The sequence below is a fragment of the Equus caballus genome, chromosome 1 (genome assembly GCF_041296265.1).
Source record: "Equus caballus isolate H_3958 breed thoroughbred chromosome 1, TB-T2T, whole genome shotgun sequence".
Classification (NCBI taxonomy): Eukaryota; Metazoa; Chordata; class Mammalia; order Perissodactyla; family Equidae; genus Equus; species Equus caballus.
In genome coordinates this window covers 161,758,966-162,047,323 of record NC_091684.1, presented here as the reverse complement: position 1 = coordinate 162,047,323, position 288,358 = coordinate 161,758,966, and the positions used below count along the sequence as shown (strand labels likewise).

General features: G+C 40.6%; 2 protein-coding genes and 1 long non-coding RNA gene across 7 annotated transcripts; 2 read left to right on the top strand and 1 right to left on the bottom strand.

Moving 5' to 3' along the window:
* Positions 1-28,773: 28,773 nt before the first annotated feature.
* On the top strand, positions 28,774-35,584 carry LOC106782127 (uncharacterized). Of its 2 annotated transcripts, none has more exons than XR_001378969.3 (3): positions 28,774-29,077; positions 29,575-29,635; positions 35,024-35,584. It is a non-coding gene; the product is annotated as an uncharacterized lncRNA (long non-coding RNA). The 2 variants fall into 2 exon arrangements; XR_001378968.3 differs by having other exon boundaries at positions 28,800-29,077; positions 35,021-35,584.
* Positions 35,585-88,595: 53,011 nt separating this feature from the next.
* Positions 88,596-105,185, top strand: THBS1 (thrombospondin 1). The gene is made up of 22 exons (NM_001308952.2): positions 88,596-88,690; positions 89,258-89,353; positions 89,633-90,192; positions 91,062-91,137; positions 91,477-91,676; positions 91,790-91,912; positions 92,924-93,017; positions 94,469-94,642; positions 95,177-95,353; positions 95,667-95,840; positions 96,097-96,224; positions 96,336-96,488; positions 96,931-97,149; positions 97,629-97,736; positions 98,306-98,465; positions 98,618-98,736; positions 100,338-100,572; positions 100,765-100,992; positions 101,159-101,430; positions 101,865-101,962; positions 102,066-102,205; positions 103,083-105,185. Exons 2-22 carry the CDS (start codon positions 89,287-89,289, stop codon positions 103,088-103,090), a joined length of 3,513 nt encoding a protein of 1,170 aa, NP_001295881.1. The 5' UTR covers positions 88,596-88,690; positions 89,258-89,286; the 3' UTR covers positions 103,091-105,185.
* Positions 105,186-114,199: 9,014 nt separating this feature from the next.
* FSIP1 (fibrous sheath interacting protein 1) lies at positions 114,200-283,969 on the bottom strand. Of its 4 annotated transcripts, none has more exons than XM_005603157.4 (12): positions 283,764-283,969; positions 275,775-275,907; positions 270,141-270,321; positions 266,688-266,842; positions 265,251-265,344; positions 247,338-247,427; positions 244,952-245,076; positions 243,335-243,445; positions 236,191-236,349; positions 227,299-227,439; positions 124,260-124,770; positions 114,200-114,887 (listed from the first exon to the last, which is right to left on the bottom strand). In XM_005603157.4, the coding sequence occupies exons 2-12, from the start codon at positions 275,898-275,900 to the stop codon at positions 114,841-114,843; spliced, it is 1,740 nt and encodes a 579-aa protein (XP_005603214.2). In that variant the 5' UTR covers positions 275,901-275,907; positions 283,764-283,969; the 3' UTR covers positions 114,200-114,840. The 4 variants fall into 4 exon arrangements, with proteins under 4 accessions (XP_005603214.2, XP_070128280.1, XP_023475966.1 ...); XM_070272179.1 differs by having other exon boundaries at positions 275,805-275,907; XM_023620198.2 differs by having other exon boundaries at positions 266,688-266,869; positions 283,764-283,968.
* Positions 283,970-288,358: the final 4,389 nt, after the last annotated feature.

Sequence of the window (288,358 nt, the reverse complement as noted above, 5' to 3'; positions counted from 1 at the left end):
TTTTTGCCTTGAATCATGAATTCCCTGTAACTAGATGGCTGCCTGGTCTCATAGTTCCTCTGTGACCCAAACTTTGCCTTGCACCCCAGTCACTGAGCCCCTGCCACAAAAAACATAAAAGGCCTTCTGTAAACTCTAATAGCCAGTGAGTTGAGAGACTTGTGTTGGGACCATGTTTTCTTCTATAGAAAGCTCTCATGCTGAAGGGGCTGCCAGGAGATAGTGCATGAGGCATCATGGGTTGAAGCACGAAACAACAGCCAACTCTTCCCGTGTAAAATCCCAATCTCCTGTACATCAGGAAGCATTTTCTAGTTGACCACATTCACAAAGAGCACTGGGCCTTATCACGTTCGGTCAAGGCTCCCAAAAGAGCTGAAGTTCTATGAAGGAGAGGTTCTGATGGACCACCATGTCTTCCTTATCAAAGAGTATTTGAAGGACAGATGAATTCCTAGAAAGCAAGACTAAGAACTGTACCATGATCTCAGAACTTTCAAAAAATGCTAATGTGGCTGTGAATAATCAAAGCTAACTAAATTACAAAATCAATAATAAACATGCCAAAGAAGAAAGTGAAAATAAATAACTCAGCTCCAGATAAGCAATCAGGAGCTGGAAGCCACAGAAGGAGTGGTCCACCAAGCAAAAGGCCTTGCTTTCCCTAGATGAAGACTTTCTTCTGAGGAACCACCAGTTCTGAAGTTCTTCTTATCTATGAGAAGACTAAGACCCTTTCTCAATGGCATTTTAATAAATCTTTGAAGGATTCTGAGGAATATGGGGCCAGAATGAAGCCAAAGGGAGAGAATATAGGTATTGTGCTCATGACAAGACTTGTTCAAGTCTCAAAGAAGGCTTCTCAGACTTTAAGTCCTCTCTGATACCCTCTCCAGGAGCCACACTGTCACTGGTTTAACCTCTTGGGAGTATTGGGAATGGAGTAAGATGTGTTTTGGGTTTATGTATTTTACCCAAAAAAAATCATATTTGGCTCCAATAGCAACGACTAGTATGCTCTTTCCTGTAGAGTTCATACAGATTTTAAGACTACGAGTCACGCTAACAAATAAAACCTGGGCTACTGCAGTTTCTTGGCTTATTTCCATTGGTATGCTAGGACCAGGCAGCATGGAATTCAAACATACAGTTCTGCTTTTTTTGGTTTTACGTGGGGTCCTGCTTTCACCCCCTATTCTTCAGGAACTATGATCCTGCAAAGAAACCATTTCTAAATTCACCTTTAACCTGTGTTATCAAATACTACTGAAATGAGGTTCAGACACCTGGGATTAGTACATTTCTTTAGTTTCCACCTTCTCCACAGGGGGTACTTACAAGGAAACCAAATTGTCTCCCCTAGAGATAGTCCCTTTTCTTGTGTCCAAGTGCCACACTGGTGAATATGCCTGCCATGCACAATACTAAATGTAGGGAACCATGGTAATGAATGAACCCTTCATCCCAAAGGGTTTCCAGGAAATAAACATGAATACAGCCCTGAAAAACAAATGTATAGGAGTCTATTATATTGCAATGACCACAAATAATAAAATGTATTTTTAAGAACTCATCAGTTATCTGTGGTCCTCTTGCATCTTGTGATCTCCAGCCCAGCCAGTCTCTCGAAAGCCCCAATGATTTAGAGCAGTGGTTCTTAAACTTAGCTGCACATCAGAATCATCTAGAGACTTTTTTAAATCTCAGTGCCCTGAACACAGCCTAGACCAAGTAAATCAGAATACGTGGGACCCAGACATCGGTATTTTTTTTAACTTCCTAGATGATTTTAATGTGCAGCCAAGTTTGAGAACCAGATCCAGATGCCAGCGAGATTTCAGAAGGTTGCCCAGTTGCATTGAGAGTAGCCCCAAGGCGTGGCTGGCCTCTCAGAGATAACAATCAGAAATAATCTTCTCCCCTAGTCACAGATTCCCAGGGACTGAGTGACCCAAGGTCTGGACAATCCAGCTGCTCGCCTGGGCCACACATTTTATGTGACTACCCAACTAGGGGATCGAGAGAAGGAGGTAAGTCTGCTGGCTGATGATGGTGACACCTGTGAGACTTAGTATTTATCCTCCACAACAGCTCCAGGAACTGACCAGTAGCCACATTGTGGCATCTTTTTCCCTATTCTCAGTTGCCTTTAACACTCATTATAGCCAACTTCACACGTATAAACAACATTTATTTAGCGGATAGAAGCTAATTATTTGCCCCAGTGGCACTGCCTCTGGGATAGTCCTACCTTGAGACATAAATCCATTTAGAGCCAAGCCAATCAAACAACTTTAAAGGAAATTGTTCCTACGAAGACAAGTCTTATATTTGCCATGCTTTCCAATCACTTGAGTGATTAAAAAGTAAGCAAAACTAACCCAGGGTCCCTTCCCTTAGCGAGCTGAAAATAACTCTTGAAGTGTTTTTCAAGAGTAAAAGACGTAGCACCAACCTGCATAAAGTGCTGCCTGCTGTCTGCGGCTGGTTTGCACAGCCAGTTGTGAATGTGAGCCGGGCCCTCATCTCCTTGTCTTCTGTTTGGAGGCCACAGGCTGTGCCCTAACCCTTGGCTACCCATCCAGCAAAGGCGAGAGCCTTCATCTGGGGACAAAGAGAACAGACAGATGCCCAGTCCTCCAGAACATACAGCTAAGTCAATAAAGCTACCAGCTGATGACCTAAAACCCAAGGGGAAATGCCCAAGTAGATAAATCCTTGTATTTTAAAATAGTATTTAAATATGAGGATAAAGCTGAAGGTAAGTGTCCGTGATTTGAGGGAGGAGGTGAGGGCAGGAAAAATTACATTTTCAGCCACCAAAACTACCAGCTTGTACACATCTTTCTTTTCCTTTTTTACAGTAGAAATGGTGCCCCGCCCCCCTTATGAGGCTGATTTCTCTAAATAATCTGGTGATCTGGAACTTTCCCCTCTCCTTCTCAGGGGACTCCCTCCGTCAGTTATCCCTCTCATAACTTACCGTCTCCCTAACAGTTCCTTCTCAGTAGCATCTAAACACTCTCAAGCCTCTCCTAACTTTAAAAAATAGAAAGAAGAAAGAAAAGAAGCGAGAATTCTAATCCTGCCCTCTCCCCTGTGCCCTTCTGGCTCCCGCCCCATCTCCCCGCCCTCACATATTCATCCACCTGTTCACCTCCCACTCACTGATCAGCTCAATGAAATCTGGCCTCCTTCACCACTGCTCCACTTAAACTGCCGTAGCCAAGATAAACAACGCCGCCCTTTTCATAAAATCCAAAGGAAACTTTCAATCACTATCTCCCTTGACCTCTAATTTGTACTAGACACATTTGACCGCTACCTCCTTGAAACCCTCTCTTCTCCACTCTCCTGCATCCACTTCCTCATTCTTCTCCTGCTTCTCTGGGGGCTCCTTCGTATCTCCTTTGGCTGTTTCTCTTCCCATCTTTGACGTGTTACATTCTTCAGGGATCTGCCCTTGATCCACTTCTCACTCCACACCCTCTTAGTGGCTGAATCCTCATGGCTTAAATTACTGCCTGTATGTTGATAACTTGCAAATCTATATTTACGAGCTTGATATTTCTGCCGAGTTTCACATTGGAATATCCCACTGTGTGCTCAACATCTCTACTTGATTGCAAAGACATCTCAAGCTTAACATGTATAAAATGAAATTCCCTCTTTCCCCTAAACTCACCCCTCTGCTGGTTCTCCCTGTCTCAGTAAATGGCACCACCATACGAGCTGCTTAAGTTGGAAAAATTGGCATCATCCTTGTCTCCTTTCTTTTCTTCAGTCCGTCTATCCAATAAATTACCAAGTCCTATTGATTTTATCTACTAAATAATGTTTTCAACACATGACTCCTTTCTATTTCCACTGCCAAAATTGAGGCTACCATCATCTCTTGCACTGATCACAGCAACAAATCCCAAATATCTTCCCAGCTTCCAGACTTAAGCCCTTTCAACTGACAGTCTGCATTGTCACTAGACTGACATTTCTAGAATGAAATACTGACCTTCCTCCCATATTACACACACTTCAAATCCTTTGTAGATTCACTGATGCCTCAGAATAGAATCCAGACTCCCCACAGTGGTTTTCAGGGCCTGCGAGATCTGATGATCTGGGGTCGCCTCCCTCTACAGCCTCGCCTGTGGCCACTTTCTCCCTTGCACTCAGGACTCGTCCACACTAAATCACTCTCAGATCCCAAGCGGTGCTTTGTTTTTTCTCTCTGCAAGTCTCGACGCAGTGCCCTTCCCCTGTGTTCCCACAGTGCTTTCTACACCTTTCCCCCTAGAACTTTCTCTTTGTTTCTTAACTCATGGACTATAGTCTCCACAAAAGACAATGATTTTCTTTGTCAAGTTTGTCATCGTATTCCCAGCACTTCAATGCGCCTAGAATATAGTAGATTATTAATAATTACTTTGCTTACTCAATTGGCTGAGTAATGAAATAATGAAACCAAAACTCAACATATCAACAGCTAAAAGAAATGACAAGTCAAATTTGCAAAGTTTGTTCCAGGCCGGAGTTATCTTTTTTCTGCAATATATTGCTTGGGGCTTCATTTCATAATTATGAGACATCAAGCCTTTACCAAACTTGCTAAGACGCTAGTGGCCAATATTTCGCCATAGAGGCTTCATAAGGGAAGGGACTGTTTCTTTTCTCACTGTGCCAAGGAAGGCCTGTCATAAACGCCGTTTGGAAACAACATAAAGGCTGCAATGAGAGAGAAGTATTCCAAGAGCTGGAGAGAAATATTTCTCTCTTTCCTAGACATCTCAAACTAGGACTCAGAATGATTTCTGTCTTCAGATCTTAGACTTTAGTCAGAGAGTTAGAAGCAATTGATCATCCTTTGATTGTACCTGCTACAGATTGATGGCTGACAAGGAAAAGCCCAGGACCGTCTCTGTGGACATCAGTACAAAACCCAGTTCACACATTCCCAGACAGGATGGAGATTTGGGGAGTAACTCACAGACACGTAGTCTTGGACTCAGAAGAAAATTATTTATCAAAAGTAAACTTGAGGTTTCCAAGGAATGTGTGTAGTCATGCATGCAAGTGGTGTGGGCATGCATGTGTACAAGCATGTGTGTGCACACATGTATGTGCGTGTGATTAATTAAGGGCTAAAAAGTGAGCTGAGATTCCCTACATATACAACAGCTTATAACCACTCCCTTCTCTATGCTAATACCATCAACACACACACAGCACCTATATATTTGTACAAAAAACTTACTGAGACCATTTATTTACTTAACTCTTTTGTTGTTAGCGCCATGGAGTGGATTCCAACTCCTAGTGCCCCTGCGTACAGCAGAGCAGAACCGTGCCTGGTCTTTTTGTGCCATCCTCTCCCCTTCTGGTGTTGTAACAGACAGTGCTCTCTAGCTGCTCTCAGGGTTTTCATGGCCAATATCTTTGGAAGTGGGCGACCAGATCCTTCTTCCTAGTCTGTCTTAGTCTGGAAGCTCTGCTGAAACCTGTCCACCCTGGGTGACTCTATTGGTATTTGAAATACCAGTGGCACAGCTTTCAGTATCACAGCAACACAGCCACCATAGTATGACAACCGACAGACAAGCGGTGTGGTTCCCTGATCGGGAAACAGACCCTGGGCTGCATTGGTGACAATGCCAAAACTAAACCACTGGACCAGCAGGGCTGGCTTGCTGAACTCTTAGCTTACATTATATCTAATTCTCACAACAGCCCTGCAAGGTTGATACTATTTTCTCCATTTTACAGAAGATTCATCAGAGCCCCTGAGGGCCTAAGGTCCTTCAACAAGCAAAAAAGAGCAGTCAGGACTCGAACCTTGGTCTATCCAATTCCAAACCCAGGCCTCCTTCTACTACCCCTGCCTCCCTCCTTAGTTGTCACTCTCCTAGTACTGGTTACAAGAAATGTCGGTGGGAGTGGTTCTGCTTTACCATAAACTACCCTGATAAAAATGCTTCAGTGATTATTTTTGAGATGTCAGAGCTGAAAATGTACAGATTTCACAGGACGAAGAAACTGCCAAGTTGCGATTGCACAATCAAAGCACTGCAAGGAAACAACGAGGCCAAATGTGTGTTGGAAAAACTACAGATGTCATCCGGGAATGCTCAGGGCTTTGAGTTTTCAAGCTGAGACAGCCTCGCTTCCACCGGAACCACAGCCTTATAAGGCTAAACCCAGGCCATGACTTCCTCAGCTGAATCAACCTGACACACACCGCCTGTTCCCTGAGCTCACTGGGATTCCACTGGCTGAGCGTCAGCCTCGTCATGGAAAGAACACCACCGCAGGGAGGACTGGTTGGTCCCCATCCTGAACTAGGTTACAAACACCCACCTTGTCATAAAGCTGCTGTGAGTCTTGCAGTGGGAAGGCAGGGGAGGTAACACACTAGGCTCCCCAGAGAAATTAGTCACAAGTCTCATTCCTCCATCTCCATTTACAGCCATTTATTTGGGAGCAACAACCTCTAAAAGGGTGAAAAACAAAGTCCCCCCCCAACCCCCAGTATGTGCTCTGAAGTTCTGAGGGAGGCTTCCCCCACCGTTTGCTTTGGGGCACACAGGCTGCCTGCGAACAGCTGCGTCTTCCCACGGACAAATCAGACAGTACATGTTCCAGAAGGAGAGGGCTCTGGGGAATGAAATCAGCCATTTATTTGACTCGCTTCTTTAGACCTAGTCCCATGATACCAAACCTCTAGGAAAATAAAACGAATTTAGCAGAAATCAGCCACACAAAACTGCACAAGGAGGACCTCTTGGTTCTGAGAAGTTCTGTGAACAGCGGTTGAGAAATAAAGGAAAGGTATGAGACCGCAGAGTGGAGCACACAAGAATGCTTCGGAAAATGGAATGTTGACCCTGTCACCAAGTAACTTTCCTTCCAAGTATTGATTATTCTCTACAGGCTTTGGAAAATATTTGTCTGAGATGTTATTTCAACTGCTCTCCTTCTCAGCTAGCAAGTGTAGTAGAGCTATAGTGAAGCATGTGTGCAGAATTTTCCCCCAGAAGTAACTTATTGATACAGGAATGTTAAGGTGCTAGGGAGAGGATGAGGAAATTTTCACAAGGACCCCAAATGGCCTAGTGAGGGGAAAGAGACTGCAAACCCAATTCCTAGAGATTCTCCTAGGTGGAAAATCATCAGAGTGGACTTGGGTGATCCCAACCTATGCCCCGGACAAGGAGCTACAGGTCCCTTTAGGAGAAAACAGAATGGTGGAACGGGACTGGATCAGTGGGCAGGCCTGTACACCAAGACTGACCTCCGAGAGTGAGTAGTGGTTCTGGTTCTTTGAGGCTGTAACTATCAGACCTGGGACTGACCCAGCCCTCCTGAGCACAAACTTGTGTCCTAGGGAAGAGGGATGTAGGGAATCTAAGAGGACACAGACCAACTTTTGAGTGATACATTCTTAGGTCAGGGAATATCAGACAACCACTATGGCTGGGGCAGCTGCTGGAAGAAGGGACTCTACCCCTCCATTATCATATCTGTTTTAACCCATTTAATTTGGATTTTCCTGAGAGGCCTGACACCAGCTCTCCCACTTGGCAGCCTGGCACCACATTGCAAAGCCACCAGCTTTAGGGGATGGTTATGGCATCGTCTGGCTTCCTGGAGTACGGTAGCCATGAGAATGTGCCTTGCAGACCTCCTCCTACAGGGAATGGAATTGACCCAGGGCCCCAGTTGCTACACTTTTAAATCCATTACTGTGTTTGCACCATGACCCCACTTTCCAAAGGCTTCTCCCTGCCAGTGATAGGGTGTGGTCGGGGTACCGCATCCTGGGAGACAGAGGACTCCTTACTTGGCTGACTCAGGCACAGGGACTTCCCAGTGGCTTTGCTGATGCTTCCTTAGGCTGCGTGGTGACTTAGTCTGCTTCCACCTCACCTTCTCTCTCGATTCTCCTCACCAAGTCAGGCCCACTGGCGATCTGACTGCTAACCTAGCCCTCGCTGGCTCCATCCCTAGATCCTTTCACACAAGCATTCCCTCCAAGAAAATCTTTGCAACATTTAATGCTATCTTGGTGTTCGCCTCTCCAGGACCCTGACTAACACGAGGAGGAACGTTTGAATGGTGTCTGCAGGAATAAGGTGGAAGAGGCTAAGATTGTCTCCTGGATATAAATTAGCACCCTGAAAATTTCTTGAGATTATCATAGATATGGAAGCCAGGGAACACTATATAGAGGTTCAAGTTGATTAATTGTGTCTGTGACTTTATTTTGTATGTAACACTTTAAAACAAATAACTATCTATATATAAGTCTAGGCCAGAAGGAAAGCATCAAAGCAAATGTCCATTCCCTATTCCTATGACAGAAGGAAAAGCAGGATCATGTGATGTGTACCAGGGAGCAGGCCGATGTTGCCTTGGCTGTGGTGACCTCCCAAGTGAGCATTCATAGTGTCCCATTGTGACCTACAAATACTGCCTGGTTTCCATGTGTGGAAGAGAGACAGTTGAGGAATTTCCTCCAGATCCCATTGACTGGACCCTACACCACCAAAGGCCTGCTAAGTTCTCTTGATGATGCTGCATCCATCACCAGCCATTGGGCCCTCCACGTTCTGTCTGACCCAACCAAAAGTAGAATGACACTCTCCCCAGAGGAGAGTTTTCTACCCAGTGCCAATCCATGTACAATTGATAGTAGAAATTCCAATCCATCAAGCACTCACTCTGTGCCAGCCACTGGGCAGAGCATTTTATATCCATTCATCTTATTCATGCATTTATTCATTCAACACATTTACTGAGCACCTACTATGTGTCATCAATCCCCAAGGAGAGAATAAGCTAAAAATTCCTAGCTGTCATAAAACTTACGTTCTAGGGAAGGAGAGAGAAACAATAAAAAAAAAGAAGGTAAGCATAGACACATATTTTGAGTAATGATAAATACTATAAAGGGGGCTGCCTCCGTGGCCGAGTGGTTAAGTTCGCGCGCTCCGCTGCTGCGGCCCAGGGTTCGGATCCTGGGCGCGGACATGGTGCCGCTCGTCAGGCCACTTTGAGGCGGTGTCCCACCACCCACAACTAGAAGGACCTGCAACTAGGATGTGCGACTGTGTACAGGGGAGGTTTGGGGAGATAAAGCGGAAAAAAAAAAGAAAAGAAAAAACAAGATTGGCAACAGTTGTTAGCCCAGGTGCCAATCCTTAAAAAAAAAAAAATACTATAAAGAAAACTAAAGCAGAGTAAGGTGCTAGAAAGTTCTGGGCAGAAGAGGAGAGCATATTTTACATAAAGTGGGCAGGGAAAGTCCTGAGGAAGCAGTTGAATAGCAGACACCTAAAAGAAATGGGAGAGTTAGACGGGTAATCATCTGAGCAATGAACAGTCCATTGCATCTCCTGTAATCCACGCCACAGGCCTGTGAAGCAGAAGGCATTACCCCCTATTACAGAAGGAGGACCTTAGAGAGCTTACATACTCAACCATGTCTCGCTCCAAAGCCAGTGTTGTTAACCATTATACCTCTGCCATCAAGGTGATTCCAGGATCTTCCCACTTACGTTCTAAAATCAAAGAGAAAGCCCAGGCCTTGTTCTAGCCTATTCTCGCTGACACCCTCTGTGACCTTTCCAATCTGATTATTGAAGTGCAGAGGAGCTCCCTAAGAGACTCCCAAAGAGCTGGCTGTGCTTGGGCAGTTCCGTCCCAGCGTGCTCCGTTCATAACACACACACACCCCAGGCCTTCCAGGTCTGCGGCAAGGCCTAGGGCATCCTTTGAAGCAATGTGAAGTCTCTCTGCCTCTTCCCATCAAGAGGCTGGCACTGCCTGGGGGCCTTAGTGCCTGAGCAGTGTAGGCTGGGGCTGAGACCTTGAAGTAACTGACCAGGTCCTATTTCTTCACAAGTGTTCACTGCATAAACAGGCAAGAAAATGTTCAGGCCGAGCAAATAGTGGAGTTTTGCCTGAGTTTAAACATGGAAACTTATGAAGTTGTCATCATTGTTTGTGAGAATAACAATCTGATTACAGTTCATAACAGAAAAATGAGCCACCAAGGGCTGCCAGAGTCAAAAGATATGAATGCAAAATTAACTGCTAAGTGCTCTTAGTTTTACAATTAGTTTTACAAATTGTTTTTTGGCTTTTTGTTTTTGAGGAAGATTAGCCTTGAGCTAACATCCACCGCCAATCCTCCTCTTTTTGCTGAGGAAGACTGGCCCTGAGCTAACATCCGTGCCCATCTTCCTCTACTTTATATGTGGGATGCCTGTCACAGCATGGCTTGCCAAGCGGTGCCATGTCCACACCCAAGATCCGAACCGGTGAACCCCAGGCTGCCAAAGCAGAGCGCACAAACTTAACTGCTGTGCCACCAGGCCGGTCCCTACAAATTATTTTTCTTAAACAGCTCTTGACACATAGTAGGCCCTCAAAATGGAAGTTATTATTATTATAATAACCATCAACCATCGTCATTGCTGTCGTCGCTATCATCATCGTAACTCCTTTCCCATCCTGAAGTCCTGGTGGCTAAGGAAAGGAGCAATGACAGGGACCCCAGTAAGTTGCATTTACTCACAACAGTCAACCAGACTGGGCAGAGGTCCCTGTGGGGAGAAACCAGCCTTCAGCAAGAAAAATTGTGACTCACTAAACCCACAGATATTTATGTTGCTCCTGCTGCAAAGAACATTCTTCCTTCCTGGGTAATAGCGGAGCCCCATAAATAGATTCTAAACTTCTACCCATTCACCAAAAATAAACTGGTAGAACTGGTAGTACTTTCACAGTATCATAATAAGACACAACATTAGTTCCATTGGGTCATTTAATTTTTGCCTTCTTCGTATCTCCTGCTTTATTTGAATCCTGACATAGTCTAGAAGCCCATATGATAATATAGGATCCAAGCCTTTGTATCCAGTGTCTTGAGCCCTGAGTCACCAGGATCCTCTTACTCTGTTACCAACAAACTTTGGAGCAGAGACTGTTTCACCAGCCTGATTTCTTGCATGTGATCTAAGTATCCGTATCACTGAGGTTTATAACAATACGGCTGTCTACAGGGTGATGGACATTCTCGCATAACAGTCTTCTAAGTTGAGAGTTAGCGGAACCCATTGAGAGCAGTGATATTCTTTATTAACTCAGTCTGTGTGGAATTCCATATAGACCGTGCTTAATAGAAATCTTACTATGATTATTACGACAGTTTGTAATTACCAGCTCACTATGGTTTGGAAGTAATATTTCTATTTATTTTTCCACTCAACTATTGTTGCAGTTTTTGATAAACGAGTTGGGACTCACATCTGATAAAGTTTTTATACACCTTGGAAGCTTCACTCTCTTATTCCCAGTTCTCTGATGCTGATCGTCAACCAATGATCAAGTTCAAAGCCTGAGAAACATTGAGTATTACCACACACGAATGTGGGCACTTCATTTAACTCAAGAGTGGAAAAGGAGTGCCAACCCCTGGAGCCTACCAGCTCTGAAGAAGCTGCAATACCCTCCCCTATGAATAAACCTATTCTTCCTGCTTTCACACTAGGGGATTGGTTTGACCGAGTCCTCTTAGATGTGCACTGTGTTTGATAAGGGCTTACACAGTGGCCAGACACTGACCAGAAATCCTCCTAAGGTTTAAAGACGAAATATATTTAATAAGCAGGTAAAATAGTGATTTATCACACCAAATATGATAAGCTATTTTCAGAATGTGCTTTGTTGCATTCTATTTTTCCTCCTTTTCTGTGAAAAAATAGGTATGTTGGACATGCAAGAAATAACCTGTGAACCAGAAATAGGAGGAGAAATCCACGTAACACAGCCAGGTAACTAAGACCTCAAGATCCTTTCCTCTTGGCAGTCTCCTGCCATTGTCATTAACCCAAACTGTGCTGTTTCCTTCTTTCTCCTGACTCTAAGGTCTGATGTTTTTGACCTTGTCTTAGAAATATCTGCTCAGTCCATGACCTCAGTTAGAGTTGTAATCTCTCATGGTTGGGAGGGAGAATAAAGCTGATGTATTTCAAGTCCCCACTACCACCCCACCACCCTCCCAGCGCAGGAAGTCCTTCTCCAGTATCTTTGACCAATGGTCATATACCATGTAAAGTCTTCTATGATGGAGCTGCTGAACGCTGCTGATTATTAGGAATGTCTTCCTTAGGTTGAGCCTAATATTCCTCTATGAAAATCTCATGCATTTACCATCATCCTGCCTTCTCTTCTCCTTTCTACACCCCTCACTTCCACTATCTGAACACACGTGTTGCCTCCCCACCAAGGGCTCACTGCTCAATGTGGAGTTTGCAAATGTGTCAGCCTCTTGGGTGGCACTCTCTGGGTACTCTCTAAGTTGTCAATATCTTAAGTGATGCCCATGACTTGCAATGATATTCTGGTTATGGTCTTAAAGTACAGATTACAGAAGGCCTGTTCAGTCTCATGATCAAGACAATACCACTTTATCTATATCTATAACTCAGGAAAGGGGTAAGTTTACTAGCTGAGTTTCCATGCTAACTGATGCTGGGAAATGTAGTGCCTTCTCCTGGCCCTTTTTCATAAGAATTCCTACTAAGCAAGCTCTTCTCATGTATTAACTATTGTTTATAACTGGCTTATGATGATTTGTGATTCCAATTACATGCTTTTTAAAGGGAAGTAACAGCTAAGAGTAAAAGAATGCTGCACAATTTCATTATATATGGTTTTCCTCTCAGTATTCAATTTACCTAGAATCCACCCACTTGACAAACTCCCAATCATTTGTTGAGAAGCAGCTCAAATGTAACTCCCTCTCTGTTGTTTTCCCCAACTATCCTAAGCCAAATTTGCCAGTCTTTCCTCTGTGGTCCTATATATTGCACTTATACTGATTTTCCCAAGTCAATAGGTAGCATAGCCAAGACTCAAACCAAGTCTTTTGACCCCAAATCCTAATATTTTTCTGCTATGCCATACAACCAAAGGAATCATGCTTTAATTCTGAATCCCTAATGGCTGGCCAGTGGTGGGTACTCAGTAAATGGGCATTGAATGAATAAATGATGATCTATAAGAAGCTTCTACTATCCTCTCCACACTCCATTCTTCAAACTAGAATTTATAAAGGGAGCTCGGATTCTCAGATGACTCCAACTCATGGGGTACTATGTACCATATAAGTATGCCCCAATTTAGGGTTACCACAATTATGCATCATGGAATTATGTAGGTCCTCCAATGATACTAATTTGGCCAGGGAGAAGGGAGAGAAGAAAAAGAGAGCAATGTGCAATGTTCAGGGAGAAGCCTGGCCCAAAGAAGCGTGTCCTTTTCAACTCCCTGACATACCTCTTATATAGCCTTGAGCATTTGAGCCCTGCAGAGGCCAGGGGCCAACTCTGAGCTGAAAGCATCACATGCTGTTCGGGAGAAAGATGCCAGGGTGTCCACGGGGATATAAATACAGAGACAGATAGGACAAGCAGGCCCAAGGAGAGATGCCAAGCCCAAGAAAGTCAAAGGACTTTGGGCCGTGAATCTACTCTCTGTCAAAGAAAAAACAAGTAGAAGATAAAAAGAAAAAAGAAACTTCTTGATTTTGCCTTTTCATTACAAAACCTCTCTTCAAGAAGCAGCAAACAAAAATCCTCCCGATTCACTGGGTGCTGAGTAGAACATTGAGACACCAGTCCCTCAAAGGAAGAATGAATAAGCAATTCAGATGGGCTTTCCTGCCCTAGGCTGAGAGTCTGAAATCGTCCATTTTGCCAGCACTGCTCTGTCTGCCAACCTACCTGCAAAGAAAGGCGCCATTCAAAACTTCATATCCCTCCAAGATGGCTGCTGTACAAAACCCACACTACAGGCTGCCCTCAGATGAGGAGAAGGAAGGAGGAAAAAGCAAAGGAAATATTCTGGCAGGTCCGGACTTTAGGAATTCCACAAGCAAAGACATTGGCAAGATCTACTTGACAGGATGTATAGAGAGTTAATAAAGTGAGTGTTTGCAGAAATTCTAAATTGTTAAAAACTATGTATCTCACGGTTTTTAAAAATCAGTGTAATTTGAACGTAGGGATAATCATAGTCTGTTGGAGATGTCGTATTATAGACTCTCGGACTATTTTCACACCTGCGCCTTTAGAGTACCTGCTCCTGTGGACAGTGAATTGGAAGGCTGGTTTGTTCAAAGCAAGACTGTTGCTGCAAGATGGAGGAAGAATGCCAGGCAATGAGGAGGCAGAATGATGCCGCTTGAGGACCTGGGTCAGAGCTGACTTTCACGGAACCTCGTTGCTTTGATTATAAACTGCCTAGGACAGGACTGAGTTTCTTTAGGGCCCACACAACACCAAGCACAATGTAAATACTTAACAAGCTTGCTGTTGAGTTTGTTTCTTTTTGCTGTTTAAGAAAAAAGAGTGCTGTTGCTTAACTTGATCTTTTACACCCAAGAGACGCTACAGATCAGAGATGTGCTAACATCTTGCTTATTCTTTTTCACATGACCAGAAAAAGTGGCATACAGAGAAGGAGAAGTCAAAGGGATCCTCAATGCTGTCAAAAGGAAAATTGTGTCCCCACCTCTAATATCATCACATCCTTAGTGAGGACTTCAGATGTTTGCCCTCCTGATTTCTCAGATTGCCATGGATTAATACAGTGTGGGAAGGAACTGCATTCTTTTAGCAAATAGTTACTGAGCACTCCTACTGTATGCTAGTCATGGTATTTCATGTTGGAGATGCAAAGACAAATAGGAAATGCACCCTACTCTCAAGGGGGTCATTAGGTGAATTTCATCCAGGCTGACCAGCTACTGCCCTCATTCTGGCCCCCAGGACCCCTTGCCTCCTGCTCATCTCTCTCTAATCTTACATGACATCGTCTGTTACTACCATATTAATGCTTCTGGGATGGACAAATCTGTCCCTGACTTCTAACCTCTCTCAGCTTGTATAAACCCTACCACCTGCAGATGGATCTCCTGCCATTGCTGCAAGCATGAACTGATCCAGGCACCTGTCTTTCCCAAATTGCCCACCCATCCAAACTGGATCCCCTGCCTAATTGCTCCCTTCCCTTCAATTCTAGCCCCATTCTTTTAGTCTCCCAGACTTGACTTCCTACTTCTTCTTCATCCCTTTATTTCTATCCTGTCCCTAGGTCCTAGCATCTGTCCTTTAGAATGGCTTTTAGGTCTATTTCAGCTTTCATCACCTAAGTCCATACCTCATTAGTTCACAGATAGTATAACTGGCCCCTCTGCTCCTTCCAACTCATTTTGCATAACCTTGCAAGATACTTATTCCTAAAAGCATTCACCATTATTTTCCTGTTTATAAAACTCAGTGGCTCTCTTTTGCCTGTCTTGTCAAACGTACATGCTTTCCAAACTTCCTATAGCCTGACCTTTCCCTAACCATATGATGTTATTTCCAATCACCTCATATCCCCTTACCTCTATTCTAATCAGGCTAGTTCCCTTCTTTCTTTTTTTTTTTTTTTAATTTCATTTTACTTTTTATCTATTTTTTTTTTAAGGAAGATTAGCCCTGAGCTAACATCTGCCACCAATCCTCCTCTTTTTGCTGAGGAAGACTGGCCCTGAAATAACATCCATGCCCATCTTCCTTTACTTTATATGTGGGACACCTACCACAGCATGGCATGCCAAGCAGTGCCATGTCCGCACCTGGGATCCCAACTGGTGAACCCCAGCCTGCCGAAGTGGAACATGCAAACTTAATTGCTACACTACCGGGCCGGCCCCAGGCTAGTTCCCTTCTTGATGCCTTTATTCAAACTGTCCTCCAAATCACCAAATCTCAGCCATCGCCCAAGGACAGGATTCATTTAATCAAGTATTCGCCAAGCATCTACTGTGTAACACACACTATGCTGGACACTAGGACACAGCAGACACGTGTCTTGTCCTCGTGAGCCTTCCATCTACTGTTCCAATAATCTGTCAGCCTCCTGAGGAAAATTCGATCCTTTTCTCATACTTTATGCCTTTAAAACTCTTGGTAGGGAAAATATTTTTAGGAATTTTTAAAAAACAATGAAAGTATTGTAAATTTAATGTGTATTTTTCTCATCTGATTGGAAATGGATTTCCAAAACTAGGTAATATAAAAGAAATGATAGAATGTAAAATGTCTTTATAGTCTCATCACCTCCCCAGGAAGCCTTATAAAAGAAATCTATTTCGAAGATTCATCCGTTACAGAATTTTCCTTCTTTAAACATCTACGGCCCTTCGTACCCGGAAGCCCAGTGCTGAGTCATGCTCTTTTGTATTGTGTGTGGCAGCTTTTGCCTCTGGACACTTCCTCTCCAAACAGGGACACACAGCTTCGCCTCGTGTTTCTGTCACCGCAGTCACAATAAGCAGTGATTAAGCTTCACAAATAGGCCAGAGTGAATGAAGCAACACTCAGATTCAAATGTTCACATTTAAAAACTAATCAACCTCAAGAATCCAAAAATTCATTAAAGCAAGCTTTAACCTCAAGGTTCCTCAACATTTTCAACTAGAAGAAAATCTGACCCTTTTGAGACTGGCCTCCTTTCCAAGACGTTCCTGCCCTGAGTCATGAGGACAGGCAAAAAGAAAAGAGCAGAAAAGCAAAAGATAACTAAAGATGTGCACTAAATTATACAGAGGCATTTCCTTCCATCTCTAAACATCATTTTTTAGCATTTGGGACTTAAATGAACTTGTCACCAGATATCATATGGGCTCTTGGAGCCAAAACCTCCAGAAGTTTTTGACGTGACTCTTAGTTTCTGACACAACTATTTTTAGTGAAATAACATTGCCTTTGCTTCTATGACATTTCCCAGAACAATGGTAAATCTGAGATCAGACAGAAGGGAATTTTATTTTGATTTAAATGTTTTGCTCAGTGAGAGAGACAATGGACAGCCATATTATGTACATGGAAGTCCTAGAAAAAATCTGGGGTGATTCAAAAGGAGTCAGTCATGCTGTGTCCTTCCTTGGGCTAGCACCTCGCCTGGACTAGAAAATTAGGACCAAAAGGGAGAAACTGGCTTATTTCTTAATTTTTAACTTGTCCTCTAAGAACTGGAAAGCCACCTGATTCACTCTAAATGAAACAGAACATTAGGAAAAGCAGTTCTCACTTTGACTATTGCCTCTGTTTCTGATCCTTTCTCATAGCTACCAAGAACATTCTGGAAGGGCCATTTAAATCTCCAAAGCAAAAGTCAAAACGGAATGAAAACTCTGGCAACTCTGACTAGACAAAATCTTGTTGCTATTCAAAATCTTCTCAGTTTTTCATTATTTGCTGCTAGTCGTTTGCACACTTCTAGTTCCACCACTCCAAAGTGTGTCTGTCAACCTGAATAAGCCATGGTGCAAATTGCTTTCAAACATCTCCTCAGTAGTTCACAATTACAACCATGAGGTTTTCCAACAAATGTTATCTACGACCTGGAGATACATTTCCAATATTATGATAGTCAAATAATGAAATTATTGTACTTTGCCCTTCCCCAACCTTATCTGGAGTGCTATTTTTAAATGCATCCATTGGTTCGCTGTAACAATATCTCTGATACCCTGTTTCAGAACCCTGAGCTGAGCCTATGAGGGATCTCTTAGAAATATTGAATTGGAAAACTGAAACACTGAATCAGCGGGCTCTGGGGAAGGAGCGGAGGGTGAGTTGACTTGGGGCCAAGGGACTGTTAGGGACCGTGGACAAGCTGAAGTCATGGGAAACCTGGCCAGTAGGAAGAGGAAGATGAACTTAAAGCACAGAGAAAAGCAAGAACATCACAAATGAACGACCACAGAGCCTGCAGTCCGTGAGGGCTGGCTGGACTTCACTGCCTATCCTTGGATTCCCAAAAGAATGCTCTACATCCTTATAATAAACCCTCCTTTGCATGGATTGAAGTGAGTGGGTCTCTGTTTCTTTAGACCAAAGAGCTGAAACTCAAAATCATTGGTGATACTGTAGAAGAGGCTTGTACACCCTCTGTAATAATGAAAGAGATGAGTTTCCCAAACCTGTGTGATGATAAAAATCACTTGGTGTGTTAAAAATACAGATTACCAGGCACACTCCCTGCAGATTCTGATTCTAAAATTCTGACTGAGGCCCAGGAATATGTAGATGATTCTCATGATCAGGCAAATTTGGGTCACAGCAGATTAGGTGAATTTTGACATCCTTTCCATCACAAGGTCGACAAACATGAACTAACTACTCCTCCACACAAAGCAGCAGTCTAAAGGCAGATGTGGAATCAAAGACATATTCCTTGTCCTTAAGGAAAAGACTCGTTTCCGAAACATGCTAGACTAGGTCAATCAAGAGAAGAAGGCTTTAGAGACAGAAGAGCAAAGTGAAACTTTGTGTGTGTGCCTTTGTGCGTGTGTGCATTTTGATCTAATTTTAGAGATGAGAATAAATTCTCTCAACAAACTTTGGAACTATGTCTGCATTATATAATTAAATCCATATAACTTGGTAAATCTGTGGGTTCTATCTGCCCAACATTGGACACTATATAGTTACATGTGGCAGGGAGGAGCTTAGTTTATTTGAAGAAGACCAAGAAGAAAACAGTGCAAATATGGTCAGGACAAAGATTTGAAAGTCACGATTCTAAAAGAGTGGTACAGACTTCAATTAATTAATTAACTAATTAATTAATTAGAATTCTACAAAGTTGCTGTGAATATACTAAATCCAAATTCCAGAGACAGTGTGATTCGCATCTGCAAGAAATGCCTTGTGGGGCTTTGGAAGAACAGACACCAGCTTCAGGTGGATTCGGGCCTCTGCTTTGCGCAGCTTCTAGTTCTCATAAGAGCCACAAACAATTCCAGGACTCTTCCTTAGAGCGATATCTCTCTTTTGAAAGTAATCTAACCTCCTACTCAGAAAACAGGCCTTCACCCCAGAGGCCCTGAGAGCGGAGGTGTGGGTAGGAGCTTAAGACTTGGGTCAGATGGTTATAGATGGACTGAAATCTTTATTGGCTGTGTGACCCTGGTGGGCAAGGTCTGTTTTCTCTGAGTGTCTGTTTTCTAATCTATAAAACGAGACTCAACCAGCTTCCTCTTAAAAGTGCTGGGAGAATTAAATCAGATAATAAATGACAGCACTTAACACAGTATCTGACGCATGGTCAAATGTCAATAAATGTAGCTATATGCATCTTTCTGAGATTGTGCCAGAAGAACTTGTGGTGATCAATCAACCCAACCCTCTCAGAAGTGCAGATGGGAGAAACTGAGGCAGCTAGGACAATGATTTGCCAACTACAGATTGGCAGAATTTGGGAAAGAATCCAGTCTTAGGCTTCCAGTTAGTGTTCTACAAAAAACATTCAGTTGTATTTGTTTGGCGACACTGTAACTCCAACAGGAATTGAATCAGAATTACATTCTTTTAAGATATTTCCTAGAAATTGATTAGGAGCTTGTTATAGTTTTTCAGAATACTTTTTTCAAGAATATTCTCAGCTTTAGGTATTAGGGATAGCAAACTGCAGAGAGGTCCTCCTTGAAAACCTTTGCTTTTTGTAAATTAAATCTGCTTTTAAAAAAAGAAAAACCAGACTAAAAATATCATTTAAACACACGGTGAGAGTAGAGAATGACTTGCTGTGGGAGCGGCTGTTACTTGACCTGATGCGGCCAGAGATGAGCTCACTGGAAAAGTGACAACGGGGCTGAGGTCTTCATGGTGTGAAAGAGGCGGCTGTGCAAACATATGGGCAGATGGAACAGCGAGTGCAAAGGCCCTGAGATCAGAAGAGCATGATGTATTTCAAGGATTGGGGAAGATTCCAACGTGGTCAACATACAGGAAAACGGAAGAAAGTGGTTGGGGGGTGTAGTTCAATATCACTAGAATGTGTGAAAAGGGCTTGACACTGTGTCTACACATACAGTGTTTAATAAATGACAGATATCATACATATTGTTTTGAAAGTCAGAGCCAATGTTTGTTAGTCATCAGATACAGCTCCCAGTAGACAGTAGACTTCAATGAATGGTGGTGGCTATTATATAATAAAGTAATCAATGAAAATTCTCAATATAGTGCTGATACATAGTAAGCATTCAAAACCATTTTTTAAAAAATATATCATTATTAATATTATTATATAAAATATTAATATAGTAAATGTTTAATAGATATTTGTGCATTTGTTAAATATATGAGCAAACACGCAACAGAGTAACCAGGAGACTGACCTGTGGAAAACCCAGCTACTATTTTTGCCTTTTCCTAACCGTTACTGAGGGTTTCAACAGTGGCAGAGGGATTTTTTTGAGAATACCTACTCTTTATTGAGGAACTATGAGTAATGGGGCCAGAATGTGGACAGAAAGCTGTGTGACTAAAGCGTGTGCTCTGTGCCACGTGCTTGATGGCTAAATCCAGGATTTCGTTTTTGATGACACAAAGTCATCCCCATTTTATCCTTTTTAAATTGGGGACCATAACTCACAAAGCCCCACACTGAACCCCATTCTTCGAGACAAGTCTCAGATAAGCTCAGAGAGAGACCCCAAAAAAGGGAACTGATGCTGGTTGAACACTCACAACGTGCCACCCCACCATCCCTGTCTTCTCGCTTATTGCCCACAACTTTCAAAGGCAGGTATTAATTATCATCACTTGTCATTCTCAAGGAAGCCAACACCCACAGATGTGGAATAATTCTCCTGGAATCACACAATCAGTAGGTGACAGCAGGAATTTGAGGCTATGCCTCTTAGGTCCTCCATGTCAGTGCCCGGAAAGCCGGTTGTGGGCCAAGCAACAATCAGAGAGGCTCCTAACCCACCAGACTCAAGCTTGTGCACAGGCAGGATTTTCATCCAGGAGCCGGGCTGCAACGGCCGCTCAGCAAGGGAAATTCCGCCCCTCCTGGCGCGCTCAAAAGACAAACGCAGCACGTTTTCAAACTTCACCTTACATGGTACAGAGCATTTCAGTGACTTTAGCCCTACAATATTTCAAGGTTTTCCTCAGAATTTCTTACAGAATGCAGAATTTCTTCCTCTTCAGAAAAACACAGATGCTGAACTTCCAAAATGTCTCCCTAGGGAGAAAATAAATCTCTTGCTCTAGTTTCTTCCAAAAGAGATTCAATTTTTTCTTAAAATCAATCTCTTTCATCAACAGATTGGATTTAACCGACATCCTTTGCCTTCTCCAAGTGTCCTTTTAGTTAGGTTGCCTCCCAAGCAAAAGCCAGGGGACATGGCCTCCCCCAAGCACCATCAGTGGACCCCAAATACCACCCTTTCTCCAAAAGGGTCTATGCAGCCCCATCCGGCAAGCCCCACAGGTGAGCTAGGGACCTCTCACCTGATGGAAAGGACAAACCAGCAGCCAGAAGACACAAGGACTCAAAAGCATTTACTCAAGAGTGCCTCTCAGAAGCTGGAATGTCCATTTGGCTAGATGTAGTGGCCACCAGAAAAGATCCAGAAGGCTCAGACCCATTAAGAGTGGGAAAAGTAAAGGAAGACATGAGAAGCCAGGCAAGGCCTGGGGTCTCAGTCTGGAAGGTCCTATTTTCACTCAGGCTCATGAATAGTTATAAATACCATTTGCCACTCTTCTCCTCCAAGTTGTCTCAAAGGCCCTTGGTGTTATCTGGGGACAAATAACATGACAATTTTATAAATAAAGAAACTGAGGTTGACAAGAAAATGACAGGCTTAGGACTTCTTGGGAATTTTCTCAGGAAATTAAGAAAAGAACTTAGGCTGAACCAAGTCGTTTGCTCTAGAGTCAGGAACTCAGCCTGGAATTTGAGGACTACTACTTAGACCTCAGTTTACTCACCTGTATAATAGGACTAATGAGAATACCTACCTCATAAGGACATTGTTAGGATTAAATGAGATGATTTAGCAGGAGAATGCAGCAGTCAGGGTCCCATCAGGAGACAGAAGCCAGACAATATGGTTAGATAAACAGAGAAGGTTTAATAGAAAGGATTATTAACTATTTATAGAGGATAACCTACTAAAATAGGATAAAAGAGAACTCTAAAGAATACCCTAGGTCTAAATGAAAGAACTTACAGGGGTTCTGAGACCCAATTCCAACGTGGGGGGTGAAACTTCCTCCACACCAACAATTAATTCTTGGACCTGATGGGTGTCCTACAATTCAACTCAATTCTGACACCATCTACCCAGATAGAGCATCAGATTCCACAAGTTGATGGCTCAGTCCTACCACTGCCCCCTCCTCCTCCACTGCAGACACCAATTGCAAGTCCAGGTTGTCACCTGTGCTTCTGACCAACCGGCTATAAATCAGAGGTTCCCACGACCCCCTCCTCAGGTTTGATGAATTTGCTAGAGGGGCTCACAGACTCAGAAAAACATTTCGTTTGCTAGATCACTGGTTTATTATAAAAGGATATAACTCAGGAACAGCCAGATGGAAGAGACGGACAGGGAAAGGGGTGGGAAAGGGCGTGGAGCTTCTAGGCCCTATCCTGTCTCACCTTTCTCCACGCATGTCCACATGTTCACCAACCTGGAAGCTCTTTGAACTCTGTCCTTTTGGGTTGTTATGGAGGCTTCATTACACAGGCATGATTGACTAAATCATTAGCCATTGGTGATCCATTCAACTTCCAGTCCCTCCTCCCCTCCCCGGAAATCAGGGGGTGGGACTGAAATTTCCACCCCTCTATTCAATGTTGTTCCCCCTGGCAACCAGCTCCATCCTTAGGAGTTTTCCAAAAGTCACCTTATTAACATAAACCCAGTTGTGGTGGAAAGGGGCTCATTTTGAATAACAAAATACTCATTTCTTTTTTTTTTTTTTTGAGGAAGATTAGCCCGGAGCTAACTACTGCCAGTCCTCCTCTTTTTGCTGAGGAAGCCTGGCCCTGAGCTAACATCCGTGCCCATCTTCCTCTACTTTGTATGTGGGACGCCTACCACAGCATGGTGTGCCAAGCGGTGCCATGACCGCACCTGGGATCCGAACCGGCGAACCCCAGGCCGCCATGGAGGGGAAGGTGCGCACTTAACCGCTGCGCCACCAGGAAGGCCCCTAAAATACTCATTTCAACTTTATGGCTCTGAAGTGCTTTCAGGAACTGAGGACAAGCGACCGAATATTATGACAAAAGATGCTCTCACTGCTCTTATCAATCAGGAAACTCCAAGAGTTTTGGGAGCTGTGGTCCAGGAACTCGGGGTGAAGACCAAATGCAAATGGGAAAGATATTTTGGTGATCTGAATGACCAAATACATATTTCTTATAAATCACAATATTGCAGAATCGGAAGGAACAATCTTGGAGGAGGAGACCTTCCCCAAGACAGGGATTCAGACCTCACTGGCGAGGGCATGATTGCAGCCCATGGATGGTGGAGACGCTGCTGGCTGCAACTGGTCAACAGGCAGCAGGGCAGCAAATCACAAGAAGAAAACCTCCCTCCTGCCCAAATGCAGCCCGTCAGGGAACCACAAGCTGGTGGGTGAGCCCCAGCAGCTATCCAGGTGCAGCGACTGGCCTCTGCACACCTTAGAAGCAAGCCAAAAGTTGCACACCAGAACCAGGGAAAAAAGCCTCTGGGATCCCTCCAGAGCTCTCTGGCAGCTGGAAATGAAGAAATGTTTCAATATCACAAGCAGGTTCATGAAGAATGTATTTGGAACTGAGTGGTAATAAATCAGTTACTGGCACAGAGGCTTAGCTATCATCATCATCATCATCATCATCACCATCATGACACGATCACTTCTCCCCTGGAGTGGTTTGCTGGAATAAGCAGGAAGTGGAGATGGGGCAGCGAGTGCAATGACTGGTAGCCCAGCTAAACTCTTGGTGAATGGGGCTCATCTTCTAAACTTGGAGACAGGAGCGGGCGGTTTGGAAAATGGCACCAAGAGCTACTGGGAGGTTGGAACTATCTGCTCTACACGCCAGGATCTGTGATGCTCTCTCTCCCCGCTAAGCTAAGCCCACACTCAGTGAAAGCTTGCACAACCACTTGAGTCACCAGTCGCCCTTTCAGAGGATTCACCCAAACCCAGAGCAGGGCAAACAACGCCGCTTTGAATCATAGACCCAAAAGAGCACTGGCAAAAAAGGACCAGCTAAAATGAAATCTACTTTCTCACTCCCCCCTTCCGACCAGAGGGTCCCTTAGAGCCATGGTAAATAATGCAGGAAGATGAAAAAGGAAGCTTTATACCATCATTCCTCAACACAAAGTAATAGGACATTGACTCACCTTGCAACTAGAGGATTTGAACTAGACACAAAGGAAAATGTTCACAATTGTGTGCAAATCATATTAGGCTTGATAACATCTTGGAACAGCTGCAAAGACTTCTTTTCAAAAGAAGATGCATTCTGATGGCTTCAGCATCATCCCAGCTCGTAAGCCCTCAAGGTAATTTTCCACCCCCAGCTCCTACAGGAGGTGACGGGTGTGCGCCATAGCTTAGATAAAACTGAAAGAGGGATTGTGGAGGGAAGGCCCTGAGGGTCTTGTGTTCCATTCTAAGCATGTGCCAAGGACAGGCCTGGGGGAGGCAGCAGCACTGAGGCCCTGAGTGGGAAGCCATTTCAGGCCACGCAGGAGGCAGCAGTAACACATCCTCATTGGATAAACAGTCCAAGGACCAGAATAACTGGGAAATGATGACATTCTGAAATAAAGCAGCAGGTCTTGTGTCCAAGAATCTCCCTTTGAGGAAGAAAACAAGGGGCCTCCTATTTGGCTCTGCGATTGGCAGGGAAGGAAGAGCATATTTCAGCTCAGTATGTATAGCTGCGCTCCAGGCCGGGCTGGGCTGGGCTACAGCAGTTTTCCATCTACATTTTTGAGATGCTTCCAATTTCTTCCAAATAAGCATTTCCCAAATATCCTGCCTGAAAACTGTCCCCCACCACTCAGGATGTGCTTTCGTTTCTCGAGTTGCTGCCACCAGAGAGATGCCAAGACCCGTGGGACCCAGCTAGCCTGGGAGAGCCTGTCTTAAAGCTTTGTTGGAATTTCTCTGAATCACAAGGCTTTAGAGCAAGGTGGACTGGGTCTTCCCGAGCCCTTGCCTAGTGCTTACAAATGCACATATCTAATCCAACCAGCTTAGTTTCCAAATGAGGCACCCAGGGCTCAGTGTGGTGACGGGGCTTGTCCGAGAACACACGGTGAGTTAACAGTAAGAAGTAGATCTGGCAGGTCCCTCTCCCTTACCTCAGGCCCGGGCTTTCTCCCCACCCCACACGGCAGATACCTAACAAAGCATCCAGAGATTAGTGCTAGATAATCTTGTTTTTTGCATGTCTGCTCTGAGTCCAAACAGCCATGAGCAATTACTTCAGTTGAATAGGGCTCGGGAGTGGTGGTGTTAGGGTTATGGGAAGGATTAGGGCAAGGGCTAGGGTGTGGATTAGGATGAGGGTTTTGAGAGTAGTTCAAGAAAATAGATTAACATCTTCCCCCAATATGCCTCAATCTCCATTTTCACCTATCCTCTGCTAGGGTCTTTATTCCTTGCATATTAATCATATGAACAAAATGAACAGATTGGAACATAAATTCTAAAGGAAGAGTTTGTATCTCAGTGACTCTGTAGTCTCACAGTACCAAAGCCAGTGTGTATCTGTTCTCTTTTACTGTGTTACAAGCTACCCCAAAATGAGTAAAATAACAACCATTTGACTACCCGAACCTGCACGGAGTCCAGAGTTTGGGCAAGGCTCAGCAAGTTCAGCTCTTCTGTGCCCCACGTGGTGTTGGCTGGGGCAGCTCAGCTGGGGCAGGAGGAGCTAAGATGGTCTTACTCACGCGACTGGGGCCTTGGTGTTGGCTGTTAGCTGGGGTGCCTATTTCTCTTCCATGTGGCCTCTGTCTCCAGCGGGATAACCTGGACTTCTTTACGTGACAGCTGGGTTCCGAGAAGAAAAGTGGAAGCCGGAAAGCCGCTTTACAGTCTGAGCTTGGAAACCTCAGAACAGCACTTCCTTCACATTCTACTGGTCCAAGCGAGTCCCAAGGCCAGCTGCACTCAGTGGATGGGGAGAGAGGCTCCACGTCTTGATGGAAAGCAGCAAGTCATGTTGCAAAGCGTGTGGACCTAGGGAGTGGGGTCCCTTGGTGGCCAATTTCTACAATTTGCTCCATAATTGTTGTTACAGGGAAGGACAACCTGACACAACGGAGAGAGATGTGGAACCCAAGCTGGGGGTGAGATCGGAGTCTACTCTCTGCCTCTTGCTATTAGTGTGGCCTCGGGCAAGTCACCATCCGAGCTTCCTATAAAAAGGAACTTCCTTTTCCTATAATATAGGGACACAGTGACTTAGTGGGAAAGAACAAATGAGATAAACGAAACAAAAATATGTCGAGGCTGCGGGGTCTGATGCAATTCTAACAATTTTGAACCCATATACTAATGCTGTATTAGTGTATTTGTACCCTTCCGCCTCCTAAAAAGGGTTCGAGGCAAATAGTGCACGGCTGGCGGGGGGCCACTTTCAGAGTCCTGAAAAGAGCTGTCTCAACAGCAGGCTTCAGTTGCAAGCCCAGTTCCGCCGCTTTCTCACAGGGAGAATCACTCACCTTCTCCAACTTGGAGTGTCTTCATCAGTTAAAATTACATTTTTGTGAGGATTATGAGCTTTTTCCTTGATTTTTGTGAAGATTATCATATACCAAGCACGATCAGCATGAAAGATCTTTTCATCACCATTATTATTCAAACATTTAGATTGTAACCAAGAAAATCTGAAACACAAAACTTCAGCAGTCAAAATTTCTAAAAAAATACCAGTTGGGTCTGAGCCTGGGTGGCTTTTTAGACTTATTTTTTAGACTTTATTTTTTAAACAAAACTAAAACTAAAGCTGTTTTTTTTTAAGTTGGGGTCATCTCTTCTTTAAAAAACCAAAGCCCTATTACCTAAGTAAGTTTCGGTGCCTGGAACCGCTGGTTGGGTATAAGAAATCTCACCCCAGGGCCAGCCCTGTGGCGCAGCGGTTAAGTTCGCACGTTCAGCTTCGGTGGCCCGGGGTTCGCAGGTTCGGATCCAGGTGCAGATGTGGCACCACTTGACAAGCCATGCTATGGTAGGTGTCCCACGTATAAAGTAGAGGAAGATGGGCACGGATGTTAGCTCAGGGCCAGGCTTCCTCAGCAAAAAGAGGAGGATTGGCAGCAGATGTTAGCTCAGGGCTAATCTTCCTTAAAAAAAAAAATCTCATCCCAAGGATGAGAGAAGCCAAGTCTCCCCTCACCTAGGGCTGCAGGATAGCCTTTCTGTGGCCTGGGCCTTCCTCTCTGGGCCCATGGGCTGGGCAGGGACCCAGATGCCATACTTCACATCACTTATTCCACCCCGAGAACTGGTCTTTCTGGTCTCCATACTCCAGCCAGTGCACAATACCACTCAAGGTGCCAGAGCATCATATCCGCGTATCTAAGCCCCAGTCTCTGGAGATGCTGTTGGGCAGCTCAGTCAGGAGAGATGCAGTGGGAGAGTCCTGCCACTCCCATCACTTGACCTGGGTGTAGCTGCTCTGCTGTGCTGGGTGCAGTTTGCTGGTGTTTGGTTGGGCTGAAGCAGCCTTCCCGGTTCACACTGTGTTCAAATCCCCATGCCTCCTCCAGCCAAGTTTCCTTTTGCCTCTGCATGGACCCATCCTGGGCTTTTGACCAGCACTGAAGTCAGCTGGACTCGGCCTCTCGCACAAATCAATGTTGATGACCCTGAGGACCAGGGTCCTGGGAAAGGGAGAGAGGTCAAGGAGATGACTAATGAAAAAGGAGGAATCATGACAGGCTTAGCTTCCTCCAGCCAAGAGGAACCTAATCCTGATTGGAACCAAGGGGATGGGCTCCTGAAGAAGACGTGCACTAGATGCCAACGGTTTCTGTCTGTTCCAGTGTGCCCTAGAGCCGTTAGTGGGAATGGAGCCATGGAGAGGGGACAGGATGCTGGCTTCCTGGGACAGGGCTTGGTAGAAAGGACCTAGGAATTATAAGAATTAGATTCTAATTCTGCCTCTGATGCTTATTGACCACATGACTTTGAACAAGTCGATTCCCATCAGTTTCTTTATCTGTAAATGGAGCATCTGACAGATCAGAGGTTCTTACTCTAGTGTATGCGGACCACCAATGTGAGCCCCCTGAAATAGGGTTCCAAACTCCTATTGATTAGCACTCTCAATATCAATAAATACAGTCCCAATGATCTAAGTGAACTCAATTTGAATAATTTGGGAACTTTCGCCATCCCCTTCTGAAAACACATTCTGAGTTTTTCCAAATCTGTGCGGGGCCTTCCCCACTTACAAACTTTCATCCTGTATTGTTCAGCCAACTTGAGCTTCTCTTGCCAGCATCCAAGCTCAAAGAGGAGACTGTAGGATATCATCATAGAAAGAATCATAAGGTCAGCATTAAGTTACTGCAGGAGAATTCCAGTAAAATTACATAGTATGGGAATCTGGCTCATGTCGTCACAAATATATGATTCTTGCTGAGATAAGCTGTGGCCGCGAAATTCCTATTCAGGAAACAGAATGTTCCTTTCAGACAATTTGGCCATTCCTTCCTCAGAGAAAGCCTAAATGAAATAACTACACAGAAGGTAATATAAATAAGATAGTAACATCCTTAGCTAAAGGCAGTACAGGGCCCTTCTAAACACAAGCCGGTTAGCACTCGCTTAAGGCAAGCAATATTTTTCAAGAAGAAATGAGTCATGCTGATGTCACAAAAGAGAATGTAAAGCAGCCAGCCTCTTGGGTCATGTAGTGACTCTCAATAGGTGATGGGGGGTGGGGAAGACAGCTTCGGAAGCCCACCTGGCAAAAAATCCACACTGGGGGCGAGAGATAAACCGGCACATTCCCCAGACTGACCCACTAGGCTTCTTTCATAACTTACTGGCAATGAGCTGAGGAAGCTGTGAGTCTGGGAGTTATTGATTTTCTCTCATCATCAAAATTCCTGCTTTTGGTGAGGGAACCAATGCCAAGTAAGCACAGAACCTGTCTTCTCTCTGGACCAGAGCAGCTCATGCCCCTTCAGGTAAAACAGGTTTGGGATGCCCAAATGTGCATTCATTCATTCATTCATTCATTCCAAGATTGTCCAGGCAGGAGGGTTACAGAGACACGTTAATGTCATCCTTGTCCTCAGGAACTCAGAGTCCAGGGCCCAGCAGAAACGACTGACCACTCGTTAGGCCTAGAATAAACACCAATCATCTACATTAGAAGCTGAAAGGTAGCCTTTGGGTTTTTTGAAATGGAGGTTTAAAAAATAAATAAATAACAGGCTGGCCCTGGTCTGCCTGGCAGTCACCAACCCTTACCATCAGCTGGCAAGGATGAAGAAAAGCAAGCTCGTTTTGCTTTTTTTTTATTGCCAAAATGAAACACAAGTGGGAAAGAAAATTTACCACAAAAGCATTCAAAAGTCTGCAGAATTCAGAAAACAAAGGGTCTGTGATTAACTAGGCCACAGCTCCCTTGAAAGTTGATTGTACTGAAGAACAAAATGTTTCTCTCGTGTTCTCACCCTAGAAAAACAGGCCTGGTGCAGTGGCAGAGTGAGAGCTCAGCGGCAGTGGGCAGAGAACTTCAGGTAATAAATAGCTTATATTTATTAGGGGTTTCCTACGTGCCTGGTGCTGTTCTAAGCAGTTTCTATATATTAATTCATTTAATCCTCACAACCACCCCATCAAGTGGGTACTGTGATGAGCCTCATCAGAAAGGTTAGGTAAAATGCCCAAGATCGCACAGCTAGTGGAAGGCAGGGCCTTGAACTGAACTGAGCCTGCGCAGAGGGCCCTCCTAGTCAAGCTTTCCCTGAAGCTCCAAAGCAGGGTGTCTGTGCTTCTTGGCAGCATCACCTAGTGGTATAGCAGGAGCTTTGGACCAGAAAGCCTGAATCCTGATTCTGCCATTCAGTGGTGTGTGATTTTTGATAAGTTATTTAACTTCTCAAGTCACAGGGTCCTCATTTCTCAAAAGGCACAACAGTCTCTTTCAAGATTGTTGTGAAGATGTGAGGATTAAGTGAGATAAAAATAAAGCCCCTACAGCATTCCACGCTTAGGGGAGAGCAGTTTCGCCTGACTGTGCTGTACATTCCATCCCCATGAGTTTCAATAAAACTTATCCAAGAAGCTGCATGTTGTCAAGAGATGCATCAAAGCAGTGAAGATCCACACACTGGTAGGTCCAATTCATGTGTACTGTGCAATGAAAGCAAGGCAGCATCTTAATTTCCCAGGGCTTCTGCTAAATGCCACTAATAATTTATTTTGAAATGCTAGAAAATGCCGTCATTAGTTTTAACCAAGGAAAATAGCAACCTGCGTCACTACAATTGTCGAGCGATTTGAGGAGCTACGGGTTGCGTAGGATGACTGAGCACTCTTATTAGGAAGAGAAGTCTCATCCTAGGCCACCCAATGGCTGAACGCCATGGAGCATCCCACCATGGAGGAATAAGGGTTCACACTGGACTCATAGCATGCACATGCATGCATACAGTAGAAAAAGTTATTACTTAGCATTTTCATGGAGGTTTAGAACTGGAAATAACTATAGAGAACTATATAGAAGTCCTAAAAATCACCTAATCCAATGATCCACCTAATGCTTGAAATGGTTAGATGAAATGAGAGCTGAGGATCCTTTCATTTTAATATTCTATGGCTCTTTAATAAAGCATATTATTTTCTTACAGACATTGTCAGTGCCCAGTCACCCACCTTGCGATTTGCCTGATATTCAGTCAATGAATTCTAAGACTTTCCAAACAGACTAGGGGTACTTAACTTAGGTTCCACACAATTCAGAGATTTAAGACTCTGAAATATTATGCAAAATCAGTGTGTGCCTTTTACTGGAGAGCAGGCACACAATTTCCATTAGCTCCTCAAGGGGTCTATATATAGACCAAAAAAATACACTTCTAAGAACCATGTTATCAACAGGTACAGTGGCCAAAATATACCAGTGTAGGTGCCCTTTTGGGAATCAGTATATGATGCCTATGTGGAAAATAAAATAAGCTCTGAGACATTCACAAATAACAAGCTTCACTAGCCTCGTGCAGAAAAATTTGGAGTTCACTGCCCAGTTGTTTGCTTTAACACAGACACGCAACAGGCACCAACACCAAAAAGCAGTGCTCTCCTGGTTTTATGCTGAGTTTTGTGTTTCGAACATGAGTAGCAATAGCTCACTCTTGATGATGGCTCTTCCATCCATTCAGAGCACATTATTTTATCCCTAATGATAGAGATATTAAATACCGGAAGTACAATAAAAAGTACAACAGATTTGGCGTCAGCTCCAAGATCAAATTCAAGTTCATAATTTATTACCTCGATGCCTTGGACAAGTCATTTAACCTCTCAGCCCAGGTGGGCTTCAGCTTCCTCACCTGGAAAGTACAGGTATTAATGGCAACCACACAGGGTTGCTCTGAGGGCCAACGAAATAGTGCACAGAACATAACCTAAAACATTGCCAAGGATGTAGTAGACGACAAAGCTAGAAATGAAATGTTCTTATCCCATTGAAAACCACTGAGAGCAGATGAAGATTTACAAAGATTATTCAGCAACAGCTACAGGATCTCTTAAAGTCTGAGGGGCAGAATTTCAACAGATACTATAGTCTAGCGGGTGATACAGACATCTGTTCATTCAATAAGCGTTTAAGAACCACTGTGTGCCAGGGATACAGTGATGAATAGGCAAACAATCTAGTAACCATATAAATAAATGAAGAATAAAATTGTGACGAGCTCTCAAGGGAAAGATTACTGACGCCCCCGAGATTTTGAGGTAGTGAGGAGTCACAGAGTCATGGAGGAAGGAATGCTTGGCCTGAGAGCTGAAGGATAAGTGAGTGGGCTCCAATTAGGACAGGGGGAAGGGAGAATTCCAGGTCAATGATTTTGGTAGTGAAGGGAAAGAGAGATAGAAGGGAGAGATATAAGGCAATAGCTAGAGATGAGCAATCAAATTAGGAATCATTAGTATTGGAAGTTTTGAATGAAATACTAAAGCAATGGATGGAACATTCCACCATGATGCAAAATGATCAAGGGAGGTCTTCTGAAACCAGTTGCATAATCTTTTTTTTAACCTTTCACCATACTGAATAGAAAGAGGTCGGGGGTTATTGGAGATGAGGTGAAGGATTTGAGAGAGAGTTGTTGATGTACTTTGACTCTATCCCCCACCTCGGCGGGGGGCAGCAGGAAGCATGGAGGATTCCTCCCTCCTCTCAAACGTAGGGAAAGGAGCTTCCCAAGGCAACTGGGAAAGCTTCATCCTAGTCCCCCTAGTGTTCAGGAAAGAGAGAGGATGGTGTCTGACCTGCTTTGTGGTCAGCCAGCTGCTCTGCTGGGGCAGCAAATGCGTGGCTGGTGCTGCAGGGGATTCGCCCACACTCCTAGAAGATCCTAAGAGGCACAGCCCAGACCAGTCTAAGCCTCCAGGATTGAACCCCTGGCTCCAGGAGGAAGATGAAGGCACTCACTGAGCCCTTCTGAGTACAAGAGCCTTACTAGCCACTCTAGCTTCCAGGGACCGTCTCCCAAGCTTCTCAGAGAGAACCAGAAAAATACAGCGAAGATAGCATTTCATCAATACCATCTAAAGCCATCTTGTGTAGTCTCTGCTGTCTGAACATTCATGAGGGGAAAATTGCAGCAAAGCAGACGGTCACCACAGGCATTGAAATATGACCATGATGATACAGACAGAGGTATCAGATATTTTAAGGTTTGGGGTGATTTTTTGGGTAAAGTTGTTGTGGTTTTTTGTTTGTTATTAAAATAGCTATCAGGAAAGGGATCTCGTTTTTTAACACAGTTCATTTCTCCATAGCAGCAAAGTCAAAGGGAATTATAATGGCAGGAGATGGAATACACTGCAAGGAAGGTCCAAACGTTACTCTCACTTTTGTAAAAATGTCCTTTTTGGTGTTGCATTCCACCTACGTCCCTGGGAAAAGATGTCTACATCTCAAGAACAGCTAATACATGACCTCTCTAATATTATTATGACATCACATTAATTTAGCATTTACCATGTGCCAAGCATTGTTAAGCTTTGGTGTATGGTTCCTTAAAAATTGTTATTCTTAGGGAAAGAAGGATGACCTTTCTCTCGCCTGCCTTTTTCTCAGCACTCTTTCTGTTTTGTGCCATGCTCGGGACATTTTGGTGCTCACAGGAGTCCTGCCTTCAAAGACAAACTCTCTTGGCTCCTCTTCAGAGCAGGCCATTCTCACATGGGGCTCATCCCTGAGGCTGTAGGACCAAGAGATCCCTGAGTCTGTAGACTAGACCCACCTTTGTAGCCACACCTGTCAGGGTTGTCAGTTAGCTGCTGCACTGTGTTCTGGTGCAAACTTTAGCGTGTATTTTTGTATACACATGTTCCTAAAAGGCCAAATTTGGTGCCAGGTTTTATATGCAGGCACTATAATTTGTATTACATCTCCTGATTCAATGGTAGTTTTCTTTAAACTTGTTGATTTAAAAAAAAAAAAAGAAAGAAAGTGTTAAAAAAAATTATTGCATAGCAGAGCCAGGATTAAGACCCAGATCTATCAAATATTATGGGCCACGCTCTTAAACACCACACCATTCAGCTTCTAGAGTCATATTCTCAAACAATTTACTCATTTGCTTATTATTTGTAAGCAAAAATTTCCTTCCATTTACCCCTCGTTAACCACCCCCCACACCCCCTCCCCCGCACACACACAGATACACAACTACACACCATCAGTCCTCCTCTTTCTGGCTGCTCAGGAAGATAATTTAATGCCTCCTCATGTTGCTCAGAGTCCAGAGCTGCTCTAACGGTGAGGAGGCTGCCTTCTGCCTTCTGCTTCCTGTCTCTTTCACAGACTCTTCTTCCTGTATCCAGTCCCTGAGTGTGTTTGGTCCCTAGAATTCCATCTTTAACCCAATCTTCTTCCCACCTACATGTTTTCCTCCCTTTCCATGGCTTCTGCTCAGGTCTCTTTGCTCACATCTCCAGATCTTTGGCTTCAAGCAAGATCTCTCTCCTGAGCTTCAGGTTCCGCATCTTCAGCTGCTTGATCTCCAGTTTAGTCACTGAATTGTGAGGTCCTCAAAGATGAGAACCATGCCTCATTCACTTCCCTCAAGGCTTGCACTGCAGGAAGCATTTTATACATTTTTTAACATCATGTATGAATAAGTGAGTGAAGGAATAAATGGATTCAGTTAATGTCTGTTTAATGAATAACAAATTAAGGTGAGAAGAGAAAAAGACTTTCAAAAGGAGTAGCCATGTACAATTTGTCTTCTCACCTAGAATGGAACGTGCTGGAGAAGAGCCCAAAGAACGCTGTATCCCATAAGATAAACAGATCCCCTGGAAGTGGCATGCACAAATATGTTTGACAAACACTAGATTTAAAAAACTTAAGCAGGATTTTTTGATCCTGTAATATGCTAACATCTAGTTCAAATGTCCAAAAGAATATACTTTCCAGCATTTGTTAAACATATTTGAGTACATTTCTGTTTTGGTTTGTTTGTTTAATTAACACACATCAGCTGTTCTACAGACTGACATTCTGTGGATAACCAATTGGGAAAAATGATGCTCTAGAAAATCAGATTTTTGACAAGTCTTATAAGAAAATTGCGTTTTATTATTAAAGTATTATTTGTTATATAAGTATAAAATACTTATAAGAAAATCATTTTAAAAACAACTTCAAACCTAACCCACTGGCAGTTTTGAGAAACTTTTGACCTTTTCTAAGAACAGCTCACTATTTCTATGTAGACCACGTGGACACAAGAGACTTTAGGCTTGGCCTGGTGTGGACCACACCCTGGAGCATTGGAGAGGAGACCTCATTATGCTTCAGGGTCACACAGATTGTCCATCAATCAGGCCACCACCATTAACCCATTTGCTATGCTGAATACCACTTTTCTTCCTGTCTCCCTAAGCAGAGTGACATTTTGGTCATGAAGCCCAAACGCACTGGCTCTCAACTGCATCTCTTCTCTGGGGCCTTGGGGTCGGGGCGACTCCTCGTGCTACAGCAGCTGCAGGAAGCGCTGAGTGACATCACCTCCCCCTAAGCCAAGAAGCCTCCACAAGGTCAGGCCTGGAGGAGCTGTCTTTAGGCAGAGAACACACAAACAATCTACCTCTTTCCGCCCAGGGGAATGAGCTCACAGCTCCGGGGAGCACAGCTCTACACGTGTGCCAGGTGGTGACAGGGTTAGTGTGCTAGCACTTCTGACACCCTGCAGGTGCTTCATTCATGGGACACCACCCAGTCTGTACCAGATGGTGGGGTGGGAGATGGACACCCAGCTCCAGACCTTCCCTCGCTTTAAGTTATAAGGCCTTTGGGAGACAGACTCGCCCATTTTCTTGGACTGGGTTGTATGGATGTTTGCCCAATCAGAATGGGATAGATAACTGGAGTAGGGTGGGGATGGAGAAGAGGTTCTCGAGAGATTACTCTACAAATAAAAATTCCTGGCAATTGCCTCTCACTTCTATCACCAACTGTTATTCTCTGGGTCATGGAAATTCCCGTATTGCTGGCCATATGTGGGGATACAGTGGAAGAGTTCAAGGAAAGCTGATTGGCTCACCGATTGGTGAGCAGAGCTATATAGAATGGAAAAGAAGCCCCCACAATGAGTTGGACAACCTGACCCTAACCTGGGCTCCCCTATTCTCTACCCTGCTTTTACCAAAGTCAAGAGGCAAAGAGTTCAAATCCACCCATATTTTAGTTCCACGATAAATGAGCTCTTGTTGATGTACAACTCCTAATACAATTGGCCTGACCGTACCCTGCTTTCTCATCACAGATGGGAAATGGGCATGAATCAAACCAATGTATGTCTTTGAATGCTTCAGAAGAAAAGGTTCCAGTTGGATGCCCATGTTTCAATTCCCTGTAATTTCCTTATTTGAATCTGTTGAGGGCTCAGAATTTCTGTGTCAAGAGGTGTGCGTTTATCTGCCTGACGAGATGAGGTCTCAGGGACCCCCACGTAAGTACCATAGAAAGACGTACCCTAAAAGGAAGAATTCCCTTCAAACCTTGAATACCAGCTAATCTAATGACTGAGGCTGGCTGAGGTGGCTTGCTAAGGAAACGAGACGAGGAAGATGGAAGGGGAGAGAAACAAGGTCAAGTGGAAAGAGGGAGGAAGGAAGAAAGCGAAGGAGGGAGGCAAGGAGAAAATTGAGCATGTCAGGGGCCCACTGGGTTTTATAAATAAGTCATGGAAATAATGAAACCTCGTTGTTCTGAAAGTGAAAGAGAATGAAAAAGTCTCCACTGCGCCCCGCTGATTCGTGCCCTGGTCCAACCAACCTCAAAACTGAGGAGAAGGGGCTGCCATCTGGGCTTCAGCCTGCAGTCCCGAGGGTCTGTGGGTCAGGGCTGCACCCCAAGTGTGGCTGCTCTGAGGGGCCCCTGGAGGACCCACTGTGTGAGTTCAAATCACTCCTGCTGCTAGTCAGGAATGGCCCTCAGGAAGCTGCTTCACTCCGAGGTCATTCTCTTCAGAATTTGATGAGCAATCCTCAGAAGAATGGAGGGGGACCAAAGGTTTGAATCCTGACTCCAAAGGCAATATGTTGGCAAGTTTGTTTTCCTTGGGGCTTAGCATGTCCTTCAGGAAACTGGGGAGGACAGTGACCTTCTAGGGAAGGTGTCCTGCAAGTGAGGGCCCCAGTCCCTTCATGGCACACAGATGCCTGTGCCAGGGCAAAGGAAGATGCCTGGACCTGAACAAAACAGCTGTCTACCTGCTGTCAACAGCCGGCTCATGGCAGAACCAGGAAGGGCCGGGGGAGAATCTGAACACCTCAGCCACAGCCTCAGCGTTCCCCGGGCCAGCACCACCTTCATCTGTCAGTACCCACCACACTCCGCCCTTGACCCGCTCATCCGTGAGGCAGCTGTCCCTAAGCAAGTTCAGTCCACGGCTTGCTTTCATGAAGGCTTCAAGGCTTTCTGTATACTTTTCTCACCCCTAAGCAGAACAAAACAGCTCCCTTCCTGAGAATTCATTCAGCTGCTGACTTGAGAGGTGGCTTAAGCAGCTATTGTTTCGTTGGAGTGAGTAGGCCATGGGCTCTGTCGTCTGGTGGCCAGGATTCAAATTCCAGCTCTGCATTGACTCGCTGGTGACCTTGGGAAAGTAACTTAACCTCTCTGAGACTCAGCCTCCCCATGTTTGAAGTAATGATAACAACAACAGTGTTGTTATGAGGATTAAACTGTATCATCTCTTGGAGAGAAGAATCTGTTTTATCCGACGATGTTTAGCCCACAGTAAGCACTGAGTAAATATTTGTTGAATACATGCAAAATGCTTTGCACAGTGTTTAGCACACAGGAGGTTGCAATAAGTGGATAGTATTATCTTCCTTATCATTATTCTCTGCCTCTCCTCACATGGAGGAGCTTATTTTGGCCATTATATCAGGGTACTGGCAGGAAACAGATGGTACATTCCACTTGAGGAGAGCTTCACGAAGGAGCTGTTTGCAGAGGTGGGAGCAGGATTGGTTAAACACTTCAGAACCAGCAGCAACAGAAAGTGCCACCTCCCCTAGACCTGAGAGGTCAAGCAGGGAAGCTGCTACCAGAACCCTGAAAGAGATCCATAACCCAGAGGGCAGCTCCAGAGTAGCTCAGTCCTTCAGTGGAGGAGTGGAGCACGGACAGAGACGGGAGAATGAAAACCCTGCCCATTCTCTCCTCCCACCCTCTGATCTCCTGCCAATGCCTCCCATCGCCAAACCCAATGCTCCCTGATGAGGTCCACGCGGGTCAGCTTCCACAGACCAGAGGGGAGAGGGTGGGGCTGGATCTGGTGGAAAATCCAGGACAGTTATGAAGTCTCCAAAGGGTGTATGTTCATAGCCATCTTTCCTAATCTACAAAGGTTCTTCAGCAGATTTATATCATAACAAACGAGATGTTCTCAAAGAAACTGAGACCAATAGTAGAGTTTGAAATTTCACCTTGTATTTCTTCCTGTTGGAGGAGTCTAAACATCTGGGGCCCAGCTGTCCTGTGGAGTTGATTCCACAGCTGTATCATGCCTTTCCTGCCCTTCCTCATACTATGCATTTCTACATGTAAAATCTAGCAATGGATACATGCACTTGCTTTGAAAAAAGTGAAAAGTGAATCCAGGCATGGATAACCTACAGGTACATTTTTTTTAATGTTTGCAATACTTGGGTAATTTTTTTAAAGAAAAATTAACTCCGTTAACGTATGTAATATTTTTAATCTACCCACATTTGCATATCAACTTGGGACTGCATATTCTATGTATAACAAGACGTAAAGAAATCCTAAACTTGAAGAACTAAATTCGTTCACTTTTAAAGCGCAGGTATACTGTGGCAGGAGACACACTGTGTGAGCAATCAGAAGCCAGCTCTGCAGAGACCACCAGTCTCCGAAGGCCAGCAGTGTTGACTATCCCAATACTGAACAGCTAGCTAGGTTACGTCCCGCCAGCGGGCATCCAACCCCACTCCCCAAGAGCCGCCAGGAGGCCCAAGGCCTTCACTTCACAGTGCTGAGATCTGAACACACACTAGCCCTCTGCAGGTCGTCTTCATCTGGTTAAGTATATGCAAAGATGCAGACAATAAGACACAACCACATTCAAATGAAGGCATCACCACAGTGAGGCTTGGCGAGTTCACAGACCCTGCCCCAACCCGGCTCCCATTTAGAGATGAATGGTGGCAATGAAGGTAATGAGAGCCAAGGATTATGCAGTGTTTATTTCGTTCCGGAGACTACACTGAGCCCTTCACACAGGCTATCTCAATCCTGCAAATAAGCATGTGTTGTAGATTTGATTTTATAGATGTGGGAAACGAAGCCAAGGGATATTAAGTTACTTGCCCAAGATAACAACGCTGGTGAGTGGAAGAACTGGTATTGGAATTTAAGCAATCTAACTCCAGACTGTATTTTTAACCGTTGGGCAATTCTGCCTCTGATTATATCCCTTAAATATTCACAGAGGGGAAAAAAATGCAAAACATGCACTTTTCAAGTTAAGAGCCACTTTCTTCAGAGAGTGAGATAATGAGTGAACTTTTTCCTTTACTTTCTACTTTTTTGCTGTTTCCTGATTCTACTTAGGAATCATATTAATTTCAAGGGCCGGCCCCATGGCCGAGTGGTTAAGTTCGCGTGCTCTGCTTCAGTGACCCAGGGTTTCATGGGTTAGGATCCTGGGCGTGGACACCTGAGGTGGTATCTCACATGGCACGCCCAGAAGGACCTGCAACTAGAATATACAAGTATGTATTGCGGGGCTTTGCAAAAAGAAGAAGAAGGTGGGCAACAGATGCTAGCTCAAGTGCCACTCTTTAAAATATATATTAATTTCATAATGAAAAATATAAACTTTATGACAAAAGCCATTGTAGAGGTCTGGCTGTATCAGGAAAGGACGATTTCCTGTGGTCCATTCCTCCCTCAGGTTATTACCACAAACCCTGTGCAGAATTGAGGCCAAGAAGTGACCCCCACATGTATAGTCAACTGGTTTTCAACAAAAGTTCCAAGGCAGCTCAATAAGAGAAGAACTGCCTTTCCAACAAATAGAACTGGATCAACTGGATATCCACAGGAGGGAAAAAAATGAAGATTGACCTTTAGCTCCATTTAAAAAAAGGTTTTGGATCAATGCTACTTCATCACAATTAAAAACTTCTATTCTTTGAAAAACGCCATTAAGAAAACATATAGGCAAGCGACTAGGTGGGAGAAAGTACTCAAAGCACTTGTACCCAAAATGTATAAAAGACTCCTACAACTCAATAAGAAGAAGAAAGCCTATTTTCTTTAGTGGGCAAAAAAATTGAACATGCACTTCAAAAAAGAGAAAATATGAAGGGCCAAAAGCACATAAAAAGATGGTCAACATCATTCATTAGTTATTGGGGAATTGTGCACTAAAAGCACAATGAAATGTCACTACATCCACTAGAATGGCTTAAATGAAAAAGATTGAGCATACCAAGTACTGGTGAGGGTAGAGAGTAACTGGAACTCTCATAAACTACTGGTGGAAATAAAAAAATGATACAGTATTTTTTAGAAAACAGTTTGGTAGTTTCTTCAAAGGTTAAACATAAACTCAGCATACAACCCAGCCATTCCGTACCTAGGTATTTACCCAAAATAAATGAAAACACGTGCACACGAAGACTTGCACACGAATGTAAATGGCAGCTTTATGTGTAATAGCTAAAAACTGGAAACAACCCAAATGCCCATCAACAGGTGAATAGAGAAACAAATTGTGGTATATCTATCCAATAAAATACTACTCCACAATAAAATGGAGAAAATACTGATACAGGCAAAAATATGGGGGATTCGCGAAATCATTATGCTGTGTGAAACAAAACAACCCCCTTCAAAAAGAATATATATTGTATGATTCTGTTTATGTATAATTCTAGAAAATGCAAATTAATATGTAGTGACTAAAAGAAGATCAGTATTTGCCTGGGGATGAGTGTGGAGGGAGGGATGGATTACAAGGGAGCATGACGGAGCTTTTGAGAGTGATGGAAATTTACGTTGTCTTGACTGTGATGATGGTTTCATGAGTATATACATTTGTCAAAGTTTATCAGATTGTACACTTTAAATATGCAGTTTTTTGTACATTTGTAAAGTTGCTTAAAAAAAACATCTTTTCTGCTGAGCTCCTGCTCTTAGGAACTAAGCAGCAACGGTAGCCTCAGCACCCAGCACCCTAGTTTGCTCTTCCTCATACAGACGCTCCCAGGCTTCACACAGCAGAAGTTCTGATTCACCATTCCGGGCAGCCCTCTTATCACGCTCTCTGCCCTACCACTTGATCTTTCATTTGTACAGCCCTTTGATTTTTGTCCAAAGCTTTTACTGTAGTATAGTCAGGCGCACGCATCCAATTTCTAAGAATTCAACTATAGACATGAGGCAATAAAGAAAAGCAATTACACAGTATTTACAAGAAAGAGAAACCATGGACACGCAGGGTGGCTCATCAGCCATTCCATTCCATGAGCCTGAGGTGAGTTGAGTGGCTGTGCTCTTCCTCCAGCTGGACCCATTCCCGTGTGTCTCTCATTTTAGGAGAAACTCATCATTTGAAGTAAAATTTGTGTTTAAAACACACATTTTTTACAACACAGCCTCTAAATGTAAACCAACTGCTCATCTTACACTCAACTTCTTCATTCTGGGACAATGAGCTGTTCCAGAACTGGAGAAAATGCTAATTGTGTTGGAATCTCCCTAATCATAAGGGTAATTGCGCTATACTTGATTTTCATCATAGGTGCTCGCTTTAGAACCCTCGCATAAGATGGAACTTTCCTGTATCTCTTTCAGTTTTTAGAACAACCCATGAAGTGGCTGGGGCAAGTAGTACTATCCACATTTGACAGATGAGGAAACACAGACTGAGTGAGATTGTGGCTTGCTAGTTACACAGCTAACAAGGGACGTCTCCTTCCAAGAACCCATGTCTTCAGACAGCAAGTCTAGCACTCCTTGAACCACATAGCCACCTCCACATGTTGCCATTTGGCTCATTAGACAAAAACACTACTTATGGCCTGGATCTGCCCTGAGTCTCAAGGAGAATTCCCACAGCAACTCTAAGTTATTTTCACAAGGCGAGCAGAAGTTCCTGCTAATAATTCCTGGCTCTCTCTTAATATTGTCTTCCCTCCTAATTAAAAAGGAAATATGTTAAGCCAAACATGGTAGCCTTGTGACTCTTACCTCCCAATCAGAGTCAAGATTTATGTTAATTCCCAACCAAGCTGTCAGTTAACCAAGCTTTGAGAAGAAGGGACACAGATGAGGCCAAATTATGGTGATATGATTCGACAAACTCAGAGGAACCACCGTCCGGGGAGAGCCTCCAACGTCCCAGAGGCAAGGGGAAGTTTTTAACACATATCTAAACCTACCACCTGCCAGGCACTCCCCAGACATCAGTATGCATTTTGTCTTCTGTACACATTCTAGCTGCAGCCCTTAATAAGGGTGGGGAATTTCAGCTCGAACATACAGAGCAACCTTTCTTTTAGGGGTCTTAGAAAGAGTATGTCTCCATGGGGAGAGGGAGGGGTTGGAAACAATGACCTGTAAGGATAATTTCCACTCTAAAAGTCTAAAAACAAACTATCCCCAATCCATTAAACAACAAGTGGGTTGCCACTAAAAATCATTTTGCAAAGAGTGGCAAAGGTGACAGGGACTCTGGCTACTCCCCAAAACTCCATTGATGAGGTCTTAGCATCAAACGGATTAGATTTAACAAGTGCCCCTGTCCCAGGCATGGCAACTAGGATAGAAACCATCCCCTGTTTGACCCAAATGAGAAGCTAAGAGGCTGGTTACCGCAGTTAGGGTGCATGCACTGGAGGGCAGCGAATATGCCCTGAGAGTTACACTTTCAACGGGGACATGTTTCCTGTCCTAAGTGAGTTTCCATCCTGTAAGAAAACACAGGGGTTTAGCATGGCCAATGCACATCCATAGCTTCACAAATTTGGTAGCCATCTCCATCACCCTGGGCTGAGGCTGGAGATTCCATGAGCCCTGATGTTTGGGCTACAATGCTTATGCTCCCTCATTCTCTCACTACACTCAGCTGCAACGTAGAGAGAGGCTTTAAGTCAGAGGAAGTCGAAGCACCTGAGCTGTCCTGGGTTGTGGGTCAGAAATGTGATGAGACATGATGATTAAGAGATAAGCACCACAGAGGATGCTAATTTCCCCGTCTGCTTGTACCCGCATCTCGGAGTGAGAAGGGAAGCTCCGTAAGGTGATGATGCAGACAACTTGGTTCTTGTTTACAAAATCTTGTTCAATAAGCACCAGGCCTGAGGCTTGGTCTGTGGATTTTGTTTGATTGCATTGTTGTCTTTTTAAATCAAGGAATCGTTCTGCCTATACCTCCAATTTCCTGCCTTCTGGCCCAGTAGCAAACCAGGACCATAACAAACGGACCGCTAATGCTCTGCAGATGAAGGAATGTCAGGAAAGTAAACAAATTTGCTTTCTCCCATTGCGTTCCTTTCCTTAAGGGAAGAAAGTAAGAGAGGAAGACTTAGAACTAAACACAGAAATTTTCCAACAACACTTATCTCGCCAGCTCCTGCCGAGGTTCACTGGCTTTAAAAACGCTCCTCAGGCCCGAGTTCAGGACAACTTGTATGCAGCTCTGCTCCGTGCACAGCTGCCATTGCATTTTTTCAGCTGTTTTCCAGCTGCCTGAAAAGGGCATGGAGTAAAATGCAAAGCACTCACTGCCTTGGCCAGGTGGGAGGAGCAGAGAGAAAGAGCAGTATTGTTTCTTTCTCAAATGAGTTTTTTTTAAAAAAAAAAAAAAAAAAAAAAGCCTTTCCCTAGGGCATAGACTGCTGGATTTCTCACAGAACGGGGTCGATGTAGAAGCTTTGAGGAGGGTTCTCTGAATAGGGGTGATAGGCAGCAAGTTTGAACAGCTGAAGCCATGCATCGCTAAGGACTCCAGCCACAGGAGAAGCAGTTCAAGGTCAGCTTCATTTTACCAAACGCACCGCCTTCTCCAAGGCCTAAAGCAGTCAGTGTGGAGATGCAGAAGGGGAGGGACAATCACAGCTCAGCGGCTGCTCAAGGTGTTCCTTCTGGTGTCAATCCTAGAGCCAAGACAAGATGCCATGCCTTCTAGGCTGCCAAGGCAGGCTGACTCTTGAGCATCCTGTCCCAGAAACAAATTGGGGGTGCAGGGGGATATTCTGTACAGGACTTCTTGGTACTTGAGAGGCAAACTGTTCATGATCCATCCCCATGATCCATTTTTAGCCATTTGTCATTTGCCAAAGGACGAATTTAAACCCTGCTCCCCGCTCAGGGGTATGTAAAAATGGAGTTCCAGGCTGAGAGTGAGCCTATCCCACCAGTAGCAGCCTCACCTCAGTGCAGCTATATGAGTCTCCATTCATCCTCGCCTGGTAAATCGACTTGTCAATGCACCAGTTAGGGGCTCGTGAGCGGTGAAGAGCTGCTGGGTCTAATACTTTCATTAGGTTTCATTCTACTCTAGTCAGGAGTTCCCTTCTTCCTCATGTCCAGCTCTGGACCAGACCAGTTTGCCACACAGAAGGTAGGCGAGCCAGCAGGTGTCTCTCTGCAGCTCCTCCTCCCAGCCAATCAGCAGCAGTCAGAATTCCTGCCCAGGGGTCCCCGTCAGCAGTGGGCAGGAGCCATGAGTAGCTGCCTCCTCCACAGCAGCCTTGTTCGTTGTCTGACTCTCATCTGTTTGATGTCTCACTAAATGCATTTAAAATGAGGTATAGCCGGCAGCATTGTCAAATAAAGGCTGGCAACTGAACTCAAGAACTGTGTCTGTGTGTGTGTGTGTGTGTGTGTTTCTTCAACTTAACTTAGATCTCTAATGTCTTGAAAAAAAAGAATTTTTTTGTAATACAGTTGCATTTGGATTGTGGAAGGACTATTTGCAAGTTCATGCCATCAATACATTTATTTCTGAGTCTCTGAGCCCCAATACCTGGGAAACTTGGCCTCCCATGGAAAATTTACCATAGCATGGCCTAAGTGCCTGGAGTTTGTCTCATAAGAAAATTCTTTCACTTGATGAAATTATTTAAATCTGACCATGGTCACAGTGGTGAGAAAAAAAAGAACCACTTACAAATTTTCTTTGTGATAGATGAGTTTACTGCCTTTGAAGGAATAGCATCTCTTGCTGGGTTAAAAAAATTTTCAGCAAAATATCTGCTGTTCCAAATTCTTTTAAATGGGTTTGATATTCACCTCTGTGTCTGTTTCCAATGCCTAAATGAAAAGACAACTTTGGTTTATGGGCCAGTGAAAGTGACAGCTCGAATGCTAAGTCAGGAAGAAAGAAATGTTACTATTAGAAAGGTGGGGTGTCCAAATTTTTAATGTTTTTAATTAATGCTTACACGTGTTTGGAAGCAAGAAATGGGTTTGCAGTTTGATTCCAGAGCTCACGCACATAACCATTCCACCCAGCATGTGCTTGTCACACATCAGGTTGTTCTTTAAAAGTTAGTGCTCATCCTTGTTTACTCTTTCTCATCAAAGGAGACTATTATTTCAGAATCTTTATCAACAATAATAAATAATGATTGTGCTCCTGCGTTTGCAGGACCTGTGCTAGACCCTAGGATGCAGAGGTGAAAAGACAGTCCTGAGGGCCTGACGGTCTACAGAACAGCTGTTCAGATAGGTGACTGGCAGCGCAAGGCAGCCTGAGCCATGGACACATGCGGGGTACAGGCAGAGATCCTCCAAAGAGGTCTGAGACCTTCTGGAAGGCTTTCTGGAGGAAGCCTTGTGCCCTTAAAGAAGAGAGAGACACTGAAAATGGACAGCACAGCCAAGGAGACTCGTGGTTGGGGTGGTGGCTTGATGATTTGAACAAGGGCAGTGGTTGGAATGTGCAGTGGATTGGGGATATAAAGCAGACCGTTAAGCAGGGCAAAAGAATTTTCAAAGGACACACCTGGGAGTTGAAGGCAGAAAGGTAAGTGAGGCCCGGACTGCGGAAGTCATGAAAGCAGGCTTGTGTGCACCAAGAATAAATCAGATGCTACCTTATTAAACTTCCGTCAACCTTCTATCAGTGTTAACTCAGGAAATCTTAGTGGACTATTTCATTTCTTTGGTTTTCTGTTTGTTTGGGTGGTTTTTTACTGCCCATAGGCTTTACCTTGAGTTCCCTACCATTTGAGCTTGGTGTGGTCAGCAATAAGGAAGAGGAGAAGGATTAGAGGTTATGTGGCTGCTACTGAAGAATAGGATAGGGTTGCAAAGCCGTAACCACGTGACAAAGCAGCAACACAACTCCCAGAAACAGGTCAACAAAAGAAACAGTCACTGGATCCTTTTCTTGACCACAGGAGGCACAAGTCCAATTCTGACTCTCTTTTAAGTTGGTGTTTTTCCCGACGATCTGCTTTTTTAAATGGTGACTTTATTCTGATCCTGAGAGAAATATCTAGTGTATTAGGCACCTGCAATTTTGGTGTGAACATAGCTTACTTATATTCCCAGGGAATTTTACGATGCACCAAATGCTTTGCTGCGTCCCATTCAATCAGCACTGGAATCTCACAGGGGAGGTGGGGACAGTGGCACTATTATTATTGTCCCCAGTTTACAGGTGAGGTCATCGAGCTTCAGAGAGCCCTCGTGACCTGCCCTCTGGTCAGGGCAGGCTTGAGTGCCCACCCCCCAGATCTATGAGAACTGTGCAAGGTCTTGATCAAAATCCCACCTTTTTCTCTATATAGCCTATTGCTTAATATTTTGCCATTAATTTCTTTAAACCTTGAGAGCTTTGTGGTCTTCCCCAGAACACTTTTTGGACCATACCTACCTCAAAGAAGAAAATTTTATGCCTTATTCTCTGTGATGACTAACTGGTCAGAGCTAATGTTTACTACGCCAAACATTGTTTCTTTTTTTTTTTTTTTTTTAAGATTTTATTTTTTCCTTTTTCTCCCCAAAGCCCCCCAGTACATAGTTGTATATTTCTCGTTGTGGGTTCTTCTAGTTGTGGTATGTGGGACGCTGCCTCAGCGTGGTCTGACGAGCAGTGCCATGTCCGCGCCCAGGATTCGAACCAACGAAACACTGGGACGCCTGCAGCGGAGCGCGCGAACTTAACCACTCGGCCACGGGGCCAGCCCCCAAACATTGTTTCTTAATCCTCCACAACACCCCTGGAATATAGGAACTGGTACCCAGATTTGACCAACGGGAAATGAGGTTTAGAGTGATCAAGTGTTTTGACCAAGCTCAAATTTGCTGGTAACTGACAGAGAGGGAATTCCAAAGCCCTCAATACACTATCAGGAAACTGTCCCAATGGAGCTGGGAGGTTGTAAAACAGTGATCTCACGGCATGATTTCTGGTTCCCCTGCATCAGAATCACAGATGATTCCTGTTAAAACTTCAGATTCCTGATCCAGAACCTCTGGGGGCTGAAACACGGGCCAAGGAATCTCCATCTTTACAGCCTCTCCAGAAGGTTTTGCCAACAGTAAAATCGGGGAGATACTGGCAGGAGGTGCAGTCAGGGAATGGTATAGCTTGATCCAAAGAGCATGGGGCAAATGTATGGAATTTGTGGGAGGAAATGAAAGTCAGGACCAGGTGGTGCAGGACTCCGAATGAGGCAGGAAAGGCACTGGAGCCAGGGAGCCTGGAGGATTTCAAGTGTCAGGAAAAGATACCAGCTTTGCTATAGGAAAAAGATCGCTAACATGGAAGGCTGTGGACCTTCAGTCAACAACCTCAGCTGCCTCATCTCGCCTCTTCTGTAGAGGAAGGAGCCTGGACAACTTAGAAGGCAGGTCTGGGTTCTGTTCCCTGTTCTGCCTCTAACTTACTCTGTGACCCTGGGCCAATCACACAACATCTGGGACCTGATTTCAGCATCAGTAAAATCAAAGACTGGGGCCACAGGAGTGCTAGTGTGTCATCTGACTCCAAATTTGTTTTTCTGAATTTCCATCCTCTCCTTCTTTTAGTTCAAGAGCCTTTATTAATGGTTTCAGAGTTATCATCTCCTTAGTGAGATTCAGTAGGAGTGTTTTGAAAGGCTCAAAAGCCATAGAAATACCATGAGGAGAAATAGCTTAAGCCCAGATCTTGGTGGAAGGAGCTGGGCCAGCAGAATGAGGACCACCTTAGATGTCTGGATGTGTCTACACAGTTGTCACATCTGGGGGTACCCAGCATCTGGCAGCCATCCCTGGGGAGAGTATTTCCAAAGTCCGTATTTCAATGATGCCCTGACTTTGATAAAGGCCTGAGCACCCATTATGATAGGTAGGCTGATGTGTGTCACCTTGTCACTTAGTATCCCTTTGGTTGGCTGTAGAAAGCTGCGAGGCATTGCTTTGGACATGGGGGCAAGCAGAGGGCTGAGGCCTGTGGTCCTGAAAGCCTGGTTTAGAAATGGGAAAGGCCAGATGTGATCAAGGAAGAACCTGGATTAAGTGGAAATGCAATCCTAAGCCAAAACAATGATAAATAATCCTCATTTTCATGGAAAAGTCTGGAACCATACATCCTCCTTGAAACAGGAGGGGAAATTTCCTTTCTAGCCCCTCCTAAATTCCTTTGTCCAACACAAATGAGAGACATCAATCTCTAGTCAGTCCCAACCCACAAAGTTTCCAAGGAGATTTTACTATTTAGTATCAAGAGCACCCAGTACCGACAGGAGAGCTGACTACTAGAATTCGGAAGACTACTTTACTCACTCAGGGTAAAAAAAAAAATGTCAATTCCTCCAATATTAGTTTGCCGGGGCTGCCAAAACAGAGTACCACAAACTGGGCAGCTTAAACAACAGAAACTCATTGTCTCCCGGTTCTGGAGACTAGGAGCCCAAGGTCAAGGTGTCAGCAGGGTTGGTTCCTTCTGAGCGCCTTGAGGGAGCGATCTGTTCCAGGCCCCTCTCCTTGACTTGCAGGTGGCTGCCTTCTCCCTGTGTCTTCACATCATCTTCCCTCTGTATGTGTCTCTGCGTCCAGGTTTCCCCACTTTTTCACCCTTTTTCGTGAGGACTCCTGTCATACTGGATTAGGGTTCATGCTAATGACTCCATTTTAACTTGATTGCCTCTGGAAGCACCCAATCTCCAAATAAGGTCACATTCTGAGGTACTGGGGGTTAGGAGCCCAACGTATGTTTTTTGCAGGGGACACAACTGAACCCATAACACCCTTTTCACAAAAGATAGCTCCATGGTTCCAAAGGGAGGGTGAGAACAGCAGGACTGATGTCTTTTCATGGACATAGCCCACTGTGGGGCTGAGGGAAGGGATTAAATCAGAGAGAGTGGATAGGCTCCAGAGAAAAATCCAGTCGAGGGAGAAGGCCCTGTGTAACCCACTGAGGGAAAGGGAAGATGCGGGGTTCTCAACAGAGCGTGATTTAGCAAATAGCCAGACCAATGGCCTTCATCAGTGGCTGGTCCTAAAGTGCTGCAAGGGCCAGCTGCAGTGAGCAGGCCCGGCACAGGGGCCAAGGGACCAGACCCATCTCCCACCTGGCTGTAGAGTGCAGAAAGGTCCCAGGGGTCTGTGCAAGCCCACGTGCAGCCATCTGAGGTCCCCTCCCCACTCCTGTGAGGCCTCACCACCACCCTCTTGGAGAGGAGAGAAGGTAGGAGTAAAAATCTGAAAGACTGAGAATTTACCCAAAAGAAATGTTTCCCCAAAGACACAAAGACATTTTAAGCTAAAAGACACTTTTCAACCAGAAGAGGCTTGGATGCTTTAATTAGCAAGTTGAAATACTAGGAAAGTGTTTTCTTTTCTACCTAGCTGGGTGAGGGTGCTGGAGTAACATTATATCCATCACAAATAATTAAAAATTACATTTTCTTTGCACATAAAATTAATAAGATGAAATTGTCAACCTCCTTCCTACTATGGAAGGAAAAGGACTGAGACAAAGTGAGGGTATGTTTGGGGAAGCAGTTGAAAATCTGACCCCTGAACGGAAGAGGAGATGAAATCAAGAATGAGATGAACACCCATAATGAGTGCTTGGCGACTGGGAACATCTGTACAGATGTTAGACTATGTTTCGATGTACGTGAGACGATACCTTCATTATTACCAAAACCTACCCTAGTAACGTCTCAACTATGTAGCCGTGACAATACTGGCCAATTTTCCCACCCCCAGCCCTTTCACAAGCACTCTTGTGAAACCTCAAGTCCACTGTGGTTTTCCTTCTCAACCTCTCCTCCTGCCTCCCAACCTGCCTCTGGATTTTAGCCATTCCCCGTCAATCTGTGCATTCACTCTTTTAAAAGCACAATCCTAATGCACTCAAAGCAACCACATATGAAAAGCTTTCTTCAGATTGACAGGTCCTTGCTCTGGAAGGGCGCTTTCTATCAGCACAAGAGCTGGGCAGGCAACAGCTTTTGGGGAAATGATAACATCAGGATTTGGTGTTGGAGCTTCTGCCAAATATCAGCAGAGAGCCCAAGGGGCCTGCAGTGACTATGTATTTGCCTTGGCACTGGTGCCCTCAAGCCACAGAGCACCATTTATGGAAAAGCAAATGGAAGCCAGTGGGTGAGTGAGCCAGGAGAGTAAGGAGGCAGCTGTAGGTCTCTGAGCTCCACTCTGAAGACAGTGCCCAAGGGCACTCACCTCCATGAGAATTCACCTTCAAGGGCACTCACCTCCAGAGGCTCTCACCTCCAAGGCCATTCACCTCCAAGGGCACTCACTTCCATGGGCTCTTACATCCAAGGACTCTCACCTCTAAGGCACTCACCTCAATGGGCATTCACGTCCATGAGCATTCACCCCCAAGGCCCCTCACCTCCAAGGCAGTGCAGTGCAACGAGCACTGACTTTCTACCTTGTTCCTGTCTGATATTTTTCCTCCCATTCTAACTGAGGGCTGAAAACAACCCTTAACTAGTTCGGTGTCCCTTGTTGCTTACAGCTTGTGTGTTCGGGCCATCGCTCTTTACAGATGTGGAACCTGTGGACTGGAAGGTCTATAGTCCCTGCCTCTCACTCCCACCTCCTCCAGGGCACACAACCCTTTCCCTTCAGATAAGGTCCTGCTGCTGGGCTCAGTGTCAGGCTGGCAGGGCTCCTTGTGGCAATGACTGCGAGGCTCTGCAGCTGTGGAATCTTCCACTCTCTGCCAAAGCCTACCTGGCATGTCTGACAACCAGCACTGGGGCCTGAGGGGCAGGGGGACAGCCCTGTGGAGTCAGCATATCTGCCTCTTAGTGTGACTGTCTAATGACCACCAACATCGTCTCCACCAGACGTGAAGACAGGGAAGGAGGGACAGGAGAGGGGAGGAAATGGGAGCAACAGAGAGCCAGAGAACCAGAGGAGAGGAACCCGAGAAGAAAGGGGCCCAATGACAGTTTGCAGACTTCACATTGTGCCCAGGGACAGCCTAGCCTCCCTCACCATGTCTCAGTGTAAATGCTGTTGTATTTGTCTGTCTCCCCTCCAGACCAGAGGAGCAACCCACAGGCAGAAAGGGGGACTTGCTCATCTCTGGGTCTCCGAGGCCTAGCATGTGTCGTCACTGTGTCACCACCATCCTGGGAAGCTGACACATCACATGACCCTTCATATGATAAATGCACTCTCAGGGTCCAACCAGCCAGCTCAGATGTTTCCACTACTGTATGGAAGGCATAACCCCCTCCCAGCCCTCTACCCTGCACCACCCATCATGCACTTCACCTTGACTGGAAGTGAAAGGACAATCCTACCATGAGAGACAAGTTTTCACAGAGGTTTGCATGTGCAGAGGGCTCTCTCTGAGCCAATATCCCAGAACCTCCTATAAAGAGGAGTGTGGAGGTGAAAGCCCCTCTTTGTTTTCCAGGGGGATCTCCTTCCGTATCTTGACCTCCTATTAATTACCAAGGGGGATACTACGACCTAGAAATATAATGATTGGGCAGACTACTTCAGGATTATAGAGAATAAATATAACTTAAGAGGGAGTAGGGTCAGACCATGGCAGGGAGTGGGTCCCTGCAGAAATATGACCCCTGACTCCTCGTGAGAGAATCCTGGGCCCCCAGAAAGGGCCTCTCTCTGCTGTGGGCTGAGCTCGATCCATATGGGGCAGCCTTGCCAGGCCACCATGACCCAGATGGAGATGAAGCCACGTAAGGAGCCCTCTGGCTCTCAGCAGTCCTGGGCCCACTGCTGGTGGGCTCTGTACCTGAGGCCACACGGGCTGAGTGACCCCAGTGTTCTCATTTGCAACAAAAGGACTAGGTTGAACCCAGCATTCCAGGGCCTTCAGACACTGAAGTTCTGAGAGTGTAAAGCTGAAGGAACAGATTTGTCATCAACAGCCAGCTATCTTCAAAGTTTCTGCTGAGTACGCAGTTGTTTTACATTCCAAGTCCTCAAAGACTCAGCCTGAGCAGCAGCAGAGGAAGCTTCCTCTCTCTCTCTTTTGGGGTCTGCCCTTCCTTCAGGGCCCAGCAGAGAGACCCAGCGCCCCCTGAAGCTCTCCCTGCCCTCACAGCTCTTTCCACCTCTGCCTCTCCTTTGTCACTTAGCAGCAAGCACCTCAGCTAATTGTTAACAATCCTTTCACACCTTGCTACTCATACTGTGGTCCCCGGACCAGCAGCTTCAGCATAAACTGGGTTCGTTAGAAATACAGGCTTTGCCTCAGACCTCCTGAATCAGAATCTGCAGTTCAAGAAGACCCCCAGGAGATTGTTATATATATTAAAGTTTGAGAAACACTGATTTATCAGACTTGTTGTCAAACTGGGTGTAAATGGAATCACCTGGGGAGTTCTAACAACTAATGACACCTGGGCCCCACCTCCCAAAATTCTGATTTACTTGGTATGGGGTATGACATGGGCACTGAGGTTTAAAAGCCCCCAGAGGACTCTAATGGGAAGCACAGTTTGGGAACCACTGCTTTAGCATCTCTCCAAGTGGACCTTCCATCATTCATTCAATATCCAGATATTGAACAAAACAATAATAAGCTGTCTTTATAATCAACTCAGTTACAAATAGATTTTAAGTCAATGTTCAGTGCTGCTAATTCTAAGGAGTCCCCAGTTTGCACCTTATATCTTCTGTGGAGGTGGCAGGTCTAGGGAAGGAGGCTTCAGACACAGACCCAGACCAGGAACCAACAAATTTTCGATCACAACCAGAAATCCTCTCAGAGGGCAGAGGAAGGACTTGTCCATTAACATCTGGACAGAAGGAGAATTTCAGTGACAAATCAGGCAGAGGACTGGCCTGAAGGCATTGCTGTCTCTGGTTGGGAATCTAGAACTCCTCGCAGGAAGAGGCGAGCTCTCTTCCTCCCTTTGGATCAAGGCCCAGTAGGTAATGCATTTTGGATAAACACCCTCAACCCAGCAAGCTCCAATCACATGAGCAGCATCCAGCCTGGGCCCCCTCCAAGAATGACAACACCAACCTGCAGAAGGCAGGGAGAGCCAGCTACCATCTACGGAGGAACAAGCCCAAAGGGACTCTGATTACATCACAGAAAAGTCCAAGAAGGAGCCAGGAAGACCTGGCTTTGGTTTCCTGAATGCGAGCCCATTACCGGGCCAGGGGATTCCTCTCGTTTCTCAAGGAAGGGGCTGCCTAACTGGACCTTCCAGATTATTGAACTTTAGTAGGCTTAATCCTTTATATGAAAACTGGCTTACATTGCAATCTGAGTATTTAATTTATTTATAAAGAGAATTTGACGGCCCCTAAATGGGTATCCAAGGAAATGGGGGCATACGTCCACAGTAATCTTTTTTAAAAGTACAAATATTTATCCACCAAGTATACTTGGGTAGAATAAGAAAGGCAATGACTCAAAGTGGCTGTGTGACCTCAGATAAGTCACCTCCCTAATCAGGGCCTCAATTTCCCCGTATGTAAAATAGAAGGATTCGTTTAGGTGGTCTCTAACGTCCTGTGTAAACATTCTAAGTCCTATCTAAAGGCTGAGCCATTAATTTCAAAGTCTTGCAATAACTGCCACAATCCCAAAATCTGATGACATGGTTCCTCGTGGTTGGCGCTTGATCCATATTCCCATCAAATAGGAAGGTGTAGAAAATTCTAGAGATGATGTCAAAGGAGATGATACAGTTGTCTCCTCTTATCCACGGTTTCACTTTCTGCGGTTTCCTTTACCCATGGTCAACCGCGTGCTGAAAATGTTAAATGCAAAATTCCAGAAGTAAACAATTCATAAGTTTTAAACTGTATGCTGTTCTGAGTGCCATCCTGCTCCATCCTGCCAAGACTTGAATCATCCCTTTGTCCAATGTACCCAAGCTGTATATGCTAGCCATCTGTTAGCCAATTAATTAGGAAAAAACATAGTATATACCAGGTTTGGTACTAGCCGTGGTTTCAGGCATCCACTGTGGGTCTTAGAACATATCCCCCATGGATACGGAGGGACTACTGTACAGGCAGGATGGGGTACTATCTGCCCCGACCAGAGGTTTTTGAGGTTCTTGTTTTGTTCCATGTTGTTAACAGCAAAGGTGAATGAACTCTTTGAGCCCACTCCAATCAGGTTGTCACCTCCACCTCTCCACCAAAAATGCCCTTTCCGAGGTCACCAATGGCTTCACATTGTTAGAACCAGTGGCACAGCTTGTCTTCATCTTACTCCACCTCTCAGCAGCATTCTCCACAGTTGACCACTCCCTCATCCTAGAAAGACTTTCTTCCTCTGGCTTCCAAGGCCCGCTGCCACACATGCCTCATTTTTCTCCTACCTCTCTGGCTGTTCCTGCTCCATCTCCTTAGCTAGTTGCTCCCTGTCTCTTCAACCTGATGTTACAGTGCCCCTGGGCGTTCGCTCTCTTCTCTTTTCTTTCTATATCCACTCCCCTGGTGATCTCACCAGTCTCATGACTTTAACATCACTGATGATTCCCAACAGTACATCTGCAGCCCTGACTTCTCTCTGCTGCAGGATGCCAAGTAAGACTAAAGGGTCAGAAACGCTCCAGATGAAAGAACTTGTTTTCCTAGTACAATAGGGGTAGAAACCATCTTGAGGCTAGTTGGTTTTTAAGGCTTTCTTTGCAGCAGAGGATGGATACTTGCTACTTACTAAACTGTTAGCATATATTTCAAAAGTCATGAAAACTTATGAGGAACAAGGCAATACTCTATAGATAGCTGGTCTTGCCTCAGGCACATTCATTCATGAAATCATTCTGTGGGCAGGAAGAATATGCCCCTGAATCTGAGGGAACCATCCTTTTGGGAGGAGGCCAGGAGACCTTGTCCTTGGGGTACCTCTGACTCAGCATTACAAGGAGGAAAGACTAGGCTACCTACCAACCAATATTTCATGTTTGCCAAAGGAGTGAATGAGTGAAACAAAGAAGGCATAGTTCTGTGCTGCTTAATGAACCAAAAAGCCCATTAAAAGGCAGTGATAGATATTCAGCAATTATATTTTGAGCACCAACCATATGCAAGAATCATAGAAGGTTCTGCACGGGATGCAAAGCTAAGGTCACATCCTTCCCCAGGCTGTTTGTCACAGAGGCTCTCAAATCCTTACCAAAGGGCCTAATAAGAGTTCGGGGATCAATGGGCCGGCTTCCACACTCTGAGCAGCCAGAGCTAGCCCTCATCCTGAGCCATCTTCCCAGTCCAGTGAGCTCCTTCACTACAGAGCTTCTCCCACCTCACAGGCCTGTGTCCCTACTTGTCTCAACACATATGATTTTTTCTTTTTAACTTGCTGCCTTTGAAAAAAAGTATGTGAGTGAGCACAGAGCAAAGAGTTTAGTCTGGGAATTGTTTGTCAGAAGCTCCTTTTGAGAAAAAGTTTCTAGCTCTTCCTTGCCTTCCCAGAACTGGAGAAAGATAGGAAGAGGGATATGAAGGAGGGGCCACATGCTGAAGAATGTTTACCTTGGACTTGATGACACCCCAATAAAGCCCCAAAGTTATCACCTTTGGGCAGATTTGTGAAACATGGAACCCTCCCAGGATTTCAGTCAACAGGCCTCCTGATGCGCTCTTGCCTGCCAAGCCACATTGTACACAAAGGTGAAGAACAACCCGTGCATTGAGGGTTCCCTCCAGTCAGTGGATGAGCAGTGTCTGCCCACACGGTCTGCATTATCATCAGCAGCAACTAACAGAGGAGTCTGTTCTCCCTTCTGCAGGCAGGGAACACTGGGGAGCGTCCCCCCGCTGACCTAGTGGCTGAGCCAGGCCTCGGCAGAAGTCCGCGGAGAGACCACGGCCTTCCTCACCTCCTGCTTCCCATCAGAATGAAAGATTGCAAAGCCCCTTTCATAATGGGACTGGCAGAGCTTGCTTTTATTTTTTTATAATCTCTACATTTCATTTTCATAAAATCACAAAACTGAGCAGGAAAAAGTCAGGAGTTATTTTGTTTATCTTCTCTTCTGTTCAACAACCAGGCTGCTACATTTCCAGTTCCCCCCACTCCTCTTTTTGGAAATGGACACTGGAAATTTTTCCCACTGGTGACTGAAGCTGCAGAAACTTCCCCCTGTTTTCAATTACTGTGTTGGGTGTCACACCGTTAAATCCCTTTTTGGCAGAAGGAAAACAATAGCTAATGCATTGCAACTCTAGTGTGGCTCTTAGTCCCTCTGAAAGCAGCTGACATACATTCCAACATGAGGTGGGTTCCCCCAAAAGGTGACTGAGGAGAGAGTGTGAGACCAGAGACAAGGGAGCAAACTAAAGAGGCATGCCACAGCATAAAGATCCCTCCTTACAGGTGGGGAGAAGGAGCGTCTGATGTAGCATAATGAGGGCATTTCAAGACTGGGTTCCGGGTAGCTGAAGAATAGGATAAGCCAGAGGGCCAAAGACTTTGAGCCATACCCAAGTGGCAAGGCTGAACAGGTAGTTGTTCAAATCTTTATTATGTATAAAAACCCACCTGGAGGCTTGGTAAAATGTAGCTTCCTGGGCTTAACCCCAGAGATTCCAATTCGGTAGGCCTGGGGTAGAGACCAGGAAGGAAACTGTGTTTTTCCAGTTTCCCAGCTGGTTCTAACATAGATGGTCACTGGATTACCGTTTGAGAAACACTGATGATGAAGGAGTTTGGTCAGACTGGAAACATTGGCCAAATAATTTGTGTAGAGAAAATGTCAGGACTCAAAGTCCTGAAGAGAACTCTAAGGTCAGAGTCTGGAGGAATGGACATGAACACACTCATAGCTTCAGGGTTAGGTCTGGAGGCCTAAAGGAAGCAGAGGTCCAAAGGCCCAAGGCCTTTATGGGGTAAACAAGCCTCAGAGGAGCATCTGGAAGCCAATGGAATGGCAGGTAGCATACATCAGGTGACCTCTAAAGACACAATAAGAAAATAAGGTGGGTCCCTAAGCAAGTAGCCTGGCCCCTCCAAATCTAGAATTAATGGGCAGTCCTTTAGAAGCCTGGGTTTTTTGGGGAATTGTACCTGCCCTCAGCAGAAGGCTGTAGTAAGCGTAGGTATCACAAGGAAACCATGGTTCAATTGCTTTACATCTAGTTTTTAAGCGTGGATGATGCTAGGTTCTGTGAGAAATTCTAAAGATGACTCAGCTCTGTTGTCACAGCTAGAGAGACAAACCTAACACACAAAGCACTTTAGGAAAAAGGCTGTTTAAGAAAGTCCCAATATTAGATAACATTAAAGTAGCTGACCACAATCTAGAGTGCAAAGGGGGTTTAGTAAGGCCAGGGAGAAGCTCACAGAGCAAGCAGAGGGTCAGGGCTAAGCAATTTAAAGTCATAATCCTTCCAGGTGGCCTCTTTTCCAGCAGGTCTGACCCTGTTCTATGCAGGCCAGGCTATACAAAAATAGACTTCAGCACCCTGGTTTGCCTCAAGGCATCAGTTCTCACCTGCTTGCACCTTTTGGGAGGCACATTCGGCTTCTTGCCCTGTCCCAACTCTTCTCAGCTTCTGATAATCCATCTTCCCTGTTAAGGCCTTGCCATGTCCTTGAACCTGACATTAGAGACCACTCCACTTTTGAGTTTTAGTACCCTCTCTCCCCATTCTCAACACAATAACGGTTGCAAACTCCCTCTAGCCCTCAGGCCTTTTGCCACCCTGGATTGGTAAACATACTTCCTGATCCAACCCAGCCCCAGATCTTTGCATTCTTACACGTTGGCGTAGCTTCCATGGGCAGCAGCTGCATGAGATTTTTCCAGCTCCAGAGAAGAGTTCACACACTCATGAAGGGTGAGAGCAAGTGGGGTGAGCATGGAGGAAGAAAGGAGAGATGGCCGGTAAGGAGCAGTAGTCAGAGAGCAGGGTCCACAGTTTGAGGTGAGTGATAACATCCTCCCTTTCGATCAGAATATTTCTTAATCCCAACTACTCTGTTAGGAAGGGAGAGACCAATTGTTTCTGGAGTCAAATAAAGGCAATCCTTGCCTTGAAGCACTAACCAAGACCCATCTTCTACATCTTGATGGAAGCACATGGGAAGGTGGAATCTGAAGCATAACTGCAACATAAAAGAGAGTCTGATGGAATTGACCATTAATGGAAGAACTTCAGTTCCCTGGCTTGATCTGGGCCACAGCCAGATTGTGGGAATCTCTTTCTTGCTGAGCTTCATCTGTAGCCCCAAAGCCTTTGGGCATTTAGAACCAATGGAGACTCTGAACTCTAGTCTCCACGGGATCCCCAACTGACTCTACGATCAAAGAACAAATCATGTCCTTTTCAAAAACCTATCTTCTAAACATCCCATCGCAGTATCACTAGTAGAAAACAATCTGATCTTCTGGAGAGTTGTTTATATGATTTGTTTATTCTCATTCTCAATCCCTCTCTTTCTCTCACACACACGCACACTACACGCTTTTAAACTGCCTAAGGGCAATGGCTATTCCTTACTCAACATATTGTATGTTCCACAATACTTGGGAATGCTTTTCACAGAATAGGCCTTTAAAAACTGTGCTGATAAGCAGAATTCAGAATATTAAAATAAGCAATACCATTGAGAATCTGACCCACAGGAGAATCCATGAAGGATGCCAAGTACAAATATCTCCAGGGTCCCTTTTATAAGAATGTAGTCCCACAGATGTCCATCTGTCCTTTAACTCATAGGCTCAAATTAATCAAGCAAAGGGGCTACAAGAGACTTGTCAAGCCCTGTAGCTCCCTAACCATACCTTTTCTAAGTTTCCATGACAGTGAGCATCCATGACCAATCAGTAGTCACTGGCTATAGTCCAACCCTTAGAGGTTTAGGGATTTGTATCCTAGAGCTATAGCTTGATTGGAGAAGATGGCAGTAGTTAGGCAATTAAGGATAGGTGAGAATTATTTATTTTATCCACTGTAAAACTGTGGAAAAGCCATTCTCCACTTCCCCCAAGAACCCATCAATGATAAAGATTTATGGTGAGTCTTGGTTTGGGGCTCCCCACTGTCTCCTTCATTTTTCATAACAAGTCAGCCATAGCAGGTTCCCTCCTCATTGGGTATCAGCAAAGACTTTGGGAGAAGGCTCATGGGTCCATGGCTCTGCCTCTTTTTCATGAGGATGAGAGGTCCCTGGAGACATTTTTCACCAGGGCTTGTCCAGGGTTTGGGCCAATCCTACCGCGTCCCAGATTCCTCAGCCTTGACTGAAAACCTTATGGGAACAGAAAGCCCTCTAAGCAGGAGAGAACCAGCATCTTCACTCGAAAATGTTATTGTCTTTCCTGGTAAATTATTCTCTGGTAGTTTGTCTTTTGTGAATAGGGCAACGTGTTACTTCTCCCAGAAAAACGTTGATTCAAAAAGAGAGCTGTAAAGCTGGTCTTCCAATTCACTAATTTTTTGTATTGCATAAACAATTTGAGGAAACCAAATATCACCTTTTCCCAGAGAGAAAGGTGTCTGCCATTCTGGCAAAGCAGGTGTGATATGAGCTCAGAGAAAAGAACGCTGCCCTGTCTTGAGTCAAAGGCCACAAGGTCAAACATAAAGTAAAAGAAATAAAGACTGTGCATTGTTGGGCTGAATGGCCACCCAAATATCCCAAAGAATGAACTTTAACTTTCTCAAAAGAAAGGCAACCGCAAGAAGTTTGGCAGCTCATGGAGAAAGTTCCTTCATGAATGTGTGACCTTTACAGCATTTCATCTTCGTACAGAATTAACACAGGGCCTGAAAGATGTGTGTCTTTTCCTGTTTTGTTTTAATGGCAGACTCAGAACACAGGGTACAGTTTTGCTTCTGTCTTTAGAGCTGTCCTTGCCTTGCCCTCCAAGGCCTGCAGCCAGCTGAGCATTTTTGGCCAGACAGAAACATTCTCCAATCCCAAGAATGCCCAGGAACCAACAGACCAAGGTGGGTTCCTAAGCTTATTTCCTGTGTTCAGATTCTGGAGTGGAATCCCAGTTTGGCCTTGCTACAGAGACTGGAAGGTAGGAAAGGTGAGAAATTCTCTAAAATGTTTCCAAGTTTTCTATTTACTGGATAGACAAACCAATAACTGTTTGGAGGAGCCAGCCCGCTGGCAGCGATTTTCGAAGAATTTCCAAATAACTATGCATGGTCTAAGGGAGGGAGTTACCAGGAATGCAGCAAGAAGGGGGCAAAGTGAAAATGATTTATTAGTGCCCTTGGCAACTTAAGGTTGGAGTGGACAGACTAGAATGTATCTTGCTACTGAAGTAAGGAAATCAGCCAAGGGTGGTGTCAATCAGAGCTACAAAGGATGATAATTTCACTTGAGAAGCCAACTCTAGGATATTGGTGCTGAGAAACTGTCCCAGCAAATAACATAACTGCCAGGTTATGTGCTATGTTTGTTTTCACCAGGACCGTGTGTGTAGTGTGTGTGAGAGAGAGAATGAGAGAGAGAGAGAGAGATGGCAGTAGGTCATTCTATTGGAGAAGAAGGTTAAAGGATTGAGGAAGGCCTCTGTTCTCTCTATTTTATTTTAAAGAGGAAGAATCTCTACCTGCAGTAGATAAAGCAATACATCAGACAAACGGGAAGTCAACATTTTGAGAAGGAAAAGGGGAATCAAAACCAGAGACAGGACAATGATGAATGAAAGAAAGTGGCATAGAAGTGAAGGAGAAAAAAAACTCGCTTTCTTGGAGATACACAATTGACCTGAGTCTCATTCCTGTTAAAGGCTAATGCTCCTCCCTCACTTGAAGACAATGTGGTGATCTCTGCCTGGCAAGATAACATGGACTCCCGCAGGATCTAGCCCCATCTCTCTTCCTGGCCACCAGAGGGTCAAGTTGCAACCTAACCTGGCCAGCTTTTTTTTTTTTTTTTTTTTTTTTGCCTCAGTTTGGGACAATTCTAAAGGGACCTCCAAACTCCAGAGCTCCCCAGAATCAGCTGAGGCCATTGTAATACATCAGAGTTTAACTTCTTCCTCTGCCCAATCGTTCCCCTCACTCTCTCACAACTGTTGAGGGCACTCCCTGTAAACTTCCAATACACAAATCTCTGTCTCGGGGTCTATTTCCTTGGAGCACAATCTGAGACACAATATACATAAAAATCATAAAAAGCATTTATACACTTCGAACCAGTAGTCTCACATCTAAGATAGTCTAAGGAAATAATGAGAGATGAAATCAGAATTTTGAGTTTGCTATTGTGACATTATAACTTTAAAAACTATAAAGAACCTAAATGTTCAATAAGAGGGAGATAACTAAAATAACAGTATAGAATTTTTTGCAGCCATTGTAATTCATATTTTCAAAAAATGTATAGTGACATAGGAAAGTGTTTACAATATAATTTAAGTGAAAATTGCAAGAAACAGAACTACAAAACTATAAATGGTTCACAAATATACTACTTAAAGAACTATCAAGTGTAAGAGAAGTTAGATGATCCAATGGTAAACCTACAAAGAAAATACAAGAAAACTGTCAAATTTTGTTTAATTGAGTAAAATTCTATCTCACAGCCAGACTAATTTTTAGATAAAATAAAAGATAGTGATTTTCCCAGCCCTGGATATTTCAAGATTAGCATAAGTGACCACTTGGCATGCTTGATGTAGAGTGGAATTTAGTATTAATTTAAATTTGTAAGCTACCTTTTGGCCCACTGGAATTCCATCCCACAGTGGGCAAGTGTCTTAGAGAAGTGTGGTTTTGGTCTGCTTTCCCTTGGTTTGCTTTGCTCTGGTTTGTTTTTCTTAGTTAACAACTTAACTCCTGAAGACTTCTGATTTCTTTGGCTTCCTTTGACAATTCAGTGAGAAGGAATTTGCTTGATCGTTCCCACCTCAAAATCCTACAAGCCTCAGACCTTTATCACAAGCCTTAGAGAAAAAGAATTCAAGCGAAATTAACTGACTTAAGATGACACCACCGAAAATCTCTAGACAATAGGAAGGAGGAACGCAGCCCTAAGATTAAGGGAGGGAGAGTGCTTTTTAAAATAAGATTTTATATTTGGATAAACTAATTGCGATGCTAAGTTATGTTTCATGTTTAAATAATCCCCTGGGCATATTCTCTCCCTTTCAGCAGAGGCCAACCACACCAAAGCACTGTGAAGAATCTGACCCCATTCCACCACCAAGCCCCTGACATTTTTCTAGGTCTGAACAAAAATCAAATATTCTCATTTTCCCAATTCCTAACTCTCACCCCCAAGACAGTTAAAACACCTGGAATGGATAATTTGAAGGTTTTAAGGAGTGAAACTTAAGGCCAGCATACCATTCCCAACCACTACTCCTCACTCATGTGACTACAGCCCATGCTGTAGAAGGGGACTACATTTACACTCCAAGGAGATGTGAGCCCTGGCTTTGTCTTCTTTGTGCCCTCCTTCAGTGAGGAGTGTCAGTCCCTGTCTGTCCCTGTCCTGCTCTTTCCACCCAAAGATGTCTTAGCCTGGCCATGGATGAGTCGTCCCTCAAAGCAAATGGGTCTCATGATTTTGTGTTCTCAATGAGCCACGAAGGTGTGCTGACAGCCTTTCCTTCCCTCTTTGCCTCATTTTTCTCTATAATGTGATTAAAATGCCAGAATATACCATGCGGAATTGGTTGGAGAACTAAAAGAGAAAAAGGGACGCTAAAGTGACTACATGGTAAAACAAGAAAACAGATAGTTAAAAATAAGGGTGGTATGGATTTAGTTCCTCTCCATTCTGTCCATAGAACTGGGGAAATCTCTTTGATACAGAACCATTGATGGAAGAAAAGCCCATGGGAACCAGAACATTTATGTTTATTCAACAAATTTTTTTAAAGCACTTGCTCTGTGTCAGGCACTATACTAGATGCTGGCGCTATATGGACCTAGACCCTGCCGTTGTGGAACTGATATTCCAGCAGCTCAGAGATTCATTAGCAGATTGTCCCACAACACCCAGTAGACTGAATGACACTGTCAGAGACAGCAGTGCTGTGGGCTCGTCCATCCTTTAGATGATCCTAGGAGTGCTGAGAAAGGGAAATACCAGCCAGAAACGTCTCAAGAAAAGGATTACCTGGAACAACTCAAAAACATCTGCAGAGCTGCACCTGTTTCCCTCTCCTCCTCTGCCAAGCAGGAAGACCAGATTGAATTGGAGAGAGCATATGTTAAGAACTCCAAAGGATCTGAACATTTTCCCAGAGAAGATATACAGATGGCCAACAGGCATGTGAAAAGATGTTCAACATTGCTAATTATTAGGGAAATGCAAATCAAAACTACAATGAGATATCACCTCATGCCCATCAGAATGGCTATAATTGGGGGGCCAAGTGGTTAAGTTCACATGCTCTGCTTTGGCAGCCCAGGGTTCACTGGTTTGGATCCTGAGCACAGACCTACACACCACCCATCAAGCCATACTGTGGCAGCATCCCACATAGAAGAACTAGAAGGACCTCCAACTAGGATATGCAACCACGTACTGGGGCTTTGGGGAGGAAAAAAAAAAAGAGGAAGATTGGCAACAGATGTTAGCTCATCTTTAAAAGCATACTTTTAAAAAAAAGAATGGCTATAATTAACAAGATAAGAAACAACAAGTTTTGGAGAGGATGTAGAGAAAAGGGAACTCTCATAATCTGCTGGTGGGAGTGCAGACTGGTGCAGCAACTATGGAAAACAGTATAGAGATTCCTCAAAAAATTAAGAATAGAATTACCATATGATCCAGTGGTTCCACTGCTGGGTTATTTATCCAAAGAACATGAAAACACAAATGCATAAACATACATGCACCCTGTAGGGGTCTGGAATTGGCCACTCCAACATATGTCTCTTTGGCATGAGGATTATTTGAGGCTAGTTACTTTGCAGACAGGAAAGCAACTGAAAGGTAGAATTTACTTGCCCTTTGTAAGAGACATTTACATTGTAACGGAACTCTCCATCTGTAAAGGTACCTCCCTCTCTGTACCAGGAAGAAGAAAGGAGATGACCTTGTCTCTAGAAACTCTTAATCAATGGGGAAGGCAAGGACTTAAATCTGCATTTGCTTATTGTGCTTGTCTGGTAACCTCCTGTAACTGACTTCCCTCCCCCTCCCAAGGGTGGCATTTCCTTCAGGATTAAGCATCTTTCCTTAGGCTAGGAACTGATTGCTGTGCTCACCTGTGACCACCCAGCTGGAGACAATAGACTTGCCTCCTGCTACGCCCACCAAGATAGCAGACCCACTATCTGCTGTGTCCATCAAGCGCTGTGCAATCTTGTGACTATTGTGGGAGGGACATTTCAATCATACGTGAAATATCCTGTTTGGGGGTATATAACCACTCTGTGCACCCCACTTCTTTGGTGCCCTTTCTTCCTTCGGGAAGAGAGGCCCCGGGCCATGGTTCCTCATAAAGCTTTGTTTAATTTTCTCTTGCTATTCTGTCTCATGTGAATTTAATTTGTTCTCTGGCCAGACGAACCCACATTTTGGATACAGGAAAAGTCTTCCTCCCCTACAACCCCTATGTTCATTCAGCATTATTCACAATAGCCAAGACCTGGAAACAATCTATGTGCCCACCAAGGGATGAATGGATAAAGAATATGTGGTTTATACACAATGGAATACTACACAGCCATAAAAAAGATGAAATCTTGCCATTTGCAACAACATGAGTGGACCTTGAGGGTATTATGCTAAGTGAAATAAGTCAGAGAGAGAAAGTCAAATACTGTATGATCTCACTCATAAGTAGAAGATGAAAACAACAACAAACACACACATAGATACAGAGATTGGACTGGTGGGTACCAGAGGGGAAGGGAGGAGGGAGGAAGATGAAAGGGGTGACTGGGCACATGTATGTGGAGATGGATGGTAATTAGTCTTTGGGTGGCAAACACGATATACTCCACACAGAAATTGAAATATAATGATGTACACCCAAAATTTATATAATGTTATAAACCAATGTTACCTCAATAAAAAATAAATAAACTATTAAAAAAAAAAAACTCCAAAGGAGTGCTGATATCCCAGCTTGAACAACAGCCCTGGGCAAAACTGGAAAGCAGGCAGAGACAGTCTTGCAACCTCCCATCCCAACTTTGGCCTCATTATCCATCTCCCAGACAATACACGCATTTAAGCTGCCTTAAATCTGCCCCAAATCCTCCAATAAGCCTAGACATGCCATGAGAATAGTGTCTGATCAAAAATGCAAATGAGGTTTAACTCACCAGGGATGCCTCCACAGTGCCCGGCCTGCCTCCACCGAGACAGGCAGAAGTGGTGTAACGGAAAAAGCTTGGGTTTGCAGCCAGAGAGACCTAATTCTCCAGCCTCATTCCAAGACTTACCATTCTGTGACTGCAGGCAAGTTACCTGAACTCTTTTAGGCCTCAATGTTCTTGGCCATAAAATGCAGATAATAATGCCTGCCCAAATATATTCTGGGAAAGATTAACATACAAACAAGCCCTTCGTTCCTTATCCTATCCTATCTCATCAGTGAGAGGAACCTATAAAGCTCAGCAAAAACAAAATAAAACAGGCATTGGCAGAAACCCCATCCTGAGTAGCGAGCCCCTCCTGTGTCTGCTGCTGTTGGTTGCCTTCACTGGGAGGTGGGAGGGGTCCAGGTACAGAGTGCAGAGAGTCAGGGCATCTCCTTAGCAGGAGCCAGGCCTCTGGACAAAACGTGTGGAAGAACCATTAGTATTAGAATACCCTAAGAAAGGTTATGAAAAGCAAAGTGCATTCTTAGGTGTTTCAAAAAGCTCTGGGTTCTAAACTGTCCTGGAAATAATGAAGAGAAGACGAGACTTGGCTTTATTTACAGAGGTGACCTCATGAGGATTCGCACCCTCTTACCTGGCAATGCCTCACGGCTGGCCTACACCCCTCCTTCCCCATAAAGGAAAGTCCTGACCCACATCCAGCCTTGACCTCCACTACTGTCTGCCAGGCAGCTGTGCTGGGTTCCAACTCATCAGGTCTTCCCTGCACCACCTCCGAGCTCCTGCTTTCCCGCCTCTGTGCTCTTCATCCGCTCTGCTCTCCTCCTAGAAAGCCCTCCTTTCATGCTTGCCCTACACCTTCCCCACATACCCACATTCCAGCTCAAATGGCCCTTCTCCAGTCAGGGAGAGGTAATAGAAGCCAGAGGCCAGGATCCAGGGCCCAGGGGCCTGTTGGGGCCAGTCAGGGTAGTGCTCTGGACACTGCAAACCTGGGACTCGCTCCAGAATGTGGCTCTCAACCTCAGCACCCTTAGCATCAGTTCAGGAGCTTTTAAAAACATACAGATGCCCAAAGCCCACCCCAAATCTACTAAATTGGAATGCCTCGGGGGCAGGGGGGCCCTGGGCGTCTGTATTTTTAAAAGTCTCCGCCTGGGATTCTAATGTGCAGCATTAGCTAAAAACCACAGTTCTCAGATAAGGACTTTTCTATAGAAAAGAAGTTAGATACTACGGTATTACTTCAAAGACTTTACAAATAGAGCCGAAGGAAAATGAGAAAAAAAGCAGTAGTTGGACAACCTGAACATTTACAAATCAAAGGGGCCAGGTAATAATAGTTTGGGCTGTTCAAAGACCTGGGTAAGAAACCAGAGAAAGGTTTCATTATCTCTCAGAATTTATTGGCAAGCAGAGGGGTGGAGGGGAGTGGAAACTGAAAATGCCTGGACGTTTGTCCTGAAATTAACCAGCACCTGTAGGTCTGTAATTAACAAAGGAAGGAGAATTATGGGTAAAAATATAATTTGTAAGTATATTTAGGACAGTAGAATTCTCAAGCAATAAGTAAAAAGACTTGCTTAAGGACAAAGAATGCCAAACAACATGATATCTAGTTTTTGTTTTGGAAAGGGTGACCTTACGATAGGGTAAAAGAAATACAGCAGATGTTGCGTTTTTGGACTTGAGTTGCAGCATTTCCTACAGCAACTCTTGAAATTTTAATTGCTCACATGGTTCCAACTGGCAAGGATAGCAAGTCACATGGGTTGAAAACTAACAAAAGATGATGAAGGAAAGGTGAGGTTCTCTGGTAAGTCTCCAGCAAGAAGAGGTGCTTAGCAGAGTACCCTGGGGTCAGTGTTTGCTCACTTTAGATTTAATTTTGCATTCTAATTAGCAACACGGAAGAGAGTACAAAGACCCCTGGAAGAAATCCGAAGAAGATTTGCAACGGGGGATATTGGCAAACCCCAGGGAGAAGAGCAAATTGAGACGGATGGGGCCACAAGGTTTAACCTGTGGACAACACAACAGAAAGCTGAGATCATTTATAAACAGGCAAGCTAGCTCACTGGAGGGACATTAATCGGAGCCCCTTATACTGCTGAAACAAAAGCACCCAGACCACAAAAATATCTAAAGTAACAGGGGTGTGAGTGGACAGCACCCTGGTGAGGAAGTCAGGTTGTGCAGGTGCCAACACCCCTGCTCTACCCCAGCCCATCCCATCCCACCAAGCCTTCAGATCAGTATCAGCCAGAGCCTGGACAAAGACAAAGCATGCTCCATATGTTGATTACCAGCTACAGATGATTTCTTTCTAGAAAAATGCAGTGTTACAAGAAATGTCTACTAGCCAACGAACCCACTTCAATATCTTTTTCCCAATCACTGTCATTCTTTGATACAGCATGTGCAAATAGTCTAAAATCTAAAGTCTCCATACTTCCACAGCAGCCTGATCTAAGAAGAAAAAAAGGGAGGTTGGGTTGTCTGGTCCTGGAGAGAAAGGAATTTCCAATAGCCACTGTGTACTGAGTGCCTACTGTGGGTCTAGCCCTGCATGAGCCATGTAATTCACATTGTTCCAGAGTTGTAGCAGTTGTTACACTTAGGACCTGGAGAAGTTAAGCAACTCACCTGAGACTACACATCTAGTGAGTCCAATCTTCTGATTTGAATCGGTGTCCCTCGGGCTTCACAATTTATGCTATTTCTCTCTGTTGCACAATCACTCACTGATCTCTTTTTTTTTTTTTTGGTGAGGAAGATTCGCCCTCAGCTAACATCCATTGCCAATCTCTCTCTCTTTTTTTTTTTTTATTTTGCTTGTGGAAGATTAGCCCTGAGCTAACATCTGTGCCAATCTTCCTTTATTTTGTATGCAGGATTCCTCCACAACATGGCTGATGAATAGACCAGGTCCCCACCAGGCATTCGAACCCACAAACCTGGGCCTCTGAAGCGGAATGCATGGAACTTTACTCAGCCATGGGGCCAGCCCCACCCACTGATCTCTTTAAGAGAGTTCCTCCCCCTCCTCTTCCTAGCCTTAATTCTGCCTCTATGCCTCTAGAGCCTTGAAAGTGTCATTGGGCAGTGCTAGGACACAGACTCTTTAGCTGTGGCCCAGCCAAAAATAAGCTCCCCTTTATATAGATATAGATATAGATATAGATATAGATATAGATATAGATGGTTTCCACCAATCTCACTACCTCTCTGGCTCACTACTGAGCCAGGGATGGCAAAGATCCTCTTTTTCTGAGAATGTCTCTACTCCTTGGAAATGCTTCATGCAGAATCCTGTGGTTTCCGACTTCTAGTAAGGTAACTTCTGGCCCCATTGGTCAAGAACCAGGCAGCACGGATTGAAACGGGTAGTCGGGCATTTAAGAGGACATGGAGAGAAATGCAGGATGCCTTGAGAAAGGCAGGTAGCAGAGGAGTTAAAAGTGCAGATGCTGGAGCTAGAGTGTCTGGGTGCAAATCCTGCTCCAGCACCTTCTATGTGAGTTTGAGCAACTCTCTCTGCCTCACTTTCCTCATCAGTAAGATGGGTTATAGCGAGCATCCAGGGGGAAGCACTTAGAAATGCTCTATGGATGCTAGGAAAACAAAAATGGAAAAGAAGCAAAGATTCCAGAAGTCTCAAAATGCACTCTCAACATCCCTAGATGAAGTCTTTCCATGTACTTACCTCTCTTTTTTACTTCTCCAGGTACCATTCCTTGTTTCTCCTGTCTTGTGTAGACTAATAAACCTCTGAAGTTGTTCTTGCAACTATTTATCTCAAGTAAGATGAGAGATAATAAACAAGCAAAGCGTGCACTGAAGGTGGGTGGCTGCCAGCAATGGGCCTCTTCGGGGAAAACAGAAGGAAGGTGTTGTGGGTGGAGATGAAGGAGAAACGATCATGAAATTGGATTCCAAAAGGTCCAATCAACATTTCCGGCAATAGCAGATGCTTCTTGCTGACTTTAGAGGAGTCTTTTATGTTTTGGACAAACTGAGAAGCTGTTGAGATGTTGAAAATTAAATGTGAACACACGGTGCCTGAACCCAAGCGAAAAACAGATGAGCAAGTCGAAACGAGCCCGCCAGTCCCTCTTCCCGCCGTATCTCACCATTGATCAAAAACCGTCTGCTGTGACAGCTGTCGCCACTGCTGCCGCCAAAATACAAAGTGGGGTGTGACCCAACACTGCCTCTGTCACAAAGGAGAGAGGACTGGATAAGGGCCCAGCTTACTCAGTGGGGTGGGTTCCACTTGAAAGGGTTTCCCAGCACACATGAGCACACACATTCCAACACGAGAAGCAGAAAAGGCAGGAACTCTTCAAGGACAATATATTCTGTTTTACGACAGCTGCTGGTCCCAAAGGCGGCTTTGAACGCCATCCTTGGATTTCTTGAGATTTTCCAATATGGAGAACGTAGTCCATTCTCAAAACATCTGCATAATGAAAAAAGTGAAAGAGTTGCTTGCGAGGGGGTGGCTGGGTCACTGTAACCCACTCCCAGAGAAGACAGGAGAAAAAAAGCATTCTACTCAAGAAAGCATGCAATGACGAGAGGTGGCCCAGCGTGGTAGAAACAGAACCAGATTTGGCATCAAGCCTCTAGACTACATACGAAAGAATATCCCAAGATTCTGGTTGAAAATGCAGATCCTAGAGCTCCACCCCCCCAGGAACTGGGATTCTGGGGTGGGGCCCAAGAATTTGCTTTTTTTTAACAAGTTCCTCAGGTGATTCCAATCCAGGTGGTCTGTGGGTCACACGTTAAAGGAACAACTGCTCAAGGTCCCACTTCACTGGGAGACTTACCTGGAGCTTCAAAGATGATCAGAGCACCGGCCACCTTTCCCCCCAGGGGAACTCTTTAGGGTCTCAAAAATTAATGGATGCCACAGCCTATAAGACCTAAATGCAGATAGAAATGTTCTGGAGGGGATGGTACGTTAAGCCACTTGTCAGCAAACAAGCCCCATGTCAACCAGAAGAGAAGTTTCTGGTGGGGCTGAGTGGTAAGAAAAGGCAAGTCACATCATCTGAACCACGGCCCCCGCCCCACTAAAATTCCTGTCACTTGAACTAAGAGGCTTCTCCGTAAAAGAGTGTGTCCCTTGGAGAGAAAATTCCTGGAAAACCCAGAGGTTTTTATTGCTTAGTTTTAGAAAGAAGACAGGGTCAGTCCCTCCATTATTATAAAATATGGGTAGATTGAGATCTCAGTACCCTGCAAAACATCATAAATGTTTAATTTTATGTTATTATTGGCTTAATTCTAAAGATGGATTTTTAGGAGGAACAAAATAGGCAGAGGCATTCCTCTGAGTACTCTGACAGAGAGAAAGCAGGTTCTTCAGAGCTGAGGGATATTCCACTGGAAGGCTGGTTGATCCCAGGAGGGGTGTGTCCTTGAAGGCTCCAGTCTGAGACACAAAACTCAGAGTTCAGGGAACAGCCCCTCCCTGGAACAGGAGTTCCATGTCTCACCAGGTGTGTGGGAGTGAGAGAAACTAAGCGGGACTAAGGAGGAGCTGGCGAGCTCTCAGTCTTAATCCACTGACGTGAAACGCAAGCTGCTCACTGTATCCAGGCGAAGGGACCAGAAAGACAATGCAAGGCCCTCACCCGGAAACTGCTGGAATGCAGTCTGTGAGCATCAAGCTCTCCTCTCTGCGGCAACCTGACGCCCCGCCTTCCCGCAAACCCAGACTCTCTTCTATTTTGTTCTGCTAGCATTTGTAGGATGCCTAATGGATACCCTTGGAAGTGCAGTGAAATGATCCCTTCTGCCTGGAGTGTGTGTCCCTGTCACTCCAGAGCAGTGTCCAGTCTCACACTTGAGATAAGAAGACACCCTTAACAGCCCTGTGGGATTTTAAAGAACAATAAATGATCAGAAATTCGAATTACAGGATCTGGCAGCACTAGCTACTTACAAATGGGTTGTATCCCAAAAGTTTCTTTTTAAATTCATTGCTCAGAGGTGCAGACACACTTGTCCAAAGGGACGGTGTTAGAAATCGTCATCAGGTACGGAGTCCAAACCTAAGGAATTCACGATACGGCTCAAATCACGCACATGTAATGAAAACATGGGAAACGTTCCTGCTGCTCCAGTTAACTTAAAAATAACTTAAACAAAAATTTTTAAAAGCGTTATCTTTAATAATGACAGCCTCAGGAAATGTTTAATTAGAATTGGACGAAAAGGAGATCTTTATAGAAAGTATTACGAAATCTGGACTCAGGAGGACTTTAGATTATCTTACATACTTTTAAAAAATGACGTTTTCTCTTTATAAAAGTAGTAAATGCTTGCTATGGAAATTTTGAAAAATGCATTAAAAATTAAAGTAAAAAATGTAGATTATGCATGGCCAACATGAGATAACTACTATTAACATTCTATTTCTGTCCAAGTTTTTTATTCTAAACATATATTTTGTATTTTTTAATTGGAAAACATAAACATTTTTGTAATCTACTTTTTCACTTCACTATAAAATTGGCCGTTTTATCCCAATCTCATCAACACTGTATATTAACTTTCTTCTTAATCCTTGCCATATTGATTAACCAAAAATTGTCATATCTTAATTTAAAATTTAATTTATTAAATTTAATAAATTATTTGATCACTATTTATTTGATCACTATTATGATTGGTCTTTGCTTTCCTTCAATTTAATGGCCACTTTTACATTTTTATATATAAATTACCTTTTGTATCTTTTGCCTACTTTTCTGCTGGACTACTCATAGTTTTCCTTTTGTTGAAAAGATTGTGAATATATAATAATATTTCTTTGGTCATACATATATGACAAACATTTTCATGGTTTGCCATCTTATTTTGATTTGGTTCATGGTGTTATTTGACAGACAGAATTTTTAATATTTATATAGTCAAACCCATCCATGTTTTCCTTTTCAGTTTCTTCCTATGTTTTTAAGTATAAAAACTATTTCCCCACATGATCCAATATCCACATTCATTTTCTTCAGGTTGGTATATGATTTAATGTTTATATTTTGAAAAGGTAATGCATTTACATGATTAAAAGGCCAAATCCATCAAGTCAGACATACACAGAGAGGTCCCATGTCCCCACCACCTCCTCACCCCAGGACCCCACTGCCTGCAGGTAGCCACCTTTATTAGTGTCTTCTTTATCCTTCCAGTGCTTCTTTTTGCAAACTTTAAAGCAATTATTTATTTGACCCTTCTGGAATTTGTACAGGGGATTGCATTTTGAAAAGGATAGTTTTTTCCAATAAATTGTCTAATCAGTTATGGTTGATATCAAAGAAAACTGTTGATTTCTGAACATTAATTTTGAATACATTCATCTTGTTGAATTTCTAATCATTTTTCAGTTGATTGGGCTTTTAGATAGACGATCGTATCTTCTTTATAATTTATACTGATAATTTCATCCTCTGCCTCCAAATAACAATATACTCTTTTTTTAGTTCATATTTTATTAAATTTAAATAAAGCACCATTTTTCTTTGTGATAGATTTATAGTTAGCATTATTTATGCATTTTAATCATAGTAAGAATATTTTCTAGCTCTTAAAGAGAAAGGCCAAACCTCTGGAGTTGCTGCTATCATGCACATTTGTTAGGAGGGGCTAAGTTATGTTGCTTTAATAAACAACCATAAAATCTGAAAACAATTTATTAAATTTAATAACAAGGAAGGCTTCTTTCTCATTTAGGCTACAAGTTATCATGGATCACTGGAGGCTTGGTTCCATGTCATCCAGACTCAAGACCCCGCTCCACTAGAGCTCATACAATAGAACACGGTCAGTTATTGTGGTTGAGGCAAGGGGAAGGAAGGGTGGAAAATTATGCATTGGCTGTCATAGTCCTTTGTCTGGAAGTGACACACATCATTTCCAATCACATTTTATTGGCCAAACCAAGTCTTACAACCATGCCTAGCTTCAAAACGGCATAGAAATTCAATCCTACTGTTTGCCCAAAAGGAAGACAACTTGGAAATATGGGTGGACAGTGCTAAAAAACTACCATATCAATCTGAAGCACATACACCTATATACACAACCACAAATATACATGAATAAATTTCTTCACTGCTGATGATAGTTTTTCAATGTATCTTGGGTTTTTGGAGGGGTCAGAAGTGATCTAAGTTAATTGTACTGACTAGACGATTTTCAAAAGGATTCTCTAATCCAATGATGCTCGCCCTCCAATAAGATTAGAAACAATTCAGATCGAATTTTTAAAATCTATGAATTGTTAAGGCTTTTACTTACTTCTTCCCATACCCTTAGAGAGTATAAAGTAATTAAATTTTATTGTGATTTACTGGTAGTTGATTTTCAGAATTTAAATTCATAATCATGTACAGCATAGCTAGCAATTTAATTACAAATGCAAGTAATCCCTGAGGCCACAGTTCACTTTCAAATCTTACCCATTTCAGAAAATTTGGGTAATCCATGCTCTAGGAAAGGCATTGCTTTATGACACTGGTTAATAAAGAGATGGACACATATTCAATAAATACCAAGTAATTACTAAATATTCGGCCTGGCAAATCATTTCCAATTGTATCAAAAGTCAAAGGTATCATTCAATCTTTCCTCATTTGAGGTTAACTGCATTTCTTATATAGGGCAACCATTTACTCAACCACGAAGAAAATGAAGTTATTCAATCCTCAGCATCCCAAACAGAACAGGATCTTCTACTTCCACGGCCCCCATCAGGCCCATGTGGTTGTCATGTCTGAGACATGAAATCACATAGAAATTCGCTTGTGAATCCCCAAAATGTGTCAGTGAACTAAGAGCCTGGAAATACACAATTATAGTGTTTAATCACTTATTAGCAACACAGAAAAAGCGGGTATTCTTATAGCACGCACTCCTTAAGAGATTTTTCTATTGATGCTAAAATCCCCAGTGGAAATTCTCCTTGGCATTGAGGGTGCTAGTACTAGTAACATTTGCTGAGAACTTAGCACAGCCCAGGGATTCTGCTAAGTCCTGGGCATCATCTTCTCATTTAAATCTCATATCCATCCTGTGAAGTAGAAACGACTACCTTTATTTTACCAGAGGTAAACTGAGTCTAGAGAGAATGAATGTTTTACCCAAAGTCACACAGACGAAGACCAGTTAGGAAGGACTGCAGTGTTCTAAGTGTGGTGTTGGCAGCTTGGACCAGGTCATGAGAGTGGAAATAGAGAGAAGGAGGGGATTGGAGACTCACTTTGCAGGCAACAGCCCTTGCTGATAGACTGAGGGTGACAGGTGGAAAAGAAGCAGGAAACAAGAACGGCTACTAGGACTCTGGCTCCTGTAACTATGATGATGGCATATATTTACATGAGGAAGATTAGGAGAGAAATAAGTTGATACGTGTTCTCATGAAAAACACTTTGTAACCATGATATATATGTATATATAATAAGACATATAATACACATACACACACACACACACACATATGCATATATACATTTTTTACACATGATTCTGGAGGAGAATGTTCTTTCAGTTGCTGTTTTTCATACTGTCCTATTGTGGGAGACTCTCAACCAGGACTTTGAACTTTGTTGGTTGATTTGGAGTTTGGTTAATGTTTTGGTCCGTTAAAGTAAGGCACACATGGCTGAGGGAAAACCAAGCACCAGGCCAGCCTTGAATGCCCCACCCTCCTTGCTTTCTGTGAGCTTCAGCACTGTCTAGAAATGGCTCTTTTTTTAAAAAAAAAAGATTTTATTTTTTTCCTCTTTCTCCCCAAAGCCCCCTGGTACATATTTGTACATTCTTCATTGTGGGTCCTTCTAGTTGTGGTATGTGGGACGCCGCCTCAGCGTGGTTTGATGAGCAGTGCCATTTCCACGCCCGGGATTCGAAAAAACAAAACACTGGACCGCCTGGAGCGGAGCGCGCGAACTTAACCACTCGGCCACGGGGCCAGCCCCTAGAAATGGCTCTTTTTTGTCCATTGTCCCCTAGAGCCCATTCCTCACTTTTAACCCAACTACTCTTTGCCAGCCCAGGATCTTACTCATACTGAACAAATGCCCCATCTTGGATGACAATTCTGAAGGTGTGCTCCTGTCAGAGTTTCTTCCCTGCTGTGGCTGTTTTGACCTGTGTCCAGAAATGTCTGGTTTGTACCTTTCTGATTTTATACCTTTTTGTTTTAGTCCATTTGAATTTTAGGAAATAATGGGTATTTAAAAGAATAAGCATTTAAAGTCAAACAATTAAAGGGTGGAACGGAACCTACAGAGTGTGGGAGTGCCATTTGAGAATCATGACCAACAGGCTCCAGAAAAGCCTTTCCAGCATGCTGTGCAGGGATGTCTGCCCAGGTTCCAGCACATCAAATATTTCATTACTGTCAAGCAAGTTCTTGGCCACTCAAAAATAAACCACCGAATCTGAGGAGATGGTAGATAATTAACTCTATCAGTTATTTGGTTCACCATAGATTTAAAATTATGTCCTGCTTCATTTTGGCTGCATGTGTGAATGCTGAAAAATAGAACTCTCTCTATTATGTGAAGAGAAAAGGAGCAAATCTAATCACACTATCTAGAACCACACTTTAGATAGTGTGTTCCACAGAACAACAGTTCCTTGGGATATTAACAGGTGTTCTGGAAGGGACAAAAGGGTCTGTGGTAGTGTGGGTAACGCTGGATTAAATAAATTTAAGCAAGTTTCTTTACCATAGACTTCTCTATATCTTTAATATAATGCATCTGTCATGGAGCCCATTTCCACATTTGGTCACTAAGATAGAGATTTTTCCCTCTAAGGGATGCTCAGCACCTGTGAACACCTGTAGTAAACTGACCCAAGCCAGTGTGGTCACGCCTGTGGCGAGTGAAGATTAGCTTCTTCCTCATCACTACCACTTATGATGAAACTAAGTCTTAGAGCAAATTCTGCTCCACAGACAGCATTTATTAACAGCTCATACTACTTGTTTGTTAACCTCAGAGAATTCCTAGTTTTCTGCCTTTTTAGGTGCTCTTGCCACTACCTTGAGTGAAGCATTTCCTCAAAGCAAACATGACAACATCCCAGGGGCAGGATTCTGGAAGCCTCACAGTCCACACCAGACAACGAGAAATCCTTCAACTAAGTGGCTGGACACAGGACACTTTCGGGATCAAGTCTCGGGCACTATCCGTAAGTGAAAAGCTGCAAGCTTCTCCCGATTCTCATGCCCTCTTCATTAAAGGTCATGGAATGGCTTTAATACTTTAGGCAATCTACGTATCTATCTTAGTCTGCTAGGGCTGCCATAAAAAAGTACCAGATACTGGGGGGCTTAAATGACAGAAATTTGTTTTCTTACAATTCTGGAGGCTGGAAGTCCAAGATCAAGGTGTCAGCAAGTTTGGTTTTTCTTGAGGCCTCTCTCCTCGACACACAAAGGGACGCCGCTCTGTGTCCTCACACAGTCTTTCTGCTGTACGTGCGCATCCCTGGTACCTCATTGCGTGTCCAAGTTCCCTCTTCTTATAAGGACACCATTCATACTGAATTAGGGCCCATCCTAATGGCTTCATTTTAACTTAAGCTTCTCTTTAAAGGCCCTATCTCCAAATCCAGCCACATTCTGAGGTCCTGAGTCAACACAGGAATTTTGAGGGAATACAACAAAGCCCACAATAATATCCTAAATATTGATTTTTATCAAAATGGCATCTCACATCTAATGTTCACCTTGTTAATTCATATGTCACTCATTTTCACAGTGAAAACCTGTTTCTGATTTTTACTATGCTAATTAATAAAGTCTCGCCCCCTTCTTTGTATCACTAGCTTCACAATCAGTCAAGTGCAAGGGCACCCAATTGACAGAGCCTAGCAGCAAGGCAGGCTGGTGAAGTAAGTTTCTGGCTTTTATACTGGGAGATGGGGACCATATAATTGGGCTCTTTTTTGCAGTCTCTGTCTTCCCCTCCACATTTCAGCATACACAGTGTGATATTATGTGTATGCCAGCTTCAACTCTAGGGGCAGCCAATTACTTCAATAGAGAATCTGCACTCAAGAGTGAGTTATGCAGCAACACACTCCGGAAGCTGCCATGAATGCTCCACTATCCATAAACTGAGCAGTGTCCTTGCTGGAGCATCCTTGGGTCAGATTTGGCCATATCTCACTATTTCAAGTGGTTCTTTGCCTCCCAGAGATCCTGTGAGTTCCCTCGCAGATAATTCTCATAATAAATGCCTTTTCTGATTAAACTAGCCAGAATTAGTTTCTTTGCAGTCATCTTCCTGACACAGTCAACCAATCTTTGGATTTCCAGAAAGCATATATAGTATAGTGTACGTTGCATATAGTATTTTTAGAAAGCATATGTAGTATAGTGGTCTCCTCTCTCACACAAGTAAATTACAGGTTGACCAGTTGACCTGCCTACGTTTAGAAGTTTTAGACCTAAAGAAAGGAGGGGAGGAATTAGAGAATTATATCCTGTCAGAACTAGAAGGAACTGTTAAGAATCCCCTAATGCAGATGAAGAAACAGAGTCCCAGAGAGAAAAGATTGCTCAAGGTCACACCTGGTTTCATCCCTACCGCCGAAAGGATACTTCAAAGTAACTCCTATAACTCATTCTGTAATTCTCAGAGCCTAAGGATGAATTTTATTTATACTTAGTGTCTAAACCTATCAAGGTCAGTCTGGAAGATGAATACAATAGGTGTTTCTAGTTGTTGGGGCTGTAACTTAGGAAAGAACAATTTTCTATTTCTGTTTAGACCCATAACCCAAGGTGGAGGAGAGAGTATCAAGAAAAGGACACACAGCTGGGTCTTCTCTAGAGACACACTAGAGCCAGGGTGTGCTACTTGTGCGAGCTTTCACCTTGGCAGGGATCCCCAGCCTCAGCACTGATTCACTACAGGGTCATCTGGGCATGTCTCGCTCTGTTCCATCTCTGTTTCAGACAATAACTCAGATAGCTTTAGATCAACATCCTTTGAAGAGGCAGCAAAAGGTTCCCTGGTTGGAGGACCTAGAGGGGAACGAGATCCTTGTGCGTGAAGCTGGCCCTCACGCCCCCAGCCAGGCCAGGCTGGCCAGCAGGAGCATTGCTATTTTTTATAAATGTCATCTGGGGTAATTCACTCCTCTGTGTTTGCCATTCAGCCATAACTATGGTTGGAAGGATTCTTTTTTCTTTGAGTGTTTTTTGTGTGTTTTAAACCTAAACTGTTCAAAGAAAATACATGTTGCTCTTGGACCTCAACAAAGCACGTTTTCTGAATTAGATGTATTTTCACAGAGAATTAGTCTGCAAGCTTAAAAGTAGACTAAGAACCCCTCTCTTTGGAATTCAAAGTGTTTTTGTGAGTGGATATTATTTTTGTGGACAAAAGGGTAAGGGAGGAAGTTTAGCATTATTAAGCAGATCAAGAAAAAACAGAAAATAATTTAACTATTTCCCATACTACCTCATACTTTGAGACTTACTCATGTGAATAATAAAGCTTGTCCTGGATGTTCATTCATTCATTCTTTCATCGACTCTTTCATTCACAAAAGTTGACTGTGTACCTATCAGGTTCAAGGCACTGTGCTAAGAGAAATATACAGGAAGGAGCCTGGAGCATTTAAGAACAGGAGATTGATACACCTACAAATTGAAGGGGCTATAATTTGAGCTTCTGAGATTTTAGACTAATTAAAGCTCAGGAAAAGTGGCATCTATGTTGCTGGCAAAACTGCCAACAAAAGAGATATCATGCAGAACAATCCACAGTAAATTTCATCTGCCAAGAAACCTCAATTCATTATGCCCATCCAAGGAGAAAGTTAATTACTGGCTTTGGTTAATTACTTTCCTGGCTCTGCAGTATTTTCTTAACAGAGAAGGCAAGAGAAGGCAAGAAGGAGTTGAAAGAACAAATCCTTCCAAAATACACTGGGGAGAATCAAAAACACAGATGTTCCCCTCTGGGGCCCTTGGGACTGATCAGATCCTCTCGCCCAGACGCTAAAAGAGCTTAGTGGCAGTAAAAATGGTGGCTGTGAATGATAAAACGTTAATTGGTCTTTCTTCTGTATCCAAAGGTCCAAGCCTTTCTGAACAGTCTTTCAAGACTCAGTTCAGACAACACCTCTTCAAAAAAACCTTCTGTGACCTCTCCACCCCCAACTCTGCATGCATAACCAGGCCAGGCTAGGCCCCTTCTCAGCACTCCCAGACATCCATGCTTACCCCTCACAGCCTGTCCCTCATTATCAGCATTGTGTGCCTGTGGGTCCCTCTTCCTCACAGGCCTGGTGGATATATGTCACGTCTTTGGCACATAGTAGGCATTTACTAAATGACACACAACACATAGGTTACAAAACTTTCAGAGCATGCATTTAAGGAAAAACATAAAAAGAAAATACTCATGGTATACATTTAAATAACAAAGACTACATTAAGGACAGTTGATATTTATAAACAGGAAAAAATCTGGCATATAGAAGATAAACAATGACCTATCTCACAGGGTATACGTAACCCACCACATCCTCCAAATTGCTAAAAGAGAGGTAATTAGCCTAAAGGTAACTCTCAACTCCAACCACTAAAGGTGTGAGGTCCATTTATTTTAAATAGTGGGGAGCATTTCAGAACAGGGTGTTGACACACATACACACTAAAGGCACCATGATTTGAGCTGCTAAAATCTTGGACGAATTAAAGCTTTAGATTTTGGAGCTCACTGTTCAAACTTTGCAAGATTGTTGCACGTAGAGAACGTGTGAGGTTACAATCAAATAAAACTTAGACGAGGTAATCTGAAACATTAATTGGTCTATGTAATTATTATTCTGCTATATAATAATTAGCTATTGGTAGTAAGCAATTCATGTAGATTATTATGATATTTAGCACTTCTAAGTTACACCTTCCTTTTTCCCATCTGGCTTAATTTATTCTCCAGTATCTGTAGACATGTCAGTGTCTACAGTGCTCCTGATATCATGCACTTAGCAATGCCTACCACACATACACATAAGCATAGACACCAAGTGACAGAAATCCTGTTCACCTGGCCCTGATCATCTTTCACAAGCCTGCCTCTGTTATTGTCCTGAGCGGTGTTCCCCACGCTCTCTCTGCCTTCAATCTCCTCTTACACCCCTCCTCCAGGGCAGGATTCAGGTTCGGTGTGCCTGAAATGTATAAAGTTCAGGGGGTCTTATTTAAGAAAAATAAGATAAAATTATGAATTCAAAATTAGGTAAAAATGATTGTTTATTTAAAAGGAGAAAAGTCACACAAACTAAAAAATACTTAAACTAAAAAATGCCACAAACATCACAAAATCCAGAAAAAATAACAAAATATTTATATTATACATTTATGTAACGCTTTTCCACAGACTACCTTCTGGCTCCACACATTTCAACCTCGGTTTCTCCTCCGTTGCACATGCATCTAGTGTCAGACACTACAGGACACGTATATCATGATACAACTTCTAACCCCACACCTCCGTGTCAGGATACCAGTTAGGCAACTCAGGGAAGCCATTTCAATGCAAGGATGGCTAGCAACAACTTCTCTATATGTAGAAGTGACTGTGAACCAAAGAAATATATCTATGTCCCCTTAGTCAGATCAAAAAATGCCTGAAGTCATTCTAACTCTCCAACATGAGAAGAAGTGTGACTGAGGCAAGTTAGAATGGAAGAGGCAATGGATTTAACCAGCTGTGGTTAAAACATCTTACTTTTGTAAATGTTACCAAACATACGACCCCATGAACACATCGCTAGGGCCCCTGTAGGGCCTTGGAAGTAGCTCCGGCACATGAGGGAGCCTGAAGCTTAAGTTCCATTGGCCATTGGTAGATCTACCTCTGCCCTCTTCCCATGCCTCCTCCCATGGAACCCAACCCCCAACCTACCAGGTTCAACAAGGCCATGAGTAGTCTAGCTGCTGGGCACCAAGCCTTCGGGAAGGATGGACAGACAAGGGAAACTGGAAGGGCGAAGTCACACAAATGCCCTCTGCCTTCAAGTCTTGTGATAAAGTGGGATGGAATGAGGGGTTAGAGTTCTGAGGAAAGTCGGGATTTTGAACTCAAGTAAGTGGACACCGGGTGGGTGCATAACGATGAGCTGATGCTGTGCCTGCATTACTGCAGTTCACCCTACTACAGTCTTAAGGATAAGGATAAAGAGAAGGAGAAGGGAAAGGAAGGAAGAAGAGCCAGGAGGAGGAAGAGGGGAGGAGGGGGGAGGAGAAAAGGAGGAGGAGATAAGATGAAAGAGGAAAAAGGAAGAAGAAGGAAACGAAGAAAGAAGAAAGCGGTGGGGGGAGAGAGGGAAAAAAAAAGAAACAGTTTCCTCCATGTACACCTCTTCCCTGAGAAGCAGCCGTGTCTCAGTGTTGTAATTAAACGCTAGAGTCGTAATTGAACATAAAGTTTTTCAGACTATGCACTCATCCTCTTAAATTAGGAAGAGTGATAATTCTGTTCGCTCAGTTCTGCCAAATGCAAGTTGTCATGATCTCACTATTAAAAAGGAGAAAAAGGAAAAAACAACCACCCAAGAGATTGATATCACTTAAAATAAACGCCCAGTACCCCAGCCATTTGGTTGCCGTCCACATTTCCCAGTAGTATGCGAGTCTTTCATCCAGACTTAAAGTGGGTGCCAATCTCCATGTCATATTCAATCTTCAAAATTCTTCACACCATAGTTGGGGTTTTCTTTATGTTCGCTTGTCTTACTCTTTTAACTGACACTCGTAGTTTTCTTCCAGGAAAAAAAAAATAACAGAAAACTTGGAACTATCACTTAATCTGGACTGCACATGTGAAGACTGTTCAGAAAATCTGAAAAATTATAATTTATAAATAGGTGGTTTGAAGGAGCATGTTGAACCTCAGAAAAGTCCAATTTTTTCAGAGGAATGTGTTTAATCAGCATCAGAAGCGAGTTCCCCCATGGACGTCCTGGAAGCCCCATTGTTTCATAGACACACAGACTCCTAGACTTCCTCTGTGACAGGGACCTCTGGAGGTTACCAGATTCCAGATTAACTACCTAATCCATACTGTCAGTGAAGACATCCAGAAAACATTTCACAACCTATCTCAGTAACATTCCAATGTGTTATAATCCTCACTTCTAGGAAATCCTTCATTATTTCCAAAGATACTGCTATTGCTCTATCCTCTTTGTGAAAATACCAAGATCAACACCTTTACAACCTCAATGAGAAAAAAAAGGTACAGAATTAAGGTGCATTCTTCTCTTCTGCAAGCTAACTCATCTGTCCTTTTTGTTTCAGTCCTTTAACCATCTGTGTGGCTTCTGTACATAACCGAGGTGCTCCCTGAGCCCTTCACTTGTGGGCAGAACAACTAAACATCTCACTCTACAAAAGAATTGTTTGGTACTAGGCTGAAGGATTATTTCACAATTCCCAGAAACCTGGGAGGCCAGATTGCCTCTAGTTCCGTGAAACTTGCTTCAGAATCAAAGGGACTCTCCATCGCGTCCTAGGCTGGGTAACGTGAAGTGATAGCACAATTCTAAAGCAGTTGATCATCCCAACCTCAAGCCAAAACATGGTATCCCCCACCCATCAGGAGCAGCAGTAAGTGTTTCAGCAGACTCCAAAGAGAATCAGGGGACTGGGAGAGTTGGGACTCTGATCAAGGTGGAGCAGAGGGAATGAGATAATGAGATAACGCAGAATGGCCTTTGGTTGACAAGCTACATCCAGTCTCTTCTGCTCTGTCTTTCCTCCCTCCTTGTCCTTCACCTCCCAACTTAGTCCCCCGCCCCTCCCTAGCTCCTTATCCTGGGCACATACCTTGCTCTTAACTGGCAAACTGGAAAATATTTCTGCTGGTTCTAATACTAAAACATCTTTAAAACCATATGAAATTAATCTCGAAGAGCAGAACCATATAAAGAGAAGGTCTCTGAGCTGGAAGTCAGGGAACCTGAGCTGTTTTCCCAATTTCCACCCCCGACAGGCTCTAGGACCATTTTCAAGACACTTCACCTCTTTGAACCAACTTCTTCATCTATTAACTGAGTGGTTGGACTAGATGGCTCTTTCTAGCTTAAAAATTTCCATGTCAGAGAAATTGCAAGCCTCAGTAGAGAAAGAAGAAACTGGGAGGCAGGAAGTGTGATTCCAACTCACCAAATTAAGTCACAGAGATGATTTCCCAGCTCCCTCCCCTTATTTATAAGGCTGCCTTTGGATGTGTGGCCTTCTTGGGAGGTGACAAACATTTGAAAAGAAAAAGTTTCCACACCTAAACCCAAACCAGCCCATACTTAACTGATGCCCCAGAAAGGCATCGAGATGATAAAGCATAAAAGTTGAACAGAGAATAAAGTCTGAGGATCAACGTATAACATGGTAACTCCGGTTGATAATACCGTATTGTATAACCGAAATTTGCTAAGAGAGTAGAAGTAAAATGTTCTTACCGAAAAAAAAAAAAAGGTAATTACATGAGGTGATGGTTGTGTTAATTAATTCGATGGTGAGAATCCTTTCTTATGTATATCAACTCATCGCATTGTACACTTTAAATGTCTGACAATTTTATTTGTCAATTATACCTTGATAAAACCAAAAAAATTAAAAGTTGAATAGAGAGAAAAGTGATGAAAGGAGAGTAAGAGAGGCTGCTCCCAACACAGGGCTCTCCATCATCAACCTTGAGTCAGGCTTCCTCCTCATCCAGGGTACCACCAGCTCCTTCATCAATGATGGCACTCGGGGGGTTATCATTACCCCATATTAAGAGGCTGTCTCCACGTCCTCACTTCTTTTTCTTGCTAATTTTCCCCAGTCCCATCTCTAGGCCAGGGTGAGATCTCACCATCTCCTTTTTCCATCTTCCTGTCCCCACAGCCTCGATTTCTCAGCTCCTTCACTCAGGACCAGCTCATCCTGGATATTCTTTCCTTTGTGAACTCAATGGACTATATCTCAAAATTGCCTGAGAGAGGGATACAAAGACACGGTAAAGTCGGAAGCAATGCTGTCAGCAGTAAATAGTGTTTGGGACTGGAGTGCCCTGCAGGCAAAGGGACAGGAAGGGGAGAGAATGGTTCGACTTCTCTGGAAAGCACTTTAATCATACAAGTGAAGAGTCTTTAAAATGTTTTTATCCTTAAACCTATTCTTATTTCTCTTATCCTAAATAAATCAGAAGAAATTCAAGCAAAGTATGAGTAAAAGGCAATCCAGACCGAGAGAAAAGAGCTGCATCGGTTATGAAGTTTGTGGCTCTAAGTCACAGAAAACAAATTGGTTTAAACAATAAGCACATGTCCAAAGAAATCCAAGGGCACATTGGCCTTTAGGGTTGGTAGGTTTAGCAGCTCAGAAGTCTGGCTAACATACCATGGAAGATGGTTCTTTCCATCTCTCTGCTATTCGTTCTCCAACACTGGCCTCATGCTAAGTTTGGCTCCCCTGGTGGCCAACAGCACCAAACAGCGCTTAGCAGCGTTCTTGTTCCTGTCCAGATGGAGACAGAGAAAGTCTGATTTCACAGATTCTTTCTTAAAAGCAAGGAAGAACGCTCCCCAGCAGCCTTCAGCAAACCCTCCCAGCATTGGCCAGAATTGAGTCACACAGTAATTCACAATCGATCACTAGCTGGGAAGGGGGCGGGGGAGGGTAGAGAAGGTAATTACCCTTAAACCAATAGTCCTACACACTCCCATTGCGATCAATTCCCTGAGTGTACTGCTTCAATTGTGTGGGGAGGGGTGCAATGTTTGGGAGGCAGTCACCTTGTCCACCCCAAGAGCTAAGGCATAACTGCATGAGATGGTAGCATTGATAGGAAAATGGTGAGTTGTCCAGTCCTTTTATGCCATTAATTGACTTGAGCATAAAGGGATTTGGAAATTCCAATATTAGAGCTCTTCCCAGGCTCAAGCCTTTAGGTACATACAATCTAGTCCTTACACATGAGAAAATAAGATTGATTTTGAGAGACCAACTAATAAAGAGTGTAAGGTGATGAGTCATGTGGTAGAGGTAATGCATGCTTCAAAATTTCAAAGAAAAAAGGAACAATGCAACATAAAGTCACCAGAGAACATCTCATGAAAGAGGGGGATTTGAGCTGGTGTCGGATTGAAGGATAAGAAAATTCTGTAGGTAACTTCCCTTTGGCGCTGACCAGCAAGGCAGCTGAACTAGAACAACTTTGAACTATGATCTAGGGAAAATATTTGGTTATGAATATTTTGAAGTTATGATGTCTTCTTGGTACAGATGCTATGATTTTGGACTATTCTAGAAATATGATGATTTTCGGTTTCTGCTCACTTCTAAGAAATTTTCCACGGCTGAATATCTCCAAGATTTTTAAAAATCACTACACAAAATTACAGCGCACCTTGCTGTTCTTGGCTAGATAAACAAAATTTTTTCCCTCAATTATCTTGCCCTCCTCAATCACGTGCAATGTTTAAACTAACTGTTACTGACAGTCCTTTCCTCCTATTTACTGGCAATGTTTTTAGCTCAATCCCACATCCAATTAGGGGAACTTGGAAGAAGGAAATCCCGCAGCAAAATGCCACATGCTTTACGATTTTATTTTAAATACATAATCCTCAAAGGTGTCAACTTGGCAAAGACAGAACTGGATCCTCTCCCTGGAAGGCCCATCACTTAGGGTCCACGTCGGATGATTGGCCTAAAATTCCAGCACTTGTAGGTTGAGGACATACACACACACAAGGACACTATCTCCCAGATTGAAGGTGTAGGTTTCCTCTCCCCTTTCCTCACTCCTGCTTTTCTCAAAGCTTCCCAGCAGTTTTTAGGCTTCTGGGGAATATTTTCAGCACATACTGATGCTCAGCAGGAACACGGGTGATTCCTAACAGCGGCCCAGACACCACCTGACTGTGATCTTTCCTTTCTCCCAGAACAACTGGATTCCCAGGACTTGGGGAAGGCCTTTGTGTTTGAAATAAATAAGTCCTGTACCTCTGTCAGTTTTCTCTGACAGGAAAGCTCTTCCTGCCACCATATAGGTCATTTCCTATTTGTAAAGCATGTGGAAGGTTAAAATTCTTCCCCTTTTTCCATTGAAAGAACCCAAGTTCCAGGAAAACTCTAAAGGGATTCCTACAGGCCCTTGGTCAGGAAGCCGCTAGCCTGAAGGGGCATTCCAGTGGGTTTCTACTCTATCTATGTGGTTAAGCCTGGGCGAGATGATCTTTTTATAAAAGGAGAAATGTACTCTGCTTTTGTGGGCCCCTTAAGGACCTCCAGCTCTCAGCTAATCTGTACAAAATTAGCAAGTGGGCCAGAGGAGCAGGGCCATCAGCTGGCCACCGCTCTGAAAACTGTGTCTAAGTACACGGCATTATTAGCAGCAAGTGAAAAAAAAAATCGCCTTTCAAGAAGCAAACAGGATGCTAAAGAAGGAGAAGGAAAAGGATGAACATGCGTGGCTGCTGATTCTAGAATCCTCAGATCTGTTTGGATGAATCATTACCTATGACTTCCACGAGAGGAATCTGATTTGACTACTCATCCGATAGAGATTTTTATTTCTGTCTCTCAACATGTGAAATCTATCTGTCAGTTTTAGTTACTACTTAAGCAACAAACATACCGAGGAACATACTGGTCATCTTCTAGAGGTATTCGATGTATATTGAGTAACTAGAAAACACTCTCCCGTCACCCACACACACACATGCACTTTGTCACACGACACTCCCACACATGAAAAGTGAAATTGCTGTGTAATGAATGTAAACCCGTGGGTGTTTCCAGCACTTAGGAGTCCTGCCAGGTGTGAGTGCTAAGAAGGCAGGTGAAGCCCAAGGCTTTCCCCTGGCCAGTGGCTGAGATCCTTATTTGGTGAAGCTACTACCTGTGCCCTGTGTCTCAGGGCCAGGCTGATCCCGCGGGACCACAGCAGGGGAAGTGTGGCTGCTGACGTCTCAGCCCAAAGAGATGAATGGAATTCCAGGCAGCTGGAGTCATGCTGGCTTGGGACAGTGGCTTGGAGACCAGACTTCCAATGACAGAAGCATTAAGCGGCAGCGTTCATGGCAATTGGTGCACCCACAGAAATGTAACCCATACCTCGGTTTCAGGAGCCGAAAAATGAAAAGAACGTTTAGGGAGGAAAAAAAAAAAGCAAATAAAATGATAGGCAGAGGGTAATTTATTACTCTATGGGTCTGTTCTGTAAATAGTTTAAGACCCTGGAGCCAGATGGTTCTGCAAATCCTCCAACCAGGAGTCACGTTAAGAGGCACGAGTGGGCACAAAATCTGTTTTTCAAGACACAATGTCAATTTTGGCTTGAGGGAACTGGATACGAGTAAGTTTTCTTAACATTCCTGACTAGAAAGAAGCCGTCCTCGCTCGTCCCCTTGATCAGAATACACATACCGCCCCCAAGCGGCAAGCCGTGGAAGCGCCGCAGCCACTGGGAGAAGCGGTCTTCTTGGGGACTTGAACGACAGGCAGCCGCAGAAAGTGCCCTGGACGGGCAGCGGGACCGCGAGCTCAGTACCCTGCCCTGGGGGCCGGCACGACACCACACTCCCCTCCCTCAGCGGGTCAGGCGGAGCGCAGGTGTGAGGCGATGCTGGTGAGAAGCCGGGCGCGTGGTACCCTACCCGCAGGGATGGTTGGATGAGGGTTAACAAGTACTAAGAGGGAACTTCTTTAAGGACAGGTTCTCTCGGTCCCATTTACCCCGTCAGGCTCACTTTTTTTCCCACAAATGGGCTTGGTCTCCAAGTGTCCACCCCTCAGCCATCGCCTAGGCATTCAAGGATACAGGTTTGCCTGAAAGGCCCCCTCAGGGTCTTGGTTGGTTGGCCAAAGCCCCGTTGCTGCTTGGGATGCTCACACGGATCGCCTCGGGCCCGCATGGCGCAAGAGTCAAAGTGCTGAGCCCGCGTGCGCCAAGGCTGCGTGGGCGGGCACCTATTTTTCTGAGAAGTTCCAGGGCTCCTGGGCCCCGACCCCGGCCTCCCCCCTTCACTTTCTAGCTGGAAAGTTGTGCGCCAGGCAGCGGGGGGCGGAGAGAGGAACCCAGACTGGCCCCCCTCCCGCTTCCTGCCCGGCCGCCTCCCATTGGCCAGAGGAATCCCCAGGAATGTGAGCGCCCCTTTAAAGACGCGCGGCTCCTCCACCTCGCCAGCCACTCTCCCGAGCCGGCCGGCGAGCGCGGACTCCCGCGAGCTCCGCCCGCAGCCTCCGACTCCCGCCGCGGCCTCCCCGAGCGCACCGCCCTCCCTGCGCGCTCCAGGACTCGGCGCCCGCCGCTGCGCCCTCGCCTCCACCTCCGGCCGCTGGCCCGTGTGCACACAGGTAAGGGATCTCTGGGCGCCTGCCGAGGACCAGTGCTGCCCCGGCCATCCACCTCGGCCTCCGAGGCTTCAGTCCCCCAGGGCTCCTGGATCTCACACTCTTCACCTTCCCCCATCCTGTCCCTCCCAGCCGCTGGAGGACTCTTCTCGTGGAAGAGCTCCACAGACATCCTCTGCAGCCTTGGAGTTCACAAACCAACTCTCAGGACACCCCAAGATTTTCTTCTATTCTTCAAGTCCTCCCTAAACCTTTCTATCAGCTCTTCAGACGAGTCTCCACTTCCCCGCGCCCTTCTTGCGCCCCCAAACTACACCTCCTGGTCCTCGACTGCCCAAGGAAAAGCCCCCAGATTGTTGGTCTTTGCCCCCCCCTTTAAAACCACGATCTCCTCCCCTCAACTCTCCCATTTTCTTTCTGATGCCCTCTCCAAAGTAAGTACAGTTATCCTAGCCAATGTGGGGCCAAAGGGGGATCCCCAGGGCCCTTGTCCCAAGCCCAGTCCCCAGTTTTTGCCCATCCTCCCTGCTTTGCTGCCTCTGACGGTGGGCTCTGTGCTTTCTGCTGCAGGCTCCTTGCTGGGCACAAACAGCTCCACCATGGGGCTGGCCTGGGGACTCAGCGTCCTGTTCCTCTTACATGTGTGTGGCTCCAACCGCATTCCAGGTGAGTCTATATAATACCTTTTAAGGGGGGAGGGAAGGGGAGGAGGCGCTGGTTAGCCCAGGTGTCTCCCTCCTGTGCTCTCCTCTCCCAGCTGTTTCTCCCCTGAGCCCTGATTAACATCAGGATGCAGGTTCCCTCAGACACAGTGTTTCTTGAGCTCTTTCAGTAGTTGCCAGGAGTTTTCATCCTGTCCCTCTGACCCCCACCCCTCGGAGCTGAGCCCCACAGCCCTGGCCCCAGCCTAGAAGGCTCACTGTGTGTCTCACTCCTGTCTAACAGAGTCTGGGGGAGACAACAGCGTGTTCGACATCTTTGAACTCACGGGGGCTGCCCGCAAGGGCTCTGGACGCCGGCTGGTGAAGGGTCCTGACCCTTCCAGCCCAGCTTTCCGCATCGAGGATGCCAACCTGATCCCCCCTGTGCCTGATGACAAGTTCCAAGACCTAGTGGATGCTGTGCGGGCCGAGAAAGGGTTCCTCCTCCTGGCCTCCCTGAGGCAGATGAAGAAGACCCGGGGCACTCTGCTGGCCGTGGAGAGGAAAGACCACTCTGGCCAGATCTTCAGTGTGGTCTCCAATGGCAAGGCGGGCACCCTGGACCTGAGCCTGACCGTGCAGGGGAAGCAGCATGTGGTGTCCGTGGAAGAAGCGCTCCTGGCGACCGGCCAGTGGAAGAGCATCACCCTGTTTGTGCAGGAGGACAGGGCCCAGCTTTACATCGACTGTGAGAAGATGGAGAATGCTGAGCTGGACGTCCCCATCCAGAGCATCTTCACCAGGGACCTGGCCAGCATCGCCAGACTCCGCATCGCAAAAGGAGGTGTCAATGACAATTTCCAGGTGAGGTCCCCTCCTCTGATTCCTGGTCCATGGGGTCCACTGCTAGCCAGCTGACCTGTCAGGAGGGCTATAGCAGGAGAGGCAGGGGTTCTAGTACGGGAGATACTGCCTGTGGACTAAAGCAGTGGTTCTCCAGCTTTAGGGAGCAGCAGAATCACCTCGAGGGCTTATTAAAATGCATAAGTTTCAGATCCAGTAGGTCTGGGGTGGAGCCTGATAATTGGCATTTCCAACAAGTTCCAGGTGAAGCTGGTGCTTGTTTTCTGGGGACCACACTTTGAAAAACACCAAAGGAAGCAAGAAATGGTTTTCCTGTAACAGCCTGTTTAAGCCTTAGATAGTCTTTATGCGCTTCTCAGGAAAATAACTTTCAGATGCATTCCACCAACTGTAATATTGCTTGACGTGGATACTCTGTATGAGCAGAATAAATACCACTTTGCTATTTGATTCCTCACGGGGATGTAGTGGGTCTCACATGGTTAAAATAGTGAATATTTGCTGCTGCAGGTTTTTCCCTGCTTAAACTTCTAGATCTTTGCAGCTGTGGCTTTGAAACTCCCACATTTAACTCTTTGACAGTGGACGGTGGGATTATATCCTCTGGTCTTAGTATCAGATTCCATTTCCTGTGTACCCAGTAGGCTGATAACTCAATTCTTTGTAAAATACTGAAGACTTGGCAGAAGACACAATTAAGATTTTGAAGCTGTTTGGCAATTTATGTCGGTGTGTTATTTTGACATGGTGATCTTACAGGGACCTCTTTCAAACTGTCGGAACATCTATTGTGTGCTTTCCCTAGCAGAAAGTCTTCCCCTCATCTCCTCCCCAACACTCTACAAGTCATGTGTGTCCTCTGCCCACAGGGGGTGCTGCAGAACGTGAGGTTTGTCTTCGGAACCACACCAGAAGACATCCTCAGGAACAAAGGCTGCTCCAGCTGTGAGTACTCAGCTATTTTTAGGGAATATCGGGAAATCAGGGGGGAATTTCACCCAAAACAAGCTGAGAAATTTAAGCAATGGAGGTTGTGCATAAATTTCCCCAAGGAACACAGTTAAGAGGTATACAGAGGTGACCTCAAAGGGTATCTCACACACACACACGCACACACACTTCCTCACTCCCCCTTTCCCTCTGTCCCCCTCTCTCTCTCCACCTGCACTTCTCGCCCCAAATGAAATGTCTTTACAGCTAGGGACTCGAGGGGCTGGCTGGTGAGAGCATCTGTTCAAAGATCTTCTGTCACTTTTCTCATTGTGTTTCTTTGTTTCTTGGCAGCTACCAATGTCCTCCTCACCCTCAACAACAATGTGGTGAATGGTTCCAGCCCTGCTATCCGCACTAACTACATCGGCCACAAGACGAAGGATCTGCAGGCCATCTGTGGCATCTCTTGTGATGAGCTGTCCAACATGGTCCTGGAGCTCAGGGGCCTGCGTACCATCGTGACCACGCTTCAGGACAGCATCCGCAAAGTGGTCAGTGGCCTCTGCCCCCAGCCCTTTAGCATGAGCCCCTGAAGGTATATCACAGATGATCCTGAATGACCGAAAATGAGTTTGGACACTAATGGTCTTTCTCCCCCATTTAGACTGAAGAGAACAAAGAACTGGCCAATGAGCTGCGGAGGCCTCCCCTCTGCTACCACAACGGAGTTCAGTACAGGAATAATGAGGAATGGACTGTTGATAGCTGCACTGAGTGTCGCTGCCAGGTAAGGGATCTTTACGAACTGAAATACGAATTGATGGCATGTGTTTGAAGCCACAGATTCTGGGGAAATACCCAGATGGCCACACAAGCTCTTTTTATGTTCCATGGCCTGAGACCAAAGTGGTTTTTTTAAGATGCAATTATGACACCTATAAAATCTTCAAACTCTCAGAAAGTTTTTCAAATTCTTAATTATGCCCCAGGCTAGGTATCTGAAAGAACAAATCTAAGACATCTGCATAATTTACCTGCGTTAGTTCAAAGGCTAAGTGTTGAATGTCAGGCAGATAAAACCTGGAACATTCCTTTTCTTTTCCCCCAACCCTGATTTGTATTCAGCTATGACAGAGATACTCATACAGTACTGATTGTTGTTCAAATCACTGAGCCTAACATTGTTAGGCTGTAACTGTCTCCTTCACTCAGATGGCACTGCCACAGTGTGTGTGTCACTCTAGCCCTCCCCACTGCCGGGGGCAGGTGAGTTTGAGGGTTTACCTGGCTCACTGAACAAAGTCAAGCTAAAGTACAAATCACGGGTTGCTGCATTTGTGAGCAAACCCATTAAATTCCCATTCTTCTTCAATATAATATAAAGCCAGATCTATCCATGAGGGAAAAAATCCTCATTGATCTTCTTTTCCCCATAAAGATAAAATTGAAAAAGTCCTGGCTGAGTTTCGAGTTCAATTTCAGACATAGATTAATAGATTTGACCCAGGATGTTGGTGATTCCCTTTGGATAAATTCTTCATGCTGTAAGTTCCACCAATGATTAAGTGGCATTTAAGAAAGAACTCTCCAAGGAATGGAGGGGCAAGGAACTAGCACTAGCACGTTCTCCACAGTACCGGTGGCTGCAGTACAACAGGGACAGATCTTCTACTGGAATCATTCCAGCTAGAGCCTTTACAGTCCTGACCACGTGTCATTGTGTAATTGAAATGTTAGAGTATGTAAACTGCTTGCAGTATGCTCAGTAACCCATTTTTCCCTCGCTCTTGCCCTGCAGAACTCAGTCACTATCTGCAAAAAAGTTTCCTGCCCCATCATGCCCTGCTCCAATGCCACAGTTCCTGATGGAGAATGCTGCCCCCGGTGTTGGCGTAAGTTCCTAAAACCGCATAACCGTTCTTCACTGACTAGGTCGGTTCTCCATAAACCCTGGACAGCTGAACACAGCACTGGAACCCCACCCCCACCTCCACCATGTCTTCATTCAGTTTCTTGCAGTAGCATCTGGTTAACTGATGACTAGTCTGGTGTATACAGCCCAAAATTCCATTATGACTAAATCTTAATACCTTTCTGGATTATAGTATAGGCAATAATGATCTTGGTATAGCTTACTGATTCTGGTTTTATGCTTTGAATAAGGGAGAGATGAATATGTAGCAGCAATAGCTCTAAGTTGACTGCTTTTAGAATGGGACCTTATGGCCTGGAGTTAAATTTCACCAGAGAAATGGATGGGCTATAGCGAGAGCATTGGACTTCATTGGGCCTGAAAGTTCTACCCATTTGATCTGCAAGAATAAGAGGCCTGAGAACATCAGCAGTTTGAGTTTCAGGGCAGTAAAAGAAAGAAGGCACGATATTGTTCTGTGGCACACTATCCCCGGTTTTTGTTGCCAGTATAAATCAATCACTTTGAAGGTAGTAGGTACAAGTCATGAAGATGACTCATCACAACTAAGATAAGGAATAAAACAGGAAAGCCAGCGCTTGCCCTTCACACACACACGGCTCAGAACAGCCATCCCATGCAGGGACCACGTTAGCAGTGTTGGCACTGTAAGAACCATCTGTGTATCTGTTTCTGTTCAGCATTCACCTGAGGTGGGGGCTAAAGGGAACAAAGCTAGCTGGAGACTAGTGGAGTTTTGAACTTGACTCAGGGATTGCTCTGAGAACCTCCAGCTGATAGCAAGAGAAAACAAGTTCTCCGTCTTGTGCCTGCTACAGCTAGATGTGATTGTAGTCATGGTGCCTGGGCAGATTGTAAACAAACACGTCCTCGTCTTGTGAAAATACTTGCAGAGAAGGCCCCACATGCTAGAGTGAGAGAGCAGCACACTGATCACCCTCATGACCGAGCCAGAGCCAAAGCCAACAGCAGCTGAGCTGCCTTCAAGCTCATCTGCCAAACACATGGTCTGTGCCTCCCTTGGAAGTCAGAAGTGACTCCCATAAGCTCCCTAAAACTCAGGTATCCTTGGAAGCCTGAGACTGGAAATGTCTACCCAGATATGTCAGTCAGGAAAGGGAAATTCATTTGAAATGCTGAAAGGAGAAAGGAGGCAGCAATGAGTAGCACACACTGGGAGAAGGACATTGGCCCGATGTTGTACTGATCCATTGACCCGATGGTATACAGGGATGACCTGGGATAGACCCCTTGGCTGCTGGCCTAAGAGAGAGATTGCTTTTCACCCTCTGGCAAGGGAAGAAAGTCCGGAACAGTCTAAAGCAGTTTTTAGTCTAAAACAGTCCAGAGCAGTCTAAAGAAAAGCTTCTCTTAATGATCGTGCACTAAATGAGCCCCTTTCCCCTGCAGCCAGTGACTCTGCGGACGATGGCTGGTCCCCATGGTCTGAGTGGACTTCCTGCTCTGTGACATGTGGCAATGGAATCCAGCAGCGTGGCCGCTCCTGCGATAGCCTCAACAACCGATGCGAGGGCTCCTCTGTCCAGACGCGGACCTGCCACATTCAGGAGTGTGATAAGAGATGTGAGCATCTTGGTCACTTAGGAATGTGGGGAACTGACCTTGTCATCAGCAAGAGCAGCTCCATAGCACAGCGGTTAAGAGCACAGGTTCTAGGGGCCGGCTCCATGGCTAGTGGTTGGGTTCGTGCGCTCTGCTGCGGTGGCCCAGGGTTCAGATCCTGGGCGCGGACATGGCACCCCTCATCAGGCCATGTTGAGGCAGCGTCCCACATCCCACAACTAGAAGGACCTGCAGCTAAGATACACAACTGTGTACAGGGCAGGGTTGGGGAGACAAAGCAGGAAAAACAAAATATATTGAAAAAAAAGAGCACAGGTTCTAGGATCTCTGGATCTGAACCCGAATTCTACCACTTATCTGTGCATCCTTGAGCACAGCTGACCCTCTCTGAGGTTCTTTCCTCATCTATAAATTGGGGATAATAGTTCTTGATAGGGTTACTTTGAGAATTTTATATCTACAATGCATTTAAAGCAGTTAGCACAATGCTTGGCTCATGGTAAGCATCCCATAACCATCAGCTCTGTACTTCAGTTAAACAGGATGGCGGCTGGAGCCACTGGTCCCCATGGTCATCTTGCTCTGTGACATGTGGTGATGGTGTGATCACAAGGATCCGGCTCTGCAACTCTCCCAGCCCCCAGATGAATGGGAAACCCTGCGAAGGCGAAGCTCGGGAGACCAAGGCCTGCAGGAAGGATGCCTGCCCCAGTAAGTGTGAACATGGCGGCACCCACGCGGCCGCTCGGCCCAGCTGGTTGCTTGGCATCTTCGGCCTCCAGTCCAGTGGGTCATGGAGGGGAAAGGTTACTTCCTAGAGAAACAAATAGAAGCAAAGTCCTGCATGCTCAGCAGTTTCTTTAATGAAAAACAGAAAGAAAACCATTTCAAACTCACCCTCTTCCCAAACATTCTTTTCATGTGTCAGGAGCAGAGGTTTCTTGAACAAACTTTAGAATTTTATGCAACAGTAAGATGTCTGAAAATTGACCCTAATTTTGGCATATGGTTCATTTTCTTACAGTCAATGGAGGCTGGGGTCCCTGGTCCCCGTGGGACATCTGTTCTGTCACCTGTGGAGGAGGGGTGCAGAAACGTAGCCGGCTCTGCAACAACCCCACACCCCAGTTTGGAGGCAAGGACTGCGTTGGTGATGTGACAGAGAACCAGATCTGCAACAAGCAGGACTGTCCAATTGGTGAGCCCGGCAGGGGACAAGACCACCCTTAGGAGTTTCTTACTTCACTGAATGCCATGGTCAGCATTCAAGGGGGTTCCAGCTTTGAAAGGTCCCGAGTGGTTTGATTACTCTAAAATTACAGGTGGACCACATAATCTCAACAAGTTGTCAGTTACACAGACCCTACCATATTTTACACTGTATTGTTTTTTAAGTAGCCAGCATGGCAGTAACAGCAGCTCAGACCAACCATTTGCTGTCTCTCTCGCCTCAGATGGATGCCTGTCCAATCCTTGCTTTGCTGGTACTAAGTGTACTAGCTACCCTGACGGGAGCTGGAAATGTGGCGCCTGTCCCCCCGGTTACAGCGGAAATGGCGTCCAGTGCGAAGATGTTGATGAGGTGAGCAACTGAGGGCTCAGTTACTAGACCTAGGAAAGCAGCTCACCTGTCCTGTCCTTTCCCCATGGCAGTGTTTGCTAAACATGAAGCTAACTGTTGTTTCTTCCATAGTGCAAAGAAGTGCCTGATGCCTGCTTCAACCACAATGGCGAGCACCGGTGTAGGAACACAGATCCCGGCTACAACTGCCTGCCCTGCCCGCCGCGCTTCACTGGCTCGCAGCCCTTTGGCCAGGGCGTGGAGCATGCCGCTGCCAACAAACAGGTAGACAGACGAGGCTAGGAAACCAGAGTCTACAACTAGGGGAGGGAGGGAGGGAGGAATGTCATTTTATACCCTTCACAAAAAACAGGGAAGGGGGAGAATGTACAGTCTAGTTTTCAGAAACACGACTAGAAAATCCATTGTAAATCCTGCAGGGGAAAAATAGTCCATCACACTTGAAAAGGTTGCTCTGCAGTCAGGTGTGAGTCAGTGGACTTATAAATGCCTAGGTGCTGAAATTGTTCAGGAAAAAGAGACACAAAGCAGTGTTAGCCTGTAACCTGGACATCCTCGGGGAGAATGGGGCAGGACCAAGGAAGCCACACTCCTCCCCCCAGAGCCTCTGTCTATTCAGATGATGGGGATCTGGGTTCTTCTCATTTCCATGGTATCTGGGGACTCTTGAAGGCTCTGCCTTAACATCAGGATGTTGTACCCTCAGGTGTGCAAGCCCCGCAACCCCTGCACAGACGGGACACATGACTGCAACAAGAACGCCAAGTGCAACTACCTGGGCCATTACAGCGACCCCATGTACCGCTGCGAGTGCAAGCCCGGCTACGCAGGCAATGGCATCATCTGCGGGGAGGACACGGACCTGGACGGCTGGCCCAACGAGGACCTGGTGTGCGTGGCCAATGCAACTTACCACTGCAAAAAGGTACAACCAGCTTCCCTCGTGTGCCTCCAGAAAGAAGGCACCTCGCCCTTATCTAAGAAATAGGCTAAGGAACTGCTTAAGGCCTGAAAATGCAACTGAAAGATTAAATCTGCCAAAGGCACTAATTCTCATTAATATTAAATCGCTTGGTGGCAAGAACACAAATGGGGCAGGTCCTTTTGGCAGTTGTGTTCCAGTCAATTTTGTCCAAAAAAAACCATGTTCAGTGCTCTACCAAATGCCAGTAGAGTATGACTTGTGTTCCCAGCATGTCTAAAGCCTAGGGCATTTATGAAAATTATATATAGCTCTTTCTCCCAAGAAAATGTTTCATTTTTTTTCTTCCCATGAAAAGTATATGCTGTTCCAGAGCAGCATTCAGTTCCTTTTCTGTTTGCAACATTTGGGTCCCTCCCTGTGCAGGACCTGAGCAAAAGGCATGCAGACTGTGGCCATAATGTGCATCTTCTCTTTCCTAGGATAATTGCCCCAACCTTCCCAACTCGGGACAGGAAGACTATGACAAGGATGGAATTGGTGATGCCTGTGATGATGATGATGACAATGATAAAATTCCAGATGATAGGGTAAAAACAAAATGCTTTCCTTCTTCATCTTTTCTATTCAGCAACAGTGAAACTCTTTAAGATTCAATGAAATTACAGGATTATAGGGAGAAATATACCAAACTGCTGAGATAATTAGAAATTATTCATTATGTTTCAGTAGTTTAAAGACATAGATGTTGCCAAGAGAATTTTCAAGTAAGTTTTGTTTTTCATCACAACTTCCCCTCTGCAATTTGAGCGGGAAATTACGATGCATAAACAAATGACACTGCTCCCCAGATTCCCTGCTCCCCAGATTCCTTTCAAATGTCCTGTCTTACAGTGAAGTTTACTTCGGGCATACTGAGGACCAAGATGATACGATATTTACATCTCACTGACTTGTAACCAGCAGGAACCCATTTTTCACTTATGTCCTGGCTCTTAATTTTTGCTGTGATCATTTTACACTGGGTACTCAATCAGTACATACACTCAGTAGAAAACAGGTGTTACAGACTTCTGCAGTTTTATATTATGCATGTGGTTTGAGGCTTGAGCTGGTTTCCCAGGCAATGTTGTAAAAGGTTCATTTCTTCTCTTTGCAGGACAACTGTCCATTCCATTACAACCCAGCCCAGTATGACTATGACAGAGATGACGTGGGAGACCGCTGTGACAACTGCCCCTACAACCACAACCCGGATCAGGCTGACACGGACAACAATGGGGAAGGAGACGCCTGTGCTGCAGACATTGATGGGGATGGTAAGGCGCTCCCTGACTCCATCAGGCCCTAGGCCATGGTGACTGTGCCCACCTTTCAACCTTCTTCTCTCCAGCCCTGGCTGTTAGTGTGCAGTTGGGTTGATGTACCTGAGCTGGAGACTCTATCTCTTATTTGTCCCCTGTCTCTGCAGGTATCCTCAATGAGCGAGACAACTGCCAGTATGTCTACAACGTGGACCAGAGGGACACGGATATGGATGGGGTTGGAGATCAGTGTGATAACTGCCCCCTGGAACACAATCCAGATCAGGTAGGTGGCCTCCTTTCAGAATCTTTCAGTAAAGTTGGAATAGCCCTCAAGAAATAAAGGGGTTAAATAGAATTCAAACACTCCTATTACTGTGGCTCTCAATGGTCTCATGGCCAACTATAATATTTCCATGTAAACAGTTTGCCTGATTTGAGCTCCTGGCAGAATCCCATATAGGTCTTCAGTGTGACAATCTTGTAACTTCAGTCTTCTTCAAGAAGGTCTGTGTGACTTGCTCAGTATGAGCCACCATTACTAAGATAAATTATACAAAGCAGAAATCCGTGACTAACAACTCTTTAGTAATAGTAATCATATTTAAGACTAAAAGTTGGAAAAAAAAATACCCTTAAGCAAAATAAGCAACCATTTTCATGGCTCATGGTACGATCTGGCTTTAAGAAAACCTTCAAACTAAAAATACTTCCAAAAACTGAAGAAATCCCCATTTGTCATTCTTCAAAAGTGTATGGCATTGCAAACCCATCACTCTCTGCCTGTACTGGGAACTGCTACCAGTAGACATTGGCCAGAACAGGTTCCATGTCTGGAAGTATTTCCTTTCTTGTGTAATTGCCCATCATTATTTTCTAGGGATGAAAGTTAAGGCTTTTTTTTTTTTTCCTAAAATGCATTGTTCTGGAAGCTTAAGAACCAGCTTTTAAAAAATATTTTGATAAGATTCAAGCAATTAGAAATCCAGTTTTTCCTCCTAATATGGCTCTCATGAGGTCCTGTAAAAATGAAAAGCACCAGGATGAACAGCTCTGGAGCCTTAACAAGAATGACTGATGCGGGAGAGCTTTGCTCATCAGAGGACACTGAGGGGCATCTGTTTTGAGTTTGGGTCTTACTATAAATTCAATTTCTTCAATATCATTTAATCTCCCCGGATGAGTTTCTGGTTCCTCAGATGGTAATAAAATTTATAAAAAGATTCAGGTATTATGTGAAAATCTTACTAGCAAAGAGCTTAAATACTAGCAAGAAAAATTCCAGTTTGTGTATAAACAGTTCCTGAGAATCCCACGCACACGGAGTAATGTAAAAATACTCTAAGAAACAGAGTTTTGAAAATCAGAATTTTGACTTTACCTGAGCCAACAGATGACAATCCTTATGAACTAGATGTGTAAAACCAAATACCTAAAAAAGAAGATAGTTGATCCTCGCCATACACATTACCCAGTGTGCACAAAAGGCAGTATGTTTCCATGAGTTCATGACCTAAGAGTAGAAGTTGACATGTCAAACATTTTACAATTGAAACCTTCAATGGAAAATAACAGAGTGTACCCAAAGAATTTCATTTAACATTAAGATATAAGCAGTTAACATTGCATTCTATCCTTCGTGATTAAATAATGCTTTCTACTTAATTTTATTTAAAAATTTTATATTTAAAAAAAAAATCTCCTAAATATCCCTTTATGAAAACAAGGATCAAGAAAAAACTTGTAAAATTTGTTGATATTATCTTCCCACAATAGCATATAGACATGAAACCCCACTGGCCATATCAAACCTTAGAGAATCTTCCATAAATTATCTTGAACACTGATGACTTACACTTCAATCTACCCTCCATTTCTCTTTTTCAGCTCGACTCTGATTCAGACCGCATTGGAGATACCTGTGACAACAATCAGGATATTGACGAAGATGGCCACCAGAACAACCTGGACAACTGTCCCTACGTGCCCAATGCCAACCAAGCTGACCATGACAAAGATGGCAAGGGAGATGCCTGTGACCACGATGATGACAATGACGGCATTCCTGATGACAGGGACAACTGCAGACTTGTGCCCAATCCCGACCAGAAGGACTCTGATGGTAAGTCAGTGGAGCCACTTGTAAGAGAGTAACTGAAACCATGGCTGTCTGGATTGAGAAAATAAAAACAAAGCTGAATGCATTTGAAAGGATGAAGAGACTAAATGCCAACTTTGACAAGATGGTGAATTTCTGACACCAGTAGTAATAGTATTTCAGAATTTCACTGAACTCTTGCCCTTTTGACCTTAGGTGATGGTCGAGGTGATGCTTGCAAAGATGATTTTGACCACGACAATGTGCCAGATGTTGATGACATTTGTCCTGAAAACGTTGATATCAGTGAAACTGATTTCCGCCGATTCCAGATGATTCCTCTAGATCCCAAAGGGACATCTCAAAATGACCCTAACTGGGTTGTACGCCATCAGGGTAAAGAACTCGTCCAGACTGTCAACTGTGATCCTGGACTTGCTATAGGTGAGTAATGAGTTCTTCAAACAAAAGGCTAACATACACGTGAAAGAAGCAAATAGAAAAGCTGGCAGTAGCATCTGTCCCTGTGGGTACTGAGGATGTCTGGGAATACAATGGAGAACCTTTTGAAGGCTACAGGTTTTGACCTGGGTCTGACCTCATCTTCCAGGTTATGACGAGTTTAATGCTGTGGACTTCAGTGGGACCTTCTTCATCAACACCGAGAGGGATGATGACTACGCCGGGTTTGTGTTTGGCTACCAGTCCAGCAGCCGCTTCTATGTTGTGATGTGGAAGCAAGTCACCCAGTCCTACTGGGACACCAACCCCACGAGAGCTCAGGGATACTCAGGCCTTTCTGTGAAAGTTGTGAACTCCACCACAGGGCCTGGCGAGCACCTGCGGAATGCCCTGTGGCACACAGGAAACACCCCTGGCCAGGTAAGAGCAACGCCCTGCAGAAGGGAGAGAAGGGGCAGGTGCTTGACTCGCACTAGGGATGCTGTGCTTGATCAAGACTCCCAACAGGGAGTCGAAGACATCAAGTTCAACATCACCAATTGCAGCTTTAAGCTCTGCTTTGTAAGAACATAATAGCGTCTGAGAGGGGAGCTCGCCATAACCAAGAGTTACCCCTCAAATCCAAAGGCAGTTTCAGCCTCTTCAAACAAAAAAGCTGCTTCTCTTCCCTCTTTGTTTCATATGTACATTCAAGGACACACATCAAATGAAGGAGGCCTTGGAAAAAAACCAACATCACCACCCTCTAATTTAGGTCAACTTGGTCCCTTTAAAGCCCTGTATCTTATGGAATGAAACATAAATCTTCACATGATGCAACTGGGCTTCAACCTCTTCTTTTCCTTTTCCTTCAGGTGCGTACCCTGTGGCATGACCCTCGTCACATAGGCTGGAAAGATTTCACTGCCTACAGATGGCGTCTCAGCCACAGGCCAAAGACAGGTTTCATTAGGTAAGATCACAAGGATCAAATTTCACTTAGAATCACACTGATGGTAAGAAGGAGGAGCCCAAAAAGTAGGGGTGTCACTAATGAGAGTTTCTTTTTCCTGCAGAGTGGTGATGTATGAAGGGAAGAAAATCATGGCTGACTCAGGACCCATCTATGACAAAACCTATGCTGGCGGCAGGCTAGGGTTGTTTGTCTTCTCTCAAGAAATGGTGTTCTTCTCAGACCTGAAATATGAATGCAGAGGTAGGAGCCACATACAGTGCATGTACAGTTGACACCTCTAATTCAGACTGACATCGAGAATGCCAGTTATGGGACAGTCTGATTGAAAGGCTGTTTTAGAGACAGGGTTATTTGTATTTTGCTGTTGATACAGTGATGGAAATGAAATAATGCCTATGAACTATGGCTTGTGAAATCCTGAGTCCTTGTTAACAGTATCAGTTTGCTTAGCAACCTCAGTGTTCTTCATACACAGTGTAAAGATCAACAGCAGACAAGCTCCTGTAGAGTTGAGACCATGTTAATAACACTTTAGAATTGTAAATGTTTCTGTCTTTCTCACTACTTAGAGTTTTAGTTGTGCCATTACAGCACAAGTTGTCTTTCACAACCTCTCGCTGTATATGAGGAGGACAAAGGAGTATTGCCTTCATATTGGCATGTTAAAAATTCATTTTCACTACTAACCTTAGCATTTTCTTCTCCATTCTTTTTCACTCAGTGATTATTAAGCTTTCACTGAGTTCAGCATTGGGCCTACCACCAAGTAAGTGCTTCATAAATGTTTCCTGGGCCAAGGCCTGATGCTTACAAGATCAATCAGAGCAAAAAAAGATGGTTGATTTTACTCAAAAAAAAAAAAATTATGATGTAATCTTTGAGTCTAGAAAGTTTTATTTAAAAAATTCAAACTTTTAACTTTGAAGGCCTTAGAAAGCATAGTGTAAGTTCTGGCAGGTCGCGCTCTATTAATCTCCTAGCATAAGGTCAGCTTATAAAATTAAATGTTAATGTATTAGAACAATCTTAAATTATGCTTTGAATTTAACTGATATTAAGATGACAGTGCCTTTATGAATTAGTTGTTTATATATTTCTGTGTTTGTTTATTTAACAGATTCCTAATCATCCAACTGTTGATCAAAAGACTGATCATAATTGATGCTGGTATTGCACCTTCTGGAACCATGGGCTTAAGAAAACCCCCAGGATCTCTCTTCCCTGCCTTCCTTTTTTCTCTGCTTGCATCAGTGTGGACTCCTAGAACATGTGACTTGCCTCAAGAAAATGCAGTTTTCCAAATCAGACTCAGCATTCATCCTCTGAATGAGAAGAGACTCACAAGAATATAAACAATTACTTTGTGCTTTTGAAAAGGCAAAAGCATCTGCTTGCTTCAGTGGGAGGGTGCCTGCTCCACACAGCTTTTGTCACAGAGCAGGTGCTGTTGTGAGGCCATCTCTGAGCAGTGGACTCAAAAGCGTTTTCGGGCATGTGAGAGAAGGGAGGACTCACGAGAATTAGCAAACCAAACCACCCCTGACATACTCCCTCAGGACTAGGGGGAGCCGGGGCCAAAGCCCAGCGGGGAGGGCGCACACCCCAGAGACGATCGTATGAAGAAAATATGGAGGAACTGTTACATGTTCGGTACTGAGTCATTTTCAGGGGATTGAAAGACTATCGCTGGATTTCATGATGCTGACTGGTGTTAGCTGACTAACCCACGTAAATAGGCACTTAAGTAGAAGCAGGGAAGGGAGGGAAAGACTGGCTTCTGGACTTCTTCCCGATCCCCACCCCTTACACATCACCTGTAGTGACTGGGGAGGGAGTCGGAAGTAAACCAGTGTAAGGCAGTGCTGGCTGCCTCTGCCTGGTTGCATTGAAACTGTTGGTTTTCTTCCGGATGTAGCTTGTGCAGATGTAGCAGGAAACTAAGAAAACCCACCATCTCAGTGAGCACTGGGCTGCCTCCCCAGGGAGGGGCAGCTGTGCTTGTATTTTTATGGTTAGAAAGGCACAAAAATATTATCAACTTATCTAAAACATTCCTCTTCTCTCTTTTTTTTCCTGAATATCATAGAGTTTTCCAATTCTCTTTTGGATTGTAAGTTTTTGTTTTACAAATGCTTTACAATGTAAAATATTTATTTTTTACCTATTCTGGAGGATCTGTCTGAAAGACTATTCATGGACCAGGAAGAAGCGTAAGGACGATCTATGTCATCTTTGTTACAAGTCTTCATGACTGTCAGATTGTAAATACAGATTATTTATTAACTCTGTTCTACCTGGAATCTAGGTTTCGTATGGAAAGTACCCGAGAGCAGGTAGTTGGGATTTATCAGCAAATCTCTCACAAGAATGGCACAAGGAAAACAGCCCAGCGAGCTGCTCTTCACTTTGTGCTTAGCTTGAATGATTTGGGATTCTTTCATTTTTTTCCTTTGTTTTGTCTTTTTAAGTGGAATTAGTTGGTTGTCTATTTGCAAGTGTTTCTAGATTGAAAAGCAAGCCAGGAGGCCTTCAATACTGTTTTACCCCATCCCTTGTGCCTATTTCCAGGGAGAAGAAAAGCATCTACACTTTTTTTTTTCATTTTTCCAAAAGAGAAAAAAATGACAAAGGTGAAACTTATATACAAATATTACCTCATTTGTTGTGTGACTGAGTAAAGAATTTTTGGATCAAACAGAAAGAGTTTAAGTGTCTAACAAACTTAAAGCTACTGTAGTACCTAAAAAAAAAAAGTCAATGTTGTACATAGTATAAAAATTCTTTGCAGAAAAGTATTCCCAGTAAGGAAATAGCATTGAAATGTTAAATACATTTTCTGAAAGTTATGTTTTTTCTATCATCTTGTATGCCATTGCTTTATTTTTATAAATTATTTTCTCATTGCCATTGGAATAGATATCTCAGATTGTGTAGATATGCTATTTAAATAATTTATCAGGAAATACTGCCTGTAGAGTTAGTATTTCTATTTTTATAAAATGTTTGCACACTGAATTGAAGAATTGTTGGTTTCTTTTTTGTTTTTGATTTGTTTTTTGCTTGTTACCCACCCCCCCGTTTTTACTATTTGCCAATACCTTTTTCTAGGAATGTGCTTTTTGTGTACACATTTTTATCCATTTTACATTCTAAAGCAGTGTAAGTTGTATATTACTGTTTCTTATGTACAAGGAACAACAATAAATCATATGGAAATTTATATTTATACTTACCGTAGCCATGGTTATTTGTTCTCTACTGGCTTTATGTTATAAGCTATGGGTAAATTCTATTGTTAAACCATACGATTCAGGAAGACCAAATTGCTTAAGCTTAGAATACGCATTTGCTAGTTTTGTAGAATAAAAGAACAGAACAACAAACCAGCATGCTACATTAAAAACACAATAGGGAAAGAGAAATAACCTCCAAGAGGCAGACCCCCAAAAGGATACAATTTCATATTTTACTAATGTCAGTGTGTGATGTATTGAATCCCTTTCAAAGTCTAATTCCGTTTCTAAAAAGAACAATGAAAACAAAGGGATAAAGAGGAGTGAAGCACATACAATTCTCACAGTTACATTTTCTGATCTATAAATGATGGCACTGGGTGAGCAACACAATTGCATGTTGTGGAGAAGCTTTAGAAGTAAGTGTTAATGAGGGAGGAATTGTCCTTGAAAATTCCTCCCTCAAACTCTATAGATAGCACTTTCTGGAGAATGAATATACCTTTGGTCAAAAACAGATTATTAAAGAGAAAGAATTTGGTAGAAATATATATATAGAGAGAGAGAGAGACACACACACACACATAAAATATGAAATTATTTTGTGAAGAGAAGGCCAAAGCATTACAATAAGCAGAATTTGAGTTTCAGGTGGGCTAACCATGAATATAGAATACTGACCAATTAGTTTCCAGTTTTAATAAGAACAGGTAGAATAAGAAGTTTTATGAGTTGGTTAAGGTCTTGCTTGGAGGTCCATTAAACACTAGAAAGGACTGGCTGAGTAAGACAGAATCTTCTTCCCTTGACAAATATATTATTCTACCCTAGATAGACGAGAATAAAATGCCAAATCATTTTATGTTACCCAGGTGAAGAATCAGGAACTAGAAGGTGTTCATAACAGTTATAGAGTTTGGAAAACTGACTTGAAAGAAAGAACTCTTTGAAACATGACATCATTCATCCTCAGAGTAATTCAATATGGGAAGTCTTTGAGAGAATTTTAATTCAGTTTTAAGTAGCAGACCAAAAATAACTGAAAATATCAAGATGGGACAGAAAAAGGATCTGAGAAGAGGAGCTTTTTTCCCAGGTATGTTTCATGTTTACTCTGGGACTGACCTTCAAATCAGGTTATATTGAAATAAACAACTTGTTAAAAATTTAAATTATGCCATCAAGGTAATAGTTTTCCTCTTAAGAGAGTTTATTGCCATGCGTTTCAGAGAGATTGAAGGGCAATAAAATTTTAGGGTCTATGGAACTTTACAATAAAAGTGGTACCAGCAGTTTTGTTGGAAGAAGAGTAATAAATAGAAAAACTGTAAATTTTAAGATCCTAAATTCATTCCTGAAATGAATTAGCTCTGGTTCTTTCATACTTTTCCTTCTCTATCTTGTTTTGGGGCAAACACTCAGGTCTAGAGGGAACCTTAAAAAAAAAAAACACTAATTTTTAATAAGAACTCTCTCTCTCCCTATCAGGGTAATGGTTTTTTTAAAAAAAAATCTAGAAGAGTGACATCAGCATCATGGCAGAGTGAGTTCTTCCCTCAGACTCTCCCCACTAAGATACAATGAAAAGGACATTCATAAACCAACGAGGACATTCACACAACACAAAAGACATTTGAGAGACCCAGGCAGACATATGTCTGAAGGTAGAAGTGCTGTACCCCCCAGGGGGAAGGGGAAGGTGGTAAGGGGATCTCCTCTCCCTCCCTGGCAGCAATCTAGGGTGCAGGGCCATGGGCAGCTCTGAGAAAAAGGGGGAAGGGGTTGCTCTCCACAGGAATGCCTTCTCTCTCCAAGTTCCCTCACAGCCCATCAGAAAGTTTCACACAGAGGAGGCTAAACTATTGCGGGGATATTTGTCAAGTTATCACCCCAGGAGGGCAGGTAGCAGGGCAGAGCGACAACACCCCCAGGATTGCACACATGAAACAAAGCACCCCTCCCCCCACCTGGCACTCCAGCTCAGCTGGCCAGCCAGAACACCTGTGCATACCTTAGAAAAGCAGCAGCTGCCAGCGGGCAATCACAGAAACGCCCTGTCAGCAAAGATAATACACAGCTCCCAACACCTCCCTCCCACCCCCCGCCCCTGCAGTGGCAGCAGGTGGAATCTGTGACCAGATACTATCACTATGCGAAGGAGCAAATCCACCACATCAAATAGTATGAAGAAATATATCAATACTCCAGACCAGAAAGAAAATGACAAGCATCCAGAAATCAATCCTGAAAGCACAGAAATTTACAATCTAAATGACAAAGAATTCAAAATAGCTATCATAGAAAAACTCAACAAGTTACAAGAAAATTTAGATAGTTCAATGAAATCAGAAACAAAATTAATGAATAGAGGGAATTCTTCACAAAAGAGACTGAAACTATAAAGAAAAACCAATCAGAAATGTTGGAGATGAAAAATACAATGAATGAGATAAAGAAAAATATGGACTCCCTGAATGACAGAGCTGATATTATGGAGGACAGAATCAGCAATCTTGAGGACAGAAATATAGAAATGTTTCAGATGGAGGAGGAGAGAGAACTAAGACTAAAAAGAAATGAAGAAATTCTCCGAGAAATATACAACTCACTTAGGAAATGCAACATAAGGATTATAGGTATTCAACAGGGAAAATGGAGCAGAAAGCTTGTTCAAAGAAATAATAGCTGAGAACTTCCCAAATCTGGGGAAGGAGCAGGAAATACAAGTAAAAGAAGCTAATAGAACTCCTAATTATATCAATGTAAAAAGACCATCTCCAAGGCTTGTAGTAGTAAAACTGGCAAAAGTTGATGACAAAGAAAAAATATTAAGGGCAGCAAGGCAGAAGAAAACAACTTACAAAGGAACCCCTATCAGTCTTTCAGCAAATTTATCAGCAGAAAACTTACAGGCTAGAAGAGAGTAGAATAATATATTCAAAATTCTGAAAGACAAAAACTTTCAGCCAAGAATGCTCTATCCAGTGAAAATATCCTTTACATATGATGGAGAAATAAACACTTTTCCAGATAAACAAAAGCTGAGGGAGTTCATCACCACAAGGTTCCTCTACAGGAAATAATGAAGAAGGACTTCATACCTGAAAAAAAAAAAGAGAGAGTTCACAAAGCCTCAAGCAAGGAGATAAATAGGCAGATAAAATTTAAAAATTGCAGCACTCTATCAGAACAGATTTGCAAACAATTATAACATTATAGATAAAGGGAAGGGAAACATCAAAAATAAATGTAATCTCATTTTAACGACAAACTCAAAACACAAGATGGAATAAGTTGTGACAAGAGTAACTTAGAAGAGGAAGAGCAAAGGGATGGAATCAGCTTAGCCTAAAGAAAGAAAAGGCCATCAGAAAATGGACTATCTCATCTATGAGATTTTTCATACAAACCTTATGGTAACAACTACACAAGTAATCATAACAGAAACACAAATGACAAATAAACAGAAAATCATCATAGAGAACTACCAAACTGAACTGGCAGTCTGAAATACATGGGACAAGAAACAAGGGAAATACAGAGTAATCATAAAATGAGTGATAAAATGGCAGCATTAAGCCCTCATATATCAATAACCACTCTAAATATAAATGGATTGAATTCTCCAATCAAAAGACACAGAGTGGTGGGATAGATTTAAAAACAAGACCCTAGGGGCCAGCCCCGTGGCCAAGTGGTTAAGTTAGCATGCTCCACTTTGGCAGCCCAGGGTTTCATTGGTTTGGATCCTGGGTGCAGACATGGCACCACTCATCAAGCCATGCTGAGGCAGCATCCCACATGCCACAAGTAGAAGGACCCACAACTAAAAATATACAACTATGTACCGGGGGGCTTTGGGGAGAAAAAGGAAAAATAAAATCTTTAAAAAAACAGCAAGACCCAACAATATGCTGCCTCCAGGAAATACATCTCAGCTCTAAAGACAAACACAGGCTCAGACTGAAGGGATGGAAGACTATAGTCCAAGCTAAAGGCAAACAAAAGAAAGCAGCTCTTGCCATACTTATATCAAAGTAGACTTCAAAATAAAACAGGCAATGAGAGACAAAGAGGGGCAGTATATAATGATAAAAGGGACACTCCACCAAGAAGACATAACACCGATAAATATACATGCACCTAACACAGCAGCACCACACTACATAAAGCAACTATGAACAAATCTAAAAGGAGATGTTAACAATACCAATACACAATAATAGTAGGGGACCTTAACACCCCACTTACATCAGTGGATACATCACCCAGACAGAAAGTCAACAAGGAAATAGTAGAATTAAACAAAAAACTAGACCAGATGGACTTAATAGATATACATAGAACACTCCATGCAAAAACAGCAGAATATACATTCTTCTCAAGTACACATGGAACATTCTCAATGATAGACCATATTTTGGGGAAGAAAGCAAGCCTCAATAAATTTAAGAAGATTGAAATCATGTCAAGCATCTTTTCCAACCATAATACTATGAAACTAGAAATTAACTACAAATAAAGGTGGGAAAGTGACAAATATGTGGAGACTAAAAAACATGCTACTGAACAATGAAGCAATTAAAGGAGATATCAAAAAATACCTAGAGACAAATGAAAACGAAAATATACCATACCAACTCACATAGGAGGCAGCAAAAAAAAGTCCTAAGAGGGAAATTCATATCAATACAGGCCCACCTTAACAAACAAGAAAAATCTCAAATAAGCAATCTTAAACGACACCTAACAGAATTATAAAAAGAAGAAGAAACAAAGCGCAAAGTCAGCAGAAGGAGAGAAATAATAAAAATTAGAGCAGAAATAATTGAAATTGAAACAAACAAAAAAAAACAGTAGAAAGGATGAATGAAACTAAGAGCTGGTTCTTTGAGAAGATATACAAAACTGACAAACCCTTAGCCAGACTCACAAGAAAAAAGGAGAGAAGCCTCAAATAAATAAAGTTAGAAATGAAAGAGGAGAAATTAGAATGGATACCACAGAACTACAAAGGATTATAAGAGAATATTATGAAAAACCATATGCCAATAAATTGGACAATCTAGAAGAAATGGCTAAATTCTTAGACTCATACAACTTCCCAAAACTGAGTCAAGATAAAATAGAGAAACTGAACAGACCAATCACAGGTAAAGAGATTGAAACAGTAATCAAAAACCTCCCAAAAAATAAAAGTCCAGGACCAGATGGCTTCTCTGGAGAAGTCTACCAAACATTCAAAGATTTACTACCTATCCTTCTCAAACTATTCCAAAAAGTTGAAGAAGATGGAACACTTCCTAACACATTTTACAAGGCCAGCATCGCCCTGATCCCAAAAACAGACAAGGACAACACAAAGAAGGAAAATTACAGGTCAATATCACTGATTAACATAGATTCAAAAATCCTCAAAATATTGGCAAACTGGATACAGCAATACATCAAAAGGTTCATACCCCATGATCAACTTGGATTTATACCAGGGACACAGGGATGGTTCAACATCTGCAAATCAATCAATGTGATACACCACATTAACAAAATGATGAATAAAACCCACATGATCATCTCAATAGACACAGAGAAAGCATTTGACAAGATCCAACACCTATTTATGATAAAAACTCTCAATAAAATGAGTATACAAGGAAAGTACCTCAACATAATAAAGGCTATATATGAGAAACCCTTAGCCAACATCATACTCAATGGGGATAAACTGAAAGCCAGCCCTCTGAGAACAAGAACAAGACAAGGATGCCCAGCATCACCACCCTTATTCAACATAGTACTGGAATTTTTGGCCAGAGCAATTAGGCAAGAAAAAGAAAGAGAAGGAATCCAAATAGGCAATGAAGAAGTGAAACTCTCACTGTTTGCAGATGATATGATTTTATATAGAGAAAACCATAAAGAATCCATTGGAAAACTATTAGAAATAATCAACAACTACAGCAAAGTTGCAGGGTACAAAATCAAAATCAACTTACAAAAATCTGTTGCATTTCTATACCCCAATAACAAACTAACAGAAAGAGAATTCAAGAATACAATCCCATTTACAATCACAATAAAAAAGAATAAAATATCTAGGAATAAATTTAACCAAGGAAGTGAAAGACCTATGCAATGAAAACTATAAAACATTATTGAAAGAAACCAATGATGGTATAAAGAAATGGAAAGATGTCCCATGCACATGGATTAGAAGAATAAATATAGTTAAAATGTCCATACTACCTAAAGCAATCTATAGATTCAATGCAATCTCAATCAGAATCTCAAAGACATTCTTCATGGAAATAGAACAAAGAATCCTAAAATTCATATGGGGCAACAAAAGACCCCAAATAGCTAAAGCAATCCTGAGAAAAAAGAACAAAGCTGGAGGCATCACAATCCCTGACTTCACAATGTATTACAAAGCTAAAGTAATCAAAACAGCATGGTACTGGTACAAAAACAGACACACAGATCAATGTAACAGAATTGAAAGCCCAGAAATAAAACCACACATCTATGGACAGCTAATCTTCAACAAAGGAGCCAAGAACATACAAGGGAAAAAAAATAGTCTTTTCAATAAATGGTGTTGGGAAAACTGGACAGCCGCATGCAAAAGAATAAAAGTAGACCATTATCTTTCACCATACACAAAAATAAACTCAAAATGGATCAAAGACTTGAAGTTAAGACATGAAACCATAAAACTCCTAGAAGAAACTATAGGCAGTACACTCTTTGACAGCAGTTTTAGAAGGATCTTTTCAAATACCATCACTACTTGGGCAAGGGAAACAAAAGAAAAAATAAACAAGTGGGACTTCATCAGTGTAAGACAAAGGAAGGCAAGGCAAAGGAAACAAGGAACAAAATGAAAAGAACCCACCAACTGGGAGAAAATATTTGCAAATCATATATCTGACAAGGGGTTAATCTCCAAAATATATAAAGAACTCACACAAGTCAACAACAAAAAAACAAACAGCTCGATCAAAAAGTGGGCAGAAAATATGAACAGACATTTTTCCCAAGAAGTTATACAGATGGCCAACAGGCACATGAAAAGATGTTCAACATCACTAATCATTAGGGAAATGCAAATCAAAACTACACTAAGATATCACTTTATACCCGTTAAAATGCCTATAATCACCAAGACAAAAACAACAAATGTTGGAGAGAATGTGGAGAAAAGGGAATCCTCACCCACTGCTGGTGGGAATGCAAACTGGTACAAGCACTATGTAAAACAGTATAGAGTTTTCTCAAAAATTAAAAGTAGAAATACCATACGACCCAGCTATCCCACTACTGGGTATTTATCCAAAGAACTTGAAATCAACAATTCAAAGAGACTTATGCACCTCTATGTTCATCGCAGCATTATTTACTATAGCCAAGACGTGGAAGCAACCCAAGTGCCCGACTAATGATTGGATAAAGAAGATGTGGTATATATTAATAATGGAATACTACTCAGCCATAAAAAAGACAAAATCGTCCCATTTGCAACAACAAGGATGGACCTTGAGGGTATTATGTAAAGCAAAATAAGCCAGACAGAGAAAGACAAACACCATATGGTTTCACTCATTTGTGGAAGATAAACTAACACATGGACAAAGAGAACAGATCAGTGGATACCAGAGGGAAGGGGTTCGGGGGATGGGCACAAGGAGTGAAGGGGCACATTTATGTGGCGACTGACAAATAATAATGTACAACTGAAATATCACAATGTTATAAACTATTATGACCTCAATAAAATAAAATAAAATAAAAGTTTAACTTGAAAAAAAATCTAGGGGCTTCGTGTTGAATAATTATAAATTCAGTCTACCAGTCCTTGTTAGAGGTACCTTCAGTTGACATGCTCTGGAATAGTGTCACCTCTTTCAATGGGAAAATTCATTACTTGAGATCATTCTGTCTTCCTTCCTCTCTCTCTGAAACTCCTGTAACATATATGCTCACTATTCCCCAAATACCATCAGAAATATATTATAAAGCCATAAGTTCTCCCCATCCCTCCCAAACTCTCTCCCTCACTCCCTCTCTCACCCACTTTCACACATATACGCACACACACACATCAAATACCAGAAGCACGTGGCTTTAGAAGGCTGAGCTCCTCGGAAAGGCTGATAGGCAAAAATGGCTGCTCTTTGTCAGTACTCTGAATTCCCATATCATCTCTCCCATTGGATTGTTCTGATCCAAACCCTACAACACACATTATTCCTATGATACTCTGAAATCACAACTGTTAATTTCTGCTGGCACCCCACAGCAAAACTCTTAACATCAAGATAAATTACACTGTGGCATATTGAGATCAGCATGAACCATTGCTATTTTAATGTAAACTGAAAGAAGAGGCTCGAAAAAGAAATTGCCTATCAATTCCTCTAAAAATAGTAGCTTTAGAATTCTTCATTTTAAAAAGTCAAGGAAATCTGACGTAAGCAATCACTAAAATTGTCCGATATCAGCAGATGAAAATGTTCGAGGAAAAAATAATAATGCTACATATACATTACTCCAAATTTCTTTTTTTTTTTTTTTTGAACATTGGCACCTAAGCAAACATCTGTTGCCAATCTTCTTTTTTCTTTTTCTTTATTCTTCTCCCCAAAGCCCCCCAGTACGTAGTTGTGTATTCTAGTTGTAGGTCCTTCTGGCTCTGCTATGTGGGACGCCACCTCAGCATGGCTTGATCAGCCATGCTAGGTCTGTGCCCAGGATCCGAACCAGTGAAGTCCTGGGCCTCCAAAGCAGAGCACACAAACTTGACCACTCAGCCATGGGGCCAGCCCTCCAAATTTCATTAAAGGCAGCACAGCAGTCAGCTCGGGTTGTTTTGAATCAGAAATAAATTGAACTTCTAGTTCTAATGCCAATTCATCATACGGAACGTTGACATAAAATTTTCTCATGAATCCAGGTTACTGACTTGTAACTAAACCCTCTCTCTCAAAATAGTACCACAGACTTTTTTAAGTAGCTGATCTTTATTTGCTGCATTCTAAAAGGCAAACACCGAAAGAAGATAACAAACTGAAAGTAATATATCAAATAATTCAGTCAAAGTCCTGCTTAGGAAAAGTATCTTTGCTAATAAGATAGTAAAGGCTATCCTAAATTGCTTTTTTGAGAAAACTCATTTCTTTCTATGGCAGTTGTACTTACTTAATAGGCATTAGAGGGGAGGAAAGAAGGAAAATCAGGGCCAAAACAAAAATTCATGGTGATTAAATCTGTCTGAATCACAATAGAGTTGTAACAGAAAGTCAAATACAAAACAATCGTAGCACTTCAACTAGTTTTAACCTAACACACATACATAAAATGTTGGTTTCCATAATGTATTCCTGATGTTGCAAGATTAGTCATAAGAAACAATTTCCCCAGGAATTTCAATGAAGAAAAACCATTAAATCATTATACCACAAGTCTCAAAAATATCAAGGATATGTAATCCAGAAAGAGAGAATACAAATATTAAAATCATTATTTGAGGAATAGTCTCTATAATGCATTCAATGAATTCAAAGAATTTGGGAAAAATGTAGTTTTTTACCGACTTTCTTAATTTACCAGCTTTCTTAAAAGCGCACCCCAGTTAGTCTTTGCTTAAGATTCTTTACATTCTTCTGTCACATCTTCAGTCTCCTGTTCATCTGCACATTAAAAACAATAACCAAAGTTGTGAGGCAATCAAAAATGTGTGCATAATTAAGAAAAAACATTCAGCCTATAAAACATTAAATACTTTTACACATGAGACAGTGATCATGTTCTTAATATTTGTAGGACATTCATCACTAGGTGCATACAAAGTTTACAAGAAAAAGTGGAAGATAAGCTGCCTGCCTTCATTAAGCTTACAGCTGAGGGAGAAATTTTTGGGTTTTGAGAGCTAAAATGGTCACGGACTGGAGACAGGCATCAATTTATTTTTTTATTATTTTTTATTTTTTTTGCTTTGTACTAGGTTTCTGGAAAGTAGGGTGAAACCAAAAGAAAATGCTGTATTTAGGGTAGATAAGAACTCATCATCTTTCATTTCTTCAGTGTGAGAAAAAAAGTGCGACACTAACAGAAATGGAATGGAAATATTCTTTGAACCTTAGTGAGAAGGTTATCAGAAAAGGCAGAATTGACAACAGAACCAAATAAAAGGGAGTCAGGAGAAACTGGAACCCTCATACTCTGCTGTGGGAGTGTAAAATGGCGCGGCCACTTTGGAAAGAAGTCTGGCAGTTCTTCAAAAGGTTACCATAGACCCAGCAATCCTACTCCTAGGTATATGCCCAAGAAAAACGAAAACATACATCCACCCCAAAAACTGTACACCAATATTCACGGCAGCATTATATATCAGCCAAAAAGTAGAAACAACCCAAATGTCCATCAACTGATGAATGGATAAAGAAAATGTGGTACATCCACACAACAGAATATTATTCAACAATAAAAAAGAATGGAGTACTGATGCATGCTACAACATGGATGAACCTCGAAAACATTATGCTAAGTGTGAGAAGCCAGACACAAAAGGTCACATATTGTATGATTCCATTTACATGAAATGTCTGGACTAGGCAAAGTCAATAGTGACAGAAAGTAAATTAGTGATCGCCAAGGGCTGGGGCATTGGGTAAAGTGGGGAGTGACTGCTAATGGGTACAGTGTTTGTTTTAGGGGTGAGGAAATTGTTGTAAAATTGATAGTGATGATGGATGCACAATTCTGTAAATATACTAAAAACCATTGACCTGTATAGTACCGTTATGTCCACATCCTAACCCCTGGGACCTGTGAAAGTTACCTTACTTGGGAAAAGCATCTGTGCAGATGGAATTAAGGATCTTGAGATGACAAGGTCATCCTGGATTATCCAGGTAGGGCCTGTATTCAATAACAGATGTCCTTATAAGAGACAAGCAGAGGAAGATTTGTGACACACACAGAGAGAGAAAAAGGCAATGTGAAAACAGAGGCAGAGATTGTGAGACTGTGAAGACAGAGACCACAAAGCAAGGAAGCCAAAGAATGTCAACAGCCTGAGAAACTGGAAGAAGCGAGGAAGCACTCTCCCCTGGAGGCTCCAGGCAGAGTGTGGCCCTACTGACACCTTGACTTCAGACTTCAGGCCTCCAGAACTATGACATCATAAATTTCTGTTGTGATAATTTGTTGTGGCAACCATAGGAAACTAATACAAGTATATAAAATATATGTCAATAAAGCTGTTACTTAAAAAAATCAACCTAATAATTAAGGGAAAATGATTCGGAGTTTCAGAGAGTAAAGTGAGAAATGTAGTGGCGTTGTCAACACATGGAGAAGAAATATTAAGGAAGATGTAAAGGAAGGTGGGATAGACGAGAAGCGGACCTCAATACCCCACACGTGAGATGAGGAATAAGCCCGTGACTCCATGCCTTCATAACTGCTATTGCTTCTATCTGGGGTGTCCTCCGTCTTGCTCACCTCATCCTGGGAGGCTTAACTTAAAAACCACCTTCCCGTCTCCCAGTGTTCATCTTTCCCTCCGCAGTGCTGCCGTGCACTTTGTCCCGAAGCTCTTACTATACTTGTCCCACCTGCTGTGACTATCTGCTTAAGTGCCCACCTTCATCAATAGACCATGAAATACTTCAGAGCAGTGCTCACGTCCTACTCACCTTATATCCTGGGAAAATGTCCTTAATGACTAAATACGATGAATACGACGGAGTCCTGGGGCAGTGATTTTAAAGCATGGCTACACAAGAGAATCATCCAGACCCCACCTTCAGAAACTGGTGTAAAAAAATACTGATGCCCAGAGCCAAACCCTAGAAACGGATTTAATTCATACGAGATGGAACCAAGGCATTAAATGGTTTTAAATCTCATCAGGTGATTCCAGTGTGCAGCCAGAGATAACCAGATAGCCAGAGATAAGTGCTTGTTATAAGCACTGCCTAAGGGATGGACTCAATCTAGCTTAAAATACCAGACAGACTTGAGGCAGATGCCAAGTAGAGAGATCTGAAAATCAAAAGTATACAAAGCATAGATGATCCCATACTGGCTATATGTCTCCAAATAAAATGAAAGAGTAGAGAACTCAAGCCAGGGCATGCTTGCTCTCAGCGGCTAATGGGAAGGTTACCCAAAAGAAGGACAATAGGGATGGCTGGAGAGACAAGATAACAATCTGGAGAAAGCAATATCTTCATTAAAATGAAATTTTAGAAGAAAAAGCAGAGGTTGAGCAGACGGGAAAGAAAATACTTTCTGACATTATTTTTACCACTACCATATATGCTAATATTTTTTATAATCCTAAAGTAGAGTGACTGGTAAACCATCTAGTCCAGAGTTTCTCACACTTTAAGGGCATACAAATCACCTGCTGGGGGCATCTTATTAAAATGCAGACTCTGGGGCTGGCCCTGGGGCCACCTGGTTAAGTTTGTGTGCTCCGCTTCAGTGGCCCAGGGTTTCACCAGTTCAGATCCTGGGCGTGGACCTAGCACCACTCAAGCCATGCTGAGGTGGCATCTCACATGAAGAACTAGAAGGACCTACAAATAGATATACAACTATGTACTGGGGGACTTTGGAGAGAAGAAGAAGAAGAAGAAAAAGATTGGAAACAGATGTTAGCTCAGGGCCAATCTTTAAAAAAATAAAATAAAATGCAGACTCTGACACAGCAGGTGTGGAGCAGGGCCTGGGACTATGCATTTCTAACAAGCTCCCAGGTGATGCCAATACTGCTGGTCCATAGAGCTAATCAACAGTCATGATCTTCAGTAACTTTTTCCTTTTGCCCAATTTGAATGAAGCAATGGAATCAGAAGTTTCTAATAACTGATAAAGTGATAAGTATATTACAATGAAATATCAAACTCTCCAACATGCCATTGTTCACTTTACACTACTAAACAAAATGATAGAGGAAGTGATATTTTATAAGTAGACAGAGAAAATAATCAGCACGATTTACATGAAAAGTCTACGTCAAGAAGAATTGGATTAAAGAAAATTAGTTGAAAGTTACTTGAAAAGATAAATTCATCAAACATAAACCTACTATATACTAAAGTTTTATAGAAAAAAGAATTAACAGTGGAACTTTCTAATATGGCAGCTCTGATATTTTGATCAAATAAACTTTGGAGGACACTTGATTAAGTTACTAAGAGCATCTGAGAAGCAATTAGTAGCCTTGGAAAAATAATTTAACAAATAATAACCAGGAGGCCTGATGTCACACTGTTTGAGAGAAACAGAACTCCATCAAAGCAATGGTGAGTTAAGTATTTCCCTCAGAGCAAGCCAAAATATTTTTTAAGGGAAAAAAAAAAATCAGCTAATAGTTTTACTATTTTTAGAATCCCACTGCTCCACTGCAAACCAGTAAGACTATATTACAACAGAGAAAACTTTCGCAAAACACTCTACTGCCTTTGAAACTGTTCAGGTGGTATGAGTAATAACATATACCAACACACACGCAATTCAGACCACTGCAACATCCTGCCCAAAAGTCAATCCACCGGCAACCAGGCTTCATTGAGCAAGTTACAATCAAATAACTTTTGATGGGCAGAAGTTCAACGTGAAGTGTGTTCAGATGGTATAGCTGTCATTGCTGGTAGAACTTGTGCTATCTGAGGACACCAATAGGATAACATAATCAGCTTTCTTACATCTAAACTGAAACCCATATCTCTCAGTTTGGCACAGCAAAATCTTGTAGCTTGCGTTAATTTGACGGACTGAAAGCTCTACACCAGGGACTCTGATTTCAGTAAGCCTGACTAGGGCCTTAGACATAGGTATATAACAAACAAGCAACAACCTCCCCAGATGACCCCAAGGCTCACCCCAGTTAGGAATAATGCTCTGCGGTTTGAATCAGTGCTTCTCCGACTTCACTGTAAATATCACCGGGGATCTCATTAAAGTGAAAATTGTGATTCAGCAGGTTTGCGGTGGGGCCTTAGGCACTGCTTCTAATGAGCCCCCAGAGATTGGACCACACTCTAAGCAGCAAAGGTTTATCACACGGGATGGAAATCATATGGCTCTCAAGGGCCAAACACAGGAAGCAGAGGGCCAGATGGGGCCCATGTCCTCCTGCAGAGGATATGCCCCTTCTAAAGGGCACTTCTCCTACTCAGCTCCCCTCACTGATGGAAAGACCTGCCATTTGTCAGAAAAGTGAGAAATCCAGGCTTTTATGGAAAATCTCTTGATTAAATGTTAAAGATGTAGAGGAGAGAGAGGTTAAGTAACTTGCCTAAGATCACATGCTACTAGCAGAACAAGGATTCAAACTCAGGTGTGCCTCACCCAGAGCACATGCTCCTAACCGCCAGGCAAGATCATGCTGGTGGGTGGACCAGCCAACTCTGCGCTCCTCCAGGCTCCAGCCTGGGATCCCAATACTTACCTGGATTCTCTTAGCTTTGTCCTTTGGGCAATTAATTTGCTCTTTGGTTTTATGTTGTCAGTTTCAATTTAGAGTGAACAACCATCCCAGTCTGTCAGGGACTGAGGGTTTCCTGGGACAAGGGACATTCAGTAGTAAAACCAGGACACTCTCGAACAAACCAAGACTGTTGATTGCCCTAGCTTTCATTTAGAGGTGTTATTTTAAAAACAACCTTGTCTGACTCACTGCTGCATTTGTTATAGAAATTTTTAAGAACAATAGTCACTTCATGGGTCCTATGGGAAATGCCATCTTGTTTTCCTTGAAGAATTAATATATTTCTGTCCCCCTTTCTTTACTATGTGACTGACTTTGCATCCCTTTTGCCCTATTCTACCATTTTTGTTATTTGTTATTCATATTTGCCTCTCTATTATATGAATTTCTGTTGATAAGTAGCTTAGCAGGAAAGAGAGAATACTATACATGCATAGATGCATTTTTGTTTTGCTTATCTAGAAAGCCATCCAGCATAAGATAGCTTGATTAAACACTAGGATAACCACAGATCTGAAGCATTTTCTTTCTGAAGTGCCAGTGTTCTCAGTGGTTAAGTGGTACCAAAGAACACTTACTCCTCTCTCTCCTCACACTTCCACGTGGAGGAACTTACAGTGGGGAAGCATCCAGCCTCACTCTACGCTGCCCCCAACTCTCCCCATGGGAAGAAGAGACGGTTATCTAATTGGTGAGTTTAGGGGAAGAAATGGCATGCTCAGCTCAGTCCCTTCCTCTGAGAGAGTCAGTGCCCCCTCCACAAAGGTGTTTCTTTGCTCTTCCATATTATTGGTTCCACATGGGCCACAGGCGAGGCTTGAGGTCCTCCGCCTCCGCCAGCGACTGCGTGCATATGCTTATTTTGGGGGCATAGCATCAGGAAGACCATTTGGCGGCCTACACAGCTCACAACAATCCTCGACATTTCATCAGCAATAAAGCCAATCTCTTTGATCTCCATTCATCACAATCCATCTATCTCTCAATGGGTTCTGATTTGGGTGGAGAAGAGAAGAGATACTATTTATCAATCCCCTAACACCCCAATAGTGAGTGAGTACCACACAGAATTTACTAGATCTTGTATCCAGAAAGTCAAATAACAGTAATTACCACAAAGGTTACAGCACAATCATGAAAAATGAAGTATTTCACATGGAAACTTTTAATACAGATCTGAAGCAGATTCTTATTTTTCAATACCACAATTTAAATTGACCCTCAACGTCGTTAGGTCTAGCTCTCTTTTTGAAGTTTTATCTGACTCTGCCTTTTAGAAGCAGAATTGAAATACTTGTAACAGACCTCGGTTTATCAAGGAAAACAAAACTACATATCAGGGCCGGCCTGGTGGCATAGTGATTAAGTTCGTGTACTCTGCTTCAGCAGCCCAGGGTTCACTGGTTCAGATCCTGGGCACGGACCTATACACCACTCATTGAGCCATGCTGTGACAGCATCCCATGTAGAAGAACTAGAATGACTTACAACTAGGATATGCAACTATGTGCTGGGGCTTTGGGGAGGAAAAAAAAAAAAGAGGAAGATTGGCAACAGAAGTTAGCTCAGGGCCAATCTCCCTCACCAAGAAAAGCATACCTAAAAAGAAAAATTTTTTTTTAAAAACTACATATCAGTAATATTTGCTATTGAAAGAGAAAATGATAAGTGCTTTTTCTTATTTCCTTCCTGTCTGCTCAGAGAAATGTACTCTTAATCACATTCATGCATATCTGTTTCCTGAAAAAGAGCCGGAATATAATGTCACATCTGACCACACTGCAACTCCTCATTACAGTTACATATTTAAAGGACTTTCTGCCAAGAAAACTGGTTTAGCATTCACTTTTGGTGTTCACTTTTGTAGAAAGCACATGATGTACAATTTAGTATTTTAGAGTAAAACTGATTAGCAAGTTATTTTAATAATTGTAAAAGCTGATGTTAGTGAAATAAAAAGCTCCAACTTCAGATAAGCTAATGCACTCAAAACGATAATGTAGGACCCATTCCTTAAGGTTTATTATGTAACAAAAAATCAAAGGATGTTTCACATATTCACATCTATGCCATCTTAATCCTCCATACTCACAAGGGTTGTTATAATCATACACTAGGATTATCTGGTGCGATCAGAGGCACGTTCTGTGAAGTTAGAGGTAAGCCATCACAGTTTCCATTAAGTCACATTAAGTTCTAGATCATTCCATCTTGTCATGTTCTACTCAGCAACAAATATACATCAGTGTGACATGTTCACATGGAAGTAAAGTCATATCTTAGCAAAGTGCTACACACTGACTCCATGGGAATGAGACCCCTACACAACAAAGCGTTGCATCCAATTTAGTAAGTTTGCTTAGACAAGGAGGAGATGCAAATACTTTCTCTCTAATAAAAATGCTTTGTGCACAAAGAAAGAAATACACTGCAATTGGAAAGTAGCACAAAGTTTCCATAGTTTATTTTTTAAATGAAGACCCTTGGTCAGGGAAAGCAGACCACACTCAGTCATCTAACTGAACCGCAGGCTGCACGTGAACTCTGCTACTGGATAAAAACTTTACAGCCTGTGAAATTTCATCAAAAAAAGAAAAAAGTTCCAAATCTTTATGTAGAATGTGAGGCTTAAATAATGCTTAAGCAACACCACCTGCTTTCATTCATGAGATGAAGAATAAATGTGAACCATATTTTCAGTACATTATTCTACAACTGGATATAAATTTACATTCTCTCACTCCTTAAACAGGCACTTTGTTTAAGGCAGCACTTTGGACCTCACAGAAGAGGTAGCAATGAATCGGAGGATGGAATCTCTGTCCTCAAAAATGTTACACAATTTTACTGAAGAGAAGGTGTGCATGTGCATAATGACACCGAGACAGCATGTGCAAAATGATCTGATAGGGGACCCAAGCGCTTGGACGTTCAGAGGAGAAATAAAATTTTGAAAGAGGGAACCAGGGGAGGTTACTTTCAGAGAGGATGGGGTTGGAGTTCAACTACCACTGAAGGGGGATCTGATCATTCCTGAGAAGAAAAGGGCGTAGGCAACAGCCGAGACATAGGAAAGCACTCGAAATCCTGAGACTAGATTATACACAATCTGAATAACATTTAGGGGACTAGTTAGAGATTGATTAGGAAGAGAACTCAGGTCAGACTGTGGAGGCATTGAACAGCAAGTGAAAGAATTCAGATTTCATCCAATAGGCAGCAGTGAACCACAGAACCTTTCTGAGCTGGGAAGTGTGGTTATCCAAGCTGTACTTTGGGGGAATTAGTTTAGTGGTGGTCAACAATGGCAGGAGGAAGGGACAGACCAGAGGTAGGGAGGCCTGATGGGGGGGTTATCACATTGGTCCAGTTGAGGCAGTAGGAAGAGCAAGGAAGGGATGGGCATGGGAGACACTGCAGGAGTAGAACAAATGGTATTTGAAAGTGGGAAGCAAGGGAGAGAACATTCAACAATGACTAAGATTTTGAGCCTGGGTGATTGAGGAAACAGAAGTTAAGAGGAACATCTGAGTTGAGGGGGGAAGGATGAGGAAATCAGTTTGAGGCCACATTCAGATGGAGTTGTCTAGCAGGCAGTTAGAAATATACGACTGAGGAGTAGGTTAAGATTATAGATTTAATAGATTTAGATTTAATAGACTATAGATTTAATAGGTAATAGTAGATATAGATTTAATAGACAACAAACATTAGAGGAAAAGTTGAAGCTATTTAAATAGACTCACCAAATACAACACAAACTATATTAGACTTCTAACATAGATAAATAATTGAATATTTATGTCAAAAACTGCTCATAGTTTTTGTATACTGTACCATTTACCATTGTAAGATGCTACACTGGATCACAACAAAATACCTGAGAATATACAAGTAGCTGAGATGGGAAGTTTGCACACAGAAACTAATAAAACCACAATGATATATGGCATTTCACAAATTCATTCCTTGGAACAAATTTTCATCACTGACGTTTGGAAGTTGAAATACTAAACAAATCTATTCAATTTTTTTTGGAAGATTAGCCCTGAGCTAACTGTTGCCAATCCTCCTCTTTTCGCTAAGGAAGACTGGCCCCGAGCTAACATCCGTGCCCACCTTCCTCTACTTTATATGTAGGACGCCTACCACAGCATGGCTTGCCAAGCGGTGCCATGTCTGCACCTGGGATCCGAACCGGCGAAGCCCCGGCCACCAAAGCAGAATGTGCGCAGTTAACCACTGCGCCACTGGGTCAGCTCCTCTATTCAAATTTTTGTATCCATTCAAACTAATTTCGCTTTTCCTCTGAAATCAACATTGTTTTCTTGATAACCATCAAGAATATGTATTAACTACCATTAAGAATAATGTATTTCATAAGAATATTAACCTCAACCTTGATCTCATATGAACATTGATAAACATCTTCTTACGTTTGCATGCTCTTACTTGTCACCATCTGTGACTTACAAACATACCTCCTCATCCTACTCTACCTTAAACTATATTGAGATGCTAATAAGAATTATTCACCAAAACATTCTCCAAGCATTACCTGTTTTTGGTTTCTCTGGAGGGCTGGATTTCATATTTTGGTCTTCAGATGAAAGGCTCACATTGCTACCATACAATGGATCATCCAGGAAAGAGGGCCTTTTCAGTCCCCCAATGCCAAGAGTCTTCAACATAAAATAGTCTTTGGTGTCACTAATAACCTTGTCCTTGGAAAATTGGAGGCATTTCATATTCTCTGCTTCAGTGACAAGAGCTTGTGACATGCAATGCCCAGTCAAGGCTTGGGTGAGATAGTAGCCTCTAGATGTTTCACCTTCTCCATTCTCCGGCATACTTGCATCTTCCACGTCAGTGCTCTTGACCTTTGCTTCTAACCCATTTAGTAACTCAGAAAGGACAGATCTGGAAAGCTGGGGCAACTCAGGTGTTATATCCTCAATGTCTTTCTTTTCTTTTTCTGAAGAAAGTCTAGTCATGGATTTTTGTTTGAATGCACATTCATCCAGAAGACACCTTAACTGTTCCTCAGAGAGAAGTGATGTTGAATCTAACTGATAAAACAAACCAAAAGTTTTTATAGTAAATTGGTTGAGTAAACATTTATTTCTGGTAAGCTTCCAGTAATACAATATAAATGCAAGTGCCAGGAAAACCCTTACACAAAACACCCAAATAGCAAAATCATTCATTTTAAAGTATCCAAAATTGTAGGGGAAAGGTACAGCATCCCTAGAGAATAAGTTTAGAAGAAATCACGCACACTAAAATCCAGGGAAATGTTCAACAACACTGATGGAAACGAATTACTGCATCAAATCAAATGCTAACACTCTCTCGACACATAGAAGTAATTTGGCCTGAAATGGACATATTAGAAAAGCACCTTCGACTTCACAAGTCTTAGATCATCAAGCAGGGAAGTAAGCAACCACCTCTCTGACAAAGAGCCAGGAATCCTGCCATAATCTCCAGTAGATGTTTGTTCTCACCACTCCTCAGTGTGGACCTCATCATCATCCAATTGCTTAACTGGAAAAAACATCTCGGGCAAACAGGGCAAACTACACTTGCCCCTGGGGATTCACCAGTCCTATGTCTGTCTACAACTTTCAGTGGACAATACTACTGAAGATAGAAAAGGAAGGGTGAAGGGGTGGTGCATCCTGAGATGTGTAGTTGCTTCAAAGCTACAGGTCTAGACAGAGGCCAGGGGCATTCCAATAGCAGTGCATTCTGGGAGGAGGATTTGGTCATACACATTTAATCTCTGCTTATAAACGTTATCAGGGCTGAGTGTTTCAACCAAGATTTTAAGGACTTAAAAACATTTTTTTCTTCCAGTGATGTTCTCAGGAAATAAAATGAATCACACAAAAGTATAGACCCATGTTTTACAAGAATTCAACTAGAAAACGAAGGCAGTCCTTCTATGGTACTAGACACTTAAAAGACACTTTCAAATCTGCTTATATAAAATTGCTTATAATGAGTAGACAATTCTCTAGGACTTAGAAAAGGTCCACTGAGTGTCATCTTCACCAAACATCATTACCAAAGACTTATCATATGAAATTTCCAGACACTAAAAAAAGGATCCAACCATACTGGAGCAGGAGGATGAAGGATTATGGAAGGAGATATCTGGAGAAAAAAAAAAAGAATGGGAGGTGGAAGATTGATAGACTATCTGATATGTTTGACCACTTCCACAAATAATATTGATAGGGCAGATGCTTGGCACTGGTGATGACGTAGTTGGCTAGATACACAGAAAATTATGTAAAAGGAAAAATAAAGCATTTGTGAACTCTGGGAAAAACAAAAAGCTATATGGAAAGAAAGGAAAGGTAGCATTTAGAAACATAACAAAATTAAGCAAAAGAAAGATAACTATTAACTTTTGTACAAACAAAAAGATATACAGGAAAGGATATCATAGGACACTACTTGCTTTTGCTGTTAATAATGTTTACACAGTCATCATAACATAAATACTGACGTAACCAAAAATTGTGGTTTAACTATTTTGGGGAAATGAGAGGAGAGAAAAGGGATGTTTGGAGTAACCAAGTTAAATCCTTTGCTACCATTACAGGAAGTCAATATATAATTGATATAATAATACACCATTGTATTTTTGATATAAAACTTTATATCATTGTAAATTGATATAAAATGGATCAATTAAGAAAGCAAGTTATTAAGAAACAATATACAGTAGTCCCCCCTTATTCACAGTTTCACTTTCCATGATTTCCGTTACCCATGGTTAACTGCAGTCCAAAAATATTAAACGGAAAACCCCAGAAATAAACAAGTCATAGGTTTAAACTGCATGCTGTTCTGAGCAGAGTGATGAAATCTCACACCTTCCCACTCTGTCCAAGCAGGGACGTGAATCATCCCCTTGTCCGGTATATCCACAACTGTATAGGCTACCTGCCCATTAGTCACTCAGTAGCTGTCTGGGTTATCAGATCAACTGTCATGGTATCTTGGTGCTTGTGTTCAAGTAACCCTTATTTTACTTAATAATGGCCCCAAAGCATAAGAGTAGTGATGCTGGCAATTTGAATATGCCAAAGAGAAGCTGTAAAGTGCTTCTTTAAGTGAAAAGGTGAACGTTCTTGACTTAATAAGGAAAGGAAAAAAATCATATGCTGAGGTTGCTAAGGCCTATAGTAATTTTTATTACAGTACACTGTTATAATTGTTCTATTTTATTATTAGTTATTGTTGTTAATCTCTTACTTCTGCCTTATTTTAAATTAAACTTTATCATAGGTATGTATGTATAGAAAAAAACATAGTATATATAGGGTTCAGTATTATCCTCAGTTTTAGGCATCTACTAGGGGTCTTGGAACATATTCCCCACTGAAAAGAGGAGACTAACACAGAGGTAAACAGTAGGGAAAACCTCAAAAGGAATTTAAAGTGGTTGACTCTGGAGAGTAAAACTAAGGGGTGGGGAAGGATGGGGCAAGGAGTTGCTATTTTTGCTTAAAACATTTTAACACAACTTTTTCTTTAGCTATTTTATTACTATAATTAAAATTAACTTAAAATATAAAAATAAATGTATTCAATTTTTTAATTAAAATTAATTTAAAAATAAAAACCTGAAATTGTAAAATGAAATTCCTAGCTCCTTATATCTTTGGGCATCAGAGCAGATCCAGGTTTCATAGAGCCTGAAATTTATATAATCTTGGAGCAGGGGGAGGGTACTTCTTTAAGAAAAAGAAAAGAGGCCTGCCCTGTGGCAGAGTGGTTAAGTTCATGTGCTCTGCTTCCGTTGCCCAGGGTTCACTGGTTTGGATCCTGGGCGTGAACATACAAACTGCTTATCAAGCCAGGCTGTGACAGCATCCCACAAAGAAGAACTAGAATGACTTCAAACTTACAACTAGGATATACAACTATGTACTGCGGCTTTGGATAGAAAAAGAAAGAAAAAAGTAAAAGAATACAAAGTTACAAATAGAAAATAGATACAAAAGCAAGTTTCTTTTTTTTTTTTTTAGAATGTTTAAAAGATCACAACAAATGACTGGAGCCTTGGAAAGTCAAGTCCATCTCTCACATTCTCTCTTTAGGTCATTTACCAGAAATGCTTATATAGAAATGTTCCCTGATTGCAGCCTAGCTTCCTCTCCCCACTTAAGGCAAATACAAGTGAGAGGCCCTGAAGCTTAAGCTTCCCTGGCTTCACACTAAATCTGGTTCTGTGCGCTCCAAGATAAACCATAACACATTTGTGTCTGTGTATACACAGAAATAAGCTCAAATACAATCACTCTGATCCTCTGGGGGAAGCAGCCTGATGGGAAAGAAAACACAGAAGGCTAAAACTTGGGCCTCAGCCCAAGCTTTGCCACCTGGTGCATGTCACCTAAGGGGCCCATCTCCTTGAGCTGTGAAATGAGGAACTGAAGAAGATGATCTCTAAATTAACCTCTAACTCTAAAACTGCTTCTTATGAATAACTAATCTAAAAATAAAAATAAATATAAGAATGAGTTGTTCTATTGACATAAGAGTGTCACCTGGGTAGAATTTATGAAAACAAAACAATAACAAAAAGAGAACTTTAATTTCTTCACAATACCAATCCTGAACTCAAAAAATAACGAACAATACTCTGGTCTCAAAACATTATAAATCAAAGCAAAACAAATATATTAAGTGCTCAAACTAAATTAAATTAATTACAGTGTTCCTGGGTGGCAATATAGATCAGAACCTCCAACACCAGCCGTCTTTCTCATCTTTTGGTTCCCTGCAGAGCCTTCCCACAGTACGCGCTCAGAAAATCACTCTTGTGGGAATCAAATGAATTAAGGTTGCTGAGTGTTTTGAAACAGCTAAGTACTCCATGAATGTAAATTTACTTACAAATGGTGAACTGGACTAAACTAGGCTCTATCACACCATCCTAATGACCCTTGATAGTTAAGGGACCATAGCCCATACCCTTCATCCAGATTGCTTTGAAACTCCTGAGCTAATGAGCTCCCTAACTGAACGACTCACTGTGCGAGCACAGTCAAGTAACCATCTGTTCAAGTATTCACCTCAAAGTATTCGTCTTTCATGCCAGTTCTAATTTTCCAGTATTTCATAAACAAGTTATTATTCATGCTATTCCTGTCCTTCACAAAATTCACCATAGTGCATCTCAGTCTTCATTTTTCCAGACCAGAGCCAAACCTATTTTCTCTCCTTATATGAAAGCCCCTCTCTTCCGATCTTCATTTTAGTAGCCCCTTTATGGATCTGCTGTCTTGTTTTAGCCAAAACATACACATTTCATAGCCAAAGAGTAAATGTATTGGATTTTTCTCATCAGGAAAAGAATATAGAACACCTGTGGTGTTAGTTCTCATGCATCTTGCTGGTCTCATTGGCACACCAGGTGATGTCTTAGAGGATAGTTATTAAGCACCTACTCTGGGCCAGACACTGATGTATGCATACTACATGTACTAATTTCTTTAATCTTCACAACAAACCTATGAGGTAAGTACTATTGTTACTCTCATTTTATAGAAAAGAAACTGAGGCACCAAGAAAGTAAGTAACCTGTCTGTGGTCATACAGCGAGCAAGTGGTGGACCTGGGATTTGAATCCAGGTACATGAGTCCAGAGCCTATGTGCCTAACTCCTAGGCTACACAGCCCTTCACAGTAAATGAGTTCTCCCTCTACCATTCTCTAAGCATCCTTTTCCCAAACTGACATTTATTTTTCTGTCCATTCTCTCAGATATAAAAACTCTTCCTGCACAGTATTTCACTTAGCTTTGTATTTTATTACCCAGAACAGTTTAGCGTCTAACGCAAACTCACACCATGCCCTCTCTTTCAGCTCATTTCAGGAAAAAAAACATAAAACATAAAAAAACACAACCCCAGTTCCATTCCCAGGGTACCCACTGTTTACACTTCTCCACCCAGATAAATACCAGTTTGGCGTAGGAGCTAAATCTGAGGAAGAGTGAAACCTGTAATTGCTGAACATGGATCACAGACTGTGGATTACCTCACCCTCATCCCTGCCTCCCCTCCTACACTATATACCCAGAGTTTCCGCAGCCATAAAAATCTCCAGTTATTTGGGCCCTGGATTTGTTGACAAGGCAATCAAGATTACGCCTCTGGCGCAGATAGGCAGAAAGTCCACCACTGCAAACTAGCAGAGGCAATCTTGTCCTTTGATGTAAACTTATATCTGTTGTTGGGTTGGGTTTTTTTCCCACAAATGCTGAGTTCCTAAAGACCCACCCTATAAAACCAATACAGTTATCACAAGTGAGAAAAGGGTGGAAAGCCAGAATGACCTAAATGATAAGCAACAAGAGCACAGATGTAAACAGTTTCAATGACATCAAGTTCTACTTCAAAACAAGCAACTAGAAAAGGCATTCCACCCTTTGCTTAATTACCAAGAGAGAAGTTTACAACTCTCTGTTGTAGCCACTGCTGGCAACACCTTGGGAGTGGTCTATTTCAGTCAAGGTTTTTTAGCCATAAGGAACAGAAAACCTTAAGAAAAAAGAGGCAGGCGATGAACTCCTTTAGCTTTTGCATCGCTGGAAAACTCTTTTATCTCAGGCAGAAGAAGTGAATGTCGTAGGATGTAAGAAGTCATCTCATGGTTACCAACAAGCAGGAAATGAAGTATAGACAGGCCTTTTGGGGTCTGGAGCTGACAAGCCACCAGGAACCAAAGTCATGTACTTCATCATTCTCTTCCTGAGTCCCTGTGGCCTCTTACCTCACTGCTTGTCTGATGCATCCTCCTCTCTGCAAACCAGCTTTCTCTGCTTATTAATGGTTTCTGCTCTCTCACACCCTCAGCTTGCCTGTGTAGCATGAATTCTCTCTGGTCCTCATTCAACATGCTCTTAAGAGTCTGGCACCCACCAATGACTGACAGTGGTCTCTGTGTCCACTAGCTCAAATTTTCAAGCAAGATTGTATGGTTGGTCACTGACCAGATGATGAACTGACAATGTCAGTTTCAAGTGTTCACCTCTAGTCCCATCACCTGTGGGAAGGCTCACAGGGTATAAACATGGCCATCCAATCCATGCGTTTGGCAGGGCTTTGGGTAAGGGAGATTTCCTAAAGAAGGCAGAATGAGCAGAGCAGGGACTCCAAAATAAATCTACCATATTGTTAAACTATAAATGCTATGAAGTAAACAACCATTAGAAGAGAACTGACGCTTCAAATGAAGTGCTATAGCCAACTAAAGGAATAGCAATCAAGGTGTTCCCACACTTCACCAATCTCATTAATGTGAGTACTCATTGAATAGTTAATTGAAATATAAAAGTAGAATTACTTGCCAGAAAATATTCACTTGTGGATAGAAGGATACATTGGACTTCCAGTTGAACTACAGAGCAGCACTACGAAGACAATGTGTTCCCAATAGGCTCATATAGGCTCAATAGGTTCATATCACTTGCTGTGGCTCTTTGAGATTAAACAAGTCTAAAAATCACACTGGTAAAACAATGGGAGTTCATTTCAATGTCTGCATCAGTGGTACTAAGGATTCATAGAAAGAATGGGCTTATTCATCCTTCCCCTCCTTGCTCCTTCCCTCCCTATTCCATTCTTGCACCTTCCTATCTTAACACTGACGCTACCCCAATCATATAAAGGCAAGTCTGGCAGGTACAATGTCTTTGGAGGCCACACCAGAGACCAAGGGTCCTGGGGGCCAGACAAGATCCAGCCAGAGGAGAATCTGAACTCTTGTCAAAAGGGAGGCAAAGGTCATTGCCAGAGAAACCACATAAAATATTAGGATGAGGGTTGAGGCAAGGCGGTAAACAGGAAAGTGAGTCATCTCCCAGGTCAGAAGTCAGGAGGATCTGTGGATAGAAGAACAGGGAGTGTGAAATAGGTCAAGGCAAGTGGCTCTGAAGTGAATTGGTGAATGTTGTGCTGGTGTTGGAAGCTCACTTGTATATGGGACCTGGTGTGTCAAAGTAACCATGGAGAACAGGACACGACCCTTGCCCAGGTGACCGGTCTTCCCCTAACAGCTGGGCCAGGCAGGGCCTGCAAGGGTTTGCCTGGTGAAAGGCTGCTGTGCCCCTGAGCATTCTCTGCTGGTTCTTCTCAGCCCAGGTGCCAGAGCTGCTCTTCATGGCATCAGGAATCCAGGCTTTATGTTTCTCTCTACGAGGATGAGAGGGGTGGGACGCCAGCAGGTTCCCAGTGCATAAGGGAAAGATGGCCATGGACAAGAGGAGCCAGAAGTAGGATATGTATGAGATTCTCAACTCCTCCAATTTTAAAAGGGACAAGGAACTTGACTTTAGTTAGTGAGAAAGTCAGAAGGGTGCGGATGTGCTCAGAGGAGAGCTAGACTGACTTTACTACTTTGATTTTCTAACAGGATGACTGGTGAAAAGGGGCTCTAGTTTTTCCATTTTGTCAGAAGATTTTCATTTGAGTAGTGCTAGCAGTTGCTGTTTTCTAGCAGTAGAGACAGTAAATCCACTTGGATCAGATTCCTCTTGTTCTGGGCAGGTGGTTGGAATGGCCCTTTTGTCACACATCTTTCACTTCCTTTCCAAAAACAAGGCTTGGGTTCCAGCCCTGTAGCTGGAGGAGCCTGGCACCCCTGCCCCACATACTCCCAGCAAAACAAAGCTTGGCCAGGATGTTGTTGGAAATGAGTCAAGCAAGTTTGTATACAGAGCACTTGTTCTAGTCACAGGGGGCTGGATCACCTACCTACTCACCGTTCCCGGGGGAAATAAATCCAATATGTCACTTTTAGAGCAACTAACTCCCACTACCATGCAGGATTGTTGCTTTACTGGATAGCAACAGTTATGGAAATCATTTGCATGGTCTTGCCTACTCTCGGTTTGAAAAGTCTATTTTTCACTATGTAGAGAGAATTTGGGTCAAGGGAGGCCATGATGGGGTCAGAAGTCAAGGAGGCCATTAGCTATTTAAATGCCTTAACCTTGGCCAGAGTCCAGATCAAGCCTCACCATTTTATAGGAGGTCAGCTGGGAGATAAGACAAGTTAGAGAAATTCAGTATAATCAAACCTAAAGAAACTCTTGCATGCCCACAGGGCAGTCTCTCTAGAACTTTAAATATTTCTCTTGACATCATCTAAACCTCCCAGTTGAAGAGAAGGTGACCTTAGAACTCTGTTTCCCTTATTATCAACATGTGTTGTCTGGGCTAGCCTGGAGGTGGTGATGCTATGGTCATTATACAATCATACCCAACAGGGGCTCATTTAAGGCCAGGTCAGGGGAGTATATGCAACAAGTGTTAAGAAAGATCAATGATCACCACTCACACCCAGTCCAGGAGGACGGGGAAAAGGCCATCTACTGGTGCTGAAACAAGGTGGAGATACGGTATGGCCTAGAAGGTAGTACCTGGCCTCACACAGCCTGTCAATGGGTGGGACAAGACCTCCAGGATCTGACCATGAATACTACTGCTTTCCAGAGACACGGGCCCTTGATATGTGTTCAATGCCACATTCATCAGCTGATCCGAGGACAGCTCTTCTGCCTCTCCTGAGAAGTAGCTCACTATTGTAGCACTATCAAGGCACACCCTCTCCACCCCAGACCAGCCAGAGAGAACACTCAGATGGACCCTACCCACACAAGAGAGATCCCTCAGAGAGATGCTTAGCTCTGGGAACTGGAAAGGGAAACCGAATATTTCCTTGAATGAATGAGAAGTTTCCTAGCAGCATAAGCAAGCCCAGAGGTCAAGCTGCACTGACATCAAAATGCTTCGACATGACCAGATTCAGTTTATCCATCACCAACATCTGTGCACTGCCTGCCGCCAGGCTGGGCAGATCTAACATGGCTTGCACTGCCCCCACAGCTGTGGATCCGTGTATCACTATTGATGCCACTGCCATGGCCCTTCATGTTACCCACAGGCACATCAGGCCCCTCTTGCCTCCCATCCAGGACTTCTCTATTGCTGCTGAGGTGTGAGTTGCTAATGAGGTGTCAGTGATCTGCTGGCCATTTCTAGGCCTGCACAAACTAGAAGTATAAGTCTGCCCTTAGGGCAGACTGTGACCAACACGGGAGAGCAACCAGTGAATAAAATCCATTCCCTTCCTCGCTCTGCAAAGACTGCCCTGAAAGGCAGTCACCCGTGCGGATTCTCTCTGAAGATGTCCCGCAAGATCGAACAATCAGCTATACTTGCTAGCAAGCAGCACCGATCAATAATACCTCTCTCACATTGATTCGCCCTCCTTCTTTGTCTCACCTCCTTTTTTCCCCACTTCTGCTTCTCTGGTTTTGCTTTTGCCAATTAGGTGGTAGCATATAAGCTTTTGCCTCAGGCTCTGCTGTTCCAGACTAAGACAGTCACAATAAACAACAGCTCCCAAGTCCTGGCAGGGCTCTGGAAGTGTCAGCAGGAGCTGTACAGGGTGGGCCTGGGGCGCAGGGCCAGTAGCTCCACCCCAGCCTCTGCAAACTGGTCAAAGGCTCACAGGGTGGTACATGCTGGGTGCAAGGACTACAGTGGGTGCTATGGCCAGCACTGTCAAGGCCATAGGAGGCAAAGATGATTCAGGATCCTTAGGGTTCAGTAGCTTACTAGATGGTTCCTACTGGCCCTGCTGGACAAGAGCAGCAGAGCATTGCCAAAGGAGCAGGGTCAAAGGAGAAAATCCCTTGGTGTCGGGGAGGACATGTGCCCAGGGCAGGCAGAGGCAGCATAGCTGGAGGGAGAATATGAATTGGAGCCAAGGGAGAAGGCCAAAGTCGTAACTTAGGTTTGAGTGTCAAGTAAACAGAAAAGGAATGACAAACACGAGGTTTAAAAGAGGTCATGGTACTGTGTTCAGTAGTAAGGCCCTTCCACTGCAAAGACAGGGGAGGCCTGTCTTCATTCTGGGTGGGCCAAGTACAAGACCAGGCCGGAGGACTACAGGGAGTACAGCAGGGGCAGACCCTCACACATCAGCAGCCACTGAGGGATCAGAATGAGGGGCTAGGTGAGCCATGCAAATATGTAACACCCCTCCACATCTTAGATGTGTCTCCAGCATCATTTCTCCATGTTCTCCCACAGCCATGGATATTCCACTGGGCAAAGGTCTCCAAGTTAAGTGTTCCTTAGGCTGCGTGCTATCTTTTTGAAAAACAGAAGCCCTCAGATGGAGAGGAAATACCCTTCCCAACAGCACAGAGTAGTGGAGGGAGGCTGATGTTTCAGAGTGTTAATCTCAGCGCCCTCACTCCCCAGCTATTTCATGTTGGGCCAATTACTTAACCTCTCAAAGCCTCAAATTTCGAAACTGTAAAAGAGAAACACTAACAACTAACAATTTGCAATGAGTATGAGACACGTGTGTGAAGCCGCCGGCACCGGGCCTGATACAGAGTAGGCAGGATTCAGTCAATGACAGCACATCAACAGCACCACTAAGCTTCGATTTGAGAAGCTGATAGCAGTAGTGGCTAGATGAGCCTCTTAGAGAGTTGCAGTCTCAAGTCTGCACTTTCGGAGTTCAGTTGGCCCCCACCCTTGAGGGTCTCTCTGGGGTACCAGGAATAGAGCTTTGAGATCATCTCACAGCTAACAATTTGAAAGGAGTAACTTATCACGTGTACTCTAGTGGATTAGTGTGGGGGCTACAGAGGCCATTAGATGCTGGGAGAGGGCACACAAGAGGGAAAGCTGGAACGTCAATCTCTGTCACCCCCGCAGGAAGGTTACGCTTCAGGGCAGACACTATTAAGTCCTCAGTACCAGAAAGTACTCAGAAAAGGGCTGGTTCCAAGATACTTTTATCTTTGCTCAAAATAATCAGTGTCAGGGCTGAAGATGAGGCTTGTGAAGCCCAGGGATGCTTCATGTGCACGCACACAGGGACGCACAGGACGCTTCTCCCTCTCACCAGTCCCCTCTCCTTCTTCTGCTCCCTTCCCCGTGGCATCCAAAGACCTCACGCTGCCTCCTCAGCCCTCTCCACCTGAGCACACCCTCCTCAAAAAGTGTATTCAATTCCAAACTTTTCAAAAGGTCCCACTGCCCTCACATCAAAACTTACCTATCCTGAGCATGTTCCCTCATTACTCTCCCAAAGTCCAAGTAATCCAGGTCAACGTATCACCCCCTCAAGGGACAAGCTCCCATTTCACAGGGGCCTCTTCGAATCAGAATGACTTAATCTAAAGAGGTGATTCTAAGAATGGGAATGCAGGCCCAACAGCTGGGTGGGAGAGAGAGATTTGGGAGACAGCATTTCTAGCCCCCTCAGAGCAGGCCACGGGTAGGCCTCGTCTAGTTCTGCAAACGATCAGCCCTGTCAAATCTCATCAGATCTGATTTTCCTCTTGGGTGTAAATCCAGCGCCAGGGAGTTAACTCTACATTGAACTTGTTCATCAAGGAGAGCTTTTTCTGGTCACAAAGGGGCGACCTATAGCTTTCCCAGGGTTGAGCAAGTGCTCCTGAAGCTTTACCCTGTCTAGACATGTATCTGAAACATCTAATTACCCCTGTACATTCTGTACAGCACACAAAGCCCGACGTCATTACATAAACATGAAGCTCCCTATTAATATTGCTGCTCAGTGAACTGTCCTTTTACATTTGCCAATCTGAAAGTGAAATCATGCTACCACTGAGAATAAGGATAATATACTGTGAAAAGTAACTTCCAAGTTTTGCTATGACCCAAACTGCGGGAGTTACATTCTTTAGAAATCAAACAAAAATGCCAGTTAGTGAACTGGATCCAAATTCAAAAGGATCTAAATAACTTGATGCATATTCTCTCTTAAATGATGCATTTAATTTTCCCTTTCACACAGAGCAAGAGGCTATACAAGAGGGATAACTCTTTCCACCTCCCTCCCTTGTCACTGGGTCCTATATTAACCAGGTGTCCAGACCAGCCCTGGTCATTAATCAGTGGCACTGGGGTTGGGGCATGGAGTGGACAGGGTTTATAGTCCTCAACTATCCACTGTGTGCCAAGAATGGTGACATACATTATTCCATTTCATTCTCCCAACTACCCAATGAGGGGAACTGGGAAATCATTCTCTTTGAACAGAGGAGGAAACTAAGACTCAGAGAAATTAAATACCTTGATCCAAGGCCCAGAACTAATTAAAAATGAAGCCAGAATATAAAGCCAGGGCTTCTCATACTACTAATTGTCTTCACACAAATGCTTAGAAGAGTTGATTAAGCTCCATTTTCCAGAGGGAGCACTCTGGCAGCAGCATGGTACCATGACATGCCCCCTACATGCTCTATTTTATGTCTGAAAATGTTATATGGCAGAGCAGCATAATAGTCAGAGCCCCTTTCACTCCACCTGAGGCAGAAGTGTGAACCAGAGGCCCTTTCCAGTGGGTGACAGCTGCCCTCTGCATCCTCCACACCTGGAGTGCCATGTAACATCAGCACAGCACCCTCTGTGTCTGCCTTCTCTGACAGATGTTAATTTTCTCAAGGCTGGGACCGGGTCCTCCTCATCTCTGTATCCCCATGCCTAGCACAGAGCCTTGGCAAAAGAAGGACATGAGGCAAAGGTTTGTTGGCTACATGAGTGCTCCTTTGGGTGCTCCTCCACCTTCTGCAGCAGCTCCACACTGCTGTAAACTAGATTCAGTGGTCTTAGCCTGTCTTCTTACTATCTAGTGGTCCCAAGATACGGTCCAGCCTAGGCCCAGCCCCTCCTCTCTTCCCTGTGTCCTCTTCTCTCTGGACCCTGCTGTCCCCACATGCCTTTGGAAGATAATGGTTTAACTGATTAAGGAACCTTCACTCATGATTTGGGCAGACCAGATAACAACACTTTAACCCCTGAAGAGTTCTCTAACATTTCAGATTCCAATACGTATAGACAGACAGACAAATTCGTTGAAGGGAGGGGGTACTGGTGATAGTCTCCATATAACCCTCCACAAACAATGATCACTCTACCTGTGGGCAAAGATGATGCTAACAAGGATTGACCCCCAGCCCCACCAACTTCATGCCCACTGACCAAGGAAAAATGCTTCAGATTCAAAAAATGCCCAACTGCAATAAAAAGTCTTCCTTCAGAACTTTCACTGTGATATTCACTGCAAGTCTGATGCAAGGCTTAATTTGGCCTGCCGCGAAAATAGAACTGAATAATGATCACAGTCTTTGATTGTGGTTAGGTTTAATTATGGAAATCTGCTCATGAACTTATATAGAAAGCCTCACAAGCACAGCAGAAAATCATTTCTTTTCATAAGTATTTATAGGGAAAGGGCCTTCTGAAAAAGTGCTTTATTAGTAAATAAATACTTCAAATAAACAAACCAAAATAGGGTTCCCACCTTTCATGTGAGTATTTTCTAATCATGTCATGCTAACATTCTGTCTTTTGCTCTCCAGTAATGGGCAAGGATGAGCTCCAGCCTCTGCACCAGGTGGGGTACCGAGTCACTTATCTAGAATGGAATACGGATGGTATCAAGACTGACAAGGACAACTGATGTTCAATGTGCTGGTGTTGGAAACATCACCTAAAGGAATATGTTCAAATATTTTAGCTGAAGAAATTTTCAAAAAGCAGTAAGCTTTAAATCTTTGTACTTGCTGATTTTATAATAGAAAATATTGTCTCTGGTAGTGAGGCAAAACAACAAACAGCCTTTATTTCCTTTTAATCAAATTTCAAATTAATGTTTTAATTTCAGGTATGCAGGGTAAAAACAAAATTTCCCCTAAATCAGTTAATAACAATTAATTTAAGGATAATAGGCTGAAATACAAAATGCATAAAAATGCACATCTCAATCCACACAAAGAAGAGAATTCAGATAAGTGCTTCTATTTGCTGGATGTAAATTCCCTTACTATAATTATCATTTTTTAGTGTCCAAAATCTCCTCTACGTAGTCTATCCTTGTAAAATGCCAACATAATTGATTGACTTAATCTAGTTTTTAAAAATTACTAAAATGCATTATTTAACTGAATTCACTAGTTAATTAAGCAAGTTGACTTTTTCAAGACTAACTTGTTAAAATTAATTTTGCATTTATAAATAACCATGAGTCTATCAATCAATAGTATAATTACTGTGATATAAGTAACATATTAAAACCAACGATATATAATTGTGAAGCCAGTAGAGATAAAACTCCTTACACGTAGTTAATTACTTTAATAAATACATGAAGTTGCAGATTCATTAGAGATTTTAACATTCTATTTTAAAACTGAAACCATTGCATATTATCATTCTAATTTATTTCAATATACATTTCAGATTTAAGGGCTAGATATTAAAATGTTAGATGCTGGTTACATCATCTTCATGTAAGGCTGAAACACTAGAGTTTGTTACCCCACATACTATACAAAAAGTGAAAAAACTGTAACAACAAAATAAACCATTGCCATTCCTAAAAGATATAACCAGAGACCCTCATGAGCCCCAAATTTGCAAATACAGAAATACATGTACGGGCTCTTGACTTGCCCCTCAGTTCTTCCACAAGCTCCATCACTCCATCTACCAGCATCTGAATCACACGCCCTGCCATCCCTCATGTCACTAGATGAACTCTCCATGCTCCTCTCTGTGGCCAACCCCTCCACCTGTACACTAGAGATGATCCCTTCTTACCTACTCAAGGTCATTGCTTTGGCAATTCTCCTCACTCTCTTCTGTATCACCACTTTCCCCCCTCTACTGAATTATTCCCATGGCTATACAAAAAGGTTGTTCTTCTCCCATTTTAAGAAAAAGCCCTGGGGCCGGCTCCATGGCCCAGTGGTTAAGTTTGCGAGCTCAGCTGCGGCGGCCCAGGGTTCGGATCCTGGGCGCGGACATGGCACCGCTCATCAGGCCACGTTGAGGCAGTGTCCCACATCCCACAACTAGAAGGACGTGCAACTAAGATATACAACCGTGTATGGGGGGCGTTGGAGAGATAAAGCAGGAAAAAAAAAAAGATTGGCAACAGTTGTTAGCCCAGGTGCCAATCTTTGGGGAAAAAAAAAAACCAATCAGTTATTTAAAAAAAAGAAAAGAAAAAGCCCTCCTTTGACCCCATTCCTCTCTTCACCTACCACTCAACTTCTCCTATTTCTTTACAATAAAATTTCTTGAAGTGGTTTTACCATCATCAAATCCCCCTCCTTCTATTGTCTCTTAAACCCACTCCAACCAGGATTTAGTCCACCACTCCACTGAAACTGCTCTTGTCCGTAGTACCAATGTCCTCCATATTTCTAAAGCAGCAGTTAATTCTCAGGCCCCGTCTTACCAGACCTCTCAGCAGTGTATGACATAGCTGACGACTCTTCACTTGGCTTCCAGATCACTGATCTCTCCTGACTTTCCACCTTCTTCAGTGGGTGATCCTTCTCTGTCTCTCTGGCCAGTTTTTCCTCATTCCCCCAACCTCTTTACCTTGGGGAATGCCCCAGGGCTCAGTCCTTGGGTCAATTCTCTTTTCTCCTTATTCTCACTACCTTGGTGATCTCATGCAGTGACACAGTGCCGACTCCCAAATTTCTATCTCCTGATGGGACCAATACTCTAACTTTAAACTCATATATCCCACTTCCTATTTAATATTTCCACTTAGACATGTAATAGGCACCTGAAATTTAACAAGTCCAAAACCAAATTCCTGATCTCACCTTTAACCCTGCTCCTCCCATAGTCTTCATCTCAGTTAGTAGCAACTCCAGCTTTCCAGTTGCTCAGGAGAGAAAACTTGGAGACATTCCTGGTCCCATTCTTTCTCTTACACCACATATATATCTGGAATCTTTTTCGTTCTACCTCAAAATATATCAAGAATCTAACTCCTTCTCACTTCCTCCATGTTACTGCCCTAATCCAGCATCATTTCCCACCAGATTGCTGCATGGCCTCCAAACTGTTCTTTATGCTTCCCTTTGCTGCCCGACTGAGTATTCTCAACCCAGAGTGATCCTATTAAAAATGTAAGTAATCACTGGGTGCTTGTCTGCTTATCATCCTCCAATGGTCCTCGCTCCCGCGGAGTAAAAGTCAAACTCCCCAGGAGTTTGCTTCCTGTATCTCCTCTCAGTCCTTATCTCCTACTTCTCTCTTCTTTCACTCCCTCCAGCCACCCACGGCCTTGCTGTTCCTTGAACATGACTGGCATGCTCCTGTCTTAGGGCCTTTGCCCTAACTGAATGCTTGTCCTAACTGAAATGCTTTTCATTCAGATTTCTTCACAACGTGTTCCCTCATCTCTTTCAAGCATTTGTTCAAATGTCATCTTCTCACTGACCACCCCGTGTAAAACGACAACAGCTTCCACCTGTACTGCACTCCCTGTGTCCTTTCCCTGCTTTATTTTGCTCTATACGTAGCACTTAGCCCTTTTTACAAACTCTATAATTTACTTATTTGTTTACCACCTACCTCCTCCCACTAGAATGTAGGCTCCACGGGAGAAGGGATTTTGACTGATCATTTCACTAATCTATCCTCAGAGACTAGAAAAGTATTTTGACCTAGTAGGAACTTAACAAATAGTTGGTTAATGAATGAAATACTTTTTCTTGGAGAGGTACGTGTTGCATATGTATGTGCTCATATCATGATTTAAGCATCCTTTTTTATTCTCTGATAAAATTTTATCTCCCACTTGATGAGTAATATTTGCACTATTTGGAATCCTTGCTCAAGTAATTTCATAAGTCACTTTTTCTTCTGTGTCATAGTAATATCACAAACCAATGTTTCTTTTGGAGAGTCTAGTTTTTTTAATTTTTTTAATTTAAAAAATGGTCTCTGAAGGAATTTCACGTAGCAACATCTGCATAGAGCATAGTACAGATTTCATAAACCAGCCCTATTTCCAAATGCAACCTTCTACTTTAATTTATCCAAAAATTCCATCTTTTGACCAAGAACCATAACTCTCTGAAACTACTCTTCCCTTTATTCATTTTCATCACCACACTAGCATATACCCTTTCACGACTATTTCTCACAACATAAAGTATCTATAACACGGTGAGCATTATTGCGTCAGCAGTGAGGGACAGAGAATGGAGCTTCACTGTTGTGTGGATGCCAGGATACTGTCTAGATCATCTCCTTCCTGCTAGTACACGTGGATCTTACACTGAGACCTCAGCGGGACCTGCTCTATCCTACTCTCCAGATGCTATTAGTATGCCACAATATACTGGACTAGCATGGTGTCTTGTGAGATGATCAACAACCTTGTAGACAAAATAGTGACATAGAGCCAGAAAGAAGATATAATAACCCTAAGGCAAGGCAGTGAAGTTATTCTGCTGCTCCTACCAGATAAAAGCAAACTGTTTATTCCCTGCTTATTTGCCTAGAGGAAAAAAGCATTTGCCAGATTAAAAAAATACAGAGCAAATATCAAGGCATGTGTTGAGTTTCTCCAGCACAGAGACTGTATCTTGAACAGAGCAAGTGTCCACTAATCTCAGTAAGGTCTTACTATTTCCTTTTCTCCAGTTACTCTAAAAAATATACTCAAGTCTCTTTCACAGGCCCTGTCTGGCAAGTTCTGGACCTTGCTTGCTAGCTGAGCTAACTGACCAACATCACACCACCAGAGACAGGATGCCACTCTGCCAAGGCTGCATTAGGAAACTGACATTTCCATCCCTGCTGCTGACGTGAATGGATTCTACACTCTTCCTGCTCCGTCCATTAGTTCAGAGTGAGTGTGCCTGTTGGGATAGGTCTTACATATGTCCTGTGGCAAAGGCCACTGGGAAACTGAATAGTGGGACTTCCCAGAGTCTACGGTGAGAGGCAAGATCTGAATCCTGCTAAGATTCACAAAGTGGGGAACTTCCCAACAAGGGAAAGGAATCATATGCTAGGCAACCAGTGGGGGAAAAAAAAAATGACAAATATCCCCTACAGGTATCTTCTTTATATTATTGGGAAGTGTCATTACAGCAAAAGAAGATAGATTTTTATGTGAACCAAAGTTAGAAATTTTCCATGCTAAAGGGAAAATAGAGTGTTGCAGACGTTTCATTTATTTGGGGAAGTTTGGCATCTACGGTGGAGAGGAATGTCTTATAATGAAGAAAAAGAAAGCTGGTACAGAATCAAAGTTCCCTTGAATTTAACCACGCAAATCAGAGAATCTGGAAATAATACTCTTGATCCCTCCACCTTTCTTCAATTCTCACTAAAGCTGATTCATAAAAAGTATTTAAAATATTTGCTAATATTTTCTCAAGAATGTTATAAAATTCCACAAGGCCCTACAGGAGAACATTTGCTACCAATTTGAATGTATATGAGCATCAAAGAAGAGAAAAATTCCTATAATAACTTGATTCCAAACTTCCCTGTGTGTTTAAAGCACGTTATAGCAGAGTATGTTAAAGCAATCTGCCCTCCAAAAAGTACAACTAAGAAAGGAAACAATGGAACACAACAGAGAGGGAATGGAGAACCAGAAATCTAAGTGGAGGGAGAGAGGAGAAAATATGCAACTTGGCAAGGGATTTAGTGAGTACTCCATGATTTTAGATATTTTGCCACTGGCAAGAAGCAGGGCATTTTTTTCCTCCGTATTAAGAAAACAGAAGATACGGAAACTACAGAAATACACAGTGCTCTCTCATCTTGAGCAGGGATGTATTCTTCCCTCTTGCTATAAATCACCTGAGTATTATATAAGTACCTTAATTTAATTGTTTGTTAGCATTTGAATAGTTACACCCAGTTCACTATGTGTGTTTTGATTATAGACATCTAAATTATAATTTGATTATAGACATCTAAAAGGCAAAATAGTTCATAAAAATGCGGTTCGATGGATCATAAAATGGAGCAAAAGAGAGAGAAGAGGAAAAGGAGATAGCAAGAAGGAGACAAAGACGGAAGTGAAGTGACTATACTATTTCACAATTTCCTGTGCATGTGTGTGTATGTAGTTCAGACTGGCAAATTTGTTCCATTTCAATAGAAACCTTAAACTTCACAGTTCTGTTGGGGTTTTTTATTTCTAAGTATAAAAGCTAATGCCAGTTATTCACAACAGTCAAGACATGAAAACAAGCTAAGTGTCCAGCGATGGATGCATGAATAAAGGAGACATCGTATATATATGAAATATTATTCAGCGATGAGAAAGAAGGAAATCTTGCCATTTGTGACAACATGAATGGAACTTGAGGGCATTATGCTGAGTGAAAAAAGTCAGACACAAAAAGACAAATACTATATGATCTCACTTATAAGTGAAATCTAAAAGAGCCAAACTCATAGAATCAGAGGGTGGAATGGTGGTTGCCAGGGGTTGTGGGATAGAGTAAATGGGGAGATGCTGCTCAAAGGGTACAAACTTCTAATTATACGATGAATAAGTTCTGGGGATCTAACGTACAGCATTGTGATTACAGTTAACAACACTGTATTATACATGGAAAATTGCTAAGAGAGAGGATCTTAAATGTTCTCATCACACACACAAAAAGTAATTAAATGAGCTGATGGAGGTGATCACTAACTTTATCGTGGTAATCATTGTATAATATATCCATACGTATATCAAATAATCACATTGGGCACCTAAAAGCTTATACATTATATGTCAATTATATCTCAATAGAGCTGGCGGGAGGAGTTAATGCCAGGTCAAGACGCAATACTCTATGTTGAGAAAAATATTAAGGTATACCTATAGATTTCAAATGTACTCTATGAAGTCAGAGGGATATAGAGAAATCACAAGTAACACTGGAGAGGAAAAAAAAAGAAAGGAAAGGAAGAAGAGTAAATGGCTTCAAAACATGAGGTTAAAAATTTACCAAATTCTCTTAGTTCTCAACTGATACCTAAGACCAAAGTTCACCACTTTCCTTTTTTTCTGAAGCTGAAGCTACAGTGGTCATTGCCAAAGCCAGAAGGCCTGCAGGGGGTTCAGAGGAATTTCAGAGGAATGACTCCGAGCACTGGAGGAGATGAAGCAGAGAAAGTATTTTCCTTATTCCTCTGACATTTTTTTTAAATGTTTTTAACATAGCTCCCCTAAGTCTGCTTACACGCCCTTGCCAGCAAGTGAAAAGAAAGCTAGGAAACCACAAGCTTGGTTTGTAATTAAACAATTTCAGTTAAAGGCAACACAAACAGCAACAACAAAAATGAATTAGAAGTTGGTATACAAAACTCCACAATTATGCTTTTGGAAAGGTCGTAGCCAAGAACTGGATAAACTGTATTTTGTATTGGAATTGGTGACACAATGAATCTGCCAGGGTTTCTCACGAGTCCTGTGATTTTTAGATGATTTCTTCCCCCAGGTAATCCTTTTGACTCTACCCTAAAGAAAATAGCAATATATGGAGAGCATTTTTCCTGTCTGAAATCACAAATGCAAATAAGAACACATTGTCAAGGGTTGAATCATCAACAGCATACTCTGGATACCCGAGAGTGTGCTACAGGAAGTATAGGGACTATTTTTCACAGAAATTCTCACTAATCCACGAAGGGAAAAAAAATAAAAGTCCAAAAACAAGTAAAGAGCAACTTAATTTAGTTATAAAACAGTCATTTCAAATTATTTTCAAAATTAAAAGAATAATATTTTATTCCCACTGAACTGTAAGTACCATTTGGCAAGGGCTAAGTTTGTCCTTTCATTGTTGTAATCTCAGCACCTAGTAGAGTGTCCGACACAGAGAAGATGCTTAATAAATATATGTTGATTGAATAAATGAATATTCAACATATAAAACAATAATTCAAAGAATATTTAAGTGCTGACTTCATATATGTACATGAAGTATACTAAAATATACTACGACTGAAAATAATGTTGATTAAGAAATAGAGGTGGGAAAGGCCAGAAAATTTAAAAAATGAGAAACAAGAACAAAAAGATAGAAAGAAAGAAAAATATCACTTGTCTTGGAAAATCCTCTTGCCAGCTTATCCATTGATCATAGTACCTTGAAAACTCTCATCCTTAAACTAATAAAGGCTCTTCTTCAAATGGAATAGTTACGGGAGCCTCCGAGGAGATAACATTGTTCTGAAAATAATTAATGGTCCCCTCCTCTGCCCCATTATGGCTAATAACATAAAATGAGGTCTCAGCTGCTGTGCAATTATTTTTGGGACCTCTGGTAATGTCATAGAATCAGAGAACCTTATAGGTGGAAGGAAATATTTGCACCATCTAATCCAACCTCATTAATTCACAGATGAGGAATTTCCCAGAGGATATGAGTGCCTTGCCCCAGCGTCCTGGCAGGAGAGTGAAAACTTGAACCTCTGCTCTGCAGAGTCCTGAAGTCTTACGCAGTCGAGATATTTGTTGGCTTTAATTGACCATAGTTTTAACCATTCATTAAGAATTTAAGACTTTTCAAATCACTTCTTGGCTTGGACTGCCTCCACTTCCATTTTAATAACAGTGTCACAAGTCATTCTGTACAAAACTCACGGGGTGATTGAGTTTCGGTGTGGTATCAGAATGTGCGTAGGATGGGTAGAAACAGCTCTACAGCAAGTCCTTAGATTCCAGTCTCTCATTTCCCACTCATGAGTTCGGCCTTTTTTTCCCCCTCTCTGGCATACTTTTTATCCTACAGTTAGGTAAAATTTAATAGGCAAACTTATTAAACTATATAAATGATGATACCAGGCCCCCCTACATCCAGCCAGTAGAGGTAGGAACCAAACGCTTGGAAGAAGGATGGGTGCTCAATGCCCAGAGCAGATGCTCAGGGGAGTCTAAAAAAGTGGTACAAATGAAAACTCCATGAGAGGAAATAAAGTTGGGAGAACCTATGTATAAAAGATTATCCTTCAAAACTCCTCTTCTCACCTGGCATTATAGAGAACTACTTGGATGTCATCCACTGGAGCACTGCAAAAAACACTCAGCTGTACATCATTTTATTCCAGTTTCTTAACCCCACAAGGCTCATGGACAGAAACAATTCATTACTACATATAAAGATCTATTAGACATCTGGAACTCTCTGGAGACAAAGATGCCTCAAATAGCCATAGCAGGGTATAAGTAAGGAAGATAACACAAGTTACACATACAAAATTTTCCCATTTCTAATTCAAACTCAAAAATTTTTTAAAAATTTTAATTCCCATTATTCTCCAGAGAGAAGAAAGGAAGAGTTTCTCTCAACAGTACACGTCTGCAGCCTACGCTGTGGTATCAGCATATTATCCACCACCAAAGCACAAAAGCAAACTTCAGGCCCTCATTTCAGAATCAACATGGGTGGCTGGCAACTCGCAATTGCACCAATGGCTAAATGCACCCAACTCCCCCAGATGCCTGTCATCTGCCTCTTATCACATCATACATAGTAACCAGTTGTATAAGCAGGCAAAAAATCCTCAAAACTGTTTATTGACTATAACTAACAGGATTTATAGTATTTGAAATCAAATAAGCACTATGACTAATACCATAAAATACGATGTATAAAAATGATATAAAACCAACGTCGTGTTCTATTTGACTTTCCAGTGGAAGTCATTTTCCTGGTTTACCTGACGAAATGTTATTTCAGAGGTAAGTGGAAGAACTGTGAGTCACGGCTTCCAGCGTCTCCTCGCTACTTTACCATTTGCAGTTAACTTTAGGGCCCAGATCTGCTCTCCTTCCTATGTTACAACAAAATTACACAGGATTAAAATGCAAGTCCCACCCGCCATGTTCTAGGGCATTAGCAGCAACCAGCAAATGTAAAATAGGAAAAATCCAGAACTCTGAATAGATCATCCAGCTGCTAGCATAAATTTATAACAGCCTGTAAGCCTTAATAATCTTCACAAAATCGCTGAGCAGTTCTTGATTACAGGATGCTATAAAAATGCAAATTGCAGTCACAAGACTAGGATGTGGGTTGGGACCCTTGAAATCAATCTTCGTTTTTTGACCTTACATTTCATATTTTGTTATAAAGCCTCCAATTTTAATGTTATACTTGTCAGAGTTAGTGAAACTGAAATGAGTCATAGATACTATCTATGACTCCATTATTATCATATCATCATTATATAATATTGCACAAGTATTCATGGTACAGAAGCAGAACACCGTAGGACCAAATAACTTAGCTGCCGATCCCTTCATTCTAATGAATAAATTACCACGCATTCTTGCTAATTTTAATGAGACAGAAGAGTCTTAATGCAGCCTCCCCTCTCTCTACCCCTATTTTTTCATTTATTTTATTTTTAACCTGCTTGTGGTCCAAGAAACCATTTCCTAGCCTGGAGTGACAGATATTTACTAATGGCCTTTCCAGCAGGGCTGGCACATGAGTGGCTTTCTCCAGCTCCCTCACAGACTCGCAGTGGCTCTTAACAGCCACTTCTACCTGAGGGTCTTTGTATTTAACTAAATTCTTTAGTGACAGTGATCTATGGAATAAAGAATGCTGCTTGCTGTAGGAATGCACACATGTTTTCAGCTATTTTATATGCAGGCCTGCTGTGACTCAGCTTGCAAGTTCAAAGTCATTTTTCATTTCTTGGGGAAAGACATCTCAGTAAAAGTAAGAAAACTTACGAAAATCCAAAACCTTCTTTGTAAGGGAGATGTGGGATAAACTTTCAAAATGATTCAGATTTTTCTAAGTAGTGGTGAGGATCATGAAATGATATCTATTAAGATCCACTAAGTGTATCTAAAAATAATATATAATATATAAGTTTATTCCTTTGATAAAGTACATAAATCAGCTGTTTATTTTCATTGTACTTGTTGACCTTCACTAAGCTTATCTCTAAAATAACTTTGTACTATAATTTTTTCCCAGGAGTTTTAGAGAGAAAATAAAATTCCTCTAATGGAGAACAGTTTCTTTAGACAACTGATTTAGTCCTTGAAGTAGTTCATTTTAGGCAGTAGTCATAACACTGAATCAATACATTCATATTCAAACTTTGCCTTTGGAGAAAATCCTGTGGCAGTATAATTAATCCTTTACACCTGAGGTCAGAAATGTGGCAGAATAATGGCACCATTTTAGGGATTGGCAGAGCAAAGTTCAATTATAAAGTGGGAAAGAGAAAATAAAAAAGGTCCAATATATGAAGTGACTGCTTTTTTATTAGAAGAGTGATTACATGTGTCAGAAAATCTTTAAAACATAAGTAGACAACAATGAAATCATAAGAATTTTGTTTTCTTCTAACGGATTTCAAAACTGAAGTCATTAGAGAAAATTAGAACTGAGTTTTTAAGTGTTGTTAGTAATTCTAGAAAATATTGACCACACAAATACTACCTGGGCCTATTCCAAATGATAGTCCTATGTGGAGCTGCCCAACCTTGTTAATTCGGGCATTACCAGTACCCAAAAGGCGTGGTCTGAGAAAAGTCAATGCAAAAAAAAATGGATAGGGAACCAGATGAACAAACGAACAGCAGAACCTGTTTTCTGATCAGAAACATGCCTGCCCACCACCCATGAGACAGTAGGTAATATTTGTCAGTCTCAAATTTGCCTGAATTTCTTCCGGGACTTCCGGATACATATGGAAAATCTAGACAACGTGCTTCTTAACTTGTGTATGAAACAGTGGATTTTACCTACACACAGGAACATCAAGTCTGGCCCTTATTTCTGGATTTGCCTGCAACTTGCTACATACTTTACAAAACTGCTTTTGCAATTTACCCTTCAACATAAATATTCTTTCATAAGCAAGTTATTTAAATTGGATCTAAGCTTTAAAAATCAATGTCACATTTTTCAACCTTCCAGTTTAGCTTTGGTATGATTGGAAAATTCTGCAAAGCTCAGGAAGTGTGCCAACCATAAATTAAAATAAAATTTGAAGGGGCAGAATGTAACTACATGGTTTACAAGACAACAAAGGATCTAATGTCATGAAGTTTATGAGTAACAAACCTTGGTGACAGTCATTTTCCTTAGCTGAAACTCTCTATCAACCAAAATAGTCTGCAAGACATCCCATTATATCTTTAGATTTTTCACAAGGCTTTTAGTACTTTAAAATCTCAATTTCTGAAATTTCCTCTATATACTTGACCCCTCCAAACGCACTACCTCCTGGAATTTCATGCTTATCACGCTGAATGCCTGTGTGTACCCGAAACACTTCCCCTCACTACAGGAAAGTACATTAACCTCCAGCCCCCTGGCCAACTGTGTTATGTCCCTATCAGTTAGGCTTGAGGGTTTAAAACAGCTGTTCCAGAGGTGATTAATGACTGGAAATGCACAGCCTTTCTGCTTCCCGGGAACAGGTCACCCCAGACCCTCTGTTATTGCCACCAGTCAAGATGCATCCCTTTTCTAAAAAGCTCTCATTTATCAGTCAAATCTGCCAAACCAATCCTTTTCAGGTGTGCATGTGAGACACAAACAAGACAGACCTTTGTTTTAATTGCCCATGACTGGCTTTATGGCCTCTAAGAACTCAAGAGAACTTTTACAAAGTAGTTTCAAATGCAGAAGCTGAGAAGAATGCGTGTTTCCACTAGAGCTGAGAAGCATCTAGATGCACACTGTTCAAAACCTCTCAAAAGGAGCTGTGATCTACAATCAGGTACCGAAAATGAACTTAGCAGAGAGGATGTTTTGAATATGTAACTAAAGGTGAACTATCTTATAGTTAGCTTCTATTTGTTCAGGAAACTCCTTTTCAAGGTCTGCTGCTTTCAAAAGTTGAGAAAATGAAATTATTTAATCCAAGTTTTCAAATTGCTCATGTAAAATAGAATAATTCCATTTCTCATCCAGGGATCTGCGAGCAGCATGATTATCAGGAAGTTATATGCAAAAGAAGCTTTTCAGAACAAAGCTGCTGTTAAAAGGTATAAGAACAAAAGTCCAGTGGCTGCATAATTTGGGGTTTATTCCACCCTGGATATGTGACTTTTCTCCTGGTAAGTGGGGCTCACCACACCTTTCCTTTTTCCACACTACCCCCGACTCCACTGGTGTATTATTCTGGTTTGGGTGTTTTCTAACAGTCTCAGGCCATGGGACAATAATTTATAGTTAAAATTTCAGAACAGTTGTTCAAAAAATCATCACTTAAAGGCTGAAAACACACACACACCAAGAATGGGGAGAAGTATATTCTTTAAAAAACTTCTTTTTTAATTTTTAACTTTAAAAAATGCATCCTTAAATGTTCTAACAATATCTGCTACATAGGACATACAAATACTGAACTCGTCTGTTGGTTAAAAAAAAAAAATACTGAATGACATACAAACTCTGGAATCCAAAAGTGAATTTATTATCGCTATGTTTTACCCCTGAATTAATTGAAAGTAAAAAGTTAGTCACTAGCATTAAATGTATAAAATTGTTACCAAAAAACAAAAGAAGGAAAGAGAGAAAATTGGCATTATACTGGCAGCTTGAAATTTCCTAGACAATTTTCATTTTAATCCCCACCTTAATACAAAACATTTGCCATATGCCACAGAGTTCATGGCTTTGTACTACTCACTACCATACAGTGTTTTCATAATTTGGGTTTGAGGTACTGAGTGGTTCTACAAATTAAATCATAATCTTAGAAGGCGAGACCTAGGCATCAGAATTTTTAAAAAGTTCTCCAGGTGATTCTCATCTTCAGTGGCTGAGAACCACGGATGCAGACCGATGATCTCCAGACCTTACCTTCTTAGGAAAAGACATGTGCAATGATTAAGAACCCAGAAGAAGTAAGTACACAAATAGAAAACACTAGCCACGTAAATAAAATACTAATGTCTGCGCACAAAAGTAAAAGTAGACTGGAAAGCGTGGACTGTGACATAGTGGGTGGTTTGGGGCCTACCAAGGGAGGCTTTCTAGGAAAGATACATTATAAATTGAAGTATAAAGGTCAAGAAAGTCAACAAGTTACAGAATAAAAAAGGCAGGCCTTTTCAGTTATTAAAATAATCTGAGCATTCAAGCCACCAAGCAATAACGTCTATAATTATAATCTTATCCTTATATCATTGCTTAAAAAGGAATGCTATTTCAGACTGGGATTTTTTTGTGGAAACCTTTTTATTTTGGTTGATTTTTATCACTGTTCTAGAAATATTTCACTCCAAAGAGAACTGAACTCTTTGTCTATCCTAAGAATGAATGAAAGAGAACTAAGCAGAGCAAGCCGACAACGACCAATAACTCAATTGCAAAATGACGATAAGCACATAAACATTTGTCTGAATACTATTTTAGTCTTCTTTCCTTAAGAAAAGGATTTATGTTAAGAGTCCTGGGAGCTTTCAGCAGCAATAAGATGCATAAGGAGAAATTACATGCTAATTCACATAAACAGTTTTACAAGATGAGGGCACCAAAAACACTTTGAAATCCAGTATCTATCCCACTCCACGATCTCCATCTGGTGATGTTTCCCAGCAGAGTAATTTATCCTAAATTTCACACCCTGCAAGTATAATAAAGGACAAATACATCTTAGTAATAAAGACATTATAGGTTTCTAAGTAGAACACACCTCAAGTTTCCTGTTTCCAAAGACAGTTTTTCCACTTATTATGATAACACTTCACTATCCCTTTGTTCCTCAAGCTATCAAAGATGGATGTGATGGAATAGTCTAGCTCCTTATATATAAAAAGGTCTCCTGTTTTTGCTTTTACTTATGCCTGTGTAAAAACCAGTATATTCTCCACTCGTTACCTAGAAAGCTTAGCCTCGCTTTCTAAGGCTCCCTGCTCTTCCCTGTATTTTTGGTCTTTCCATCCCCACCTGGCTCCACACCACTCTCAGGTTACTCTTCCCAAATGCTATTTTCCTGTGTCATCCTCCACCATGAACCAACAGGAGCTCCCTGTTGGATCAAGTCCTGAATGCTCAGCTTGGATCTCCATAATCTGACAGTTCTGCCTCTTAACTCTGTTTCCACCTCTCTTCTTTTCATTCCAATCATGCCAATATCCTGACTGCCTTCAATGGAAATCAAGTTTTCACTGACACATTCATTCAGTAAATATTGATTGAGCACCAACTGAGTGCCAGCTCTGGTCCTGGCCCCACACTCCTGCTCATTCCTGTTCCTCTCTGCATATTCACGTCACCATTCTTAAAAGCCTGGCTCAAATGCCCCATCGTCCACAAAGCTCTTCTCAACTATGCTGACCCACTGCCCAGCTGCCTTATCCTCAGGATCCCTAAATCAGCAGTTCTCAATCTGGGTTCATAGAGCACTGTCCTGGAACACTTTTAGAGATTCCATTCCTCAAATAAAATTGGAAACTCTGATCTAAACAAAGTTAAAATATGTTTCTCTACTATAGAAATTCTCAGAGCCTTTAAAAAGCTAACATCAGTTGTGAATCCTAGGAGGGGTAGTTAGCATTTCACAAACTTACTTGGGTATAGAGCATTTTTTTTTTACCACATAACTACTGATATCCCAGGGAAATCTGATTTGGGAAATGTTGTCCATTGTTATCTAAAATTGGTACCACAGGATTTACCACTTAATTGTGCTGGCTCTCTGGTATTTTCCTGTTAGTCCTCTGTTCTTTCTATTCATCTTAATCCTTTTCAAATATCCAAAATATTAAGTCCTTCCTCCATTACAACTGAAACCAAAGGGTTAAAGCAGAAAATACTGTTTGTCTTAATCCTTGGTAAAAGTTTTCTAAAATGCATTGATTTACCTCCCTGCCTTAGTAAGCAGTACAATGAATAAAACTTTGATGACTGAGGCAGGGTGGAATAATAAAAATACAATAGCACCACCCTTAAAAACGACCTCACCCAGACCACCTCCCTGGGCCTCAGTGTCCTCATGTGAATAATGAGGGGAACCTCCCAAATCTAATGGTCTATCTTCCAGCATCTCAGTGTTAGAATTCCTTAAGTGAGTATTCACTGTATAACCCTATAAGAGTGAAACAATCAGATATTAGACTGAATTCCTCATCTCCAGAACCATTCTTAAGAAGTCCTTGTACTTTGCTTTCTTCTTATTCTAATATTAACTAAGATGTTTTGTTATTATTTTTCTCCTTTGAATCAAAACAATTTCTGTTAATTTAGGTTTCTTATGACTTGGATTTGAGTTAACAAAGGTTTTACTAGACTCTCAGCAATAACAGTAAGAGCAACACTCCTAGTGCTCTTTAATTTACAATACTCATCCCAGTAGTTGGCTGATGGATTCCCAGAGGGCACTGGCCCTGGAGAGAACTCATTTAGGGTGGAGGGTGGGCAAGAATTGGTGAGAAATAGCTGTAGTAAGTCTCTATGCCTAGTTTAGTTCAGGTCTAGTGGTTGAACAACTAAACACTTCATTTCAGAATTTAAGGATTTCTAAGTTAAATAGTAAATTTCTTAAACTTCAACAGCCCATTTAAAAAAAAAAAATCTCATCATGCATCCAAGATTCCAGATATAATGACTGTTGAAATAGTCTCTAGGGGCCAGCCCAGTGGCCAAGTGGTTAAGTTCACGAGCTCCACTTCAGCAGCCCAGGGTTTTGCCAGTTCGGATCCCAGGCATGGACGTGGTATGGCTCGTCAGACCATGCTGAGGTGGGGTCCCACCATGGCACAACCAGAGGCACTCACAACTAGAATATAAAACTATGTACTTGGGGGCTTTGGGGAGAAGAAGAAGAAAAAAAGAAAGATTGGCAACAGTTGTTAGCTCAGGTGCCAATATTTTAAAAAAAAATACAGTCTCTTTTCCATTATTCTAAAGAATTTTGCATCATTGATATGGATTTCTCACAATGTCTAACGGAAAATAAGTAACTCAAATTTTCATATTTTTCTTTCAATCATCTATTAAAAAGGGATAAGTACTACATTTGGTTCAAGCTCTAATGAATGGAGTGTGTATTATTTCTTTCAAGAAGCTTTAAGGTGTATGACTTTAGGCAAGTTAACTTCTCTATGCCTCAGTTTTCTCATCTGTAAAGTAGGGATTATAATAATATGTACCTCATAGGATTGCCATTAGTGTTCAAGAAAATAATGTATTCAAAACACTTGACACATCCTTATTACTATTGCTGCTGTGGTTTTTATTACAGTTGTTGTCATTATTATAGTTACTGCCTGATTGGTATTATTCTTACAAAGGACAGTTAGAAAGGATTCTATTATTAAGCCTCTTGAGGAGATTACATCACTTTGATTTGAAAGCCAAAATCTTTCTGCGCTGTTCCAACATTTTCCAAGTTGGAAAAGCCCAGAAAATCTTTCTCATGTGGTCTCTTTTGCCTTTAATAGTTTCCCCCTCTCAACCACTAAGTGTCTGTCTCCCCCAGTTCACATCATCCAAGAAGATTAATACAATTAAATGGGGAAAGAAGTAAAATGAAATTGGATGAAGCCAGATTTAAACAGCTCAATTCTTGACACACAGATTGGATGATAAATTAAGGGGTGAAAGGAAGAGATGTTTTTCCTCCCCAGGCAGGAGGCACGAATTGTACTCCCATAAATGTCAATAACCAGCTGTGTGACTCTAAGTGGATTGAGAAGCCACTAGACTAGACGACCTCTGTGGTTCCCTTCCAGCTCAGTCAGCCTCAAAGGCCACACCATTGCCTTCTGTAAAGTCAAGTCAGATGGGGAGGATCAGTCAAAATATTATCATTTTAAAAAGAAGCCTGGTACTATTCAAGAAGGGAGCAGAACTCAGTCTTGAGGAGTACAACCTCAACTCATTTACTTACATAAATGCTTCCAGTGCAGATTAAGACAACACAATGTGACATTTTGATTAACAGTTAATTCTAAACATTTGCTACATTCAGAGTTAGTATTTAGTTATATATTTTGAAAATGCACCTGTGTTTATAGAAGCAGCGTCTACTTATAGAGGACTAAGGGATGTTGAATTAAAAATCTGTGGCAGATTTTGCACAGGTTAACAATCAAAAGATCTTATTTACCTAAACCTGTCCTTTCATTTTGTTCTTAATCTTGGATCCTACTTCTTTAAGCAGGGTTCCTTTCTACTGAATTTAATTTAAATAACTTCAGAAACTAAAGGAAAAGTGTACTTATCTATGAAATTGCTCAAATACTTTTTCCTAAGTCTTCAGCACATTTCATTTGTTATAACATTTAATAATTATTAACTGATGGAAGCTCCTCAAACAGATACTCTCCTCCTTTGGATTGGGTCAAACGTAACTAACTTATTAACGAGAACTTATTAAGCATTAACTGTCTGTTGTGCTAGATGTTTTAGGGGAGCAAGGCCCCTTAGAGTCCATGCCCTCAATCATTTATAATAGTTTGATTAACTTGGATGATGTAGACTAGAAATGCACTGGAGCTCAGAAGATTCCATTCTCTTTAACTTGATATGAAAAGAAGCATCCCAGAGATTACAATGTTACAGAACTGAAAGTGCAGTTTCTGGCCTCCAGAAGCTCACCTAGTAGAGGGTTATAAATTTCCAATTCTAGATATGAGGACTTGCACTCTTTCAATACTATATTTTCATTTCTCTGTGTACAGTGTATAGCAATTTCCATTTTTCCCAATTTTCCTACTCTCATTCCAAATTGAATTTGGATATACAGATATACAGATTAATAAGATTAATATACAGATTAATAAGATGTCATGTGTAAAATACTTCAAGCTTCTTGAAGGACATTTTGGAAGTCCAAGGGTAAAGGTGTCAAGAATGAATGTTCCTAATGACCAGTAAATAATTTAAGGTATGTGTTTTCTACTACTTTTTCCTCTCATTCATATTCATATGAAGTTAAGTCTTACCAAGGCCAAAGCTTCCTATCACTAGAAGAGAGATTATCTAAATCGCTAAGCTAATTAGTGCAACAGATAGGATAATCTGCTCTACTTTAGCTGTTTAAGTCAAAGTTCCTAGGTTGCCTAAGAATGGAGGAGAAGCTATCCTTTCACACACCTGTAGGCCCAGGAAGCGTTCTCAAAGTCACATAAATCATATGACAGGCATGTTTCTTAAGGTTAAAACAGAAGGATTGGGAGGAAAAAAAAATGGGGGGGGGGGGCCGGTCCGGTGGCCAAGCAGTTAAGTTCACGCGCTCTGCTGCGGAGGCCCAGGGTTTCGCGAGTTCAGATCCTGAGCGCGGACATGGCACCACTCCTCAGGCCACGTTGAGGTGGTGTCCCACATAGCACAACTGGAGGGATCTGCAACTAAGATATACAACTATGTACCCGGGGGGATTTGGGGGAGATAAAGCGGGAAGAAAAAAAAAAAGATTGGCAACAGTTGTTAGCTCAGGTGCCAATCTTTAAAAAAATTTAAACAATAAAAATGAATAAATAAATAAATTTTTAAAAAACAAAGATTGGTCTTATCATTCATCAGATTAGAAAATTACAATCTTTCCCTTGTATTTATTGCTTACAAAGATAGGAGATTTTAAAAGAACACTAAATGAGAATACTGAATGCCTGAAATACTACAACTGAAAAGAAACTTTAAAAAAATCATCTACAGAGAAAAACTGCTAAAACCCTTTGAGATAAAAGAAACCCAATTCAGTCTGCCCAGTCAGAGCAAAGATAGCCCCTTCAGAAGTTTTAGAAGAGGAGGCAAGAACACTTGTTCTCTTAGATATAACTAGTGCACTCATTTTTCACCCGTCTCGGGACTACAGGCTCACTGGGGCTAGTTCACAAGGACACCACATCAGTCAGGAAGGCCTGTGACCAATGGCTTTCATGACTAATGGACTAAACAGGGAACAAAATTCCATGGCCCCCAAGTATGGTAAATGATGAATGACAAGAAAAAAGCTAGCCTATTCTGACCGTGTAAATTCCTTTCCTTTAAAGGGAGGTTGTTTGCCCAAAGGTTTAAAGGTGAATCATGAAATCACTGATGTTCTGGAAAAGGACACATTAGCTGATAAAAATATGGTTTCTCCAATAATAAGTGAAAAACATCAAAACATTTATAATCACGTGCCAGCGCTTAAACTGACATTCTCTATTTCTCATCAGTTTCATCAATCAAAGTATATCAGGGTATAGAAATTTATAAAACTTAAATACAGAAAAATCAAATGGAAATTCCACTTCAACTGTGTTCCTCAAATGAAAGCTTTCCCAACACCTGTTCTCCCCTTGTTAGCAATGTGAGAGGGAATACTGTATCAAAAGAGTTTTAAGACTATGTTATATGAGAACTTGACCTTCTGGGAAAGACCTGTAAACTTACAGGGAATCTTTTTCTAAGGGTCTTCATGGATACACACCATCCTGCTCCCCCAGCAGCAGTTGCCTTTTAGGCTCAAATATATTGAACTACAGACCTATTATATCAAAAGGGAATTTCTGTCCTAGAAGTATTTCCAGAGAAACAGGCCTCAAAATGTGACTCTTCTGTTCAGTTGCAATCACACAACCAATTCTTCTGCTGATCTGATATTCCAACAAGACTGACAATCTGTTCATTTATGCATTTAATCAACATTTATTGAATGCCTACTGAAAAGCTCAATGTTGTATCATTTTATGGGCTCTGGAAATCCTGGCTCTGAAACTCAAAACCAGTGCAACCTTGAATAGGTTTCTTAAACTCTGAAGTTTGTGTCCTTGTCTCTAAAATACTGGTTGCTGGCATGCAACTACTTTTTAAAAGCCAAGCTAGAGGAACACTATCCTCTTGACTCAGATGTCTGGCTGGGAGGGGAGGTACACGGGTCCTATATATCATAGGGAGACTATGTAATATTTTTGAACATTTTTAGGATAGGACTCAGAATCTCAGGCAGGTTGCTCTGGACCCTTCCACTGATCCAAGAACAGGATCACTCATTGAGACACTGAAAGCAACCATTTCTATAGCATATATATGGATAGATGTAGGCCTAGAGAGTGGCTGAGATAAAGAGACCTCTGACGGCATCAGCAGAGCCAGTGCCCAGGTGGACCCTCACTCCATTTTTGGGAGTTGGTCAAGGGGGCAGTAAGACTGGAGAAATTGAACATAATAAGACAGTAGTGCCTAAAAATCCCAGAAACATCTGAATATCCTAGCTGGTTGTAGGAGCGAGTGGAAGGTGGGGTTCTTTCAATCTCAACCTGTTGCTACCAGCATACTCCCAAACAGAAATGTTATGTGCTAGGAATTTGACTTCTATGTCTTTAAAGAGAGCCTTGACTGGCTTGGAGCAGATGGTTGGTCCAAAACTGTCCTGATGAGGTCTTGAGGTATGTCAGGTCACTTCAAACCTCTGTTCACCTGGACAGTATCTACTCATTTTTCAAGATTAAATTCCTCTATGAAGCCTTCCTTGCCTACAACATTTTATAGCATGTAACTTTTAAAAGTTTGGTACCTTTGTTAGACTAAAAGCTCCTTAAGAAAGGCATTATGTCTTACTTGTCTTTATGGATCCAGAACCTAGTCCATGCCTGGCATATTAGATGTGCTCAATTTTCTAGACTGCTCAGGCAGTCCTGATGGAGTAGACCCAGTGTGAAATCAAGGGATACAGGGCAAACCGTGCTTGAGCTGCGCTGAGAGGCAGCCCTTGATATTTCTCCAGTAGGAGAAATAGGCTGTGAACCAACAAGGCTCAATATTATTTTTTGTCTGAGCTGCTCAGGATTTCTAGGGAAGCAGCACCCAGAACTTCCACTACTAAATAATTTGCATTGCCCAGACAGCCAGACAGCGAAGTCTCTTTAGAGATCTAATACATGATATCATGATGGGATGACGGGGAGCAAAAAAAGGGAGGAGGGATGCAGAACACACTTGGTGTGGATGCTTTCCATTTGCCCTTATACACCTACTCTGTACCCTTCTCTATCTGCTATGTGCCCTGGGAAGCTGACATGTATGGGTTTCCTTGTCCTCTAGCTTCCTTTTGGATTCAGCAGGAGATTAAAGGGAGGGGAAAGAGTGAGGTCAAGTGTTTATTCCGCATCTCCTCCCTGCCAGGTCACCATGAGTTGGTATTATCCTTCAACAAGGGCCACAGTTCTTGTCAAGAAGCCCCTACCCTCTGATCTCTAGTAACCTCTCCCTCCTTTACCCTTTCTGGCAAGGATGGAAACAGGGAGGTAGCAGCTTCCCACAGCTGTTACCCCAGGGCGTGGTTGCACCATCCCTGTTGGTTTCACTTTACTCTGCCCACATCTTTGTAAATGGTCCCTTTATTAATCTCTCCTCAATTATGTCGTTTGAGAATCAATCTATTTCCTGTAGGGACACTGACTTACAAACATTCAAAACTGAAATGACTGATATCTAAAGGTTTTAAGTGACTCAACTTTCTTCAACAGTCACAAATGAAAAATGATTACCTGAGGTCTTACTATTTATATGCTTCCAATTCTTCCTCATTTTCAAGTGTCTTAGGCTGTGTGTGTGTGTGTGTGTGTGTGTGTGTGTGTTTGTGGCTGATATTTGCCCATGAAAAAAAAAAACCTAAAACATTTGTAAATGCAGAAAACATTAGCATTCATCTCAGAATGAAGATTTATTTCCCTCAACAAATTTATCTTCTATCATTTTGCTTAAATTTAAATTCTTTAAAATACCTAAATATATTGACCAAATAGTGATAGAATGGAAACCAAGAAAGTATGCTGGACATGAGTGGACAATGGTTCCAAATCTTATAATTTGTCCCAGATAATCTGCAGGCAATTGATACTAACCCAAAAAAATGCACAAGCACCGCTTCTCCTTAGTTCTTAAATAGTCCTCTTAACACAAATGTAGTGCACACTAGAAAATTGTGTTCAACAACATTTTCATGGGTACTTATGCATTAAAAATATATGCAATCTAAACAGGTTACAGAGAAAATTAATAAAAGCCCGGTTCAGCCAACTCCTAACTTGTAAAGAATTATCAATTTATATAAAGTTCAAACTCTAAATTTGCAACAAAGATGCCCAAAGCATTAAAGAACAATGCAATTGTATTTGATTCAATTGAAGTAACTTGATAGCATCTGAGAACACTTATAAATGCCTATCATTCCTAGTATTTAAAAGGTAGTTGCTATGGAAATAAGTGAAGAGACTCAAGGATATCTCAAGAGCACAATTTAAAACTTTGTTACTAAAACTTCAGAAATTTAGTTCCTTAAGGTGGATACACATGACTTTGGAAAGCCAAGGGTGAACTGCAGGACTAGGGATACAGGTGGCTCTCCTGGAGCTAACAAAACACCCTCACCCAGAAGGTCTGAGTTCACAAGTCACAACTGTAGACGCAAAATAACCAGTAACTGTTCTATAGATAAGAGAGAGTAAGTGAGTTTTACTTGAGCCAAGCTGACGATTATAACTCAGGAAGGCAGTTTCCACAAAGGAAGAAAGTGTTCTGGAGAAGCATGGTTGTCAGTTTTATACCTTTTTAGAATAAAGAACATACATTAAACACACCATATCCATACATATCCATCAAAGTTTCAAAGAGTTTGAGGAATAAATGACAAGCAATAGGATATATTGTAGTATGTGAGGAAGCCATTTGGGTTAAAACTAATTTGGCCTGACCTTATTTTTCCAAAGGCCCTGACGTGGCCTGTTGAGCATGCATTGTACATCTGCTTTAAACATTTACTATGCCCCAAAGACAAGAATGATGGCCCTAAAGATAGGGATGTACCCTCCCCCATATCAGCATTTCCCTTAGGATACACATCTCTCCCTAAACTAAGGATTAATTACTCACCTACTGTGCTCACCTTGTGACCACCAACCTGCTCTGTTCACCAATCTGCTGTGCCAGCAAAGGAATCTCATAACTATTGTAAAAGGGACATTCCTATCATATGTAATGTATGTTCTTTGTTCCAAGATGGTATATAACCACTCTGTACACCCTACTTCTTTGGAGTGCTTCCTACCTTGGGGAAGGTACTCTCTCAGGCTACATGGTCCTTAGGGTTAGTTCAAACTCACCCCAACTTTTGATGTATAGATTGGTTATAAATTATTTGCATTGAAAGTTATACAGTTGCAAATTAGCAGGTCAACATGACCCTGAGGTCCAGGAAAGAGAACTTATCTTCAGGAGTGCCAATACTGGCCGTTACCAGTTACTGATACTGGTGGGCGTAGGAGAGGAAGTATGCATTCTTATCTTCAAAGAGTGCATTCTTTTGCTGTGAGATAATGCTTAACGCATTCTTTACTTTAATGGTTAAAGCAGATGTACAACGCATGTTTGATAGGCCATAAGTCAGGCTTCTTTAATTCAAGCCAAAAAAGGTTTGAACCAGAAGAGCTACCCCATACCTCAATATGTGAAAATCTCTTGTCACAATTAAATCTCGAAGTCTCATAATCAGATGTCACAACATGGTCATGAGTTACCATACATGATTTGGTGTAGCCCTGAGTAGTACCTTGATAACACTCTGCTAAAAACTGTCCCTTTTCACAGTTTGAGTTGATATCAATATTGGAGATTTTGGACAAAGGTAGAATACCCACAGGATCTCAGAAACCTAAGCTTCCTACTGCAGGGAGGAGGGTAAAAAGGGGCTCACACCTGCATGATGGCTCCCAATGTCCCCATGTAACATCTGAGCCTTCCAGTTAATGCCCCAATTAGCTCAACCCCAAAAGTGAAGGGGGCTGGAGGGAAGTAACTGTCAGAAACAAGGCAGAAATGTAGGGTAATAAGAAATCAGCTAGGTAAATTTGAAGTACAAGTCAGGATTCTACTTAGTGCATAAGAGTACTTTTTAAAAAAAGTAGGGGGCCGGCCCAGTGGCATAGTGGTTACGTTTGGCATGCTGCGCTTCAGCAGCCTGGATTCAGGGGTTTGGATCCTGGGCGTGGACCTACACCACTCATCAGCCATGCTGTGGCAGCAACCCACATATAAAAGTAGAGGAAGTCTGGCACAGATGTTAGCTCAGGGCTAATCTTCCTCGGCAAAAAAAAGGGGGAGGGGCATGACCTCATGGAGAGAGTTCACGCCACATTATCAGAACAACTGCTCCCCAGTCATCCCCTATCTCCACTACTACCTTCCACCCACTCTGGGCTTGCACCCCAAGCTCAGATCCAGTGCCTAGAAGAGAGTCTAGACCACAGTTGGCACTCAAGTATTTGTTAAGTGAATGACTGTCTTCTACTACTCATTTAACAAATTTTCATTTAAAGCTTACTATGTGCAAAGCAATACCTGTGCTGGCTACTACTGGAAAAAGAGATAAACAACCATAGCTGTTTTTTTAGGGGCTCACCTAGTCTAGAAGGGAGACAAAGAAACATGTAAATAATGCTAACACGAGCCAGACTATGGAAAATGTTACAAGACAAAAACAAACTAAATGCTTAAAAACAATGGGGACAGCTCAACACACACACACACACAAAAAAAACAATTAAAAAATAGGCAAAGGACTTGAACAGACGTTTCTCCAAAGATATACAAACAGCCAATAAGCACATGGAAAGATACTCAACATCACTAATCATCAGGGAAACGCAAATGATATCAAAAAAAAACAAAACAAAACAGAAAATAGTAAGTGTTGGTAAGGATGTGGAGAAATTGAAACACTTGTGTATTGCTAGTGGGAGTGTAAAATGGTGCAGATGCTGCAGAAAACAGCAGTTCCTCAAAAAATTAAATGTAGAACTACCATACCATCTAGCAATTCCACTTCCAGGTATATACCCAAAAGGACTGAAAGCAGGGACTCGCACAGACAATTATACACAGCAGCATTATTAATAGCAGCATTATTCACAACAGCCAAAAGGTAGAAGCAATCTAAATGTCTATCAACAAATGAATGGATTTCCAAAATGTGATATATACACGCAATGGGATTATTCAGCCTTAAAAGGGAAAGAAATTCTGACACATGGTACAACATGAATGAACCTTGAGCACATTATGCTAAGTGAAATAAGCCAGACGTGAAAGAACAAACATTGTCGGTTTCCAATTATATGAGGTACCCAGAGTAGTCAAATTCTTAGAGTTGGAAAGTAGAATGATAGCTGCCACAGTCTGGGAGGAGGGGGAAGTAAGGAGTTATCATTTAATGGGTACTCCTCAGTTTCAGTTTGGGAAGACGAAAAAGTTCTGGAGATGGATGTGGTGATGGTTGCACAATAACGTGAATGTGCTTAATACCACTGAATCGTACACTTAAAAACGATTAATATGTAAGATATTTAAAGTGTACATCATGGTGCTTTGATATATGTGTACATTGTGAAAGGCTTCCCCCCATCGAGCTAACTAACACATCCATCACTTCACATATCTTACAATTTTATTTGTCCATTATACTCCCAATAAAGCTGAAAAAAAATAGTTGAAATGGTAAATTTTCTGTTATGTATATTTTACGACCATAAAAAAAGATTCCAGGGGAGACACTGTTTCTGCCTGGGGTCTTATGGGAAGGCTTGATATAGAAGAAGGATCTTGACCTGGCTGTAAAACCTTGGCAGGACAAACAGATGTTAGAAATGCAGGCTAGAGAGGGTGCCAGCAAAGGCACTTGGCAATTAATCTGAGAGTGTTTGAGGGGGAATTCAGTATCAAATTACATGACTAGAATAAGCATTATAGATGAGATGAGGCTAAAAGGGCAGCTGTGCATATTTCAAAGGGCTTTGGATGCTAGGCAAGAACATCTGTGCACAGAGGAAAGGAGGACATAAATAGGCTAGAACCCTAAAAAGATGCCTTTGTTATTGCCACGTGGACTAGACCGGAGCCAGGAGGGCAGGAAGGCTGGGAAGCCAGTAGAGAGTTTGTTGTAACAGTTCAGGCGAGAACATTATGACCATAATAATAATTTAATTTAAAAACTCATTTATAGACAGCCTATGCCATATACTCGAGGTGGAGCAGCACCATGGGAAAGCATTTTGCTTAAATGTGTACAACATAGAATTAGGTATAAATTCCTTCTACCTACAGCTCCTATGAAACTAAGAACCAAAACAAAGTTACAAACCTAGACAGTCTTGTTCTAAAGCCTGTCCTCTTTCATGCTGTTGGAACTTCTCAAGGACTTCCAACATTTTCCCTACAGAACAACTGTCTGAGGGTGTGGTGCTCAAAGCAGAGGACCTGGGTTCAAATTCTGACTCTGCCACTTAACAGTAGCTGGCGACTTAGGCAAATTCCTCCATCAATGTGAACCTCAATTTCTTCATCTATAAAGTAAGCAAAATAACCTACCTAACACAGTTTTTGTGAGAATCAAAAGAAATACGTGGAAAGCATTCAGTTATCTATGAAGTATTTTCTAAGTTCTCACTGTTACAATCTTGTGGACTTATATTAATATGCAAAGACATTTTGCATTTTGGTAAATTTGCTGAATTAAGTGACATTTTTGAAGTGCTCTAAACTATTAGGAGAGAATAATCAAAGCTTACATTTTTCTGGGAAAGAGGTAATCATTTATTTTTAACTACTTATACTTAGGGGATCACGTGTTCCTCCGCCGCACGCTCCTCCACCGCAAAGCAGACAGGTTGAGGACCCACTTGTGTTGATGAAAAAGGCACACTGAGTCCAGGCCTCCTGAATCCCGGGTCTGTTCACCAATTATCAGCCAGAAGTCTCATCAATGATGCTGAGAAAAAACAAAAGTAGCACCTTATGGGGAAAGCATCACCTGGGACCCTTCCATACACGCCACAAAGGACTGGGTGGGTCTCGGAGAAGACTCGGCAATTCCCAGGGAAGACGGAGGGTCACTGCATCTCGGACCCTCACTAGTGCTCCAGGTCAGAGGCGATGCTTCACCCAACACATCAAGCAGAAGAGGGGTGGTACCCTAACCAGGCCAGAGAGCCAACCCCTGTCTCTCACATTCTCATCTGACCGGCACCGTGATTCCATGCTGGCCCCCAAGTTCCTATGACTTTCTTTCCAGAACAATTTCTCAGGCAGAATTTATCATATTTATAACTCCCTAAACATTGGCTTTCTCCCCAACTCTTTTTCAAAGAGAATTCCTTTAAGAGCAGAGTTATTATCACCAATGAAAGTGTGTACTTTCCAGAATCCCATGAACTACTAGATTGCATATATTTTATTTCTTTTTCAGAATATTGGGGGGGAGGGTTGTAAGTTTTACACTTAAAAGTCAAGCTTGAAGGATTTTTTTAAAAGCCCTAAACAAACGATATATATATATTTTAATGAAACAGTCTCTAAGAGAAGTCACCAAAGCCAAATCTGCTTTCTGAGGTTTGGACTTGGTGCTTCGCTGGCCCACCTCCCACAGACCTCACACAGATACAGGACCAAATGTATCCAGCACACCCTGTAAAAAGCCATCGGCACTGATACTCTGAACACTGGCCATGTGCCACGAGTGCCTGAAAACCTGCATCACAGCTCTCATATCCTGGATCTCAGAGCTTTCAATCGGGACAGCTAAGTTTTAAATAGTAACAATTAGGGTCAGTTATGCTGTCCCTGTTCACCAGTGACTCCACTCTCTTCTTCAACAAGCGCTGTAGCTGTTAAAGTAATTCCTCAATTTTCCGATCTTCTCAGTGGATGATCACGTAACAAGCTCCAGCACTTGGGTGAGACTTTCAATAACGGCAAGGTGGCTAAATCCAGGAATGGGCTCTCTGCAAAGTAATACGACGCAGAACACAAGGGGCATCCGCTCAGGGAAAATGCAGAAGCAGTTCCTCGGACTGCTGAAATGATATTAGAGGGGGAGCGGAGGAGTTAACACAAAACATATTTTCTTCACTCTCCCAGCCACAAGAAAAACAGAGAATAATAAATGGTAAAGCTTTCAAATGCAAACATCAAATATCAGAAAAATCAGCATCCATCAGAGAGGAGGAATTTCATGTATGAACATAATTCTACCAACCTCTGGTAGTCCTCATTTATATTTAAAGAATTCTTGTACTAAGATTAAATATAAGAAATTATACTTTGATAGAAACAACTGGAAGAACAGAACTATAATCCAAGTTCCTGTTATGATGAAAAGCAACAAAAGAGAACTTTGGTAATAAAATCAGCAAGAAATAAGAAATTTGGATTTTTCAAATCCAGATTCAGTCCAGAAGTTCATGAAATGTTTATCATATGGGAAACCTCATCTTAAATAGAGAGAAGGGGAGCAGTAGCCTGAATCAAGATCAACCAGAAGTCTTCCATGTTGATCAGTTTCATACCAACGATCTCATGTCTTCAATTTGGAGAAGAGTTCAAACAAAAAATCAGGGATAAGGTCTCACAATTTACAAAAGTGGCTTAACACATCATAACTAATCCGCATTAAAGTCATCATTTTAAAGTGATACTATGACCAAAAAATACTGGCAAACAAAAACTGACATGCCTATTTCTATTGTGTTAACCTTAAGCAAATAATCTTGGAAAAGTTGTCACATCTTTAATTAAATAGTAAACTGTGTTTTCGGAGGCTTAAATAAAGTTTATAAAAATAGCAAATAAACTTTTATTTCGCCATTCCTCCTTCTTGAAAATAAAATAGTACAGTATCAAATTCCATTCATTTTTCCCTTTACTCATAAAACAAACACTTTCGGAACACCCACAATGCACCCGCACTATGTTAATCCTCGGGGACATAAAAATGAAGACAACCAAAGTCTCTGCCCTCTGATTACAGAATTAATATTAATACATAATCATAGCCAGCAGACATTGTATGAAGTGATTTCATCCAAGAGTACAAGACAGTGCCAAAATCATAAATTGTGGGTAAAAAGAAAGTTACCATAGAAAGAGATGACTGTACAAATTCATAAGGAAGACATTACCAACAAAACAATTCTGAAAATGTCTAATTAGGCTTTTGGCCACTCATTCGAGAGCAATGTATTTAGTAATGTTGGTCCATACAAAAACACTGGGACATTGATTAACATAATTTGCAATTTAGCAAAAGAGCATTGAGTATGTACTTTGACATAAAATAAAACACGTGGATATATTTCCACTATTTAAATAGGCATGCTGTGTTATTTTACTACATCCTTTAAAAAATGAGGAATCTATTAACATTAGTTAATAGGTTACTATTATTATTGTTAATAGGTAACAGGTTACCATTTTAGGCAGTGAAATACGAAGGATCAATGCAAATCAACCAATATTCTACTAGGAAATTTTATTCCTCTTTCAACCTCAGCAGACATTATAGTCTATTCCTTTAATTAACATAACTTATGCAACCAAACAAGTCTCCCTAAATTATCTATAATTACAAAATAAGAAAGTTGTAGTAAAATAAGATTTTTAAGTTAGACATAGCAATACTTAGCTTATTCCAAATATCTAATTCCAAAATTTTGCCTATATTTGACTGCTTCCTATTCAGAAGTTGTATTAAAAGTCAATGGTTTCCTCAAAAAGCTAAACATAGAATTGCCATTACCCAGAAATTCCACCTTTAGATACATACCCAAAAGAACTGAAAATATGTCCAAACAAAAACTTGTGTACCAATCTTCATAGCAGCACTACTCATAACAGCCAAAAAGTGGAAACAATTCAAATATATACCAACTGATGAATAAACAAAGTGTAGTATATCCATATAATGGAATATTATTTGGCCATAAAAAAGAACAAAGTACCGATACATGCTACAAAAATGGATGAACCGTGAAGACACCATGCAAAGTGAAAGAAGCCAAAAACAAAAGACCACATATAATATGATTCCATTTATATGAAATATCCAGACCATGCAAATCCATAGAGATAGAAAGATTAATGGTTTGTGGGGAGAGGGGATAGAGAGTGACTATTAATGTGTATGGAGTAAGAGAAATCTTCTAGTATTTGATAATAGTGAAGGATGCACAACTCTGTGAATATACTAAAACCTACTGAATTGTACACTTTAAAAGGGTGAACTTTATGGTATGTGAATTATAACTCAATAAAGCCGTTACTTAAAAAAATAAGCCAATAGCCTTTCAAATGCTTCCCGAAATTCGTTGGTCTCTTTTTTCTTATTTTGTGTTTGCTATTGTTTCTTATTTGCTACTGTTTATTTCCTCATATATAATAAATAAAAATTATTACATCAATAAATCTGAATGCTTTGTCAATGTGTGCAACACGGTGACATTCTGATTCTGGAATTTTTGCTGCAAGTTTACTTCCAAAATTGGAATGTTATAATGTAGAAAATTCAATGTCATTAGGTCCTCTTATGATAGCAAGAATTTAATCATAATTCTGAAATGTTTTCTAAATATGCAGTATCTCTAAGACCAAAAATTATTTCAAAACATGAAATAAACACAAGTCTGTGTGTGACCACCTACCTCCCTCCCTGCCCACCATCCCCACAGAACCTGTACCATCTATGGGGAAAAGAAAAGTGGCCAACCCCCAACCAACTGCAAGGGCAAGAATGACCAGCCCACCCCAGGATCAAGAGAGGAAAGAGAGAAGAAGGGGCCTGTATTTCTGCTTTGACAACACAATAGCAAGTAAAAACCAGCACACTTTTGTCCTCATCTTGGGCCAATCAGATTAGCAGCCCCACCTTCCTCAGGGGAAACTGGAAGAAAGGGAAGAGCCAGGCAAAATGTCCTTGAGTTCTCTCCCTATCGATAAGTATGGCAGAGAGAAGGAACAATCTGTTCCCTGACAGAAGTAAGAGCTCAGTAAATGTCAGCAATTCTTATATTTTCTCCACCCCATACAACGTGCAAATGGAGCTCATTGTGCCCCTTTCAATAACTTTCAAAAACTGTTGGTTGAACACATTGAAAAACATTAAACTCATCAGAAAAAAAGAGAGAGAGAGGAGGGACCACTGGGTATTTATGATGTTATAATAGTTTTGACTGAATATAAGCCAGTGGATTGATTATTTGATTACAAATCTTACAATTGGATTTCTTTAGCAGAAAGTAACTTTCGGTATATTTTAGTAAAATTAATACACTATCTAGTCTAAAAGAAAAATGGCTGATAAGTCTTTAATAGATACAATACATGAGTAGCAACCTACTGGTTTAAAACAAAAGATTATTTACTTAACTTAGAGCAAAATTTTATTTATTTGGAAGAAGAAAACTGAAAATTAGTCTTATATAAATTTTTTAAATCTGCATCCTAAATCTTAGTGAATTTTCCTATGTGAAGTAGACACCTTCATCCAAAAGCAATAATTAAGAAAATGAAGCATTTGGAGACCTATTGGCTTCATTAGTGAAAAACATACTAGATTGTTGGTATGTAAATTAGGGACTTCAAAATACTAAGGAGCTAAACAGTCCTCTTGGAATTTTTTCTCCCCTTTATTTTCTTAACAAACTCTCTTCCAACACTTAGAAGGGGGTAAACATCCAGTTAGCCTCTATCTAAGTGACGAGATGGCTTTCTTCATACAATAGGCCTGGATAAATAGTGGGGAAATGGCTTCTGCTACAAATTTTGACTCTTCTGAGCCTAGTTTAGCTAATGTAAAAATTTTCCACTTAAATCAATCCCAGATTCTTTTGCACAATCTTATTACTTGGACATTTTTCACACTAGGACCTAATTACATGATTGCCCTAAGAAAAATCTGAATGATACAAAGATTAGAACTCCAAAAGGATTTTGTTCACTCACCTTAAGCTCCAAGATGGTCATATTTTTTCTGGGCAACATTGGTGGAAATTCATTTTGCCCAAATTGATGAAAATATGACAATCTAGACTCAAAGCACTATGATTTTGGTTACAGATGCCATAACTAATGAACTTATTACCTTATTCTTTCCCTCAAGTCACATACCAGAGAAAATCTGACTCTGTACAAGATGCAGCTTCCTAACCACAAATATTAATTTTTAGGTCATATCTAGTAAAGTTCTGCCCAGCTGGAAATCACTCTTTTTTTCCACTAAGATTGCCTGGTTTTCACATTACTTCAGGATATAAAAATATTATTTAATCAGCCACTCAGGAGCCTGCTCTCCTGAATTACATTAACACCTTCTAATACAGCGTAAGCATTGTAAAGGTTATATTCTTGGACAGTCCAGGATGTCTTTGAAAAGTTATTGGATCACCCCCTGAAAGACACTGTAACCCAAAGGAATGAGTCACAGGACTAACTGGAAGAGGATAGTATCCAGTTTTCAGAAATACAGTTAACTATAACATCAAAAGAAATTTTATTTAATGTTCAACTGCTTACCTCTCTTTCTGGCTGGAGTGGAGGTAAGGGAAAGGATCGTGAGGAGGGGTGAAGTCATTATTCAAATATACACAAGAAAAATTTAGGCAAGTTGCATTATTTTTAAATTTTAATAAAGTTACACTGGTTAACAGGAGTCTAGATGAACCATGCCTAGAATAAATTTAATCAAGTCTAAAAAATATCAGCTATAAATACAAAATTTAGAAAAGTTGAAAATCCAGGACCTAAAAGGTTCTTTAGAAGATGAATTATCATGAGGCTCCCAGTATCTACCCAAAAAGGCGGAAGAAAGATTTAGCAGGTAAGATGTTTTGAAATAACAGACGTTCTGGAAATTAAGGATATGTAGTCACAGGCCCTGCAACTCTTTTCTCAATTAATTTGTATGATATTACTCAAAGAGGAACAATGAGGTGGAGATAGTAATAGGCAGTGAGGTCTTCTCCAGCCTTCCATACCAAACCATACTGGGAAATTAAATCAATGTCCTCAATTAGATGGGGATGATTATCTTAATATCCAGCACCAGGCTGTAAGGTTAAGAAAAACCCATTAAGTCATAGGAAAAATATAATATAATTATTGATTTGTATTAATTGACTTTTCTTTAAAAGTCCATTAATTGATAATGAAATGCAAATGCTATTAAACAGCACTTAGAAAAAGCAAAACAATTCCCTGCTAATTGCAAATATAAACAAATCTGGTTAATGGCATAAAATAAGAGACTATAAATCAAAACACAGTCAACGGATGACTTTCATGGGCTCTGTACACTTTCTCACTGGCAAAAAACTTATTCACCAAAAAATACAAAATGACATATTTAAAACATAATCTTAGAAAACATCCTTCCTAAACTCAAGCAAGCTCTCTTGTTAAAAATTTGTTTTGATAAAATTAATTCTGCCCCAAATTTGAAAGATTCATGATGTGTAAAATAAAGATCCTTCAGGTCTACACTGTGGTTTTCAAATCCTCCACACACCATGTAATAGTGACTAAATTTAATCCAACTCTTTCCCATTTGAAAATGAGTGGATCACATTACTATATCCACTTACATTTGTACATAGTTTTTCAATAAAACCTATAGGTTCACTAACACACTGAATTTCTAAATAACCACAAATAATTGATATCACAACAGAAGAAATTTACTCCCTTGGGAATACAATATATAAATATAAATAAATGTATAAATTTTAATTTGTATCTAAATAGATACATATAATCTCTCTATCTATCTACCGTCTTCTTGTGTACATGTCTAGGATAAATATATCCAACTCCATACTTGGTCCAAATTCTGATACAGAGAAAAAGGAAGGTAATAAAAATTCACACTTAGGTCTCTATGGGAGTAGCAGTTACATTCAAATCAAAACAATACGAACTGTACTTGGCACACTCATAATACATCTTCATTATATAAGGTTAAGAATGAAAATGGACTGAACCATTTTCATTGAAAGTAACTTGAGCAGAAGTAACAATGTGCACCGTATTGAGAAAAATAAGGTATGAAACAAAAGGGGTTGCAGAATTAATTTCCAGGATAAAACACTGTCCAAGGCGAGATAAAAAGGAAATAGACAAAAGTCTAAAGGGATAACTAGGTTTTAAGAATGCTTCTTAAGGCTTTATTCAGCAATCCTATGCTCCATTTAAATGCTATTTCAATGGCAAGAAAAGAATTTTCTGGAGATAGATATTGTGCAATGGAATGTAACAAAGCATTATTCAAGGTATTGTCTATTAATTTCTGTCACTGATTTTGGATCCATTCCTAACGGTAACTGAAAGCTTTTTGAATTGAAAACATTAAAGGGTTGTTAAAAGAAACAAACACAAGAGAGCAGTGCAGCCATGAAATAACACAAGAGTTGGGTGGGAAGGGTCTTCACATTTAGACAGCATTGGCAAAAAGCAGGGCTTTTCCTTATTACTAAAATTATGCTATTCTTCAAAAACTAAAAGATGCTCAGCAATAACAGTTTCACCTGATGCAATTTATTCCATTTAGAAAAGCTGTCTAATGAACTGATAAGTCAACTGAAAAAAGGTGAGGGATATTTTTAACATCAATTTACAAAAGTCTTTATACTCGAAAAGAATTAGAATTAAGAAATCTGTTATAATTTTGGATAAATGAGCCCATCTTCCATCAGACCTATATAAAATTGGTCAAGAATCCATTAATTCATCAAATTTATTTGCAGTCTATCAAAACCTCAGTCCTAGATGAACCCAGACATCAACCTGTAGTCAAGGAGCTAAAACACTAGTAGACTATTAGTAGGGAAAAATCAAGTCAAGCAGATTTAATTGATTTTAGATTCATGATTCCTCATCTCCACACTGCCCAGAAGTCTTCTGTATTTCTTGTAAGTGTGCACTCCCCTCTCAGACGCTGTTTTACATCTGCTCTTTTCTCTTTCAACCACCCCAACACACACCTGACCTTAACCTCAGCTGATGACCTCACTCAATTTTGTTGGGAAAACAAAAGCCATTCGATAAGAGCTCTTAGAAGTCCCACCATCAAGTTACAAACCTCTGCATCGATTCCCATTTTTCTTTTCTCCCTCCTGTTACCAGGGAGAGGTGCCCCTCTTCCAATCAAGGCTAAGCCCCCCACACATGCTCTTGATCCTCTACAAAGCACTCTGACACATTCAAGGGGAGAAGGGTGGGGGATAGCTGGAAATCACTTCCCTTCACTCTACCTTTAAAAATACTACCTATTTGTCAAAAGTAGCTATTTCCTCCCACTAGAATAGAAGCTCTATAAAAGTAGAGATGTTGTCTTGTTCACACTGGCTCTCAAACACATGAAAGAGTGCTCATATGCAGTAGGTGTGCAATAAAAATTCCTTGAATATTTGTTGAAAATTACATCCTGTTATCCTGCCACTCCCATCACTAACACTATCAATTGACTCCAACTACATCCAGCGGAAATTACTTAGATTAATTACATAACATTTGTATCCCTCCTACAACACAGACGGGACTTTTTCAAAAGATAGTCTTCTTTATTTTGATTCTCATACCACACTGCAAAACAGTGTAGTTAAGAGGAAAGACTGCACCTTATTACTTACCACTTATTGGATTCTAACTCAATGCCTGAATGAGCTCAGTAAGTTTCTTTACCTGAATTGGGGTAAAAGTCCAAAAGTGCTTTATGAATTAATTTCCAACTCATCTTGTATTTTTTCACAAGAAGTATGTAAGGTAAAATACCTATTTAATGAATAACAAAAAAATAATTTTTCTTTATTTGCAAAAGTCATTTAGACAAAGTTGACAAACAGAGGACCTCTTAACATGATGGAAAGATAGTCCAAGTCTGTAATGAGAAAACTGGGATACAAAATCAACGTACAAAAATCGGTTGCATTTCTATACACTAACAATGAAGTAGCAGAAAGAGAAATTAAGAATACAATCCCATTTACAATTGTAACAAAAAGAATAAAATACCTAGGAATAATCTTAACCAAAGAGGTGAAAGATCTGTACATCGAAAAGTATAAAACATTGTTGAAAGAAACTGAAGAAGACACAAAGAAATGGAAAGATATTCCGTGCTCTTGGGTTGGAAGAATTAACATCATTAAAACGTCCACACTGTCTAAAGCAATCTATAGATTAAATGCAATCCCTATCAAAGTTCCAACAACATTTTTCACAGAAATAGAACGAAGAACCCTAAAATTTATATGGAACAACAAAAGACCCCGAATAGCCAAAGGATTCCTGAGAAAAAAGAACAAAGCTGGAGGTATCACATTCCCTGATTTCAAAATATACTATAAAGCCATAGTAACCAAAACAGCATGGTACTGGCACAAAAACAGACACACAGATCAATGCAACAGAATCGAGAGCCCAGAAATAAACCCACACATTTATGGGCAGCTAATATTTGACAAGGGAGTCAAGAACATACAATGGAGAAAGGAGAGTCTCTTCAATAAACGGTGTTGGGAAAACTGGACAGCTACATGCAAAAGAATGAAAGTAGACCATTTCCTTATACCATGCACAAAAATCAACTCAAAATGGATTACAGACTCGAATGTAAGACCCGAAACCATGAAACTTATAGAAGAAACCATAGGCAGTACGCTCTTTGACATCGGTCTTAGCAGTCTGTTTTCAAGTACCATGTCTGACCGGGCAAGGGAAACAAAAGAAAAAATGGACAAATGGAACTACATCAAACTAAAAAGCTTCTGCACAGCAAAGGAAACCATCAACAAAACGAAAAGACAACCTAACAATTGGGAGAAGATATTTGCAAACCATATATCAGATAAGGGGTTAATATTCAAAATATACAAAGAATTCATACATCTCAACAACAGGAAAACCAACAACCCAATTAAAAAATGGGCAAAAGATCTGAACAGAGATTTCTCCAGAGAAGATACACAGATGGCCAATAGGCATATGAAAAGATGCTCAACATCATTAGCTACCAGGGAAATGCACATCAAAACTACAATGAGGTATCACCTGACTCCGGTCAGAATGGCTATAATTAACAAGACAGGAAACAAAAGAGTTGGAGAGGATGTGGAGAGAAGGGAACTCTCGTACACTGCTGGGGGGAGTGCAAACTGGTGCAGCCACTATGGAAAGAAGTATGAAGTATCCCCAGAAAATTAAGAATAGATTTACCATATGATCCAGCTATCCCACTGCTGGATATTTATCCAAAGAACTTGAAAATACAAAGGCATAAAGATACATGCACCCCTATGTTCACTGCAGCATTATACACAATAGCCAAGACTTGGAAGCAACCTAGGTGCCCATCAAGGGACGAATGGATAAAAAAGATGTGGTATATATACACAATGGAATACTACTCAGCCATAAGAGATGATGAAATCCGGCCATTTGTGACAACATGGATGGTCCTTAAGAGTATTATGCTGAGTGAAATAAGTCAGAGGGAGAAAGTCAAATACCGTATGATCTCACTCATAAGTAGAAGATAAAAACAACGACAAACAAACACATAGCAATGGAGATTGGATTGGTGCTTACCATAGGGGAAGGTGGGGAGGGCAAAAGGGGTGATTACGCTCACATGTGAGGGGATGGACTATAATTGGTTTTTGGGTGGTGAACATGACGTAAGCTACACAGAATTCGGAATATATTATGATGTACATCTGAAAGTTATATTGTTATAATCCAATGTTACTGCAATTTAAAAAGTAATAATAAAAAAAAGAAAACTGAACACTGAAAATGCTTTTTTCCCCAATGTCATAAATTAAGTCTGTGGCAAAGTCAAGTAACTACTCTTTATCTCACCAACACCAAAAAGAGATTTCATTTTCCACCAATCTACATCCCTAGATTTCAAGGTTTTCATTATTATGGAGGTAGATGATAATTTGATTTTGTCTATCAACAAAAGCAGAGTAAATTTTTAATTAATTAATTGTACTAAAAACACAGGAGGGAAAAAGCTATTACTAAGAAAAAACAAGGTTTTTTCCTAGGCCACACCATACAGAGCTAAAAAGAAAAGCCATTTTTAAAAAACTTCCTCAGAGTACAATAGTTACTTTACTGTGTGGATTCCTACAAGATAATGATTATGCAAGAAAAACACCTAATTTCCTTTTTTATTGAATTCTTGCGTTTCCCAAGAGAGGTTACATTCACAATGTGGCAAGCAATGCTCTTAGAAAAATCTCACATACTTACTGACTCCAGTAAACTTAAAAATCAAACAAAATATCAGCAATTTGGAGCTTCTGGTTAATCATGAAGAGAATAAACAGTGAAACAAGAGACTCTATGTTAATCGATTCTGTCAGTCTATCAATCCACATTTCTTCAAAGTGAAAATGGTATACTGTATTGAAAAATAAAATAAGATATTGGGGCCTGCTCAGTGGCATAGTGGTTAAGTTTGTGTACTCCGTTTCAGCAGCCCAGGGTTCATGGGTTTGGATCCCAGATGCAGACCTACACACCACTCATCAAGCCACACTGTGGCAGTGTCCCACATATAAAGCCGAGGAAGACTGGCACAGATGTTAGCTCAGCAACGACCTTCCCAAGCAAAAGGAGGGAGACTGACAGTAGATGTTAGCTCAAGGCCAATCTTCCACACCGAAAAAATAAAATAAAATAAAATAAATAGTAATAATAGGATAAAGCAATGTCTGTGTGACTGAAAATTCAGCTAGCTCAGTTTATGGTACAGTTAATATATATGCAGAATGATATGGCCAAGACTTAGAAAAACTAACATTATCCATAAATCTATAAGCCTGCAATTTACAAGAAGTAGTTTTAATAGTGATTTTTTAAAAAGATAAGGTTCCAAATAAAGTTATTCTTATTATGATTTCAATATTATTATTTGTATGAATGATTATGAGCTATTTTTTCGGTCCATTAGTTCTGGCATTCATACGTAGGAACCACTGGAATGTCAGAGGCAATAATTAAATTAAATAACCAATTGCTTCAATTTATTCAAAGTGAAAATAAATATCCATATGAAAAGCTTTATACAGTACATGGTTTCAAAATAAAAGACAAAATTCCCAGTTAAATCATACTATGAAAGTGAATGAAAACAAATTTTCAAATTTTGTAAACTAAATATAAATAGTCTTCATTTTCACTTGCTCCACATCTGTTTTCACATTTTCTTAAGATGTAATACTGAACTTTAGTCAATCATGTCCAATTTTTAGGATGCCTTTAGAATTGAAGTCTGAGACCACAACTAACGAAAAGCAAGCACTTTGCTGCTTCACAGCAGGACGCAAATTCCTTTTTCTAAGCAGAATTCCAGACATTCCATGGGTTTCCTATAAAAATAGATGTCGATTTTAAAGTAGGCCAGCCTGAACTCACACCAGCATAAAATGGCCAAGAAATGCACCTATTAGGAGAAGGTTTACATTTGATTTGTAAACGAACTAGAGATTTCCACTTTCCAGTTCCATCCTTACTCTTCCTCTCAGCCCTTCCTTATAAGACACAGGATGCTGTAAAGAGAGGAGCTTTTGGTCCAAAGAAAAACTTTAGATTAGGAGAGCTTTCAGGAGAAAAAGTAGGTGAGATGCTTGATTCTCTCTCCCCTCAAAAAATTGGTCCTTAAAAAACCTGATTTGAATAATATTTAAAGGTCATCCCTTCCCATAATTCAATGACCTAATTAAGGAAAATAATTTTTAAATAAATCACAAGTACCATGATTTCTCTTAACCTGACATGAAAGCACACACCAAAATATGAAGAGTACTAGGTGCAACCAAAGATAAGAATTTTTTAAGTGTAGACATCAGAGTAAAGGCTTCATTCCTAGTCTTTGTGCTGGCAAACGTACAGCTTAGTGTAAGCGGGATTTACACTGGCCTATGCCCACCCTTAGATGGTCCCAGCAGTGAAGTGGGAAGCACAGGCCAGTCAGGAGAAGATACGTGAGTCCTTCATTCAAACAGTCGTCGAGTCCTACTCTGTGCCAGGACTGTGATTGGCAACTGTGAGCCAAACAGACCTAGTCACTGCCCTCTCGGAGCTGCAGTCTGATGAGAAAAATAAACACTCACACAAATAAACACATAACTACCTCCTGTGATTAGCTCTAAGAGAAGGTACTTGAGGAGAGTAACAGGGAGACCCAATCTAGTCTAGGGAGCAGCAAAAGCTTTCCCAAAGAGAGTCATGTGTACACTAAGCAGAAGTTAACCAGGAGTAGAAGGAACGGGAAAGAGCATTGCAAGATTAGGAAACACCACGGACAAAGGCCTGAAGCAAGAGGAGGCAAGGCCTGTTGGAGGAACTAGTGAGGCAGAAGGATTGGGAGGAGAAGAGGGCATGGGCTGTGGGTTTGGGTTTAGAAATGTAAATAGTGTGAGACGAGGTTGGCAGGCTCCAGGCAACAGTCAGTGCCAAGTATTTCGGCCTTTGCGAAAGTAATGGGAAGTAGGGAATAACTGGATCATGATTTCTGTAGAGTGAAGGACGGGTTGAAGGCGGGACTACAGTAGGGAGGTGGAAAATGGTAGCCAGTCTACCACAGTAAACCTAGGATAATAATGGGAGACTAACCCAGAAGGGCGCCATGGAACAGGGAGAAGTGGGTAGTCTGTAATGATCTCAGATCTGGCACGCTCACTGATCCTTTAATGAACTATATCACTAAAATTCAAAAAAAGGTCTGGCACATGACTATGTGTTGATCCCGTTGATCTTTTTCATTCCATGCTTCCTCCTGTTCCTTTTTAAAAAGTGCCCTCCCCGAATCTGTCTAGAATGGCCTCACACTGCAGAAGACACTTCTCCAGAAAAATCTGTCAATTCATTTCCTAATACATCAAGACTAAAAACATGATAGAGATACAAAAGAGAAATACGAGGGAGAAAAGTTCTCTCAGCCTTCAAGTTCAAATCTTCATTCCTCTATCAACATTTTACAGCTTCACTTGTTTCGGGTATTTAAGAAAATTAGCATGAATTGCATTTCCAGTCATAAACACCAATACTATGTACTTCCATGTACACTATTTATTCAACACATCAACTTCACTCCTTTTATTGACAGATCAGATCCCTAAGGTCAGAGTCACCAAGGGTCTTGCCTGTCACAGAGCCAGAGAGAACACGAACTGGGAGGCCAAGGCAGCTGGAATCTAAACCCGTGCCCTTTCTTGTTTAACACACTAGTTCTTGAGTAGCTGCAATTCCTTTTTTCTCACATACACTGGCCACTGATTTAAAAATAATAAGTACATCCATTGCAGCATGCTGTCAGTTTGCTGAAGGCTAAGAAAGTAGGACAGACAAGTTATTCTCTGTAGCTTTACCCAGAGTTAACCGCAAGATCTTAAGCAAACTGTTTTGCCTCTATTTTTCATTGGTCAGATGAAGATAATGATGTAAGTATATAAAATATCCGTATTATTGTTAATAATATTAGGAGAGCCCTACATGGTGGAGCTAGGTCCCCTCCTCAAGGACTTTCTGCCCAGCTGTGAGGAGTGTGGTCAACAGACAGCCTCCAGCAGCCAGCTCTTTGGAGCTGATCTCAGCTGCTGAGAGCCGCTTGCCTGAGGTCACACGTTTTCCGGGATGGCCTGCGTTCAGTGACTGAGCAAGGGGGATAAAAAGGCCAGCCACCTCAGCCAACACAGGACACTGCTGACTGGAAACCCTCGCTCCACAGTTCCCCGCTGGGTCCACGGAGGCTTGCCAGGTTTGCAGGCATTTCAGCTTCTCTCTCTGTCTAAACATGCTTTCTCCCCCTCCCTTTTACAAGGGGTGGTTCCCAAAAAACGTCTTGCAGCCCAAACTCCATCTCAGCCCTGCTTCTAGACAATCCAACCTGTCTCTTCTTTCGAGATACCAACTAGGTCAATGTGAAACTTAAGTACATATTTGATGTGCCAAGTACAGGCCTGTTGAGTAACTTGATTTGAATTGTTCTATTAGTTAATAGAAGTATATTTTCATTTCATATTTTAAGCAAATCAAGTCCTGATACTTAAAAAAATATCTGGTTAATATAATTAAATGCCAAGTTTGAACATTTGTTTGTTTGTTTAAGATTGGCACCTGAGCTAACATCTGTTGCCAATCTTCTTTTTTCTTCTTCTTCTTCTTCTTCTCCCCAAAGTCCCCCAGTACATAGTTCTATACTCTAGTTGTAGGTCCTTCTGGTCGTGCTCTGTGGGACGCCACCTCAGCGTGGCTTGATGAGCAGTGCTAGGTCTGTGCCCAGGATCTGAACTGGTGAAACCCTGGGCCACCAAAGCAGAGCACGCGAACCTAACCTCTTGGCCACAGGCCAGCCCCTGAACGTTTTTTATCCCAAATAACTGGCAGAAAGTTATGAAGCTAAAAATAAAAGAAAAACACTAAAGTTGCAGATCTAATAGAATGATAGTGTCACTGCAGTGACACTGCTATAGCACCAATATACAGCAGAGATGTACTGTGTTAAAAATAGATGATATTCTTTCTGTAACCAACACCGAAAGAAATTTCAGCCTCTCTGCTCTCTGCATATCTAATTCATATATTTAGGGCTTTAGGGTGAATATTTCCCTTCATACCACATATCATATTGAAACAAAAATGAATACTTCAAAAAAATAGCAATAAAACATAGATTCTCATAATAAATCATTTCAGGGTATCTTTCAAAGGACTTGTCATTCTACTCTTACAGAGTGCAAACTTTCAACCACATCTTGAAAAATAAATTCTGAAACATAAAAAGAATTAATAACATCAATAGGGTTATTTTCACATGTGCACATGTAATTCCATGATGTGAAAGAGTACAAAAACAAATACAATAACCAAGACGCGTGTGATACCCTTTAGTCTAGTTTTCAACGTAGTACACAAAGCTGGTTCTATAACAGTTCAGCATCAATAAATTAACAGTCAGCATTTTTGCCAGCAAAACACATACATAAAACCAACAAGGGATGGAATAACCACTCACAAGTCACTGCCAAGGCTTTATGCAACTAGAGCCATTTAATTTTCATTCTCCTAATAGAAGTGGAATCACACTGATTCTAGGAAAGACTTTTTTCCAAACCTCCTGGAAACCAGAAATTAATATATTTCCCTGCCTGCTTATAGCCAATTCCACAATTTTACCTTTATCTAAATCTGGAGATTATGTTTAAAGACTAAAATTTTAAACCATCCAGGTAAGAATCATTTTTAAAACATTACATATGGGGCTGGCCTGGTGGCATAGTGGTTAAGTCTGCGCACTCTGCTTTGGTGGCCCAGGGTTTGTGGGTTTGACCTTGGGCATGGACCTGCACACTGCTCATCAAGCCATGCTGTGGCAGCATCCCACATACAAAATAGAGGAAGATTGGCAGAGATGTTAGCTCAAGGCCAATCTTCCTCACCAAAAAATAAAAAATAAAAGAATGTAATTTAAAAAAATCAACCTTGAAAAAAATTATGTAGATAGCAGTTATATGAAAGGGAATGTTCACTCTAAACCTCTAAATATATGATGACTTAACTATGCAGAAAGGCCAACAGGTCCCTACACTTGCTGCCTAGCCTTTATTTGTTCAAACATTATTTACTGAGCACCTTCTACGTGCCAGGCAATGTTTGAGTGGGTGACTCTACTCCAATAGTGATTACCTTGTTTGGTGAACAGAAACAGGAACTCAGGAAACAAATCTGGCCTGAAAATTCCCACACATGAAAATGTATTCCCATATATTAGGAGTAAATTAAAAAATCATATATTAGATATAAACTAAAGAGTAACGATTCTTACTCTCTTAGTGATGTACAAAAGAATATTGAAGAAAGGTCAACTGCTCAATTTGTTTAACTGGAGTGTTGAACCCAACTTCTTGCATAAGCAGAAACAGCTGTCAGTTTTTGGTTAAGCACCATCTTAGTGAGGTTGCTGAAATGGAAAGCCTAACAGGGCTGCCATGTTATACTGCATGTTATTTAATGCTACCGATAACTTAAATACACTGTAAGTACTGAATATTGAGGGGTGCCCTAGAAATCCTTGGGAATCACACACTTCTAAACGTATTATAAGCACTTATGCAACATTTTTATAAACGGAATCTGAGAAGCACAATATTATTTTTCATTTTAGAATTCAGTCACATTCTTTACCAAATTCAAAACTAAGCCAAATATACACTACTTGAGCAAAAGGGAGGCTGCAAAAATAACACTTTGACAAACTGACAGAAAAATGTCACCTCCTGCAGAGAAACAGAGGTGTTGAAACAAATCAGGTTGATTCTTGTTTTTATTAACGTTTAATCATTTACAGGACATACTTCATTTGCAATGAAAATCCTTGTTCATCAAGTTGAAAGATGAATGATAATTGTTTTCTGAGCATTTTAATATTAACTGGGTCAAGGCAGGAAACTAGCAAAAGGGCAAAAAACAAAATTTAACAATGCTTCCTAAAATTTGTGTCACGTTTTTGGTGTGCTCTAGAAGGAAAGAATTTTAAACAGAAAACGTAATTCTTTTATCCCTCGGTTAATTATGATTAATTAAATACCTGATAAAAGTAGAAGAGTAAATGAAATTTTTAAGTTGAATTTCTCTTTCAAAAAATCAACTGTCTGTGTGGGTGAGGGAATCAGGGATTCATTCTGTAAAGACTCGGTTAATGTTTAATTTGGTTGTGTTTTAAAGAACCTGAAGGCTCCTGCAGACTGTTTTCATTCTATGCCACTACCCCACTCCTGGGCACAACCACCAAATTTTAGTGCCACCCCCATAAAAGTTAAGGGAGTAAGTTTATTTTTCCCAAGGTTCAACAGAGATCTCTTGTACTTAGTGTGAGGGCAGTGGATTCCTGCATTAATGCATATTTTTATTAAGCTCTCACTTTATTTCAGCATGCTCAGATATTTTCCAAAGGTTTTCATAAACCCTCTAGTTTTCTGACTTAAAAATCTAAAATATAGCCATGAATGCCACATATCTAAATATTCCTCATCCAAAGTGAATGCAAAACTCTTTCAAACCTACCAATCCCAGCATTAAATCATTTTAGATTTAATTTTCAGTAGAAAATGGCCAAAGAACCCCCAAAGTTTCCAGAGCCTTTCTTGCCTCAGCAGGGAACTGGCTTCTCCAAACAGCGCAGAGAATCCAACTAGTCATCCACCCGGCAGGTCCTACGGAGTTCTGGGCTCCAGTCAGCATCCAGTTCAACTCAGCATCCAGAAGACAGGGATAGGCAGACTCCCCAGGGAATAGCGTCTGCATAGGCAGCAGTTATGAGTGCGGGTTTTGGAGTCAAGGAGACCAAGGAGCATCTCCTGGTTTTGCCAGTTACTAACTGTGTGACACTGGCTAGTTTTTGAACCCCTCCAAGCCCCCAACTTCCTCATGTCAAGATGCAGGTGAAAGATCTGCTTTGGGGAATCTGGGGTGAGAATCTTAGTGAGACACTGAGGGTAAGGCATTCAGTACAGTGGCTGCTGCACAGATGCTTGGTACAGGGGCGATGGCTGTTAATATTGTTCTCAGCATTGAGATCAGGCCAAACACCTCCATCTGTCAGCTGTGCTTAGAAAAGGCCTGGCTGTGAGTGACATGATTGCCTGTCTCCCCCTCTCTCCAGAAATACTACAGACAAAATAGAAAAGTCACTGGTTGAAAAGTAAAGGTAAGGATATTTTGGCACTGCGGTTCTTTTCACCACTTAGGGAATAAGACAACCGGCTCCTTTAGCATACTCAAGGAGAAATATAGATCAGTAGCTTGAAACTGCATCCAGTATACTTGGAGCTACAAAAATTAATCATATATTATGGTGATATGACATAATAGTAATAATAGATATAGTTCAACATGCACAACAACCTAGGAGAAAATGTCACACAAGTTTTTCAGATAAGTGATGCTCGAAGTGGTTAGTAAAATTTCTAAAGACCACTCAGCTGGTAAAGAGAAGAGCCAAGGCTCAAATCCAAGTCTCTTTCATTCCAAATGCTCACAACCACTATAATATATTCCCAGCGTCCTCTTCGCAAGCTACAACCTTCATACAACCGCACTGCATAGTGGGACGAGATGGATGGGAGGGTAGGATGGAAATTCATGGCATGTTCAATACAGAAGTCCAGGGTCTAAGTAACGGAAAGAAAGGGTCAGGCCCTCCAGAGACTACAGGACATTCTGCACAAAGTGTCAACCCAAGATGAGGGCCATTTAATCATCTGGTAATTTTAGGACTAAACAATAGACAGCACAGGAGAATCATGGAACTTTTTACTCTTAGAATGTGTAGACCCTAAAGTACATGTGAGTTATGACATTAAGTCCCACAACCAGAAACTGACTAAAAGTTCTCCAAAGAAGACGAACTTAACCAATAATAATGAAGAATATGGGCATTTTAAAAAGACTCTCTTTACTAACCCAAAAGCAACAGTCTCATAAAGACAAATATGAAATTTCTTTTTTTTAACCACACAATTGGATTAATCATAATTCTTAGTTCATAACACATGTACTTATCTTTCCTTAACAGTCCATGCATGATCTGCTTTTGTGTTTAATCATTTGGGTTTTTTTTAAAGATTTTATTTTTCCTTTTTCTCCCCAAAGCCCCCTGGTACAGAGTTGTATATTTTTAATTGTGGGTCCTTCTAGTTGTGGCATGTGTGATGTCACCTCAGCATGGCCTGATGAGCAGTGCCATGTCTGTGCCCAGGATCCAAACTGGTGAAACCCTGGGCCACCAAAGAGGAGCGTGTGAACTTAACCTCTCGGCCGTGGGGCCGGCCCCCAATCATTTGTATTTTTATGCATATATTTGAATCTTTAGATAATATACTATACTCTCATGAACCCACCACCTGACACAAAAACTAGAACATTAACAACAATTTACATCTACCAAATGTTTCTCCCCGTCTCATCTGTGTTAACTGTTATCTAGAAACATGTACTTATCATTGACTTGGCTTTTTAATATATACTTTGTCATATATATGCGTATCTTAAAAGCATATTGTTTAGTTTTAGTTATTTTTAATTATAACACTTTAGAAGTTTAATGGAGGAAAAAAATAAACCAATAGATTCAGAAAAGCATTTGATACAAATTCTTGATAAAAACTCTTAGCAAATTTGGAATAGAGAAGAGAATATCCTTAACCTGATTTAATTTTTTTAAAAAACCCTATAACAAACATCACTCTTAAGAGGAAACACTAAAAGAATGGGCTTTAAAATCAAGAACAAGAAAAGAATGCCCATTATCATCACTTCTATTCAACATTGTCACAGGGTTCCTAAACAGTACAAGGGAAAAAGTCAAAAAGACTGGAAAAGAGGAAATAAAAATGTCAACTATGACTGTATACATAGGAAGCTCAAAAGAATCTACAAATAAATTCTTATTTTTAAAATAGAGAGTTTAGGGGCTGGCCCAGTGGCATAGTGGTTAAGTTCGCGCACTCTGCTTCAGTGGCCCGGGATTCACAGGTTTGGATCCCAGGCACAGACCCAGCATCACTTGTCAAGCCATGCTGTGGTGACATCCCCTATAAAAAATAGAGGGAGATTGGCACAGATGTTTGCTCAAAGACAAGCTTCCTCAAGCCAAATGAGGAAGATTGGCAACAGCTGTTAGCTCAGGGCCAATCTTCCTTAAAAAAAATAGAGAGAGTTTAGCAAGATGGCTGGCTAGAAGATCAATATACAAAAACTAATCACGTTTCTATACACCAACAATAAAGAGCTAGAACACATAAGTTAAAAGAAACAGTTTATATTGGGGCTGGCCCCGTGGCTGAGTGGTTAAGTTCGCGCGCTCTGCTGCAGGCGGCCCAGTGTAGGCGGCCCAGTGTTTCGTTGGTTCAAATCCTGGGCGTGGACATGGCATCAGACCACGCTGAGGCACCGTCTCACATGCCACAACTAGAAGGACCCACAACGAAGAATATACAACTATGTACCGGGGGGCTTTGGGGAGAAAAAGGAAAAAATAAAATCTTTGGAAAAAAAAAAAAGAAACAGTTTATAATAGTATTAAAAAAATCAAGTAATGAGGAATAAATATTTTTTATACACATGCAAGATTCAAACAGGGAAATTTTTTAAATGTTATTAGGAGACATTACAGAATACCTAAATAAATTGAGAAATATACCAGGTTCATAATTACAAAGACCTAATATCATAAAGAAGACATTCTCTTCAAATTGACCTAAAAATTCAATAGAAGGCTAATCAAAATCCAAAGAGGGGTTGTTCGTGGAACTTCAGAAGCTGAATTAAAAATTCATATGGAAGAACAAAGGGCCAAGAACGGCCAAGACAATCCTAAAAAAGAAGAGGAAGGAGGGGAGCCGTGCCCTGTCAGATGTTAGCACTTGTTAAGACTCTGACTAATTAAGAGAATGTGACTCTGGACAGGGATAGACAAATTCACCTGTGGAACAGAAGAGAGCTCAGAAAAAAAATTCCACACACATGTATAACTTTAACGTATGACAGAGGTGGTGAAACATATGATAAAAATGAAAATTGAACCTCTATTTCATATCATACAAAAACTAATTCCACATGGATCAGGACTGAAAATATTAGAAGAAAAATTTTAAAAATGTTAGTGGAAAATATTTTTTTTAATTCTTTCTGACCTTGACAGGGAAGGTTTTCTTTAAAAGACACAAAAGTGATCATTATAAAATAAAATATTAATAAATTTGACTCTGTAAAAAGCAAGAACATCTGATCATTAGAAGCTACCTTAGAGAAAGTGAAAAAACTAGGGAACTGGGAAAGGATATCTCCCATCCATACAATCACCAAAGGATTAGTATCAAGAATATATTTAAAAAAAAAACTCCTATAATAATAAGAAAAGCTCAATTAATCTAATTTTTTTTCTGCTTTATCTCCCCAAACCCTCCCTGTACACAGTTGTATATCTTAGTTGCAGGTTCCCCTAGCTGTGGGTCTAATTTTTTTTTAAACTAGGCAAAAGACACGAACAGGCGTTTTTTAAAAGAAGGAATAATATGGCAAAATGTACTTGAATAAGCATTTAACCTCATTATTGTTCAGAGAAATGCAAATGAAGACCACTATAAACCTACATAATTAGCAAAAATTAAAAAGTCTGATAATACCAAGTGTTTAGAGAGAATATGGATGAAAAAGATTTCTTAAGTATTGCAGGTAGGAATGTAAACCGGTACAACCACTTTGGAAAGCAGTATTGCATTATCTTGTAAAGCTGGACATCCAGACACTCTTTGACCCAGTAATTCCACTCCTAGATGGAAACCAGAGGGAACTCTTATTCACGTACAACAGACAACACACACAAGAATGTTCATGGCAACAGCATTCATAATAACAAAAGTTTGGAAATAACCCAGATGTCTATTTACAGGAAAATGCATAAATAAATTTAGCTATATTCCCACTACAGAACGTTATACAGCCCTCAAAAAGAGTGTACTACTGATACATGCAAATATATAGATAAACCTTGGAAAAACAGTACTGCCTGAAAAATTAAGTCCCAAAAGATTACTAATACCGAGATATCTTTTTATCAAATAAAAACTTAGATATAAAGTTTAAGGATACATTGTCAGGAATCAGACAATCAAACTGAAAGCCCTACCTCACTAAAAACTTATCCTGAAAGTACAAATCTCCAGAATTTCCATGGTGTAATATGCAATCTACTTCACTTATTTCATTTGACAAATAAAATTATGTACTTCATCAAGACCAAATGAAATACAAATGGATAAAACTAAAAGTGTACAGTGACAGATGTTATACTATCTCTCATTATTTACTAGGAATAATTTGCTTGCTCATTTAAAGATGAAGATCATACAATTAGTCACAAAGATGATCTTGAAGAACTCTAGTGGACCAGAAAAATATTAGGTATATTATTGTAAAAAGATACATTTTGGGAAACAGCTTAGTCACATAATTTATCTTGCCACATTTGGTATGGTGTCCATCTGTAGCTATTTTTGAGTGAATGGGGAAGGCCATACATTTGCTCAAAGATCATTTTTGAGCCCAGTAAGGAAATCTCTTTAGCTCCTAAATTAGAAGCCAGAGGAGTGTGGCAGCCTTTACATGAGAGAAACTTATTAAGCAGTAAGTAGAATAATTATTCTCAAGGACTGTAGGTTCTGGACATGGAAATGCAGCTCAGTGCTCCATGAAAGTCACACTTGCCCTCCAAACTCCCAGATAACACTGAAAATGTGGGGGTTTTCCCCTCCTTAATGTCATTAGTCTATTCTGCTGACAAATAATTGCCTTTGATTGACAGATAGATAATATACTAGTTATATGGATACAACCAATTCACTTACTGTCCTGAAAACTGGAAAACCTGCTATTTCTGTCCTGAATATTTAGGCAGCACTTAACAAATATTAGAGAATCTACAAATTAAATATAATAGTATTACCACAAGTTTCACTATTACAGGTATTTAGGTTCCATTCTATTTTTTTTTTTTAAGATTTTATTTTTCCTTTTTTTCTCCCAAAGCCCCCTGGTACATAGTTGTGTATTTTTTTAGTTGTGGGTCCTTCTAGTTGTGGCATGTGTGATGCCGCCTCAGCATGGCTTGATGAGCGGTACCATGTCTGCGCCAAGGATTCGAACTGGCGAAACCCTGGGCCACCACATAGGAGCGCGCAAACCTAACCACTCAGGCACAGGGCCGGCCCCTTAGGTTCCATTCTTACGTGCCTTATCCACATTTATAACAAATACATATAGAATAAGGGTTTTTCTCCTTTGAAAAGGAGAACAAAATAATGGTAAGATAATTTTAAGCAATATGAGTTTAGTGTTCTTTATTAGCCATTCCAAGTGTCAGAGTAGTATTCTATTTGTCGGTGGCAGAAAGACTGGGAGAACACAGCAGAAAAGCCTCCATAAAACTATGGAAATGAGAACAGAACACAAATGTAGATAAATAATTTGTTATGGAAATGAGGATATTGAAATGGACTAAGTTTTCTAAATCAATAACGTCAAAAATTACTAGGTATGTGATCCATAATATGCAGCAACCAAAACACAAATATTTTTATTTCCTATAAAGTATTCTATGATGCTCTAATTTCAAAAGAACACATAGACACATTCCAAAACTATTTGCATATATTTACAATGTTAGTGACATGCAAATTAATACGACCTTTCTGGAGAGGACGGACTTGAGTTTAATCATACATGTCTGTCCCCCAACTAGACTGTGAGTTGAGAGCAGAGGATGTCTTATTCATCGTCATGTAGGGAATGTCTTATTCATTGTCGTACCCCAAGGACATGAGACAATATTTTTTGACTGAATGAATGAACTTGGCATTATATATGAAGAGCCTTTAAAATTTTTTCATACCCCTTTAAACCAGTAATTCTACTCCTAGGAATTTATCCTAAGGAAATTATCAGAGATACAAAGACAAATATACAAGGATGATTGTTGCAACATTATTTCTAATATTAGCACAAAATCTGAATGTTCAACAAGGGAATTGGTAAAATGTGACATATCATACAATGTAATATAGTCCTAGACAGTTATTAAAAGCATATTTACAAAGTGTAATTATTGACAAGGGTAATTTTCACAATATAGTACTATATATACAATCTATATGATATGCATATATATATATATATATATATATACACACATCTAGATTCTAATTTATTATATAGGTATGCATGAGCATATTTATATCCATAGAAAAAGAACTTGTAGAAAGAAAATACACCAAAATGTTGAAAGTATTGACACATTTTGCTAATAAATACAACTTAGACATCAATATATTTAAAGCTTACAAAAATAACTAAAATTATACTTGACAAATAAAATATAAATGAACTTAGTTAAAAATAAACACACTCTTTTTGTGTGTGTGTTCTATCTGTAAGCTATCCAACAACCACCAAAGAAAAGCATTTGGTATTTAGTCTTATAAGTCAGAAACGAGACATTCATAAAGAAGAGGAAAATATGTAAATATAGCTTAAACACCACAAGAACAACTCCACCAAAATGAGCACATGCTTTAAAAATAGTCATGCAAATAAAATACCTCATTGGAAAGGTAAATATTAGAGAATATTTTGTTTGAAATATAGAAGCATTCATATTAGAGTAATGATAACAGTAAAACACACTTTACAAAAATACTCTCAAAATCTTTTAAAATAATAAATACAGTTGTTTCCAAATTTTGCTTTCTAAAAATAAAATTTTGCTACCAATTCTTATCAAGGGTGTGGGATTTTCCTTCTTTAATACTATTTTATGTAACCGCTACCTAAAGTCAATGACGCCATCAGAACTCTGGACCCATCCAATGGGAAGGCTGCCTCCCTGCAGGGAGCCTGTCTGAAATCACACAGCCGGAGTCGCCTCCCTGTGCAACCTGGCCCCACCACGCCGCAGAAGCTGCTAAAATTAAACAGATCAGACTCACTGATAGGTTTTTCGGTTTTTTAATTCTTTGGATATCATTTGTTATTGTCTCTTTTCTCTTTTTTTAATCTAGGAAAAGTCCCCACTGTAAAGTTCTCAAAACAGAATTTCAAAGCAAGGGTGGATCTTGTCTGGGTCTTAGGCTATCAACACACACAGGGTCATTCTTCAGCTGAGTTTACTGTGCTGTTTAGTGCCTTTGGATCGGTTTTTCTCCTTCTGAGTTAAAACAAGCTAAACGGATTTTTGTGAAATTTTAGGAAGTTCTATACTCAGGCAAGCGACATTAGGATTTGAAGAAAGACAGAGAAGAGCTCAGTCTAATTACTGCAGTAGCCTAGGACTCCAAGTAGGCTCAAAGCTAAGCCACCAGGGACCCTGACTATCTTACATCCAGCTTCAGAAACTAAATATTGCAAGGCCATGTCCATTTTGCTGAACTGTTGCCCTGGCAAGCTGACATGAGGAAAAGAATGGCTGCCCAAGTAACACCCAGATTTGGGTCACAGTCTTAGCTACTCTTCAGCTGAGACAACCACTAAGTCTAATTTAAAAAATAAGAGTTCTGCTATATCTGAGATGACACAGAACTTGGTATAAAGATAACCTAATCAAATGGGAGACTTTACCACCATATGCAAGAGGAGGACAGACACCAATAAGATCATGTACGCATTTTAATGATTAGTCAATGCTAAGACATATTAATCTATTAAGGGGAAAAAAACCAAACAATGTCATCACAGGCAGTGTCATTGCAGGTGTTTCCCTCGCTATATAATTTTCTATTTGTCACAGGCACAAATTTCAACATTAATATTTGAAATAGCCACAAGGTACCAAAGCGATTATTTATAATAATAAACTTTCAGCTTTTCCAAGTCTGAATCTTTCAGCATTCATCTGAATGTTTATAATCATGTAACTGAAGTCTATACCACATTAATCTAACATAGTGAAACTCTTGGGCAAGCTCCCACAGACTTGTAACTCTTCAAACAGAGAACTGGGGAAATGCTAAGAATAAGACCCAGAATCCCAGATATTCGTGAGTTCTTGAAGTATAAAAAAGTAATTTTAGAATAAAAGGAAAGAGTTTTTTATACAAAAGCTAACAAACATCTGGCAACCACTATCCCAAAGAATTATTAAAAGATAAAAATATAAACAAGTTTACAAAGGTGTTTAATAAATGCAGAGATAATACGGCAGGAACGAATTCTTAAAGAGAACGCATCCAGAGCACTCGCCTTACCTCAGAGACAATGAATGCTATAGCTGCCGTGACAGGACTGCGACTTGCCTCTCAATGTCTGTCCTCTTCTGACATGGTATGAGTATTTTTAGTCAGTCATATGGCCACTTAGCTAAAGACTCATTTCCCAGCCTCCCTTGCTGCTAGTTATGGCCATATGACTAAGTTCTGGCTAATGGGATGTGAGTATACAAGCTATATGCAACTTCTTAGTCATGATCAGCCTTCTGTCTGGAAGAAGGTTGAGACATGATCAGAGCTATAGCAGCCATCTTAGACCAAAGGCTGGGAGATTTATGAGCATCAAGGTACAAGGAATCTGGGTCCACGGTAACTGTGAAACTAGTCAGCCCTGGACCTTCTATCTAGACATAGATATGGGAGAGAAATAAACTTCTGTCTTGTTGCACCATGATTATTTAGGGTTTCTCTATAAATAGCAATGACTCACTAGTCAAAATAATATAGCAGCTAACATTTATTTATCATTTACTACAAACCAGATACTATACGATGTGCTTTATATACAATCTCTCACTTGTTCAAAACAGCAAGACTTTAAAGCAATTATTAGTATCTCCAGAAAACCAGGCCTTATGGAGGAAAGGTAACCTGCCTGTAGACACTCAGCTGTCAGGGCTTGGACATAGGCCTATTTGATGCTGATGCCATGACCAGGCAAGAACCACCACCCTCTACACCTAAATTCCATTTGCCTATTATGGAGAGCAACCATGATCCCGCCTACAAAGCATTCCAAGAACACTGAGCTGTCTAGCCCTCAGATTTGACTGGCATATCTTCAAGACTGTGCAGAAGGAAAAAAAAAATACATATATATATATCACATCACAGCATAGAAATAAGAAGTTATATAGTCAAGATTCACAGAGGGAAAAAAATCATTCCCACTGCTACTCCAATATAATACAACTTAAAGTCATGCCATAAAGCTATACACCAAACGGTTCACAGTTTTTTGGGGTTTTCATTTCTGATTTGGGGGTTGTTTTTTTTCTTTTTGGAAGGAGGAGATTATGGAGGACCTTTATTTTCTACATTATATGTTTCTATAATATTTGAAGTTTTTATTACAAGCTAGTATTACTTTTATTATCTGAAAAGTCAGTAAAGACTTCTTAAAATATGTCCCAGGAATTTTCCTCTTTGGAATGTTATCATTTAAGAATATATAACTGTAAGTTACAAAGAAAAAGTGCCAAAGTGCGAGGGAAATATAATGATGTGGATGGAATGATCAAAGGAAAAGAAATCAGATTTTTAAAAATCTATTTCCAACTATACTATTCCAATATGGATATAAATCAGCTTATTACACTAACTACATATAACATGAGAGGAGAGTTCAGTGAAGAAATTCAGGCAAAAGAAAAATGAAGGTGAAAGAAATAAGATGGAAATGATTCCAGATGTATGTTCAGTGTGAAAAATACATGGGCTAACGTCCTTAGCCTTGTTAGAAATGGGCTGAAAATTTTTTCTGAGCTTCCGAGCAGACAGGGCAAAATGGAGCTCAGGGTGTCAATCAAATGATAGGAAGTGAGCCATCAGAAGGAAACAACTGATTCAGGCACCAGAACCTACTGTGATTGCTTTCTCTGGTGAGTCCACAGAACGAAAGTACTTTTCACATAATGAATTATGTCTCCAAACACAAATAAGATTTTTGAAACTTTGGGGCCCAGTTTCAAGCACAAAAAGCTTAATAATTTTAAGGCTAAAATTTGAATAACTTAAAGCTGAAGGACATGCATATTAAATAGAAGCTGAAATAAAATGGTCTTAATAAAGTTGCTGGACTAGTTTCTAACCACCTTCTCCTTTATATAATTGATACATTGTAATTTACTTTCTTTGCAGATACTAATATGTTAAATATCAGTGACCCATTTTTAAATATGCAGCACTAAAATCATTATGCTCTGACATTTTTATATGCTTATAAAACACATTTTGTTCCAACTGTTTTTATTAGAAGAAATGTGGCCTGCTGAAAACCAAAACCTACATATTTTACTTTGGGAAAAAAAAGGCAGCTGGAAATATAAAACCCCACACATTTGCTTTTAACACTGCTTGGGACTAAAACCTATAACGTGAATTTGACATCTAATAATGCTTTAAAAAAGACCATGTTTTAACAGAAAGCAGCACTCTGAGCTCATGCCACAAGCCATGGCATTCTCGCTGCTCCCCAAGAAGCGGGGAGTGGGGTGGCCATGCACACTGAGGCTCCCCGGATGAGGGCTTGCTTTCACGAGCATCTCTGTACCGTTGTGTCTCCAGACTCAAGAATACAGAAACAAATTCTTTGGAATTTAGCCTCTGGAAAGGCAAGCAAATTATGTTAACCACATGCAAACATTTATATTACTCTCTGGTTTGTTTCCATTACCTTCCCAAAAAATTGCAACTTAAAATCAGATCTTAGAAGGCTATATATGACAAGACATCCATATTTTTTTTCTTTCCAGCCTCATGAAAGGACAAAATTTGTGAAGACAATTATTTAATATCATTTAAATTTTAACACTCTAATCACAGATGTGTTTATATTTAAGTAAACGTTTTTTTCTTAAAACACATTTTATCCCCAAACTCTCCTGCTATAAATTAAAAATGCAAAGTACAAATGGAGGAAGGAGATGCTCAGAAGTGACTCAAATATTTAGAATTTCCTGGTCCAATACAGGCAAGGAAAGAGAACACAACCACACATAAGCAGACAGAGGGGACAGAGGCAAAGTATATTGGCAGCAGAGGCATGGTTGGTCTCTGAGTGGGTTTGGGGGAAGCAGGTCAGCAGAAGTTAATGGGGTAGTTAACAGCTCAAATAGATTTCCAACATATCGGCCCCAACACAAGTCTATATATTCTCTGCTAGTTGATCCCCGATTAGAAGTTTCCAGTTGGAACTTCAAGACTTGACATGAAACAAGTGGGGTTTATCCTGGGAATGCAAGACTAGTTCAATATGCAAAAATCAACCAATGTAATCTACCAGATTAACAGTCTAGGGGAAAAATAAAAACCAATCACATCAATTGATGAAGAAAAGCACTTAACAAAATCCAACATCTAATCGTAATAAAAACTCTCAGTAAAGTAGGAGAAGCGGACTTCTTCAACTTGATAAAACCTGCAGCTAACATCATACTTAATGATGAAAGATTGAAGGTTTTCCTCCCAAGATGGGAAACAAAGCAAAAACGTCCACTCTCACCAGCCCTACTTAACGCTGTACTGGAAATTCCAGCCAGGGTAATAAAAAAGGTGAGAAAAAGAAATAAAAGACACACAGATTGGAAATAAAGAAATAAAGCTAATCCTATGCAGACAAATAGCATGACTGGCTATGGAGAAATCCCAAAGTATCAGGGGGAAAAAAAAAGCTAGAACAAATAAGTGATTTAACAAGTTCAGAGGATTAATGTCAATGCACAAAAATTAATCATATTTCTATATATTTTAGCAATGTACAATTAGAAACCAAAAAACATACCATTTACAATAGTTCCAAAAAATGAAACACTTAAGCGTAAATCTCAGAAAGCATGTATAGGATCTATAAATTTATGCAACCCCAGTCAAAATCTCAGCATGATTTTCTGTAAATATAGACAAGGTCCTTCTAAAATTTATATGAGAAGGCAAAAGAACTAGGATAGCTAAAATACCTTTGATAAAAGAAAAATAAATTTGGAGAAATCATATGACCAGATTTTAAGACTTACTATAAAGCTACGGTAATTAAGACCGTGCGGTACTGGCAAAGGGAGAGACACAATAGATCAATTCAGTAACAGAGCCACACGAATATGACCAAGTGATTTTTGAAAAAGGTGTAAAAGCAATTCAGTGGAGAAAGAATAGTCTTCAACAAATGGTTTTGGAGCAAATGGACATTCATATGCAAAAACAAAAGAAACTTCACCTAAACCTTATACCTCTATAAAAATTAATTCAAAGTGGATCATACATCTAATGATAAAACATAAAACTATAAAATTTTTAAAAGAAAACATAAAGGAAAATTCTCATGACCTGAGGTTAGGCAAATACTTCTTAGACATGACAGCAAAAGAAAAAAAAATGGCAAACTGGACTATATCAAAATTAAAGTTTTCTGCTCTGCAAAAGACACTATTAAGAGAATGAAAAGGCAAGCCACAGACTGGGGAAAAATTGCAAACCACAATATCTAATAAAAGGACTCTCAAAACTCAACAGTGAGAAAACAAACAGCAGATTAAAAAACGGGCAAAAGGCAGACCCTTCACCAAAGAGGATGTAGACATGGCAAATGGGCTCATGAAAGTAAGTTCAACATCATTAGCCTTTAGGGAAATGCAAATTAAAACAACAGTGAGACACTGATAAACACCTATTAGAATGGCTAAAATTTTAAATTCTAACAAGGCCAAGTGCTGACAAGAGTGTGGAACAATTGAAACTCTCATAATTTGCTGAAGGCAAATGCAAAATGGTACAGCCACTTTGGAAAACAGAGTTTTGGCAGTTTATTTTAAAGGTAAACATACACTTACCATATGACTCAGCATTCCACTTTTAAGCATTTATCCCAGAGAAATGAAAACGTATGTTCACAGGAAAACCTGTACACAAAGTTTATAACAATTCTGTTCATGATCACGAAAAAACTGGAAATAGCCCAAATGTCCTTCGAGGAGTGAATGGATAAACTGTGGTACAATCACACAATAGAACACTATTCATAATATTCCATACAATAGAATACAGCAATAAAAAGGAAAAAGTTATTGCTACATGCAACAACTTGGATGACTCTCAAAGGCGTTACGATGAGTGAAAGAAGCTGGACACAAGAGTATATAGTGCCTTATTCCATTTATAGGGTATTCTCTAACGGATGTGGAGAAAGTGCAGCTATAAAGGGATAGCATGGGGAATTTTGGGGGGCAGTGGAACTGTTCTATATTCTTACATTTGTTAAAATTTATAGGACCTTTAGCAAAAAAGTCCATTTTTCTGCATGTTAATTTCAAATAAAAATTTTGTAAAAGACATCTTTGAGATAATTTAATATTAAGGAACTATTGTTCACTTTGTTAGGTGGATAATGGCATGGTGGTTATATTTCTAAAAATTCTTTATCAATTGGAAACTCATACTAAAGTATTTATGGGTGAAATGACAGGACGTCTTAGATTTGCTTTAAAATAACTACTGCTGGGGTAAGGTCAGGAAGAGGGTAGACTTGATCATTGTTGAAGCTGAAAATGGGTGATAGGCACCTAGGTTTTCATTATACTCTTCTGATGACATTGTTGTATGTGTTTAAAATTTTCATCATGAATGGTTTTTAAAAATATAATAAAAAATAAACCAAATATGCTCCAGGGAGGACACTGAGGCACATTATTAAAAGGTTGGAGAAGAGAAACTATATCTGTGATTCTTGTCTGCCTCACTCACCATTGTATCCTCAGTGCCAAATACAGTGCCTGGCACATAGGACACAGTCCATAAATCATTGCTGAATGAATGAAAAATGAATGGTGAGCATCAGAGAGCTTACTGTTTGTCTTTAGCCCTATAGAAGGAAACAGCTCCAAGAATCATAATGAATTATTCTACTTAATTGAAATCCAAACAGGGAATATTGGCTTAAAATCTATTTTTTTCAAAATGTTCAAAATCCAGATCCACCCCTTATTCCTCCCTTTCCAAAATATCACACCTCACACTGGTTTCTGTTTTGTGAGCCTCTGTAGTAAATGGTCATAACAATTTCCTACTTGATAAAACACAGTGTTGAACTGTCCTCTTACACATGGTGCCTAAGCTTTGGCTTCACCAGATGAGGAGGACGAAAATACCTAACATGGATCAAGTCCTCACCAGATATTCAGACACTGTCCTAAGCACTTTCCCCCCAAGTTCAGTTATCATCTCCACTCACAGATGAAGAAACTGAGGCATGGAGTGCTCAAGTAACTTCTTCAAGGTCACACTACTAGTAAGGGGCAGAGCAGGGACTCAAACACAGGCAATTTGGCTCCACACTTGTCTGAATAGTGCCTCTTACAAGGACCTTGAGAACTCATCCCACGTATTTTGTACTCTTCTCAGCAAATACCACCTAGCACAGTGGTAGGCAAGCAGCAGACACTTTCCAGTCTAAATGACTAGTGTGTTATCTGAGCTGTCTTTGCAAATTCAGAGGGCATCTTTAGGGCAAGCTCTTAGCTAAAGTCTATATTGTTCTGAAGAACCCTCTTGTAGTCTCCCTAATGTTTTATTTAATTCCACCATGAGAATTTCCTTGACAAAACTGTTCATGTGTAATAAAGACAAAATGTTAGTACTTAATCAGATGTTAAGATTCTTTATGTAAATATTGCCCAAAATGGATATCAAAACAATACTAATAAAGTAAAAATCTTCCTGAGGAAATTTATTTTATATCCCAGTGAAAGGCCTTTACTACAAATGTTCCCCTCACTCCTATGCCCCCATCACACACTCACACACACACACACACACGCACACACAGAGGAACCTTCAAAGATTTCTGGTCACTGAGGAGATAAAGCACACAATGACCTCTGGGAAATTCGATCATTCTTAAGATCTCTATCACTTTTGTTTTGGAAAACCACAATACTTGACATAATTCTGGATTACACATGGTTTAAGGGTAAAGGAAAAAAACGATTATAGTCAGCCATCCATGACTGTCTCTCTAAGGAAGTGTGTGTTTGCTGAACATAGCTTATCTGAAAAAAAAGATATTTTTCCAAAAGATGAGTTTCCCCATTGATCTGTTTCTTCTACAACATTCTGCTAAAGACAGAGTAATTCTAAAAGAACAAGGTGGGCTTCTAATGAAATTTCACTGCCCCTGGCCATCGTCCAGACTTTGGTTAGGCCTACAATACACTCCACACACCCTACATGTCTTCTGTATCTTTACACGTGAGATGATTTCAATGAAATGGTAAACTATCACTAAGCTATGATTTTCAAGTTTAATTCAAATCTTTGCTGATATAATTAGCTAAAAACATTAGCAAAAGAATAACAAAAACCATCCAGCTAACAAAACTAGTTTCAAATAAGAAATTTGGAGAAGAATAATTCTAGTGACCATAATACAGAGGTAAAAACATTATCCTATGAAGGATAACAATACGCTATCGAATTCACCACTTATATTCCAAAGGGATTCTCCAGGAAATCTCGACGCTACAGGCAACCCACCACTGACACCCAATCTCTGCTGGCATGAAAGAGAATACAGACAGGAGGATGTGACCACTAGGTGGCACCTCCACACCGTTTCTTTCATCTCATAACCTTATTTTCTCCTTTACGATGGCCTTTCCAAAATAGCAGCAGCACAAAATCCAAAACATAGGTGCCTCACTTTAACAAAGAAAATAAATGAAATACGAACAAATTTAGAAAACATATTTTTAATTGAAAATGCTTCCTGTAACTTTCTACATATATGCTTTGGTATATAGTCATCAAAGAAATGCTCACCAAACTGCGATTATAAATTGGTATTCTGTCTCCCTCTCTCTTTGGCAATGTTTAATTCCAGTATTACAATATAGAATTGGGGTGAATTTATTTTCATTCTTTGTTGTCATAAATATCTTCTAAATGTACATAACAGTAATCCTTTCTGCCTCTCCCCATATAAGGTAATTAACATATAAGGCTGTGTCTAACTGGAAAAAAATAAATAGTGACCTCTAATACTTTTATAATTCCAGTTGATGATGGTAAATGTCAAGCAACCCCGAAGACAGGGCAGAGTGCATATAATTTCCTAATTCACTTTAAATAAACAGTGTTGAGGTTTTTAAAGATTCTTTTAAACAGGTCTAGACTATGATCTTGCAGCATTCACAAACAACTAGCAAATTTCCCATGATTTGAGTGGCATCATTAGATTGAAAGGGAAAGTCTGAGTAATGGGCATTTTGGTTATTTGGAATTTTTAAATTTTTCTGTTTGTTGTTGGCATGGGGCAAGCAGTTCTGCCTATTTATTTGTATTTACTTGCAAAATATCACCTCAGTTTCAGATGGCTACCAATAGGCTGGGTCCCAAGTAAAATTTAGAAGTATGTGTGGTTTCTCCTTGGCAACCTCAGCCTCTCCTTTGCCTCCCTAAACTTCCTTCTTTCAGCCTCTTGCTCAATACCTCCTGTTTTTGACATTTGATCCCCTTTCTCCTCTCTAAACCACCAAAGCAAGGATCTAGAATCAGCCATTTCCATTCTAAGGTAAACATGTGCTGGTCACTCGGCAGAGTTGGTCCCTCCATCCCATGTGGTCCCCTAACACTTTGTCACCCACCTCTATTTTAGTGCTTAATACCTCACATTTATCTGTCTATGTGAGGGTCTCCTCCACCAGGCTAAAAGTCTGTTAAGAAGGAAGACCAGGTCTTAATCTGTATTCTTAAAACCTACTATGTTACTTGTAAAGAGTAAGTCCTCAAGATGTTTTTTAACTAATGTATTCTCTTGCCTTGTCTTTCCATTTTAAGACTCTTCTCTAACTGTGGTAAGAAAGGTTTTACCGACATTTAATGCAGTTCTTAATCTTAGAGTTTAAGCACAAGCTTTTATGTACGTGTATATGAGCATTTTTTCTAGGAAAAAGGTTCATATCTTTCATTAGATTCTTAAAGGGGTCTCTAACCCCCCAAATTTGGAACCAACCATGTTAAAGAACTTCAGGTAGAGGAATCAGGAAGGAGGTGGATTGTTGGGCAGAGGGGCCTTCCAAGCTCTCCCAGAACTATTTCAGCAGGCAGCTCCCTCCTCTGATTTTAGGTAATGTCTCCTGAATACACAGCGGACAGAATAGTCCCTACTTCGAAAACCAGACCAGTTTGTTCCAAGGTTGCTGCAACCACATGTATTCACAAAATAAGTGCTTTAAAGAAACCACAACTACAGCAGAAGATAATGATTAGAATATATATATATGGCAAGCCTGCTTATGAGAAAGATAAAGCCACACTTAGCTCAAATTATTGTATTTACAATAATAAAAAGATTGCTTACCTAAATGGTCCAAATACATCATGCAAATCACTGAAGTCCTCCAAGAGAAAATATTGGGAGTAAATGGAGAATCATTTGGATGCATTATTATTTTATTTCTGCCTTTCTTCTTTCAGCACAGGTTTTCTTAAGTCATTAATTTCTCATGTTGAAAATATATTCTTCCATTCTCCCTTTAAACAACATCTAAACCATCAGCCAAAACCAGCCTTACAGGTAGGAGGCCAGCAGCTACGTATTAGGCTTTCAGGGTTGGATTCAGGTGGTTTGAAGTGGAGTTGTTCTGACAAATTTCAAAAGCCTGCCACAGCCCAGTCTAAGAAACCCTTGAGGAAGTTACTGTGTGCAAAGGGCACAATTTAACGTCAGGTAAGATTTGAATGGATTCATGAAAAAGGCCTTTTTCCAACCAGAACAAGGCACAAGGCTGCCCTATTTTCTGTCACGCCCAAAACTAAACCTCAGAAGAACTTACTACAGCAGAGGGACAAAAGGACATGCTCATCGGAAGGGAAGGAAAAGGCACCATAGAGCCAGACCACAAGCAAGAGAAGAATTACCCAAAGCCAACTGCCGCTTACCCAGGCCTCTTCTGGCCAGACCACAGTCCCTGAACCTACCTGCCTCTGGAGGAGAGAGAGGGATGAAGGTGAGAGAAAGAGAAGGGAGGAGGGACCAGGCCAGGCCTCTTCATTTCAAAGAAGTCATCCCACACAACTCCAGCCAGTGGATGAAAGAAGGAGAGAACAGCATACGTTCACATATGAAAGCTTCATCCCCAGAAAATGCGGCCCAGTGAAGGTTTCAAAGTACAACAACATTCCTCCTCTTTGGGAATGGAGTGTCTTTGCCTACACTGGAAGATGGACCAGGGAAGAGGCCTTGAGGACAAGTCTGTCCAGGTTGATTTCAGAGGTACTTGGGAAGGCTCTATCCCTGCCAAAGACTTAGCCTCCACATTTATCCTTCATTTCACAAAGTTGTTAGAGTTTACCATTGCCAGGCATGGGTTGGGTATCAGGTATATTCATTCCAAAAAGAATGAGTAAGTCATAGTCCCTGTGCACAGCCTCATGGGAAAAACAGACATGAAGAGGAGAAAGATTCACAAAAGATATGACATTTGACTAAGCCTTTAGGCATGAGAAAGTAAAAAAAAGGGGAAGAATAACGTGTGCAAAGACTCAGTGGCTTGAAGAAGTTTTGCGTGTTTGGGGAATAGCAAGTAGTTCATAGTGGTGGGTGCACTGGGCAGAGTGGGAGCTACTGCAAGAGATGGGATGGAAGAGAGGCTCTGATCAGGGAGTAAAGGCCCAGACATACCCAGCCAAGAAATTTGGATTTTATCCTAAAGGTTACAGGGTCATTATAAGAGGTTAAGCAGGAGAGTGACCTATCATATTTGCATTCTAGAAAGACCATTCTTGTAGCAGTTTGGAAATGGACTGGAGAGACTGGCTTTAGGAGGGCCAGTCAATGCAGTGAGGCAGAGAAGGATCTGAAAGCCATTAAGGAGGAAGAATCTCCTGAGATGATTCCCTTCATAGGTGTGGGGTAAAAACTACGATGCCATCTCTTATTTTTCCAACTCACTGTTTTTGAGACCCCATAAGCCTATTTTTTATTTATTTTGGTGAGGAAGATTGGCCCTGAGCTAACATATGTGTCCATCTTCCTCTATTTTATACGTGGGACACCTGCCACGGCATGGCTTGATAAGTGTTGTGTAGGTCCAAGCCCAGAATCTAAACTAGCTAACACCAGGCCGCCGAAACAGAGCAAGCAAACTTAACCACTGCACCACTGGGCCAGCCCCCATAATCCTATATTATTAGCAGCAATTCCACTCTAGAAGCTACTCCACATTCTCTGCTCCACGTTCAAAAACTTTGTGGTCTGTCCTGCTTCCAAACACCAGACTGAAAGAGAATGAAAAGTCTGATCTGTCCAAGATGGCCCACATTTCTAACTACCGTCTCTCCTGGTAAAGCCATAGAGTTGTCCTCTGCTGCCATGAACCCTGGTGTTCCAGATCCCTGCACAGATTTCCAGCGCCTCACTCTTAGGACCCCAGGGAACTGCTGTTTGCCTTCACTCACATACTCTGACAAAGGACCAGTGCTGCGCCAGGGACCCAGGCCCAGCCACCAGATCCTCCCCTCTGAGCCCCCAAAGGCCCTAATGTTAAGCCTGGGTCACCAGTTCAACTTTCTCCTTCCTCCATGGTGAGTTTCCCTTTAGGCTCCCTGGAATTCTTTCCTTCCAAGGGACCTCAGCTGGGGGAACATCAATCCATCAGAGAAGTTTTGGTAAAAAATGAGCTGAAAAAGAGAAAGGGGTTAGAGTCTTGTTCCCTTTCTTCCCAGGAGGTTCCTTGGCTCCTGTGCCAGCAATCAACAGTGCACACCAAGGGATATTAGCAGTGGTAACTTTGGCCGCAAATTTTCTGTCACTATTCCCCCAGAATAGTGGGTACTTAGTTGTCTTATATTTGCATAATTAATAGGGTCCAGTCACGTGTTTAGGAAAGGGTGATTTTCCATGTCCACCTAAAGAGTAAGGTGCCTGGACATTTCACTCAATTTAAAAAAGGAAAGAGAAGAGAAGGGGAGGGGAGGGCCAGGGAAGGGAGGAGAAGGAGGGGAAGAGGTGAAGTGCCTAGTCTTGGTGACAAGGTAGATGGTGATAAAACTGAACCTGCTCTGAGTCCCAGCAACAGGGCAGCACCTACATATAGGATGCCTTTGGGCAAATTGGGAAAGGTGTCCCTCTGGGTGGAAGCAGCCCCACTGAAGGGCTTGGCCGGTGACTAGAGCCTTTTGTGTAAAGAGAAATCTTCCCTTCATCCAGGTGAACTCAGCAACGTGCCAGTGAGCACAACTCATCAGATGGAGCGCAGTGGATTTCAGCCCCTCTTGTTCCTCTGGACACTGCACAATGACTCAGCAGCCCCCCTGAGATTGCCATGGCTGAATGTTCCTTTTCAAGAAGTTAAACCCCAGGATGAGTCCCTGACCTCTGCAAATTAAGGTCCTTTACACCCAGTCTCATCTACTAAAGAGAAGAAATCCCAGTGAGGTAAGATAAGATGGCACAAGGGATTTAATGGGGCCACAGTTTTTTCATGGGGGGAGAAGAGGCACCAGACCGGAAGTTGAGATGTCTCTGAACCATTTTTTTCTTAAAGATTTTATTTTGCCTTTTTCTCCCAAAGCCTCCCTGGTACATAGTTGTGTATTTTTAATTGTGGGTCCTTCTAGTTGTGCCATGTGGGACACCGCCTCAGCATGGCCTGATGAGCGGTGCCATGTCCGCACCCAGGATCCAAATGGGCAAAACCCTGGTCCACTGCAGCAGAGCGCGCGAGCTTAACCACTCGGCCACAGGGCCGGCCCCTCTCTGAACTAATTTGATTCTTATCCTAGCTCGACTCTGAAAAGAGAAAGTCTCTGTGGTTCTCTCACCTGCTCTGAATAGCCAGTTCTCAGGGGAGAGTCATCAGACTATCTTCTTTACAATTCTTGAAAGAGGCTTAAAATTCTGTGGTGTGTATATATATTTTAAAGCATAATTATTTTAAGGAATTACAATATCATTTATCAGCCAAAGAGTGAAAAAATACACTTTCTTATTTTATGCTATTAGTAAAATGTAAAATTTTGCAGAATGCTCACAAGTGGTTCTCTTTAAGTGCTACATGATGATTTTCTACAAAGTCCAAGTAAAATATAAAGAATGCCAATAGGAAAAGGTAATTTCATCAGGAACTTTGGAAGTATGTAAGCTTAACAGTGGGGGGGACCCTGCAGTCAATAAACAGCATAAGGTGGGAGGAGAGAACCCCCAAAGGAGATGAGACTCGTTCTAACACCAGCTGTGCCACTGACTAACTGTGTGGCCTTCAGCAACCACCTCATATTAATCCCTAAATTACCCATGTTGAGGTTATTTGAACACCAAACAAGATAGTTTATGTGGGAAATGCTTTGCGTCTATAAACCTTTATTCATCTGTATTATAATTATGTCCCTACAAATTGGGCTCATTAGTTCAGGTCCCAAATCTACCTAAGCATTGAACATCATTTTACAAATTTTTAAACGACATCATAAAGTTTTGAATTACACTCTGGCTAGAAGAAAATACAGAGCTCTTTAGGAAAAAAATAATGCATCATCCACATCTTCAACTCCACGTCCTAAATAAAGGGTTTAATCCCATCACATAACACAGCAAAGCCTGTTATCCTATAAAAGGAAAGTACTAAACCCTCAATTTAAGGACTAGTTACAACTGATTAAAGTAAGGACACTTATAATTTAGTGTATAAGAATGTATACTGAGATATAATTAGTGTCTATAAATTAAAGCAGGGTGGATTAGGCTCATTCACAGAATGCTGCTGGAGAGAAGATCCCGGGTAAAAAAAGGAAAAGAAAAAAAAGAAAAGAAAAAGAAAGATCCTTGTGTTTGCACAGCAGCTAAGCAGCTTAATGTTCCTCTAATGGATCTGAATGGAAAGAAAGGGGAGGAGGAGCCCTCTCCATGCCATCAGCCCACATTATGCCTGCTTGGCACTGCAGCCCTTGCAACGTGGGTACAAGCAGAAGGGGCCGGGCTTTGTGCCCTGAGCTCAGTTCCCAGCTTAATTTATATGGTAATCAGAGCTCTGCTGCCAGAAGGGAAAGCATCTGCCAAAAGTAAAGTCCTCACAATCACAAAACTGACATATGCTGTGATATCGCCAAAGTGCTGACTAAGAAATTTCTTTTATCTCCTTTTGAAGCCAGAAAGTACTATTCATGTTATTACTAGCTGGGAATTTTTAAGTCTTGCACTGACAGCAATTATTTAACACATGCACAAAACAATAGAGTTTCACACCACTTAGTAAACCTCTGAGCTCTGTGACTTCCAGTGCTCTCACTGGCTGGATTTTATGGTCTAGTAGCTCCTGAACAGTCAAGTATACAAGCCACAAAAACAGTATAAAAATGATTTGAAACAACCTTTCTTTGTGCCCTTGTAGATCCATGAAATGAATGAAGCAAGCTCCATGACCACAGGCTAATTAAAAGATCTGTCTGCCCACTTCACTCTCCATGCTTAACTGCGGCAGTAAATCTCCGCAAAAGAATCAAGCTGAGTGCATGGCTGTTGACCTCGCCCTACATTTGACTTTTTCAAGACATCTGCCAGAGTAAGATTTAAGCATTTTAACAATCGAGTTCAGGTAAAGCTGTATTATTATCTTTATCAGGGAAAAGAATTCATTCAAGTATTTGGGTATCAACTCTGCTAAGCCTGAAATAGCACGGTGCATACAAAAAAAGAAGAAAATTAAAAGTACTGCCTTCTGATATCGTCTAATTGAGGAGCTATGATCACAGAATGATGATAGAGGCCACATATGTTTAAAGAACTCTCCTGGGAGTCAGGAGGTGTGGGTTACGGGCAGGTCACCTAAGTCCCATGTCTTGGTGTCCCCACCTGTAACAATAGAGGTAGTGATGATTACGTCACCTACTTCTAAGGTTGTCATGCAGATCAAGTCAAACTGCAGGGACAAGCACTTTGCAATCTATGATGCACTATAAAAATAAAGGGAATGATTATGCTCTGCAAATGACAGTGAGTGATCTTTTTGCTTTTCACTCTGATTCAAGGATTTTAACATGTAGCATCTTGACCACCGAGGCCTTCTGACCTCACTCCATCTACTATGAGTCCTCACTGGGAGCTCCCTAACCCACTGTCAAGAACATAGAAGACAGAATATCAAAGTTTTAAGAATTATGAAATGGAATATTTGTCTAAATGGAATAGAACGTTAAAAATGGATGGCTATAGGTAAGGAGAACAGAATAGCGCTTAGCAGAGGAAAACAGGGTTGCGGAGGACGAACGGGGTAAAGGAGCACATTCATACGGTGATGGATAAAAACTAGACTATTGGTGGTAAACACAATGCAATCCATACAGAAACTGAAATATTATAATGTACAGTTGAAATTTACACAATGTTAAAAGCCAATATGACCTCAATAAAATAAAATGAAAACAATTTAAAAAATGGATAGCTAAAACACAGCAAGCATTATACAACAAAGTCAGCCTTAAAAACATCCAAATTATATACACAAAATTCTCAATAACTATATAAGTTCATGTCTTTCTACATATTTATGTGCAAAATTTGAATTATACTTGACCCATTTTTCAAAGGAATTTTAAGTCAACTAATCAAAGAGTTAAAAATATACCTAATCTGGGGCTGGCCCCGTGGCTGAGTGATTAAGTTCGTGCGCTCTGCTGCAGGAGGCCCAGTGTTTTGTTGGTTCGAATCCTGGGCACGGACATGGCACTGCTCATCAAACCACGCTGAGGCAGCGTCCCACACGCCACAACTAGAAGGACCCACAACGAAGAATATACAACTATGTACCGGAGGGCTTTGGGGTGAAAAAGGAAAAAATAAAATCTTTAAAAAATATATATATATACCTAGTTAGGTACCATAGAAAAATCATAATGAATTACATAATCTTTCTTACTTAACCCATTTATTGTCCCATAAGTTTGTAACAGAGATGCACTGTCAGTGGGGTTTATATCTTCCCAGCACCCAGATTCACCGAACCATAGGGTTTCGGAGCTCTTGGTCTTGCTTTTGCATAGGTTGTGCTTCTCCAACATTTGCACATGCCAGCATGATACCCATTTTCTTAGACTGCAAGTAATAGTCATGCCATGCCCATGATTTTGACAGGGTTCTGGCTGCCTACCTGGAGTCAGTCCTTGACCTCTACTTCAGGATATATTGCTGGTCAGTGCCTTTGGTTTTCTCAGCCAGCCTGCCCTCCACGGTTGCCATTTCCCATCCATATCCTCGTGGCATCCAGTACCCCATTGTTCTTCCTCTGCTTGTCTCATTCTACTCCGTCTGAATAACTCAAGCTCTACCTGTAAAGTTTTCCTTCCTGTTTGCCAAAGTATCAAATGCCACCTTATATACTTTATCCTTCAAAATCTTTAAATTATTGTTTATATACTCCCACTAGTTATATATTTCTTTGTCTTGTGTCCTCTACATAATTTTAAATTCTTAGACATGAATTGAATATGTTACTATATTTCATAGTCAAACAATATTACCATCTTACTTTCATACCCAAAAGTATGACAGTGGGTAAATATACCAACAGTGGGTAAAAACACCTCTCAGTGGGTAGAATGTCCACACTACAGGAAGCCTTTTCTTTCTTTTTTTTTTTTTTTTTTTTTGAGGAAGATTAGCCCTGAGCTAACATCTGTGCCCATCTTCCTCTATTTTATATGTGGGACACCTGCCACAGTATGGCTTGATAAGTGGTGCATATGTCCGCATCCGGGATCCAAACTGGTGAACCCCGGGTCGCCCAAGGGGATCGTGCAAACTTAACTGCTACACCACCAGCCCAGACCCTAGAAAGCCCTAGTTTTTAGATATTAGATATTTCAAATCTTTTTTTCCCCTCAGTTTTATTGAGATATAATTGACACATAACATTGTGCTAAGTTTAAGGTGTTGATCTGATACGTTTATATGCTGCAAAATGATTACCAGCATAGCATCAGCTACCACCTGCACCCCATCCCATAGTTTCCATTTCTTATTTGGGGTGAGCACATTCAACATTCAAGCATGTGATACAGTATCGGGGAACAAGTATTTCAAATCTTAATATACCGTTAAGAGTTCACTGATTGTTGGATATTTCTTGAGTAACTGTCTCAGAAAATTTTCTGAAGGATAATCTTAGACCATTGATGTTGATTATGTGTGTTTTCATGTACTATAGGAATAGATTAAATAAAAATAAAAACAGTGAGTTTGCTAATTCTTGGCTGTTAACATTAAATTAAAATATTAAAAGCAGACTCCCTCAAGAAAAGAAACTACATTCTTCTATGTTTTTACTTGTCACTGCTTATCTAAACAGTAGATTCAAAGAAATGTAGCTAAAACGAGATTAGCAGCAAACTTCAAAGCTAGTAACAGGCACTGTAGCAAGAACATAATTAGATGGTGATTTCCTTGACATTACTCACTCAAAACATACTCTGGAGATGATGCAGGGCTTAGACATGAAAGGGTATAAGTACTTTTGATGGATCATTTCAAGAAACACAAAGCAAGTTGCAACAGCCAACATATACTTCTCACAAATGACTCCATATGATAAGAAGTTAGAAAAACAGCACCTTGCAAATTTTTTAAATACTGGAAAACAGTAAGTAGAATTAACATTTTGGAAACAGTTAAATCTGTAACATATGTAACAAAGAGCATACGTTCTAAATATACAAAGATAGCTTTTCAATAAAAAAAGAAAAGAAAAACACCTTAACAAAAAAATAAAGATACAAACAGGCAGTTCACCAAAGAAGAACTACGAACTGCCAATAAACATTCAAAAACATGTCCAAATTCACTGGTAACCAAAAAATACAAACTAAAGCAACAATACCGTTTTTAAACTATCAGATTGGCAAACATTTTTAAATGATAACACTATTGGCATAGATATAGCACTCTGGAACATTGTTAGAGCAATTGTAAATCAAATACCATCTTTGGAGGGTAACTTGGCATCACATAGCCAAATTCTTTACACATGCCCTCTGCCTCAGCAGTTCCACTTAGAAATTTATCCTAATCAAATAATTCAACAAATGCATAGACAAGGATGCCCACTGCATCTTGGTTTATAACAACAAAAATATTAAACATAACTAGAGATGAACAAATAGAGGACTGGCCCAGTATAGACACTCATATAGTAGGATGCTCTTTAAAATGATGAGGTTGGTATATATTTTATTAACATAGGAATTTGCCCCTAACGTAATGTTAATGAAAGGGCAGGCTATAAAATGTATGTAGAATATGATCCCAGTTTTATAAAAAGACAAAGAAACCAAAGAAGGGAAGGGGATGTGTGTGCTGTAGTGGGAGGTGTGAGTATGTGGGGAGCCTGTGAATAGGGAAAACGTCAGGCAGGATAACAGCCAAGGGTAAACTATGGTTGTATTACAGTTCACCTTTCTAAGAGGTGACATTACGGGTGATTTTTCCTTTCTTCTTTATATTTTTTAGGTTGCCTGAATTCTCTAAAAAGCCATTTTCACTATGAAAATAAATTTAAATCATAACCAGGTTTGCATAATTCATAATTAGAGAAATCTTTCAACAAATTCTCCTTTATCTTCAGAGATAATTTCTACTTGGGCACAGAGGAATCCTTAGTCTTTACAAAGTGTGTCTCTAGGTATACCAAAACAGAACTAAAATTTCTTGTATGTCCACAGAGACACTTTAAAAATGTTCTCTAGAGGTGCCGGCCCGGTAGCGCAGCGGTTAAGTTCACACGTTCCGCTTCTCCGTGGCCCGGGGCTCGCCAGTTCGGATCCCGGGTGCAGACATGGCACCGCTTGGCAAAAAGCCATGCTGTGGTAGGCGTGCCATGTATAAAGTAGAGGAAGATGGGCACAGATGTTAGCTCAGGGCCAGCCTTCCTCAGAAAAAAGAGGAGGATTGGCAGCAGTTAGCTCAGGGCTAATCTTCCTCAAAAAAAAAGTGTTCTCTAGAACTTCCGCTGGGAGGCACTTCAGTGAGGTGGGACCTGAAACACTGGATTGCTGCTACTAGGAAGTAGAGTATCTGATGCGCCTTGACCCAAAAGAAATTAAAGAGTTAGAATCCTTTGGAATACTTCATTCATTAAATGAACTGGGATAAATAACAACCACATTAGCAAATAACGCCCAAAGAAAGATTGTTAAGATATTCTAACTTCAGGAATCAAACACAAACTGAGTTGATATAAAGATCAACAGCTACAAAAAGGAAATAATAAAGCCTTCCCTGTGTTCCCCAAATTTGTCATCTCTCCTCTTTTCCCAATTTACTGAAGGAAAAAGCCTGTAACAGCAGAATGGTAAAACAACTTAAATAAATACCCACTATTTTAGATAGACGTGAATAATTCTAAAAAGACACAAATATTTTCCTACTTCTTAATGCAAGAGGTGAAAATTGAGAGCATTCTTTCTGTTCCCAAGATTATACATGTGGTTTCAATAAATGTTTTATTCCACTTTCCATTTCTTAGCCATCTTTTTTTAGATCATATCTAACAAACTGGGTCAGACCCACTTTAAAAATATAGTTGGACACGTTCCATGGACCTTTTTCCTTACCATTGTTAGATTCTCCTAGAAATTTAATAATGCCTATTTCTTTTACAACTCTAGAAAGTTAGAATTTTGGTCATTATTTTTACCTTTTTTTAAATAAACCACTGTATCTGTATAGCACATAAATCACTTTGCTCACCTCTAGAACCGCCCTGTGTAGTACAGCAGCCACTGGTCACATGTAGCTACTGAGCACCTAAAATGCGGCTAGTCCGAATCACGGTGTGCTGTAAGTGTAACATTCACACTGGATTTCAAAACTTAATATGAAAAAATATGTATAATATTTCATTAATTTTATATTGATTACATAATAAAACAATAGTATTTTTAATATATTGGGTTAAATACAATTTCACCCATTTCCTTTTACCTCCCTAAAGTGACTGCTGGAAAACCTGAAGCTACATACGCAGCTTGCATTTCTTTAGACAGTGCTGGTCTAGCATGTTAGTTCATGATTTCAGGATTCTTATTACCATCCCTATAACTCTGAAAACACTCAATATTCTCTTTAAATAATATGTCTTCACCAGTGGCATTTTACAGGAGGTTTGCTCCCTCCACCACATTCTGCAAAATGCTTATCACTAATTACTCATTTGCCCCCAAAACAAGTTCTGTGTTTACTGGAAGCTCCCATGCTACTTTAATCTGAGCACACTGTGCTCCTGGTCACCAGTGTTCTCCTCCTCATTGTCTTGCCCTCTATGCCACACTTGCTTTAGCCATGGGGAGATGTTACAGTCTGCTTCCACTGGTGGAAGGTGTAACTTTCAGTTTGAGGATCAAACACAACCTCACAAGATAGACACATTGAAATGCCACAGCAATTCTCCAGCAAAACTCAATAATTCCCGCAGTGCACTAGCATGTAATGTTAACCATTTTATACCTGACAGGCTACCGTGTCAGTTAGGATTGCTTTCATAAAAGAAATCCCATGACCTGCAGGACATAACAAAGATTGGTTTGTTTTTCTAACTTAAGAAATAGGTCAGAGGTAAGCAGACAAGGGGTGAGGTGGTGGCTTCATGAGAGTATTACTGCCCCAGCTTCCTCTATCTTCTGCCCTGCACTCTTTGTCTCAAGATGCCTCCTGAAGGTTCAGGCAATATTTCTTTGCTCCAACCAAGAAGAGAAAGAATGAAGGGCAAAGGGTATATGTCACCTGAGTCTTTCTCTTTCTCTTTTTATAAGACCATGTCTGCTTCTATTCCATTGGCCAGAATTGGTTCACATGGCCTCCCTGAGATATACGGGAATCTGGGACAGTGAGTATTTTTAACTAAGCCAGAGTTTTATCAGTAAGGAAGAAGGGTAAATGGATTGGGGGTAGGCAGTTAGTAAGTCTACTATTGCTATATTTTTTCATAACAAATACAATTGCAATTCTTTCACAGAGAGAGAAAAAATGCCTAGAGAGATAGAGATTACAGAAAAATCCAGCATAATCCACAGTCTCAATGTAGGGTGCAAAATTAGGAAAACAGAAGCCTTGAGAACATAATGTCTATTATATGAATCATTTCATTTTACTGAACTTCTACTTGTTTGAATGGTCTTTATAGTAACTTTTTTTTTTAAAGATTGGCACCTGCACTAACATCTGTTGCCAATCTCTCTCTCTTTTTTTTCCTTCTTCTCCCCAAAGCCCCCAGTACGCAGTTGTATATTCTAGTTGTGAGTGCCTCTGGTTGTGCTATATGGGACGCCACCTCAGCATGGCCTGATGAGCGGTGCCGTGTCCTCGCCCAGGATCCGAACACTGGGCTGCCGAAGTGGAGCATGCGAATTTAACCACTTGACCACAGGGCCGGCCCCTATAGTAACTTCTAACACTATCTTTGTTGATAGCAAAAGTTCAACCAACACACCAATGACAACTTTTCTAAAAGCTCAGTTCAGATCATATCAAACAGCTGCTCAGAAAACTATCAGCCTGACATAGCCCCCTATTAAATATAGCCCCATTCTACTTTTATAATTTTATTTTCCTCTGTTTCCTCCCAGTCAAACTGGATAAAAGTAGACCCATGATAATAGAAAGAGTTTTGTCTGAAGTCATTTGTAAAATTCCAAACTCCTGTCACCAACTTGATCTAATATCGAATTCAGCATTCCACTCTTACCTGTACCCAAAGGATTGTTGTTACTGGGCACCACTGCCCTTGCCCCCTTTGCAAATCTCAATCACCACCACTAGAAGAGCTTTTTTAGTAAAAAACATAGAAATATAGCTTTTTAATACTTCACAACTTTAAGATCCATGTGATGCCAAGCTGAGACTAGGAGGGCTGTGTCAGCTGTGGGTGCTGGGCTGGCAGCTAGGAGCACTAAGTGACTCGCTCCCAAACTAGAGCCCCACAGAATGCCTGGTCCAAATTCTTGCTTTAGCAAAATTCAAGTTTCTAAAATGACATGTATTTTTGTGTCATTAGCATAAAGTCAAAATTTATAGGATTAGTCCATAAATGCTATTGATCTTGCTTACTGTTCCCTAAAACAGCCCAAGCTTTCTCACATCTGGCCCATTTCTTCAATGTGTCTTCTTTCTACAACACCCACCCTCAACTACACAAAGTGAGGCCCTACTCAGTCGCCAAGATTCAACTCAGATTTCACATTTTCCACAAAGGCTTTCTGGATCCCTCCGCTATAATCAACCACTAATTTTTATTTATTTATTTTTTTTAGGAAAATTAGCCCTGAGCTAACATCTGCCACTAATCCTCCTCTTTTTTGCTGAGGAAGACTGGCCCTTAGCTAAAATCCACACCCATCTTCCTCTATTTTACATGTGGGACGCCTGCCACAGCATGGCTTGACAAGCGGTGCGTAGGTCTGCACCCGGGATCCAAACCAGCCAACCCCACACCACCAAAGTGGAATGTGCTAACTTAATGGATGCACCACCAGGCCGGCCCTAATCAGCCTCTAATATGAACAAAGCTAGCACTTTCTTTGCACTTCTCTTGTGTCGGTTGTTTTATTCTACCTTATATTATCATATTTGCTTACTAGTCCTATCCTCTTCCACGAGACCAAAAGCTTGACTCCATACCCCACCTTTAATAAAGAGTTTTATACATATCAAACACACAGAAGTTTGATTTCATTTAATCAAATCTGGATTTGTTTTTTCTATTTGACAGAACAATTTAATCTTGCAACATAGACTGCCATGATTTTTAAAATCTGGCCATGAATTATGACCCTCAAAATAATACTTAGCTCATTGCTTTCAATTTGGAGGTCCAGAGAAAACTATTATAAATATCTGAATGGATGGGTTTGAGCAGGGAAGAAATATTAGCTATGGGTGTCTACACAAGGCATTCACTATTCTGCTCTGCAGCCCATTGGCCCCACATAAATTCAGCAGCAGGCTCCAGTAAAGCAAAGTTTCTTGAGGTTCTGCAGAGGATGAACAGATTTCCTGAGTTAAAAATTAGGACAAAGGATTTCTGTGCCATTTCCAGGTGAGTTCCCACTTAAAATGAAGCTTTACGTGGCAAGAAGTCTTAGAATAACTGGGACGTTTCAATGGTTGATGACTAGAGCGGTTGGAACCAGAGCTGTCTTTGAAAATGGAAGCTGTGTGATTATAGCATCTACATCTGCTTTTGACTCCCATATGAGCTTAATTTCTGCCTAAAATCATCTCAAAGACATAATGGCTTGTTGCTGATGGGTAGTGCACACATAGAAAATTGTAGAAAAGGAGCTTGGGCTTTTAGTAGATTGAACTACACAAAATTGCCAATACCCTATCATTTTTTGACCAATGAAAAGAGCAGTTATATATGGTTCAAACTAACATTTTTTAAGCTCTAGTATTTCATATTATTTTAAAGTTATATTCTAGAAATGTTTTATTTGTAACCAAAAAAATATAATCCTTAAAGCAGTGAAAAATAGATCAGAGATTAAGAGAATGAAAAGACAAGCCACAGAAGAAAATCTGCAAAAGACATATCTGATAATGAACTTGTATCCAAAATGTACAAAGAACTCTTAAAACTCAACAATAAGAAAACAGACAATCCAATTTCAAAATAGGCAAAAGATTTGAACAGATACCTCACTAAAGAAAATAGACATATGGCAAATAAGTATATAAAAAGATGCTCAACATCATATGTCATTAGGCAATTGCAAATTAAAACAACGAGATACCATTCACACCTGTTAGGAAGACTAAAAGCCAAAACACCAACAATACCAAATGCTGACAAAGATGTGGAGCAATGGGAACTCTCATTCGTCACTGGTGGGAATGCAATGGTATAGTCACTCTGGAAGACAGTTTGGCAATTTCTTACAAAGTTAAACATAGCTTACCACAGTATCTGACAATCGTACTCCTTATGTCCACACAAAAACCTACATCCAAATATTTGTAGCAGCTTCAGTCATAAATGCCCAAACTTGGAAGCGATCAAGATGTGCTTTAGTAGATGAATGTGGTGCATCCATACAATGGAATATTTTTCAGCGATAAAAAGAAATAGGCTATTAAGCCACAAATAGACATGAATAAATCTTAAATACACATTGCTAAGTGAAAGAAAACAATCTGAAAATTCCACATAATGTATGATTCTAATTATACAACATTCTGAAAACTATGAAGACAGTAAGAGGATCAGTGGTTGCCAGGGATTCATGGTGAGGAAGAGAGGGACGAACAGGTGAAGCACAGGGGATTTTTATGGCAACGAAAATATTGTTCTGCATGATATTGTAATGATGCGTACAGATCACACATTTGTCAAAACCCATAGAATGTACAACACAAAGAGTGAACCCTAACGTAAATTACGGATTTTAGTTAATAACACATCATTATTGACTATCAATTGTAACAGATGTACCACACTAATGCAAAATGTTAATAATAGGGGAAATTGGAGGTGGGGGTAAGTGGTGAGAGGGTATATGGGAATTCTCTGCACTTTTTGCTCAATTTTTTCTCTAAACCTAAAACTGCTCAAAAGAATAATCTATTAATTTTTTTAAAGGCTACATATCATATGATTCCAAGTATATAACATTCTAGAAAAGTCAAAACCATAGAGAAAAATCAGTGGTTGCAAGGTGTTCAGAGGGATAGGAGGAGGAAGGAATGGGCCAACACAGGATTTTTAGTGAGTGGCACTATTCTGGATGACACCATAATGGTGGAAGCATGACATGCATTTGTTAAAATCTCTAGAACTGTACCACACAAAGAGTGAACCCTAACATAAAATACAGACATTCGTTAATAACTAAGTAGCAATATTGGTTCATCAATTGTAGCAAATGTACCAAACTAATACAAGATGTTCATAACAGGGTAACCGGGATGCGTATACGGAACTCTATACTTTCTGTGCAATCCTTCTATAAACCCAGAACTGTTCTAAAAAATAAAGTCCATTTTAAAATTTTTAAATGTATCAGGGAGTACCCTTCTTTATTAAATCTGGTATGTGTTTTTTTCCAATTAAGAAACTGTTCAATGTAAAAAGTTCGAGTAATAAGAGCTAACACTTTAAAAAGCTATAGTTAAGAAAGGCAGTAAGAAAGGCAGATAAACAGCTGGAAAAAAATCTATCTTACTGGGAAAAAATAACAGAGATGCATTCTTGCAAGTGTAGGTTGTATGTGATTGTAATATATCTCTTTTTCTTTCTCCTGCCCTAGGGTTCAGAGGCTGGCGTACTGTTTTAGAAAAGCTGTGTAACAACTTTTCTCTGACTGATTTGAAAATATTGATACTGTTTTCACTAGAGGGATGATGCAAAGCTTTAGAAAAGTTACAGAAAAATGTGAGGGAAAATAAGTGTAAGTGCCAGCCTCCTGCACAGGGATCAAGGAAGGTCTAACTTCAAGACTTACCACTTTCATTATATTTTCATTTCTATGAGTTTTCATTGGTTCCATTTCAAATCTTTCTTTGCTATACTCTCAAAAGCCCCTTTTATTTCCTTAAATATATTAAGCAGACTTATTTTACATTCTGAAATTGACCAAACCAAACTGCAGCCTATGCGGAACTGATCCTATAGTGTGTTTTTTCTATTAACTCTTGTTTACAGCAGCTCATTTCCTTCTGTGTTTGGGGAGGGAGGAGTTTTTTATTGTGAATTCACGGTCGTAAACTTTATGTTTATGTATGTTAGGTCTTTAAGACCTAGATTTAAACTGTGTTCTTCCAGAGGGATGAACACAATTCTCTTCTACCAGGAGCCAGGACTATGTCAACCTGAGACTACTTTCAACTAAACATTCAAGTGGAAGTTTTTCAGGCCCTTAAAATAGTGTGAACTAAAACCCAAAACCTACCTTCACGCAGGCTTATAGGTAGAAATTCTCATGGGAGACTTTTTTCCCATTCTACCCACAACCAAAGCAAAGAGAGATAGGTAGACAGACAGCCAGATAATCTACCATTTCCTCTCCACAGCAGGTTTTTCCTAGTTCATCCACTGAGGTTTTAACTATTTGGTGTACCGACTCCACGTGGAAGTTGTGATTTGACCTCCTCAGCCTCAGGCTCCACCTCCTGAGCCCCCTACACACGGCCTGTTAAGGACCAGGCTTTATGCCATTGGAGATGAACAGACACCTCAGGGACAAACGCTGGCTCCAGCGGTCACTTACCCCTCTTGCTTCATACTGTCTTGTCATTTCTGTCCTCCAATGAATTCCCTTGCTTTTCTGCCAGCTTAGCCATGCCTTAAAAATTACTTTAAAAAAAAAGACATTTTATCCAACATATTTAGGTTTGCTTTACTGAGAGGAGTTTCTCTAAACATCTAGTCTGCCATATGGCTGGAAATAGCACTCTCCTACTCAGAGACTTGGCGCAGGGGCTGGCTGCAAGGCCATGTTTTCTCTTATTTCTAAGTATGAAACTTTATATACTTCATAATCCCAGGCGGTATTTTCAGTTTGTTTCAGCTTTTTCCAACTTCCTTTCATGGCCATGGAAACCGCACACTGGCCCCAGTTCCACACAATGGATCTGGTTCTGGTCCCGGCCTCACACAGACCACTTTGACTGCACATCAGTCAAACTTCTAGCTTCAGGTTTGCTAAGTCTTGTGTTTCTATTGCATTTCTCCTCCACAGAGAAATACATCTTCCTTTATTATTATGCTATGTCTTCTTAAATTTTCTACATAGTTGGAGCCAAGGTAGTATAAACTTGGGTAAATATATAATCTTGACCAAAAAACAAGATTAAGCTATTTTTTTCAAATAGAATTTTATGGGCTTTTTTTTCCAGGAGCATACATGTTTCCTCCTAAAACACTAGTGTCTGGTGTCAGTGATCAATGGCATCATATTAATCAGACAAGATGCTGAGAACAGGAATTTAATAGATAGAAGTAATCTCTGAGCCCACTAAACCAGAAAGGAAGGCCTCTATAGTTCTCTAAAATATATATGAGCCTAAGAACTGGAAACCAAAATTCCAGGGTAGAATCCAGTGATATCATGACACCACTATCTAGAAGGACATAGGTCCAGAACACATGAGGTGACGGTAAAGCAGGGAGAGGACAGCCGCATCTCACCGGCTGAGATCCAAGAGGTAGGTTGCTCAGAAACATGGGCTTAACATCACAGATTAGAAACGGGCCTACACTCACTGCTGCTCAAAGAGGGGCCTGCTGGCCAGAGTCAGTCCTCAAACTGTTTGTTGCAGGTCTGCTATGCAATAAGGAGCTATGCCAGAATTTAAATCAACTATGTCACTAAGCAAGCTTTTCCTTAGGAAGTAAAAAGTGCATGGACTTACATTCTGGTAAAAGTTTCTTACCCGCCACCAGTAACAAAAAGTTCACTGACCATATACATTGAAATCACTGCTTTAGATAACCCCGCTTTGGCCAGAGGTAGCCTGACATGGTAACAGGAAGTAGATCTAGGATCTGAAGGTCTGTAAAAAAAACTGGCTGTAGCTGGCTGAGAAAACAATGAAAGAATTAAAGACTACATATGAATACTAATAATATCTCCACTGGGAATTCATCATCTCCACTGGGAATAAATGCAAGAATTTATTATACTAAGAGAACGATACTAAAAATGAACTTAGGTGTTGGAGAAAAAATTATAGTATTACCACCTCATGTTAACATCCAAATAACAGGATTAATTTCAACCTCTAAAATTGTCATAATTTTTCATTATTTATGCATTCTAATTTTATGTCATTACTGGTTAAATGTGTTGTGCATGTGTGTGTCTATAGTGTATTATAATTTTTTACAATACTTGTTTTACTTTATATAATCATATGTAATTATATCCTTCAATGAGATATTATTTGCTTATTTCTTGCAGTAGGTACATGCACATGTTCCATGTAACAATATCCATGGCACGTGGCCTCAACCAATGAAATTTGAAAAATAATTCAGAAAGCAAAAGGTGAGTTATGCTAAAAGCTAACTAGCCTTATTATCTATTTCTAGAGATTCTGCTCAACAATAAAGCTTTAAGAAAAAACAGGTAATATTATAAAACAAAGTTGCCATCAAAATTTTCATTTTTTAAGATGACTTTCAAGATTTGGCACATTATCTATACACAATACCCACACCTTCTATACAGACAATACTCACACCTTCTATAACAACATCAAGTCTGCATTAGCAGAACACATGAAGAATCATAATCCAGAAGAAAATATCCCTAATAATTTTTAAAATGTTGTATATAGGCAGAATACAAGGTATATTTATAACCTTTCTTGTTCCAAAATGTATTTGAAACTGAAATTGACTAACATATTTTATAAATGAATTAAAAATTATAATTGAAACAAAATAAGTTAATGAAAAACATACAGCTATCCTTAACATTTTATCCCCAAAACAGTATAGCTAGTTGTGTTTTCAATTTATCCTACACCATATTCAAATATTATACATAGCTGATAACTTTAAAAAGGTTACCAGGCACTGGCCCGGTAGCATAGTGGTTAAGTTCGCATGCTCTGCTTCGGCGGCCTGGGGTTCGCCAGTTCAGATCCCTGGTGTGGACCTACACCACTCATCAAGTCATGCTGTGGTGGCGTCCCACATACAAAATAGAGGAAGACGGGCACAGGTGTTAGCTCTGGGCAAATCCTCCTCAAGCAAAAAGAGGAAAATTGGCAACAGATGTTAGCTCAGGGCCAATCTTCCTCACCAAAAAATAAATAAATAAATAAAAAGGTTACTACTGATTTATTCATTCTAGAATAATTCCTGAATACCAGCCATGTAACTGTAACTGCTACATGCTATATCTCAACCATTAAATGATACTATTCAGTTGCAAGAAGCTTTGTCAAGATTTCTGCATCAGATGATGTAGAAATATATAAGTGTTTCTAAAAATTTTATGTTCTACTTACTTGTTTCAAAATATGTTTCTTTGCCTATGATTATGAGAATTGGTTTTTTTTGAGGAAGATTAGCCCTGAGCTAACATCTGCCGCCAATCCTCCTCTTTTTGCTGAGGAAGACTGGCCCTGAGCTAACATCCATGCCCATCTTCCTCTACTTTATATGTGGGACGTCTACCACAACATGGCTTGCCAAGCAGTGCCATGTCCGCACCCAGGATCCAAACCGGCAAACCCCAGGGCCGCTGAAGCAGAATGTGGGAACTTAACCGCTGCCCACCGGCTGGCCCCGAGAACAAATTTTTTAAGGTTTGTTTAACTGTTAATGTGCAAATCCCACTCTCAAAATTTCATAACCAATATTTTGCATCATTATTCACACACCCATTATGACCTGCAGAAGGAAAAGTAAAGGTTGTGAATTCTATAAAAATACCAATTTTATGTGTCAATGTTATCTTTTCATCCATCTTCCTAAAAGCTGTTAAAAATGAAAAAAAAAAAAAAAGATTAAATAACTTCTATAGTTCTGAACAATGTTACCACAGAGAGAATATAACTGCTTTTCCAACTCAGGCCTTAGGTAATGTGTGAATACCAAAGGACACTACCTAGTCTTCCAGCTCAACCACAAACATGCCAGGTTTGTTTGGCGTTCTGTTGAATTTGGAAAAGATGTGTAAACAGTTGGTAACAGTTAAAACCTTTTAGAACGAAGTCCATGTTCATGGGTGGCCCCAAATCTTAGCTGAAAATTGGCTGAACTATGAAGGTATGACTTACAGAGGTTGGATTTAATGAGAAGTTCACAGGTTGAAGTGTCAAAAGAATTGGGAATTGGCCCAAGTCTACCGCTAAGTAATTCTGAGTCTTTGAAAAATCACATGGCCGTTCAAGACTTTGGTTTCTAATCCATGGGACTGGCCCATATGACCTCTAACGGCCCTTCAGCTCTCACATTCTATAATTCTGATTCTATGGCATGTTTAGCAATTGAAGGTAGATCCTCCATCCATTCACTGAGCAGAAGAAACCCTTCAGTCTTCTGATTGGAGACCATGTATTCTTATACTAGGTTAAACGGCAAAAGCATGTCAAAATAAGAATCAGAACACAAGGTTTTTTCATCCTTTGTGAATCACATTCTTATCCACAATGCTCAGCAACAAGGCTTAGAGTGCTAAACATTTTAATGCAATAATGACAATGCCGTTCACCAAACAAGGCCAAGCTCAGTGGTTTCCAGGAAACCAAAAAGGGAAAGAATGTGGGAAGAAATAGTAGACTTCAAATGATGAAAAAAATGAATGAAGTTCAAACTGAGAATCAAAAAGAGACACAATACAGACCTGAAAAGTGTGGTCAATGCATTTAGAATGATTGGAACCATGGAAAGCTTGTCCTCACAATACTAACAAAACATCTTTGAGAATATTTTATCATTAAAAGAGTCCATGAGATGAAATCAGACTGATGATTCTCAGAAAATGCAAAAACTAAAATGGAATTCTTTTTATTTATGAAAGCTAGAATTACTATGCAACTTCATTAAAGGCATTTTTACCTAATCCTGGAAGTTAAAGATGTTCTTCATTTAAAAAAAAATCCCCTGTCTTATTATCACAATGGAACACTCGATACCTCAGAATAATTAACCAAACAGGAATTATTGTTACTATTATTTAAATTACTCAAAAAGTCCATCATTACATTAAAAGGTTAAATGTATATAAATAAAACAATGAAATAATAAAATTATGACTCTCCTTGCTTTAGGAATAAAGGCAATCTAATAGAATGTGGAAAATAATAAAGCCAAGCTATTAACATTTATATTCTATTTCCCTTCAGATTGTTGTCAGTATATGTACATGCACATTATATAGTTATAGTTGATACTTTCAATCTATCTAGAATCTTTATTTTTATGTTTTGTATTACCCATTTCTAACTAAAACTCCTTTAATGACAAAATCCATATACTTATCTTTACTATCCTACCATAGTATTAAATGGGTTAAAATGGGCTGAATTGCTCTGGCATTCTCCTATTTGAGAACATTTAAGTTGTTCTTGTTTTTATTGGCTTGGTTTTCCTTGAATGTTACTTCTTTGGAAACATTCCTAAGAGTGGAATTATGCTGCTCAAAAATATACATAATGTTATAGCTGTCACTGTAACCTTCAACCAATTGCTTTCCAGGGAAAAATAAACAATTTAAAAAGCTACCAATAATGTTCAAATATCGCTGTCCCCATCTCCACACCACTCCCACTAACATATAATTATGTCACATTTATCACTGTTTTTGCTGGTCTGGGATGTGTATAGAGCACAAAGCTTGTTTGAACATGATTTTAACCACTGGTAAGGCTGAACATTATTCCTTGTGATGACTCTATTTTTCCACATGCATAAAGACCACTTATTGAGAGACAATAAACAGTGATCTCTTGTACGCATCAATGCTTCCCATATTTTTAAACATTAATTTTGATTACAAATGTAACACATGTATATTATGGAAAGCTGAGATATAGAGAAAAGTATGAGAAATAATATAAAAATCACCCATAATCCCAACATACTTTTCCCTTTAAATCGTGTATGTTGTAAAAAATGAATTTCCTTTTTTCACTTCCCTGTCCATCTCTATCCCCACTAAAAGTAATCACTGTTAAGCATTTGGTATATATTGCTCCAGGATTTTTCTACAACTTTTTTTTAAATAAAAAGGGAATCACACTGATCATTGTCTTATGCAGCAAGCTCTTTTGCCTTAATACTATATCACAGACATCTTTCCAAGATATACAGATCTGCCTTTCTATATTCTATCACTCTTTTGATAGCAGGATGGTATTCTATTATGTGTGTATATATACACATATGATGAGACCAGGTCAAAAAAGGGCAAAGGAGTCCCAGCTGATAGCTGAGGTATACACATCACGCTTGTTTCTTTTTTTATTTTAGTTGTGGTCTCCTAGGTAATATTTCAAGTGATAGTCCTTTAAATCTCTTTGGGAAGTTAACATATATGATTTTTCTACCAAACCACCCCTCTCCTCCTTCTCCACAACAAACACACGCATTAGTCTTCACCAGGCTAAATAAATACACTCAGTCCCATCAACAATCCTTCCTGTGACCTGGTTTTAAATCTCTTCCCACTCCTTGTCATTCTACTATCCAAATCTGATCCATTTTCCTTACCTCTCCCTCAATGTGTAGCGTAGCGGCTATATTACGTTGCTGACATACTGAGCTAATGCTAAAGCTTAGTTTCATATATGCTGCTTCTAGCAGGCATGGCTCATCCTTCCTTTACTTATGCAGCTGGTGTTCAGAGCCCCCGTATGCCCAATGAACTTCATGTTACCTTTGTGAGGCTCAACTTCATTTCATTGTGCCTACTTCCCCTAGCTCCTAATAGCTAGATCCACTGAGACCAACAGTTCCACTACCACCTCCAGACAAAATCGAATCCCACTTCCTCAACCAACCTGACCAAGGCTAATGTGCATCCATAGCCTCGGCTTATCATCTGAAACATAGAATGACATCACTTTTCCAGCCCTTATTGACAAGACAACCCTGGGATCCAGGTGGCTCCAGGAGTACCCCCAAGGGCTCCTACATTGCCCCTTAGCTCACTCTTTCTCCCTTCCACCCCTAAGACTGAGTATGGATTTGATCCTTATACCAGTTCAATGGTCACAGATTACTGCTTTTACTCAAATAAGCGATCTTGAAACAATGTTCCATTGCAGTATGGAAAATAAGACAAAACTGCAAAATCAGCAATTTTCAGAAGCTGTCATTCAGAAAACATATTCTCTGGTCCATAAGTAGCAGGCTAACTTTTTTATATATATAAAAGATAATCTCACATTCTCCTAAAAGGTGTTACTAAACTTCCAAAAGTAACTTTCAATACAAGATTTAAACCAATTAATACTAAATTAGGAAACACACAAACTGAGATTTAGATACTATAAATAACATTATCTCTCACCAAAAACAAGCATGCCAAGAATCACAAGCAAAAGAACAGAGGTCATCTAGCCCTGCTCCCTTGATTTTAAAGTAACAAAACCAAGTCTCTAAGAGACTAAGTGACTTATTCAAGGTAGCAGAGCAGGCTACCGACGATATTGAAACAAGGACTCTGGTCTCCAGATTCCCAACCACAAAGTACCTAGAAGTCTATGAGATACAATGGGCTTTACATAGTTTGAAGTAGACACAGTATCTTCCCTCAGAAGTATACACAGTATACAATACGATCCATAGGATATTATGAAACACTAAGCAATTAAATCATAAAGACAGTACAGATAACACCCTTGTGACTTTCTTGACCAGATACCAGTTTCTGAAATTGGTGACTATAAATATGAGAGATTCCAAATATTCTGCCCATGAATATTACTGGTTATAACAAATTCATCACATTTTAATTAACAAAAAAACAGTATTAATCGTTAAAAGAAAAGCAAATAAGTGCCAGAAAAGCAATATAGCATACTTGTTAAAAACTAATCATTTGAATCATGTCTCTTCTACTTACTAGCTATATAACCTAGAATAAATTACTCAACCTCTCCGTGCTTCCATTTCTTCATCTATAAAATGAGGATAGTAGTGTTTGCTTCATAGAATGGTTGTGAAGATTAGATAAGTTAATAAATTGTAAAGCATCTGGAACAGTGCCTGGCACAATAATTGCTCTTCTCTACCTATATCTTATCTTTTCCACTTAGATAACTACCAGTTAGATAAGATATTTACCTTATCTCTTGAAGTCTAGCCAACCTTCATATGACGCTGGAATAAAATATATGATTTCCTAAAAGACCCAGGTTTTGAGTCAAAAATTAAATAATGATAAAGACAGGATAGAAAAGAACAGATATACATCCAAGGCATACGGTAAGTGGTCAGAAATCAGGAGAATTGAATCATGGAGAATGGCAGGCTTTGTCTGCCTTGAATTGGTAGATGTGGGGTAAGAAGTGCCAACAGTTTCCAAAACCAGTCAAACCACAAACATTTTCTTGACCACATTGAGTTGGCAATGCGCCATCACCCCTACCACAACTATTGGCCAAGAGCCCCTCTACACTTCCTAACCTTCCTACTTCTTCTACTTCTTCCACATATCAACAGACTCAAGGAGAAAAATATCCCTCAGAAAATAAAAATAGAGTTCTCCTTGAAATACAATCCCGATTAAGTTTCCCATGAAAACAAAATGAAAACGAATGACAAAGAGAAGCTCAGCGTATTAATTCCCTTTAGATCTGTTGCTGCACTCTCGTTAGGCAGACCTTGAGTCAGGGCTGCTGTCCGTGGCTGGCAAATGGTACGAGCAGTTCAGCTGGATGTGATTATGTGGGGTGAAGAACCTCCATCAGGATGGGTGCACCCTCTTCGAGAGCTCTGAGGAGAATGGAATTTAGTCAGAATCACTTACCTGATGCTTACTCCCACAGAGCAGCATACAAAACGGACTAATGAGAGAAAATAGTGACCAGGCTATAAGTGGCTGGACAGAAGGTGACAATGCTAAGAGAAGGATGATACAAGTAGGGACAAAAAAGAGAAGATTTTCAAAGAGTCATAAGGAACTGTGGTAAGATATGGCAACAAATCAGATGTACTGGTTAATACTTAATGAGGCTTGACGATCACCCAAGATAACAGGATTAGTAGGAGACAGCAGTAGGTAGCACTGGCAGTTATGACGAGCACAGCCCTGGGAGACAGGATACAGGGAGAATCACAAGTTCAGCCTTGTCCTGTTTAATTTTAGGGAAAAGCCAAGTATCCAGTTAGAAACATCCTATGGATCGATGGAAAATCATAATAGAGAGCATTTCTAATTGGTTCAGAATATCAACCAGCTCACAGTTTAGTTGATTTAAGAGACTTCTCTGATCAGCAATGATACACCTTTAAATGGCAAGCAATTAAAACATGAAATAGGCTCAAGAAGGATTTAGAATGTATTAAAATTAATGAGTAATAATATATTATGAATTATGAACAAAAAGTGGGAGTGTTTAAGCTATGAGTTCAATATATAAAGATAATTTTATGGAGAACAACTACCAAATTTTTCCACAAAAAAAGAGAACATCTATGTCACTGTCAGACACAGAATATTAGGCATATGGATCATTATTCTGACTTCAGATAGTATTTTACAGGTTTATTACATTACATAAATTAAGTATAACACTACTTCAAGTTCTATGACTCATATTTTTAGCTTTCATTCAAATTCTTACTGGCAAATTCCCACGTCAGTTTTCTTGACAGATTTAACACGTAAAAACTGCCATCTGAGTCAAAGGAGACTGAAGCCTTTTTTAATACAATCATTGGTTACAATTAAACTTTAAATAAAAAAACACTTACTACATTTTCCTTCATCTTTCTCAGTTTTTCATCTATCTCTCTCAGCCGATTTTTCTGATCCCGATTCTCTTTGGTGTACCGAAGTGCCTTTTCTCCTGGAGTTATTTCCACGTTTCTGTCATCACCATTAAGGTCAGCTTCCTAAATTAAAAGCAGAAAAAATTTCACACACAGGCTGAACACGTACCATCATACACAGCTCCAAAGCAACTGAGCCTTGAAGGTTGGCTTCGCTTCTCCAACAATACTTTTTCTCTTCAAGATAATATTTATAATTCTCCAAACTCTTCCTATTCAAGGGAAAAAGGCCCAACCATATATAAAACAAGTAGGAAATAAGCTCAATCATCTGGAAAGCAGGAAGTTAGAATGAAAAGAGCAGTGGCTGGAAGCAGGGACCTAGACACGACACTGGTCCCAGCTCTGAATTTATCAGCTTGGAATCTTGGGCAAATCACAGTTTCTCTGGACTTCAAGATCATCATACATAAATAATAGGAAAAAAACCCTGCCTATCCATTTTATGAGAGGCAGCTGCGTAGTGAAGGAGACCTGGACTTCACAAAGTCAGTTTTTAATCCTGGCTCTGTCTGCCTGTTTCCTTTTTTTTTTTTTTTTTTCGTGAAAAGATCCACCCTGAGCTAACATCTGTTGCCAATCTTCCTCCTTTTGCTTAAGGAAGATTATCACTGAGAAACATCTCTGCCAATGTTCCTCTGTTTTATGTGGGATGCTGCCACAGCGTGGCTTGACAAGCGGGGCTAGGTCCACACCTGGGATCCCGGCCTGTGAACCCCGGGCCCCCGAAGCAGAGTGTGCAAACTTAACCACTATGCCACCAGGCCAGCCCCTATCTGGTTCCTGACTAAGATGGCCTTAGGGAAATCAATCAACCTCTCTGAGCTGCAGTTTCATTATCTGTAAAATGACAATAATAATAATATCTAGTCTAAAAGTCATCACAGTACATAGTAGGCACGTAACAAACCTTAGTGCCTAACAAATGTGAGTTGATTATGTCCTTTGATAAGAATAAGCATTGCATAATGAAAGTATTTCATTATTATCAGCAATACGTGAATTGACAGACCCATACTCTCCCAAAGTTAATCTTACTTCTAGGTGATATAAATGGGTATTTCTTGACAGTAAGTGGGTCCTATATCTATAACTAAACTTCCTTATCTTTTGTCTGACGGATCCCCTACTCTGTTTTGCCATGTAGGTGTCTGGCATAAATGCCATTTTTCAAGTTGCTCAAGCCAGAATCCTCCCACATTCTCACTCCTTACATGCAGTTGGTCACCAAGAACAGTCATTTTACTTTCTAATACCTCGTTAATGAAGGCCCTTCTCTCTTTCTCACTGCCTCCTCATTATTCACTTGAAACAGCAGTTTTCAAACCCCAGTGTGCTTTAGACTCACCTCCAGAGCCTGTGAAAATATTCACAGGCCCAGCCTCCACCCCAGAGATTCTGATTCAACAGACAGGGACTGGGGACTGACAACCGAAGCACTACTTGAGAATTTGAGAACTATCGACTTGAGCTACTGCTTGAGCCTCTGAACTGATCTCAGCACCACCAGTCTCCCCACTCATTCCACCCTTTGCAGAGAAGCCACAGGGCAAGGTGCAGAGTCCTCACCCCGTCACGGCCTGGGCCCTGACTCTCTCTTCAGTCTCATCTCCTATTTCTTGGGTCTCAGACCCAAAGCCTCAGCAATAATCACTACTGCTAGTTCTCCACCACTCCATGCCTCTTCCCTCCAACTCCTCATGCAGACTCCTCTTCTTTTAGAGCCCAGCTCAAACATATTTCCACTACAAAATGTTCCCTGGCATCCTCAGGAAGGGCAATTATTCCGTTGGTCATTCCACGTGTTCCCTCATTGCACTTACCACACTGTCACTGCCCAGACAGGGACCATGACTGTCCCCACTGTGTATCCTAACATAAACTACAATTCTGAAGCAGTATAAGCATTGGCCAATAGACGGTAATTTTGGTTCTCAGAGCTCTGATCACACTCATGTTTCAATGAAATTCATATTGTAGAAAATTCTAATGAGGAGACTATTAAAAGAGTATATCAGTTTCAAGCAGTGATTCTTGTACATTTTGTTTTCTCCAAAATGGGACTCACTTCTGGTAGCTCTCAATCTCTAGAAGCATCCAGAGGGTAAATTATTATCAGCAATATTTTTCAAGAAGGAAACCTAATGTTAGGAAGGAGTTTAGAACAGATGATATCAAGGTCTCTTTGTAGCTCTAAGCATGGAGCATTTCATGAACTTTTATGAAGATACACCTACTATGAAGTAGGACAAACAGTGTCTTAGTCTGTTTGAGCTGCTATTACAGAATACCACAGACTGAGAGGCTTAGAAACAACAGAAACAACTGTATTTCTCACTGTTCTGGAGGCTGAGAAGTCCAAGATCAAGGCGCTGGCAGATTTAGTGCCTGGTAAAGGCCTGATTCCTAGTTCCTAGATGGTCATCTTCTTGCTGTGTCCTCACATGGCAGAAGGAGCAAGGAAGCTCTTTGGGTCTCTTTTATAAGGACACTAATCCCATTCATGAGGGCTACACCCTCATGACCTAATCACCACCCAAAGGCCTCACCTCCAAATACCATCACATCGGGGATTAGGTTTCAACATATAAATTTTGGCGGGACACAAACATTCAGTCTATAGAACATAACATGAGAATGGCAAACTGTGGTGAGGGTCTGACGCAAGCTGGGACAATCCGACTCTTTCTCCCTTGCCCCTGTCTCATGATTAGGTTTAGTCAATGTGGGGGGAGGAGTATTAAGAGATTGGAGAGCAGGAGGAGACAGAGATTGGGGTACTTTTCCCTTCCCTGCTTTGGCATTATGCTTTTGGTAGTGCTGTATCCCTGAGGTGCCCACCAGGAGGGTTTTCTTAGATTCAAGTGAATATTCACAGTCAAAGACAAACAGAGGCCACACTTGGAGCCAGTCTACTCAGAAGGAGTGTTTTTCCTGTTCCTTGCTCAGAATTCTAACTGGTATACTATGTATGTGTGTGTATGTATGTATTGTAGAGAAATAAACTGGAAAGAAATTTTACTTGATGGTAAAAATCTTGATTATTTAATCTTATTTTTCTTTGATGTTTTTGTATTTCCTGAATTTTCTACAAAAACCTATATTAATTTCATAAGCATAAAAAGTCACTTTTTATTTTTAAGAAAACAAAAAGATTATTCGACCAAGGCTATTTTTGTTCTGCTTTGACACTGTGACTCTCTGTACCCAAAAGGCCTGAGGATTAGATTTTAGCCCCAGTTCTGCTGGTATAATCATCTGAGTACCTTCGAGCAGGTCACTTTCTCTTTCTGGGTCTCAATTTCTTCTGAGAAAGTTTCGTCCAACTCTAAAAGCTTATGAGTCTGTAATTCTCTACAGTTAGACCCAAGGATATATAACATCTTTCCCCAATCACGGTCTCTGATAGCATAACCATATAGTTTAAATATTTGAAGGATAGCATGTGATGAAAGCAGAGGCCAAGAGGCAACAAGAAAAGGTAATCATTGATTCTGGCAAAAATTTCCCAGTGGCATATTCAAGAAGCTCTGTGGTGCCAGGAGAGGTTCTATTGTCACATCAAAGTGCCAATCGGTACTGTCTGTTTTCATGATCATCAGGAAATATCTTGATTTCCTACGGTAGAAATGTTCGAGCAGATTCTCTGACCATCCATATCATTTCTGTGTTTCTGAAGCATACAGGAATGCTTTTATTCATTACAAGTAAAATTCAGTTCAGTAAAAGCTCTCCATGACATAGACAGAATATCTAAGGAGCCACAAGAAGAGAACCGTCCCTGAAGTCAATAGATATTTGTCGACTTAACTAATTGATTGCCAAGTGATTTTAAGTTCATCCTTAGAAAAATATCTGCAATGTTGACTGAGCCAAGAGAGGTCTTTGAAGCTAAGTAAACTCATTTCCAAAAGCCAAAGACAGAGGAAATTACATCGTCATGAGTTATCTGATATGCAAATAAGGGATAAGTCAAGGGCCAGAAAAATACAAACCTGCCTAAATAAAGCCAGCTTGCTTTGTGTTTTCAAGCCAATGCTATACTTTTCCACAGTCTTCTGCTATTTCCTGTCATCAGATGGATCATTTGCCTGGCAAATGGGGAAAAAATCTTTCAGCCAGACTGTTTTTATCATCTTGGAATACTGCCATGCAATGAAAGAAACCTTGACTACACAGGAGGTTTAACATAGAAAAACAAAGAGATACAAATATAAACTTCAAAGTAATCCGTAAAACATAGGTGGCAAGAAAAATTCCCCAGATTTAATTGGGAACATTTGACAGGTTAGCATTAGAGGCAAGGACTCTGAAGTAACTTCTTATTTATTCCTCAACCCAGAAAACCAGGCTCTTGTGGCATACTTCTATGGTTTTTGGAAATGAGCAGATGGTCAATAAGATTTCTGTGCTTGTGACTAGCATACATAAAAAATTCCTAGATTCCTGCCCTCAACCAGCGTATTGAGTAATTTGATGTGAAGTGAACAGCATGGCCATTATTGGAACTCTGCAAATCCCTGGACTCAGCAATAAAATATCTTTCAGGAGTACATATCAAACAGCACTTTATAGTTCCTCAATTTTAGCTACTGTTGAAACAAGAAGAGACAAAAAGAAAATGGGTTAATTATTGCTGTCAGCAATAGTTTTCTCTTGGCAAGAAAAGAGATGAATACAACTACAATTTTCCTAAATCAAGTGTTTGTTAATTTTTTGTTGTCTTACCAGATTGTGTACCACTAAACAAATATATTAAGAACAAGAAAATAAATCAAGTAAAGGAGGACCTTTATATTCAATTTAACTAGTTGGTTTTAAAACAAAGAAATGCCTGTTGTCGATGAAAGACATTTCTGAAGAACTTCTCCCAACTAGAAAAAAAAAATCTAACCATAAACTGGAATTCTAGAGTTAGTAAGACTGATTACATGAGAGATGAATAAATTACACTTCTTTACAAGAGCCAAACTGAATAGAATTTATTATTGAATCCAGTTGCTAAAGGACTTAAGAAACTGAATGCTGACATAACTCTTATATCTTAGATATTTCTGGAGAAAGCTGGAATCTGATACGGTTACATATAAGAAATACGGTAACTAAATTATAGAACATCACTCAATTTTACGGTGGGATTTACAATATATGGAAAGAACTAACTGATTTGTTGGAGGGTTAGGGGATGGATACAGAAAGGTATGCACAGTTAGACCACAGATCTTAAGAAAAAAATTGCTTCAATTAGGTCTCTTTTGCTAAGATGAAATAAAAATAAAAAGCAGATGTAAAAACTGCAACCACATTATATTATTCACATTACAGCAATAGCAGTAATATGCCATTCTTTCTTCTGAATGTGACCACATGTTTTGTTTTAAACTAAGGAAATCAGATATGTAAAAGCCAAATGCTGCTTTTAAAACATTGCCATAAAGTGAAGAGCCAGGCCAGGCCATCTATATGAGAACATCATAATCAGCAACCTCATAAGGAAAAGAAGATTTCTTATCTGCCACTTTCACAACAACCAATATGTCCTTAACCTCTGAGTCACATTTCTGGAGTCCCTGAAATTATTCTGACTCAGGTACATTTACCATATCCTAGACTTATGTGCCTAGCAACTTTGCACCTTAGAGTTGCCATTGTCAGATAAGTCAGAAAGTCTGTGTATTTCAACTTGTTTGGGGAACTGGTTTGGTTTTTCCTTTTGAACAAAATAAAGAAATCTCCAAAGGAATTTGTTCAATATCATGCCTTCATCGAATAACCTTTCCTTTCTCTGTGCTCTTTCAGCATACACTTTCTGTATTTTTCGTAAGATCAGTTCCCATATTATGGTACTTTTTGTTTAATTGTGTGGTCACTCCACAACTTGCTCTACATTTACATCCTACCCTCCAGTATCCTATGGGCTGCTTTAAGGTCAGAGATGAAGCCACATACTAATCTGGTTACTCACCAACCGCCGCAGCATCTCCTACGAAATAAGCAGTCATTCAAAGATGGTTTGATAGCCTATGCAGTGGCTGAGCAAGTAACATAAATGCATGAAGTAGTCCTCAGGGCCTATACTACAATATGTAATGGTGGATACTATAGTAAACTGGAGAATTTGTGCTCCATATAAAGCAGTAGTTGCTACTCAGCTCAATCCTGTAGTTTGCCAAGCAAGGATTCTGGCCTAATGTTGCCAGATTTTCTAATTTTTCAAGAGAAACTAGAAATTTGAATTTTTATATGAGTTTACCCAATTTTTAAGTGTTGGCTCAAAAAAAGTATAAACCCTATGTGGGCCAAAGGAAACCCATCTGTGAGCCAAATTTGCCCTGCAGCCCACCAGTTTTCAACCTCATGCTGTATAATGGCAGTCTTCTCCTGGGCCTCTGACCCTTTCTGCCTCATTCACTAGTTCCTCTTCCTCCTCCTGTCCCCCACTTGTGGAAATGTACTTTCTTGATATTATTCCTTCTGAATGTCCTTTCTCTCTCTTCTCTGAACCACCACAGCCCCTTGCTTATAGTCTTCTATGGTGCTACCTATGTTGTCTTATACCACAGTTATCTATGTATATTCTGCGCCTCCCACAAGGAAATAAGATCCTTAAGTCATTTATCATTATAATAGTAACATCATTGGTTGAGTTCTGTGTCAGACACTACGCTAAGCACCTTACATATATTAACTCATCTACCCTTTAAAAGAATTCTAAAGAATAATATTACTACTTTATAGATGAGGAAACTAGGGTTTAGAGAGCTTCTAATTAATGCCCAAGTCCTCAGAATAAGTAAGTGGAAGAGCCAGAACTTGAAGCGAAGTTTTTTGACCCCACAGTTCTATATTTGCCTGACTCATCCCTAGATGCCCTATAATTTGCACGCAGTGAGCACTTGATTAATGTTTGTTGAATCTCTTGTTGAAAAATAGAAATTTATATTTCATTTAAAAGACATTCTTTCTTAGGGAGCATGGAGAAAACTTACTGATAGTTAATGGTTTGCAGAGAGTTAAAAATAAAAATAATGTGACTATGCCCTATGAATATTTGTGGTTTGGCAATAGATTGGAGCCAATTCATCAACTGAATAGATATGCAGAGTTTATCTGAGATACTTCTCAGTGTATTTATTCAAAAAAATTCCAATCCAAAAATAATATCTATAAAATAATTTGCCACGTTAGCATTTCTGGCTTGAAAATTCAATATGCAATGCTGGTTTTAGTTAGAAATGAGGAAAGCCAAGAGGAAATTGAACAAAAGCTAAAAGAATATTCTTTTTTGCATGCAAGAAGGATTAATTATTTCTTTTCAATAACTATGATGTTACGTTTCTCTTTCTGCCCCAACAGGAGTCCCAAAATGGAGTTGTCTCTTTTCTCTCTAAAATATATATTGCTTTACATGAAAACATATAAACACAATATGTAACAGCTAAGTAATGTACTAGTTTCCTTTTTTATAATTTTTTAAATATTTTATCTGAACTATAAATATGAACTCTGAAAATGTGATTTAGATGACAATGACAGAATCTGACCATAGTCGTGCTTTATTTGAAGTCCTAATAACTAAACAAATCTCTAAATTCTCAGCCTCTCTCTCAAGAATAACATTTGACAGCCATGAAAAAGACATTTTCTATCTTTAGGACCATTATTCAGCTTTGAGATCTCAGCTACCTTTGAACTTTAACAACATTAACAACAACAAAAAAAACAGCTGTAACATGAAAAGCACAAAGAATATCCCTGAACAATTTCGTTCCCCCATCTTGGCTTCCTCCTTTTGGGAAATGGCACCCCCAAACATCAATAAACTGTAGTGTAACCAGGGTCAAAGGCTCCAGACGGCTCCAGAAAGCTTTTGCCAGTGACCAAACTTTCTTTGGAACATCTTAACGCTGCTCCCTTCCCCTGAGGTAGTTTCAACTGTCCCAAAGCCAAATCTCTAAACCTCAATTGATAGCTTGGAGGAAAGACTCACTATAAAGCAGAATTATTACCTATAGACTATAGCTATTTAAATCTTTTTAAGGACCACGAAATCATATGCATCTAAGACTGTACAGAAAATGATTTGGTGAAATGTTTAAGAAACTGGTAGAGGGTTAGTAGAATAAGAAAAGACCAGCCATTTTCTCTTCAGCTGAAAACTAACACCCAACCCCAAACTAGATCCCATTTAGTACTGAAATATAGAGGGGAAAAAAGAACTTTACTTTTCCAAAGCTGCTGTTACTCTTCTGTTTTTCTACACCTTCTACTAGCTTTGTAAAGGAATATTTGAGGGAACTATCGAGAGAGGAAACACATTTATTTCAAAACCCTCACAGGAGAGAAGCCATCAACATAAGGCTTCACTGCTTGATGTTAAATTAAAAGAGGGAGAAGAATGTGGCAGAGTAAGGGACAAGTAGCTGCCATTCCTAATACCTAGAACCAGAGGAACAGAAGGAAATAAGGTTCTCAAAGTACTAATGAGGGCTATATCAATTTTCTTCCCTCTCCTCTCTCTTGATCATGATCAAGAATTAGCTTAAATCATAAAGATATAACAATATTAAAATAAATATTTCCTCAGCGACCCCCATCCCAGCAAATTACCAACTGAAAGAAAAATGAATAGGAAGTGGAAGTCGCTAAAGGAAAATCCACACTGTTATGGAAATGACTACCACTGCAGCTGGAGTCATGGAAAATGAAAATGGGAAGAATTTTCTTTGGTTAACAAGCAGATTGTCAAATTATGTGAACTAGCTTTAGCACTCATAAACCTGAACTGTCTACATGCTCTTGAAGTAAACATACCTGATCACTCTGATTTCCAATTCTTGGAGAAAAGCTGAAAATTGTTGGGGAGCCTGCAGAGAGTTCTTGGAGTTTTGTATCGATTTCAGCAAGCTGCTGATGCTGGGTGACCGCAAGTGTGTATCCTTCTCCTGGGACCAGCCAGCCAGACTGATCGCCCTAAGAGGAAATAAGGGTCAGTCACCAGATCATCCCTATGCTGCATTTTATCCAAAACATACCTTTCAGACTGCTACATCAAAACTCAGGACTTCACAAAAACAAATAAACAAAAACAAAACAAAACCACAGCATTAACATTGGGATAGTGAAAGAAAAAAATTAAATAGTTTATGGTTTCATTATCTGCCAACCCTGGGCAAAGTATCTTCTTACATTTGGTGGGTGGGAGGTTTCCTGTGGAAAATATCTCTTAGCCTCACAGTCTGGGTCTCATAAAATTCTCATTTCTCCACTTTGAAAAAGTGGTTTGTGATATGTTGAACAGGAAGAATCATATATATCCTATAAAATACCTATAAAGGACCTAGGTATTTTCAAAATTTGTCCCTGAAAAGTAATATAGGGTCTTTAAACTCAGTTGTTTGGATTTCATGAGTTTAATTGGTCATCTAACTCCTTATCACCTAACATTAGTCTCATAATGGGTTAAAACCCACTCATAACACTCTTTCAGAAATCTCATTCTGAGTGCCTACTGTGTACAGGCACTATACTGGGCACTGGTGATTCAATACTAATTCACAAGCTTCTGCCCTCAAGGAGTTCTCAGTCTCTTGGCAGCAAAGAGTTTAACACGGTGTGAAGAGTACCAGTCAGCCCAGGGCGCCATGGGAACCAAGGAGGATCAACCAACCTCTGCGGATGGGAAGGGAGACAGGGAGACAAAGTGGTTGGAGGAGGCTTCCTGGAGGAAATAACCAATCTTAATCACATCTCAAAGAAATGACATGATCAGCTATGTACTTTAAAACTGGAGCTGGTGAGGGCAAGAGTAGAGGTAGAAAACCCAGTTAAGAAGCAAAAGCCATAATCTAGAACAAAAGTGATAAGTGCTTGAACTAAAGCATGTTCCCTGGGAATGCAGAACATAGGACAGATTCCAAAGATACTTGCGAGGTAGAATTTACAGAATCGGGAGGTAATTTGATGGAAGACTGAAGGAATGAATAGGGATCAAAGATAAAAACCAAATTCCTGATTTTGTCAACTAGGGTGGATGATGGTCATATTGACCAAACTAGGAAATATAGGAGAATACAGGCTTGAGGAGGAAAATAATGATGAATTCTGTTTGGGACCTTTCGATATTCACAGATGTCCCTAGGATACACACAGATTATGTTAGGTAGTTAAATATATTTGTCTGAAGTTCAAGGTAGAGATCTGGGCTGGAAATAAGTATTTTGGACTCACCCATATATCAATAGTGGTTCACACCCTTGGACCATGGGAACAGGTGAGGTCACACAGGGAAGTGTGTAGTACGAGGACAGAAGAATCATGAAGAACACTAAGAACAAAGGAGCAGGTGGAGGGCAAGGAAGCTTAAGAATTTCATACACTTTGTTTTCATAACTCTAATACAAGGACTCAATCCCTAGATGGTAACAGGAAGAAATCTATGAAAAACTTATGCAAAAAGACTTCTATTTGTCTCCCACAACCCCAGCACCCAACCTCCCTTCCTGCTTCAGGGAAACCAAACAGTGCATGAGTCTCGGTAGGGGATAGGTCACCACCAGACACTCCTTCCCTCTTCCCACTGGCATCAAGAAGACAAGCAAATGACCTAGATTCAGCCAATCAGAAGTGAACACCCTGGACTTTGACTCTTGAGGGAGAAAGAGAGAGATGGAAAGATGGAGGAAAAGCAGAAAAATGATTAATAGTGACAGCAGTAGCAGTGAAAATCCAGTGTCAGCCGCAATGAAGGTGGCAGCAGCAAGCATCTATGGGGGGTGTCTGGTGGCCGTGGTGCAGCCCCTAACCAGCCTGTTTCTGAGGAGTTTCTATGGCCATGTTTCTGGCTACCTCAACTTCTGTCTGGTTTACAAACTTGGTTCTCCAAACTTCCCAATGAGTCTGCCTGCTACTCAAGTCCCCAGTGGATTTTTGTTTCATTGTTTGTTTTTTAGTCAAAGTCCATCTCTGTTTTTTGAAACCCGGAACACTGACTGATATGTTTTTTACCACGTTACTTATAATAAAGGATAATTGCAAAAAGCCCAGATGTCTGAAAACAGGGATAAAGTGAGGAGACTACAGTATATCCATACAAAGACAAGATATAGTAGTAAACATTTTTAATTACACTTATTAGTTGGTATATGAAAGTTACACATGATTATAAAAAATAATACTACTCACAAATAAGAAAGTGTAGTTAATTTTTCCTAAATAAAAGTGATGTCAAAACTGTATGACATAAATGCGAAATAATACAAGAATCACAAAAAGAAAAACTATGGAATGAACGACCAAATACTGGTTAATAAATTTTAAATTCTTGTCTGAATAGAATTACTTTTTAAAGACACTGGAGGTAAAAGAGCATGTCAGGTTAATGCAGCAGAAATTTAAATGTCTCATGCACTATGCAGCTACAGAAGGAAATTATATGCTAATACACAGTAGATGGTATCACGTTTTTCTGTCTTTCTAACACCTTCTAGACACCCTTGCTACGTGCGGGAAATTGCTAGCTTTTAGGAGTCTTGTCTCCCTAAGACAGAACCCAGAAAATGCTCTTCACCACCCTCCTTTACAGCTAGGGCTCGGACCAGTAACCGAGGGTCCACAAGTGGACTCACTCATTCGATACTGACTTAGATGTAAATAATTTGAGATCTGACGCAAAACCCATTTTGCTGGGGGGGGGGGGGCGGGGCATCAGCAGAGGCATCTATCTTTGGGGAGCCATTAATGTGTGAGTTCCAAACACAGGAGGAAATCCTCAAAAAAATTCAAAGTAAGTATCCTAGAGAGATTCAAGAGAATCTTACATCCATACAATTAAACACACCACTATAAAGATCAACCAGAGGGCAAGAGTTCTGGTTAATTAAAACATAATTATCATTTTAGTCATCTTTTTAAAGTGGCATGGGCATTTGTCAGAGATGAAGTGGTGGCGCACTCCATAAAGAAAAGGACACACAGAAGTTTGAAAGAATACAGCAAATTTGAGGAATGGCAAGAAGCTTGGTATGTTTGAGAATACAGTAGATAGGTCCTTTCCTCAAAGTGTTCCTAAATTCTTCCTATCACACTACACATCGTCCTCCTCCGAATCTCTATTCTAAGGAGTGCCACCATCTATCTGGCTTACAGAATTTCTGTATAAAATGTCCATCTCGCACACCAGAGAATAAGAAAGGACCCTCTTTATTCTCAGAGGACTTGCAGAAAGAACTCTCAGCAAATATGAGCTTAGAAAACAATAATAATTGTAAAAACAATAACAACAATCTCAAAAGAGGGCTGCATAGCTAAACAGCAGAATAGATATGCTTGAAACCCAACTTGGAAAACTGTAAAGTGAGTTCATATGAGCAAAATGGAAAAAAGACAAATTATGAGAAAAATGTTATAATATCTAGAGGAGGGATCCGGGAGGTTCTATAGCCATCTGTGGCAGACACTTGTACGCTGAGTAACCTTATCTCCTTTTGCAAATTCTTTCTTCCTTGCCTTCCTCTGCTACAGAAACTAGAAAGGGAAATATCTGAATCCCTGGTCTCGCTTGCAGCAATGTATGAAACAGATGGCTATGGGACACAGCTTGGCCAATGAGATGCAGGAGGAAGTCCTGGGGATACCATGCCTTCCCAAATGACAAGGCAAAGCCTCGGAGGAATGTCTCTTTGCCCTTTACCCTCACCCCTTTCTTTCTGCCTGGAAAATGGACACATTACCTAAAGATGTAGCAGCAAGCTTGCAAACCTAAAAGCAAAACCACACGAAGATCGTGGAGCAGGAAGATAGGAAGACACTAGCTGCTTACAACTGCACTTCTTATTACTTAAAAAAAATAAACTCTTTACTTGTTTAAGGCACTGTTTATAAAGTTTTCTGCTACTTGCAGCCAATCATGTTCCCCACTGATATCCCATTTTAGGTAGGCCAAAAGAAGAGAAAAGAGATGATGGAAGGGAAGAAATAATAGGAGATAATTTTCTGAACCGAAGAAAGACTTGATCCTTTAGATTAAAAGAGCTGCAAGGCACCACGCAGGAACAAAAATGTTTTTAAAGACACACAAGTATGTTCTGATAAAATTTTTGAACTCAAAAATAAAGAGAAAATGCTACATGCTTTCAGAAAGAAAGGATTTTGCATGTAGAATTTAGTTACCACCCAGTCATCATTCAAATCAGGGAAAAATAAGTTTTTGAATATGTAAACACTCAAAAATCATCTACATACCATCATTTCTCGGGGAAAAATTCAAAAAAAATTCCAGAGGAATAATTCAAGAGAAGTGATTTGTACAAATAAACAATTAGATGAGCCTAAATATACAATTAATGACATGGTTAAAAATTTGGGTATTGTTGAGAAAGATTCCTAAAATAAAAGAAGGATTTTTAACGGTAAAAACTTATAATATTCTGGAACTGAAATTCCAGGTGATTTCAATGCATTCTGGAGGAGAGGAAATGGGAGAAAAGGGAGATACAAGTGTAACAAAGATTTTATCTTTTTAAGATATAAGATTTTAGAGATTAATTACTGAAGTTGAAAAGAAAATTCGTGTTTTAAGAACTTGAAGGTTAACACTACCAGATCAGAAATAGGATTCTGAATTTTCAAGCAAGGAGAGGAAAATGGGGTAAAGAAAGCAAAATAAATATAATAAATGAAATATAAAAAAAGAGATCAGTAGGGGCCAGCCCCATGGCCGAGCTTAAGTTCACGCGCTCCACTGCAGTGGCCCAGGGTTTCGCCCATTCAGATCCTGGGCGCAGACATGGCACTGCTCATCGGGCACTGAGGCAGCGTCCCACATGCCACAACTAGAAGGACCTGCAACTAAGATATACAACTATGTACCAGGGGGGATTTGGGGAAGATAAAGCAGAAAAAAAAAAAAGATTGGCAACAGTTGTTGGCTCAGGTGCCAATCTAGAAAAAACAAAATATCAGTGGTCATAATAAATATGAATAAATTAAATATTCCCACTAAAAGATAAGGAATAGAAAATAATAACAAAAGATAAAGAAACAATAAAAGATAAACACCTAAAGATAAAGACACAACAGCAACAATAAAAATCCAGCTATACGGTACTTGTAAAACATCTACCTAAAACTAAATGATAGAGAAGAGTTTAAAATGAAGAGAGGAACAAGACACAAATACTAACAAAAACAATATGTAAAAGGCAATATTAATTTTAAAAATTCATTGTTAAAGCATTCCTAGAATACATAAGGAAGCGCTATCCTGCCCTAGTTTAGTCCGCAGAGAATCAGGCAGCAGCTTGCCCAACTTCTTAATTAACACAAAACCAGGAATGAGACCCAGATCCCTTAATTCTTACTGTTATCTTAGATTTGATAATAAAATAAACAAATTACCATGAATCCCAAAGCTAAAATATCTCAGCACTATGTGGGTGTTTAGCAGTCTGCCTTACCCACCCCTTGCCCCTGCTTCGCATAACACACTGGATGTGAAGAGGCCCAGGGACCTCTAGATGGGCAGGGACCTCCCTGGGCAATCTCACCAGCCCCAGACCTTCACCGTCTTCGAAAAAAGTATTTAGAGGTTTTGGTCTGTGATGTTGTGTAGCTTTGCTTTTCTTTTGGGGTGATGTGAGGGGTAGAGATTTTGTTTGTCCACACAGAACTTTTTTAAATGGAATTAGTTGTCAACATTTAAAAAAAGGAATGTTGTCCATAAAAACCTGAATTTCTAGCTTCTCTTGACAAATTGAAGGACCCAGACAGCCCTGGGTTGGGATTGTCAAGCAGCAGCGGCCAGCTGATGCTGAGTACTGGCTCCCACAGACTGCCATGTCCTCCCCCACTGGCCACAGGCGTTGCTGCACATGCACTGCTTTTGTACCTGAAGCCAAAATTACCCTCTGAACCTACGTGACAGGCTGGGTTCCCCAGACAGAGCCTAAGACAGGGATCCTTGTTCAAATGACTTATTGGGGGAGCGTTTTCAGGAGAAGGAGCATGAGGGAAGGAGGCTAGGACAAGGGAAGAAAGCCAGACAAGGATGTGGTCTCAGCTGGGGAAGCTCTGGAGGACTAACTGCACCACAGAGCTAATCCCATCTCGAGGTGAGGGGTGGGGTGGGGAGGGGGTGCTTTCCTGGCCTGTGCAGCTCCCAGTTAGCCCAGGGCGATTCTCCAGGGGAGGGGGGAGCTGTGCACCCTTGGCACCGGGCAAGGGGATGGATGCACAGAGAGGTGCCAGGTAAAGGGGATCTGGGCAGGGTGCCAGCAGCATTCACTACATCACATCTCTATTAAATATAGGGAAATAAAAGCTATATGACAGGGATAAGGGCTTCCAGGAACACAGGAACGTGTACTTCTTTTGTGGAAGCAATGAATACTGCTATAAGTTTAGTATGCAAACATGCAAATGCTGGGCCACCGCATTCCTTGTGTGACCTGCCGGGCCCTGTAAACACCCACACTGGCACCCTGGATTGCAAGTTGCTCCCCTCTTTAGGCTCAGTCTGCACTCCCCCAGCCCCTTCAGGGAACCGGATGCTCAAAGTTCACTGTTCTTTAGGATGATCACTGAAGATTACTCTGAAATATCAGGCAGCCAGTTTAGGGATAACAAGAAATGTCCAAAATAACAGCATACAGAGAAATACATTCCTATTCATCAGTGACTAAGCCCACTACATCACAAGCAGACGTGATTACTGTGATAGCCAATGTGCAGTCCCTCCTACAATAACATAAGGTAATCCTTTGACAGTCAATAATGAATTGACTGAGAATAAATTTTAAAATTTCAATAAAAACCAATTCATAAAAGAGGATTTTTTAAAGTCAAAGAATATTGTCTTATAATTTGAAAAATTATTGAAAATTTGTGCTAATGGGTCAATTACATGATAAAAAAACAAAAATTAAGAAGTGTCGAGGTCATTGAACACCAGGTTACATACCTCAGAACTGGACAGCCCCGAATCTCTATCATCCAAGTCCTTCAGAAGTTCCATCAGCCTTTTCTTCTCTCTGTCAATCATAACCCCTGGTTTTCCTGGATTCTTGGCCAACTACAGAATGCATTCATGGAAAATATTAATACTCAAGCAATTAATAGTTCAAGAAAATAAAAATGGGATCTGAGGCTTCATAGTATAGATAAACTAAGGTAAAATTTGTGAGAGTAGGCAATTTTCATGTTCATAATTTTATGTCAAATTTTTGGTATAGGTCCATTCTCCAAGTGAAGATATTCCCACTATAAGAAGGCCCTCACATTAACCATCTCAAGAAATATTTTATTTAAAAAAATAAAATACAACAACAGAACACAGGCAGTTTGCAAACCTCTCTTTATATAATATACACCAACGCAAAAACATATTTGCTGAGACATTGGGAAAGAATCTTCTTGCCACTTGCTATGTGGCGTATATCCACTAAAGGAAACTGCTTTTATATTTCAAGAATATCATACCAGGAGTTTAAACAAAGATTCAGTTACTATTGTTAAAAGGGAAAAATGAAATCTATGGTGGAGCTGCCGTCTGTGTCAGCAAGAACTTGGCTATGGGAAGAAATGCTACCACTCTTGGAAAATCAAACAATATATCAACATACAATGGGCCAGTGCAAAGAAACGGATAAAGTTGGAAAAGGTTTCCTTCAGATCATACGAACATGGAGCACAGAAAAATTGAGAGCTCCAGAGGCCAGTCTTGGCAGAGGCAGCCTGACCCATGAATCCACTTGGCTTGGAAATGACGTGCCAATTGTGGAAAGCATCAGGCTTGAAGTGTGAGGAATTATTTCACTCTTTCCTCTTGTAATACTTCACACTCACCAATGCAGTTCTCTAATGACTTAGCTGCTTGAATGGTTTGCAATGAACTTTCTGTCCACTGCACTTACATTTCTTGCTGTAAATTATTAATTAGCATTCTGGTCTAATACAGGAGCCCCTGTGCCCTTGGTTAGTCTGAGGCTGCCTTGAGGACAAAGCAAGTGAGTCTGTAGAGCCTGTAAGATCAAGGACAAGCCCCCGAAGTAGAGAGCTACTCAAGGCAAGTGATGGGCTGCCAGGAGGCTCAGCTGGGGAGGAAGGAGAGCCAGGGGGCAGACAACCAACTGGCCTCTCCGCCTCTCCCAGGAGCATTTTCCATTCAAATTTCTAAATGCACCAGCTAAAAAAATCAGTCTCATTAATCTAAAAAAACAATTTTACCAATAGGCAATTTAAAATCTGGGAAACATTGTCCAAAGCTACTATCTAAATAAATGTTTTTTAAATTACAGGAACCAGGTTCATTTCTGGATAGTGAAATAAACGTATTGAGTTGCAGCCATATTTTTTAAAAGGGATCAAATAGGATAGGACAGGAGAGGATAGGATGGAACAGAAAATAGTGAAGTTAAGTACTGGCTGATAAAACTTTTCTTTCAGTTATATATACTGTTTCAATTACATATGCATGCATCATAGTCAAAAAAATATATAAAGACACTGAACACAACTATTTCCATTTTCGCCACTCATTTAGTCCCACATTCTGGCTTCTAAATTTCTAAGTACATACCTCAATGTTTCGCTTAATAAAATCCTGGCTGTGTTTACCCCTGAGCTCAATCTTTTCTGTTTTTGAGAAAGGTTTCTTTTCTGCCTTGATCAAGGACTCATTTCTTTCCAGATCATAGGTAAAATCTAATATTAAAAAAGTTTGAAATTTTTTCATAATTATAATTGTCCATTATGCTAAAATTTTACCTTAAGCATATATTAAAATACATAAGAAATAAAACACACACAGAAGAACTTCTAAATTCCAGATCCAGAAACGTTATATGGAGATTTATTCTTTAAAAGATAAATGTGCCACCACAATTTGCAATGAAATTCTCATAAAACTTCTTTTGTTATTCATTATTATGTATCAAACTTCTTGCTGTTGATTCCTTTGAAATCATGGGAAATATGAAAAAACTTCAAGTGATATATGTGACAGAGAAATCTCTGATGTTATGGGGATTTTTAAAATATATTTTATTTTAGGCTTTACGAAACAAAACTTTCCCTAAAGACTAAGTCATTTCCTACTATTCTATTAATTTGCCGTCACCCTTTCGGAACCACCAGCATTTTGTCCAAAGCTGTCTTTATGCAAGGGCTGGGCATGAACATCCTGGATGCTCTCCATCCCATCTGCACAAACCACTGGAGCCCATTTCAGTTTGTCGGTTTTTCTCAACCTTTGACAAAAGGCTTAAGTCACCCTCTGAGTTGTTGAGACCCCGAGTGCTTAAAACAAGGGTAAGAAAAATACTTGTGGACTCTTACTCCCTTTGTTAAATATCATGTTTTTACTGTAGTCACATTTATAGCATTTAAAACAAGATCATGTGAACTCTCCATTAAAGCTCTAAAAATATGCACAAAGAAGAGTCTTCTTAAATAACAAAAGGAGTCCATCCTACAAAATAGGATAACTGCCACATTGAAGTCCAAAAGGGAGCCAGCCCCATGGCAGAACAGTTAAGTTCGTGGGCTCCGCTTCAGCGACCCAGGGTTTCGCTGGTTCGGATCCTGGGCACAGACATGGCACCACTCATCAGGCCATGCTGAGGTGGTGTCCCACACAGCACAACCAGAGGCACTCACAACTAGAATATACAACTATGTGGGGAAGGGGGAGGGCGAGAGGGGAGGCCTTTGGGGAGAAGAAGGAGGAGGGGGAAAAAAGAACACTGGCAACACAGGTTAGCTCAGGTGCCAATCTTAAAAAAAAAGTCCAAAAGGGTAAAACACCAGGCAGTAGTTCAACCCAGACAAGATTTATTTAAAAGTTATCTTTGTTTTATGAGAGGTTACTTCAATAAAAAGTATTAAGGGAGCTAGCCAACTGGTGTATTTATAGCTAATTATCAAAGATTGAATACAAATTTAAAAATCAAAGGACAAATTTTGATAACAATAGCTGGAAAGAATCAGGAAAAGGGTAAGATCTCTGGATTTAAATTTTTTTCAAACAAAAAATAAATTTGAGTAAAAACAGTTTTACTCAAATTTAAGTTATAAGTTTCTAGGCAAATAAATCTGTGCTTTATAATTAGGTTTTATTTTTCAATCAATAACATAATTATGTTTTAAATCAACTACCTATAAAGTATGAGTGACTGTTTTGGTGAGTGGCCTCCTTAGATATAAAATATGTAACTTTTTCCCATAATCCAAGTTGCATATAGTCTTTTAAGTTGAAATATGAGGTTTATTCATTCAACTGAAGTTTCATATATTCTTAAATAATACAAGATTAATATAACTCAAATTAAATGTATCCATGTCTCTATTTATAATAGAGTTTCTTTAAAATATATCTTTAATAAATTGTAGGAAAAAACATTGGACTGTCTGGAGAGAATTGTCTCACTAGAAATGTCCTCTTTTGCTCTCCATCGGGGTGGTGACCCATGGCAGAAGCTGCCATGTTTCTATAGTGACCCCAACCCTTGCTGGTTTGGTTGAGTTGGTTGGTCCAGGGGTAGATATCTAACCCAAGTTGGATCAGTTGGTCTTTTCTCTAGGATTTCGGAGTTGAGTCTCCCTCTCAATGACTAACCACAGAATATGCTCTTGGGAATCAAAGAAAGCTGTCTACCACCAGGATTCTTTTCAAACATTTTCTTTCTTGCTTAAGCTAGGTTTCCATTACTTGCAGCCAGCTTTTCTTTAACGCTTTATTACCTAAAATTTCAAACATCCAAAAGTAGAAAGAATGGTATAATGAACCCTAACCAACTAACTTCAACTCTGGTTAACTCATGACCAATCTTGTTTCATCTAGGACCTTACCTACTTCCACCCACCTCTAGAATAAATCACATCAAATCATTTCATCTGTGAATGTTTCTGTAAGCAGCTGGTATTTTCTTGTGACAACATGCATAACCACACAAATTAAAACATACCTTGATTGATAATCTGTATACAGTTTTCATATTCTTCTGGAGGGACTTGAGTGTAAAACACTGAGTCTTCATGCTCATAGCAAGAAGGATCTATCGATTTAAAAAATCACTTGTTCAATACACACAAAATAAATAAGTAATTGTCTAACATGAACAATTGTTAAAAAAAAATAAGCTCTTATATTCTCTGTAATATTCATCAATCCTCCCCATACACACTTCTTAAGACAATGTCACTTCCAGGTAGAAATGATAATCATCTTTGTACACATGAGCCACTGAAACAAACAGCAGAAATCAAGATAGTCAAATAGCATTTCCCTAGAATTTCTGTGCAAAGAGGATGTACAAGGGTGTGCTAAAATATCACATGAACTCTCCTGAGATAATGTATCCAAATTCCAACACACATAATACAGAGAATACACACACTGAGTAACTGTAATTGTGTTTTTCTTTTTTGTTTTAGATCCCCAAGGTGATGATTTCAAATACATGGTCAGTCATCAGGATAAAAGAATGTGCTTGAAAGAGAAAACTGAGGAGACTCTTAGCAGTTGGCTTTCTTCTTTTGTGATTTATTCTCTGGACCTAAAACTCATAAAGAAATTAGGAAATTATGTTTTTCAATTCCTTTTGTTTTAATGTAATTTATTTTATTGTCTCCTATTAGCTAATTTAGACCGTATATTTGCAAGAAACTGCTAACATAAGCAAGTATCCTTTTTTTTAAGTCTCTTTCTATGCTTTAACATGAAACAATCTGCCAGGTTGTGGCACAGAAATGTTTTTGCTTCAGAAAACATGAGAAGTCTTGAAGATATTACAGGACCCACCACCTATCTCTCAAACAAACCTGGTTCAAGCACCCCCTCTGAGATGATACAGGCAAAGGAAGCAGGCAAAAGACACATTCACTCCAACACACAACATCGCCAAATTCAACACATACAACTTCTGATAGTAAAAACAAATTCATCAATTCCAATTCCTTAATTTGGAATTCATAGTAACGTCGCATCATTGGGACTGACATTACAACTTTAATCCTTGTACAATCTTTTATGAGTTAATCTAGCAGATTAGTGGTGTAAGCCTTGGTGGGAGAGGGGTAACCTGCTCAAAAGACAAAAAGGTTTAAAGTTCTTTTCAAATTTTTAATTTTTTTGCAACCATTATTATTAGGGGTCTTAAATATTCATTAAAGCAGGCTCAGCAAGTCAGCAATTTGGCAACATTTTATTAATAGTTTTAAGTTACACCATAGACTTAAGGTGGTGATATATTTATTTTTGATCCCATAATTCCCTTTAATAGCAATTTCCCTCAATTTTATGCTAAAGTACCTATAATGACACAAAAATATGAAAACTTGCAATATTAAAAACTATGATAGCAAGATGATATTTAAAGGTTTAAAACCTAGGGGTTTGTCCTAGGCTAAAATTATCCTTATTCTTGCGACCCTGTGGCCCTTCACCCATAGTCTTGGTGGTATTCATCGCCTCAGACAGAATGTGGCTACAGCCTAGAACAAAGGCCACATAGCTCAGCCTTGAGTTTAAAACACAACAGTTTTGAAAGTCAGGCATTCAGATGCAGGCGCTTAACTCCTTGAGGGAAAAAAAAAAGCATTTTCAGAATTCCAAAACTCCCCCTTTAGAAAGCTCTTTCTTACAGATTAAAAAAAAAAAAATCTAGTCCGTGAAAATCTGAAGAACAACAGGATAATAGCATCAGAGTATCTCCTCGCAAGATAACCTATTTAGTACAAAAGGAAAAACAGTAACTCTGCAGTGGGGAACCATGGCAGATACCACCTTAACAAGTGATCAAAGTCAACGTCCCCCGTAAGGGGATAATCAACATCCTGCACTTCCTGATCTGATCCACTGAGAAGAACACAGTATTACGTCAATGGGATTCCTGCCAAAAATGGACAACGTGAACCTAATCATGTGGAAACATAAAGAAACCCAAACTGAGGAAAAGTCTACAAAATAACAGGGATATAGCTTTCAAAAATGTCAATGTCATAAACACAAAGAATGACCAAAGAGACGTGACAACTAAATGCAATACATCATCTGGGACTTTCTTTTGTTATAAAGGATTTTGGTGAGACAGTTGGCAAAATATGAGTAAAGTCTATAGATTAGATAATAGTGTCACATCAATGTTAATTCCTGATTTGCGTGTGTGTGTGCGTGTGTGTGTGCAAGCGCATGGAGAGAGAGACAGAGGGGAGATATATGTATATAAAGACAGAAAAAGAAAAGGAGAATGTGGTAAAATATTAACACTTGGAGAATTTGGGTAAAGGGTATTTGAGAATTCTTTGTGCTTTTCTTAAGACTTTAAGTCTGAAATTATATCAAAATAAAAAGTTAATAGGAAAAATTTTTAATTCTAATTTTAATCCTCACAACAGACATTTATCTGGGAAAAAAAAACCCATCTCACTTCAGAGATCAAGAGCCAGAGCAAGAAGGACTGAACACAATTTTTAATAAGAGTCCTGGAAGAGGAGGACCGCAGGATGTGGTTTGTTTCCTGCCACCTAGGGAAGAGATTAAAGCCCATCCCAGACTAGAGGGGAGGACCTAGAAGAGCATCTGAGGGGATGAGTTTAGAGTAGATACAAGTGACACAAGTGTGAGGCTGCTCTCTGGCACACATCCCATTGGAGGTGAAATCCTAGAATCGGATAGAGATCCTCAAAGAGAATGGGGTACCCAGAGCAGTGGGCTCTGCCTCACTGCACACCTGGAACTCTGGCAGGAGACTCCACACACAGTGCTCCACACCTACCCATGACAGATGCAAAGCAGCAATGGCAGTGTGGCATGTTTAGAGGGAGATGGGGCCTGAAATTTGCTAGCTCTCTCTCTCTCTCTCTCACACACACACACATATACACACATCACACAATTCCCATGGCTGGCCTGCGGCATGGAGAAGATCCAGAAGTTCTCAGTTGCCCCTGTAAACTAGAAGAAGCTCTCCCCCGACCCCACATCATATGCCAACCAAAAATGTACATATTCAAACGTCCCGTACAATTGAGAATCACTCTATCAGACTACAAAGAAAATTTCAATAAATTCAAAATATCAACACAATGACACAATATCATAAATTTCTATATTAGCTTTTAAAATATAGTGCTCATAAAAAGTTCTGGAGGGGGCCAGCCCCATGGCCTAGTGGTTAAGTTTGGCATGCTCCACTTCAGCAGCCCAGGTTTGTGGGTTCAGATCTTGGGTGCAGACCTACACCACTCATCAGCCATGTTGTGGTGGTAACCCACATATAAAATAGAGGAAGACTGGCACAGATGTTAGCTCAGGGCTAATCTTCCTCAGCAAAAAATTTTTTTAAAAAAATTCTGGAGAATAAGGGCAAGGCACTATCATTTTCTAATTAACTATTAGATCAGTGAGAAATAAGAATACAATAACAACTTGTAGAGAATAATGATGACACCACATATTAGAGAAGGTAGTACAGAGGTAAAGCTATTTTCAGAAACAAATTCATAGCAATGATGCTTTTTATCATATTGTTATGGACTGAACTGTCTCCCTCCAAAATTCCTATGTTGAAGCCCTAACCCCCAATGTCGCTGTATTGGAACACAGGGCCTTGAAGGAGGTAATTAAAGTGAAATGAGGTCATTGGGTGGGGTCCTAATCTGATAGAATTGGTGTCCTTATACGAAGAGGAAGAGACACAGAGATATCTTTATCCCCTCCCTCCTTCCCTCTCTGCCCAGAGAAAAGGTCACGTGAAGACCCAGGGAGAAGATGGCCATCTGCAAGCCAGAAAGAGGGACCTCACCAAAAAATGAATTTCCCAGCACCCTGATCTTGGACTGCTAACCTCCAAAACTGTGAGAAAATAAATTTCTGCTGTTTAAGCCACTTGGTCTGTGGCGTTTTTTTATGGCAGCTCTAGCAGGCACATATTTTAAGAGAAAATAAAATGAGCTTAACTAATTTAGCTGAAGAAGTTAGAGAAAACAAAAACAAAAGAAGTTCAAGAAAAGAAATAATAAAGATAAGAGCTAGAATTTAGCAAAGAAATTCAAAACTGGTTCTTGTGAGGTATAAAAAGAAAAATCTGCAAGTATAATTTTAAAAAGAGAAACACTAGTTGTAATTAAGATAGCATGGTATTGGTGAAAGAACAGAAACATAGATCACTGGGACAGAATAGAGGGTGTGGAAATAGACCCACGAAAATATAGTCAACTGATCTTTAACAAAAAAGCAAAAGCAATTCAATGGAGAGAGGATAATGCCTTCAACAAATGGTGCTGGAACAACTGGCTGTCCATAGGCAAGACTTTAAAAAAAGAACCTAGACACACACAAAAATCTGAAAAGATATTCAACATTATTTGTCATTAGGGAAACGCAAATGCAAATTAAAACAATGAAATACCACTATATACCTATTAGAATGGCTAAAACCCAAAAGACTGACAATACCAATTGCTAGCAAGGATGGAGAGCAACAGGAACTCTCATTCTTTGCTGGTGGGAATGTAAAATGGTACAGCAATTTGGAAGACAGGCAGTTTCTTACAAAGTTAAAGTCTTACCATAGGATTCAGCAATCCTGCTCCTAGACATTTACCTAAATAAATTGAAAATTTATGGCCACAAAAAAAGCCTGCAGACAAATGTTTAAAGCAGATTTATAATTGCCAAAAACTAGAAGCAATCAAGATATCTTTCAATAGATGAAGGTATAAATAAACTGTGGTACATCCATAGAAGGAAACGTTATTCAGTGACAAAAAGAAATCAGCTATCAAGCCACAAAAAGACACAGACAAATCATAAACACATACTGCTAAGTGAAAGAACCTAATTTGAAAAGGCTACTTATTCCAATCAGACAACATTCTGGAAAAAGTAAACTAGAGAGATGGTAAAAAGATCAGTGGCGGCTAGGGGTTTGGGGGAGGGGAGAGGGTTGAATGAGAATTCACACAGGAGATTTTTTTAGGGTGGTAAAACTATTCTGTATGATTCTGTAATGGTGGTTACATGACGCTATGCATTTTTAAAAACCTATAACTTCACAGCACAAAGAGTGCACGTTAACGTATGAAAATTTTCAAAAATTATTTAGGATGTCATAGAATCCCAGGATGGAATGCAGAATGTGACAAAACAATCTAAATGTATCACAAATGTCTGAAACCATCTCACTGAAGGGGGTGGAGGAAAAAGGTGCTCACCTGAAGTAACTTTGGAAATGAATAGAGTCTGCATGACTAATGGAACCAGAAACCGCACATGAGCACTGTACTCCAGTTCAGCTGTTTGCTCCGGGGGTACAGGATAACAACTGTGATAACACTATACATGTACAGTGGAAGCCAACAATTAAGTAAACGGACGGCTGATGGTGAGAGCCAGGCTTCTCGCTGTTGGAGTGGAGGTTGCAGATAGGCAAGGGGAAAAGGCAAGAATGATCCATGTGGTAACAAAGTCAGAGAGATCAATATGAACTCATGGTTAGCTTAACAAAGATACAGATGACGACAAAGAAACATTTATAGATATGTATATAACAGTTTAGTATACACACAAATATTTCCTCTCTGAGAGGGCCTAGAGTCAACAACTCCCCAGTAACAACCAAATCTAGTAGTCAGATCTTGGTTTCTATTATCATTCCTCAATCAGAGGAACCACAGCTCCTTGGAGAAATGGCTGATTCTAGGACTCAGGTAAGAAATACATGAGTCTGAGCATCTTGTTATGCTAGAAAGTAAGCACGTGTTCAACAACAACAATAAAACAAAACTCAAAGGAGATACGTCGAAGGGACATGGGAGTCAACTGAGAGATCTCCCACTGGCCAAAGTTGGCAAATTTTGAGCAACAAAATAAAGCGGTATTGGATTATAACCCAAAGTATAAAACAAATATTCATGAGTCTATATTGATATAAATGATTGAATAAATAAATAAATGGGGAGAATAAATAAATCTCCCATGCAGAATAATTCAAAATAATTTATGCAAATAGTGTGCCTTCAAGGAGGTGAAGCATAACTCCCCACTCCTTCAGTACGGGCTTCACACAATAACTTCCTTCCAAAGACGACAGTATAGACAGGGGAAAAAATACAGAAATTTTAAAGTGGAGAAATCTGACAAACACTTCTTCAGCAAGGTGACAGTGATGATTCATGTTGATAGTATGATGCGACGTAATGGATGTGGCACTTTAACTCTGTGGTTTTCCTCCCAAGAACATACAACCCTAGTCTAATCATGAGAAAAACATGAATAAATCAAAATTGCAAGAAATTCTACAAAATGCCTGACCAGTACTCCTTAAAACTGCAAAGGTCACCAAAACAAGGAAAGTCTGAGAAAGTGCATAGCCCAGAGTAGCCAAAGGGGACATGAGGACTAAATGTAATGTGGTTCCTAGATGGGTTCCTGCACAGAAAGAGGACATTAGGTAAAAATTAGAAGTCTGAATAAAGTATGGACTTTAGTTAATAATAATGCATCAATATTGGTTCATTAATAGTAAAAAATGTACCACACTAATGTTAATAATAGAGGAAACTCATTGCATGTATATGGGAAATCTCTGTACTATCTTCATAATTTTTCTGTAAATCTAAAATTGTGCTAAAATAACAAGTTAACTTAAAAAAAAAAAACTTCTAGATTTAAAAGAGAGAAAGAAAGGGGCCAGCCCAGTGGCATTGTTAAGTTCACACAGTTCACTTTGGTGGCTTGGGGTTCATGGGTTCAGATCCTGGGCGTGAGCCTACACCACTTGTCAGCCATTGACAAGTATGGCAGTGTCCCACATACAAAACAGAAGAAGATTAGCACAGATGTTAGCTCACTGACAATCTTCCTCAAGGAAAAAGAGGAAGATTGGCAATAGATGTTAGCTCAGGGCCAATCCTCCTCACCAAAAAAGAAAAAAGAGAGAGAGAAGAAAAACATGAACAAAATTAGAAATAAGAAATGGGACATATAAACAATAAGGAGAATTATTATTTTAAAATGCTATATGAAATTTTATTAGTAAAATTTTAAAGATTTTATTTTTTTCCCTTTTCTCTCCAAAGCCCCCCAGTACATAGTTGTATATTCTTGGTTGTGGGTCCTTCTAGTTGCAGCATGTGGGACGCTGCCTCAGCATGGCCTGATGAGAGGTGCCATGTCTGCACCAGGGATCTGAACCAGCAAAACCCTGGGCCGCCACAGCAAAGTGGGCGAACTTAACCACCTGGCCACAGGGCCGGCCCCATAGTAAAATTTTAAATCTCAGTGAAATGGATTCTTTAAAATCTCAGTGACATGGATATATTGCCAAAATTGACTCCAGAAGACTAGTAAACTGAAATACAATAGTAAATATGAAAGAAGCTGAGAAGAGTCAAAGAATTGCCTCCAAGAAATTATTTGAACCAGATGGTTTTTCCAGTGAAATCTTTCAAATTTTTAGGGAACAGATAATCCTCACGTTACATAAACTGTTTCAAAGCATAGAAATAAATAACAGCCAGCCCCATTCATTTTATGAAGTTAACATAGCCCAACAAAGCATACACACACACATACACCCCCAATCCCACCTCTACTCCCAATACCACAACATAGATGCACACGGGCACACACAGTCACATGAACACACACAGAGTTAATCTCACTTATAAACATAGATGCAAAAATTCTGAATAAATACAGCCATTCAAATACGATACTAAATGAAAGGAATAATTCTCCACAACCAAGAAATATTGACCCAGGTATATAAGACTCATTTAGTATTTAAATCTAGCAATTTTAAAACATTAGTTTGGGGGCTGGCCCTGTGGCCGAGTGGTTAAGTTCGCGTGCTCCGCTTCAGTGGCCCAGGGTTTCGCTGGTTCGGATCCTGGGCGCGGACATGGCACCACTCTCCAGGCCACACTGAGGCAGCGTCCCATGTGCCACAACTAGAAGGACCCACAACTGAAATACACAACTATGTACTCGGCGGTGGGGGTGGGTTGGGGAAGGAAAAGCAGGAACGAAAAAAGAAGACTGGCAACAGTTGTTAGCTCTGGTGCCAATCTTTTAAAAAAAAAAATTAGTTTGTCAAGAAAGAAAAACTTTATGATAATTTAAATAGACAATTGAAATACATTCAATAAATTTCAATACTAAGTCCTTATAAAGTTCTCAGAATAGGAGTAGTTATTGAAAAGGACACAAAAATTAACATTATTTCCAGGTGATCAAAGACTAACAAGACTCAAAGCAAACAACCAAAGATAATTAGAATAAGGTGATTTAATTATCACTGAGGACCAGAGGAGAGCAATGTCCCGACTCAAGCAGTCAGACAAAGAGAGGGCAAATGCTACCTTCCTCCACCTTTCAGTTTTATTCAGGCCCTCAACAGATTAGACGATGCCCACCCACATTGGGGAGGGTATGCACTCCCAGTCTACCAATTCAAATGTTACTCTCTTCCAGAAACACCCTCTTAGATACACTCAGAAATAATCTTAACTGGACATCTGGGTATCCTGTGATCCAGTCAAGTTGACACATAAAATTAACCATCACAAAGACTAAATGGATGATGAAACCATTAACCAAGATAGAGAAAACACACAAAAGGAGGAGTAACTTTCAATGATGAGAAGTGTAAAAATTAATAAACAGAAACTTCATTTAAAATTAAATGGGAGGCCAGAATGGGGAGCTCTCATGCCCTACTATGATTGCAGAGCCCAACGCGAAGAAGAAAGACCTCTTTTTCTTGCCCAGCAACAGTTCAGCCAATGAGAGACTGTCACGACTCAGTGACTGAAAAGCCACTCCACTATGAATCCCTCGCCTCCTCCAATGGACTCTTTGTTTACAACAGCTCTCCCAATTTTCTCTTCCTCTCTGTAAAAGAGTTTCTCCTCTGCTTGTTAAGGGGGACTTGCACATGGCTCACCATGGTTGCAGATCCTGAATTGCAATTCTTTGCTAATCCCAAATAAACTCATTTTTGCTGGAGAAATAACTGGCTGTCTATTTGCTGAAGGCCAACAGAAGTAGAGGGGCAAGGGGAAGGAGAATCAGCAGAGGACAATGAATCCAATAAAAATGTTGCTATTCTACGAGTGGTCAACTGTGTCAAGTGCTACAGAGATGTCAAGTAGGATAAAAATTGGAAGTATGTCACTGGATTTAGAATTTAGGAGGACCACTGATAGCATAGTTTCTATAGTGTGATAGGAAAAAACACACACCATTAAGTTGAGAAGTAAATAGGAGTTGACCTGGTAGCACCAGTAGGGGTGTGGACTATTCTTTCAAGAAGTCTGACCTTCAAGCAAAAGAGGGAACTGAGTGGTACCTGTTTGGGAGTAGCGTGAAGAACTGAGGGAAGAAGTTTTATTTGATGTTTGGTTGGTTTGATGGCTCTCTCATTCTGTTTTAGGACCAGAAGATTTAAACATGATAAGCTAAAGGGAAGGAGCCAGAGGGGAAGAGAGAAATTGAAGCTCTAGGGAGAGAGAGAACGACTGATGGATCAGGAGCCAGGGGCAGAGTGAAAGGGATGGGATGTTATTGACTTTGGCCTTGGAGAAGAAGAGCACTTTTCCTCCACCTAGGGAAGGAGGAAGGGGAATGGGGGAGCACAGTCAGAGTACAATTTAGAGACAGAAAGAAAGAACGGGGAAGGGATTCCCACCCAGCTGATCCATTTTCTCTTGACAGTAAGACTGCTGGACTGAAGGACTTGCAGAAGAGGATAGGAGGTTAAGCACACAGCAACCATTTGGTATAGCCACTCTGGAGAATGCAAAAGAAATTGCTAAACAATACTGAGAATCCAAACAGAGATTAAAGACCAAAAATCCTTAGCTGTACCAGTCAGCAGAGTTATATGATTTTCTTCCTCAGTCCTCTGGCAATCAAAGCAGAGACTATCAGATTTTCCTGGAATCTTTAATCTTAATATCCAAGAGCAGAAGTATCACATTCCTGAATTTCACAGAAAAGTACTTCGAAAGAAGTACTCATAAATTTTGAGAAGCCTGATTGATTAAGATGTCACTGTTTTGTGCTTTACGCACTTATAATTTTGGAGCTGGAGACACAAGAGGCAAATGTGACAAAGGGAAAAAAGAATAATCTCTATCAAAAATCCCGAAAACAAAAAATCCTATCACTAGATGGATCTGTCTCAGAGAGTACTGAATTCTATCTCTATCCATCAGATAAATGCTGAAAACTAAGGGAAAACTGGTATGGCAAAGAGTTTTGATTTTCACACTTCTCTAGAAAAACTTAAAAGTAATCCCTCAAAAATGGAGTGGGATAGACTTTTAAAATATTTCTGAGATCTCTAGTAAGTATAATATTGTATACTTCAAAACCTCAGGAATTAAAACTTGAGGTTATTATCTCTGAATTATAAAGTCAAAATGTGGCAAAAATGAATTTAATGTGGTTTTTATCTTTCTCTTAGAGTCAAGGCCTCATTTATATCTAGTAGCTATAAATGAAACTACATGCACTACTCGATGACAAGTATCTTTTCTGGTTTTTTTTTTTTTCCTTGCTGTTGGTTATCTGTGAAGTTAGAAGGGGACTAGGTATTTTGTGTTTGGGAACCTGGAAAACAGGCTGGAAATTGCCATTCTGCCACCAGTCCAAAGTCCTTCAAGTTACTCTTAAGAGGTTAATCAAAAGACTGGGAGAGATAAGGAAGAATACTCAGCCTAAGAATTTCCCTTTTTTTAAAAGAAAAAAGAAGAAGAAACATAGAAAGTAGGTTTGGGTATGTCTCAGATGTGTGTTTAAAGTTCAAGTCCAAATAAATCTGGCTCTAAATTCAAGTCTTTTAAAGTATATATTTTAACTAGATGCTGCCACCTACTGGACAATTTACAAGGGTTTGCGCTTTCCTGAGAACAAAGAAAAAAATCATGGAGGGAAATATGGCAAAAGTTTATGTTTTCATAATGAACCTTACAGGAATATTTTACTTTAAAACTTATGGCAATATATAGGCTGATCAAAATAATTTTTTATATTTTTAACTAAGAGTGGTAGCGAAGTTCAGTGAATACCATGCGAAAGAAACCAATCTCAGAATGGAACAGAGATAAGCACTTTCACACCATTCCACAACATGCGGCTATGTTGTAACAGTAGGAATACGACACTTTCAAAACTCAGTGCTATGTGGTCACATTGGCCTCTTGCATTTCTAGTCATTTCTTTCATATATGCAGTGAAAAGTCCTGCTAACAATATCTTTCTTAAACTGAAGACTCCAAAATTTTCCTCTTTTGGAATAAGGTAATAATTATGTTATGTAAAATGTAAAAAAAAAAAAAAATTGTAATTAGGCTAATAATGCAGTCTAAAGTAAATATTCTTTTTTGGTTTTTAAGATTTTTAAAAATCAAATAAATGTGACTGCTAAATACATGCCAGAGATGTAAAGAGCCAGCAGAAAATTTCATTAAAGAATTCACCTTCTTATAAAAGACCAGTCATTAAATAAGCAAATCTAATTAAATCTGAAGAACCAGGAATACAATAACATCATCTCTTCACTTTGGTGGACGGGTCAAGTGTGGGCTAATCAAGACAGACGGTAGCAAGAGCGTAGGGAAAGAGACATTCTGTTCATCTTATCGTGTCTTTTATTCCCATTTCCTTTTACATCAACTCTACTTTTGCATCTTATCTGCTTTGTGCACAACAAACACTGCCAAAACACAATAATTGACTAATAATTCAAAATCTAAAAACTGAAACTCTAACATGATAATGTTTAAAGCAATGATTCTCTCTGAAGATAGCTTTCAAGCCCCTGGTCGCTCCAGTCTTGAGCTCATTAAGTCCAACTGATTTCCACGGTAGAAAATCTGCACTCTAACATTACTGTAAACGTCTACAGGGCCTGCACAAGTCACGTGGCTCCAGAGAGACAACTGTGAGCTCGAGAGGTTTAAGCCAAATATACACGCCACAAGCTTTAAAAATTAAATGTTTTTGATAGCTCTGAGTAGATTTCGAAGAAAGGGAAACTGAAAACAAAAGTCACACCCCCCAGGGCCAAAAGTTCACTTGGTAGTAAACTCTGTGACAGAAAAGGTTAATGTCAAAAGGCCACCATGGATTCCTTTACAGAGCAGCCTGTTTTAAAGTCCTTGCTCCAGAGTCAACCACAAGCAGGTGTGGCCTCTTAGAAATGGCGCATCCACTAGAGAAATCAGCATTTAGCCCTGCTTTCTAAGATACAGACGCTGAGGTACTGTCACATTCAGCATCGCATTCCTGACACTGCCCATGTTTTTTATTTGGAATAAGAGATGTAGTCTCAGTTCTACGAAAGTGTAGAATTTCTGACAGACACGAAAGAAAGATTATCTTCATACAATAGTCTTTAGACATTTAAGTTAGTAAAAAAGCATTTTATAAGCTATAGGTTTGGAGGTGCTTTGCAGTCTTTTTTCATACATAATGCAGTCATTGATAAACAATTCTGAGAGAGAAAAAAAGGCTTGAGAAAAACATGTTATTCCAAAACACTTTTGAAAAAGACAACAATATACCTGCCCTAATAAAATGTGTTACAAAGCTACAATAATCACAACAGTACAATACTAACATCAGCACAAACAGAACTACTAATGCAATAGAACAGAAAATTTGGAAATGGACCCAATTAGTGCATGCTAAAGTTAACATTTCAAATGAGTGGGGAAATAATGGATCATTCAATGAAAGGTCTTGAGATAACTAGCTACCAAATTGGGGGAAAAAACCTAAATCAACTCTCTACCTCATATACGACATCAAAATAAATTCCAAGTAGATTGACATTGAAAATTATTTCATAAAATAATAACTGTACTAAAGGAAAACACAGGCACATTTTTATATTATCTTAAATTGGAAAAGGCCTTTTTAGGCAGAGCAACAATTAATGATAGCATAAATGACTAACAACTAAATAAAAAACATTAACTTTGTTAGGGCAAGAAATACCATAAAACCAAAGAAAAATAAGTTATAAAAAATGTTTTTGATATTTATAACAAATAATTCGTATCTTTAATATGTAAAGGAGTCCTTCAAATCAATAAAAAGGAACATCTCACTTTATAAAAGAACAAGTGATTCACCAAATGGCTAAACAAAAGAATAAATATTCAATCTCCCTGACTATCAGAGAGATACAAATTACTGTGATTCTATTCTAAATAAATAAAGCTTTAAAATACTTACAAAATCCATTGTTGTGGGTATAAGAAAACAACACTCAGCTACAATGTTGGTGGGAATCTAAACTGGTACAACCTTTCAATAAGTCCATATGGATAAAAATCTTTAAAAAGTCCAACCCCTTTGACTAAGTTACTTCTCTCATAGGAATTTATTCAAAGGTATATTAGTTTCCTGTAGCTGATGTCACAAATTAACACAAACCTAGTTGCTTAAAACAATAGAGATTTATTCTCCCACAGTTCCGGAGGCCACAAGTCCAAAACCAAGGTGTCAGTGGGGCCCCTCCCTCCAGGGGCTCCAGATGAGATTCCATCCCTTGGCTCTCCCAGTTCCTGGTGGCTGCCAGCATTCCTTGTCTCAAGGCCACATCACGTCAAATCTCTGCCTCCGTCTCCACATTGCCATCTCCTCTTCCGTGTGCCTCTTCTCTCTCTGCCTCTCACTTATAAGGATACTTATGATGGCATTTGGGGCCCACCTCCATATTCCAGGATAATCTCTTCATCTTAAGATCCTTAACTTAAGCATACCTACAAAGACCTTTTTTCCAAATAAGGTGACATTCACAGCTCCTAGGAATGTGATGCAGATCTCTTTTGGGGGCCTTTTGTTGGCCTACCACAGAAGGAAATAATAGAATAATTGCCTAAGGATGTTATTGCAGCATTATGTATAATTGAAAAACAAAAGAAATAATCAAAATGTTTAATAGCGGGGTATTAAACAAATGATGGCACATCCACACAGTGAACTAATATACAGTGATTAGAAATAATGCTGATGCGGATCATTCCAGTTTTCCATGGTTACACTAAAAAATCACCCAAAATTTAGTGGCATATAGTAACAATTATTGCAGGCAAGATCTACTGATAGCTACTAAAATTAGTGGGCAAAATTTTGAGGAGAAACAGGATATTTGCATAGTCTTAAGGTATCTCCCCCAAGATATTTATTAATTGCAAAAGGAAAAATAGTAAGTTTGGAGTAGAGAAAGCTGGCAGACACCACCTTCACCAAGTTTTCAAGGTTAACACCACCAGTAATAAGATATATCAACATCGGGTACCCTGGGTGTGGCTGACTCAGAGCACATAACTTCCAGAGTATTCTTGCCAAAAATGTATACCCTCCATCTAATCAAGAGAGAACATCAGACAAACTGAAATTGAAGGATATTTTACAAAATAACTGACCAGTACTCTCCAAACATGTCAAGATCATGAAAGACGAGGAAAGACTGAGGAACTGTCACAAATTGGAGGAGACTCAGGAGACATGACAACTAAATGCAATTTGGGATCCTGGATTGAATACTAGAAAATAAAAATGATGTTAGTGGAAAAACTGGTGACATGTTAAGAGGGTCTGCAGTTTAGTAGTACTGTAAAATATTTATTTCTTAGTTTCGATCATTGTACTTTGGTTATACAAGATGCTAACATTAGAGGAAGCTGGGTGAAGAGTATATAGGAACTCTGTGTTATTTTGAAACTTTTCTGTAATTTTAAAATTATTTCAAGGGGCCGCCTCCATGGCCGAGTGGTTAAGTTCGTGCACTCCGCTGCGGTGGCCCAGGGTTCGGATCCTGGGCGCGGACATGGCACCGCTCGTCAGGCCACATTGAGGCAGCGTCCCACATTCCACAACTAGAAGGACGTGCAACTAAGACATACAATTGTGTACGGGGGCGGGCGGGGGGGGTTGGGGAGATAAAGCAGAAAAAAATTTAAAAAAAAAAATTATTTCAAAATAAAAAGTAAAAACCAAAACTTAATTGGCATAAAACAGTGACCATTTTACTATGCTCATGATTCTGTGGGTAATTTTAGGGACACGGCAGAAATAGTTGGTCTCTGCTCCACCATGAATGGGGCCTCAGTTGGTGCGGCTGCATTTGGTTGGAGATGTCTGCCACAGCTCAACTGGGGCCACACGTCTAGCCTTGGCTATTCTCCACGTGATGTTGGCTAGGAATGGGATGTCTGAGGTTGCTCCTTTATTCACATCTCTGGTGCTGCGCTGAGACAGCTGGAACAGTTGGTACAATCTTTCTGAGGGCTGTTGTAACAAATGACTATGGAATGGACGGCTGAAAACAACAGAAATTTATTCTCTCACTGTTCTGGAAGGTAGACACCTGAACTCAAGGTGTCAGCAGGGCCATGCTCCCTCTGAAGTCTCTAGGGAAGAATCTTTCCTTGCCTCTTCCCAGTTTCTGGTGGCTTCCAGCAACCCTGGGCGTTCCTTGGCTTGTGGCTACATCACTCTACTCTCCACCTCTAACTTCACATGACTTCCTCCCTATGTCATTGTGTCTCTGTCTCTCCACGTGTCTTCTTTCTCACAAGGACACCAAACTTTGGATTGAGGGCCCACCCTAATCCAGTGTGACTTCATCTTAACATTACATCTGCAAAGATCCTATTTCCAAAAAAGGTCATATTCTAAGGTTCCAGGTGGACATTAATTTTGGTGGGACACTACTGAACTCACTACAGGCAGGAACCGGCCAGCATCACTCTCTCCTGCGCAGCCTCTCCATAAGGCTTGGTTGGACTTTATCACAGCATGGCAGCTTCAGAGTAGTCTGACCTCTTACATGGTGGCCAGCTTTCCTCTGAGTGAGGCTTCCAAGAAGAGAAGCAGAAACTGCTTAATGGCTAGATCTGGAACTAGTGTAGTATCATTTCTGCTGTGATATTTTGGTCAAAGTAGTTGTAGGCCAGCCCAGACTGAAAATATAGGGAGAAATAGACTCCATCTCTAAATGAGAAGTGGAATGAACATACATAGAGGGAAGGAATTGATGGCAGCCATCATGGAAAAAAGCTCCCACACAGATCTATTCTTACCAACAACTACAGGTGCTCATGAGATACAAATTAGTGAAAAATAGGTTACAAAACACCAGACATGTAATTTGATCCCATTTTTATTTTTCATTTTTTTGGTGAGGAAGATTGGCCCCGAGCCAACATCTGTTGCCAATCTTCCTCTTTTTTGCTTGAGGAAGACTGTCGCTGAGCTAATATCTGTGCCAATCTTCCTCTGTTTTATGTGGGATGCTGCCACAGTGTGGCTTGACGAGTAGTGCTAGGTCCATGCCCAAGATCTGAACCTGCAAACCCTGGGCTGCCAAAGCGGAGCATGCAAACTTAACCACTACACCACTGGCCCAGCCCCCACTTTTATTTTTAAAAATATATATATGAGGCCAGGCCCAGTGGCCTAGTGGTTCAGCATGATCCCTATATCCATATACATATGGATATTTGTACTAAAAATGTCTCAAAAGATAAAGAGTAAACAAAAATATTAACAGTGATTATATCTGCAAGTTGACAATGTAGGTGACTGTAATTTTTTTCTTCTCATCTACCAATATTCTCTAATATAGATTATACACGGGTTACTTCTGTAACAACATAGAAGAAGTAGAAAGTAAATAATCTATGATTTTAACAGGCAAATTTTTTTTGATGTTTCAATTAGGATATATAAATAGTATGGTAAATTTCAATAAGGCCAATCTAGATAAAGATCTATCACATAGAAACTCAGGAAGAGTCATTTTTTTAAAAGGTCCTTAGTCATAGAAAGGGCAACCCAGATGGGGCACCACCTTCCTGAGGAGAAATATTTGATGCATTCTGAACCCAAATCCCTCAGGCCCACCCAGCTGCTGAGCTCTCAATGCTGGGTCCAGAAAGGAACGAACGCAAGGGAATTTCATCCACATCAAAGCTCATGCTAAACAGTTGGAGTAGCCTGAATCAAGTTCTTGGGGTTCTACAATGTTAGACATTCACTTTGTAAAAGAAAAATGAAACCCAAGATTCTCAGAGAAATCAGAGGCCCCTGGTTAGAGTCAGCCTAAAGCCCCGGCAGTACAGATGACCACTTCCATTACCTTAAAGGATTTCAGAAGTGTCCCGCCAAAACATGCCAACTGCCTCCCAATCCATAAAATTTTCACTGCTATGTGAGTAGGTTAAAGGTTACACGACTCCATAATACTTGAAGAAGAAGAGGAGGGGGAAGAAGAAGGAGAAGAAAGAGGAGGAGGGAGGAGGAGGGAAGAAGTGGGAGAGAAGGAGGAAGAGGAGGGGACAAGAGGGAGAAAGCGGGGAGAAGGGGAAGAAGAACCATAAACACACATACACACAAGGCGGGGGAGGAGAAACATACAAGCAGGATTAATTGGCTGGTCTCAAAAGCAGGACTGTGGGAGAACAGGAATAGGGCAAGTCAGTAACGGATTTTTATGAACAAGGTTGCAGAGGCCTGAGTGAGACACCTCATGGGAGGATTCTAGGCGGTTAGGGGACCATCTTCATAAACTGGGTGTCTAGAGCCATCTAAGAGGCACACAGAAGTAAAGGCAAAGACACGCTTTGTCTATTTCCTGATTTTTCCCTGCTGTGGAGCAGATACAAACCCTAGAAGACTGTGAAACAACCTAAATTGAGGATGTTCCAAATCATCCTACCGAATGTGATCATTTCCCCTAAAGAAGAGGTAAACTCACAGAGAAACAGAAAAAACAACTGAATTGGGAATGTTACTTTAATCCAAAGAGTCTATGACTCTGAGATAAAAATAAGGATGGCTAAGTTTTACTCACCAACAGTTTTTTTGGATCCAGCAGTCAAAGCTAGAAACTTTTTTGTATTTTCCGTCTCCTCATTAATTTGCAAATCTTCACTGTTTTTTGCAAACTAACAAGAGAGAAATAAAAGTTTAAACATGGGAAAAGAAGGCAACTATACCCATCGATATTTTTTTAAATTCCAGCATGGTTTCCAATTGTGTACATACAAACAAGAAGGCTCAGGTCATTTCTATTCGTTTAATTAGGAAAATTTGTTCATGTTTCCTGTTCCTGCAAATTTCCGTCAATGAGTATTCCCAGATAGAGTTGAAATATATGTCTATCATGATATGATAATTATCTTGCCTAAAGTTCCTTGAGTTTCTGTTTAATATTTCTATAACTAATGAGTAACCTAAAGGAACATCATCAAATTAGAATTCCAGACATTTCAAGATAGATACCATATTTTATCATGTTTCTAGATATCATTCTTGTTTCCAAACAAGTAAAAGTTTGCTTTTAGATTCAATAGGAATAAGTGATAGGCTTTTTCTGCTAAAATTTATACATATTATTTCTCTAGTTTTTAAAGCACTGCATTTTGTATGTTGCTTTCTTTTCATCCCAGTGGTCTTCCTAGGAACCTTGTCAAGATGTATTAGTTACTTCATTATTAATTCATATAATTCTCTAGGAAATTTCCTCGAAGGCAGTCAACTGATCAAGGAGGAATTTATCAAAAACAACCAGTCTGTTATTACAATGTTCCTTACCATGAAAGTGTTCTCCTGTGAGGGACAAAGTTCAAATATGAGCCAATGGCTACACATCAAGTAAGTGCCAACACCGGGTCAACTTCCACCCCTCAATATCACAGAGAACAAAAGGTCCAAGAAGACCAAGGAAAGTTAACCGAGCACTAGAAATTTATTGAGACGGAAGCAAACAGAACATGGTCCAGACCTCAAGCACTTTACAGCTTCCCAAAGAGATCTTAACCAGCATATGCAACAGTAAACTCCCCCTCTTACTGGTCACAAAGTTTACTCACAAAATAACGGTAATCAGGGGGTTAAGTTTTTGTGTGTTTGTGTATTTATCTCCAAACTGTAAGCGTGCTGAAGAAAAAGCAGACAGACATACTCGATGAAAGTAGGCACCACATCCCTTTTTGTTCCAGGGATGGAGGAGCCCCAGCCTGACAGTGGTGAGAGAGGCCTACTGCACTGTCCGTGAGGAACGAACACACAGCGCAGTGCCTGACTGCACTGCTGCAAAGTTACCTTCTCCAGTTCCAGAAAACTACCGCCCTCACCACCCCCATACACACACACACACCACTGCCCTAACTCCACAAAATCAATCACTACCGGCAGACCATGTTAACACCAGCACAGTCCATGCTTTTCTTACTCATCTTAGAGGAAACTTTTCTTACATATCAGCATATGGTTACACGGTTCTTACCTTAAGTTCTTCCCACAGCTTTATTCTCATTTCTAGGCCTCGCTTCTTAATTTCTCTTTCTCTATATTGTCTCTTCGCTAATATCTTATCAAGCCTCCTCATCTTCCGAATAGCGTCTTGAAGTTGAGAATCTAATTCTTTCAATTCGCCTTCATCTATATTGTGTTGAAAGTAGGAATGAGCTAGAAGTTTAATAAAACCATGAAGCTTTGTTTTAACTATTTGTTCTTTCGTTCAACAATCGTTTATGGCTGATGGTAATAACTAACACTGGTGCCATGTATCTTGATTTACAAGGTGCTTTCACACCTATTTTTTTGTATAATTATCCACCAACCCTGTGAAATAGACATGTATCTCTATTTTACAGTTGAGATAACTGGGTTCTTTCAAATAGCTAATAAATTACAGCACTGAACTCAGAAGTGGGTCTTGTATGATTTTAAATGCCAAATTCTTTCTCCTTCATTTTGCTATACCTTCTATATTCATAACAGACAAGGAACAAGGATTAAGGCCCTGTTCTAAAGCTGCTTCAGACTAACTGAAAGAGCAGGCACGTACACAAACAGCTACTGCAAACTCGAGCATGTCATGAGTGACACTCAGTGGTTCCAACATACAGAAACAAAGTCAGAGAAGGACTCCATGTAACCAGACACCTTTTATCTACGCCCCTCCCATGTGTTCTATTTTCTTGAAGTACCTGAAAATGTTCTTGAGTTGTGGATAGTTAGTAGAAACTTATTTGAAACTAGGCACTCTTTAGCACTTTCATCATTCAGTTTTAACTTACGATTCATGATAACACTAATAACAGCAGCTAATAGTTATAGAGTTACCTGCTAGGCACAGTGTTAAGTGCTTTATTTACATGCATTATCTCATTTAATCCTCATCATATCTCTGTGAGGTGGTATAATTATTATCCCCATTTTACAAATTAGTAAACTGAGGTTAATTTGTAACTGAGTCACATACATGTCCCTGATGACATAAGTAATAAATGGCAGAGTCAGTTTCCACTCAAATACTTTTGACTCCAGAGCCAAAGCTATTCACCACCAGGCAATACTTCCCTGCGAAGTCTGATGAAAGATGATAATCTGTCAATGTGCACAAATGCTCAGATACTAAAGTCTCAGCCTCCTCAGGTTAGATCATTAGAAATGGCATATCATGCTAAGAAAGGCCAAATTTTACAACTTTTGAAAATCTGAAGAGCCCAGTGACATTTCCCTATAATGTGCGTCACTTCCTCTTTAAGAAAAATGAGATATTTTAGAGGGAATCAGCTTACCCAAAAAGAATACTGATCTTATTAATAAGGAGGCTCTGCAAATCTTATTGCTCACGTACTTCAAATGCAACAGCCTCCAGGTCTAATCCCCACCCGCCAACCCTGGCATTCTCATGCTCCATGTACACAGGCAGTCTATACAGAAGGCATTTTGAAGTAACTCATGCAGTACTGAAACAACATAAACAAATACAAGGTAAACTGGGCTGATGGCTAATCTCAAGTGTAATACCTTGTTTCCTGTTAACCATACTCCTGAGTCACCTGGGCTAACTTTGAGAGCTGACCTCATCCCAAACATATTCTAAATCAGTAGTTCCCAGAGTTTATGATCTCAGCTTCCCTTTACAGCCTTAAAAATTGAGAACGCCAAGTAGCTTTTGTTTATATAAGTTATATCTATTGATAATTATCATATTAGAGATTGAAACTTAAAAATATTGTAAATATTTATTCATTTAAAAATAATAAGCATGTTATTACCAATCACATGTTAACATAAATATAACATTTTTATGACAACTATATTTTCCCAAAAAAATTATTGAGAAGAATGGCATTGTTTTAAATTTTTCATATCTGGCTAATACAAGACAGCTGGATTCTCTTATCTGCTTCTACAGGAAATCTATTGCAATCTGTTGTTTCAGTTAAAGTATATAAAGAAAATCTGGTCTCACACAGACATGTAGTTGGAAAAGGAAGGAGAAATTCAATAGCCTTTTTGGATGATTGTGGATATTCTTCTTTGACACTACATCAAAACTCAACAGACAACGGGTAATTGAAATTGGTAACCTTATCAGTGAGCCTTTTGTATTTGTTCCATTAAAATCCATGGATCTACCTTTCATGTTGAATGGACCTTTTACCCAGCATTGCTAGTTTGGAAATCCGTGGTTCACTGAATTATGCACATCTTCCAAATGTTAACACATTTCAGTATACAATACCAAAAAATCACATTTGTTAACATTGTCACCAATTTTTACCAGAAAAGTCTAAGTACTGGGAAGCTGTCAAGCTCAGTGACATATACAAATTTTCCAAAATTCTAATTTTCACTTGAAAACTCAAATTTTCTCATTGACAAAAAATACAGTTGTTTTCCTTGAAGTAACAAGCTCATTTCATTTTTCTTTAAAAAATCTGCCAAATACCAAGGTCTGAATAATAATAGTTTGTCTGTCAGTCCTTCTTTCAAGTATAAATGGTGTTCCATTAAAAAAGCGGCCAGTTCAGCTCTCAGTTTAAACTATCACACAAGTTCTTTTCCTCAACACAAACTTCACGCTTTGGTACACAGCAGAATTGCTTTATGTGTACCCCCCATTTCACCACACAGGATATTAAAAAGATGTGGCTTCAAAGGTGAAGATTTAATAAAATTAATAATTTTTACTAGTCCATCAAGGATGTTCTTGAGTGACACCGGCTCTTTCTTTTCTCTGCCAGTGCCTGGTCATGAAGAACACAGTGACTACTAGCACAATTTGGTGCCACTGACTTGATTCACGCTAAAGCACCAATGATTCTACCCACCACTGCTACTGTACCATCAGCGCACGTGTTCATTCAGTACGCAAAAAGGCAAACAGCATTATTGCACTATCGTGATGAATTATATCACTGACATATCAGTATTAGGACAAAAGTTTTTAATTTACAGAGCTCCTGAAAGGGTCTCAGAGACCCCCAGGGCTCTGCAGACCACGCTGTGAGAACTGTTGTTCTAATTCACTCTGACCAGAATTAATCTAATAACCATGAAAAAAGGAGTCCATTAAAATCCAAAATTTATTAAGTAGGACAATCCCTAAAAAGGCATTTATAAATTGCAGGATACATTTTATTGTACAATTTTAGTCATCAAAAAGATCAATCATGTCATAAAATGCAGAAACACTTTCCACTTGATTAATGTAAAATGACAACAATAACAATTTTATGAAATGGCATATTTTATTATTTTTCTAAGTATATTTAGGGACTCAATATTCTTCCAAATAAAAACTGGTGATTGCTTGCTCACAAAAAGCGATTATTTTTATTACCATTATTTCTATTTAGCTGATTAAAAAACATGCAATTCTAATATTTTAACTACAACATCTGTAATTGGCATTTGCCATCACTAGGTAATAGCTTCCTACCTGAACGTCCAGAGAGCATCGGACGCTGAACCGGCAGATCTTCATCTGGCCGCTCTCGAGCCAGTTCTATGTTCTCAGAATGCTTTTCCCCTTTATCATCATCACTGTTTCTACTTTCCTCTGTATTACTGCTTTCTGAGTGGCCCTCTTTACCAGAGTTCAATTTGATTGCAGTATCAACCTAAAAATTATTTCCAAAGAAACAGTTTTCAAAAATGATGTATTTTTTTAAAAATTTACATTTCTAGACTATTTTAATGCTAATGTAAGTATATGTGAGGACATACACACATACATTAGCGTTTAATTTTTCTAGAAATATAACACTTTTTAATTAAATGTAATTTAGCTACACAATTAAATTTAATAACATTTGCACCAAAGAAATATGCACTATTCTCCAGTGACTTCTAGCAATAATGGAGAAGGGTCAGGAGTCAGTCCTGAAGAGAAGGGCTCTCTGCAAGGCTCAAGATGAAGCATGGCGGTCCCTGTTCCCTGAGCTTACACTCAGATGGAGAGTCAAAGGTCTGGAGCTGGGCTGTCCATAGGATAGCCACTAGACACAAGCAGCTGCTGAGCAGTGGAAAAGTCAACAGTCCAAACTAAGATGTGCTTCTAATGAGATTCTTCAAGTCACAACCATATGCTTTGGTGATTAAGTTATGTTTATGCTATTCACAGTTGTTCAGTTTCATTTTGGTTTCTCTTTACATTCTAGCAAAGTTCATTTTGAAAACACGAGTTTGGTACAGGTGTGCTTTCCTGAGAGAGAACAAAAAAAAGACATTCATGGCTACATCAGGAAAAAACAGGATCATGGGGCCCTGGGGGCTGCACATGGCAGTGAGAGTCACAGAGGAAGGGAATACAGCCCAAGGGAGAGGCAAAACCTGAGAGAGAGAGAGAGAGAGAGAGAGAGTCATTTCTGGGAGGAGTACCTTTCCCCTCCCAACGGAGGGACCATCCGCTTCAGTCCTTCAGTCCTTCAGGATTTGGCTCTGGGAGGGTTTTATGTTCTCTCTTCACACCATGTGGTCAACTCTCTGCCACTGTAATCTGCGCCCCTTTGTGAACCTCCAGGGTAGAAGGTGGGTAGCGCTGAGAAGTAAACTACCAGGGATGCAGAACTGCACAGGCATCCCTATTGGCCTGACCTGGGACCAAGCCCCAGCCGGACTGAGCTGGGTCAGTGGCATAATCATCATAGCCAACATTTACTGAGGAATTCCCATTGGTCAGGCCCCATGCTGAGCACTTTACACACACCGCTTCGTTCACTCCTCACAACCACCCCATGGTACAGGCATTACTATCCAGATTAACAGAGAAGAAAACAGATCCAGGATAAAATGAAACTAGTGGAGGCCCAATTTATAAACAAGCTCAACAATGCCTACTTTATGAGGGTTCCCTGTTCAAAAACATGCTTCTGTCAAAGGGTAGGTAAAGCCTGAAATTCCATAATACCCAGTAAATCCTTAAGGCTATACAGTTCTGTAAAATGCTGAAATTACTTGGAGAGCTCGCATGAGCTCTGTCGGCCCTTTATATCTTGGCATAAATGAATTGAGCTGACCTTTCCCTGAGAATGGGTGTTTATATAGGGGAATATGGAATATACAAAACATAACTAGATATTAGCAACATACTTGGATAGCACACTTCAGCATACACAAAGGCCCTTCACATGTAACATCCCATATGATCTTAACTTTTAGAATGAGCAGGAAGCAATAAGGCAAAAAGATGAAATGGAGAATAAAAGGTAAATTTTGCCCATTTCACAGTTTTACCCATAGGTTTCTACCCCACTAGCACCAACCATCTTCCCCATCCCACTGGCCTCTCTGTTCCTAACCCACCTGCTCTTCTACCCTGGGGCCTATGTGTATGATTCTTTCTTCTAAATTCTCAAAGCCACATTCCACCTCCATCTTTCATTGCCCCACGTCCCCTACTCCATACCTCCATGTTAGTCCCAGCAAAGGTAAATGTCCTATAAAAACCCTTCCTAACAATTAGATTCCCTATTTGAAAGTTGTGGGATTTTTACACAAATTACAACTAATGGCTTTTTCAAGAAAAGTGTTCATAAACAACAATAAACCAAAATTTTTAGAATAGTAAATGTATTATTACTACAGAAATTTCATTAAAACTCTAGCATTTTAAACTCATTTTCTGACAAATAACAATTTTTGCTAAGAAATTAATAAAAGACAAACTTGAACAATGAAACTAATACAAATTCAGGGTTTATTATTCAGACAATATATAAGGTTTTACAGACACTGATTCATTTCCAGGCAGCAGTCCACATTCAGTATTACCTGTGGCATCTCTTCCTCAGCCTAAGACAAACCTTACTGATTTTCCATGAACTTCATTAACACAAATCACAATGTTTAGGAGGCTTTCCTTTTGATATAAATATCAAAGTCCCTGTTGACTAATAAATCATGTTAGAGTTTGACATATAGCTTAGTGGGTTCAAATATAATCTGACTTGAAGTGATCACTGATATTTTTCTTTAAATAAGTCTTGAAAGAAGTAATATTAATCTATGCATTAAAACACATATGTCAATATTGTGAACTTGTTGCTTTAAAAAAAATCACCATCCAGGAATATGTAAGGAGAAATACTAATTCTGTGATACTCTATAATTTGTCAGGTCTTTGTATATTACCCTACCTACATAAAATTAGAAAATATTCACTCTAAATTTATTGAACACATGTTCCGGGGTTATGTACTACGTGCCAGACTTTATGCTGAACGCTGTGAATAACAGGAAGGATTGCCCAAGTGAGTAAAAGAATTGTGGCCAATAGCTAAGATATATTGAATATTTGCTAGGTGCTAGTCACTGTTCTAAGAACTGCAGATATTTTATCTCATTTTACCTTCAAAATCTACCTATGAGGTAGATAGTATTATTACCCCTTCGAACAGATGAGGAAACCGGCACAGAGAATCGAAGTAATTTGCCAAAGATGACATAAAATGTGGTCAGCAGAGCCCTGATTTGGACCGATGATTCCAGAATTTAGGCTTATAATCATTATGCTTGGGTCTAAAGAATCTAAAATTGCTTTTAGTCTCCAATTTAGGCTATACAGAAAGTGGAATAAACTGAAATCCTCCATCTACCTAGAAAGGCGTAGATGAGATCACGAGAACGTTAGGGAAATTGCCAGCAGACAGAAATTAAAAGGAAACTGAAAACTAGAACAGGAATCTTGTAAATCCTTAAAGCAGCTGCCCTCGTTGCAGCTGGAGTAGGAGCAACAAGGGGGAGCAAATGAGGATGCGCTGGCCTCAGAAAGCTGTGGGCTTGGTTTTACACCCATGCAGGAGTAGACTAGGCCTTGGGCCCAAGCAAGACAAAGAGATGGAAAGGAACCTTCCCTCTCTGCTCCATAAAGCTGGATCCCTCAAAGAAGGGCCTCCTCCTTGAGAGGGTAGACTAGAAAAACAAATAGATCCACAAGCACAGAGTAAGAACAAAACATGGGTCTGGGTTACAAGTGGGGAAAAGTCTTCCCTGAGCATCTGCAACCACAGGGTCATGCTTCCTGTGGGTTTAGGTTCCAATTTATATTATTCCTGTGCTCTGAGATGCTTAAAGCTGGAAAATTAGGAAAAAAAGAAAAGATTCATGCCAGTGAGATCTCTGAGTCACCTGGCAGAAGCAAACAGAAACCTGTTCTGGAAGACAAGGTTGCAAATCAGGCTCCATCAAATTCCCCAAATTAAAGCTTACATTCCCAAAAGTTCAAAAGCCATGAATATAAGACCAACAATAAGCAAGAATCACAACGAAAAAAAGAACTTAAGATATTAAAAAGCTGATAAAGATAATTATATAAATATTTTAATGGGTACAAAAAAAGAATCAGAAACAAGAGAAGATCAAGATCCTGTAAAGAACAGATGGATTTGAAAATAAACTAAAAAGAACTTCCAGAAATTAAAAATATATCATTGAATTTAAAAATTCAGCAAATGGATTAAAGAGAAGATTAGACATAGTACAAGAAAGAATTCAAAAATTAGAAAATCCATATTAAAAATTCCCCAGGATGAAGCACAGAGAAATAAATGAATAGAAAATATTAAAAAGAAGCTAAGAGGGGGCCAGCCCGGTGGCATAGCGGTTAAGTTTGCACGTTCCACCTCAGCAGCTTGGGGTTCACCGGTTCGGATCCTGGGAGCAGACATGGCAGTGCTTGGCAAGCCATGCTGTGGTAGGCATCCCACATATAAAGTAGAGGAAGATGGGCATGGATGTGAGCTCAGCACTAGTCTTCCTCAGCAAAAAGAGGAGGATTGGCAGCAGATGTTAGCTCAGGACTAATCTTCCTCAAAAAAAAAAAAGCAGCTAAGAGACATGAAGGATAGAAAGGAAATATTCAACAGACACTTAATATGACTTCCAGGATGATGAAATAGAAAAAAATGCAGGTAATATTTGAAACATGTGAAAACACAATGGCTGAGAAGTTTCCAAAATAAACAAAACACACAAATCTTTATAATGAAGAAGTACTAGTCTCCAGAAGGATAAACTAAATAAAACCAAACGTAGGTGAGTAATAGTAGATACCAAAGACAAATAGAAAAAAATTAAAGGAACCAGAGAAAAATATCTAAGCTAGACAACCCATACGGGAATGAACATTGGGTTTATAAAAGCCTTCTCATTGGCAACAAGAGAGGCCACAAGCACCTAAACGTAAAATATGTAACTCTAAAACTCTCAGGAGAAAACATAGGAGAAAATCTTTGGGACCTTGGGTTAGACAAAGAGTTCTTAGACACACACAAAAAAAACCCACAGTTCCCGAAAGAAAAAATTTGATAAACGGCACTTAACAAAATTCAAAATGTTTACTCTTCAAAAGACACAAAGAATGAAAAGTCAAGCTACAGACTGGGAGAAAATATTTGCAAATCATATATCTGACAAAAGACTCTGTCTAGAATATATAAAGAATTCTCAAAAATCAATAATGAGAAAACAAACACAATAAAAAAAAAGTTAGGCAAAAAATATGAAACATACATTTCCAAAAAAGAGATGTGAATTGCAAATAAGCACATGAAAACATACTCAGCATTATTCATCACCAGGGAAATGTGAGTTAAAACCACAATGAGATACCACTGTATACATATTAGAATGGCATTTTTTAAAAACTAACAAAATCAACTGCTGCTGAGGATGCAAAGCAGCTGGGACTCTCAGACATTTCTGATGGGAATAGAAACCAGTTTGACAGTTTTCTATAGTTAAACATACACTTACCATACAACCCAGCAGTCCCACTCCTAAGTATTTACCCAAGGGAAATAAAAACCTATTTCCCCCACAAAAAAATTCAGCATGCAAATATTTATAGCAGCTTTATTCATAATCACCAAAACCTGCAAATAACCCAAATGATCCTCAACTGGAGAGTGGATAAACAAATTGTGGTACACCCATACAATGGAATACTACTTAGCCAGAAAAAGAAGTGAACTATTGAGACATGCAACTACATGGGATGTTAACAACAGTCTTGGTTTATCAATTGCTAGAGGTCAGGAGGAGGAGTTTAAAGCATTTCTAAACAGCAAAGCACCTTGAAAAACGCTGGTTCTGGTGAGAGTACCTCCAAAGAAGAATTTGAATCTCTGCTCCCAGGACGCGTTCTTGAATTTGAGGCTGGTTTTGAAATTCCGTCTAAGTTTCCCTTAATAATATCCATTGATATCCTGAAACAAACAAACAAAATTTAAAGTTATGACTTGTATGTATAAATGTTTCATTAGTGTTAACATGCAATTAACTCAAAGCCTTTGTTATAAGGATTATGTTGCTAGCAAAGTCACTCTAGTCCAGTTTCATCAAAGACCTCTGCGTCCTGCATCATTAAATCTTATGTCACTGTAGGTGGAAAACAGGCTGCCCAGGATGTAAGATTCTGAAAGGGGCTAAAAAAAGAATGCAGAGGTGAATGCCATCTCAACAGCTTCCTGTGCCTCTGAAACATTGCTGTGTCCTTGGCCAGAGAAGACACTCGTGGAGCCCCACACCTCCCAACCAAGCAAGATTCATGCTTCATGGTAACGATTTGCTAAGCCCTCTACTTTCTTCTGGTTTTGCCTCCCTTATTCTAGTCCTTCCCATTCTAGCTCAGCCTTCAGCCCAGGCTTCCCTCCTAGCTCTGATTTCTCCTCTCCTCTCCTTCTTGGTGCCACATTTTCATGGAGTACCTATCTCCAGGTCACTGCTCTTTTTCTATCAACCCTCCCCTTCTAAAACCCATGATTCTACTTCTGCCCTCTGAAACAACAGAGAACAACACCTCCTTTCTCTGCTGGAGGACAGACTTCCATTATCCGGCTACACATCGCCAATCTCTTTATTTTCATGTGACACCATCCACAGGCCTCTCACCCTCTGGCTGCTCTACTCCCTGTGCTGTTTCCTAAAGCAGGAACTATTAGGCATGGTGGTTTAAACTTGTGGAAGAACTTGGGCATTACAGGCACATTGATCCTTCCAAACTGTGCCCTTGATCAGGACCATTCCAGATGTCTTCAGTAAGGTTAAGGTATCATGCACACTGAGTAAAACGCAAGAAATAGGGAGAAGTCCAGATTTTGCCTTCTTGATACTTAGATTTACATATGAATGGATATCTCCCAACAAATCTTTTCCTAAATTCTTCTCAATTATGAATTAAACCATTTCTCTTGTAACAGAATGAAGAAAGGCAATGCCTCTGGCCCAGAGAGTGTAACAATGTCCTTTTCTTACCCTACAATATGACTCATCTTTCTTTCTTTTTTTGAATTGCAGAGGCAGAGTTCAGGGAAGTTTTGGACACAGGAGGAAGCACAAACATGAACCCGATGCTCCTCCAAGGCACACAGAGGAATAATATGATTTGGCCTCCAACCATTCAGTGTGCCAAAGCTGATGATTAAGGGACCAGTAGGTCAACTCTTTCCTTCTCAGCAAATGAAAAAGGCATTGATCTCAATATTATTCAAACTCTGCAAAAGGGTCTGGGCTCACTCAAGAGGGCACTGACGTTATTGTTGTGGGATGACGGATCACCCTGGCCCGTCACATCACAATCAAAAAGCATAAGTCACCAAAAGGCCACATGTCTTGTAAATGCCCTAGGCACCCTGTCAAAGGAGACTTACTGCAGCTTACAGAGGGGGCAATGAGATGGAAGCATGTGCAGAGCCAGGATAATACATGTCAAATGGCAGAGGCACGGGGAACCATCAATGACACAGATCAGCTTTAAAAGGCTCCAGAAATCTTTCAATTTGTTTTAGAAATAAGTCTGTTCTATTGCGTCTGCTCCTGAAAATAATAAATTAAGGGAAATATAGTTCCCAGGGTAGGCAGGGATGTAACTGACAATCTACTGCATTTGATCATGTAGAAAAAGCATGGATAAAGGGCATTGAATTAAAATTGTATAGATTTATTTGAGTGTTTGAGAAGAAATCTCAATAGCCACATAGAAATTTCACAAGAAAAATAAAGCATTGTACAAGAAGGAAAGCAATCAAGGGATCATTAAATACTTACAACTACATAAGCACTGAAAGTTGACTTAACCAAGGCTGCACCTTAATTATATTGACTGTATGTGGGGAGGAGTATGTAAAAAGGAGATAGGACAAGGAATCTAATGTGTCATAACAGGAAATCAAAGAGAATGTCCAGTACTTGATAAAGCCAAACGATGGTTAGATAAGCATAATATTTATGAGTTTAAGATGGTTGCCTCTGGAGAGTGAGACTAGGGATTGCTTCCTTCTTTTTCCATTGTAAATGCTATAGTACAGTTTGACATTTGTGACTATATTATTTCAATAAAAGTAAAAACTAATTTCAAAAATAATAAACAAATGTAAAATATGAAATGTCCAAGGGACTGGAAGGAAATATAAAGATAATTCATATAATAATGAGGTTAATTACTTACTAAATGTGACACCAAAAGCATAAATGAAAAAGTAAGAGACTATGGGCTGGCCCGGTGGCAAAGCGCTTAAGTTCACGTGCTCCACTCAGCGGCCCAGGGTTCATGGGTTCGGATCCCAGGCACAGACCTACACACCACTCATCAAGCCATGTGTGGCAGAGTCCCACACACAAAATACAGGAAGATTGGCACAGATGTTAACTCAGGGAGAATCTTCCTCACCAAAAAAAAAGTAAGAGACTAACAGATTTGATTACATAATGTTTAATGCTAGTGAGTGTCAAGCAAACAAACAAAAAACTCTAAATTAAATTAACTGTCACCTGAGAAACTGGGGGAAATAAATGCAACATAGATGATACACAAAAAGTTAATAAATTTACATACTTAAAAGGCTCTTACCAATCAATAAAAAAAGAAGCATTCCAATAGAAAACTGGTTAAGGACATAAACAAGGAATTCACATACCAAAGAAAAGAGAGGGAGAGAAAGTGATGTCAGCATCATGGCAGAGTGAATTGCTCCCTTTGTCTCTCCTCTCTAAGTTACAACTAATGGACATCCATTAACCAACAGCAGATTCCCTACACAGCACAAGAGGACGCCTGAGAGATCCACACAGCCAGACATCTGAATGTGGGTGGACTGGATCTCTGGGAAGCAGTGGAACTAGGTGAGCAGACCCTTCCCCCTCCCTAGCAGCGGTGATCCAGGTCGTGGATCCTCACACGACAGCCAGGGTAACTGTGAGTGGAGGGAGAGGCACGCTGGCTGGCATGGGAACACTTGCAGAGAGGCAGTAGCCTGGCCTGTGGGAGCGCCCTCCATGTTGCAGTGGCCCCACCTGCACAAACACTTCCTGCCAAGTGGAAGTGGCTTAGATGGTGTGAAGGCGCCCCGCTGAGTGGTGGCCCCACCCACACCAGCATGATCCACCTGGAGGCGGCAGCGAAGTGGCAGCCAGGCCTTCATGAAGGCACCCTGCCCAGCAGCTGTGGCCCTGTCGGTGTGAATGCAGAGCAGGGACCAGCACAACCATGAACAGACGGGGCAAGAACAGAAAAAACAGCCCCTGCCACAGACAACATTGGCAGATGGAAACTTCGACCAGAAACAACAGGAACAGCAGCAGAACCCATGACCCAGCCCCCAGTGGTGGCAACCCTGACATCAGCTCCACCAGCCATGGGGGTTGTATCCAAGTCCCTGGGTCCTAAGGCCCCCACCAGCAACAGTGACACCCATGAACCCAGCACCCCTGGCAGAGGTGCAACCAACACCCAAAGACAATCTGGGAACAGTGGCGCAGGTGGTGCATAGGACAGCAGCATCCAAGCCCAGGGAGAGCCAGTGGAGGAACACGAGACCCAGCTGACCAGAACCAAAGCAACCAAAGCTGTACCTAAATAAGAAAAGGTGTTTACTGCCACAAATGTGCCAGCAGGGTATCAACTCATCAAACACCATGACTACCCCAAGACTACAATCTGAGAGAGAATTCAAAATAGCTATCATAAAGAAACTCAATGAGTTACAAGAAAACTCAGAAAAACAGTCCAATGAACTCAGGAATAAAATTAATGAACAGAATGAATACTTCATCAAAGAGATTGAAGCTCTAAAAAACAATCAAACAGAAATTCTGAAGAACAAAATTAAGGAGATAAAAAAATAATGTAGAAAGCATGAAAAACAGAGTAGACCCTATGCAGCAGAGAATTAGTGACCTTGAAGGTAGAAACCTAGAAATGCTTCAAGTGGAAGAGGAGAGAGAACTAAAAGAATGAAAAAAGAATGAAGAAAATCTTTGAGAAATATCCATTTGAAATATCCAATTCAATTAGGAAAAGTAACATAAGGATTATAGGTATCCTAGAGGGAGAGGAGCAGAGAGCTTGTTCAAAGAAATAATAGCTGAGAACTTCCCAAACCTGGGTAAGAAACTGGACATAGAAATACATGAAGCCAACAGAACTCCTAATTACATCAAGGCAAAAAACCTTCTCCAAGGTACATAATATTAAAACTGTCAAAAAAAAAAAAAAGAAGGAAATACAAATTATCAATATCCTGCTAAAAAACAAAAAGAGGACAAGTCTAATTTCTCTAATTAAAGGAATATACAGAAAGGAACCTGAAAGATGATAACAAGTCAAGAAAGTAACAGAGATGGGTTCTGGATTGGTGGGTTCATGAATTTCTTGTGTCCTTTGTTGACCTTTTGCTTATCTGTATTTTCTGGTTTTCTGTTAAGCATATCTTGAATTCATAATTAACGAATTTATTTATTATGGAGAACTTTCCAGAATATATTAAAATATATTCAAAAAATAAAAAATCAACCAATATTCACCACCCTAAGCTAAACATTGTTGGCACATTTCTTTTCCATTTTTCTTTGATGCCTTTTCAACAAAATTGGACTCATATATTTCTAACCTAACATTACATGATGAGCATTTTCTGACTACATTAAAGATATTTCAAAAGTAGAATATTATTTACTTCATGATAATCCATTATATAGATGGATATATGACCAGATTCTAAATTATAACAAACCATTACTAATGCATACCAACTTTCTATAACATTCATTTCAAACAAAATTAATTTAAACTTCTTCATAGAGGCTTGTGAGAAATGCAACCAGAACAGATGGAGTAAAACCAAAATGGGGACACAGGGCTGCTATAATTTGATATTTTTGAATGAGTGGAAGAATCAAAAGAAAATGAATCCTCCTCTGTTTAGTAATAAGGAATATCCAGCCTAAAAGAAATGTGGAATTACATTTATTTTCTTGATTTTAATGTCTAAAAATTACTTTATGGTAGATTTTTTTTACTTTCTATATTTGTTTATGATGTAAGAAATACTTGCCCATGAGAGGGAAAAAAATCCAATAATATAAAAGAATGTATAAGATTTTTAAAGTCAAGAAGCATGATTAATAGATTTTTGTAGGTCTCATTGTTTTTTAGGCACATGAAAACTTTTTATCCTTTATACCTACCTACTCCTCCCCAAGACAAACACACACACATGGCATGGTGCTTTGCAACTTGCTTTTTCATACTTAATATAATATTGCAGAGATTTTTCTATATCACTACATACAGATATAATTCATGCTTTCAAACAATGGCATAGTATTCCATTGCATGGATGTAGCATTCTTTTAATCAGCTCATTTAGGTTGTATATGGAATATGTGCTATTAAAAACAACACAGTGGCCTGCCCAGTGGTGTAGTGGTTAAGTTTGCATCCTCTGCTTTGGAGGCCTGGGGTTCACCAGTTGGGACCCTGGGCGCAGACCTAGTACCTCTCATCACGCCATGCTGAGGTGGCATCCCACACGGAAGAACTAGAAAGACCTACAACTAGGATACACAACTATGTACTGTGGCTTTGGGGAGAAAAAATATATAAATACAAAAATTTACTCTAAACAGATCACAGACCTAAAAGTAAAATTTTAAACTATAAAATTTCTATAATATATGTGTGATTGTGGGTTAGACAATGATTTCTTAGGTACAACATCAAAAGCATAATACATAAAATAAAATATTGATAAATTGGAATGCATCAAAATTAAAAACTTCTGCTCTTCAAAAGACATTGTTAAGAAAAGGAAAACAAAGCCAAATATTGGGAGAAAATATTTGCAAAACACATATCTGACAAAGGAATTGTATCCGGCATATATAAAGAAGTATCGAGACTCAATAATAAGAAAACAAAATATTTGAACAGACATATTACCAAAGATATATGGGTGGCAAACTAGCACATGAGATGTTCAACATCATTGGTCATCAGAGAAATGAGAATTAAAACCACAATGAGAGACCACTACACATTTGAATGATGAAAATTGTTTTAAAAAACTAACAATACCAAGTGCTGACAAAGTTGGGGAGCAACTGGAACTTTCACATATTGTGGGTGAGAATGCAAAATGGGACAGCCGCGTTGCAAAACTACTTGTCAGTTTCTTTTGTAAGCAGATTTTTTTTTTTAAGATTTTTCCCTATTTCTCTCATTGCCCCCTAGTACCTAGTTGTGTATTTTTAGTTGTGGGTCCCTCCAGCTGTGGCACGTGGGACACTGCCCCAACACTGCCCAATAAAGCGGTGCCATGTCTGCGCCCAGGATCCAAACTGGCGAAACCCCGGCCACCAAAGTGGAGCACGCGAACCCAACCACTCAACCACCAGCCGGCCCCTGCTTGGCAGTTTCTTATAAGGTTAAACATACAATTACCATATGACTCCACAATCTCATTCTTAGATATTTACCCAAGAAATGAAAAACTATATTCACACAAAAATGCATATGAATGTTTAAAGCACCTTCATTAATAATTGCCAAAAACTGGAAACAATCTCAATGTCTCTCAACCAGGGAATGGATAAGCAAACTGTGGTGCATCCATACAATGGAATACTACTCAGCAACATAAGGGAACAAACGACTGACGCAAAACATGCAGAATCTCAACTGCATTATGCTAAGTTGAAAGAATCCAGATTCAAAAGGCTCCAACTTCCAACTTTATGACATTCTGGAACAGACTAAACTATAGGGACAGAAAATTGATGGGCGGTTGCCAGGGCTGGGTGTGGGGAGAGGTTAACTATAAAACGGTACTAGGGGATTTGGGGGGAATGATGAAACTGTTCTGTATCTTGATCGTGGTGGTGATCACACAACTATGCATCTGTCAAAGCTCACAGAACTGCACGTTAAAAGGGTGAATTTTACCGCATGTAAGGAATACCTCAGTTTTAAGTTAACCTGTTTGTACAAATCTTTGTTTAGTTATACTTATATATCATAAGACTAATTAGAATTGCTGAATCAAAGGACAATTGCATTTCAAATTTTGGTAGTCCGCCAAATTGCCCTCCAAAACTGTTGCACCAAATTACACTACTACCAACAGGGTCTGATGAGACGAAGGTGCCTGTTCCCCACACGGGCTTGGAGTCAATCTGGTTATCGGCAAAGCTTTTTCATCTTGTCAATCTAATATGTGTCAAAAAGTATCTGTGAGTTTGATTTACATTTCTTTAATTACAAGAGAGGCGGAGTCTCTCGTCAAATGTTTACTGGCCACCTGTTATTTTTATTTTTTCTGTGAAATGCCTATTTGCCTTTTTTGCTGTTTGTGGCCTATTTCAAATGGCTGGTGATTAACTTTAAATACAGTTCTAGATCTTATGGGCCAGAAGGCACAGGACAGTGGGAGTCCTCGCGACTAGGTCCTAAGATCAGGAACGTGTGCCGCCGAGCCCAGGAAATCTGGACGACACAGCCTTCCTTCTGCGGGAGGGTCAGACAGCCCGCGCTCTCCCAGGCCTGGCCCTGCCCGTGCCCCTGCGGAACCCGCCCGGGGCCGGGACACCTTCCCTGCTGGACCCGCCCCTTCACGGGCCCCGCCCTCTTTCCCTAACAGCCAGTCTCCCCGCCCCGCCCCCTCATTGGCCTGCCCGTCTCCCTAACAGCCAGTCTCCGGGCCCAGGACCTGACACGACTCCTCCCCGCTCCCTCATTGGCTTGTCGCGCGGCGATAGAGCTTGTCGCCTAAGCGGCGCCGTCCCTCACCTGGCCGGCAGAAACTCTGGGAACTAGTCGCGAGTCGTCAGAGCATTGATGGGCGCAGAAGCGCACCGCTGACACCCTCAGCGTCACCCACTGTCCCCCAAAGGGGAGGCTCCTTTTCTGCCACCACAGCTTCTCTGGAGCTGGAAGTTCCTTCCAGCCGGTCCAAAGCCCTCCTGCCTCCAGGAACGGTGTTACCCTGGCAACCAGAAGCACGACGCTTCCAGTCTCGCGATAGGAGAAAAGGACTGTACCATCTGGAAACGAGAGGTGGGGGCCATGGGCGGCGAGGAACGCTGATGGAGTCGCGGGATCTGGGCAGTCCTGCTGTCCTCCGTCTTCCTGGCGGACGGTGTGGGTGGGAAAGGTTTGTTCGTATTTAGGTTGAACTCGGAACGAGGATGTCTGGATGCTTGTATGGTTCTGTCCCTGCAGATCCGCTATCCTCTGTGAGCTCAGTTTCCTCCTCCGTAAAATGGGGATGATAATTACTTTCTCACAAGATTATTGTGCACCTCAAAAAGATCATATATGTGAAGGTTTTAGTAAATTTTGGATGCTTTGTAAATAAAAATATTAGTTTTGCACAGACTGGGCTACAGTCCAAATAGAGTAATGATTGCTATTTGCGCCTTCTTTTATTTGTGGTTTCTTGAATTCTCAGAGCGTGAAGACTATTTCTTGGGTCCCCAAACTGATTTTCTTCATCTCCAGTACCATCAAATATCTGCTTTCCTGTCTGAACAGCACTTTACAGTTTACAAGGCATTTTCACATACATGGCCCCTTTAGCCTCATTGTTGTAGGGAGGTAGGATGTGTATTTTTAAAATGCTTTTCAGCCGAGCAAATAGACAAAGGTTAAGTGAGATGCTCAAGGAACCATAGCTACAATCTAGGGCACTGCTGAGTGTAAAAACTTGGTTGTAAATGTTGTCCGTATACTGCTAAATCCTGCCTTTCTATCTCCAGCCTAGACTTCTCTCCTAAACTCCACACTCTTATCTGACTGTGTAACATCTCCCCTTAGATGTAAGAAGCATCTCAAACTTAATATGTCAAAAACAAACTTCTCCACAATCCTCCCCTCCCCCTTATCCAGTAAATGATAACTCCATCCAGCCAGACTCAAACCAAAATCCTTGAAGTCATCCTCAATTCCTCTTCCTCTCACACTCTACAATTTTTTATAAACCCTATCAGCTCGATGTTCAAAATGTTTACAGAGTCCAACCACTTCTCGCCGCCTTTAGTGCTTCCATTCAGGTACATCCTGCCATCATCTCTCACCTAGATTTTTGCAATAACCTGCTAACTGTTGCCTTCCTTGCCCCTGCTGCTTTCAAACGGCAGCCTAAATGGTGCTTTCAAAACCCAAGTCAAACCATGTCACACCTCTGCTCAGATCTCTCCATGGCTCCGCATTTCACACAGAGTCCTTACAATGCCCACAGGTCCTAAATGACCAGGCTCTCCATTTTCTCTGGGACCTCCAGTCCTACCAGCCACTCCCTGGTAAACTTTGCTCCAGCCTCACTGTCCTTTTGTTAGTGTTTCTATGCAAGAATTTCTCAGGAAATTTGTGTTTTTCCAAATTCAAAAAAAAAATCAGGAAAGAAATCAAGAAAATTGTAGAAAGTATTCTAATTCTCCTGTGAGACTTAAACCTTAGCCGTCAATATAGAGATGTTACTGAAGAAATCCACTGATAGCAAGTCGAAAGCAAGAGCAGGAAACGCTGCGACTCTGAGTCAGAAGTTGAGGTCAACATTCAGGGAAGCAGGACAGGAGCGCCTAGGAGAGATGCAGACACAATCTGATTGGTCAGTCTTGCCTGGAGCTGGCGCCATGTCGTAAGCGTGTGTTCCTGGGCCATGTCTGCTGCTAACAGTGTGTCATTCTTGCCAATAAAATAAATATTAATAAGTTGATACTCATTGTATCCTTTATGAGTCGTGTTTCAAGAAATAAGTTTTGATTCAAAGTATAAGTTCTTTAATTGGCAATTTCCAACCCGTGATTCAGTGAGGTGCTGTTAACTTTGCTTGGAGATTTGTATGTTACATGATTCAAATGGTACCCAATGATGTTCTCCAGTATTTGAATATTTGCTATAGTTTACAGTTCTTGTAAACACTTCTAAATTTAATAGTTCTTATTTTTTAAACATGTACTTTAGCATGATAAGTAAAGACTATGAACAAGGCTGGAAGTATTTTAAGAATAACAAGATTTCAACAACTCCTGGCAATTTGGTTTCTTGTTTCTGCATCCCCAAAATTAATATCTGTTGGGAATTTGGAAACACTACTCATTGTTGTTCCTCCAATACAGATAATTACCCCCACATGCACACCCACAAAAATACACGCCCCAGCCTGTTGCTGCTTCTGCCTGGAGTACAGTTTCCCAGATATCGATCAGGCTCGCTTCCTCTCTTCCCTCAGATGTCTGCTTCCCCAGGCAGGCCTTTCCTGACCACCCTATATAACATAATCATCCCCATCTCCCAACTCCCTACCTCTATTCCCTTGACTTTGCTTAATTTTTTTACAAGGAAGAATGATGCCATTATTTGGACTCTGATACTAAATAGCTGGTTGATCTTGGGTAAATCCCTAAACTTCTGTGGGCTATAATTTTCTTATTTGAACTACTTTTGTAGTTCTTAACTCTACTGCATTAAGATCACCTGGGGAGATTTCATAACATACTGATCCCAGGGCTGTATCTGAGATCAAATGAACTTGAACCTCTAAGGCTTCTCAAACTTCAATGTGCAGGTAAATCACCTGGAGACCTGGTTAAACATGCTGATTCAGTGTCAGGTTATATCCAAGACCCTAACAGGATCCCAGGTGATGCCAATGCTTCTGGTCCACCGACCACTCTTAGAATAGCTTGAGATTAATCTCCAGATGCCTGCAAAATTCTAATATTCCATGAATAAAGGCCATTCTTTCCATTTTTATTTTTGGAAACTAATGATGCTCGTTAAGAAAACAATACATTTCAGATTTCTTGGGGATGCAGGTGGAAAAACAACTAAGAAAAATCAGGGCTTTGACCAGTGCCCATGATTAACTGGTGTTTTCATTTTATTTTAACTGTTGCTTTTAAAATCTATATGGTATAAGATACATATAAAGCAAGTGAAAAAAATTCAGGTTCAGTAGAAATTTAGCGTCTCTTCATTGTTTGTAACCTTTCCAAACTAAGTCCCCATTGATTGCCTTTTGCATAAAACTCGTCTCATTTTGAATTGTTTTCTGTCATTCTCATTTTATTTACCTCCTGCTGTTTCCATTTTGCAAACTGCTGAGAGTCTGTACGTGCCTTGAGGGCAAACTTTAATAAATTATATTTGTTGTGTATTAGTACACAATAAATTGTCTTTGTTTTTAATTTCCTGAAATGCTCCTATGTCAGCTATTGTGGGTGACAGCCTCAAAACAACTCACATTCAGCCAGGTCAGAGAGCACCATATTTTTCTGTGCTCTGTTTTCTGAAGTGTTGTGTTCAAAAAACATATTCTAGAAAGTATTGTGCCTTTCAAAATAATTCATAAAGACTTCTTCTAGAGTCAAGATATTTTAAGCTAAAATTTCCCTGGTCTCGTTGCAGGTTGGTGACATAGGGCAGTGTTGGTTTCAGAGTTGGTTTTGCTTTAGTTTTCAGTCTTTCTCTGCTCTTGACCTTCTCCTTCCGAGCCGAGTCGGATGTGAATGAATGACAGCATCTGGGGTCCAACTACCATTCCTGCCTTGTCGCCCCATTTCTCTTTTCTCACCATAAGCTTCAACCAAATGTAACAACATAGTAGAGGCACCTCATTAAGCCTCATATCATAGATTCTGCAAACTAAATTAAGTAACCATTTCTTTTGAAAGACTGTTAAAAGTGTGTGCCACTGGGCAGTTCCCACCTTCTATGAATCTATGGCTTAGCGTTATTAAAAAAATAACACCTTCATCACAGCATTATTCACAATAACCAAGACATGGAACCAATCTAAGTGCCCAGCAACTGATGATTGGATAAAGAAGATATGGTATATATATATATATATATATATATATATATATATATATATATATATATATATATATATAATGGAATACTACTCAGCCATAAAAAAGGACAAAGTCGTCCCATTCACAACAACATGGATGGACCTTGAGGGTATTATGTGGAGTGAAATAAGCCAGACAGAGAAAGACGAACTCTGTGTGACTCCACTCGTAGGTGGTAGTTAACATATAGACAAAGAGAACTGATTGGTGGTTACCAGGGGAAAGGGGGGGTGGGGGGAGGGCACAAAGGGTGAAGTGGTGCACCTACAACATGACTAACAATAATGTACAACTGTAATTTCACAAGGTTGTTAACTATCATAATCTTAATTAAAAAAATTAATATTTGCTTTCAAATATGAGGTAAAAGAAAAGCAACTTTGTTTTTCTGGGGTTCGTTATTTGATGTGGTTATTAAAGTATTCTTATACGACGTGAAAAAAAAATAACACTGACTAGGACATGCATTAGATGCATCATTTCACTTCACTTCATAACATCCTATGAGGCAGCACTGTCATTACC

What these genes read in the sequence shown, in the direction of transcription:
- FSIP1 (XM_023620198.2), bottom strand. Translation starts at nt 275,900, where the DNA reads ATGGATATTATTAAGGGAAACTTAGACGGAATTTCAAAACCAGCCTCA. An exon ending in GATGCTCTCTGGACGTTCAG is followed by an intron (nt 266,870 to 270,140) that starts GTAGGAAGCTAT and finishes TTAAACTTCTAG; the next exon opens with CTCATTCCTACTTTCAACAC. An exon ending in TCCAGAGAAACCAAAAACAG is followed by an intron (nt 114,888 to 124,259) that starts GTAATGCTTGGA and finishes TTTAATGTGCAG; the next exon opens with ATGAACAGGAGACTGAAGAT.
- THBS1 (NM_001308952.2), top strand. Translation starts at nt 89,287, where the DNA reads ATGGGGCTGGCCTGGGGACTCAGCGTCCTGTTCCTCTTACATGTGTGT. An exon ending in TGCAGACATTGATGGGGATG is followed by an intron (nt 98,466 to 98,617) that starts GTAAGGCGCTCC and finishes CTGTCTCTGCAG; the next exon opens with GTATCCTCAATGAGCGAGAC. An exon ending in CAGGAAACACCCCTGGCCAG is followed by an intron (nt 101,431 to 101,864) that starts GTAAGAGCAACG and finishes CTTTTCCTTCAG; the next exon opens with GTGCGTACCCTGTGGCATGA.